This window comes from Prinia subflava, chromosome 5 (assembly GCF_021018805.1).
Source record: "Prinia subflava isolate CZ2003 ecotype Zambia chromosome 5, Cam_Psub_1.2, whole genome shotgun sequence".
NCBI classification, from domain to species: Eukaryota; Metazoa; Chordata; class Aves; order Passeriformes; family Cisticolidae; genus Prinia; species Prinia subflava.
In genome coordinates, this window is record NC_086251.1 from 58,989,952 (window position 1) to 59,242,282 (window position 252,331).

Sequence of the window (252,331 nt, forward strand, 5' to 3'; positions counted from 1 at the left end):
TTTAAAAGGTCTTCCAGGTGATGCTCTTTGACGTTAGAAACGCTAAGTGCAAAAGGAAGCAGGTTAATTGGATTTCTCTGGAAGACAAAACACAAGAGGGCCCAGGCTGGTAAGCAGCTGGACAATTTCCCCACAAGGTTGCCAGCTGAGCCTCTGGAAACCAGCTCACACTAGGGATGCCCCTGTGTGCTGCTGCCTGAGCAGTGAGCTCCCAGCTCACCTGCTGTTGGCAGGTACAGAGAGGAGGAAAATCCTGCAGAAGTGGCTGCTTTTGTCTCCCCATCTCCAAGAGAACTGCCTCACAGGGGGCTGGTTGACCCTCACACAAGGAGAACTGCACAGCAGACCTAGGGGGAACACGAGGATGGAATCACAGAATCCTGGAATGGTTTGGGTTGAAAAGGACCCTAAAGATCATCTCGTTCCAAATCTCCTGCCACAGGTAGGGACAGGTTCCCCTAGACCAGTTTGCTCTCCACCCCAGCCAACCTGGCCATGAACAATTCCAGGGCTGGGGCATCCACAGCTTCTCTGAGCAACCTGTTCCAGGTTCCAGCCTGAACCACTGCCCTCGCAGCGAGGTATTTGTTCCAAACATCTGAAACTCTCATCTTTTAGTTTGAAACGTCTCCCTCTTGTCTTGGGACACTTGGGACACAGCCCATCACTGTCTGCCCTGCCATGATCAGGCAGGGATGCCACATGTTGTGTGTGAAGGCTTGGCTGTAGGGAAAGATTTGGGATCAAATATGAAGTCTGCTCCCAAAAGGACAAGAGGCTGCTTTGTTTTGGGTGAGTCATTCTGCCCTTTTCATCAGCCTCCTGCTCTGTCAGACCCTGGCCTGCTCAGGGGGCACCTCTTCCCATGAAAGGGCTGGAAGAAAGCTTGGACTTTCCTTGGGAGTTTCCTCATCCTGCCCAGCCAGTGTGACCCATCAGTTTATGGTGTCAGGCAGGAATTCCTCCCTCTGGGACTGATGGTATCACACAGCCACGTGTCACCCAGGGTCACAGGGGTGTCACAGGGCTTGGGATTACGGGGCAGGTGCTTCCAGGACCTTAGACTGACCAGCTGGTCCAGGCAAGCATGAGTTCCTCTGCTCCCACCCTAAGCTGGCCATCCAGAGGGACCTTGACAGGCTGGGCCCATGAAAACCTCGTGAAGTTCAGTAAGGTCAAGGACAAGATCCTGCAGCTCTGTCAGGCAACCCCAAGGACAGGTCAGAGATGGGAAGGGAATGGACTCAGAGCAGCCATTAGGAGAAGGATTCAGGGATGTTGGTGGAATGGAGGCTGGACATGCTCTGGCAATGAGTGCTGGCAGCCCAGAAAGTCCTGGGCTGCACCCCCACAGCGTGGGCAGCAGGGCGAGGGAGGGGGATTGTCCCCCTGCACTCTGCTCTGCTCTGGGACCCCCAACACCAGAAAGACGTGGAGCTGCTGGAGCAGGTCCACAGGAGGCCATGGAGATGCCTGAGGGCTGCAGAACCTCTGCTGTGAAACAAGCTGAGAGAGCTGGGGGTGTTCAGCCTGGGGAAGAAAAGGCTCTGAGGGGACCTTCTGGAACCTTCCAGTACCTAAAGGGTCTACAAGAGAGATGGAGAGGGACTTTTACAAGAGGATGTAGCAATTGAGCAAGGGGGAGTAGTTTCAAATCTACAAAAGACTGGTTTGTATCAGATACAGGGAGGAAATGCTTCCCTGTGAGGGTGGTGAGGCACAGATTGCCACAGGAGCTGTGGCTGCCCCATCCCTGGAAGTGTTCCAGGCCAGGCTGGAGGGGGCTTTGAGCAACTTGGTCTAGTGGAAGCTGTCCCTGCCCATGGCAGGGGGTGGAATTAGATGGTCTTGAAGGTCCCTTCCAAACCATTCTGGGATTCTGTGCCTCGGGTGCACCTCTGCAGGTAGATGCACAACCTGCCATGGGCAGGGCCCCCTTCCTGCCCCATGTCTGAGCACCAGAGCCCGGCTGAGGGTGATGTGTGGGTCCAGATGCTTCCCAGCTGCTTTGCTGGTGCAGCACAAGCCAGAAATAAATGAACTGAGCTCTCACCTGAGAGCTGGGTCACCTTCTGCAGGTGCTTCGCTGCATCGACAACAGAGGGAGCCCGAGGATGTCCGTGCTCCAGAGCCGGGCACCTCGGGCAAATTCAGGGTGGGATGAATCCTGGGCTAAATAAATATTAATACGTTCAGAAACCGGCAGTGGCAGCATTCACAGATATTTGTGTATACACAGAAAGAAAGAAAGAGGGAGGGAAAGTACGTGCACACCCTTTGGCTTCTCCGTGACCCCCAAAATGCCAATAAATCACTTTAGCAGGAGAGCACAGTGCAGCAAATTCTGCCACATCTTCCACGCTGCCGATGATTTGGCAAACCCAGAATCGGTGGTAGAGTGAGAGGACTGCAGAAATTGGGGTACAGGAGCCGGGGGTTTCCAGGCTGCACCGTGCCAAGAATGCAGAGTTCCAGCTCCCGCTGCTAAAACCACCCAAGGCTGGGGGAGATGATATTTCCATCTTTTGGAAACTAAACACTGGGAACACGCCCACACAGACGTTGTCATGATCTCCCGAAGGCAGTCAGAAGTAAAGAACAGGCAGGGGTCAAACTTTTCCTGGCTTAATAGGAACGCTATCAAAATTTTAACCACTTCCCTGCTGGCAGCTCACAGGTCTCCCATTCCCAACAAAGATAAACACACACAGCCCTTTGCAGCAGGGACATTTTGGGCAGTTTTGGGTTGATTTTATCCAATTTTGGCACATTTTGGGCAGTTTGGGGTTGATTCTGTCTGATTTTGCGGGGTTTTGGGGACATTTTGGGCAGTTTGGGGTTGATTCTGTCTGATTTTGGGCTGATTTTGGCACATTTAGGGCAGTTTTGGGTTGATTTTATCTGACTTTGGGTGGATTTCGGGACATTCTGGGCAGATTTCGGGCATTTTTGGGCTGATTTTGCGACATTTTGGGCAGTTTTGGGTTGATTCTGTCCAATTTTGGGCTGATTTTGGCACATTTAGGGCAGTTTTGGGTTGATTCTGTCCAATTTTGGGCTGATTTTGGCACATTTTGGGCAGTTTTGGGTTGATTCTGTCCAATTTTGGGCTGATTTTGGCACATTTTGGGCAGTTTTGGGTTGATTCTGTCCAATTTGGGGTGGATTTTGGGCATTCTGGGCAGATTTGGGTTGATTCTGTCCAATTTTGGGCTGATTTTGGGACATTTTGGGCAGTTTTGGGTTGATTTTGTCCTATTTTGGGCTGATTTTGGTACATTTAGGGCAGTTTTGGGTTGATTTTATCAGATTTTGGGCAGATTTTGGGACATTCTGGGCGGATTTTGGGCATTTTTGGGACTTTTTGGGCAGTTTGGGGTTGATTCTGTCCAATTTTGGGCGGATTTTGGCACATTTTGGGCAGTTTTGGATTGATTCTGTCCCATTTTGGACAATTTTGGACAGAATCAACTGTGCTCCCTTCTCCCCGTTCCCCATGCGCTCAGGTGCCACAGACAGCGACGTTCCCGACGCGGGCAAGGACAAGCAGAGCCGGCTGTGTGAGGACCATCTGTGGGGAGGTGTGATCCTGCAATGCTGCAATCCACCCTGCAGTGCTGCAATCCATCCTGCAGTGCTGCAATCCATCCTGCAATGCTGCAATGCTGCAATCCTGCATCCCTCCCCAGCCGGCTGCAGGCGCTGCGCCGTGCCAGGAGCACACGCGCCAGCCTGGCGCTGCCGCCTCGCCCCACGGCACCCGCACGGGAGGAGAGCAGGCAGGGAAAGATGGGCTTCCAGGGGGAGCAGATGGGCACCTGTCAGCAGCCATATGTCAGGGGAGCAGTGCTTTGGATTGAGCATTAGCCCACCCAAAAAAATCAAAAAAAAAAAGGAAAATGGAAAATGGAAAAAAAAAGCAACCACTTTCTGTAGGGTTTTTAATCACGTGGTCCTCAGATGCTATGTAGAAAAAATATTGGCAGGTCTTCCCTTTTTTTCCCTGAGTGAACAGGCGTGGAGCAGCCTGGTATCCCACATTTATCCCAGCACCCCTCACCCTTTTGGAACAGCAGCAAAGAGGGGTCCACTTCCCTGAGTTATCTCCCTCTGGAAATAACCATTTCATGGGAGAGGAGCTGCATACAGATGGCCAGCCTGGAGAGCAGGAGCAAGGAAGTGGTGAAAGGTTTGAACCCTGCAGCTCAGCACCACCACTTCCCAAAAGGTCAGGAGCTAACTCAGATCTATGGGTTGACGCTCATAAGGATCCCAAGCCCTGAAAGTTGATAGCAGACACCGAGTGTGACACATTAGACAGTGGTGGGGTGAAGATGCTCAGGTAACTTTATCCTGCCTCCCAGACCTCTGTGTGGAGGCTGTTTGCTCCAGCCCAGCTGTCTCCAAGCTCAGGAGCCATACGGCTGGTGGGACCTCAGAGAGGGAGATCAAATTCGGAGGCAGCAAAGCAGGAGGTTGTTTGCTTTCCACGTCCCTGCTCAACTTTTGGCCTCCTGCTCTCATAATGAATTTCTGGGAGGTTCTCAGCACTGCCTGCTCTTTAGCAGACTGCACTTCCAGCTACAAAAATAGCACAGACACCAAAACGATCCTCGGGAATCAGATAAGAGCTCCTCCCAGGAGGAAGAAAAAAGGTTTCTTTCTTCTCTTTTCTTTTTTTTTTTCCTTTGTGTTTGAGGAGGCTGATGTGTAACAAATATAGATTGTGATTTCCATCCCAAAGTGCTTCACAAGAGCTCGGCTGGCACCTCTGCGCAGAGCTGGCAGCAGGCACTGCTGGGATGAGCTCTGCAGCTTCCCAGAGGAGCACAGCCCACCCCAGCTGCTCACAAAACCTGTCCAAATAACTGCACAGCAGAACTGCAGGAGACCTTCTGGTGTAGAAACTACCAAAGATGGCAGAAAACACTGTTTTCTGACGTTGCTTCCTCCTAAATGTAGCTCAGAGAGGAAAATGCGTAGGTAAAAGCTGTGTCACATCAAAGGTTTCTGTGGTCTTGGACAAGTCATCTTTCCCACTGAGTTTTGCCAAGGAAGGCCTTAGGGAGCCTCCCACATCTCCCCCAGTTTCCAGCTGGTCACTGCACTCCTCCCTTCGCCCAGGGCTGATGGTGACCAGACTCTCCCAAGCCACCCCAGCTCATTAACTGGGGACAAGTGTTGGGTCAGTGTTCTCCCACCCCTGTGGATAATGTCAGCTCTTGGAGGGGTCCCACCAGGGCAGAGATAAACCCTGGGAACGTGAGGGTGGGAGAGGGGAGGGAATGTGGGACTTCCGCCAGTCCTTCCCCCCACTTGCTGCTTTGCATGGAGACATATTACAAACCTTCCTCTGCTGTAAAATGAGAGCTTCACAACCACCTTATCTGCTGATAAGCACTCTGATCTATGTGTCCGGTCACGCTGTGAACTCCCTGCCCCTTGCTCAAATCAGTGTGCACAGGAACACAGGAACAGACACCCACAAACCCCCAAAAGAGAGCCTTTGAATGCTACATAAACACAGATAAATACAACACAATACATCAAATGGAGCCACGAGGGACCTCCAGTGCTGTCCTAGTTCATCCCCCAAAAGGCAGGGTGAAATTACACTTTATTGCCCAGCTCAGTGCTAAAAATAGCCATTGGCCAAAATTCCAGTCCTCCTGAGTAACTGCTTCCCTCGACTGTCTCCTTTTGACCCCTGAAAGCTTTTTCTGGAATTGGATGTTCCTCTCTGCAGTTTAAGCCCAGACACTTTCCTGTCCCTGGCAGAGCCAGCGGATGGTTCATTCCATCCTGCTCACAGCACACATCTGGAGTTGGTTACATCTCCCACTCAGGCTTTGCTACATTTGCATCTCTCCTCCAGACAAGCAGTGGCATTTTGTTCAGGAAAAAAAACAACGAGTCAGTGGTTGGTCACAATGCACAAAGCAGAGCTGGTGACAGTGCTGGAAGGAGAGGGGGATGTGGCTCATTTGTTGGTGAGCTGTGGTAGCACAAAAACAGTTCCCAGCATGGGCACCAGGGCCAGGCACTGAGGAGACCCCAGAAATGTTTTGCAGCACGACTTGTGCCAGCATTCCATTCCCACCTCTGGGCTGGCACACATGTGCAAGGCTGTGTTTCGCAGTATTTTTCCATTTTTAATGCTCTTCTAAAGATTTTCCTTGCAAGAGGTCGGAAAGTGACACATAGTTATAAAATATAAGTATATATATAAAAATATAAAATATATTATATAAAATATAAATATATATTATATATAATATAAAACCAGAATGAGTGCATTCTGGACCAAACTTACATGCTCCAGCATTGTCTGACAGAGGGGAGGGCTAGATGGGATATTAGGAGGAAAGTCTTGACTGTGAGGGGGGTGAGGCCCTGGCACAGGTTATGCACAGAAGCTGTGGCTGCCCCATCCCTGGAAGTGTTCCAAGTCAGGTTGGATGGAGCTTGGAGCACCCTGGAATAGTGGCAGCTGTCCCTATCATGAGAAGGGGGTTGGAATGGATGGTCTTGAACATCCCTTCCAACCCAAACCATTCCTGATCCCTTGATTCTATGGATATGGCCCTGCTTCATGATTTGCTGTGGTCCTCACACAGTGTTCCCCCTCCAGCGTGGAGCATGGCCTCTGCACACGACAGCACCTTGAGCATGACTCAGCTGCAGCCAGGAAAGCACATTTTCCACCCACACAGCTGCAGCTCCTCCTCTGAAGCTCCCTGTCCTGGCTGGGGACAGGACACACGTCCACTCCCCTTGCTGCACATGTGCTCTGCCAGCATTTGGCACCAACACCTTCCATGGGAGCCCTTGGTGAGAGCTCCTGCTCCTCTCACATCTCTCACAGAGCACAACAGAACCATCCTGCAAGAACTTGTGTAGCAGGGATAACAGGAGACAAAACTTGCTGCATAAATTCCTGGGCACCGCTGCTCTCTCTTCCCTTTAACACCAGCAAAGACCATTGAGCCTTAACTGTAAAGCTGCGATCATGGACAGGCAAGAATATTTTGTGTCCTAAGTGAGAGGGAAAACACCTCCTCCTGCACAGGTTAGCCAGTCTGGCCCTTACAGAATTCCTCCTGAGCTTCTCCCAGCTCAGTAAAAGCCATGATGAAATCCCATCTGAAAGTGTCAGGGCCTCAGGTCAATCTAAACCCTCTTCTGGGAGCATCCCGAATCCTCGTCCCTTCCCCAGCCTTGGAGATGCTGATCCACATTTTTCCTTTACTGTTTTTCTTGGCAGCTGTTTTCTTTCAAGCCAAGCTATGGCTGTGTCGCTTTTAGGTACTTAAATTCATATTCTTGATTCATTTCTTCCCTAATCACTTGGGATACCGAGTTTTACAAAGGAGAGTATAATTAATCTTCCAGGTTTGTGCATGTGTGATAAAAAAGATGTGATCCGTGACAATTTAATGCCCTAGCTTGCTGCTGTTAGACAATGGAAATTTCTGAGTTATACCCAAAAAAAGCCACACCCAGCTCACAAAGGCTCCAGCAGCTGACAAGCATCTTCTCCAAACTATTCAGCGGGAACATTTTTTGAGAACTCTTTTGGTTTTGTTGTTTTAAACTTGGCCCCAAATATCGGCTGCAAAAGAACAAAGCCTCAGACTCGTGCAGTTGGTTCCAGATGAGTTCCAGGAGCTGTCGAATTTCTCACGGCGTTATCAGCGATCTTGGGAGACCCGCGGAGGTGAATTTCGGAGGTGAATTTCGGAGGTGAATTTCGGAGGTGAATTTCGTTCTCCGCTCCCCTCTGACATGCATTCCTCCGACATGCATTCCTGGCGATCCCGGCGGTGGTTTGACAGTCGGCATCGCTCCAGACAGCTCCATCCCATCTCAATCACTCTCTTAGAAGTTAACAACCCTGCGATGGCCAGCGTCGATATTGGCTGCCCATAACAAAGCTGTTAGAGCGACGCTTCGGTAGGAAATGGTGGGAATGCTGCAGCCATCAGACAGAGTTATAAAAGGTTAATGGAGATGAAAGGAAAGAAAATACAGAGGAAAAAACCCAGGCAGCCAGAGAGATTTTGGCAAGATTTGCTGAGCTGCTGCCTAGCCACACACTACTTCCTGCATTTCCCAATGCAGCTGCACATTTCCAGTAGCCTCAGCAAGTCTGTATCGCTGGGAGAAACGCTGAGCTGACTGTGCAGCTGGTCACATTCATGTCCATTAAGGAGGAAAATATTCGAGTTCCCTAGAGGAATTTGGGAAGAAAGTTCATTTCATCTGAATACACTGTCCCTGAGGAGAGTAAAGTCAGAAGTGCTCCAGCTCAGCATGGAAACGCATCACTGAAGTATTATCCATGTGTTGCTCACCAAAATAAGAGGTCTTTCCAAGTCACCTCAGCATTTTTGGAAGGAAAATTTTTCACTTAGAATTATCAGAGACCTGTTAAGAACAAAAAAATCCTCTGATACTGCTGGGTAGGACATGATGTTGTCAGGCACTGCTTCAAAGCAGGGGAAAAGAAGTGTCTTAATTTCTTTCCACCCTCATCAAGGGACAATTCCGACAATACAGTTGTACTATAATATCCCGATTTCACACCGTGGAACTCCACTCCTTCGCCTTAGAAAGCTACTTAACGCCTTCATAGGGGCCCTCATCACACTTTTTTCTTTTCAGGCTCTCAAATGACTGCGGGCTGTTGCCCAATCTTTGCCCTATTCCTCATCCGCTGTCGAGACGGGTGCTTAGCTCAGCTATGCACATATCGTAGTCAGCATCCCCACGTCCATCCCTCCCAGCTCCAGCCCTGCTGCTCTCTGAATTCCTGGCACTCCTACCCTGCCCAGGAAGGGGACAGGGACCTGCTGGGTGGGCTCAGAGGGGCTCAGCAGAGGCGACCTGCAAGCCTTGATCTCCTCTGCTGCTCGTTTCTCCCGGTTCCTCCCGGTTCCACAGTGACTGCAGCTCTGACTGCACAGCATTTAGCACTAAAATAATTTATAAAAGTGTCACATTTGGTCAGATTTGCCATCCATAACCCGAGAGACACCTCCTGCAGCCCAGCCACACGTCCATCCCCCTGTAGTTATGGCTGTCATTACTGATGTTAACTGTGCAAATAGGCAAGCAGAGCTTGCTCCAAGCTAACTCAGTCTCCATACAGCCTGGAGACTTTTGGGTCTCCTACATCTCATCCCCTGGGGATTTTTTGGCTGTGACAAACTTTGAGCTGGCTTTCGGTTTATGGGAGCTGCTGTATTTGTGACACTTTGAACCTCCTTCATCAGTAAACCCCTCTGACAAGCCAGAGTTCATGGGGTCCAGATTTAAATGCAGATTAAAAATTCCGTAGCAGAAATATTACAGAAGACTCGAGATCCTAATTGTTTCCTGTGTAAGGCAGGAGATTAATTTTTATTTTTAAACTCTCAAGTGCTGACAGGCAATATTTTGGTGTGAGAAATCTGGAGATGCAGCTGCTGCCTCGCTGTGAGCAGGTAGCAACTCCTAGAGTTTATTCTTACACCTTAATTTGTCCTTAATATTCAGATGGTGGCAGCAGCCAGGAGGCATTATCAAGCTAAGTGCTCCTTTGTGTCAATACACAGCGGCAGAAAAATTCCCCGCCCAAATGAGCCGTGATTGTTGTATCCTCTGGAAGAAAGCCACCCTCTCTCTAGTGCCTCACTAATGCACTTCTAGCGACAGAACTGATTAGGATTCCTGCTTTGGATTTGCTCAGATCTAGCCTGGTGGGGTTTTTAATCTTTGGGATAAGTTGTGGATGGAGATTTAGCCATTTAGATATAAGTGCATGGCTGGGAAAAGGTTTGCCAGGACCCGACGCAAAATGACTTCAGAGTCAGATCTGGCAAGTGCTGCTCGATAATAAAGTGATAACCTGGGGTGTGGGGACAGAGGGGGATTTTTGGCTTTCAAGAAGCACCAGACATCATTGCCTGATTCTGTCTCCACCAGCACAGAATCTGGAAGAGTGCTGAGGAATGTGTGCTAAGAGTGAAAATAAGCACCTGCCACTCATGTCAGATTTGAAATGAAGCCTGATAGGGGAATTACAGAGTCATCACTGACAAGGGAGGAAAAAAGGGGCATTGCCTGGGCTGTTTGAGCCCCACGGCTCTCTGGAGCTGCATTTTGATACAGCTGCCCAGTGGAGTCTGGCAGGATGTGTGTCCTTCCCGTCTTGGTGAGGCTGAGAAGCAGCACTGGCTGTGCAAGAGACACCAGGGCCAGGTTTAATCCCATGGGGAGCTTTTGCCCCTCTGAATCTCCAGTGCCTGGCAGGGAGCAACACTCCCCATTACACTCTGTTCTTGCAAACAGCACGAAAGTCAGGTGTTCTTCCAGAAGGCTTCTTTCTCCAAAACCATTATTTTTCCCCCAAAAGTCTTTCCCCTAAAAGAGTCTAACTTAGTGACCTCTCTCTTGCTGTCCATTGCATAAAGGCAAGGCCTCCTGAAGGTGAGGAGGACTCAGGAGTGACACAACACCACAATGGACTCTGACACAGCACCCAAGCACCACGAACTCCTGGAACCCCTCTCCCACACATTTATCACCCCACTTTAGGGCTTGCCTCGAATTTGGCAGCAGTATAAACACAGACACGCAGACTGCAGCCTAAATATCTCAGATCCAGAACCACTGGCTAAACTCAGCTTGAAATCAATGTCCTTTCTGATTCTCATGGATGTCAGAAAGATTTATCCAGAGAGATCTTATTTTACAGCCTGTGTCTTCTGGTGTGTTTGCTCTTTCAGCACTCTGGGTTCAGGAGCTGCTGCCTCCTCCCCAAACCCTCTGTCACCCGTGCTGGAGGGATATAAATTATAGCAGCCTGCAATGCATTCAGCTACAGTCCTGTCCATCATCTCTGCGTGGCATTAACCCTCTGAAATTTGGTCACCCAGATCTGCATTTCCCAAGGTTTGAATCCTCATCTGCCGCTAAAGCCGCTCAGACAGCTGAAGAAGGAGGCAGTGGCATTTCCAAAGAAAACTTGATGGCTTCCTGACACCCGACACATGCAATTCCCAACAGAGTTAATTGAAGCTAATTCCTCAAAGGCTGAGATGAGAATATCCCCATAAATTATGTTCCTGCTTCATTCCAGACAAGGACAGCGTGAATGCATTACACGCAATCCCCCAATTTACAGTATTAAAACCAGCGAGTCAATCAAGGAGACTGAATAAAGTCACTTGAAAGCTGAAAATCATTTGCATCCTCTCTCCATCTGTACTGCAACCTGAAAGGTTGATTTCTGAGAGCATATTTCCACACACAGCAGGACCCATACAGTGAGAGAGGAGCCTTCTCTGAGATGCACCGTGTGGTGGGTACAGCAGAGCCTCTGCTTGGGACATTTTGCTGGGGTACAGGTTTTCAAGGCTGTTATTGAGGCAACTTTCAAAGGTGTCTATAGAGACCTTTGGGTTTCCAAGACAGAGAGAAAAACATCACAGGACTGAGGGCACCGTGTCCCTGCTGTTGTCTCAGAAAGCCAGGGCTGGTTATCGTGGAGGGCACACACAGAGACACACAGGCATAAATCTAACCTATAACACTGCTACTGCCAATCTGCTCTCATTAAAAGAGTTATTTTTAAATGCTGTGTTTTTTTGGACACAGTCCTAATGATGAGTTATTTTTAAATGGTACTTTAAAAATACAGGCGCATTTCGCGTGCCATTCATGTTACTTTCAGGGTCTGAAATATCACTGAATTGTACTACAGAGATTATGCAAATTAAAGCCAGACTCGGTGAAAAAGTGGCCAGTTTCTACGCTGCTCAAAATCAGAAGGACTGAAAATACATTTCTGGGAATTTTTACTGCCTTGCAGAAGCTCTGGAGATGTAAAAGTTGGAAATCACTTGAGCTGTGGTCTGTATGCAGTTGGTTATCTGTTGGAAGAGGCAAGAGTGCTTCATGTCAGATACTGGGAAAATAAATACCCAGGTGAAGCTGAGGTGAAAAGCTTAGCCCAGAACAAATAGAAACCCTGTGGCAAAACCAGGATCTTCAGTCCCACTGTGGCTTAACCCCAAAGTCATGCTACAAACTGGAACAGAGTAAAGAACAAGGCTTCAGCCTCGTGTGTCCTGTCATAAATGAGCCATAGGGCAACTCTACTATGTATTTTTTCATTTATAAGGTATTTTAGACGTGCAGTATTTGGCAATTAAAGTTTGCACCAAGTTCAAGCCCAGCTGTGGTGAACCCAGAGTAATTCTCACTGGAATCTATGCACTTCAAGGGCCCAGGAAGATCTTAACAACTGCTTTGTCCGACCTTCTGCACAAGATGTGTCACAGTTCCTGCCTCTAGTCCCTAACTCCTGACTGAGCTCTGACCCATCCCCAGGGAAATACGCACACTCAAAGGTTTAGAGGATGGAAATTCCAGCTTGTCCTTGAATTGCTGTTCCAAGGTGAGCTGCCTTCCTCACTCCAAGTCCTCCAGCTCTAATTGACTCTCATTTCCATTGTAACCTTTCCTGCTCACATGAAGCATCACCTCCCATTAGAAATTTCTTCCATACACAGGTACTCCAAGACCACAGTGAGTCATGTCCCAACCTCTTGGATCAGCTAAAGCAGGGAGGTTACTCCATAATAAGATATCCACTCCTTCAGCTAAACCAGGGGGGTCACTCCATAATAATATAACCATTCCTTCAGCTAAACCAGGGGGGTCACTCCATAATAACATTTCCACTCCTGGCTGCACATGCAAGGATGTTGCTGCCCTGTAATGAGTAGCAGTTACCACAGGTCAGCTGAGGTTCAGGAAACGTCCACACAAATGCCCTTAGCCCAGAGCTAACACAGGATTATCTCTAAAACACAGCTCAGGAACACGATAAACTCATTTGTATTCTTTTCCTTTAGTCTAATTGCTTTGGAGAGAATAATTCATGAATGAAACGCCCAACTCGAGAAGTGCTAAATGCATTGAGACAGCATCCCAAGTACATTTAAATGAAGTAATATTTACCCATAAGAAAACACAGTGCTGATTTAAACACAGTTTTTAATGATTAAATGGTAAAAAATGTGTTACCAGTCTGAAAACACAGAAAATAACTCACTTCAGGGAGATACATTTTCATTTCTAGAAACGAAAGGTTGGGGAAATATTCTTCGTCAATGATACATGAGCAATATAATGTTCTATTCCTCTATTCTACCCAAGAGATCATGTTAATCCTTTTGATTTATGCACAGCTCCTTAACTAATACTGTAACAAATGGTATTGACAATTAAACTCACTTCTGCAAGAAATTCATTGTATTTGCAGCACCCGCAGTAAGAAATGCCTTCACGGTTCTGACAGGAGATCTAAATAAAATTAAAGAGCTAAGAACAAAGGCTGTAGAAAAATCAGAAAGGCATAGCTGATAAGGGAATGTGACTTGCTTATAGGGGGGATTTTTGTATATATCTAAGCCAGTATATTGCACATAAAAACAGGGATTTTGGGGGGTTGGTATTCTTCAGTTTAAACACACAAATCTTCCGTTCTTTGCTTGCCAATGCAGAGCTGCCTGGAGTACTGACCATCATACAGCACTGGCTTTGAAAAGGCTGGCAAAGACTCGAATCAATTTAATCTTATTAAAATACAGAGCATTTTAAAGATATTATCCCCGGTGGCTTGCTGACGGCTCAATTGCTGCTACAATCTATGCAAAGGCTTCGAGTGATGAAACTCTATTAGTTCCTGCCTTGTCTCTCCTTTTCAGAATGGTTTCAGAGGCTACTGCTATCACTGGCTCATCAGTGCTTAAAGGAAATACTTTCAGGAGCAGAACTAGAAATGTCTCCTCTTGCATTCCCAGTCTGTAATTAGGGGAAAGCTGCATTCCTTTCAGCTGTACACACAGAGTCACACAAAGCGTTTTCTAGAAATGGACTGAACTGGGGTCAGACAGCAGCAATCAGCAATAACTCACTCCGGAGCATTCAAAGGAATTAATACTGATTACAGGTTATTTAGTCGTTCTGAACAAAAGGAAAACAAAACAGAACAAGAAAAAAACCCCACTCTGGTTAGAAACAGGCACCTGGCACAGCAGAGCGCTGCCAGCCTGCCACAAAGCTCCGGTGATTACACCCCACGGAGCCTGTGCAGCAAATCCACGGAATCAGCAACAGCTCAGGATGAGGCACCAGCCCAGAACCAAGCCCGTGCCACTTAAAAACCCACCTATGATTATTCTCAGGCAACAGTGCCCCAAGCAGCCCAAGGTTTGATTACTGAAAGAATATTCTGTCACACGACTGCGCGACGATGATTATAGCGGTCACGAGTTCCCAGGGCTATGGCAACTTCCCACTGAGCAAGGTGCTTTAGGAAGAGGGAAAATAAAGCTTACACCATAAAAAAATGAACTCCTCTCCTGTTTGAGGAGTGCAGGAAAGGGAGAGGAGCCTGTGCTGTGCTCTACAGCTGCCGTTCCCTTGGTCTGGTGGCGCTGAGCACACACAGGGCAGCAGCTCAGCGAGCACAATCAGCTGTGGAAATTGTCAGCTCGAAGGATTTTCAAGTGTCCCCCAGGCAAACTACCTCATAATGAAGCCACTCTTGCTCCCAGCTACACTCACAGCCCCACGCCATGGGGCCAGCAGCAGCTCCAAGTGAAACCCATGTCTTTTTAAAGGCATTTCTTCAGCTGCCCTTCAACAAGCACTCAGCAATTTGTGTTTATACCCTGTTATTTATTAAAGCTGGCTCAGAAAGGAGGATAATTCAATGCCTGCTTCAAATCAGTCCCCCTAGAAATGCTCATTTTTTACTCATAATGGAAATAGAGGATTCCCACTGCCAGGGCATAGGTCAAGTAGAGTAACCCCTCCTGAAATTAGCCTGTGGGGTGATGGAAGAGCAGGAGTTTTTCTGAGAAAAGGTGGGATTTTCCAGCACAGTTATCATCACTCTGCTCCATGGAAGACTTTTTAGTCTGCAAGGAGAGGAACAGTTCAGCACAAACAGCACAACAAGGAGCAGTGGGGTTGGAACTAGATAATCTTTAAGGTCCTTTCTGACCCGAAACATTCTGTGATTTTGTGATTCCATACTCGCTCCCAGCACATCATGACATTGCCTGAAAAACAGGCAAAGGAAGGTTCTCTTACAGAAAATGCTCATATTTTAGTGAAAGCAAACGTCAGTGATCACAGATGAAGAGTTGCCCAAATTTTTTCAGCCCTTCAGTTTCATTTTGGAAGGGCTGGGGTGTTGCAGAAGGCATGTTGCTGTTTCTAAGCATTGCTATCTCTACTGCTGAGATGAAAATCAAAATTAAAAAGGAGGGTGAAGAAATATTTTCAGCCACCCATGGGATTTCTCCCTTTGCCTTTCCTCAGAGTTCAATAGTCATGAGAGGAAATAAGCATGGACAGAAACTGAGGAGATATTTTATCAGGAAAAGTAAGCACAAGCAGCATATGGTTGGGAATTAGATGGTCTGAGGTGTGAAAAATGTGTCTGTGAAGCTAAGAACATCTGTGCTGGGGTCCAGTGATCAGCCTGGAGGATGTAACACTTCCAAGTGAGGGGGAATGGCAGGAAATTAAGTCCAGAGAGTTTCCTGGCCGTGCCACTGTCACCTCCACACTCAGAGAATGACCTGACCCAGATGTGAGCAGTCACCTGGGACTAAGTAATGAGTTACCAGTGATACACAGTGGCAGGTAAAGGCAAAAGCACACCTGTGACTTGTCAGGCTTAAAAAACCAAGAAGGTTGGAAGGAAATAGAGATTATGGTGCTTCAGGAGGAAATATACTTTGTGGCGTTTCAGAAAGAGGTGTATTTCTTTATGAGGGCTGCAGTCTGCTCATCTCCCCATATTCCAGAAACCTTAACCCATTTTCTTTGCTGATTTTCATTTGCATCTCAAGGTCAGAGTCAGCCTGTTCAAGTGCTCTGCTGTCACACTCACCCTCAGGGTGATTCTGCAGCCAGAGTTCTGCCTGCTTTGCAGTCCCTAGAAAGATTTAGATCATTCCCTGCTTTACCTCTGTGAGAATGTGGCAGGTTCTCTGAGAGGAAATCTTTGAAGGACTCTGCTTAGTGTCACAGAAAGTTGCAGCAACCAGCCAGACCTGAGCTGGGGATGGCCCTTGGTGAGCTCTGCTGTGTGAGCAGCCCCTGGTTATTCCCCTTCTCTGCTGCTCCAGGGCAAAACCCTGCACTCCTGACACTGCTTTTGCTACAGGAGAATGCTTGAGAAAACAGGCTGTAGAGTGTCCCGGACCTCCCAGCACCCAGCCCCATGCCTTCCACAAAAATCTGGATTTTCCAGATGCGTCGTGAAGCTGCTGCAACATCCTTTTGCAAGAGAAGCGCACAAACTCAGATCTGAGGCAGATCAAGGAATCGCCCTGCACAGATGCCTCTTTCCAAATACCTGCTGCTATCGTCCAAGCCTTTCAACTGAGGCCAGCGTCCTCCCGGTGATTACCCAAGGCTTTGTTAGACATGCAAATGAGACACTCATCTGGGATCTTCTGAGATGAGGACTTCGGGATGCGCCACTGCCTTGCAGTGACAATGAAAGACTTTTTTTTTTTTTTTTTTTTTTCTCATGCTAGAAGCTTGCTGAGTGTGCATGGGAGAGTAGGCGCTCAGAAACCAAGGTTCTGAGGAGCTGACAGCATTCCCAGCACACCAGCCCGCCTGGTCAGCGAAACCTCGGTGGAGAGAGGAGCGAGGAGCAGGCAGGCAGCCAGAGGGGATTTCCTCCTCCTGTGCTCAACTTCACCTTCCTTGAATCCTGCAGCCTCACTTGCCCTCCTGGACAAAGCCAAAGGCTTCAGTCTGAGGCTGCCTGCCTGTTTAATCCTTATTTCTCCGACCTCCTAAAAGGGCCTTTGGACACAGGTACAGTCCAGAGTAAGAGGTGCAGTCAACGTTTAGAATCAGCATCCCACACACCCAGCAGTATGTCAAACACTGAACTATCTAAGAACTAGTTTTCCAGGTAATTGCTGATAAATGTTGGCATTTTGAAACACGCTCCCTGTTGGATTATTGCAATCAATTATGGGCATGGCACTGTTTAGCAGCATTTATCAGGTGCTGCAATTTTAAATAGTTTAAACATCAATGAACGAAGCGAGTGGTTGTTAGGTAATAGCCTGGAACACTAAATAATCACATTCCCTCTATTGTTCATTCCCCTGCACCAATATTTTGTGATTCTAAAACATTGTTTTTAGGATAAAGGAATGGGAAAAGCAGGGATCAAGGGATGTAAGTGGGATAGTAAATGAGGAGTGAGAGCTCAGCATAACTCAAGTAACTGGCAGATCAAAGTCTGCCAGTCCCATTCTGAAGTGAACTTTTGCAAAATAGATTTTAGGATAGAGCCTTCTCTAAGGCAAACAGCACTGGAGGATCCAATGACCTCCAGCAGCCAAGGAGATGCAGCTCTGGCCCGAGGTGATGAGAGAGCCTGAAATCCCAGTTCTGCCTGGGCAGCAAGAGCCACACACCCAGCAGCTCATTTCAGCCCCCAAAGTGGCACAGCCTGGTCAGCACGGTGCTATAATTCATCATTAGTGGGGACTAATGAACCTTTCTTGATGGCAGCCCTATTCTGCTCATTCAAGGGCCATTGTCACCACCCCACAGCACAGCATCTCCTTGCTCCAAAAAACCAAAATTGAAAAGCCAACACTCAGTCCAGGATGGGCTCCCCCGTTTGAGCATTAATTCCACATGCTGCTGTGTTTTGCTAAGCCCTTCTGCTCATTTCCAGGAGGATCCCACGGGGTTTAGGAATTAGCCTGGGGCATGGGAAAGTTGAGCTTCATTCCTTGATCTGCCACAGAAACCCCAAGTGCCACTGGGCATATCACTCAGCACCTCCACTTGGGTCTCCTAACTGTAAAATAGGGATAGGAACCCTGTGAGGGTGTTGGCAAGAAGATAAAACATATTAACCATCTGGGAGGTGTTGCGATGTTGTGATAAGAGGGGCCATGCAAGAAACTTAGATAAACAGTTTCAAAACTCTCAGCTTCTCGGTGCTTTCTCTTCCACACTCGGCATGCTCCGTGATTTCACGCAGCCAGCTTCAGTCCTGTTTGCTCAACAACTTCCTGAGCACCAGAGCTTTCCAGCCTTCCCTCAAACTGCAAAAGGTCGTGATCTTCCCACTTTGCAGCCCGTGTTTTCAAGGGGCCAGCAGAAATCTCCGCAGTGCTTTGACACCCGCTGACACGAGGGTTTACACTTTGAGCACCAGGACATTTGTGTTGTTTTCCTGTTGGATCTCATCGATCACAGCATTCACCCTCAGAGCACATCCCCAAGTCAAGCCTTCTCCAGAAATGTCTCTAATAACTGCAGGCTCTGGTTTGCCCATCAGCACTCCAGTGCATGTTTTAGGAGCATGAGGGAGTATTAAAGATAAATCATCCCCCAAAAGCTCGAGAAAAAGGAACCCAGCCCTGTAAATACTTTCTAGGATCTGTGGTTGAAGCTTTCACAGACACTGAGGAACTACGAGGTGACATGAAGTCACTGCAGGGAGATGTAAACAACCCATGAAAAAAACATTGCATTTCAAAAGATAGGGCACTTCTAAGGCCACAGCACTCTAAACAGAATTATCTGATACCAGCACTGTTTATTTGCTGTCTGAGGTCTCACATGGAGGGCAGCCACAGCTAATCAGAGAAGAGTTGTCACCCATTTAGAGAAAAGCTTTAAGCTAACAAATTCTTGCGCTCTGGAGATACCAACCACATTTGAGGATGGGGCTGCCCATACTCATTTTCCACTCGGGAGAAGTTCCCAGCACTACTACCACCTTTCTCGGGGTTAATGCAAATTAAACCTCACAGGGAAGGAAGAGATGGGCCTGGCAGATCCTGGCATCCCTATTCCTGCTGTATCCAATGCGCTTTTATATACACAGCTAAACACTTAATAGATTGAGCAACTTCAAAGCAACACCTCACCTGCTGAATTAACCCCCACTTCCACCCTATTAGAGGATGCTTAACAGAGTAAGGAGCTTTCAGCAATTCGGTTGTCATGCACACAGGGATGCACTGCAGAAAAAGAATCCAGCAAGAAAATGGTGTGAACTATTTTTTCAGTGTCTGAAATGACTTCGCTAATGGGTCAGTATCGTTCTGCAGGTTCAGATGACATGAAATACCCTTCTGGCCCTTTGAGAACCTGTGAATTACAGTTAAACGAGTCCTAATAGCTTGTTGCTTGACATTAACTACGGAATTGTGTTGACACACAAAGAGTGGAAGAGTCAGCTCGTGTTGTGTTGCTCAGCATTTACCCTGTGCCAGCCGGGAGCATGCTCAGATAATTCTAAATAGTTACAGAAACAGCAGAAGTCGGGAGAAAAAGGCTCCTGTGAAATTTGGCACCGTTCCAGTTCACCAGCTAAATGATCCCATTTGATATTCAAAACAGGCAGGTGGAAAATTATCCAGAGACACACCATCATGTTCTGCCTGAACAAATGCAAGAGGGACTCAAATACCACTTTGGACAGCAAATCAATTTAAATCTAAGTGTTTTCCTATCGATCCTCCATTTTTTTTTCCTGGAAAATGCACATGTTGTTTTGCTGGGGAAGAGACCTTTGTGTCTGAGGGTTTGGAAGGGGATGTTAATTTAGGTTTTCCTCCTCACTCAGTGGGATTCAAAGGGTGTCCAGCTTGTTTCGCCATGCCAGCCTGTGGTTTTATTCCACCTGGCCTCCTGTGCAAATAAAATCACCCAGTGGGTTTGCAAGGCCTGCTCACAACGGTGTTATAGCTAATTACCCACAGGAGCCGTGGTGATGCTGAGCAGAGCTTGCTCAGAACCTGACATCCAAAACACAAGCACGCATTACAGACCCTGATCCTCGAGGTCACCTCCTCCTGAAGCAGGAGGGGTTTTCCCCAGCACACCCAAGGCAGTCCTTGCACAGTGTGACCTCCAGACTCAACCCACCATGGCCTCACAGGCTGCACAGAGCCGGGGGTCGTGTCAGTGCTTCTGACACTGCAGTGCCCATTAGAAAGATGCATTAGGCTTTATTGTAAACAAACAGGCTGCGGTACAAGGAGCCCTATTTCAATTACTTAAGCCCTAACGCCAAACTTGCTCTGTTTCAGAAGCAAGATAATGCAGCACTGACAAAGTATATTATCCTTGCTTTTCAGTAGCCACAGATAAGTATCACGGTGTCACTGTGAAAAAATGCGCTCAATTATCCTGTGTTGTTATTACTTAATCTGTGTTTCAAAAAAAGCTTTAGACTGAAAAGATGTTAGATAAAGGCTAAGTATTGCAGATAAAGGCATTGCTTCACTGAATATATGCTGTAAAAGCATGAGCTGTGGTTCCACACATTTAAATGAAGCAGGCTCCTCTCAGCACGTTCCAGAACCGGCAGAATCACAGCCACGACTGGCTGCTTGCACAAGAAGGTGGTTTTGGAGCCCCGAGAGCAAAATGCAGAGGTAGGCTGGGAAAGGAGCCTGGACCATGTCAGGGAGAGCCTTTTCAAAGACTTCCAGGAGCCTTGGCAAGACCCCCTCCCCATCTCATGGAGACTGGGTCCCTGCTGAGGTCTGTCCTGGCACCACATGTATGACCAAGCTGTAAATGGCACAACAGGAGGGAATGACCCAGCCTGGGGCTTCTCCAGTGAGCAAAGGAGCTTCATTCAGAAGACTCTGGCCACCAGATTCTCTTCTTTACACAGTCACCAGAGAGAGGTAGCAGGACTCTGGCTCTCCATGTTTGGATTCCAGCTGCAACCCGCTGTCAGTGCTGTGTACTTTAATGGCCCCAGAAAATGAGTCCAGCATGCTGAATTGACGACAAATTGATTGAAACCAGATGTGGTGAAAAAGGCCTTTTCCAAGTTCAATGGCACATGAATGGTCCCAGCCTGCCCCCAGATAATCTAACTTCTGTGCCCCAGTCTGCCACAATAAACTAATTGGAAGGTTAATATTTTGCCTCTGCGCTGTGAACTCCTTGGGGAAAGGAGCTTTTTAATTGCATACACAGCCCATGACCTGGTAGGCTCTAAATCTCACTGGGTGATGGGCAAAGTTATAGTGGGACCTCAGCTGAACACCCTGAGCTCATGTTACTGTCTGGATTAGCAAAACTCCAGACTATTACAACGTCTGTAGTCTTCAGGCATTGCTGGGAGTTTGGTTTCCCCACTGAGCTAAGCTCTTTTTTGGCACAGTCAAAAGAAGACAAACAAAGCACGGCAGGTACAAAGGCACAGGAGGAGAAGCAACATCAAGCTGTTGTTTGGCCAAGCCAGCAGATGCACGGTGGCAATATTGGCTTTGCAGGAGGGCAGAGGTGGCCGCAGCCTGCACGCCCAGGTCTCACCACTTTGCAGACCTCATCATAACAGATATATTTACACTGGATACGCCTAATTTAACACACCCTGCCAGACCCAAGCTTGCACTCTTCAGCCTGCACAGGAGAGCAAGACCGCAGTTTGGTCAGCTTGTGCTTCCCAAGGAGGATAAAAATGACCTCAAAAGCCAAGCTTGATTCATGGACTGCCATCAGAGGGTCCCTGGGAGGATGAGTGATTGATCCTGTTTACCTTTGGCACAGCAAGGCATTTAACATCAGGTTGGGAGAAGCTTTGTAGTTGTTATTCTAATGGGCTTCAAGACAGAACTATTTGTTTTGGAGCGTGATAAGACTTTTCAGACCACTGGCTCCCCGGGCAAGGCTCTCCAAGTCTATCACAGCACACGTGAAGCCACAGCACTCAACATGCTCTGCAGAGCATTACCAAGAAAACCTGTCCTTGTTATATTTCCCTGTCAAAATTACAAAGAGCCCAACAAATCCTACAGCGTTCAGCTCACATCTCTTCCAAAAACTGGGGGAAGAAGCCTACAGCTGAGGTATGGCAGAGAAAGGTTGAGAGCAGACTCTCCTGGTGACTAATGCAGCCGAGATAAGCATCTAGATGCTCGCTAAAACATACAGTATCACGGGCAGATTAAAGGCTCCTTCCGAGATTTTGCAAGCAGCCAGTAACTCCTACCCAGCCATCTGCCCAGAGAGGGCCTCCCGACTTGTCAACCAATCCATTTCCCCCAGTGCCACAGGCTGGGTGATACCGATCTCTGCTGTGTTTTCTTGTGAGAGCTTTGATGTACAATCTCCTCGCAGCGCAGCCCCCTTCAGGGAACAAAGCCCTGCTCTAGCCAGGCTCCTCACCAGTTGTCCAGGTATTAGGTTCTTTTTTCCAGCTTCGGGGCAGCCCTGTCACTAACCTTTTCCACTGACCTTTTGCAGGGAACCTTCTGCTCGTGGCCATCTGTGTCCTCCCCCTTTCCTTTTAAACATTCACCTGGGCATTTGCAGCAAGCAGTTGCACACACACTGGTTTGCATCAGCCACAAAAGCTGTGAGCCTCCAATTAACCACCTCATGCCTTTTAATGATACAACGCTGAACAAGGAAGAGAATTAGAGGGAACATCCTCAGAAGTGGTTTGCAGCAGGACAGAGCCGTCTTTATTATTGTTTGTATGAGGGTAGCACCTAGGAAACTCAGCTAGAGGCTGTGAAAACAAATGGGGAACTGATTTAATACGGAGAATTTGTAGTCTACAGGACAGGACAGAGTAGGTGGATGAGGTGTAGTGCAATGAGAGCACAATGATTTTCTAAGGATCAGAATAACCTGCCAGCATCCTTTACTCATCAGTGCCAAGTTCCTGTGTCCTCCCTCCTCGACACCACTTCCAGAATGGGGATTCTGGCAGAGGGCTCAGCAGCAAAGGCAAGTGTGCCTTTGACTCCCAAAGCCCCATGCTGGAAGCACAGGGCAATGCCTTGTCTCTGTTTTCAAAAGATATCTGGAGATACTGCACCTGCTTGGAAGGTTTCAGGCAAAACAGCATTTCAGAGGAATTCACCAATTCAGCAAAATCTCAGCAAGGTGAGTCAATTTTGCCCAGGTTCCCATGAAACTTGCACAGGGCTCCAAACATCAGAAACCTGCTGAGTTTCCTGCCTGGTCACCCATCTGGTTCCTCCACCGTTCAGGTTTCCAGGGCCCTGGGGCAGCCTGCTGCCAAACAGGCTGCGTAGCAAGAGGGGATTTCACTGCTCCCACACCTCCCAGCTTGGGGTGTCCCAGGCATTAGAGCATCTCAGGCAGGAAACACCAGAGCATCCACAGATGGAGAACCCATGAAACCCAGCAGAGAGGCTGAGATCAGCTCTTGAGACAACTCACTGTGCAAGCTGCTGCACTATCCACATCTGCAGAATTTCTACCTGATTGTGTCTTGCTCTATTTTGGCAGGAATTCAGCCTAATTTCATCAAAACTAAACTTTTCCCCAAACCTTAACCTCCTATTTAAGCTTATTCCTAGCAGACACCCTCTCAGGACAGCTCATTTTCCTCTCAACAGCAGCCTCTGCACATCAGTCCCGTTCCAGCTGCTCTCAGGTCAGGGGCAGATATTTGTACATCCTGTACAGCCCACCAGGAACATTGCAGGGATATACAAATCAGCCAAATCTAAATTATCTGCTCTGGAAGACAGATGATATGAACAATCTCACAGTCCCATGAGCTCACCATGGGAGGAGAATGAGGTAAAATCGCTGTATTTATCCATCTAGTGGAAATATTTGATCTGCCTGAGCATTGCACACCTGATATTGTGATTACAGTGTCGTGGGGCTCAGAACAGTTCAGCAAACTCAAACAAAGAAAATGGGGGGAAAAGAAGATATTAATTTGAAAAAATCACTGCCTATATGACAATCCTTCTGTGATTTGTTAGAAAATATAGGGGACATGATCTGGAAAGATTGAGATGAAGCAATACCAAAACAAAAGGGACTGAAAGATATTTAAAGTGTCCCGTTCTGCTTTGTGTAACACCCAACATTTCTCACTGCTCATGGACCAGGAGACAGCAGCAGCAGCCACTGTGCACAGGCACTTTTGCTTACCCTGTTCAGCCCCCAACAGACTCCAGGGAGCCTAAATTTATCTATACTACGAGAAAACATTTCTGGAAGCCTGTTGTTCCCAAGACATCCCTGCAAGGTGTCAAACAAGCACCAAGGCTCCTCCTTGGATGCAGCCGGACGCACTGGGAAAGCCAAGAGCCCCCGAGCACACTGTGGGGAAGTTGTCCTGGGAAACATCTGTGGGAGCCTCTGACACCAGCTGAAGGGTTATGTGGGGCTTGAGCAGCAAACCATCTGTCAGGGGCTGCTCATTAGGATGTTTACTCACAAAACTGGCCTTTTCATCGGCGCACCAGAAGCAGTTTCTGAAAGAAGCCCCAGCCACCAAAGAAACAGCCCCAGAATCAATCAACAGGAACAGGAGTGGATCCAGCAAACAGAGGAATCAGTTTCTAGCACAGGGACACTTTGTCCATTTTGCCATCTCTCCTAACTCTAGATCAGTCAATTATTTGGATTTTTAGATCAATGTCAGTGAGGATCTTCTTTTGTTTCCTTGCCCCACACAAATCCATTAACTCTGCCAGACAGTGGGGAGGGTGATTTATTATTTTCACTTTGCTGTGTTTCCTGTCCATATTATGATGTTTGTGCTGAGTAGCTAATAAAGGGTGGGAACACAACAGAAAGAAAACACTGTTCTCCACTTGCCTTTTTTTTTTTGTTGTTGTTGTTAAATATGAAATCAATTTTTTTGTTTCATATTTCTGTAACGAGTAACTGCCATGTTCATGAGCCCAAGCAACCTAACCAGGGTGACTGTGGGCATCTGCAATGGGCCCAGAGGAAGACACATGCTCTGAATCAAATGTCAGGGGCTCAGCAATAAAAGCCTCTCTCAGGACTGAGACCATCCTTCAAAGGCAGCAAGTCTCCCTGTGGATCAACACAGGAAAAAGAAAGCAGCAGGGACCACAGCAGAGATCCCTATCTCCATGGCAGGAAAGAGGAGGGGAAGGAAAGGGAACTTGTCATTTAACAGCAATAATAAACACTTCTTAGCGTGCTTCCTCCTCTCCCTGAGCATCTTCACCCTAAGCCCTGATGGGCTCCAGGTGGGATCAGTCAGATCCAAACCTCTCAATCTCTGTATTCCTGTCAGAGAAAAATACTTTGGGGTAGCTGTGGATTGTGCAGCTACAGGGCTGCTGCAGCGTGCTGAAGGCAGTGATGTGTTACCTCCATGTGTTTGTTGTCCCATACAAACCACTCAGAAAGACACCTGTAAAAAAACATGGAAGTGTTGCAGATGAGAAGAGGATCACATCTCTTCCTTCCAAGCAACTGAACATCAAGGAAAACACTCTCACGAGGTGTTTGACAGGAGAGACAAGCCAGAACTTCACTTTCATTCAGCACTCAGGCTTTAATGCCAAGCCACAATTTATTTCACAAGGAAGAAAAAAAAAGCAGTAAAGGAAACACTTTCCAGGATGAACATGCTGTCTGCTGTGGCCTGGAGGCAGGAAGGTGGCTGAAGCAAAGGCAGGGATCAGGATATCCAGGTTAGTGGCCAGCACTGCCCTTGACCTCCCTGCCCACCAGGTGGGATGGCTGCAGAGCTCCTGTGGCTCCTGCCATGGCCTCTGCAAGCTGCTCCAACACGATTTACAGACCTCTCACTTATCAAACCTGATGGATTTCCTCTCCCACTCCTTTCCCAGCCCTTGCCCTGCACTGGGAGACACAGAGAATGATGCAGCACTGAGGACCAACCTTCTGTCTAGAATGAGGGGACCATCACCATGATTCTGCTTTCCAAGACTCTGGATTTTTAGCAAACACCTACTCTTTCCTGAGTTCCCCTTCCCGAGAGAAGAGCAGCTCCAGGAAATCGTGTCAGTCAGGAGTCCAGGAAAGAAAACTGTAATGTGATACAGGTCTAACCCTCAAAAAGGCTGGGAACGTCTCCTTTTACAGAGGGCCCTTCCAAAAGGAAACCAAGCCACTGTAAATAATGTGTCTGGGAAGAGAAGGCAAACCCCTAACCATTCCCTTGCCTCCACTGCTTGCTCAGATAAGCTGCATCTTTCCTTTGAAGCCAGGCAAAGTTACCCTCTCTGCTTTCTAGTTCTGTTCTCTAGCCCAGAGATCCTGCTGGTTTGCTAATCTCACTGCCTGAAACTGGGATTAAAGTTGGATTAGCCAGGCAGATGAATGAGTGGTGCTCCAGACCCTCCACATTTGGTGTTTGTGCCTGCCTCATTTCCACCTGGGATCCAAGGGAAGGGAAGGGAGCAGATACAGGAGGGCTCATTCTGTCACTTCCCAAGTGTCATTCCCAGGGTTTACACAAAGTCCTGTTACTGATACAGACCCCAAAGCACATTTATTCATATAACTGAAGTGGTTTTAACTCAAATACAACAATATTAATTTCTTCCTTTAAAGCCCTCCTTGCTATTACTGCTTAAATCAAGGACTCAAGGTACTGCTTCTCCCAAATTCAGATTAACAGTTTGAATCCAGTTTCACCACACAGAGTCTGGCTTTCGAGGAAGAGCAGGGAGTTCCTTCCAACGTGAGCCAAAAGAAGTCATTGGGACAGTTTGTACAAACAGGCATGGGACTCTTGGAAAGCTTTGTGACCTTGATCCAGCATTCCTGAGCCCATGCTTAATTCACCCCAAAGCGTGTGCTGAAATGCTTCACTGAGTAAGAATGGCCTTAATCACATGCTTAAACACTTACTGCATGAGCACTTCAGAGATTAAGATTGATTAGGTCCTTCTCCTACCTGTACCTCATACCTCCCCTCTTCATAAAAATCTCATTTCTGAGGGCACGAAACTCATAAGGAGACACAGGGAACACATTTTTCAACAGATTGCAAATTTTCCAGCTTCCTTCCCCTTGACCACAGAAGACTTGACCTTTTTAAGGGGGGATAAAACAATTTACTTCCAAAGCCTGATGGCATGAACCCCATCACAAGGTCAGAGTCCAAATCATATGGGTTTTCCTTTAATATTGTCAAGGAAGTCTGAGTTCCCAGGACTTACAAAACCTTTAAAACAAACAAAATCCAGATTTTCAGAGCTTGGCTCAGTGAAATCAAGTTGTTAATGTTAATACACTTTATTGATCTTCAAGGAATACAGCATGGAAACAAAGGCCATTAATTGAGAGAGAGGCTCTGTTTACATCAGCAAGTCACACAGCATGAAAGGAATGAAAGGAGCAGATCCAGACTCAGGCCCCACAAACTGAGGTCCCCACAAGAACAATATGCAAGGTTCAAGTGTTTACTTCAGCCTAGACTTAGTCTGGTCCCCAGTGTCACTTGGACCAAGCTTGCCCATGTTTTTGACTGCAAGGTGTTCCAGGCAGCATCACTGGGTCAGATCCCCAGATCCCTGCTCAGGGGAAAGCACATTTGCCCTGCCCCTGGGTCAGTGCTTTACCAGCGTGTTCCAAAACTGCTCTGCTGCCCCAACCAACACTGACCAAGTGGAAATGACCATGGGACACACTTCTAGACTACCCTGTTGCTCCAAACCAAGGCACAAGTGGAGACACAGTCAGATGGAGAGAATAACTCCCCAAGGACAGCAAATTCCCAAGGCAAAGAGCAGTGGAGGCACTCTGGCTCAAGGGTGGTTCATTTGATTTTTAGGTCACCAGCTTTTCCTGCAGTTTATAAGCAACTGCAAGGTGTAAAACTGCTGCCCAACAGTGACTCCCAAGGTAGGTTCATTTATGGACTGAAGTCCTGAGGAACACACATGGATTGTGTCCACAACCATATTTGTGGTATAGGAGATGATGTTCACCATAACAGAGGAATTAGAGTGCCTGCCTGAAATGGTGGATGAATTTATTGTGCCAAGAGGGTAAGAGTGACCAAAACCATGTGTCCATAGTCTGGAAAAATGCATGTCACCATCAGCCAAGCGTGGAAGGTGAACTTCTTGGCAAAGCAATGCAAAACTCCTTCAGCAGAAGTTGGGAGGGCAAAAGACTAATAAATATTAAAGTGAGGAAAATTGAATTGCATAGACAACTCCCATCAGTTACTTCAAGATCAGAGGAACACAGGAAATGGTCTGCTGGGTCAGCAGGATGATGCATCTCCCCCAGCTAATGGTGCTTCAGCAGCTGCAGGAAAAAAATCTTGAGGAAGAGCACTCAAGCCTGGCCACTGTTTGCAGTCCAGTCACCTCACACTCTTCCTGGCATCCACAATTACTGGTGGAGCACATCCATCCCTACCTTCTCTTTCCCTCTGAACTTCCTGATGTTACATCCATCTCACTATTTCCAGCAGATATAAATTCCCTGCTGTGTAAAAAAACCACTTTCTGGTATCCCTTTTAAATAGATCCCCCTGGTTTTCATCTATCTCCCCTCATTCTGTGAGAATTTTCAAACTCCAAAGCAACTCATAGAATCATAAAACAGTTAACCATGGAAAAGACCTCTGAAATCAAGCCCAACTCTTAACTCAAGCACCATCTTGTTCACACTAAACCAAGTCCCCAAGTGCCAGATTTTTTTAACATTTCCAGGTATGGTGACTCCACTGCTTCACTGGGATGCTTGTTCCAATGGCTGAACATCCTTTCAGTGAAGAATTTTCTCCTAATATCCAATCTGAACCTCTCCTGGTGCAACTTGAGGCCATTTCCTCATGTCCTATGGCTTGTTAATTGGGAGAAGAGACCAACCCCCCTTGGCTCCACCCTGCTTTCAGGGAGTTGTGGAGGGTGATAAGGTCTCCCCTAAGCCTCCTTTTCTCCAGGGTGAGGCTTCCAGGTCCCTCAGCCACTTCTTTCAAGACTTCTGCTCCAGTCCAGTCTTTTCATCCATTCCTTTGCCCTTCTCTGTACATGCTCCAGCACCAATTGTTTCTCACCACAGCTCTCCATCTGTAATGTTGAGCTGAGAATGGTTCAGTTTTTTATATTAGCAGCTCAGTCATATTTATTTTTGTTGGCTACTCCAAAGGTACATACTCTGAAGTCAGCTATTAAAAAATGTATTTAGCTGTTTCTGCTTCCTCAAAAATGTCCTTGTTCCCCCTTATGAGAAAAATCCCGTGCCTGGGTGAAGCCATGCCCAGCGTGGTGAGTCACCTGCCAAGGGGCCACCACTGCTCACCAAAGCCTTTGTGACAGGAAGGGGTGCAGGTCCCTCAGGGATGGCTTTGCTGGCTCCACCTGAGGAGTGCCTGACCTTCCCCCGAGCCAACAAACAGATTTGGGGTTACTGAAGGCACAGCACTGTGGTGGAGAATCTGTTTGAATCTTATCAGCATGAACCCCAAGCCATGAGAAAAGCAGAAGAGTTGTAAGGGGTGGAAAGACTCCTGCTGAAGGCCCAGGACCAGGGGAGCTGCAGAGGGCTGGGACTTACAGGCTCTGCAAGCAGAAGCTGAGCTGTGGAAGGCCAAACCCAGACCTGGGCAGTGGAAACTCATCTCTTGTCCCCAGTTCCTACAGGACTTGGTCAGATGGTTTAAGCACCTCAGAAGCTGGCAGTGCCAAGAGTGGTGGCTTTGATCATTCAAAGAGTTCTGGAAGAAATGAGGCACAGTCCCTGGGAGGACTCAATTTAGTCCAGTCTAACTGACTGAGTGAGGTGTCAGGCTGAAACACCTCCTCTTCCCACCTTTTCTGAAATGCAGAGGACCCAGGATCAGAGCACTCTGTGGATGGGACTCTGCACTCCTCCTCTCCCTCAGACCCAGCTGTCTGAGCCCTTGCTCCACAGGCACCCTGGATTTCTCAGGGCAGGCAGGAGGTCCAGGGCAGGGCCCCCGTGCAGGGCACCGTGCCAGAGCCTCTCCCTGACCCCACACCAGACACAGCCTGACTCTTTATTTGCTGACCCACAGCTGGTGGCTGGGCTGAGGGAGCAGGGGTAGACCCTGCTGGAAGGCTGACAGTGACATCCCCTCAGAGTGCTTGGTGCAGATCCCTTCAGTGGTGGCATTCCAGAGCTTTGCAGAAACTCTGCATTACCTGAACCACAAGGAATCCAGCTCAGAGCTCATGTTCCCTAATGCTCCTGGGCTTTCCTGCACATAAGGAGCATAGGGATATCCAATCCCTAAACTCCCCTCTACCACCGACCCCACCTTGAAACAGCTCCCAGTGCACTGAAATATTCCTGCTTCAGCCTTCCAAAGACAACCACAAACGCTGGGGATAATTAAAAAAGTGAACACCATGAAAAATACGTTGGCAAGCTGTGAAGCTGGGAAGCCAGGTAGCTTAAGGAAGTGCCAGATATTCAACTGGTCTCCAAGATCAGCAGATGTTTTTCAACCTAACGTTGCAAAAACTTACAAACTCAGATGTGTTTCCTAAATCAGAACCAGAGATGAGAATGTGTGTTGTGTATTGGGACCATATCAAGTACTTTTCCAGCACTGTTAAGATCTGTTATTAATAAAATGAAATAATAAAAAATAAAAAGGAGGGGGTTGGGTGTCGATAGAAAAAATGAGGCCTGTTTAAAGGATTCTGGATGCTTACCTAAATCATGTAAGAAAAGGAAAATTCCTTCCCCCAACTGAAAAGACTCGGATGCAATTAAGAGGGAGATACCATCAGCCCATTTCCAAGTCGGGTATTGAGCTATTCAACAAGAGAACTGCACAATACAGTGGCTGCAGCTGATACAGTCTTAGCAATATTTAGGCGGTTATTTTATTTTCTTTTTTTTTTACCCAATTATCTGAAAAGACACCATTCAGCAGCTCACTTTTGAAAACCAGCCTCCCTCACCCGGTACAAGGCAATCTGCTACAGCACTGCAATTAAAAACTCATCATGCCAATGCCACTGGGCGTTGGTTTGTCTTTCCACCAGCAGCTCCTTTACAGCCACAGAGAGGCCACGGCTGAGGATCCTCTCTGCTGCTCTGCTACACCTTTGAGGAGATTTACAGGGATTTGCACATTTTTTTTCTCACTCAAAGAGAGATTATGTGGCATGATTAAGAGCTATTCTAGGAAAGAAACTACCAGCTTCCACAAGACATTGCCTTTGCTTGATATAACACTCACCAGTTATTAATGGGATGGCTTTAAGCTGTTGCTTAGCCTTAGTAATGCCATATTTAACAACAAGCATTACTTCTCTTTCCTCTCTGTAGTGGGAGCCTTTGTCCAGCAATATCTGGATGAATTATTCTCAACCAATATATGATTTTTTTTATACATACATATATAAATATATATAGATACAGGCTGCCTTTCCATGTATAAAGTAATAGGAGAGTTATGAGCAGATAAGAGGAGTTACAGCTTTTGCTGTTTCATGGGAGGTGGAAGTGCAAGGACTTTCTGGGTCACTGAATCCACAACCTAGTGCTGTACTGCTAAATCCCTTTTTGCAGTAACAGAAACTGATTTTCTTCTCCTTAAAAAAACCCAACAAAAAATACAAATAGGAAAAGAATAATATGAGATATTATAAATAGGGATTTACTACACTGCAGATTAAAAAATAAAGTGTGCCTCTTAGGAAAAGTGTTCCCACTGTCTCAGAAACTGCTCCCTGAGATGTTTAATTCTGAGTGGATCTTTCCTTCCTACATTTGTGAGGCAAGGAAACCTGGGGGAAAAACCTGCTCTGCCTTTCAGGTGAGTGACAGCAAGAAGGACACAGAGGAACCACAAAGGAAAGCTGTGCTCAGACCTTGCTGTGTAATGGGGAGGCTGAACACATATCCCTGAAATCCACATCAGCCACAGCACCCACTCCAGTTGTTTGTCCATTGCTTCTGCCAAGGCAGAAAATGAGCCTGCAGAAACCAGCTCAACCTGCCCAAAACCTCCAGCCTTCCCATCAGGCAGCTCCAAAGCTTTTGTTGTGAATGGAAGCAGTGCTGCCTGTGGAGGGCTCCTTTCTCCTCTGCTGCCAGAGTCCCCTTCAGCCCCATGGGGAGAATCTGAGACAGAGACCAGTGGGTGACCCAACTGCCACCTTCCATGACCCTGCTAGGGCTGTAACACAACAGCCACAGCTACAGAGGGCACCGTGGACAGGCAGCCTGTGCTCTCCTCTACCCAGCATAGCTCCCAGAGCACACAGCTCTAGGGGATTCACTCACTGGACATTCCATGGGCACGCCTGTTTTGTCCCACAGGTCAATTTGATTGCAGAAACCAACCATCTGCCCCTGTGTTGTACCAGCCAAGGTCTGCAAGCACCCAGGCAGAGGAGCAGGATTAATATTGTACTTCCATCTGCTCTGAAATGTGAGCTGTCCATCAGCAACAACCTGAAGATGCCTCTGAGCTCCTAAATCCCACCTCGCCCTTGGAAAAATGCAAACTATGAGAAGAACAAGAGGAGTTGTGACAAGCCAATTCCCTCAAAGTACAAGTCACATCCACAGCAGAATTTTAAATTTGCCCCATTTCCTGCATGGTTAAATGCAAGGAATGTTAACAGGTCACATCAGGAGACATCTAAGTGGTGAGAACACCAATATAAAAGCACTAACTGGGTCTGCACCAACGTAACAAACTTTAAAAAAGTATTAAAACAGACTGTTTATTACAGCATATGATGTGTTATATTAATTTACACAATGATATATATATAAAAACAGCCATTGATGATGTACAGTAAATTGGACATCAACAGGAATATTAAAACTACTGATACTCATGCACGTGACATGCATATGGGATTTTTTTTCTTTTTCAAAAGCAGTTTTACACAATATAATGAAGTTACTGAGCCTTGGTCAGCTGCTCCAGCTGCAGTTGACTCTGGACACCGCCGCCGTCCGCAGTGGGACTCCCAGGAGGTCGGAGCAGAGTGCACTCCAGGGAAGGCGACTTAACCTCGGAGACAGATTGAACAGGAGCCCTTTCCTGGTGGGGGAAGGCTGGGGGAGGACAGGGGTGAGTTTCAAGAAGAGAATCAACAAGAATAGAAAAAAACCAGACCAGAGTACCAGAAGAAAAAAGTTCAAGATGTGGCAACAGCAGCAGCAGAGGGGGGCAGGCAAAAATATGCAGAACCACCCTCACTCCCTCCCCTTTATCCCCTAAAAACTTATGACCTTAAGCTGTCGATATCCTGTATAAGACCCAGAACTGGAAAAACCAGGCAAGGAAGATCCATTCCCAGAAACCTTTTAGCCTTTTCTCAAAGCCTTCTGACACCACGCGCTGGAGGCTGTTCACCACTGAAATGGCAGTGTTGTGTTGTTGGGTTTTTTTGAACAAGTGTGACGGTCTTTTATTTCCACATAAAAGGCACTAGTATCCACCCAAGTTCTGAAGACAAGCGACATAATTTACCTTAAGTTTTAAATATTTGTATTAAAAAAAAAAAAAATCTGTGGAAATATGTACAAAAAAAAGCACCTTGCTTCCGAAAGCAGAAGCAGATACATTCCACCAAGTCACCTCACTAGACAGTGGTCATGAGCTTCAGGGAGCCCGACCGAAAGCGGAGGATCTTCTTCTTGAGGTTATGAGAGGCTTTGATTTTGACAAAGGCCTTGGCCGCATTTTCATGCAGCTCCGGCGCCGTGACTGTTTGGATTGGGAGCGTTTGGACAAACTGGGACCAAATCAGGCCCCCGCTCTCATCAGAGTCGCTGGTGGTCGTGCTCTCCCCGACAAACTCCACCTCGCTCAGGCTTGACTCGCTGTCCCCAAAGCAGTTCGTGGTGTAGTTGCTCTGCTCGTCCTCGCTCGTGTCCACCACGGTGGAGTGGAACAAGGACTCGCACTCGGCCGAGTACTCCGAGTCGCTGGCCACGTAGGCGTAGGGGCTGACGTAGGGCAGGGGCACCTGTGAGTAGACCCCCACGCCCTCCCGCCGGTTCCTCCTGGCCCTCCGCAGGGCCTCCTCGTAGGAGATCTCCGCCGAGGACTTCCAGCGGCGGTAGTCGGCGCGCTTGTGTTTGGGCTTGGCCACCACGACCTCCCGGCCGTGCCCGTGGGAGCGGAGGGCGGATCTGTGCAGGCCGGCCTGCCGGCCCGGGAGGCTTGGCTCCATGGGCAAGCCGCTGCCTCTCTTCCCCCGCGACGAGGGCTTCCTCAGTTTCTTATTTGTATCCAATTCCTCGGGAAAGCGGCACTTCTTGCCGACCAGTTTGGCTTTCTCCCGCAAGGCCTGTGAGCTGTTTTCCACCCCGTTGGCAAGGTGGGACCTGTGTTTCAACGCAGAGCTTTTCAAAATCTTGACATTCCGGGTGCCTTTGTGAAGCTTCATGCTCTGCTGCTGGGCCGGGATGTACTGGGCGTTCACCAGCAGCCCATCGTCCAGGCTCTGCGAGGAAGAGCCCTCGCTTTTGAAATCCAGCGCCGGCCTCTCCTCGACAGCCGGCGACGAGGAGCGAGCTGCCTGCAAGCTGCTCTTCAACAGGATCTTTTTGGGGGCCTGGCTGACCCTGTTCTCTGGCTGCAGCACCACCGGCTTCCCTGGGGTCTCTTTGGGAGCGAAGAGCTGGCCGTTCTCCTTGGGGACATCCCCGGCCGTGGCACTGCGGCCCAGCTCCGGCGGTGCCGGTTTGACGCCCCGTGGGAGGTGCTTGCTCTGGAGTTCCGCTGCCGTGCCGGGTGGGAAAGCTGCTGGCAAAGGGGCCTTCCTACTCTCCGGCTGCTCCCCAGCCAGCCTCTGCTTCGAGGGGGAGGGAGCGGTGTGGTCCAGAGCCGGGGCCCCACCGGGAGGCAAACACACCGGCTTGGAGCTCTTCAGGTTCACCACGTTGCCGTGGGCCACCATTGCTGCCGGCGGCCGGACGCACATGCTCCCGTGCCTCAAGATCCCCTTGGTGGCATCGGCGTTGAGACTGGTCCGGGGTTTGTTAGTCCTTACTGCGTGAGTCTTTTTCTGAACCAGGCTTAAGATGTAGCTGTCTATCCTCTTGCTGGTGGAAGGGCACGGGGCCGGCCAGGAGCTCTGCGGGGGGAAGGCGGTGGCGGATTGTCCCGAGTCCGTTTCGGATGGGGTGCAAACGTCGCTCATGTCGCACGCCAACCTCTCCTCTTCTCGCTGGGGGTTCTCAGTCACGGGGAGGAGGAACATGGGGCTCTGCACAGCCACAGCGTGGAGTGGGCTGGGGTAGCGGTAGATGTCGTTCCCGTTTTTAGACACCAGATCGCACTGGTACTTGGGATGAACATCTGCAACGACATCGAGGGAATTTGAGTGCGGTGTGGATAAAGAGCGACAGACAGAGCCTGCGGTCTGGTCCTCATGCTGGCCTTCCTTATTACAGTCCATCCAGCCTATGAGATCTGAAAGGCATTTTAGAAGAGTTTAGAGAGCCTGCCAGGGACAGCTGTGCTACGTTTTTAATGCGCTGCCAAGGACGCCGGTCCATCTAAGCACACAATGCAAAGCTTTAACTACAGCGGCAGCAATTTTGCAACCGGGGGTGCTGTTCAAGCAATAAAAAGCAGCACTATCCTTCTGTGGGTGTCCCTGTCACTGCATCTACGTGGGATTTACCCCACTATGACCATGTGGTTAAAATAATAAAAATGACAGCCCTAGTGAGAACATGTACGTTGGTTTCAAACCTGTGCCCAGGTTGTTAAGATCTTCCTATCTTCCTTTCAAGCCACCCAGAAGGCTGCAAGGGTCTCTTATATGTGACACAGTCACCTGTGAAACTCTCTGCAGGCCTCAGCACATATGAGTTTTAAATCCAAAGAGAAACATAAAAAGTAAAGACAAGAGAACAATTAATTCTTGTACCTTATTGACAAGTTTCACTTCTAGATTCTTTCAAGCATGTCTCGGGTCAGGAAAAAAATCCAGACCTAGTTTTATTGTTGTTTTTATTATTGTTACCACTATTATTATCATAATATTTATAGCAATGTTAATACTAATAACAGATGCTCCTTTTGAGTGATGAGGGGTTAAAGAAAGGGAAACAGGCTCATGTTTTCACATAAATACAGGGAGTGCAGGACAATCCAGCTGACATCCTAGCCTTGGCTCTGCAAAGAGAGTTCTGCCAGAGAAATCCAGTGCATTTCAAGATGCATGAGTCAGATTTAATGGCTAAGGAGCTTACTAGAGAGGTAAGCAACCTTAAGAGCAGGGCTTCCAGCCAAACACCTAAGATTATTATTATTATTATTTTAAGCTTAAGTTGCCCTTGTCTTCTTGGGTAGGGGTACAATCTAAATGATCCTCTGCCAGTCCTGTTTTCTGCCCTTGGGCTGGAAACTTCAGCCAGGGTACTCCAATTGGAATGCTCAGTGCTCATCACTTATCTAAGGCTTATTTCAAAGAGGTCTCATGGGCACTGATGAAATTTACTGATAGAGATGATGTTCCATGTGAGCAGGAGAAGAAGAACAGAGAGGTTAAGAGCATAAACTTCCTCCAGATCACGTCTCAGTTTTCCTGCATTTCCTAAATTTTATGTTGGTTTCAAGGAATGTTGACAAAAAGACATTTTTGAAATTTGTCAGTTTGTGAAATTTCATCCCTGAAAGTGAGACTGTATGAGTAATGAAAGGTTTAGGTTTCCATGGTGTGTACAGAAAAAACAGCAATGCAATCAGCTGGAATTCCTTGTGTGGTTTGTTGTTTTATTTAATGTATGGCCCATGAAGATCACATATACCTTACAACAGGGAGCATTAAATTACCTCAAGCTGCTCACAGGAAAACTTAGAGGACTTGTCAGCATCTCAGAATGAATGTATCCCAGGCTCTATGTTCCCAGTTCAGAAACAGAAGAGCATGAATTATTCTGTCCTTGATTCACAACAAATCACTATAAGCTAATCTTAGAGAACAGAATGTAAATTGGAAATAGTGTGGTTGGAATCATCCTCCCCAACCCAGAATGAGCTAAAGCTTTTGAAAATGTCTGCAGTCAACAGCACTTGAGCACAACAGGCCTGTTGAAGAGTCTTTTCTGGAGAACAGAGGGAGCCTTCCCATGGAACCATCCCACAAATCAAGGCTTGCATCTTCAGACTGGTGTCCAAGGAAAGTTCACAGCTCTCTGCCAAAGGGACAAAACGTACCTGGCCTGTTCATGATATCTATTTATCTGTACTACATAAATGCAGGACACACCTCACCATGCTCACCCAGGAGTCAAGGACCATCAGAAGTGACAAAAGGACTCCTAAACACAGGTGCCCTGATCCCCTAAAACCTGCAGCTACCTCCTTACTCTGTGGCTTTAACGCTGACATGGCTAAGAGCTGTTGTTAATTATCGCTATTCACTAAAAATGCTTTTCTAAAAGAAAGAGAAATCAGCTGACTGATGTGTTTCTGTGTACAGGTACCACTGCCCTCTGCTGGGTAGAGCAGCTGTCAGACCTTCACATGCCATTTTCATGTGTTTAGAGTGACGTATTCATGTGCAAAGCTGGACCAGTGGAGGGCAAACATTCCTGCCTCATGACCCGTGTATGTGAGAGGCACTGGGATCCTTTCAGAGCATAATATGGCACATGAAAGGAAGAAGGGTTAATCCAACCCAGGTACTCCTGAGGCAGCATTTCCAAAGCCAAAGCCACCTCCTGGAGTATGATGTATTCCACCTGCTTTTACTATACCTGCAGATTTAGGGCGTCCATCTGAGATATTCAGTGTTGCCTCCAAAGGGCTGCAAAAGCAAGTGCTAGAATGGCAACTGGATAAACACTCACTGAAGACAGAGTTAGATGAATTGGAAAGCGATCCAGAAGCTCCATCACTCAGCTCATAAAACCCTATAAAAATAAGAGTTTGGATTTATGTTAGTTATGTCTACACAAAGTTACTATTTGTGTCCCTAGAAAGGCAGTCAAGCTGGTGTTTGAGTTGGCTTACTCTGACACAAGTAGTTATGGGATTTCATTCAGTCACCCCCAAAACAGCCAACAGTTTAGTAATATCCTTATTGCCATGAATTTACTTTGTTTAAAAGTAATGCACTTAAAACAGCAGAATTTATCTTAGCATATGGAATTTTTTTAACTTTACATGGGCTGAGATTCTAACCCTTATAGGGACTTTCAGATTTTAGCAAAAAGGATCCAGGCTGTGTTTGGCAGCCCTCTCATTTAATAGAGTGTTATACTTCCAAGACAGACTCTCCAACTATTACTTAACTATAAAAGTGTTGGGCTCAATGCTATCCATTACTTTCCTCAAAGTTCTGGAGACAAACGTAATATTTGTGGATGACAGGAAAGAAGGAAAATGGTAAATAATGTGCAGACACATCAAATTTAATTTCCTGGTAAACTGGGGCCACTCAAGGAAAAATGACACACCACAACCAAAAATTAAATAGTTCATTTGGGAATAAGGAATGCAGAGCATGCCTACAGAATGGGGATGTACCCTGGAAAACAATAATCCTGGAAAGGGCTTAGTCAGCATGGAAAAGCAGCTCAATCAAGCTTAATGATATGGCAAAAAAAAAAAAAAGCTAATGAGATTGTTGGATGTACAAAGAGGCTAATGAAGAGCAGCAGGGAAATGACTTCAGCAGTGTACATGGCCCTGGTAAGAAACACTGGAATGGTGAGCCCAGTCCTTGAATCCAGTATGCTTAAAACAAAGCTAAAAAATTGGAAAGAGGCCACCAAGCTATTTAGGAGCTTGGAAAAATGCCTTGAAATGAATGACTTCAAGAACTTGACCTGTTTAGCTCATCAAATAAAAGCCAGGAATTATAATGTATAGCACTTCCAAGAGGAGGAAAAGCTGGGTATAAGACCTTTCTTTAGGGGAGAAAAGAATATAAAAATATCAGTGCTGGAACAAGTCAGATTCAGACTAGAAATTAGCAATGGCTTTAACAATTGCAAGCTGGAGGATTCTCCACTTTTTAGCGTGTTCAGAACAAGTCTAGAGGCCTCTAGGAAAGGCTCCCCATAGTTAAATACCACTTACTGGCTTTAACACGGTTAGAATGAGATGAAATTCAATATATGGGGGATGAAATTGTTTGATTCCATGCTTCTTTCAGGCTGTATGACCATTTTTTGATAACTTCCTCCTGGTGGTGGTGCTTCTTTTCACTATATTTCCTTCAGCCTCCTCCCTAATATACAGGGCAATTAGAACTTTTTGAACTAATGTGAGGGTGGCCTTGAAAAAACAAATGCCCCAAACACTAAAAATCTAATTAAGCTTGAAGTGCTCCTCTGAAAGAAGCAAACAGCAGCCTTTCCAGTGGTCAGTGAACTCCGTTAGGAGGCATTAATTATCAGAGTGTGAACGAGATGTAGATATTTACTGCTGTAGTACTGAAAACTCCAGCACTGAAATCTCCAGCCCCTTCAATTCCAGGTGCCAAGGGAGGCTGCATTTTACCTGAACTTGGACGACTGTCAGTCTCCAGGTGCTCATCTGTCGTTTTTTCCACGTCCAGGCGGAGATCACTTATTTGCTTATCCAGCTCTTGCAGCTGATTTAACAACCCAGCATCCCTCCTCCTCAAGCAGTTCTGCAAAAGAAGAGGACAAAAAACATCAGCTCCTGCAGTGGGGCAGATGTGAAGGGGTCCCAAGGACCAGCAGACTTCTCTGTCTAAGCCTTGTGAAATACCTTGTCAATATTCTTTTATATAAAAAAACCCAACAAAGCCCTGACATTTCAGATGGATGCTCTGGATAAATACTTAAGTGAAAAATGATGCAGCCACTTCATCCCAGCCTGTTCCAGCCAGCTCTGCATGAGGAGCATGTTCCAGAGCTCAGGAAGACCGAGAGGCTGTGCTGACCACAGCTGTAAGAACAAAGCTGGGCTGTGTGACACGGCCAAGCCTGACCTGTGCACGTGGGACGGGCAAGGACGGCCGTGCCAGCCTGGCAGGGCACGTCCCCCACCACACTGGGGTTACTCAGAGATCACATCTGCTCACACAATGGCACCAAACAGCTCTGCCAACAAGTGCCTGTGGTGTGGGAACCGCCTTGTTCTGCTGCACATTATGAGCTCGGAGCCCACCATCCAGAGAGAGAGATTCCCAGGGCTGGGATCACAGCCCTTTTATTAGTTTTGCAGTGCAGCAGGAAGGAAGAGTAATTCTTCCTCTTCTCCCATTGTAATTGTATGAAATTGCTGCGAGATGAATTTTAAGGCTATTTATGAAGGTAATTTGATGGCATAAAATAAGCAATAAGAAATTATTTTGCAAGGCACTCATTAACCCACGGTCAACACAATCAGCTTCCCCCTGTGTATTACAATGCTGCTTATCCATCATCTGTTCAGCTTCATAGCCTTTAATTGCTCTGGCTTTGGGGAAAGTGGAGCAGGCAGGAGGAAGGTTTCTCTACTTTTCTTTCTTCGAGTGCATCACCTGACTGGCACCTGGGGTGCTCTGATACATCCATTGCAATGAGTTTTGATGCTCATAGCTGGGCTAGTTATAAACCCATTAAATCCAGGATATTTTCCATGAAGCAGACCAATCATAGAATCACAGATTCATAGAACGGTTTGGGTTGGAAGGAACCCTAAAGATCATCTCGTTCCAACCTCCCTGCCATGGGCAGGGACACCTTCCACTAGACCAGGTTGCTCAGAGCCCTGTCCAGCCTGGCCTTGGGCAGAGGGGGAGCAAATGCTAAAAGCACTGGCAAGCACTGGCTGAGGATGTGCTGGCGTTTAAGGCCATCCTTTGGAGAACCAAAGGGGTGATCCCAAGCCTCCTCCCCGATTCCTGCGGGAGCCGGGGCTGGCTGGCAGCCAGGAGGTGATGGGTTCAAGGGATGACTTCGCTGCGCCACCTACTGCCACCAGCGCCCCCTCCCCCAGTCGGCACCGCATCTGGTTCCAATCTGCAATGTCAAGTGCACAAATTAAAGTGCTACCACAAATCCCCGACTCTCTTTTTTTTTTTTTTTTTTTTTTTTGAGTAATGCTTCCGTGGTCTTTCACTCCAGCTCTCGGCCGGCAGCCAGCCCCTTCTCACCAGAAAAAAAAATTTTTTTAATCTTTCTAAAAGGGAAATAACCCTAGCCTAATTAAATCAAAGCGGGTAATGAGAGGGAAAAAAAATTAAAAAAGGAAAAACGGGGGGCGGGGAAAAGAAAAAAATCAGGGAAATAAATCACGCAATCCAACTTCTCCCTGGGTGAAAGCAAATGCTGAGCCGCGCACAAAGAGCGCTAGGCACAGCTGTACGCTATTTTCATTGAAAAATGATCTGCCGCTTCATGCCGCCCTCCATCCCTTCCCACACCGGCTCCAAAGCGCGTCCTCCAACAAAAGCATCCCTTCTCCACGGGATGAGAAGGGATCCTGCTCGGGATCCTGCCGCTGCCCGAGCGCCCGCTGCCTCCTCCCGGGGCTGGCACCGGCAGCCGGCTCCCAACTTCCATTCATGGCAACGGCGGCGCCTCTCTTGCCATGAATGGAAGTGTGACCGCCGGCCCGGCTGCGGGACCCGGAGCGAACCGTGCCACCGGCACCGCGCCGCACATCCCGGAACTGTCACCGGCCCGCCGCCGCCTCAGCTCCGCTGACAGCGGGGCGGGGGTGCGGCCGCAGGGGTTCCCAGCTCCTTGCTCGCCTCTCCGCAGGGCAGGAGCCGCGGGTCACAGCGGCACGGGGGCACCGAGCGGGCGCGCATCCCCCGGTGCTCCCCGCCCGCATCCCCGCCGTGTTCTACACTCGCATCCTCCGGTGCTCCCCGCCCGCATCCCGCAGCGCTCGCCACTGGCATCCCCCGGCGTTCGCCACTCGCATCCTCCGGTGCTCCCCGCCCGCATCCCGCGGCGCTCGCCACTCGCACCCCCCGCCCCCGCTCACCAGCTGCCTCCGCAGGAGGAGGATGTTCTCCTCCAGGAACTTCTCCTCCAGGCTGCGCGGCGGCGGCCCCTCTCCCGGCTGCTCCCCGCGGCCGCCCTGCGCCCCGGGCCCCGCTGCCGCCGGCCGCCGCAGCAGGAGGCTCTTCACCAGCAGCTCCTGCCGCTGCCGCAGGTACTCCAGCTCGCCCAGCCCGGCCAGCGTGGCCTCCAGCCGCTCCCGGGTGCGCTGCCGCTCCGCCTCCGCTTCGCCCTTCTCCCTCCAGCGCGCATCGGGCTCCCGCGGCGCCCCCGCGGGTCCCCCCGCCGCCTGCCCCGGCCCCGCCGCCGCCGCGGCGCTCGCCACGGGGCTCGCCTTCATCGCCGGGGAGGGGGCGGCCGCCGCTGCCAGCGCTGCCCGCGGGGGCGCCGCGCCGAGCCCCGAGCCCCGCGCCGCTGCCGCCGCCGGTGGCGAATGGTCCGCGGGGCGCCCGGCTGCCTCCCCGGCTGCCACCGCCCCGCGCCCGCCCACCGCCCGCCTCCATCCCTCCTCCAGCCCTCCTCCATCCCTCCTCCATCCCTCCTCCATCCCTCCTCGATCCCTCCTCCATCCCTCCTCCATCCCTCCTCCATCCCTCCTCCATCCCCCCTCCATCCCTCCTCCATCCCTCCTCCATCCCTCCCTCATCCCTCCCTCATCCCTCCTTCCCGCCCGCCTTGCTCCCCACCCGGCCGCGGCTCCACGCCCGTGGCCGCCCTGCTCCTCATTTTCTTCCTCGTCCTCCTCCTCCTCTCGCCTCCGTCGTCCGCGGCGGGGTGAGGGAAGGTGGGGGATGCGGGAGTGCAAACCGCTGACCTTCCCAAAAACTCCATCCTCTGGAGTGACCTCTGGAGCCCTGCAAGGCGTAGTCTCGGGCCATCACAGAGTGATGACAGAATAATAATAATTATTGTTGTTATTATTATTATTGTTATTGAATGGCAGAACGGTTTGAGTTGGGATATTAAAGACAACCTCGTTCCAACACCCCCCCTGCCATGGGCAGAGACACCTCCACTATCCCAGGCTGCTCCAAGCCCCGTCCAGCCTGGCCTGAACAATTCCAGAGATGGAGCAGCCACAGCTTCTGTGGGCAACCTCTGTCTCACACCCTCACAGGGAAGAATTTCTTCCTAATTCCTAATCTAAACCTGCCCTCTGTCAGTTTAAAGCCAACACTGCTTATACAGACCAGCACATCCAAACCAGCAGCAAAAATGCTGCATCTGAGGGGAAAAAATTATCCAGGCATGCAGAGGTGAGGGTGTAAGGAGAGGGGAAAAGTGGAAAGCAGAGGAGAACATGGAAGGCTTTGCACTGGGGTGCTGACCATGGGCAGTGGGATCAAAGCACTGCTGAGCTGCTGCTTCAAAGCCTGTGTGAGTAAACCAGTCAAAAAAAGCCATAATGAAGTGAACTTTGCAGCAGCATGCAGACTAATTGCAGCAAAGGATCTGCAATTAGGTTTTCAATGGGCATGTGGTGGAAAGAGGCGGAGAGAGTGGAATGCAGATGCTGAAGAGAAGAAAAAGAAAATGTTAGTTTCAAAATAGAGCAAAAATTGAGTTGCAGATATGTACTAAGGGGAGAAAATGGAAGAGGAGAGAACAGGCATTGAGGGAGTCCTCCACAGTATGGGGTTTGTATGGGAAGATCTGAGCCCACTGTACAGCAGCTCTCATGGACACTATGAGCAAAATGAAATGCTTTTTCTCACTATCCCTCAAAAGACTGTGAGTGTTTGTGATACTGAAAGGTCTCAGATGGAATTTGTCTCTGTATTTGCAGCACACAACACACAGTGGTGTGCCATACACCTGCTTTACCTGGTGGGTCCTCATCCTGAGAACCCACAGCTGGCACAATCCTTCTTCACAGGCTTCTTAAACCACTGTAAAGTGCTTTCAAAAAAGGCCATCCACTTCCTCTTGCAGCTTAAAACCAGCCCTCCCAAATCCTAGGTGAGGTGAGGGCACGTGCTCAGGGGATGGCTGAAGCTAAAGCCAGCTCCATTTCTTTTTGCTGCTTCAGCACACAGCCATGGCAAGGCATCTATGGTCATGTTTTAGTTTAAATTGGGAGTGACTTTTCAAAGGGTCTCTCCAGATCATCCCAGCTCACCTGAGCTTGCAAAGAAAAACTGGAAATAAGAAGAAGCCACATGCTGGACCTCTGTCTGTCTACTCCTTTTGTGTATCTGGGCCCATAAAAGGCCCCAAAGTAGGTTCAACCCCTGCCCCACAGCATTTAGGCCACCCCTGCTGACTTAAAAATCCTCTCCATGGCTTTCCCTCTTGTGTGGACCTTGGCTCACAGCATCCCTGGGAACGGTGATGCTGAAACTTGTATTGCAATGCAGAGTTACTTTTCCAAGGGCACCAGAGGCTCTCCAGACACAGAAGCAAAGGCTTCCACATTTTCCTTCACCCTTTGTAGCCAGGTTTTGCATATAGCTCTGTGCCTTGTATGTGTTTGCACACAAAGCTTCATGCAATATTTATGCAAAGCTATTTCAGCTCTTTCTGAGCTGTTGTGCACTGTACAATGCAGACATTGCTTCCAAAATAAAATACAGCTGAATAAAATCTGTCTTAATGGTATTTTTTTTTTATTTTGCCACTTACCATCTGGGAGATTTCAGTCCAATTCCTCCTTCTCAGGTCACCTCTTCCACTCTGAGGAGGAACAAGGTGCTGTCCCCAGGACTCTCCACTGACATTTCTGTGTTCATCCTTCACAGGATGAGCACCAGAAAGGAAAAGAAACACAGGAACTGCCAGAACAGTCAATCCCTACATCACATGGAGAGGAGAACACAGCTTCGAGTGAACCAGGCTCACCATGTGGTTATAGGATCAGCAAAGAGGAGGGGAAGGAGGATCTGATGAAGAGAAATTCAGATTTTCCCCCACAGAGGAAGGAATGAGGTGTTTGGGAAGCAGTGGGACTGGGAGACTGGACAGCATGGGAGGAGGAGATGTGCAATTCAGCAGCCAGCAAGAAATGATGATTTATGTGAATAATAGAAGGAAAACAAGAAAAACATCCCCTAAGACAAAACACGGGAGGGGAGGGCCACAGAGACTATTTGAGAGCTGGGATGCAGCTCAGCAGAGTGTAGGTCATGGAGACAAGGCAGGAGAGAGCCTGGGAAGGCAGGGTATGAAGGAAGGAAAAAGAACAAAGAGAATGAGCACAAAATATACAGGCCTTTTAATTTACCCAGGAAGCCACTCAGAAAACAGCAAAATGAAGGGTCCACAAGTGGCAAGAGGGGACAATAAGGTGAGGAGATGGAGAAAGAGGTAGGCATCATCCTTTAATAAAATGAGGATTTTAAGCACATGAGGAACAAGAGACTGAGATTGGTTTCTGCCCTCTCAGTCAATCATCCCAATGAAAAACCAATCTGAGAGAAGAGAGAGGCCCCAGTCCCCATATTAGCTCTGACTGGACCTTTGGAGGCCTCTATCTCAACAAACCAAACATCTCAAAACTCTTAGGAAGGGCTGAATAACAGGACTCCCATATGAAAAAAAAATTTGAGTCCAAAATTTCCTTCCATTCATCTCCTGGCTAATGGCCACAGCTGAAGGACTTGCTCTTACACTCCTCTGGAAAGCTGCTATTCCTCCACTGGGGTATTTGGGTTAAATTCTCCACAAATAATCCCAGATTCCCCAGTGCAAGTGGAAACAGCAAGGAGTGAGGCAGGGAGATGTCTGCAGGCAAGGAGAGGAGCTGATGGCTGAGGAGTTCTGTTGCTAGGATGTTATGAGAGATGTGATCCTGTCTGCTACAGAGGCGGAATTATGAAATTCTCATCTCTTCTGCTGGTCCTGGCTCATCTCCTGGGGCTGTGGAAATGCTGTGTTCCTTCAGGACTCATGGGTGGGGAATGAAGAGCTGCTCTCTGCCCCACAGAGCTTACAAGGCAAGGAAGAGCTGCCTCTGGTGATATAAAAGGAGCCCTGGGAAAGCAGTGGTTGGCATAGGGAATTCCAAGCACACAGGCAAGGGGTGAAAGATTCTGACCCCATCTCCTGGTCATTTCCTTCCCACTGGCAGCAAACCTCTGCATCCCAACCCACAGGTTTGCCTTTCACCCTGCTGGTCATCAAATTCAATTTGGATTCAATGAGGCCAATTAACACTTGTTGCTTTTCCTAGGTTCATTCCTGACCTGTCACGCCAAAATGAGTGTAGGGGATTGGAAAAATTGAGGAACATGAAAATTCCCTGTTGGTGAAATGAAAGCAAATGCTTTCCTTGCTCATTGAAACACAGCAGGGTGACACAAACACTTGGGGACTATGCCTGAGACCCACAGCTGTCTGATCCTTTATTTTAATCTATTCTAATGTTAATTGTCCAAGTATTTCTTAATTGCATTGGATAATATAATAGGGCATAAATCTTATCAGCAAATCAGCCTGGCATCAGCCTCTGTTATCACATTACCATGGTTACATTATTATTACAAGTGAACCTTGTGCTCATTACTAACCACAAACAATTCTAGCAAACAAGCTAAAGTGGAGCAAAATATCCTGGCGGTGTTTCCATTTTTTTTTTTTTTTTGTCAAACAAAACTAATTTCTCTGGGTGCTAGGTAACGGCAGCGTACCTACGATGCATTTTCAACCTTCTGCATTTATTTACTCGCATTTGTACAGCACTGAAACATTTCCCTGCTGTCAACAAGGCGCAGAGGCCAGATTCTTGGGAAGGGGAATAGAATCTTTAACTCAAACTCATGGAATTCAGATGACAAGCACTGCCCCAGCCTGTCAAAACACCACCACGTTTGGACTGTTGTGACAAAAACTGCTGCATTGGGAACCCCTGGCAGCTTGATTGGGTGCCTCAAGGGCCCAGTTTCCCCTTGCTCTCATCTGCTGTGGCTGTGGTCTCCCATCAGAAGACATTTCCTATGGGGTCACCATAGCTGATGTAGGACAGGAGGACAAGTGATGGATCCAGCGAGGGCAGCACTGCCCCTCCCTGCTCCAGTCTGCTCATTTGGGCATTTTCTACTGTTCTTCTGTGTCCCAGCTGTGCTGGGACTGTGGCTGGAATACAGATCTCTATTTGGATCTGAGTTAAAAGAAAACAAGATAACAACTTCTTTCCTTTTTTGCTGATATTTCAGCGATCCACTTCTAAGGGTGAGCAGTTGCGCTGGCACGAGTGAGAAAGCAGAGCTGTGCAGGAACGGGGAGACAAGAGCAGGAAACCCTGCAGCAAAAACCTCCATCCAGACGGAATGTGGAAGGAAGGATGGACTGTTTTCAAAATAAGAAGTCACCCAGGAGGCTGTGGAAGAGGATGCAGACGACAGCTGCTTGTGGGGAAGCAACATGAGAGCTTCTGCAGACATTCCTGTCAGACAACAAGCCATGAAGTGACATTCATTTCCTCTTCACAGCAGCAGCCCATCTGTTGTGTCAGGGAAAGGGCTGATTTTGGATCACCCACTGCTGCCTCCAGCACTGTGGTGCTCCCCAAGGCCATGAAGGACCCAATTCATGCAGAACCTGTGGAGGAGGGGTGAGCCCTGAGCCCAGTGAGGTGTCAGTGCTGCTCAGCAATGCCCAGTGCCTGCCAGGTGTCACGCTGGCAAGGGTGACGCAAAACTCACTTCTAGTCCCTTAATTGGGGAAGATCTGCGAGAAAAATTGATGGAAAGGTGGAAAAGACTCAAAGGTGACCTTTTCACTCTCTACAACCACCTGGAAGGAGGCTGTAGCCAGGTGAGGGTTGGCCTCCTCTCTCAGGTAACAAATGGCAGGACCATAGGACATGGCCTCAGGTTGCACCAGGGGAGGTTTAGATTGGATTTTGGAAAAGATTTCCTGACTGACAGGGTGATCAGGCTTTGGAACAGGGTGCCCAGGGCAGCATGGATTGATCCACAGTGCCTTCAAAAGGCACCTGGGGACGTGGGTTAGTGGTGAACACAGTGGTGCTGTGTCTATGGTTGGACCCAAATATTTTACAGATCTTTTCCAACCTTAACCATTCCGTGATTCTGTGACAGCCAGGCAAGATCAGCTCCATTTTAACCTGTTTTCTAAGGATAAGAGAAGCTCTGATAAGGACAGCACGAGGAGGGAGAAAATGGAGTTAAACAAACCAGTGCCACTTATGATGTTCACAGCTGAGAAGAACCAGAGCTTGAAGCTGCCCTTCTTGTTCACCATAAAGAAACTTCACCAGCATTTCAGCAAATCACCTAATTCATCATGCCCTGATGCTAACTGATGGGACTGCATTCCCTCCCCAGGCTCATGGACACTTCAAATAACTCAGAGCTGGACTATTCCAAGTGACACTGCCTTTCTCACTTGTTTTTTCCCCTCATCACCAAGCAGACAATGTCAGTTGAGTTCTGCCCCCTTTACTTGCAATTCATCCTTACAATATCATGTCTGATGTTCTTGTGTTTTGACTCCTTTTCTTGTCCTGGGCTGGGTTTCATTTGTATGTTTTAAAATGCCTAAATTTGGAGACAATTTCTGCTTAGTTTAATGCCTTCTTACACCAATGCTGTCAGTGTTCATTGAGCACATTGGACTGGGTACAGCCCTCAGCAGCATGGACCTTGTGGAAGAATACCAATTAAACTGTGAAAAATCAGCCACTGGGACTTAAACTACAACTTGAATTTAGGCAGCCTGGGAGAAATTCCCAACAGAAGGAACTTTTCCAGGGACTAAAGGACATAACCTGCAGTACAATTTGCATTCAAACTGCCTGTGAGGAAGGCAGGGGTGGCTGCAGTTCTGCTCTTGGTATGGCCTTGGGACCCCTCAGCTGAAGCTGGCACGTGATGGGAGCCTGGAGCTGAGCAAAATACTCAGAGAAAATAACAGGAGTAAGTCTCTTTAGTGTGTAACAACAGCAGGTCAAGGAACCACTAAAAAACCCCAAAACCATAAATCATTTTGCCTGAAAAAGTTCCTTTCCCACTGCTCTCAGAACAAACACAGACCTCTTGCTGTTCTTAAGGCACGTGCCTGGAGAGAGGAAGGTGTCACTGGCCCCAGGCTTTGCATCAGTGAGTCCCATAAAGCTGGGAATTCACAGAGCCCAGGGCACATAAACAGCAGGGTCTGAGAGGGCTCTGGAGGTTCTTGCTGCCAGTCTCTGAGCCTTACCTTAAAATCTGAGCTGAGGAGCTGCAGGTTTTAGCAGAATGACCCACAAGTCAGCTCCATTCTCCTTTGAGAAACCTGTGCAACTCTTTTCCCACCTTGCAGGATGGGAGCAGCTCTGCTCCCTGCCATGGGAACATTTATTCCTGCAGTTCCTTCCCTGTGTGTTGTGTCACTCCGTTGTCATGCTTGCCTGACTCTTTAAAAGTTCTTTTCCAACCTAAATGATTCTATGGTTCTGTGGAAGGCTGGGTTTGAAGTCAGGCGCAAACTGACATGCAGAGGTACCTGAATCTCTGCTGGCTTTTTTTTTCTTTTTTTTTTTAATTTTTTTTTTTTTTTTTTTAGTATTGAGCCTCTTATCAATCTTGGCATAAGAGGGAATAACACTTTTTAATCTTCTCTAATGAAAGCTTTTGTGCTGGAAGAACGCATTTTCTATCAACCCAGGCACCTGCAAACCTGCAAGAGGAAAGAATGGCATTTCAATTCCCAGAAGTTATTGGCCCAAAAACTTTGATCTGATTCTCACAGCTGAGCTGTTCATTCATGGCACGCTGCATCTTTACATTGCTGTTTGCTGCAGTGCCACCAGATGTTCATAGAAAAAGAGCCTGGAACAGCAAGGCAGCACTGGGGATGTTATTCCATCCCAAAATTGCCAATCAAAGCCTCTCTCATATGGCACTGCTGTCATGGGACAGCACTGCCAGCCCTGTCCTGGACTGACCTAGGAGCCCTCCAGACCTGGGAGAGGACATGGGGCAGGAGGGTCTGGTTTCTCTACTCCACCCCTGCAATTTCAGCTCCTTCCAAAGGCACTTTCTGGAAACCTTTTGGGTGCCCCTGCAATTGCTGGTATTGCTGCCCAGAACTGTTCCCACTTTTCAGATGATTACCCCCAGTGCTTCTCAGATTCCAACTATTAGTCTCATGCATAATGGATTTCATTTCAAGCCTTTCATCTGTGCATGAGTTTTCCATCTATTTCCATCCTGGTCTCAGATACTCTTTTACCTGTAAAGCAGGAAAAGTTCTGTTTTTTCCACTTACTTTCTGGAGTCTCATTCCTCTCAAACACAGCTCCAGCTTTTTTGTCACCTCTTTTTACCACCCTTTTTTGCCATCCTCTTGCTGCAGATTTTTGGGGACACCTTCTTTCCAGCAGCATCTCTCAGTTCCCTGCTGTCGGTGAGGGATCAATTGCATTCCTGGGATCACTGGGGGGTGATCTTAGCTGATGCTCACCCCTGACTTCGGGGGCTCCCACAACAAGGGGAAGCTGGTTACAAGCACCAAAAGAGGCCATCAGGAGGCCTGCAGTGTCTCTTCAGCTGGGCCAGCACAAGAGAATCACATCTCAGAGAACCACAGAATGGTTTGGGTTGGACCTTAAAAATCATCTTGTTCCAAACCCTCAGCCGTGGGCAGGGACACCTTCCACAAGACCAGGTGATACTACAGAGTTTTTTTGGTTTTAGTTTTGTTGGGGGTTTTGTTGTTGTTGCTGTTGGGTTTTTTGTTTGTGGTTTTTTGTTTTTTGTTTAATTTAAACATTTCGGTTTATAAATTTAGTCCTTCATCTTCAGGCAGATGCCTTAAAAACAGGCACAGCTCACACAGCAAGCAGATGTTTGATGAAGGAATCCTATGTGAGTTTCTTGGTCTGAGCTACAGAGGAAATTCAGCTGAATCCTGACAATCCCTGCTGGGGCTGAGGAGGGTCCTGGAGACAGGCAAGGCAATCCTGGTGTGACCACCCTGCCCTGGGATCACTGATGGGAACTGCAGGACACACAAACTTCTCCAGGAGTTGTGCCAAGCCTGTGTTAAATGCCCCTAACCCTCTGTGCTCTTTTTTTAGTCACCTGAAGGGCAGGGACAAGCCTGGAGATGGTTTGGAATAGCAACGAGAGCAGATTGAGACGAACCAGCCTTCAAAGCAGGAATGCAGAGCTCAGCAGTCAAACACCCAGCAGTGTCTGGATGCCACTTCTTTCCCAAATCCTTTCAGATGCATCGTAGGGGTTTAGAATTGACTGTAAAAGCCGGGAGCCCTGATTCAACAAAAACAGTTAAGCACTTAATAACATTAAGCACATGCTCAAGTCTCTTACTATTCAACAAAGCACTTCAGTACACACTTCACCCCTCTGAGATGACCCAGAACCAAAACACCGAGTTCTCAGAATTTCTTCACTCTTTAATTTTGGAGGAGGGACAGGAATTGGAACCTTGGTCCCTGTTTTGCAAAGGGTCCCTACTTGCAAGTGAGTCAGACTCCAGCTCTAGAACTACACACCCAAGTGCTGGCACATTCATGTTTTGGACTGGGATCTGAATTTTTCAGCTTGTGCCTCACTCTGATCTGTGCTTGTGTTCATTGTAGAGGTGAACAGGGCAGGGAGCTGCTGAACCCTGTTTCTATGCAAGGTTTGAGTTGATGATGCTTTCCCCAGCTCCACCTCACTGCGAGGCAAAGCTGAGGCATCACCTCAGAGTTCAGTGCATGCTCAGCCCAGGAGTGTGCAGGATTTGCAGAGCTCCTCCAGTTTGGCTGCTTCTCCAAGAATTTGGAGCCTCTGCAGCCCAGCTCCCAGAACTGAGTGAAATCCTCAGGTTTGGTTATTATCCAAGTGCCATCCAGCGTGCCCTTAGTGGCTGCAGGGGGAAAGAGCAAAGGAGTGAGCCCAGTCCAGCAGAGGGAAGGGATGAGAGCCAGGAGGGAGATCCTCCATCTCCCTCCAAGCTGTTGTCTCCAGCTTTCAGCAGACTGAACCAAACATCACCACATTGCCTCATGGACATTTCCAAATGTCTCTGCTTCCTCCAACACTTTGTGTTCCTCTTTTTTCCCCCTGTCGGTTTTCTTTTTTTTTTTTTTTCCTTTCATTATTAATTTTAATTTGCTCCTAACAAAAGCTGAGATCCTCCAGAGCAGAGCAGCAGGCATCAGGAATAGTAGCAAACAAATAAATCAAACCCAAAACATCTGGGCCACATGGCCAAACCCAGGCCTGCTTCCCATCTCACCCCAGTGCCAGCCACATCTCAGTGTGGGGAGCATAACTCTTCTCCTCTCTTGCTGTGACAAGGGAGCTTCAGGGCTGCTGGCAGGGCAGAAGAGGGCTAAATAAAAGAGTGAAATAAAAGGCCAGGCTTGTTCCAGGGAGGCTGGGAACAAATGGACTGCCAGTTGTCTGGGCAAGCAGGGGAGAGGCAGCAGGAGGGGTTGGGAGTCCCTGCACTGGGCACCACCAACAGCCTGGAGGGGGAAGAAAATAAACCTGGTTAAAAACAAAAGGCAGAATTCAAATAGCTGCACCTTGGGCCTGCCAATAAGAGCATCACTGAAGGATTTGCTTATGAAGTGGTTGGCAGGAGAGAGGAGGAAGGAGCATCCAAGGGCTATAGGGCCCATGAGGAGCTGTCTCTTGGAGCAAAAAGAGGCCCAGGGAACCAGCAGGCCTTTCCTTGCTGGCCATGATACTGAAATTGTCTGGAAACCAAACCTTCTGATACAATTTGAGGCATTAGAAAGCAGGTTTTCTTTAGCCCCACCATGCTGGACATCCAGGGGATATTTCCTCTAATCAGGTGTGCCATGAACCTCACGGGAATTTCAGCAGGGTATTTATTCCATCATGGTCCCTCATACTCATCACAGACACACCTCCCAGCTAATCCATACACAACTTTTTCCTAGAACTCATTTGCATGCACCTGTCCCTTACTAAAAGCCCTTTTATGGTCTTGGAGGGTTATTTAAGGGGTCTCTGGTGGTGGCAGTCACTGAGTGTCCCCAGTGTGACGATGACTCTGCCTTGAATGTCTCTTGGGGCATGTGTTGGTACATGGCTTTGCCACAACAGCCACGATATTCCTCATACATCCACACTCTGGTCCTTCCCAGGCAGCCAGAGCAAAGGGAGTCTGGCACAGAGACTGAGAGAGGAGAGGCAGGAATGACAGCTGCCTTGGGCAAAACCTGCCTCAGACTTGCCCTGGGAATGTTCTTTCCACTGGATCTGTTCTGAACCGAAGCACGTGGGCTGCAGACACCAAGAATCCTTCATTCCAGAGGCAGATGAAGAGGGAATTCTCCCTCTGACCTAGTGGGAAGCAGGGATGGGGAGACCTGCCTGAGCTGAGGCACAGAGTGAGAGCAGAGCTGGCATCTGTACACCAGTGTGACCAGCCACCATCTGGCACTAGTGACACAAAATCAGGCTCCCTCACACCCCCGGCTGACACAGTGGAACAAGGATCACTCCTGGGAAGGAGCAGACTTGGAAAAGGGTAATAAATAATTAAAATGAGTCAAGCAGCAGCTCCTGGCAGCCCAGCAGTGCTGTGAGAGCTGTCAGGCTGGGCTGGGCACCGTGGGGCTGTCAGGCTCTGCCTCTCTGCCTTTGAAGAAAACAGATGTTTTCCCAGCTTCGCAAAAGAGTGACATCCTGGAGCAAGGAGCTCTCAAAACAACCTCCCTGCACTGCAGGAGACACCAGGCACTGCTGATGAGGCAAGAGCTTCACCTTGCAGGGACAGCAGCAGCCACGGAGGGCTGCAGTGCTGGCAAGGACTGGGTGCCAGGTGTTGGTGCAACAACAAGGGTTGGGCTCCTGCGTGTCACTCTGTCCCCCCAGGCCTTTCCCTGTCCTCTCTCAGCCTCCCTGGAGCTGGAGCAAGATAAAAGGAACAGGCTCCCCAGGAAAGTGGTCACAGCAGCAAGCCTGCCAGAGGTCAAGAGGTGTTTGCACAACACTGTCAGGCACAGGGTGGGACCCTTGGGGTGGGATCCTTGGGGTGAGATCATTGGGGTGGAATCCTTGGGGGGTAATCCTTGGGGTGGGATCCTTGGGGTGGGATCCTTGGGGTGGGATCCTTGGGGCTGGTTCTTTGGGGTGGGATCCTCAGGGTGGGATCCTTGGGGTGGGATCCTTGGGGTGGGATCCTTGGGGTGGGATCCTTGAGGTGGGATCCTTGGGGCTGGTTCTTTGGGGTGGGATCCTCAGGGTGGGATCCTTGGGGTGAGATCCTTGGAGTGGGATCCTTGGGGTGGGATCCTTGGAGTGGGATCCTTGGGGTGGGATCCTCAGGGTGGGATCCTTGGGGTGGGATCCTTGGAGTGGGATCCTTGGGGTGGGATCCTTGGGGTGGGATCCTTGGGGTGGGATCCTTGAGGTGGGATCCTTGGGGCTGGTTCTTTGGGGTGGGATCCTCAGGGTGGGATCCTTGGGGTGAGATCCTTGGGGTAGGATCCTTGGGGTGAGATCCTTGGGGTGGAATCCTTGGGGTGGGATCCTTGAGGTGGGATCCTTGGGGCAGGATCCTTGGGGCTGTCCTGTGCAGGCCTCGATGCTCCTTGTGGGTCCTGTCCAAATTAGGAAATTCTAGAAAAGGAGAGGAGGGGTTGGACCCATCCCAAGGGCCCCATCCAGACTGCAGGGTGCTGGCTGGGTTGTGCTGATCCCTCAGAGCCTCCCAGCTGTGCCCAGACCCCAGGGCATGTCCAAGAGAGTGCCCAAGCCCCAGGGTGGGTGTAACCCCGGGTTTAACACAGCAGGGCTTTGCCAGCACTTCCAGCTTCATACACAAAGCCCTGGTGGCCCAGGCTGGATTAACCAAGAAGCCAGGGAAAGCTCCAAAGGCTGTTACCCACTCCTGCCTTTCCCAGCAGCTTATCCAGGCAACCTTTAACTAAAGTGACCCAAACCAGCTTTCCTTCTTTCCCTTAGTGCATACACTGGCTTATTTTCCATCCCACAGCTGCACTGGGAACCTGCAGCTCTCGGAGAGCAGTGCAGCAGCCATCCTGGAGATTTATTGGGGCAGCCAGCCCTTGGTTTCCCTGGTCACCCTGGGAGGATTTACAGCCCCTGTGCACTGAGAATGAACAAAGACCTGCTGCTCCTCATCAGAGACCTCATGATGGTGCCCGTGGGGAGGAGGTTCCAGACCTAGATAACCTTTGGGAGGAGAGAGGGCCATTCCTGGATGTAACAGGAGAGACAGGCAGGAAGAAAAGAATCCGCAGTGCTCTGGGAAATCTCAGAAAGTGAAGCTGGGAGTTTGCAATATTTGCAACAGTGGAGAGGAAAGGTTACTCATGGGGCAGCAGGAACAGGTTGGTAGCAGAGTTTGTTCATGTAAATTTGGTTTCTGGGCCGATTTTCTCTTGGTTGTGACACAATTAAAAGTGGCTTCTGCACAGGATCCAAGTTCCAGCTCCTCCTTCTATCTGCAGAGCCTGGGGTGCCCTGAGACCTGCAGCAGCAGCTCCTGTTTGGAGTGGGCTGCACTCTGTGACACAGCCATGAGGCACCTACAGGCATCTTTTGGAGCAGAAGGGCTGCCAGACTTTGAAAGGACCCTCTGGAGCCCGTGCACTTTGCCCTTCCATCTGTGCCAGGGCTCTGATCTCGCTGTAACCAAGAGCAGAACCAGCAACACTTCTAACAGAGCTGTGATCTCTGTGGTTTTCCTCCCAGCCTGGCATGAGGCTTGCACCCAGCCAGGGCTTCGTCCTGCTGGTGGAGCTGAGAGAGGAGGAAAGAGCCATTGCTATGCAGATTTCAAAGAGAGCTGCATCTGTGCCTGGCTCTCTGCTTTGTTTGGTGACATCCTCACCGGACAAAGTGGAGGGGTTTTTTTATTAACTCTTACATTAGCAGGGGAAGTATGGATTTGTTGTGATTGTAGCTGTTGTATGCACAAAAAACAACCAAAAAAAAAAGCAACAAAAAGCTCCCAAACAAACATTAACACAATTCCCTGGGACTGAAGAGTCTGCATCTCAGCAAGTGCCTTCCTGAAGGAATATATCCACAAAGGATTAAAGTCCCATCCTAATTAGAAGGGAATCTCTGAGACAACCTTTTCCACAAAGGAAACAAAAAGGCAGCGCTGACACATCTAATGCATATATTAACACCAAAGACATGGAAATTAATTGGATTTATTACTCTCACAGCTGCAAAGATGGCTCATTTCTAAGTTTATTTTACAGAAAGTGGCGGGAGGAGTGGGGTTTAATAGTCGGCTCAGTTAAGCTAATGAGCCAAAACTAATGGTCTCTTCTTGTTTAGAGAGGCCCCAGCTCAGTGGAGCACCTGAGCCTGTGTGTGGCTCTCAGCGTGGAGAGAGTCCAAGGGATGTTTGGCATTTGCTGATGAGCAGGACATGCACAGATGCTTAAGGTCTGGGAGGGAGAGGAAGTATCTTTCCCAATGGCAGCCAAAATCAACGGGATGATCCGTGGGGATCAATCCATGGTATCATTTGTGTCCTGAAGAAATGCTGCAGAGAGAAGAAAAACAATGAGAAACTCTGTCAATTTACAACCAGGTTATTTTCTGCTGATTTACCAAGCCAAACCATCTTTCCAAGAGGTTGGATCCTTTCCAAAGGAAGGCCTCAGGTACCTTGTGGTGGCTCCAGCAGGTGGGACACAGACAGGAAGGCAGGAGCTCAGCTCAACATTGGCACCAGTGTCCCTAAATCCCAGCATCTCTCATGTTTTCTAGGCTGCATCACTTGAAAGGGTGTTTAAAAGGTTTCCAAAGGAGCTCTCAGAGATCTCTCCTCTCCTGCAGATAAAGAAAAACAGAAGGTTCTTGATGGGAAAACTGAGCATTGAAATGGCAAGATGAGTGTTGTTTACAGAACACTTATCTTAACCCTCCACGAGAGGATTTGGAGGATTTTGGTAGCTTCCTTCCCAAATTAGAAACCAATTTTCCGAGGCAAAGGCAGGCTGCCTTGGGCAAGGAGGTGTTAAACTAACAACAAAAGGGAAAGGTGCAAAGAGGGAACAAATGGAAACTCATTTAGCCCATAATGAAGGTGCTGAGAACAAAATTAATCAAAGCAAAGAAGGAAGTGGAGAAAAACGCTTTCATCACCTATTCACCAAAGGTAGGTCCTGGCTAACAAACAGGAATCTGTGTTGTACAGCAAAAATTTGGCCTAGCTGGAAAGATGGAAACCTGGTGGGAAGCTCATTGAGTGTTAAAACCACGGCTTTTAGGGAGGCTGAAGTGGGGATAAGATAGGGACCTGTTAGAAATGGAATCATGAGCATCCAGGTCATTGGACTCAGTAGTAAATGAATGTGAAAATTGATGGCTTAATCATCTAAAATAGAAAGCACAAAATGGACCAGCCAGTGTCTGCAGTGGAGCACAAAATCAAACCCGTGAACCATCTGAGCATCCCCCCGAGCAGCTGCCAAAGGCAAGGAGGGGAAAAGGACCAGATTGTCACAGGGAAACTTCAAATGCAGCAAATCTGCAGGAAGGCTGCCTCCAGCACAGAGCCAGGCACCGTGTGTGTGAGGGATGATGGGGATCATTTGCTATCTCAAAAGAACTCACACATCCAGCAGGGCAGAACTGTGGATCAGACCTTTCTTCTTGGCAGATACAGAGAATTTGATCACAGCACTGAAAACACACAGTAGCTTAGGTGGGAAGTGATTGCCACTCGAAAACATTTGTTATGTGCAGATGGAGTACAATCAAACCCAGTCAGACACTGCCTTGCTGCTCTCTCAGGCTGCTGTTAGCAACCTGAAAACAATCATGAGCTGAATGAGTTCAGAGCAAGAAATTGAACAGAAAAAAGAAAAAAAAAGAGAAGAAAAAAATAAAAAAGAAAAAAAACCACACACACACACACACACAAAAATCCCCAAGAATGATAATAGGTAATATTAAAGAACATTTCTCTATACTGACCAAAAGCCACAATCTGACAAGTGAGAGACTGCTCTAGTGGTTAAAACAATACCTCTTCATCAAGAGGACAGAGATATCCTTCATAAACCAATGGGGAACAGAGATGCTGAATGCATTGAGCACAAATCCAAAGGTAGGATCTACAGATCATCCATATGGGAAACAAAAGGGTAGGAGACAGCCAAGAGAATTAGGGCAATTGCAGCAATTTTTTTTTTTAAGTGCAGGGAAAATTCTTGTTTTCCATGTGAGGGGTAATAGCCCTGCAGAAAAGGCAGCAGCAGAAAAGCACCAATTTTTGTGTGTGTCCTTTAAAACAGCCAGAGGGTAAAGTGACATCACCTGGGGCTGATGACAGAGCTTTCCCCAGTGGGAAGGAGGGTGATCATTAGGCAGAGATTAGATATTTTTAAATAAAGGGGTTTGTCCAAGCTGCAGCAAGGCAGGGCTGTCTGTGCTGGGCTTTTGCCTTCCAATTTCCCATTGAAGCAGAAGCAACTCTGGGAATTCCCGTGCAGAGGAGAGGCCAGAAAGTGGGTGAGGTAACACTGGGTAACAACAACACGGGTGCAACACCTAAAACACTGGGAGTAGCCTTCCAGTAAATCTCTCCCCCATCTCCACTGGTAGTTATGAGCCAGCTGGCAAACAGATCTTTCCTGTCCTCCTGAGGAGCAGCGGGATTGGCCTCCTGGATCCCGGAGATGAAATCTCAGGAGGAGCCTGTGCTGTTGTAGCTGGATACTGCCCTTGGAGCAGCAAGAAGGACCAGGGCACTGGGTGGGACAGGATCTTGCAGCCACTCCCCTGCAGCTCCTGGGCTTGAGACTCACTGTGGGATGCAGAGTTTGCCTTTCCAGCTGGACACTCCCAAACCCACCTCGGCTGGGTTTGTTAACAGCTCCTTCATTGCCAATCCGGTTTAGAAGCTCCACACAAATAATGCTCAGCCTCTTCCCTGCTCTTTAGAGCTGCAGCCCTTCAGGGAGCTCCCAAAACATCCTCAGAGTTCCCAGAAAGGCAGAGTTAGTCATGAAATCTTCTAGTGATGGAGACAGATCCGGAGCAGGGGTGAGGCCAGGGCAGCTCAGTGAGCCCATGGCTCACCTCCAGGACAAGGCACCCCTCTGCTCCCCTGAGTGCAGCCACCTTCCCAGGAGGGCAGGGCAGAGCCTCTTCTCAAAGTGGGGACGGATGTCCCATGTCACTGCTGTGGAGGATGGTGGCCATCCTGCTGTTGGCCCACAAAGCTGCTCCCAGTGCCACTGCAGCTCTGTGGAAATCAGCTCTTCTAAACCCATCCCAGGGGACACTGTCGGCCCAGCTGTCACCAGCTGAGCTGCCCCATCCGTGGCACACGTGCAGAGGCATCATCAGTGGGTATCCTCACCTTCCAGTGCCTTAAAAAATAAGGATATCTACAGAGAGAGGCACAGATCTGCTGTACTTGTGGCATGACAAGGCTCTAAGCAACGTCCACACACGCCCACCTCCACTTTCCCAGAAAACGCCTGTAACACCACTACAAAACCCCTCAGTTATTGGCTATTAATGAAAGCATTCTTCCAAGAGGTGGGAAGGAAATAAAATAAAAGCTGAAGAGCCCAGCCCAGCTTACCAGAGCCAGAGACGTGGGGCGTGCAGTGCCCAGCTGAGACTGATGCAACGTGAGCAGCCCTGAGCCAGAAACAGAGGAGAGCTGGGATGGGGAAAGAGGAGTGTAAATCCCTACAGTGCATAGCCAGGCCCTGGAAAAAAAAATTAGGACAAAAAGTGAATAGAAAAACTTGAGTCCACCCTGAACCCACCATAAAGAGTCCACCATGAGCCTGCCCCACTCCTGATGCTGCTGGCCCTGGTGCACCAGCCCTTCTTACCCCAGACTGTTATCTAGCAAGGGAACAAGCCAATGGAACAACCTACTCCAGATTCATTACTGTCAGCTCGCTGGGAATTATGTGTATTAATGACCAGATTATATCTGTTTATATAATACAAATTACCATAGAGTGACTGCAGGCATTGAAACGCTCCTTGTCTGTTTGACACACATAAATAATGGAGGAGCTCACGCTGCATTTGGCACACATGACTAACCTTTTATCCCTGGCACCCCAGCCCAGGCTGCAGGGACGACTCGGGTTTCAAATTCCTCGCTCCAGCTGTCATTAGCGCCGGCGAATCGGCAGCTAATTGATGTCCTTGTTGGACATTATTTTATTAGTCAGGCCTGGTGAGCATCAAGTGGAATTTTAATGCCCTTCTATCCCTGCCTCCACGTGGCCCTAAGTGTTAAGGCTTGTAAATAATTAACTGCACTCCAAGAGTTTTAGGAAAGGGCAAATAAGTTGTCCTGGGGGGTTCGGGCTGCTCCAGCCCTCCCTGGTGTGGTGACCAAAGTGGGTTCCTGGCAGGATGAGCTGAGCTCTCCATGGGGCATAAGGAAACTCCCTCAGTCTCTCAGTGATGGTTCCTCCCACCCTTGGGTGTGGATGGACCCCTGGAATCTCCCCTGGAGAAGAGGGAGTTTGCAAACACCCTTGGGAGAAGGTTCAGGTGAGGGTTCAGCGCGTGGAGCTGCCCCACGCTGCCCGGTGCGTGTTGCTGCACCAAAAACCCATCCCTGCCTCGGGCTGCCCTGACATGTGGTGAGGAATAAAGGATTTCACAGCCTGCTGTGAGCTTCTGGCTCGTCTGAAACCCCCCGAGCCGGGTCACCGAGGGGCTGGGGCTCAGTGCTCACCTCTGGGCCAGGGCACCGAGCACCATCCCCAGCTGGGGACACAGCCAGGGCCCTCCTGGAGTGTGGGCAGGGGGGATTTGATGCTGCATGTTGACTCAAAAATACTGGCCTTTTCTTTTTTTCTTTTTTTTTTTTCTTTTTTTTTCTTCTTTTTTTTTTTTTTTTTCCTGCTGCTTTTTGCTTTAAAACTGGCTAAAAAACCTGAAATTCGACACTTGCAAACCAGGGACAAAAAAAAAAATTAAGTGAAACATTGGGAATTACTTTTTAAAATTTTATCAATCCTTTTTTTTTATTATTTTCTTTATGATTTTTAACAGCACTAGGAAGTCCACCCAAAGCCCAGACTTGCTGAGCTCACTGCTGGAAGACCATTCCCTGTTGGTCTCTTGGATTTCTCCCCTTCCTTCCCCTCCTCTCCCCATCACTCTGTGACCCCTCTGGGACAGGAATTGTCTGTTCCTCCAGGAGTGCTCTGCATTTGTTCTCAAACAGAACCCCTGGGGCAACAGCAGGATGCAAAAAATAAATAATTTAAAATCAAACCTTGATCAATCTCGTGAGATTCCCTTCTCCAGCCCTTCTTAGGCTTTGCCAGGAGCTGAGTAAAAATGAACAGGCAATGTGGGCACACCAGGCTATTCATACATTAGGCAATAATTATAATGTATATTAACTGCCTGGGTGTTGAAAGAGTCCCAGCATGAGATTGCTTCCCTAATAGGAGACAGGAGTGATAAAAGACAGTAATAGATTGCCTTTCAGATGTGGAATTAAAAGCAGCAGCTCATTAGATTATTTTTTTTTCACAGCCTCTAATCGCAAGTAGTTTCTTTTCAAGTCAGATTTCCATTTCCAAGGCTAAGCTCGGCAACACAAACAGAAATTAAAGAGGATGGGGGGTCCTATTCTGACCTCTTCAGGATCACAGGAAGGGAGAGTAACTGAGCTCTGCTCTGCAGTCCTGCCCAGCCCACCTAGGCAGCCTTCTGAAGAGACTAGCATCAAAAGATCTCAATTTGGCAGCTTTTGGGGGGTTTTTTTTGCCTTTTTCTCCTTTTAAAAGGTAGCTGCAGCTCCTAAATTTCCTTTTTTTTTCTTTTTTTTTTTTTTTAAGAGATAGCCTAGGAGATAAAGCTTTTGAATTCTAACAATCAAACAAAAAAATTAAATAACTTCAAAGCAGTGGCGGAGATTCTTAAAAAACTGACATTTTCACTTGCGGATCCAGTTTGTCTCTAGCAAGGAATGCTTTCCAGACAACTTTGGCTGCTGTTTTTAAAAGAAAAGTATAGAAAGCAGGAGAAGAAAGAGCTGGATTTTTGCTGAGCTGGGAAGCACAGTAAATAACATTCATTAGGTTCTCCCAGACAGTTTTAATGACTCAGAGTTTTAAATCGTTCATTCAACATCTTTACAGGCCAAAATGTAGTAAGGTTTCAAACTCAAATCCTTTGGCAGGAGCTGCATAATCCATAAAACATTTTAAGGGCAGGAATACAGGAGAGAGTCAAAAAGGTATAAAATTAGGCGGGGAATGGTGTTGCTGGTCAAATTTCCTCTAAATCAGCAGCAAAGTCTGATTTTATCTGTATTGATGGCACCTAAAAATAAAGAAGCCTGGAGCACCTCTGTCCTCCCAGCCCCAGAGCCAGGACAGGCACAGCCACATTCACATTTTGGCTCCAGGGGTGGTTTCACCATGCCTGGTTTTAGTAGCCAAGCTCTTAAGCACAGACAGACACTTGGATCCAGCAGCACAAAAGCTGCATTTGTTTTCCACTGCTGTGGAAAATCACAATGCTGTGGAAATCACCCTGGATGGGGAATGAGCTCTTCAGCAGGTGAGGGTTCACACAGGACCGATGCAGGAATTCAGGCCTGGGGTTTAGGGCTGGCTTAAGGCTCCAAGAGTGGCATGATCCATGTCCCTTAGGAGCAGCCCTGCTGTGTCCTGCCAAGCAGGGTGCCATGGTGCTGGTCCTGGCAAGCAGGGGAGCTTGGGCAGCTGGGAATTGTCTGTGGGAAGTGAAGGGAAAACCCTGCAGCTTGCTCACAGCTCCCCTGGAGGAGCAGGAGGATGCAGAGAGTGCCTGGGAGCTTTTCTGCAGCCAAGGGGCTGGGTTGGGTGCATCCCTGTCGGGTACTGGAAGTCCATCCCTTGCTCAGCTCACTAGCTTGAGGTTGGTTATGGTGTTTTTTCCTGCCCTCAGTGTGCTGTTAAAGGGAGTTTTCAGGGTGGTTAACACCTGAACAGGGAGGAAAGTGAAGCCCAGAGCCCAGCAGGGGCCATCACCCACAGGAGCCCTTCTGGCTGATGGGAGATGTGAGCTCGTGTGGTGCAGACCTTGCAGCAGCAGCAAGGGGTGACACGGACCAGGTGACAGCAGCTCTGCCACCAGCCAGAGCCCCCCAGACTGAGCTGGGTGTCACAGCCATCCCTGGGCTCCAGCTGTGCTGGGGGACAGACAGACAGAGCTGGACAACAGAGCTGGGCTGCTCCCAGAGAAGGATCTGCACCCTCAGACTGCAGCACCTGCAGGGAGGGAGCAGAGAGGGAGCAGATTTGGCCTGAGAGGGATGGAGCAGTTCTGGGGGGGCATTAAAGGCAGCATGGGCTGGCCCAGGAGCTGCTTACAGGGACACTCATACACCGAGCAGAGGGGAAAAGCAACCTGTGGGGGAGATCTTAAGGAATGCTTTCAGCATTTTGGGAACTGGAGAGGCCGGGGGTGCTGCAGAGGCACCAGCTCATCTCATCTGGAGATGGCTGAAGCTGAGCTGACTTTGTCATTTTGGTGTGGAAGCGCCTGGGGTGAGCATGGCCAGGCCCAGAGCTCATCCAGCGGTGTAAATCAGGAGTGGGCTCAGTGCCATCCCCCTGCAGGGGCAGGGTGTGCCCAGAGGGGATGGGGAGCTGGGAAGATGCTGTTCTGTCTGACAAACACCGTGTTGTGGTTAGGGAGACACCCAGGAGAGCAGGAAGGGAACCCACAGGATTTCCCGATTCTCAGCCATGACCACCCCTCCATCTCGCTGTCAGACAAGGGGGGGGTTGCAGGAAGGCCCTGTGGTCTGGGCAGGAAGGGGATTTCATCCCCATCACCCCACACCGTGGCACATGTGGATGGTTTCCCTGGATCAGGGTCTGCAGCTGCAAGCGTTTGGCCGTGCAGATTATCCTGTGCTCACCAGCAGGATACCAAACCTGGGCTCAGAACCAGACACCCACAGAGCCAGAGCCACTCCAGCCTGGCCCTGATCCCCACCTCCATTTATTCCTCCAGGGCAAAAGGCTCGAGCCCTTGATGCCTTGGGAAGGCTGGCCTGGAACAGAGACTGGACAGAGCTGGAGAATAAAGTAGGGATTTATTGAAAGGCCTTTAGGGCACTCCTTGGGCAGGACAGGGCCTGGCCAGGGCTGCACCCAAGGTGGACCCAAAATGGTCACAAAATGACTGACCTGTCATGAGGTCTCACATTTTGAAAATTTTAGGCCATTTGCATATTTGGGTTTAATGGTCCAATTACAGCTTCAGATTATGAAGTCCCATCCTTCTTGTTCCTCCCTTCAGTACACTTTGTGCTTTCAGACCTGAAACCTGTACCTGTTGTCCTTGGTCTCCAGCAGGAAAAGGATTTGTTTTGTCTGCCTACTCTGTGAAGAGCTGACTGACATTGAATGTGAGCTCAGAACTGCACCCCTGGGCAGCACAGAGTCTGAAAAACATGAACACTAAAACACCCTTTGACCACTTACTTCCCAGAAATAGGATCAGGACCTGAAAGTAGCCATTAACCCCCCTCCAAAAAGTCCCCATGGATTAGTTTTTGTTGCTAAATACTCTCTCCCTCTCCCCCTTCCTCCTGGTATCCTGTTGCATGGAGAGCCTGAGCACAAAAAAATGCACAGCTGAAAATGAAACATCCCCCAGAGAAAACCAAGCCAGGAGTGAGCCCTTCCCTTCACTGCTCCATGTGCTAAATCCATTGGAGATGAGCAGCTCAGCCCAAGAAGCCCCAGGATTTCCCACTCCCTTTCTTTTTTATGATTACCCAACCCCGCTACAAGCAGGCAATAAAATCCTGCAGCAGCATCAACAAAATTAGATCAGTTCCATGACTTCACTTCTTTAAACCTTATCAAATTACTCCTCATCCCAAGGATCTTGGGGAATAGCTCTTTACGGGGAGAGCACAAAATCAAATTAAAGATTCATTGAAATTAAATGTTCCATTTTAAAAGAGGCAGGGTCAGGCCAGAAGGAGCTGAGGAAAGTATTTTTAATGAGCTCAGTGGCAAGAGTGTCTTTAATAATAAATCTGATGGGGGGACCCTGGAACCTGGCAGCACCTGAGGCCTTTCCCTCCACACTGGGACAAATCAAAGGCACAGGTGTCCCCACACACTGGTGCTGGCAATGGTCTCTCTGAGCCCCCAGTTAAATTTTGGTGGCCAGAAGAAAAATGTGGCATGAGTCTTACAGATTGGTTGAGCCAACAGCACAAGGGAGAAAGCACCTAAGAGAAAAAGGCAAGGTAGTTGTTATGAAAGAAAATTCATTCTCTGGTAGGATGAGATCTCTGGTAAGTTGGGTGTGATCCTTCCTGGTTCTGATTTGAACACAAACTCAGCAGGAGAATCACAGAATCACAGAATGGGGTTGGAAGGGACCTTCAAGACCATCTTGTTTCAACCCCCTGTCATGGGCAGGGGCACCTTCCACTATCCCAGGTTGTTCCAAGCCTTGTCCAACCTGGCCTGGAACACTCCCAGGGGCAGCCACAGCTTCTGTGGGCACCCTGTGCCAGGGCCTGCCCTTCCTCACAGTCAAGAATTTCTTTCTAAACCTACACTCCTTGAGTTTAAAGGGATTTCTCCTTGTCTGGTCCCTCCATGCCCTTGTCCAAAATCCCTCTCCAGCTCTCCTGGAGCCCCTTTAAGCACAGGAAGAGGCTCTGAGGTCTCTCCAGAGCCTTCTCTTCTCCAGGCTGAACAACCCCAGCTCTCAGCCTGCCTCCAAAGCAGAGGTGCTCCAGCCCTCAGAGCATCTTTACTCCATCAGCTCCACATCCTTCTGATGTTTGGGACCCCAGAGCTGCACGCAGCACTTCAAAGCATTTTCTTATCTTAAACCACCCATCCACATCCATGGCAGAACTTCCCCATTGCCAGGACGGAGATGGGCTTTGATTTTCCTGCTATTCATAAGGTAATGATGAAACTCCACTGCTCCAGGTTGGGGCTCTCCCCAAATCCTGCCTGTTCACAGAAGGCTTGTCACATTTTTCACTGCCAAATTCCTGTACCAGGATCTGGGTCGGGGTGGGCAGAGCTTGGGAATGCCAGGACTGCAGTGCCTCGATGGAGATGCTGATTCCAAGTTTTCCAAGGCAGTGCAGAAACTGAAGACTTTCAACCCGACTTTGAAACGCCTTCCAGTCCGGGGTGAGGCAGGGAGAGGTTTGAGGGGGGCTGGTGATGTGTGCTGTGCCCTTGGATAGTCTGAGGGAGTCTCAGGGCAGCACCTGTGCATATAAATATATGTATATTTATATTAATATATATATTTATATATAGCTGTGCATATAAATACACCTATCCATATGCATGTGTGACACATTGCAATCAGCCTGTCTGCAGCTGCTGACAGGGGCACCCCAACCCCTCCTGGGAGGGAAAAACCAGCTGGACTCTGCTGGGGAAGGGGAGGAGGATTCTGAAGTCATCTCAGAAAATTAAGGGAAAAAAATTAAAAGGACTGGTCTGCAGCCTGAGGTTTTTGGGGCACAGTTCGCTTTTCTCTTTGTTTTTCTCCTCTTTGCCCACCTGCCTCTGTGCCTGGCTGAGCTCCTGCCTCTTCTTGCTGCCAGTTTGCTTTCCTGCAGCCCTTTGGGATTCTCCAGTGCCTGGGAGACTCCTGGAAAGGCTCTGCATGGCTGGGGCAGGAGGTGATGAGTTTGCTGCTGCTGCCCACAAAGCAGCATCTCCAGAGGGGGAGCCAGGGATGGAAGAAAAACCATTTGCAGATATTTTTCTTACACCCCAAAGCCCTCCCTCTCTTCCCTCCCACAAGTGTTCCTGGCTCACAGAGTGCCTGTCTCCCCTGGCTGCCCCCTCCTCACTCCCCCAGCAGCCCAGGAAGATGGGATGAAGCCCTCCCTCTGTCAGGATGGAATATTGGGTGGTAAATTTTGATGCAGCTGACTGAAAATAGCCTGGAGAAGAATCCTCTGGGCAGGTTTGAAAGCCTCCAGAGAAAGGCTCCAAGGTGCTTCAAACCCCCTGCTCCCTGCATGGGTTAGGAACAGGGGGTTTGGTCATTTTGCCATGGAAACATTTCTGCTTTAAAAAAAAAAAAAAAAAAAAAAAAAAAAAGAGTGCAGGGGGGAAATGTAGTGATAGGACAAGGGGTGATGGCTCTAAACTAATCCAGAATCCTTTGGGATAGCTGGCTCCCAGAAGTGCCAGAGGATCAAGGGAACAACTTTCCCTGCTGATGCCTCAGTTTCCCAGCATAGCCATCCCCTGAATCCTTGAGCTAAAGGGGATTTTTGTACTTGCTTAAGACATTTTTGTCCTCAGCAAAGCACTGTTCAGGGCCCCCAGATGGGGAATAGCCAAATCCCCTGAGCTGGAATAGCCTGTTCCCTTGTGCTGCAATTGCTGCACTCTAAAAACACATTTTTAAATGTTTCTGCTGGTGCATGGCAAATGCCCTCAATCCCCACTTGGAGCAGGTCCCTTGGAAAGCAATTTATGATGAGTTTTGTTTCTTAATTAGAGTGTGGCTGCATAAAAAGTTATAAAGAGGCCGCTGAGGGTTTTTTTTTTACTTTTTACAGCAGTTCCTTGGGGGAAAAGGCCTTTCTTTAAATCATGAGAAGGAATCCAGAGGGCTCTGGAGCTCTCCTGATGAACTCAGGGAAGCTGATCCTGGGGGACATGGCCAAACCATTTGGAAATGGCAGCTCAGCTCCATCACTCTTACCTTCACCCACCCCAAAATCCCCATCCCTTTCAAAGGACCTGCTGCAGGTTGACTTCCACTCAAGGGTGGTTTCAAAAGCCTCAATTTAGCAACAGAGGCAGGAACACCCTCAGTGGGGGCGTCACCTCCAGTCACACCCCCAACACCTCCCCTCTCTCTTTCCAGCTGCGTTGGCCAAGAGTAAATTGAACAATTGCAATGAAAAAGAAGAGAAATTGTTTGTTTCCGTTTCACTTGGCATCTGGAGGGGTTCAGGGATGAACCCCTTTGCCACTGACACCAGGCTGGCTGGAGACAGACTTTGCCAGGAGTCAACCACTGGCAAAAGCTCCAGGAGAGCAGCCCAGGTGCGTTTTTCCATCGCTGCTCACACAGGTGTCATTGAAGGGTCTGCAAAATTTCTCGCAGCATTTTTGATTTTCTCTTTTTATAGCCTTGTAGTCACTTAAAAACACTTCTTCTGGAGGAGCGGGGGGCCTCCAAAATAGGGAAGGTAATAGTTATGAAGGGAAATAATTTTACACTAGGATGAGACCCTCAGTACTTGGTTGGGCTCCTGCCTAGTCTGGATCTGAAAAAAAAAAATCTGGAGGAGATTCATGGAATCACAGAATGGCTTGGGTTGGAAGGGACCCTCAAGAACATCCAGTTCCACCCCCTGTCATGGGCAGGGACACCTTTCACTATCCCAGGTTGCTCCAAGCCCTGTCCAACCTGGTCTGGGACACTGCCAGGGATCCAGGGACAGCCAGAGCTTCTCTAAGCAATCTTTTCCAGTGCCTCACCACACTCACAATCGAGGTTTTCTTCCTTAAATCTAATTTGAATCTGCCCTGCTTCATCTTAAGGCCATTCTCCCTTGTGAACCAAGCAAAAAGCCTGGATCTACAGAAGATGGAGGCAGGAGTCTTTCCTTGCTGGCTCCCTTTGGAGAAACACACACAGCAAATACGATCCACGCAGCAGCTCCCATGCCAAACAAAAGGCAGGCTACAGCTCAGCAGTTCCCCTGCTCCTGAAGGTGGAAAATCTGTTTGGCTGCACTCACCCACTCCTCGAGTTGTTGGCATGTCCCAAAAGAGAGCATGATATTCCCGTGTTTCACAGGAGCAGCACAACAAAACAGGCAGACCGAGAAATCAAGGAGCAGCACAAAAGCCATAAACACCAACCACAGTGCTGAGCCAATTAGTGAAACAAGAGAAATCCAGCCCAGCCTTGGGTTTTCACTCAGGGGCAGGAATGTCTCTGCTGCAGCCTGGGAAGTTGGCTCGGAGGATTCACCTCGTGTAAACTCAGCAGAGAGATGAGAAACCTCCCTCTGCTGCTCCAGGCAGAGCTGCAAAGGGGCTGAGAGAGGAAAGATGAATTTGGGGATCAATGGGAAAGCCAGAGCAGCCACAGGAGCTCAGCTGGACACGTGAGCAGGGCCAGGCCTGGCCAGTGAGAGCCATGGGCTGCCTGGGCCAGAACCAGCACGGAGGAAATGAGGCTGCAGTCCAGGCTGCTCCTATCTCCTCGCTGAGTGACCCCACACAAAAATACCCACACAGCTCTGGTGCTTGGAAGGTCTTTGGATGACAGAGAGCACAGGGAGCACCAAAATATCCTGAGAGAGACACACACAAAAACAGAGAGAGTGATTTGTGGCATTACCTCTCACCCCTGATGGAGAGGTGTCTTCCAAGCTGGGATTTAAATTCAGTTCCTGAGCTTCTACTGGTTTAAAGTCAATGTTTGATGCCCCAAGCAGCAGCGCTTTATTAACCTGTAACCAAATAAAAGGTTTAAATCAGCTCTTACACAAAGTTCCTGTATCACTGTCACTGCTTTTTGGCTGCAGGAACCATGGCTTTCTGAAATTCTCTTTACAAACAGAAGGCAGCAGGAACAGGCTCTGCTATTTTAGTTCATACTGACATTTTGGCATTGCAGCCAGTCCTCATCAGTAAGAGCAAATGTAACACTGGTGACTGAAGAGCAGGCTTTGAAACCCCTCATAATGCTGCTGTTTGAAAGCTCATCACCCTCAAAAATGGGGATATTTGGGATTCAAAGGAGGTGGTGCTGCACCAGCGAACTGCAGTGCTATGGATGCTGAAAACCTGATCAGAGAGAGAAATCAGGCAGTAGCAGAGTTTGTGAGAAATCGAGGCACATAACTTGCTCACACTGGCCTGAGAAGTTGTGAGGAGGAATCAAAAACAATCCTTGGAAGGCAAAAAACCACTAAGGTGGAAACCCGCTAAGGTGGAAACCTATTAGCAGGTTGTGCTTTTCTAAATTGTTTTTTACTTGGAAAAATGATCAAGGGTTGTTGTTCTGAGTGTCTAATTATTTCTCTTGCTCTCAATGGTCTATATAAAGAGCAATGTGAAATAAAGTCTGGCTTTTCTTTGTCTGAGAATGGCGAGCCCGTGTCGTTCGGCTCTGTGCGGGTCCACAGAGGACAGAGCAGCCCAGCCCCACCCGAGGGGAGGCAGGAGCACAAACCCCGAGGCACTGTGAGGTCTGAGCATCCCAAGGCTGCCTCAATCACCCAGGGAGCACCAGCACAGGGGGGCAGAGGCAATGGAAAGCAGCAGTGAGATGGGCTGAGCTGGGCACCTCCCCAGTGGTGCTAAACCACGTCCCCAAGTGCCACGTCTGGAGGCCTTTTACATCTCCTCCAGGGATGGTGATTCCCCCACATTCCTGGCCAGCCTGTTCCAGTACTTCACAGGCCATTCCATGAAGGAATTTCCCCTAATATCCAATCTAAACTTCCCCAGGTGCAACCTGAGGTTGTTTGCTCTGGTCCTGTCACTTGTTACCTGGGAGAAGAGACTGACCCCCGGGTGACTCCAACCTCCTTTCAGGGAGTTGTGCATGGATGGTTTGCTCCATCCTCTGACCAAGCACAAACCCAAGGATTTCCAGTCATTCCCTGCTGCCTATGGTGATGCCTGAAGGATACAGGGAAGGTCCAGATGAGGTTTGCAGGGACACAGGAGCGGGAGGTCCTTCTGCATCCCTTTCTCAGCTCAGCTGGAACAGAGGGTTTGGCACATTCATCCATTGGACATTACCTGTGAGGGGTGCCCAGGGGACAGAGCACACCTCCCTCCTCACCCACCACCAGCTGGAACAAATCCCTCAGCAGGGACAGGAACAGTGGACAGGGAGCAGCAAGAGAAATAATTTTATTTCATCTTCACTGCAAGCATCAGAAACCCGTGTGTGAGCTGGCTTTGCATCACCAGCACCTCTAAAGCAGCATTTCCTGGGTGAGTGAGAAAGCTCTCTGTTAAAGAATAAACTCAACAAAAGACAGATTTAAAACTGTCTGTGTCTTACTGAAAAGCCCAGATTCCTAATTTCTGCCTGTGCTGGCTGCCCTGAGGCACAACATGTAATGCATCCACACACACCAGCACGGTCTGAGGGCTGAAATCCTACACCCACCAGTTTGCCTGAGGGAGGAAAAGTTATCAGATTAAAGATCAGCAAGATTTAAGGACTGGTAGAGCATTTATCATAGTGGGTTTTGCACTCATCTGCTTTATGTACTCAACCAAGATTTACTTGGAGTTGTCACTATTTGGGCTCTGAGGAGGAAACATGCTGACTCCTTTCTCATCCACTGAGACATCTGAGCCTAAATTTACCCAAGCTCATTGAAGCTGGTACAAGTATTCTTATATTTAAATGTAGAATGTGTTTTAAATATCTTGTGAAATTGAAGCTTGGGCACAGTAACCCAAAATACTTCCACGTTTCTAAGCTTGTCCCCAGCCCTGCTCCTTTCAGAGCTTCTTTCATGTTACTCAAAATGTTTGCACACTGAAGCTTTCCATTTGGTGTGGATAAATTTTCCATTTGGTGTCGGTTTTACCAGCAGCAGCAGCCACCCAAACAATTCAAATACTCCCAGGGACATGGAAAACCAGTATTTGAGCAGGTGCTTGGGTTGCACCAGAAATTTATGTATTACTTTTACCTAACCTTAAACTAGCCAATATCCAAGCACTGTTTTCTTCAGACCACAGCATCATGGAATATTTGGAGCTGTAAGAGACCCACAAGGATCACTGAGTTCAACTCCAGCCCTGCACAGGACACCCCAAGAATCCCACCCTGTGCCTGAGAGCGTTGTCCAAATGTTCCTTGAGCTCTGTCAGGCTTGGTGCTGTGCCCACTGCCCTGGGGAGCCTGTTCAGTGCCAACCACTCTCTGGGTGAGAAACTTTTTCCTCATATTCAAGTCCAAACCTTTTCCTAATATCCAAAAATCTTTATCCTAATATCCAGACGTTTCATTTGCCATGTTAAAATTGATTATCACAGTTCAATTCCCATTACGTCAGAGACCTTTTGGAAAAAAACCTAATCCAAGATGGTTTTTTTCCCTAATAAAGGCACCTAGCAGGATGCAGAAACAGCTGTAAAAATAACAGATGAAGCACCACAACTGTCCTGCATCCATTCAAGTTTGTGCCATGATGCTGGTGGTGGCCACAGCACAGGGAAAATCCAACCTGTGGCAACTGCCTTGCATTTCCTGAAAACCCCACGAATTCCCAGCTAATTTCTTCACGTGAACACTGCCTTTCCAAGCCATCCCAGAGCTTACAAAATGCTCTTGCAGAGAGGAAAGGGCAAGGAACTTTTTTAAAGGCTTTGCAAGAGGACCATGCCTGGAAACCCAGATCAGTTCTTCTCTGCTTCCGTTTAGGAGCTGCATTCCCAGGCTGCATTTCCAAGAGGTTTTTGGTTTTACAGCTGTCATGACAGCAATTTTCTCAGCTTTGCAAGGTTCCCTCATATCCTGTTCGAACTGGCTTATCTCTGTTTAGAAGTCATGTTCCTACATGGTGTTTTTCAGGAACAGATGTTCCAGCTGATCCCACATTGCAGCACTCGACGTATTTCACAGCCCCATTTTGAAACAATTAGCCTGTCACTGCTGAAAGAAACCTAATGCTTGGCTACTTGTTCACTTTGGAAATAAAAAATTTAAAAAAACCAAAAAAATCAGGAGTAACCTATGATTTATACTTTCCCCAAATATGCCAAGATGCTCTAAATTTACAGCTCGTTAAAATGGCAGCGTGTCGAGGTTCAGCTGCTGGTCCCAAGATTTGTTATCTGGAGAAAAAATATCTGTGGGCAGAGCAGCTGGCAAAGAGCTCTCCCAGCCCCAAAACTGACAAAAAAAAGAAGAAAAAAAAGAAAAAAAATAAGTAAGGAGAATCTTTATTTACACAAATTAAAAGCTAATGGGTTAGTGAAGAGTGTTCAGAGCAGTGGCATCTGTAGTTTTTGGACCACAGGCTGCTGTCAACACACCCAATTTACTGTGCAATACAAGGCAGCCTAATTAATAAGTCCTTAATGGAATCATAGAATCCTGGAATGGTTGGGTTGGAAGGGACCTTAAAGCCCATCCAGTTCCAACCCTCTGCCATGGGTGGGGACACCTCCCACTGTCCCAGGTTGCTCCAAGCCTGGCCTTGGACACTTCCAGGGATCCAGGGAGAGCCACAGCTTCTCTGGGAGGATGCTCTGGGTTGCAAACACCCCATGGTTGTGGTTCCAGTCATCTGCAGGCAATGGAACCACCCAGGCACAGAGGCAGTGAGTAACAAGATGCAGTAAATGGCTTTGCTGCCATAAAAGCCAAAGGGGCCACAGGCAGATTTCTATCAGGGGAGAATTTGATCCCCAACATTAAGCAGCAGTAACACCCACAAAAAAAGGAACTTGCAGGTCGCTGTAATAAGATTATCTCCTTCTCATCTCATTGAGATTCCTCCAGCCTATTTCTGCTTGGAGAAGGAGATCTCATGCTCATACAGATCCTGACCCAAAGGGGTGAGCACCCAGCACAGAGCCCATCTGCCACCAACACACACCCCCTGCTTGTCCCTACCTGCTTGGCACCTCCCAGTGCCATTTGTAACCTTGTGTACCTTGGTAACCTGCTCCTGCTCAACTCCTTTTTTATCCTTGGAGCAACCTGGTCTAGTGGAAGGTGTCCCTGCCCATGGCAGGGGGTTGGAATGAGATGATCTTTAAGGTCCCTTCCAACCCAAAGCATTCCATGATTCCCTGTGTCTGCCTTTCCCTTCAGAGGGATGAGGGTGGATGAGCCAAGCCCCGCTGGCAGCCCCGTGGCTGACATTTCCTGGCCAGCACAGGGTGCAGCAACAAGGAAGATGACAACAACTGAGCTCCCAGCGTGGAGCAGCTTGCCAAGCCACGTGTCCCTGCTGACACACAGCCTGGCAAGGCCAGGTCCAGTCTGCCAGGACCAGGCTGAGCAGGAACAGCACCTCCAGGAGCAGGCTGAGAGCCCAGGCAGGAAGAGCATCTCACTGTCGGCAGATAGGAGACGAGACGAGGGTCAGGAGAGGCACTGCAACAACCACGAGCTTCAATTAGCTGAAAACAGTTAATAAAGCTGAAATAAAGCTCTCTCTCATATCAGCTGACACTCAAGGCAACTGCATTTTTGATCATCAAAGCAAAACCGAAAAGCTTTTGCTCTCTGCGACTGCTCACAGAGCTTGGCTGGGGAGTCATCCTGCCACTCACAAGTTTAGGGAGAGAAACGCTTCCTCAGGCTCCTCACAGACATGCCAGAGCCATTCCCTGGTATTGTATATGTGTATCAGATGCAAAATTCATTTCATAAGTGCATTTTATTCTCAAGCAAGGAGTGGCTGAACTCCTTGTCTCCTCTAAGGACAAGAGCAAAGCAGTCAAATGCTTGCATGGAGCCCTCTGGGCCACTGCTAATTCCAAATACAGAGTTAGCAGCCAACTCTCCTCAAAGAAAGGCTGGAAAATGAGGTTTCCTCACTTTGAGGCTCTCAGGACAACAGTCCTAGTGGAAAATGACCACTGGGGTGGGCTCATCTCTACCAGCCCTAATCCCAACCACCCAGGGATGTGGGAATGACCAGAAAAACCCACCTTACCCCAAAGGAGGAGTCTCCAAGAGCAGAGGTGGCTCACATCCTTGAGAGCCTGTTCCAAAAAGGTTCCACAAGCAGAGGTGTGGACATCTTCACTGCCCACCAAATGGAATCCCACTCTGAGCAGAGTCACAGAAACAGGACCCCTGCCTGGCCTTACCTGTTACATACAGAAAAATAGATGTACTGCACCGAAAGGCAAAGCATGGATCCGGCACTTACGCCCCAAGGAATATTTCTACAACATTCACCACTGATTAAAGGGAATTTGGGTGCCCCCACCTCCCCCAGACTGGCCTTTCTGCCTCTGGGTTCTTGCACATAGCTGGGGGTGCAGCAGGCAGGGACTGAATTACCAGCGTTATAATTCTTGGCTGGGTACTTCTAACTCTGGTGAGGCACTGGCAGAGCTCAGCTCACTAATTCACCTCCATGTAAACATGATTATTTTAAATGAACTCCAGACGGGGTTTAACTGTAAAAACAACTCCACTTTTTGTAGCATTTTTAAGTGTTCAGCTCCGAGTTGTTTTCGTTAGGGCAAGAACTTACCCTTTCTTCAGCTTACAAAGAATATTTTCAGAATTAATGGTGCCCAGCACCCCCCAACTGTAACACGAAAAGTCACAAGTCTGAAAATTAAGCTGCAGCAGGATTTCACGGTCGGGATTTTCCCTTTCTTAGCCAACCATTCCTTTCCTCACAAACAGGAATGCTTTCAGCTTTCCGAGCCAAGCTGAAGAGGAGTGAAAACAGTGAGAGGTATTCACTTGGCTGCATTTCTCTGAGTGTTTCTGGTGCAGGGTTCCCATTACAGCTTGTGAGGAGAAGTGGCAGAAAAACACTGCATGTACACGGGAAGGGTTGTACTTTCTCTGAGCAGACACGTTTCCAGGAGGCGGCAGATGAAAGAACTGCTGGCACTTCAGACAGGGGAAAATAACATCTCGCCAGTTGTGTTTATTTGTAGGGCCCCGTGATTTATGCCTTCCCATTTGTAGAGGGGTTGAGAGAGATGGGTCACGTGGGCTCTGTTTGGATAATCCCCAAGGAAATTCGGAGTACATCAAGCGGGGAGAGATGGGGTTTGTTCTGGTAGATGAGAGAGGCTGGGAAATGGCAGGGAGATGTGAGATTTCCTCAAGATCCTGGAATGAAGTTCAAGGCTCTGATTTTCTGAGAAGATTGAGTGTGGGTTGTGAGAGCGAAGCAATTAAGATAAGAACACAAGTAGCTCAGGGTAGGCAGGGATGAACATCTCTGCTGTTATTTACTGGCCCCGTGCAGAGGAAAACACTGAGTTACTCCCTCAAAGACCTTTACCTGTCAAACACTGCAAGGAGAAGATGCAAAACTGTTGCTTCAAGCAGGAAAGCGGAATCTGTCACCCTCTGACTCACACTCCTGCTCTTTTTCTTTCCATAAGAATGCCTCTTGGTGGTATGGTCCCCATCTCAACCCTTTGGACCCTCTGGGATTTAGCAGGACTTGCACAAATACAGCTATTGTCTGTCTAAAGAACCCAAAGAAAACCACAGGCATTTCACACCCTGAAAAAAACATCCTCACCACAGTTAGAGGAGGCAAGAACTCCACTGCTTTTAAAAAGAAAGCATTTATGGCAAAGATGAGTTTAGTTAATTGATCTGGGGAAACAAAGCAAAGCAAAAGGCCGGGCTGGATGTGGACTGCAGCAACCTGGGCTAGAGGAAGGTGTCCTTAGACTGGAACTGGACTCTCTTTAAGTGAATTCTGTGACTCAAAATCAGCTGTTGAAAGAGGCACCAGCTCAGGCACAGGAAATCCCCCTCAGCCTTGATCTGCAGAGCTTAGGGGCCGGAGGAACCCCTGAGTGCCGGCACCTGGCACGGCGCTCCTGCAAAGCCTGCAAAGCTGCTTTACCCTCGGCTTTAGCAGCCCCGGGGCTGGGGCAGTGCCACGCCTGATCCCTGCCCCGCTGCACGGGTGTGGATTGAGGCAACACAGCAGGGAAGGAGGGAGGGAAGATGGTGTTTAAAGTGGGATGTGACAGATGCAGGATGCTGAATGCCCTTCGCCAAGGGCACGGCACACGGGAGCAGCGCCTTTTCCCTGACTGTCAGGATAAAAAGGGGGTAAAAAAAAAATAAAAGTGACAGGATGCCATTCACCCAGCCAAATCCTCTGTCGCTGCAAGAAGCAGCTCCCAGAACCCATTAAAAATAAGCTCTAAGTCCTCATTTCAGTGGCAAGATTTTTCCATGGTGATCAGACCTCAGCTCTCTAGGTGATAACAGGCTGCAGGGAAGTACAGCTGTACCTGCATTAAGGAGCAGGCACCGAGCAGGGGAGACCTTTTCATCTGACAGGAACAAATTGGAGTGCTGAGACCTCTACAAGAGCAGGGAGCGACCCCAGTGCATCCCTGCCTGCAGCCAGGTCAAGGCAATAGGAAGTGTTAGCAACCCTAATTTGCAGGGCTGGGCACCCCTGCCAGGAGAGAACAGAGCTGACAGAGTCCAGGCTGCTGCTTTGTCTGCCCAGGGAGGCAGGATGAAGGCTGGCACTGCTGGGATTCACTGCCTTCCTCCCAAACCTCCCTGCTGGAAGCTGATCAGGCTTCCAGCTCATCAGCACAGCAGGCAGCAGCAGCAGGATTGCTGCTTCCCAGCTGGTTTTAGTTTTTTGGGTCTTAGTATAAGTTCTTTGCTCAGCACCTGCTCAGTTCTTCATGTGAGTGGGTTTTGTATCTCTTCTTCCCAACTGGTTTTTTTTTTAGGAGCTGCCCTAGACCTGCACCAGCCATTCCAGGGGCAAGAGCCTCACTGGTTTTTAGTTCAAGAAATCCCAGGGGCTTCACATCCTCCTTCAAAGTCCTCTAAAACTTTGGGGCAGGATCTGCCAGCCTGGGGCAGCCTGGGGCCTTTGGGACGAAGTCTGACCAGAAGGACAACGATTCTCTGCCCCAAATAAACTCTACAGAGGGGGAGAAAAAGCCCCTCTTCTCAAAATGGCCCCTTCTTGCCCTGGAAATATTGCAGAATGGGCCTCTCCCATGATCAAGGCACCTCACAGCCTTCTGATTCCACTTCTTACTCGACTTTTCTCTCCTTTCTGTATTTTAAGCTAAATATGAAGTAATGTATAAAGAAAAAAAAAAACAAACCAAAAAAAAAAAAAAAAGAAGGCAAAAAAACCCCAAAACAAAAACAAACAAACAAACAAACAAACAACCACACCAACCCTGAACTATAGGAATCCGCTTTCTGCACTCACCTCTTAAGGCAGAGAAGGAGAGCAAAAGACAAAACCAGGCTTCCCCTTCTACCCAAAACACAACAAAAGCTGCAGACATGGATACAGGACTGTGGGTTTGTGTTATTGCCATCACAGGAACAAAGCCCAGGCCTTATTCTGGCCCCTGCTCAGCTGGCCACACCACCACACCGAGATTTCCATAATTTTATTTGGGATTTCTGGAAAAACCTTTTGTTGAAGTTCCCCTGACCTGGCTCAAGGATGCCACACCATTGAGATTTGGATAAGGGATTTGGCCACATTCACAAGAGCAAAGAAGAAAAATCCCATCCAAGCCCTGAAAGGTTAGGGGAGGCATCAACACACAATCAAAATGACAAATATGTTGAGGTAACTTATGAAAGACATGCATCTAAATCAGGAGTGCAGCAGAAAAAGGAGAGTAAAAAAGAGATCTCCATAGGAACAATCCTGCCAACCAGACAAAGATCTCAGTGCTTGCACAGAAGCTTTCAGTTCCTCACAGAAAACACCACTGGCACACCTATGGGAAGGATGGATTTCCCATGCTGTAACAATCCCACAGGATGCAATCCTGCCCCCAGTGCTTGTGCCAAGTGTTAACAGTGAGCTGTTAAACAGTTGCAGGGTTCCAGCTCCTCTGTGGCTGCGTTTCAGCCTGGAATCCAACAGAATTTTTGCACATGTGTCATTTTACACATCTGAGTGCTGAATCCACTGGGAGGAGGTTGGCACACACATCTTTCCTCCAGCAGGGCAGAAATGTTATCCTGTTGCAATTCATAAAGCACCTGGGAAGGTCAGCTCATGTTTTTAGCAGCTAATTTTGACAACTTCCATCTCTTAGCTCTGGACAGGACTAACAAAACCCTCACTTTTATCCAATTTCCCACAATTCAGATAAGATGAAGTGTGCACATGAAATTTTTCGCTTCTGATACTGAAAACCCAGATAAGCTGAGCAGGGCAGGGTGACAGCAGCTGGAGTCCTCTCAGTGCTGGCCTGGGAGCTGGGATCTCCTCCTGTGCCAGCAATCTCGTGTCCTACCACTCTCACCACACACAGCTCTCTTTAATCTTCAGGAAGGGGAGAAAAGGGGAAAAAAAAAAGCCATGGGTTCTTGAGCACCTCACTTCCAAAATGCCAGATTTTCCTCATCAAAGTCAGAAAAAGATTCTCTGCAAATATAAAAGCTTCTGACATTTCAGTTTCGTGCTTTCCTAGCACTGCCAGTCCAATCCATGAGCAAACACCCTCGCTCCAGTGCTTCCCCAATGTAAGACACGAGCAAACTTCACCAGGAATTCATTCAAAACAAAAAATAAAACCAGGGGTTTGGGTTCCACTCCACAATCCTGAAATCCAGTAACACCCTCCCTACCCCCTCACCTCTCTGCTGCTGAGATTGAACTGAAAAACAGAGCTGCATAGAGGTGGTTTTTTTAATACTTCTCCTGGATGGAATTCTATTTGATGCTGTTAAGCTTTGATGACATACCCCAATGACTGGCTTGGAAGAAATCCATTTAGCAAGCTTGCAAATCACGCTGCTTCAGTTCCGTGAGTGCCCATGAGAAATGTGCATTTTCAATCATAAAAGCTGTAGAAACAAAATGGAACTTGGAGACGCAGACAGAAAAATTCCTTATCAAGGCTTGGCTGTGCTCACAGAACATGTGCTTACCATTTCCAACTCCGGAAAACTACTTACAGGAACCTTAAATACAAGACTGAATCCAAAAGTAAGAAATAGATAAATTTTTAGAAGATACATTTAGGGTGGGGTGGTTTTTTTCTATTTCAAAGTCAAAATGGAGACTCAGATAAAAACTAAAGCAACTCTCCCTTCTCCCCCGGCTTTTCCTAGGAATATAAATAATTGTAATATGATCCATGCATGGAGTGCCAGATTTGCAGAGGTTCCCTTATGTTTATGTGGCAGGACACATTGTTTTGGGGAAGCCTGGAGGAAGGAAAAGCCAAGAGTTTGCACTTTTTTCACATCTCCAAAATGCACTTTGAATAAGAATGGCAGAGGCTGCAGTGGGGATGAAGGATTAGCAGATCCCTCTGCCATCCATGGTGTAATCTCCACCAGCAGCACATTTTTGGAGCCCAGTGCCAGGAACTCAGAAGCTTCCAAAAAGATCAGTCAGTCACGACAAGCTGGGAGAGAACACAGCCCTATGGGGAATTTTTAAAACTGACTGAAAATGGTACTCACTGGGCATTTCCTGACATATTTTCCTCAAAATTTCTCCACAAATCAGTCAATGAAAATGACAACACCTTTGATTAATTGCAAGGGAAGATAATTGGAACAAAATGTGAGATGCTCAGCACTGCAGACAATAAAACTCCACGCAGTAATTTTCCTGGGATTATGATGGCCTCTCCCACTGGCTGGGCTGCCTCATCCTTTCCTAAACAGTCTCCTTGCCTGTGTATCCATCTGCTGCATCCCATCCCATCCCCATCCCTCATCTGTCAGCTCTATGCATGTTCTCAATTCAGTTATTGCACTTTGTTTAGCAAAGCACAGCCCTAACCCAGCCCTGCAGCCCTGGGCACAGGAACAGCTCAACTGCTCTTCACACTGCAACAAAGGAGACCTAAATTATACAGCAGCAGCTAAATTATACCCTGAACCAGCCAGGAGACTGCCAGAACACAGCTTCAGGAAGGTTTGCTCTTGCAGGAAAGCTTTAGAGTTTAAGAAGCTCTTGCCCTCTCCACTGCATTTCCTTATCCTCTCACTTGTTTTAGTGCAAACACTTGTCATAGCAACCTGCTGCAGAGTAAAGGAACATCTCCATCCTCCCAGAGAAGCTGTTGTTTACACAAGGCATTGCTGGGGTCAATAGTGTGATTTGGAGGCAGTTCCAGAGAGAGCAGCAATGGACAGAGCTGTGCAGATCCTGTCACAGCACCAGAAGAGGCACCACCACGTTGGGAAGCAGCTCCCTGCTGGTGCCAGGGGCTGTGGCAGCAGTGCTGGAACCCAGCTCCCAGAGATGCCATCTCACAGCCTGGATCTTAGGAAGGAATTCCTGCATGTGAGGGTGGGCAGGCCCTGGCACAGGGTGCCCAGAGGAGCTGTGGCTGCCCCTGGATCCCTGGAATTGTCCAAGGCCAGGCTGGATGGGGCTTGCACAACCTGGGATAGTGGAAGGTGCCCCTGCCCATGGCAGCAGGGTTAGAACAAGATGATTTTTAAGGTCCCTTCCAACCTAAACTATTCCATTCTGTGATTCTCATTTGTGCTTTTCCTTTTTTATTAAGTGCTGTTGCATTTTGCACAAAGCCTGACACTCTTTTATCCCCACCCAAATCTGCTATTTATGTGTCTGTCACAACAGACAAGAGCACAACTCTGCAAGGTGCTCGAGAGACACCCTTGAAAGCTGAATCCTGGGGACATTACTGACCTTGAAGGCTGAAGCTCTCTCTTTTTCCATTTACCCTTGCACATGCTGCAGCAAATTAACTGAACCTTGTGGTCAATGAGATCAACAGAAAGCCAAAAGGAACTTCTAATATTTCTCTGTTAAGGCGAGATTAAATCAGTGTAGGCTCCAGAAAATAAGAGTAATGGGAACTGTTCACGGTTATGAGTATCTGCAACAACCAAGTGCCTTTCATAAGTGATGAGGAACAGAGCAAAAGCTGTGTTTGCCCTGCTTAGAAAAGAGCTCTTTTCCCAGTTTTTCTACTGGAACATATCTAATTCCTGTTTCTCATTTTGCTTGGATGCTGTTTGGGGCAGGTGATCCTACTTTCCTTCTGACAGAGGTAACACAAAGGTGCAGCAGTCCCTGGGAGAGTGGCACTGTGTCCATGCACTCTTGCTGTTAACCATTCCTGTGGCATTCCCAGCTGAGACTGTCGTGATTCTGAAGGGCTGAGACTGCAGGAATTAATTCTGTCTCATGAGAAGGAAAAAAAAATTACATTACAAGTGTAAAGAAATAGCCTGACTCACGCAATCTCTCATTGGCATGGTTCAAGATGGGAAAAAATCTTTAGGGAAACAAACATGAAATGCAGAGAAATTCTTGTAAATCTAAAAAAACAAATTCTTCATAATAACAATACAAACTCTACAGGTCTTTTTCACACACAGTTTTGAATTACTGGCTTGTCATAGTGGTCTTCTAAGGATGAACAGCCTCTGATGATACCTAGAAATACATTTCTCTTGCAGACTTTGGTTCTAAATGCATTTCCCTTTGGACAGTACTGATGTGATATTGAGCCAAGAGGTTTTCCATAAGTGAGACACACTTTTGCAGTGGATTTTAATACCAACCACCTTCACATTCACCTGTAAAACCATAAATATTTAAAAGGCCTTTATTGACTTCTACTCATGATGATTCTGAAAAATTGTATTTTATTTGCTTAAAAATAATTGATATATCCTCAGACAGAATCATCTAAAATAATAACAAAATTATAAGAAAAATAGTAGAAAATAAACAGTACTGAAAGGACTGTTATTTTGATGGAACAGCCAGACTATCACATTAGACAGACAAATGTACCAGTGACAACATCTTCAGACAGACACTGCCATAAACAGCCCTGAGCTTTAAAATGTGTCTGTCCCTGAAGAATCTCCATGTGCACTGCTCAGACTCTGTGTTTCATTATCTGTGTTCGTGCCAGGCAGCTGCACTGACCCCCCTGCTGCAGAAAGATGTGGATTCAGATGAGGGGCAGCATCCTCTCCTAAAAAAAAAAAAAGAAAAAAAAAGAAAAAAAGGAAAACTAAAGTCATTATTTGCTGTCTGCGAGAAATGACTGAACTCTGCTGAAGTCATCTCCATTTTCCATGGAAATACAGGCACACAGACACCCTTGCTGTCCTCTGAGGGTGCTGCTTCAGCCATCAGAACTCTCCTTACCAGGTAACAAAGGGATGAATTTCTGTGCATGCACAGAATTACTGAATGGTTTGGCTTGGAAGGGACCTCCAAGCCCAAACTCTGCCAGGGGCAGGGACACCTTCCACTATCCCAGGCTGCTCCAAGCCCCATCCAGCCTGCCCTGGAACACTGCCAGGGATGGGGCAGCCACAGCACCTTCACTGGGAAGAATTTCTTCCTAATCTCTAATTTAACTTTCCTCTCTGTTAGCTTCCAGCCATTCCCCTTTGTCTTGTCAGTCCATGCCCTTGTATAAAGTCCCTTTCCAGATTTTTTGGATGCCCTTTAGGTACTGGAAGGACTGAGTTTTATATATACATTGGGTTGTATTTACAGACACATATACCACACACACACACGTATAGATCTATAATCTTCAGCAGGCCCAGAATAATTTCAAATATATTTACTGGTGTTTTTCACAGCATTGGAATGGAAAAACATGGGCAAAAGTTAATGTATTTAGCCAAAGGAAGGAGACCAGATGAATCCATTCATGGAGCAGAAGAGCAAGTCTTGGATCAGGGTAGAGACAAAGAATGAAGGAACTCAGGAGAAATGGCACTGGGAGAATGGCACAGCATTCTCTCAACTGCAGAAAGAGCATTTTGGGATTTCAGTTGTCCTGGGGGCATTGAAGTGCAGCAGCTACAAGCAAAACAAACATATCTGAGTCCATGTACAGCAGCAAAGGCTGTCTTGGAGCTTGTTCTTATTCCGATAAGCTGTAACAATTCTCCCTTCCTCTGTGATAGACTAGGTAATTAAAACACTATTTTCCCAATAAAACCAAAATGTTAGGCTTTCTCTCACCCCAGTTAATTATCTACTATGTCACTGAAGCAGTCATCTGCATTCATCTGACTGGCAGCAAAGCACGCTTCGAATGGCTAATTAAAACAAAACCCCACTGCTAAAATAAAATTCCATCAGTGTTTTTCCTGCTAGAACAGCAGCCTGGGAAGTCAAACACGAGTGAGGCCAAAGACAGTAAAGGCAGGACATGGAGTGACCTGTGCCAGCACAGATCTTGCTGTTCAGGAAGGCAGCAGGAGCACAGGAGCATTTTTTGTGTCCTCGGGGAATCAGCACAACCCCCGGGGAGGAAAAGGCTTGGGGAGACCTTGGAGCAGCCTTCCAGGACCTGAGTGGGCTCTAAGAGAGCTGGAGAGGGATTTTCCACAAGGTTATGGAGTGATGGAATAAGGGGAGTGGCTTTAAACTAAAAAAGAGCAGAGTTAGAGGGAATATTGGGAAGAAAGTATTGGTTATGAGGGTGGTGAGGACCTGGCAAAGGTTGCCCAGAGCAGCTGTGGCTGCCCCTGGATCCCTGGAAGTGTTCCAGGCATGCTGGACAGGGCTTGGAGCAACCTGGGATAGTGGAAAGTGTCCCTGTCATGGCAGGGTTTGGAATGGGATGGGCTCTAAAGTTCCTCCAAACCCAGACCATTCTGGGATTCTGGGATTGCAGTCTGCAGCTGTGTTTGTGTGATAAAAAAAGGCTGCTAAGAAGAAAAGCAAAGGGTTTGTTTGGTCAGACCTGAAAATGGCACAGTGAAGATGTGACTGTGCAGTGCCCAGGGAAACCTGGTAAATCATCCTCTACCAAAGCCCCTCTCCAACACTAGATGTAGTTTGATGCTTTCAAAGCTTGACTTTCTTAATAATTTCCACAGTCATGTCACATTCCATGATGTCATTGTTTCAACAGCTGTTTTCAGGTTTGTTAAAAAAAATGAAAAAAAGAAAAAAATGGAAGGAAAAAAAGAAAGTAATATTCCCTTATCCCAAGGCTCTGTCAGAACTTCTCAAGTCTTTGATTCTGGGAGTGCTAAAAGAAAGTATCACATTAGTCTGCATTCCTCCTAACACATACTTTAATATATTTTACAGCTATACTACAGACCAATTTTACAATAGTTATAAAATTCTAAAAGACAGAAAAATTAAAAAGAATAATTCCATCTACTTGCTCAACAGAAAAGTCACCAGATCCTGAGCTATCAAAATATCTTTAAATTAAAAATACCCCAAAGTCAACATTGCCATTTTTTAAAGGCAGAAATCTGAAGTCTCTGACTTTGTTAAATTCACACAGAAAATACAGAACGTGGATTTTCAGCATTTTAACTGTGAAAAAACTGTGGATATCATATTTCAGCTAGATGGGAGATTCTGCTCCAAGACTGTAACTTCCCAGGATAGAAAGCTGCTAGTCCTGAACCTCTACATTGGCCCCAAAAATGTAACTACCAAGTTACCCTCGCATGTGTTTTATCATTATTACCTTTTGCTGAGTGTAACCTCGTGCACATACAGTGCATAAAACACTTTATATATACACATACAGGGAGGGGTATGGGAATAAAGACACAAATAGAGGCAGACTGGTTTAAATCCTTGTATAGCCCCTGGTCTGCTCCTTCTTTAATAATGTGATATTCCATTTTATGTCTTCCCCTCATCAGAGAGCAGCTCATAGCCAATATTAAGATGGTTTCCTCTTTAACACTGAGTTTCTCACCAGCACAGATATGCGACCTGCAATGGTTAAAATCTTTTGATACACCATAAAAATGGAAATGAAATTTTTTTGCTTTACAAAGCACGAAAGGGCAAGCAGGCAGGTAATCTTCATGGCTTCCCCCCCCCCCCTTTTTTGAGGCTCTGGGAGTACTCAGTACAATTTTGTAATCATGTAGTTAGGTGCATTTATAAAAATTTTCCTTGTTAAAATCCAATAAATGGAGCGTGTGACCTTAGGTGACCTCCAGTTTTCCAAATTCATTGACACCATCTAATAGAATAAATTCATATGAACTGTGAAAACTGACACTCATGGTAAGAGAGTCCTTGGCTGCTAGAAACTCATCAGTGACTGAAAACATCTTGGTGACCCACTGATGGAAAAGGTCACATTTCAGATCAGAGATTTTTCCTGTTCTTGGCACCCTGTAACAAATTCATGTACAGTACTAAATTTCCAGACCTTTGTTTAACAGAAGCATAAAAATTAATGGTGTGTCAACCATCCAGTGACCTGTGAAGGGAGTTTTTCTCTAAGAGGCACTGTCACACTCAGAATATGCCATATACAAAGGGTGTCAGGAATGTGTGCCAAAGGAAAAAGGAATCAACCACACTGGAGGGAGGTTTGGTTACTCACACCACATGGCAACAGTAAGAACAAAGAAAAATGTCTAAAATCTTTCTTTTTGAATTTTTCTATTTGGCAAAATAAAAAGACTAAACAAGTCTGACTTTTAAGCCAAATGAAAACCATGTGCTTTAACTCCTCTGACTGGGTGTCTATATATTAAATAAAATTATTTTAAATCTATCTGGGGATGAAAGAGAGCTGTATCTTGTAAGTGAAATTGTAATCATGGAAACACAGAATGGTTTGGGCTGGAAGGGACCTTAAAGCCCACCCAGTCCCACACTCTGCTAAGGGCAGGGACACCTCCCACTATCCCAGGCTGCTCCAAACTCCATCCAACCTGTCCTGGAACACTTCCAGGGATCCAGGGGCAGCCACAGCTTCTCTGGGCAGCCTGTGCCAGTGTCCCATCACCTTCACAATCCAGATTTTTTTTCCAGTATCTAATCTAAACCTACTCTCTTTCATTTTGAAGCCATTCCCCCTTGTCCTGTCATTCCATACTCTTGTGAATCATCTCTGCCCATCGAGACAATAAATAGGGAGAGGTTTGAAGGATCAGGACCTAGGTTATTTTTCAGCATAAAAGCAGAACCATAATTACTATAATTACCTACATATTGCTTCCTAAAAAATTTCCAAACAATTCTCCCTCTATCCCCCAAATGAAGCAGCTCTCTTCAAGAGCAAGAATAAACTTCCAAGACTGTAAAAAGAACTCCACTGCAGTGCTCTCATTCCTTTAATAGCAAGGGCTGATAGGAATGGCTTGTTTCTTCTTCTGCCAGATTCCAGCTGCTTTGCTTTGTTTATTCCTGACTTCAAAGTTTCAAACACTGTCCTGTCCCAACAAATAACTTCCTCCAGATGGCATTAGCTCTGAGCACTGGGGTAGCACAGCACCTGCAGATCTAACTCAGAATCTTAAAATCTTCACTGAAAGTGTCTTTTTTTTCTGTCATTCCCTCATTTTGCTTTTTCCCCACATAAAAAGATTTACATCTGGCATATAGTTACAAAGACCATTAGAAGGGAAACAGAGTTGTCAGAAATTCTTTATGTGAATGGCTGAAGAAAATTAGAAGAATTAATATCTGCAGGCTCAAAGGTAACACAACCAGTGTCAGTAGAAACATTTTATAGAGTCACAGAATGGTTTAGGTTGGAAGGAACCTTAAAGACCATTCAGTTCCACCCCCTGCCATGAGCAGGGACACCTTCCACCAGACCAGGTTGCTCCAAGCTCTGTTCAATCTGGCCTGGAACACTGCCAAGGATGGAGCAGCCACAGCTTCTCTGGGCACCCTATGCCAAGGTCTCAGCACCCTCACAAGAATTCTTCTCTAGGATCTCACCTAGCCCTGCCCTCTGTCAGTCTGAAGTCATTGTCCCTTGTCCTGTCACTCCAAACCCTTGTCCCAAGTCCCTCTCCAGCTCTCTTGGAGCCCCTTTAGGCACTGGCAGGGCCTTTAAGGTCTCACTGGAGTCTTCTCCAGGCTGAACATCCCCAGCTCTCAGCCTGTCAGTCTCTCCTATCTCACCTCAGTGCTCCTCTCTTATCTGTTCCTCTCCTTTCTCCTCTCTCAGCCTCTCTGCTCCTTTTACCTGTAAGCAAACCTGCCAGGTACAGATTTGTACCCATGTGTCCTGTCTGTGTCTCCATGGGTTTGTGTGGAACCACCCTGAAATTCCCTCCCTTTCATGTGGCTGTACAGGTGAGTTACCAAGCACAGCAACCCTAGAAGTGGCTTTTTTGGCAAAATCAAAATTATTCCAGGCTTGCTGGGCTAACACATACTGATTAGAAACATCCATAGTTTGATGTAAGTAATTCTGAAGGCTGAAGCGAAAGGAGAAATTACACTGCAATGTCAGTCATGCTACTAACTATAATGATATTTAGCATTTCCAGTTCAGTCACATTTAGCTGTATTGTGCATACTGGCTATTTAATGTTTCTGGAAATCAATGGCTTATAAAGTTGAAAGTGGGTAGGTTATGGAAATAAATTTATACAATCTTTTCAGGAATAAGCAGGGCCATCAACAGGTTCTCAAATAATCCTAATTTTTGGGCAAATTATTCTCCATTTGTTAGAAATGAGAGTTCCACCTCCAGAGCTTTTCCTGCTCTTGCCACCTTGAATCCACGGGCTGGTTTAGGTTATTGTGGTGAAGCTGGCATTCCTCAGCTCTGCCAGAAATGTGCTTTTTAGGGCAGGGGCTCTCTTGTTGTCGTGTGAATGCTTTGCCAAACATTTACCTGCAGAGAGCCCTGCCTTCCACTGGGACAGAAACACAGAAAACAAGAACAAGATGTCCTGCAAATGCCTGCAGTTCTCTTTTTTAACTCCAACCCAGACTGCCCCAACTTCGCTGTTTCATGACAAACAGAAAAGACTCGAGGCAAAACAAGGCCAAATTTCTAAGGCTGAGTTACATGAAAGGGGTACATTTACAATTAGAACACTTGAGCTGTTTTGCAGAAATGGACAGACATCTGGAGGACTTGAGCCAAAAATGTCTGGATTTAAAAGCACGACTCTACTGCTGGAGCTGAAAAAACACAGTTTCATTCTCAAAGGCTGCAGCCAACTCATAAACTCCCCTAAGTGGGCCACAGACACCAGTGGAGACAGAGAACTATATAGCATGAGTTCAGTTCAAGTTCTGACCTAAACTTGGCAAATTCCACCTTCCTCTCAGTGTCATGTACTTACAAAAACCCTGCGCACAGAAAATAAACACGTGGATACACACACTGTGCTTTTGCTGTTTGTTTGTGTAACCCCCAATGTATAGCCCAGCTATAAATATTTCCAAAAAGAAAATAAATGCAGATCCCCAGCCAGTAAAAGAGGGTGGGGCCAGCCTCAGCAGTTAACAAATATTTCAAAGCAGAATATTTGAAAATGGTTTTTTCCTCCTCTCAAGTCGGAGTTCAAGGTTCAGTGGTTTTCCAAAACATTCTGTATTCCCACCAATAGCAACACTAAACAGAACAAAAACTAGAAATACATTAAATAAACTAGAACCAGATTTTTCAAAATCCTAACACAGAGAGCGGTGGGGAAGGGCAGACAGAAAGCAGCTCCAAAAACATCCAGAAATGAGATAGTGGAGTTTACTAAATCAATATTTCCTTTTGGTGTCTCAAATCTACTCTGCTCCTTTAGATCTGGCATCTTTTGCTCTGTGGAACCTCTCACTGCTTAACAAATTTATTCCCTGGCCACGTCTCTTGCTGCTGCTTCCCACCAAATCCCTTCCAAAACACGTGTAATGATCTTTCCAAATAAGTGCAATAATTATTAATACTAAGAAGAAGTATTAGAAGTGAATTTGATTTTTCCATACAGATGGCTGTGATTTTTGGGTGTGCAATTGGCTCAGAACAAATAGTTCAATATTTAAGCACTGCTCTCTCTAGGCTGCAAGCATTTTCTTGAGGAAAATTCAGATGAGACTCTGTGGCAAATACTTTTATTTCAAAATAAAACAGGAAGGAGTTGGCTCCTTACTGGTCCAGAGGCTTTGAAAAACCACCAGGAGCAAAAAGTATCTTGTGCAAGGGCCAGGGGGAGGAGTAATCCCTAAATCCACAAGAGATAACCTAGGTAAACAGCTGGTGGAATCAGGAGAATCTGACAAGTGATAATTAAAATTCTGCAGATCTAATGGTGTAATTAATATTTGACTTATTCAGTAAAATTAAATATTACCTACATAACAATTTTTTTCCCTAATTTTATGCAAAGTCTAACCAGCAAGTGGACAGGAAGGTAATTTTAAAAGCATATTTCTATAATACATTTTGGCTCTGTTATTCATACTTTCATGTTTGGGGCTCCAAAAGACATTTTAATGCCTGTATCTGAAACAAAATAAAGAAGCTAAAAAGAAAAGGAACTCAATGATCAATCGTGGGAATTCACACTTAATTCTAAGATAAAGTTCTGCTGAATTCCCTCAGGATGCAGAGTCAGTCAGTGCAAAGCCAGCAGTAGGACTGGCTCCACTGAGACCTCCTATCTTAATGATATTAATTGCAGCAATACTGCCTCCAGCTTATCTGCATCGTGCCACAGTGGCAGACATAACAGCATTCACAGCCTTCTTGGGGAGTGGCAAGAAATAAAAATCAAAGCATCTTTTTAATTCTTAGAAGTTACATGGCCTCCTTTTATTGAAAAGTAATGTAAAAAAAAATTTACACAAATAATTAAAGTTGAACGACCAAAGTCAAGTGATGTTTCACCATCAATTAGGATTTGAAAATTAAGATTAAAATCTTCCCAGTTCACAGCTAAGATGCAGGTGGGGTTTCTCTGTGAGGCTGTGGATGCTCCATCCTGGGCAGTGTCCAAGGCCAGGCTGGACCTTGGAGCTCCGTGGAAGACAGTGGAAGGTGGCAGGGGGATGGAACTGGAGAATTTCAGGCTGTCCAGCCCTGCCAAAAATCAAAAAAAATCCCTAGGAATCTCAGAGGACAAGTTTCAGTGAAACCCTGTGAGAAGACACAAGCTACTGTACCACTAAAAAGTTCAGTGAGAGACCTGGATGAGCTCTCCCTCAAATAGGCAGGAGGATTTCCTGGGCAAGGAGGTTTGGTCCCCTCCATCCAAGGCTGCAATCTGCACCCAGACCTCAGTGAAAGTTAGGAGTGGGTACCAGAAGGAGAAGAGAAAATTTTCTGTCTGAAGGGCAGTGCTGCAGGGAAGAATTTTCTCACTGCAAGTCACTCCTCACGTATAATGGAGTCACTAAATGCATTCCTATCATAAAAAATTAAATAAGAAAACTTCAAATAACAAGTGTTTTTCTAGATGACCACAAAAAATAGCTTTATTTCTCTAGTCTGAATACTTAAATATTCACATGATCCTGTGCATTTGTTTTGATGATTTTCACTAACAAAGTCATGGGATTCCCCATATGGAAACATTTTGCCAAGACTCCCTTTACTGTGCTACCATTACCATGAGATTAAAATGCTTGTACCTACAGCACAATTACCCCAAATTTTTGTAATTACACCTTTTCAAAAGAAGATGATGAACATTTTCGCCAGGAACAAAACAAAACAAGACAGAACAAAAGCCAGCCCTATACAGTTAGCATTTTCTAATGGTCAGTCTAATAAATTCCAGAACATTTCTAGTACATAAACAAACAAACTTATAAAAAATCCACCTTTTCCAGCCTTTTGTTTAGCAGCAGAGAGTGGCCACTACAGGTCTTACCATTTGTGGGTATCAATGACCTTTGGAAAATGTATAGGAATCAGCATTTCTAGGAAGCTTAGAGAGGCAAACAACTTTTCTGTTAGCTCAGAAAGAGGATTGACTCAGTAAGCACATGTTCAAACAAGGAAAAAAATTAAATGTCTATGCTGGAAGATTTGGGAGCTCACTGTTACAGAAGCATAAAATCATTTAGGTTAGAAAACACTTCTAATACCATCAGGTCCAACCATTAGCCCACCACCACCATGTTCACCCTAAACCACGTTCCCAAGTACCACATCCAACACATTTTTTTCAACATTTCCAGGGATGGTGATTCTGACACTCCCTGGGCAGCCTGTTCCAATATCTGACCACCCTTTCAGTGCAGAAATTTTTCAGAATATCCAAACTAAACCTCCCTTGGTGCAACTTGAGACCATTTCCTCTGGTCCTGTCTGTGTGCAGACCCTGTTCTGACCTGCTCTTGAAATGAGCACTCACTGTGATGACAAGTAACTCTGCCTTCACAATCTAATGCCTGGGACCAGAAACTTGGAAAGGTCTGAGAGTAAATATATGATTTTATCTTGTGCTATTTTAAAGTTTGTTAAAATCTAAAATGATTAAACTTTGTGCAATAGAGATAAGCATTCTTCCTTGTTAAAAAAAAAAAAAAAGGATACAAAAACCTTGGCCTGTTACATGGGAAAGAGTAAAACCAAAATTCCTTTGCAATACTTGGGTGAATCTGAGCTCTAAACCAGTAGAATAAATGAAATGTATTGCTTTCCATTTATGTTGCACATTAAGCACAGTGCTCCACCTTCTCAGGTCTCTCTCAGACACACCAGGGATTTTAATATCACACCCCCCATCTCTGCTAAGTGATATAAAACACAGGGAGAACTGCAGGCAGCTCCCACCAGCCCTGTGCCTCCTGAAGGATTCTCTGCAATGAACAGCTCCCCAGCAGCACCAGAGAAACCAACAACTCTTGTCAGGAGCTGCTCAGCACAGCCCCTAGAGCTGGTGTCAAGCCTTGAACAGTCCCTTTCCATCAGGTTCTCTTTTGGGCAGATGTTCTTTCCCTCTGGAGCTGCAGCACATGCACACAAACTGGAATTTGGGATGCTGGCTGCATCAATTTCCTTCAGGAAGCTCTGCAGCTCTTTTGACTCTTCCCAGCTCAGCCTGTTGGAGCTAAACCTGGTGAGCACCTGGATCATCCACAGCTCCTCTCAGTGCCTGGCCAGGAGCAGGATTAACAGAGCTTGTAGGCACCTAGGGAAAATCATTTATTAAATGTCCCTGGTTAAAATACAGGAAGATCTGCACTGCAAAGGAGCATATATGGAAATCCAGTCTGCATGTGTGGGAGCAGAGTGTGGGCTCTGCCTGATGATGGACACGACTTGGAATTATCCAACCATTCAGGCTGGGAGAGTCTCTGAGGTGAGGGGCACAGACCTGGCTCTGCATCATTGCAGAGCACACACCTGAACTCAGGAGCTGCTCACAGGGACAGAGTCACACAAAGCTCCTCAGCAAAGCAGCTCCTGCAAACCCTCCACACCCCTGACAATGACACAAGACTCAATTATTTAGCACAATCCTGATCTGACATGATGACACCCAGTGTGTGCCAGCAGGAAAAGCACAAAGGCAAAGGAAGTCTTATCTCGTGTGCCTCATGGAATTTAATGGCTCCCCAGAATGTTACCTGGAGCAAATTCATTCCCATTACACACACAACACACTCCCAAGTTCAGGAACACTTTCTCTGCAAGTAGCAGATAAAGCAATCTGTTTTCTGGTAGTTTCTTGCACATGCTACAATAAGATCAGAATTTTAAGACACGTTATCCATTATTTTCTTTCTTTCTGCCTCTTAAATATCAGGGAAGAACTGAGTCTGGAATAGAATTAAAATTCAACACATCTCCAAGTTGGGGAATATGTCTTCCCTCGTCATTACTCTGTCACTGAGCATTATGCTGCCTACACAAGAGCAGCAGAGAATAAATGCTTAAAGATCATCTTTCTTTACACAAACATTTAAGTGTCACTGTTATTTGATGCAATATTGGGTTTTTTTTTTAAATCTTGGAGGCAGAGAAGAGATGTGTTGCAAAATCTGTGCAACAGGACTGTCTCCTTCAATGCTGGAAGTTTGGAAAGGGTCTGGATCATGCCTGGGGCCTCTCTCAATAATTTTGCAATGCGAACTGCAATCTAGTTTTAACTCTGCTATTACAGAGTTCCTTCAGATGAGAAGTAAACAGGTTAATGCAGACTCATTGTGCATTACTCTGTATTTTTAAAGAGCTGCTTGGAAAGGGAGTAGTGGAGTATCCAAGGTGTAGCTTTATGAGCACAACCTCCATTTATCAGGCACAGAAAGTTTCCTGGAAACCTATTGGAAATCTGATAAGAAAAATCCTCATTAAGAATCATTTGCTTGTTTAATTTTCACTTATTGAGCTTTAATGTACCATAAAAGCAGTAACAACAGTGCCTTAACTAAATACTGCTTGTCTTGCATTCATTAATTTTAGAAGAACACAAAAGTGCCTGTAGATACAGGAAGCTGCTGGAAAACAAAAAGGAACCGATCGCATAAAGTCAAATGAGAGAATTTTTTCTTTTTTTTGTGGAACAGGGAGTTCAACAAAAATGTATTCTGTTCACTGTACACACGACACCAATGGGAATAAGAGCCAGTTCAAGTTCTAAGTTACCATTACTTGGGTAATGGCTTCAAGCTGCAAGGCACAGCTGTATGGGCCCAGCCAGACAGGCTATCACAGCAATGCTTTGATAGCATGGGGCCCTTAAGTGTCAGGATATAGAAAAGGCAGCAGTTGTTGGCTGTGAAAACAGTCTGATACAAACCAGATGGGGACTCACTTCATGGGCAACACAAAGGAAAACAATTGGCTCATTCAACAAAGTCAGGCCACTGCCCCAGAGAATTAACAGAAGACAATAACAGTCAACCAGAGTTGATGCAAACAAGAAACAGCCATGTGGTTACGGTTTAAGGAATTGTTTCTCCTCAGACTAAACATAAAGTTTTGATTTCTAATTCTCATATTCATTAATTTCAGTCTCGTTTACAAGCCCCTTCTTCCTCCAAAGTCTTCCGTGTAATTCATTTATGTAGCACCAGCCTTCACACACCTACTTAAACAAGAAAAAAAATCTATGACAAAGGCAGCTATATTAATTTAATGTTTCCTGAGGAATGCCAAGACCACAGACAACTTTCTGAACCGTGGCAGAACAACATTACAGATACATAGAGTGTTATTAGACATATTTACATGCATATGGCAATATATTTACTGATCTTTTTGATTTGAAATGCATAAAGCCCAACAGGTCACATGCTGGGTTACCAGAGTACAGATGTCCTCCAGTTTTGTGAAGAGTTCTTCTGGTTTCTTACTTAGGTTTTTTTTAAGCAAACTTCAGATCAATTATGTTGCCATAGAAGAGTTTTTCAGGCTACAGTTAAAAAATCTATTAAAAATAGCTATTACCAAACCTTTTTTGAAGCAATCAGAAATTTAAAAACTGCCTATTTCAGCCATAACCCAAAAAAAAATCCCCAGCCCACTCATATTTAGAAGCTTGTAGAAGATTATGGTCCAAAATCTTAATTGCTCTTGCTGTTTTATTACAGGAAATATGAAAGTGACATGTGCAAAGGTATTTTGATTACAAATTACTTACAGAGATTGCACAATAACTCAGACCTCTAAGGGCCTTCTGCAATTTCACTCTCAGACTGAAAACATCTGAACTTTCTTTTCATAAACTTCAGACCATTCCCCCTGGCAGGCCCTGCACCGTGGAGCTCCCCACGGGTGTGAGAGAGCACGGAAATCTGAGCAAGGATTGCACATGGAGATGTCCTGGGTGCCTTGGGAAATCCTGGCTCCTTCAGCTTTAGCACACCTCCACACATCATGGAATCACAGGAGGGTTTGGGGTGGAAGAGACCTAAAAAACATCTTATTTCAACCTCCTGCCATGGCAGGGACACCTTCCACTGGGCCAGGGTGCTCCAAGCCTTGTTCAGTTTCACCTTGGACACTTCCAGGGATCCAGGGGCATCCACCAAGCCCCATCCAGCCTGGCCTTGGACACTTCCAGGGATGGAGCATCCACCAAGACCCATTCAGCCTGGCCTTGGACACTTCCAGGGATCCAGGGGCATCCACCAAGCCCCATCCAGCCCAGCCTTGGACACTTCCAGGGATCCAGGGGCATCCACCAAGCCCCATCCAGCCCGGCCTTGGACACTTCCAGGGATTCAGGGGCATCCACCAAGCCCCATCAAGCCCGGTCTTGGACACTTCCAGAGATGGAGCATCCACCAAGACCCATCCAGCCTGGCCTTGGACACTTCCAGGGATGAGGCATCCACCAAGCCCCATCCAGCCTGGCCTTGGACACCTCCAGGGATGAGGCATCCACAGTTTCTCTGAGCAACCTGCACCTCACCACTCTCACAGGGAAGAATTTTTTTTGTAATATCCAATCTAAACCCACTCTGAATCTCTGGTTCTCGTTTAACAGGCTGACTCTGGAATGATAGTTTGTCCTTTAAGAAAGTGAAAAAACTCTCTCTCTTGAATTAATGAATCAGAGAGTCAGGCCCTAATCATCCTCTTGAGTGGTTGTAGCCTTCAGCTGCTGTGGTTCTCCAGCCTTTGAGCGTGGCTTCACTTCAAAAAAACAGGCCAAAACGCAGCCTTGGCTGCATTCAAACCAAACCACCACATACTGTAGGTAGAAAAAGCAGGTTTACTTCAGTGTCATGCCCTGAGCACAGAGCCAACAGAGCCATTGAGTGCTGTGCTCTGTCTGAGCTCAAACACCTCCCCGGCAGAACCACAGGGCCGGTTTCCAAAAGCGCAGCCAAACTCCTCAAACCCGGCTGCAGGGCTGGGCTGTCACATCGTAGCAAGAGGAGACTTTGCCTGCAGTGCTGCTATTATTCATTTTTCACATCATATATCTCGAGGTCAGACCACATTTTCTACGTGCAGCTGAAATTTTGGGTCGAGTCTCTCTGTTAGGTCGTTACTGGAAAATGATGAACCTTAGGAACAGAACAGCCTTTATTTATCAAGCCTTAAAACCTCAGAGATACTGGCAGTCACAGCCCTGCATTAAAAGCAGATGAGAGAGGAGCAGAAACCTCTTTAAACCCCAGGTCTGCCTGCAGAGGCAAACCCCAATTGCTGTTATAAAAAGGGTTTTGGATATGGTGTGTCAGAGAATGCCTGCACATAAAGGCCAGCTGGAGCAGGGGGAGGCACGGCTGCCCAGGCTCCCTCAAAGTGAGGATTCCAACAGGAAACTGCTCCCCTCTTTCTCTTTTTTTTTTTAAATTTTAATCAGGAAGGAAGCTTCATCTTCAGAAACAAGCCTTCCCTGTGTAATCTCCCTGCCTGGCTGTCTCTAGGAGCGAGTCCACTTACTGAAATAAGCAACAGGCGCTTCTGAGAAGTCAACAGTGGATTTACACTGGAACTCAAACCAGTAAATATTTCCCATTTATAACTCTGATTTACATAACGTGGCAGTTGTTAAGTAAATTAAACAACTGTCTCAAGATCTGTAATTATGGTTTCAGGATAATAAAAACACGGCAAAAAAAGAAAGTCCGAAATTAAGCAATTTCCAACGAATTCCATGCTTTTTACTTCTGAAGATACAATGGCCTGACAAGGACAGACACTGCAGCTGTTTCACTGTCTTTAAACAAACACAGCTCGGCCTAACTCTTGCAATATGCACAGTGCCTAAAACAAAGTGATGATATGCAGATTATGAAATTATGACTTTACTGTAACAACCTGAGTTAGGATGGAAAGCAGCAGATCACCTGATTAAGACTAAACCACCTTGACTGGCTAATTTTGAGCCAAAATATAAACAAAATTCTACCAGACCTGGAAAAGGTGAGATACATTTTCATTGTCCACATCTGGTTGATGATTTATTAATTTGTATTAAAAATACATGCCTATTTGACATTAAAAAAAGGAAGAGTTAACTGGAAGGCAAAGTCACACTGTACAGAAAGGGAAACAGTTTATTCCCTGCAGCCAAAGCACTGGGGAAAAAAATGCATTTCACAGACCTGCTCCATATTTTGTGTCACACTCAACAACTTTCACTCAGGTTGTTTTAGAACTGTGCTTAAAACTAGCTCTTCCTTCTTTAGAAGCAAACCAGAAGTTTTAGATTAGAGCAGAACAACAGGACATACAAAGGTTCTAAATTTAAATTAAGTTTTTCTAGGTGTATGGGGGTTTTTTTCTCTCCTGAATGACAGCACTCATGATAAAAACCAGAGCACAGTAGTCCACAGACAAAGTTTAACCCATCTCCATCATTTACTACTGTTCCTTGCAAAGGCAGTCACCAAAAGCACATTTGCAAGTGGTATTTCAGAGATGAGCACATGTTGTACTTCACTTACAGAATCAGTTGCATGAAGATGAAGAGGGTTTTATTCCAGCTTTATGTTAGGAAATGTTATTCCACAGAGTTACAAAACACAGCCCCATGTGCAGCCTCAGCACTGAGCAACAGGTCATGCATGACAACTTTAATCTTCACTCAATCTTACCCTATTTTTTAACAAGAATGCTACTTTGGCAGCCTGCATTTCTCAAAATCAGCATGTTATCAAAGAGGAGCATTAGCAGTATTTACATAGTGTTCTTCATTTGGAAGACATCCTAGATAACATTTACTCCATGCTGTTGCCTTATTTGAAAATTTAATGGGCCCCTTTTCTTAAGAAATTAATCCTGTGGTTTTGGGAACCCTATATTTATATTTAATTATAAGCAGCCTTTGTATCACTGTATTGAGAAGGTGGAGCTGGGCAAACCTGGCTTTTCTTTGGTGCATGAAGTCAAAGGTTTGTTTACTCCTAAAGCATTTAAAAAAACAAGAAATAAAGAACCAGGTAACAACACTGGTCACCAGCATGACAATGCCTGTAAGTCAAGTCCTTTCACAGTCTAATAAGCAGTAGAATTTTAAAAATACCATTTGATTGTGGACACAAATTGTCTAAATATCCATCTTTATAGGTCACTTTGGTTCTCTTCATAACTTTACAGCTGTGCCTTGCCTTTCCCAGCATTGCCAAAAATTTACAAAGCATTAAAAAAGAAAACAAAAAAAAAAGTTTATCATCTGAGAATGACAGCTGTGAATCCCCAGCCTGCTCTGTAAAAGAGGTCTGGGGCAGACAGTCAGAATTTGTGAGTTATTCATCACTCACCTCATCCTCACTCGTGTCTCAGGGATTCCTCCCCTACCCAGCCATCCCCCACACTAACAGCTGGCTCCTTCCAGCCTTTCTGGAGTGCTTAAAAAAGCTGAATGGAGAGCAATTTAAGAACAGGTAAAGCTGAAGGGAGTCCAGCTGCCTCTGCCCAGGCTCAGCAAACCCAGCACAGTGGGGAGAGCAGAAGCTGCTCCTTCTGTTGAGCTGCTCTCAGCCTTGCATGAGCCACTGAAATATAAAAGGCAACATCTGCCTTCCCTACCAACCAGAAAAATGTAACAAACTCAGCACATGCTGAAGACATAAAGCCTGCATTTCTCCTATCACAGTGCTATATATGTTTCTCCAAGTTGAAATATGTGTTTGTAATACTCCTTGTCTTCACCTGTCACCAAACAGTATCCAGGCAATGTGCTGCCAGCACCCAAAAGCATCGACTTCCTGCTCTGATACTGATGCTTTTTATAAAAAAAAAAACTGAAAAGAAGAAAAGGGAGATAAGAGAGCTGCTTAAATGACTTAATCCAAGTAAGGATGGTCATCCTAGGAGATCCTGTGGTGCATGTGCCAACTGAACTAACCCAGCCAGCACAGGGCTACCTGAGACCTGGCATGGCTCCTGACTCAGCCCAGCTGGTGTGGCTGTACACAGAGAGTGACTGAGAAGTGTAAATGTATCTTATTCAGAAAAGTGCCTTTGTAGGCTGCAATCTGTGTGAGAAGCTGCAGCAGGATTCTGGATGCAGTAACTCCAACCCAATGCCCTGCTGGAAAGGGAATGGTGTTTCTCTGAATCATGGAATCACAAAACGGTTTGGGTTGGAAGGGATCTTTAAAGATCATCCAGTTCCAAACCCCTGCCATGGGCAGGGACTCCTTCCACCATCCCAGGTTGCTCCAAGCCCCATCCAGCCTGGCCTGGAACACTGCCAAGGATGGGGCAGCTTCTGTGGGCACCCTGTGCCAGGGCCTCCCCACCCTTGCAGCAAAAACAATTTCTTCTTCATATCTAATCTAAACCTGACTCTTCAGTTTTAAAGCAATGCCCCTCATCCTGTCACTCTCCACCTTTACAGAAAGTCCACCTCCCTCCTTTTTATGACCCTTTAAGGTACTGGAAGGCCACAGTGAGGTGTCCCTGGAGTTTTCTTTTCTCCAGGCTGAATAACCCCAGCTCTCCCAGCCTGTCTCCACAGCAGAGGTGCTCTGATCACATCTTCTTGCAGTGACACACTGAGGCACATCCTTTAGAACAACCAGGAATCCCAATTTACATTCTTTTACCATCACTGCTAACAACTAGGAACTTGAATTAAACAAGACCACAAAAATCGAATGCCTCCTCACAACATTATGATGTGCAAAGGGACTTCAGACTCAATTATGTGTCTACAAAAGTGCAGCAGGTTCAGGAGAGACTGTTCTGATCCTTTTCCACGACCCACCACAACACACAGGCCACAGAACAGCTAAGCTTGCTTACTTTCTAGCTGCACATCACTTCTTTCTTGTTAAACCATGGGCTCAGAGCTGTGGAACCACTAATTTGTGAGAAACTTCTCCCTCCAGAGAAGAACTAACTGGAAACAGCCCTGGGGCTGATGTAAGCATTAAGTACATGGGGAGTCTCTGTCCTTAGGTGGCTTGCCCAAGCCCATTAATTTTTTGTGTGTGTCCCCCATTTATATAAGCAATGTTTGCATGAAAGGGGAAAGCAGGTCAGCCACCATCTGCTTTTATTCAGAGTTGCTCAAGATCAGTGCCAGTGGGATCAGTGCCCATTAAAGGGGTTTATTGTGTGTGTTTATTTTTTGCTCTTTACAATGAAGGCAACAGCAATTACTGTAAGTTTGTAAAAGTGCATACAAATCATAATCCTCAATACAAAGCTGCTTCAGTCAGATCCCAGCATGTTTACAAATCCTAGACAGGCTGTGAGAAAGGCTGTCCTGGCACAACAATTTCCACAGACTGGGGAGGAGCGTGGTAGTGTCCAGGAGATCAGAGACTTGTGTTTAATAGTTGTTATCAAGACCATCCCCTGTTTGCAATCCACAGCAACTCCAGCTGATTCCCCACCACATGAGAGTCTTGGACAAAAGGAAAAGCCTTACATTGGAGCTTGACCCCCAGGCAGGCTGACAATAGATGGATTTATACAACTAAAACTGGAACTGCTGAGAGATCAAAGGTAGGCTGCCAAAGTGGAAATAGCAATTTAGAGCTCTCAGCTAGTACATTCCAACCCCTAAGAGTGGATATGCAGCAGCAAGAGGTATCCTTTCTTTAAGGAAAATTCTGCCTAGGAGATGCCTGCCCACTGGAGACACAAGAAAACCCCTGAAATGAAACAAAATATCAAAAACTCCCAAATAATTAAACAATTGTAAAAAACCCCACCCTAACTGGCAAAAAGGTGGGGATGAAAAAGAGGAAATACAGAGAATTGCACTGCTTTGGTTCCAGCTAGTCACAAGGGCTTGAAAAGTAAATGCAATTATGAATCATTTTTTAAAAAATAAATTCCAGTTAATTTGGGTATAAAATCCTTTACATTTTTATGCTATACTTCAGAACAGAAGATCCTCTGAACCTTCTAGTGTCTGGGTGATGTGATGCAGCCAGCTCAGCAGGCACCTGGACTAGGCACCACATGACATTTTGAGGTAAAAAAGGGCATAAAGTGATAGGAAAAGGGGGCCTTAAGCTGAAGGAGAGAAGATTTAAGTTACATATTAGGATGAAACTATTTATTATATAGGTGGGAGGCCCTGGCACAGAGAAGCTGTGGCTGCTCCATCCCTGGAAGTGTCCCAGGCCAGGCTGGATGGGGACTGGAGCAGCCTGGGATAGTGGAAGGTGTCCCTGCCATGGCAGGGGGTGGAACTGGATCACCTTTAATGTCCCTTCCAGACCTGTCTGTGATTCCATTACTCAATGAAAAAGGACAAATTCCAAATGTCCATTGGGTGCTCTGTGCAGCAGTGCCACAAGTTTTCAGCCTACCTCCATGAAAAAGGCACTGGTCCTTCAATATTTTCACATTACAGTCCCCACGTGTGACTGAAATACCAGGCTTAATTCTGGCATTGCTCTGAAGTTTAACTTGTGATCTATAGAACACTTAGAGGGATGCCACAGGTCACTGGATTAGATCATCTGCAATCCTTTAAAATCCAGGCTTGAAGAGGGAATCAGATGAGATTTTGGAATATTTACTTTTGAGCCCCAGAAAATCTGAATAAAGTCAAGCAAAAAATCTAAATATTTGACAGTCTCCATAGGAAGTAATGCTTTCAGTAGTGATCACGTCACTTTGAAGAAGTTTTTCTTTCCCTTTCTGCACAAAAAACCCATCTGGTGCTGGAATTTCACTGAAAATCCCTGCTGCTGTGTTCAGACCAAAGGAGGGGCTTGGTACAGGAACACACCCTGAAATTCAGCAAAATAAATATATTTAAACACCAAGATCTTCTCAAAAGGGAGAAGGCTTTATTCTTTTTACTGTATGAAAAGTGCAAAGTGGTTCCCTCCAGAGACCAGCCAAGCACACACCCAGCAGTGGATTCTCCTGAGGGCTGGAGGATGAGGATGCAGAAGGTTGTGCAGATTTTGTGATGGGTGTGAGGCACCAAGGGCAGGCTAAAAAGGGAAATTTTCTGCCTTTGCACATGGCAAAAGCCTCAGCACAAGGTCACAGCAATGTCACTGCAGCAGAGAGAGGTGTGACACTTAAGGAGGGCTGCAGGAAGAGAAGAATGAACCCTCAGCTTCTCAGAAGCTGAAGGAAATTGCCAAGTGATGTGCAGGGAAAGGACTGGGCAATACCTGGTGTGGAACTGGCTCCAGAGGAGAATCCCTTCTCCCTGAGCACAGACTCAGCAGGAAACCCTCACACTGCAGGGCAATATGACATCGCTTGCTACAGCTTCTTCAATTATAAACTCTGCTGTCTTGGTTTTTTAATTTCTCCATCTGACCACTTGTATTTCAATTCATTTTGGCGCCTCAAAAAATCAAATTACATTCTAGGAGTCTAAAAAACAAACCAGAGTCGTGCTTCACCTACTTGTAGTTACTATTTAGGACAAGAAAGTGAGGGGAAAAAAGGTGATTTAGGACAAGAAAGTGAGGGGAAAAAAGGTGTATGAGACCAGAGGGCCATTTCCCAGGAGGGGATCTTTTGGGAATGGCTACAAAGACATGCACAGTCCCATGAAACCCACAGCAATTCCTGCTCTTTGGTTCCTCATGACTCAAACCTGAAGCAGCAGAACACACCCAAAGCAGCACATCATCCTCCACAGTGACAAATTCACACAAGACTTTGCCTCAAGCTATGGAAAGTCCAACTGCTGGTTTAACATTTTGTCTGAAAAATAACTGAAGTAACTCAGTGGGAAAAGAAGCAGCCACAGATATAAATGACACTCGTTAATAGATAAATAATATTGACAAAAGCCAAGAAATTAAAAGCTCCTGTTCCAAATGTACTACAACACAGCACAATATTTACTTACAGGAATTCACAGTAGAAACTCTCAAGTGTGGCTGTTGAGGATTTTATGTGGGATATTGTTCAAAATGCACACTTATTACTAATTGCATATTTTCTACTGCATGGGCTGTAGTGTAACTCCTATGGAAAGGTGAAGAATAAACAAAACCTCCTGGAGAACTGGCATTCTAAACCACTTGGAGCATCTAAAACTAAAGATTACTTATAGAAAAGCCAGAACTTCTGTGGGAAATGCAGCCCTGCATTTCTTGACTTGCCCAAATGTAAAATACATTAACTGAGTGATCTCAGTGAGCCACCTGATAGCACTGGGAGGAAAACCAGAGGAAAAACAGATCAGAAACATCTCTGGAAGAGTTCAAGGCCAGGCTGGATGGGGCTTGGAGCAACCTGGTCTAATGGAAGTGACCCTGCCCATGGCAGGGGGTAGAACTAAGTGATCTTTGAGATCCTTTACAACCCACACCATTCTGTGAGCCTGTGGTAAGAATTCTGAAGAAGCACTGAAAAAAGCTTATAAGAAACACTTGCCTGAAAAATGCCTTAATTAAAGCCAAGTGATTACATCCCTCCAATTCCTAAGATCTTCTCTCAGAAATTAGGCAAATTCAAGGAGGAATACAAACTGTTTCAGCCTCTAAGGTTGTGGTGGTTCTCCCTACAGTGAGGAAGAAGAGCTCTGGTTTGCTTCACTGGCTGCTATATCCAGGGTGGTGAAGAAAGTCTTTAGCAAAAGCCTTCAGTGAAATTCAGGCCAAAAAAAGAAACAGCAGGATATGAAGGGAAAAGTAAGCTTTCAGTAGAACAGTCATTGAGTTTGACCAAAACAGCTCCAGTTCTAAGAAAAAAAAGAAAGACCTTTAGCCTTATCCTAATCTTCTTCCTTCCTGGAAGCATCTGTTACAGATTTGCCTCACGCCACAATAGTTTTAAGAAAAAATAACCCAAAACCTAACTCAGAGCAATTCCTGGCCGAAGAAGAAAGACAAAGAAGTATTTTGTTATAGCCATATTTTCAGTATTACAGCTTTCAATACAGCCTAATGTCAATGTTAACACAGCAGCAGCCCATTTTCAATACTGAACAGAGACTATGGAATTTTTGTTTTTACACAGATTGTTTTAAGGGCTTCTTGTCATCTTATTGCACAGATCATCTCCTCCCACAAGCAGTTGTGCAATCTCTCTGTGGCAACAAAGCCAATTGCTTAGTGTCCCAATATTCTTTTCCCATGTATTTACACTGCCTGAATATAATTCACTAGCTGGAGATAAAAAGGAATTACTATCATCAAATTGTGCTCTCTAGGTCACATTTTGAGAGTCTGTGCTGTAGGAAAATAATTAAGTGAAGATATATCTACCTCTGAGCTGCTCATATTAAAGTTTAAAAATGCTCTGCATTCAAGCATTGCCACCTGTTCTTTCATTTTAATTTTAAAAATTCTGAATCCCTTTAATGTAAGCCTGAAAATGCTTAAATTCTGGAAATATAAGCATTCACCAGCCACAACAATTACTATCCCATTAAATTCATGAAGATCTATGAAAGAATGGTACAAAGATTAAAGGGTATTATAAAGCCAAAAATATATATGCATGTATATTATGTACTACAACTCCATGTTTTCAAACCACTGTCTCCACTGTGTCTAGAGAAAGCACAAATTTCAATTAATAATACATCCAGGCTTGATTTTCAGTTGTAACTTTTCAGGAGACTTTACCCTTTCAGGCATGATATTTTAGCAGTCCTGAACTTCAACTTTCATTAGAAGCCATCAATCAACTTTCCTTCAGTAAAAACACATGTTCACTGCAGACCACAGAAATTTTTGAACAACAAAAGAAAACTCTAATGTGTGTATATGTTTATGGCCACCAAAAGATGAATCAAATCTTGTCATGTACTTATCAATTAAATAAAAATGGGGGTTTTTTACATCCAACTTGAAGTCCAAAACAATTTTCCTTTTCTCCCAACACTGTGAATTCACACTTCATCTCAGGGCTTTGGATTTCCTAAACTCTAATACCAATCCAACCATTTACCCTTTAAACTCTGAGAACGTAGCTAAATTCTGCCTCCAGAAGGTTTCTCCATTTCCAGGCATTCCTTGTCCCTTGCTGTCCCAGGGAAGGCAACCATCTGACGTGAAGCTTTTATAAACAAGGTGCTTTGAACTTACAGTAACAGATGTGCTTAATTTTAAAATGTTGTATTTACTTAAACCCACATACTCTTATCATGTTGCAGGCTTTCCTTTTTCTTTCAAATGCTTCTTATTAATTTTTACCCTCAACTTTTGGCCTGATTAGGGTCTCTGTGGTGAAGCTTAGAGAGAGAAGACATTCTGGTTAAAAGTGACAGACAGTTGTTTCCATTTGCTAATCCTCCAGATTTTTATTGCCTTATTAAATATGTATACTTCGAATGAGATTTCAATTATCCTGCTATATAAATCATCTTTTTTTTTTTTTGGTTCCTCTCAAAGAAAATTGACTACTGCCACCTCCTGGTCACACATTTTCAGCTGCCAGACACAGCTGAATTCCAAATTCCTTGTGTTACACTACAGATAAATGCAGAGGTAAAAATAGGTGAACACAGACCTGCACTAAGTTATGCCACTTCAGCTCTGGATGCTTCTTCACTAATTATCCACAGATAATTTTTACATTATTCATAACTTTCTTCATGTGCAAACCACGGTTTTGAAATTAGGTTCCAAGTCCCACGACCAATAACATTGGCCTGGGGCTTTTCTTACCACTTATAAATATTTGAAGCAAAATAATTCCCTCAGAATTCGATGTGATGTTTCTAAAAAATTAAATGGAAGAAGTTCAAAGAATTATTTTTAAAAGGGCTTGAAGGAAGAATTTCTCAGTGCTAGGGTGGAGCAATTGTAATTGCATATATTGTAGACAGGCAGGTTTTTAGATTCTTGTTCTCAGAATATAAGATTAAAACTGCTACACATCCCACTGTAGCACCTCCACAAACTTCTTATCTGCTAAAACAATTACCCATGGCAGTCATGTGCACAGTTTATGCTATTCCAACACAGACTTGAACTACAATAAACAAAAGATGTTCTCTCCCTCTCTTTCATCATCCTGAACACCTTTACAAACACTGTTAAGCAACCTCCAAAAACAGCAGAGATAACCCCTAGAGTCCTTCAGAACAGAAAATCATTATGTTACACACCAGCTTGCTGCCCATCTCAAACCAGGTCATTTTAACATTGAAAATATCTTCTTTTTTTCCACATTTGCATGATCTTAACTTCACACTATCTTTCAGTTCTCCTGTAGCTCTCCTGTGTTCTCTCAAGCACATGAGCCACTCCCTTTATCACAACTTAGGAACATCTCGTTTGCTGAACAGCACTCCAGAAAGAAATTGAGATTCAGTTGACTACAGAAAATGCACATTGTAATGCTCATGGCAAATCCAAATTTAAATAAATAATTGCCAAGACTCTCATGACTGCCATACAGATACATTTCATAGAATCATAGAATGCATTGGGATGGAAGGGAACTTAAAGCTCATCCACTTCCACTCCCTGCCAAAGGACACCTTCCACCATCCCAGGCTGCTCCAAGCTCCATCCAAATCTGGCCTTGGACACTTCCAGGGATCCAGGAGCAGCCACAGCTTCTCTGGGCACCCTGTGCCAGGGCCTCACCACCCTCACAGGGAATAATTCCTTCCCCATATCCCATCTAATCCTGCTCTCTGCCAGTGTGAAGCCACTGCCCACTGTCCTGCCACTCCATCCCTTTTCCAAAGTCCCTCTCCAGGGAATGGAAGGGGCTCCAGGGTTTTTCTGAAGTCTCCTCTTCTCCAGGCTGAATTTCCAATCCTTCCAGTACACCCCAACAATACCATACTATGCACACACACAACCATAATTTTGTGCACATGTATAAATTATGTATACAGAAATATCTGGAAATGTTGCAGTAATAAAAACCAAAATCTAAAAAATCAGCACTATTATGTCAGTACACAACAATATTTAGAAGTGATGTGCTTAACTGAGAGAACTCTGCATATTGACATTGATTTACCTTCTTGTTGCATCTCTTCAGATTTCCTTCTCACAAAAATAACTCGGGGTCTCACAGTCTCAACATGTGCAGCTCCTTGGCTTTCCTCCTAGGTATCATACATTAAAATCACATTACAAATCTCACTTTTGATGTAAAAGCACAGCAAGATTATATTCAGCTTCAAGAAACATCCAAACAAGTTTTTAAAGATTCATTAAACATGTGCACTTGTTCTTCCTACATCTGACTTCAAGAGAATTCAGCTCTGATTTAGCCTATTACAGCTGTTCCCTCTAGACAAACATCCTGGGAGCAGCAGGAATGCATGGAAAAATGCCATTTAGACCTGAAGACACAGGAGACTTTCAAATTTTTACTCAGAGCATGTAGTGGAAAGAACATAAAATTTCCCTGGCTTTCTTCAATACCCAAGATATCTCCCTAGGTATTACCCTCCTGACTAATAATAGAAAGATGAAAGAGAAAAGAAACATAAAAGTTTTAGCACACAGGTTGGAAAACGCAGGCCAAATCTAAAATTTATTTCCTTGGCCATGTTTTAAGAACTGGTTGCTCCAAGCCCCATCCAACCTGACCTTGGACATTTCCAGGGATGGGGCAGCCACAGCTTCTCTGAGTAACCTGTGCCAGGGCCTCCCCACCCTCACAGGGAAGAATTTCTTCCTAATCTCCAACCTAACTCTGCCCTCTGGTAGTTTAAAATCACTGTACCTTGTCCTGTCACTGTGTGCCTATCTGCAAGACTTAAGCTTTCTCTTAAAAGAGAAAAGTGAAAAACTTGAAAAACGTGAAAAAAAGTGAAAGCAGGCAAGATGAAAAACAGCTGAGATTATTTTCTGAGAGCATGAAGGTCTCATGGAAATACGACTGAAGGACAACAAAATATTAAATGAATATTAAATGAATATTAAATTAATATTAAATTAATATTAGATTAATATTAAATGTCAGCCGGACAACAGTTCTCATGGGTCCATCTGAATTGTTGTGGTTTTTTTCTGTTGGATTTATAATATAGCAAAACTCAGTTTAAACTGAACCGAGCTGCAAACAGAAGCTGAGAGATAACACAGCACCATAACCTACAATTATGCATTCCTGAAGATTAAAAACCCATGTCTTTTGACATACTAAAAAATGAAAGCTAATGAGAATACCAAAGTGACAATCCCACTTGAAAAATGTGAATTGTATAAAAAACATCCATACTTAGAAAAGAATATTATGAAAATATTTTGCAACCAAGGGAATTCTTTAAGATTTTAACAATGCATTTGGGACTTCAAATTATTTAGATTTACCATCTCTGGAATGTGTAGCCACGTAAATATGACTTCAGTGTTCCTGTCCCTCCCATGATCAAAATGATTTGTTTAGAATAGGAAGAGCCCAGCTTCCTCTAAGTCATTCTCTTGCTTCTTAGAGCTAAGACCATGGGGGCAAAATGGCCACAAATAACAGTTAATTCCTGTATTGTTGCACAAGAATGGACAGGAGGGGTCAAAGTAAAGATGCATTTAGTCTGGCTTTCTGTCTAACAGTGGCTAAAAGCAGATATAAATCTCAAAAAAAAAAAATCTAATGCCAGAAATAGAGGAGCAGCCAAAGAATTTGGGTAGATAAGAAAATTCCTGTATGACTCAAGCCATTTGTTTTGGACTGAGTGACCACACAGAGTTCACCCTTCATGACTAAAAGCCATTTGCTCATGCCCTGTGCTCTTTCTGCTGGTGAAAACCTGACCTAGACACCAGTGCCAGGGAGCAAACAAGCCCGGCAGCTCCACACCCCTGCCACAGCCTCCCTGGCACGAGGATCCTGCTCCCACAGGCTCAGAAACCAGCCAGGCTGTGCCACCACCTCCCAGGGCCCAGCAGGAACCCATCTGCAATCCTGCATTTCCCCAGGGCTCTCAGCAAACTTTGCTCCTAAATAGATTTGCCTTCTGCCTTTATATGTAGAGTTTCATTTCAATGAAGGCAAACACTGGGGGTGAAGAGCAAGATGTGAGAGTCAGTGACTAACTCGTGAGGAAATCCTTCAAGAAGTCTGAATACTGCCTTCAACATTGCACAGGATGAATGAATCACCCTGAAAGCCTCAGCACCTCTGCTCTCTCAGCTCGTGTAATGTTACCAGCAAATCTGTCCCCTGCAGGCAGGTGACAAAGCAGATCCAATGGCATCCTTAATTAAACCAGGGGAAAGGTTCATCCCTGTCACAAGGTGGATAAGTGCTGTCACAACAAGCTTTCCAATCACCTGGAACAGGGATTATTTTTTAATTTCAGAGAAGGATGTACAGATCTAGCACAAAATCTTGCAGAACATGGCTTAACCACAGTAAACATCTCTGCTGGGTGGGGAAATCACCTATAAGTATGATCACCTCATAGAAAAGATAGAAAGCTATTGTGTGAGAAAGTGATTTAGAGTGTTAAATCAGGAATAACCACACTCAGGAAAAAAAAACCAACAAAACCACACAAGTTTCTGGGGTTTGGTTGTGTGGTGTGAAGGGAGGGAGAGTTTGACATGCCAGCAGGCAAAAAAAAGGAACAAAAAAAAGCCACACTAAGGGTTGGGATGCAAGAAACAGTTTCCAAAGATAAGATAATGTATAGCTACCCACAGATAAAGGATAAGATATTATGTAACTATCTATATTTTCTGTGAAAGGCACAAGTGTTACCCTCTCTGTCCCTATTACTTTTGGCTAGAATCCACTTTTGCCTGTGAACAGTAATTCCAAGGAAGTCTGTTCTGGTGAGCTCAAAGTAAAAGAGGTGTAAAAATCTTCTCTGAAGTTGCAACACATCACTTCAGGTGACAAATTTAAGAATTTTAAGAAATTTTAATCTTAAATAAAGAAGCTTAAGAAATTTAAGAAGGCTGCTCAGACACCAATGGCACAATACACATGGAGGCTCAAAAACATAAACCCAAAGGCAGTTTAATGCAAGATACTTTAGATTATTTTTAATACAAATAAAACATCAAATACAAAAAGAAAAAATTCAGGGAAAGCCAGAATTTATCCATGAACACAGCAACCATGGTAAGTATATAATGCTTTTAAACACACTCATGTATTAGAGAGCATTCTGCCACCTCAATTTTAGCTTTTGCCATTTGTTATTTGAACTTAGCAAGTAAACCATCATCTCTAGGTAACAGCACACACTAATAAAGTAGCAAAGAATTAAACTGTCTAGGTTTGAAGCAGAGATCAATAGGATGTTCCTCTGCCTTTAAGTGCTCTGAGGTTCATCATCCTCACTGCCTTTCCAACCTTGCTCCTCCTAGGACAAATGAAGCTCCTGGAATGCTGAGTCAGTGGGTTATAACTCCTGAGGCCAAATCTCTACTGTCACTTCCTCTGCCATAAATCAGCATGTTATCCTGCATTTTGTGCCCCTAAAACATGGGAATGCCCCAATGAATGTTGTATAGGACTGTGAGACCAGGTAGGCTGTGAGGAGTGCAGGAAAGATGAAAAAGAAAAGTCTGAGCTTTAAAGAAGGGATATTGTAAGGATTTGTCACAGGAAACACAATCACCTTTACTGCACACATGCACTTTGGCTCTTCTCAGCTGAATGTGTCACTTTAAATGCACCAGGTTTGTGATGTCAGGCACCACAGTGAAACAGGAGAATTTATCTTCCCACGTTTCAGTTTGCTCCTTCTCACTAGGCACAGGAAAAATCATTTCAGCTCACCTGGGACAAATCCTCTGGGAGTGGTGTCATTCTGCAGCTTGGCTGGGCTGGATTTGAACGTGGCTGTGACTCCAGTTCACCCAAAAGCACTGGACTGGGACTTGTATCTGCATCTCCAAGGATTTCTGCTGAGAGAAAAGAATTCCTTCGTGAGCTGGAGCCATAATCTCCCGATCAACTCATGTGGCAGAATGTGCAGCCCTTCAAACTTCCAACAATGGGACATGCCATGTTAAAGAGAATGATTTCCTCCTTACATGGCTCATTGTGTACCCCTGAAACTGCTCTTGTGGGGATAAAAATGAAATAAGAAATACATGTCTGTGGAAATTGAAAAAATAAATCAGCTTTATCATCTGTAGATTTCTAATGTGGCAACATCTGAGAAAGCTTCAGAGCTGTACAGTTCATCATGCCATTATATGCTTAATGAGCTTTATCACACCTACTGGAAGGAAATTGGAAAAGCTTCTTCATTAAAATGTTTCACTCCTGTATGAACTAAAAGAAACCTGTATACAGTTTATAGTCTCTTTTAAAGGGATAATTTGCTCTCTAATCCAACATTTATCATGGTTTTGCAGCCTACAAGTGTGTAAAACATCTTTATGAAAAATGTACTGACAGCTCATGAACTAACTTTAGCCTTCTGCTATCATACAGAGCCAAAGAATTAATTTTAAGCCTAATTAACTATAATCATTGCTTAATTAACTGTAATTATTGTTCACTTTAGGACCGCATGTGCCACATTTCATTTGCATGTTGGTTTTCATACCCCTGACTTTAAGCATTGAAAACAAGGATTTGTAAGTGACTGATCATCAAGATGCTGTTATGGCCCTCCATGAGCAGCACCCGCTCCATCCTACAAATGGACATTGTGTTTCCATAATGCAAATCCAGAAACAACCCACAGACACACAATCCCCAAAATTCCTGCAGATACCTCTGTGAGTGACTCATTCTGCCAGAGGAACTGAGTATCCACTGCAAGGTTTCATGTGCAGAGATGCACACCCTGAAATATCTGAGCTCTGACACCCACGGGTGTAACTATTATTTAGTGTTAGCCCTAAAAATAATTAGCAGATAAAATGATGGACCTGCATTGTAGCTTTTGTGGGTGTCAGGAAATAGGCTGAAGGACAGGCAACCACATCCCAGTGGAGAGAGAAAAAAGGTTTGGAAGGAAAGTGGAAACAATCACAGATCATTCCTTCCACCCTTCACCCGACCCTCCCTCCAAACCAGATTGTTTGCTATTCACTGTTGACTTCAACAAAAGGACTTAGAAACAAGGATTTCTGTTCCTCCTTGATTTGAAAACAACTGTTGTCTTGAAAGCAGATCCAAGCTTTTATACAATGCTGTTTCCTTAGCAATGCAGTGAATTACTGTGCTGTGTTCAGAGGTGGGGAGGGAGGGAAGCTAAATTAAAAATCATCAGAATGCAACAGAACTCAGTCTGGGATTGTACAGCTTATGTAAAAGCACAGGGCATTGCCCTATGGTAGCTAGTCCAGGGCACCTGCCTCCTCCCAAATTTATGCTGCAATAAAAACTAAAAACAACACTACAAGATTTAGAGATAAGCATAAAAATCAGTAGAGAAACACACTGCTGGTAGATTATCATCACATGCAGGAGCTGGTTTGAAAAGTGTAAAGATGTTTTCATGACAGTCAAAGGGCATCCTAAATTAAATTAAATTAATTTAATTTTAAAAAATATTTGTGAAGATACAAGAAGATACAACCCTGTAATGCCAGATAGAGCCATGGCCAGTCTGGGTAAGGAGGGCATAAGGGACAGACAGACACAGGGACAGATTCTGACATTCACAGGCATCTTCCACCTCCATGGTCCTGAGCACCATTACAGAACCAGAGAAATCCCAGAATGGGTTGAGCTAAAGGGACCTTAAGCCTCATCCCCCTGCCATGGGCAGGGACACCTTCCTCCAGCCCAGGCTGTTCCCAGCCCTGTCCAGCCTGGCCTGGAACACTGCCAGGGCTCCAGGGCACAGCTGTGCCAGGGTCTCCCCACCCTCACAGGGAAGAATTTCTTCACCACATTTAATGTGAATCTCTCCTCTTTTAGTCCAAACCATTCCCCCTTGTCCTGCACTATCTGCAGATGATCTGATCACTGATTTATTGCTACAGCACAGTGTCCTTAGTGCTGACTGACCTCTACCAACAAGGGACTTGGAGAAATCTCTTATCTCAGGAATCCTCATGCAACCAATTTTCAAACAACCTTCAACAATCTACTTTAAAGAGAAGTTTGACAATATATAAAGTACCAGAAATGTATTTTCAAGGCTGACACTGGTGTAGTTGTCCAAAATGTTAGGTCACAGCTGGTTTAAAAGGTTACTGTGTGACCAGTTCAAATGTTAATCACTTCAAAACCAAGCCAATATTCTACTTTCTCCAAGATTGTTTTTGCCACAAATGTGTTAAATACATTTAATTTCAATCCACTTCCTACTGGTCAAGGGTTAATAATGTGAGATAAGCTTCTCTTGTCAAATTCATAAATGTGAAAATTAAAAGGACAGAAAACCAGCTGTTTGATCACTTTAATTTACACAACTTTTGATGAATCAATGCAATCACATTTGTGTGGCAACATCATAGTAATTATTTCAGTTTAGTTTAAACATATTTAAAACCACAGTCAACAAAAAAAAGAGTTTCTACATGCTTGCAGCAGTTACATTAAATGAGTATAAAAGGACATTTTCAGACAACAACAGAGAACCTGGGATAAAAAATAAAGAAGAGGAAGGATGGAGCACTGCTTTCAGCACTACCTTCAGCTGAAATAAAATAAATTTCCCTGCTTTACCACAGCTACATATCCCTGCTTTGTACAAGATGTGTGTGCCTGAGTTATCCATCTGGGAAAAAAAGAATTTCCATATCATTAGAGGAATAGATGAAGCTAAAATATATTGCCATTTATGAGCACTGCAGTACCACCACAATGGAGTGATAAAAGCAAAGAGGAGCAGTGCTGAGCAAGGGACAGACAACAGCAGCTTGAAGTGCTGGTGTTAACACCTGCCCAATGGAGACTGCCTCCATCTGGTTCTTAGAACTGAATTTGACTTAAATGAATCAAATACACACTTCACAAGTTAACTTTTCTACAGGCAAGTGGGTATTTGCCATGATTTTATTCCAGCTGTAGGAAATTGTTAACAAGAGTGAAGACAAGGCTGGAATTAAATCCCGTTCTTGAAATAGGAACGTGAATAATTTCATTGTAGCAATGGCCTGTAAATATTGGATTTTGAATGTATGATCTGAAATTATTTCAGATGCTGTTATGGAAAATCCTCAGAATCCACATGAATATCATCACAAAGAAATAAGAATGTAACTGTACCTCCAATTGGGGCAAGCTGCCCTGGAGATGCAGAACGGAGACCCTGGCGTGGTCTGTTCCCAGAGCTGTGAGCAGCTGGATGCGCCATAAAAATGAGATTTCCCATCAGGATTCTCTGCTGTGCTCTGGTCAGCCTCGGTCTCTGACCTTCACTGAGCTCCCCAATGCTGCCATCAGAATCCTGCAGACAACACCAAAACCACAGCACATATAAAAAAACAGTGTAAGTCTTCCAAACCCAGGCATTGTTTTCTAAATGCATTAACCCTGAAAGCATTTATGAATTGAAGTTTATTCTATTTGCTTGGATAAAGAAAACAAGCCCTGGAGATATCATCAAGATTTGAAGTTAAGATCTACACTTATCAGTACTGGACAGAAAAGAAACACTTGCAGCCAAACATCATTTATTTTGTTAGTGGTATCTCAACATGATCAGAACCTAAGTTACATTTTCAGCACATGAAGCCTTTGATGTTATAGATTTGGCCACTGTTGACTGCCTGACCTTGAAACATTGGCAGCATCTAAAAGCTATTGACTCTCTGCACTGCATGTCAGATAAAAGCTTCAATTTTCAAGTAGGTTTGGAGGGCACTAAAAATAGGGATGGTTCCCTGGATCCTGACTTTGAAAGCTGCAGGTTGAACCCAGCTGGCTTCCATGGAGGAAAACAGGTGGAATACACAAACATGTGCACAGGATCACTCTAAAGCAATAGAGGGAACATCCAGGAAAATGCTGATTCTCCTCTAAAGAGAAACAACCTGCACACACCTTGCCAGAATCTGGGGGGAGTTTATGAGTGCCTGAGTGGTCTGTGACTATGGGAAAGGGAAAAAGCAAATCAGAGCTGCATTTGTAATTGGTAGTGCTGGTGAGAAAATGGCACTGCAATTACAGGCAGACTTGGGAGTTAACACTGCAGAAAGCTTTTCACCAAGTCCAGCCACCAGAGCTCATCAGCAAAATAAAGACAAAGGAACGGCCAAGGAGGTGAATCAAGTTAGTAATTATTTAGACTAAACTGACCAAGACAGAAAGAAGACACTGCATTATGCATCAGTAGCATCACAAAAAAAGCAGTATCTGCTGTAAATAAAGGTACTCATGAACCATTGCTGCAGCATTCAAAGTTCATTTCCTTCAAACATTCCTCCAGCTCTGTCAGCTAGAATGAACATCCCATCCAAACTGCTATTTTCCAACACAGAAATAACTCAGATCTGTGACCAAAAAAAAAAAAAGTGATGCAGATAATTACATTTCTCTGTGTCTCTTTTTATTCTGCCAGCTGAATAGGAATTTTTGAGGTTTTGTTCCAAGATCAGTATCAACACCATGTGCAAATACAAGTAAACACTTGCTGGGTTGCTCTTCACAGCTCCCTAAGAGACTCCTGTGGGTGTTCAATGCAGTGTATTTGTACTGTTAAACATTCCACCTGTACTGCTGGAGTGACAGAAAATTCCCTGGCACTCCAAGTGGCAGGACAAACCTGGGACATGGGGACAGTCACACACATACCTGGAAAACAGGGTACATGTGATGTACAGTTTGTTTATAACACTGAGACTTCAGTGTTTTTAAAGGATTTTTACACAAGAACGAAGCCAACACAAGTGGGATCACTTGGAGCAGGGAATGAAGTGTATGAAGCTGTTCCACAGCCAACAGGAAAGATAAGCTTGGGATATTTTATGCACTTTTGAGTAAGAAAGAATCACTTCAAAACTACTCTACTGGAAAGCCAAGGACTGCAAGTTACCTCCAAGTGGTCTCTTCCTTGTGCAAAAACAGGAGCTTGATTTATTTTGGTTAAAAGAGTCAGGACAGGATCCCTGTGACAGCCTTTATGTGTTCTCCTCAGCACCTCCCCTTCACTTGGAGGATCATAATCCTAGAACAAAGAAGCAAACAAACAAAAAAATCCACATCACACATATTCCAAATCTGGTTTTTGGTAGGAATTTTGAGTCATAGTCACTTTAGTTCACAACTAAGCTTTTTTATCATTAAGTTTCCACACTGAAAAGTTATATTGTGAAAATTCAAACATTTAAAAATAAGCAAACAGATGACACACAGTTTTCTTTTACCCACAGACGGGCACATTCTTTATTTGGTACTAAAGACTGCAACGCTGAAAGAGGAACAAGGTCCTTCAGGCCACCAAAGATGAGGGAAGCAGTTAAATCCTCACAAATCCTTTGCTAGCAACAATCTGGCTGCAGAGCTGCTCTCAGCAGCAAGGAATTCCTTCCTCAACCAAACAGCCTGGGCTGAGGATGGAGAAATACAGAAGGAGGTACAATCCAACTGACAAAGAGAGGGGAGAACATCTCAGCAGGCAAATGTTCCTCTGATGAAGAGAACTTTAATTTAGGTTCTTCTGTTATCAGAGTTTTAAGGCCAGAGTTTAAGAGAGGCAGATGGAGAGGCACTTAAAGATTTGCCAGTTCAGGGCCCAGTCTCACAACTGTGGGGGCTGTTTTTGGGGGGGTTCTGTGCAGAGCCAGGAGTTGGATTTGATCATTCTTTTGTGTCCCTTCCAGCTGAGGATGTTCTCTGATGCTGTGACTTGAATGAAATCAGGGATATGAGATGGGAAGCTCTGTACAGGTGAGGTGTGCCCATGAATGTGCAGAAATGTGTCAGAAGGACAGGCCAGAAGAGGATTCCTGCTCTGGAACATTAAACTTGCCTTGTGGAGCTTGGAAGGGACCTCTGGAGGTTTTCTAGCCCAGGCCAGCTGCCCAAGGCAGCCTTTCTTCCACTGTTTGGCCACTCCACAGTAAAATCATCTATTTTTTTTTTTAAACCAAATTTCCTGAGTTTCAACCTGTGTCGAGTCCCTCTTGTCTTTCACTGGCTCTTTCCTCCTTACTTCTTTCCACCACATATTTATACACTGGTAAGGTCCCTCCACAGCTTTCCCTTCTCCATATTCTCTCCTATAATTTATGGCACAGCCACATCTTACCAAGAGGCTTTACACAGAGAGGGAAAGTCCAGGAATACCAAAAGAGAAAGGGAATGGGGAATACCTTGACTTGGGAGGCTTCCACAACCATGGACTACAGCAGACATTGGATAAGCAACTATTCTGATGTTTTAAGCAGCTTTAACTGACTCCAGCCTCAGCTAACCCACTTTAATAATTTAATCACACAAGCAATTAAAAGATGGCTCAAAGCTGCAACAGCTCAGAGCACAGCAATGTTCTATTCTGTTTAAGATGCCTTAAAACTAGAAACAATAAAGAAATGAAAGTGCATAATAGCTATCTCTCACCTACAGAAGTATATAAATCACCCAACTTTTTAAAAACATAAATTAGTTTGTATAATGTGGGTTTTTCCTTTGGTGTTCTGAAATTCTAACACTCTGTGAGTATGCAGTTTCAAAGAGTGAATTAAAAAAGTTGGTGAGTGAAAATGTTTAAAGCCCATCCAATTCAGCAGGATGCCCAAGGTGGAACCCACATTATCTCTGATCCTTTAGGAAAGAGTTCCTTACCATTTCATTGGCATCTCGGAGAGTACTGGATAAGCTCTCAGTGAGGTTTGGAAGAGACAATCCTCCTCCTGCTAAGGCTGAAAAATATTTTGTGTTACAACTATTAAAAACATTCAGAAAACCCAAGCTACATTCTTTAAGAAGTGCTTTAGTAAATTTGGAAATCTCTGCTGCAGAATGTCTGTTATAAGGACATATTTTTGTATTTCTTTTCATATTTCTTACACTTTGCTTTCAATAACAACTTAGTACCACATGCTACTTGAGCAAGACAAGTCCCAATTATTTTCCAAATTGATCTCATGACAAAAGAGCAGATTGAATCTTTTGCCTTTAATAAACAGCAGCGTTTTGTTCAGCGACAGGAAAAAGAACAACGAGGCCTTGTCAATCTTCAACTGAAAGTTGAAGCTTTGAAAGTCTTGCAGCTTTATAAGAATAAAAACCAATCCAAATTCTGATTTCTGGTTACCTGGCTGCCCACAGGTGAAGAGCACCTCTCCCTCTGAGAGGGCTCTGTCCGTGGTCTCGCTCTCGGTGGTGCTGGGGCTGCTCTCCTGCGAGGACCCCGCGGAGCTGAGCGTGGCCACGGGGGATGGCACCCGGGCACTGCAGGGCACCCGGGCACTCCCTGGCAGCTGCTGGGAGGGTGAAACCAAGGCCTCTGCCTCCTCCTCGTGGGCCACTGACATCGCCCTGCAAGGTCACAACATGAGCTGTGAATACACACTGGACATCTTAACTCAGTATTGGAAAGAAAATCATTTTGAAGTATTTTTCCCAATGCGAGAGCACAGCGTTTTACAGAGCAGTTCAAGAGTTAACATGGTTAAATGATGTTCTCTGTGAGTTTCTGGTTATAACTAAAGTTACCACATGTATTCCCAAGGAGGTAACATGAAAATTAAAATGCTAATAACACAATATTTCATTGTTGTTCTATGTGTCACTGGCAGGTGTAGCAATACAATTTTCTAAGTACAGTGTTCAGCAGGGCTGATAAATCCTGAGAAAGGCCTTGATTTCATATTTTTCTCTAAAATACCCTTCAAGTAATTAAAACAAAATGAAACCCCAATTCTGGCTTCTCTCAAATACCTCCTGATATACACCTTAAGCATTTCTTTCTGCTGACATTTTGAGCATATATGTAGAGAGAATATACATATTTCAGTTTTTAAGAAATGAGAAAATTGTGCAGCCTGTTGAACTCACACAGCCCCGGGACAGAAGGGTTCTTCAGGGACAGGACTGGGCTTCTCTTCCTCCAGAGGAAGTTCTGCCCCATCCCACGGGTTTGGAAGCTTTGGGCTTTCCCTTTTTTCAGCTTGGGAGGGCCAGTCTGAGGCAGGAGGGCTCGGCGTGGCTGCTGGGGTAGGTGTGGTGACAGGGGTGACCACAGGGGTGACAACACAGCTGGTGGCAGCTGCAATCTCAGCTCCTGCGTGTGGGAAGCCACATTTCAGACCTGAAAGGAAAGCAGGAATTGTATCTCAGACAGAGAGAGTCAGTCCTACCAAACATTTGCAGTTTTTGTGATACTTTTTGATAGTTATAAAGACTAGATTAAGAATTGCTTCTTTTATGTGCAGTGTTGGCACCTGAAGAAGTTTGAATAAAACCTCAATTTCTTCCTCAAGGGAGACTGCTCTTCATTTTAAAAAAACCAAGCTGCTTTACTGGAAGAGTGTACATTTGATTTAATTAACATTACAAGCACAGGAAGGAGCAAAAGACAGCTATTTTTCTGATGTGAGAAATTGTAGAGGGGTTGGGAGGGGTGGAAATCACACAGACCATAGAAATGTGCATTAATTTTGAAAATAGAACTGTTACCAAATAAAAGATGTTTGCTTTCTATATAAATTAGCCCATATATTTTTGCAGAACGTGAGTTTCCACTTGAATTATAGCCTCAAGAATATTTATCTGGAGAGATAACATTTCTTTGAAGAAGAAAATTAAAGGCAGCAGATTAAAGCATTTTTTGCTACTTCTAAACTTCCATTATTATTTTCAATACCTGTTTCTTTCATTTTTTCATGTTCACGAACATCTCCACTCATCTCTGGAGGAGAGGGAGATGAATCTGGAGTTTTGACCCGAGGCAATTCTTTTTCTGAAGGAGGTGATGGTGGTGGTGTGGCCTGGGGTGTTGGCACTGGAGTAGGCACAGGAGCCTCCTGAGGGGAAGAAAAATCATAACCACAGTTATGATCTCAGTGTAAAATTCCTGCTTTCCCAGGAGCCCCAGAGAGAGCTGAGGAAGAGAGGGAAAGGCAAGCACAGAACAGGAACAGTTGCTGCTTCCACAGATCCAACTCCTCCAGGAAGCTGCACCAGGATAAAATAAATGAAAACCAGTGAATTAGGCATTAAAATGATTAAATTGGGAAATCATTATGTATAGAACAGAACAGACTATTTCAGCTGGAAGGGAACTACAATCATCACCCAGTCCAAGTGCCTGACCAATTCAGGGCTGACCAAAAGCTGGAATTTGTTGTTAAAGGCATTGTCCAAATGCCTCTGAAATAGTGACAGGTTTGGGACACCAACCACCTCTCCAGGAATCCCGTATTTAACAACCCTCTTGGTAAAGAAATGCTTCCTAATGTCCAGTCTAAATAGGAATTCTATTATTATATGGATTTTAACATTGCATTTGAGACAACATTAAGCAATAAAATATTTCATGACATGGATAAAACTGAGTCCGTATGATGATTTTACAGTAAGAGGAATCAGCTAAAAGAAGATTACAAACAAAGCAATAACCAAGACAGCAAAGCACTAAAAGAATCACAAACAGAACTGTGATGTTCCTTAAAAAGATGACAGCAACGGACATAAATCTGACAAGCAAATATGATGGCTTTTTTTGGCCTGCTGTGGAGAACATGCTGGACCTTTCCAGGTTTTTTCCAGCCTTGTTCTCTGACCTTTCATAAAATAAACAAGGCAATGAGGCTACAGGAAGACTTCCAGTCTAGTTTCTGAAGTGTATGTCCTCAGGCTGATGATTTTTATTAAAATTTCTCATATGAAATGGAACCTCCTAACACATTTGGCAGCTCCAACCTAACTGTGTGACATTGTGAACACCAAAGAATTCAGTAACAGCTGAAGTTCAGCTCTAGATAGGAAAATTCACAGTGGGAAGGGAGAAATCAAGAATGCATAAATGACATATTCAAGGACTTCTGCTATAGACTGAGCACAAATGGAAAAAGAAGAATTAAAAAAACTTTGCTAGGTATCATTTAACTTGTGCTATCATGCTACAAAGACTTAAAAAACCCTTAATTAGCTATCTGGGATTCCAATAAAGGCAGGAGAGAATCACAACTACAGCTGAAGGCATTGAGGAAACCCCATTTTGGAGACCACATTGTTATTAAAAATGTCTATGAGCATTTTAGTGTTATCTGTGCTAGAAACCAATCTGAACTGGAAAACAACAGCAAGAGTCAAAAAATGGTCCACATATGGAGGTTTGCTTTCTTTAGGCTGATCAAAAAAATGCCAGAGGACAAAACTCATCTCTTGAAGTGCACAAATATATACAGTAAGAAAAACCCAACCACTTCAGCTAAAGGATATTTCAGTTTAAGCTGATAAAGAAACAAAAGGGAGATCAGTAAATGAGGGATGGACAACAGGAGAGGTTTCTGAGCATCAGAAGAACAAGCTGAGAGGAACATCAGGCCCTCCTCAATCTGTAATGGAGTGGAAGAGATGCTGGGGGGCTGAGGTTGAGCTCTCAGCAGTGAAACCTTTATTTTTGCCTACAGAATCCCCTCTTTGTCCCCTGCAGCAGGAGGTGTTTCAGGCTAACTGCACTGCAGCAGAACAGAATGACTGATCCCACTTTCAACAAAGCCTTCCATAGCTGGATTTGTAAGCACAGCAATTTCCACAAGCATCCCAAAGACATTACACAACACCAGATTGCAGCACAGTCATGTTGTTATCAAAAGTAAGAGCCAGCTGTCATTTGATTATCAAAGGGAACACAGGAAATTATCCTGTATTACAGGAAGCTCTACTCATCAATTAAGCATTTATTCAAAACTACTGAAGTCAAAACGCAGAAAGGATTAATAGTCATTTTAACAGATATTAAAGAATGGCTGCAAGCCCATAAGACCAAAAATAATATTGCTCTCAGCTTCCATTTCTTCTTAGATGAGGAAATTAATTTCTTCAGCTCTCATTTGGTTGCAAGAAAGCAGAATAACTATTTTTGGTTGAAAATAACACAAGCTATCTTTCAACAACATGAAATGAATACCAAGTCCCTCGGAACTTCAGCAGAAAAGCTTGAATAAAACAGATTCTTACCATCACTGGGGCTGTGCTGGGAGGAACACTTGGACCAGGAGCTGCTCTCTGAGCCTGCCTGTCACCCAGCATGGTTGCAATGGTTTCACTGAGAGCTTCCTTTACAAAATGATTTATCATTTCTGAGTCCACAGGGACACCAGCATTGACAAAGGGCTGAAATCCTTCACCACCTGCAGCTTCATCTGAAAATGAAGGAATGTCAAGCACACAGCCAGGTCTCACCTCCTAAAATCCATGTACTGTACTGCAGACACTCACTCTCTGTGAAATTTTAAATATTCCTTTGCAGAAAGTGATTTTTTTTTAACCTTCCAGTTAAACAACAGTAGAGAAACAAATCAGGAGCATAAAAGAAAGCAACAGCAAAGTGCAGTGACATCACAGGAGAAATGCTTTTCTCTCCATTCCCACATTCAGAACAGAGGTAACTTTTGACATATCTATTAAAAAAGAAAGACAAATAAACACTACAGGCTCAGCAAAATGCCAAATGTGATTTAGGTGGCCAATAACAGGAGTTGATTTGTACAGTGCTGTTATTCTAAGTCTTTGTTTTCTTTTTATTTTAGATAATTTATTTCAATGGCCTTGTAACACTTGCTCTGTCTCAACATAAATTCAGGTGTGCACTGCTGTTTTTCAGTTTCACTGGTTCAGGATCAGCCACCCTTAGGCTGAGGCAACAGCCACCTACACAGCTTGTTAAAATTAACCAAAAATTGGGATAATCCATCTGCTGAGAACAATAATTCCTGCTTACCAATGTCAGGGGATCCATCCTCACTGTCGTCACTCTCTGAGCTAATGCTGGCCACCGTTTCTTTCCGAGGTGGGCACATCTCACTGATAATTTTTGCCATTATTTCTTGTTCCACCCTGGCAGAATAAAACCCATTTAAGTATCAGCAAACACCAAGACACCTAAGAGCACTCAAAAGAGCATTCTTGACATAAAATGCAAGGCAGCTCAAAGGAAAATGGGTAAGGGAATGGAGGTGAGAAAAAAGGGAAAGATCATCAGGGAATCATTCCTTCTTCCATATATACTCTTTGTCACTTTGTTAACTTGTAACTCACCAATTTATCAACTTGTTTTCTATAGTTTCTCTCCTTTGAATCCGTTCATCCAAAATATCAGCAGGCTGCTGAGGAGCAGAAACCACTGGAGGAAACAAAGGACCATTGCACTGTGGCGAGGCAACTTTAAACTGGCCACTAAGCTCCAGAAGAGGCTCAAGGAATTCTGGAATTTCATCCCTCTCCTCTTCCTGATCCTAATAAATAAGCAGTAAATTAAGTTATGGTACATTTCTGGAAGGCAATGTAGCTGTCAGGTTTTCTCCTTTAGGAAACATTTGTGGATGTATGACAGCACACAACCCACACTCTCCCTCCTCAGTGTGTTGTAGTTAATTGATACAACTCTAAGCTTAGCAAATCATAAATCTGTGGAGGTATAAAGCCATAGGAACTGCTCAGTAAAACATGATTTGGCTCATATTTCCTGCCTGTGCTGCACAGGGCAGGGAGCCAGTGGCAAAGCTAATACTTGAAAAATTTACTTGTGACCTACGTCAGGTTTCTTTAATGTCACACCAGAAATGTTCCTCTTCTAAACAAAAAACTTCAGGAAACATTCTACAGTTACTTGTTGGGTTAGGGGTTTTTTTGTTTGTTTGGGTTGGTTTTGGTGTTTTGGTTGTTTTTCTTAAAATAAATCAAATTTGTTCTTTAAGAGTCTCCAGTCTGAAAAGACAAATTCACAAAAGTTAAAGAGCATGTAGCCAATCAAAACTCTAATAAACTTGCCAGCACTGAAAACTAGACATTAATAGTTTACACACATGTCACACGTGTGTTTACACTTCCATTAACTTCAGCTGCTGAAAGCTAGAGGGTATTTCTAGGCAATAATTCAGACAACCCTCAAGACATCTTGATTTTAATGTTTAAGTGCTATTTCTAAAAAGTCAGAGGAGCGACTATTTCTAAAAAGTTAGAGGTGTGTGAAAATATTTGGGTTTTCCCAAAGATGCCTCCCTCCTTTTCCCCTGGAGCACAAACACAGCACCAAGTCCCAAAAAGCAGCCACTAACCCCTCATATTGTAATGTCTCCTGAGGAATGAGAACCTGCAACCTCCACTTCTAATATTAAAAACAAATGTCTCTGATAGTAATATGATTCTCTGAGAAGAAAATTTGGCATGCCAGAAAGAGATGAGGAGCTGAGCCCTGTATTACCAGTGAGAAATACGTGAGGGTGCATAAAAGCTCACTGTAAATCCATATTTACTAAGATTAATCTCCAACACAGTGAAAGGAAAGAAAAAGTCTCCTTTTCCCTTATATAAATTAAACTTACTTTCAACCCATAAAATAAGAAGAACCCATGCTATATATTATCTATGGAAAAAAAGGAAAAAAATCAATGAAAAGAGAAAGAACAGAGAAAGGTAGAAAAAAAGTAACATTTCCCTGTCTCCTTCCCCAGCCCAACATTAACACTTCTCCTACCTTAACACATTTTAAAACTGCAAAATCAGAAAGGTCCCTGATGGATATTACACAAAGAACTACTGGCTCTTGCTGGATTTTTAAACAGTGATAATCTTCAAAGAAGGCAGAAAACCAGAATATGTGTATTTGGGTGACAAACAAAGATCTTTAAACCATTCGAGGCATAGAAATGAGCAGTGAAGTTAAACTCAGAAGGCCCTGGGTGCTTTGCAAGCTGCTCAGCAGTTCCTGCTGTTGGGATATGTGTACTGAGAACAATAATTCATTCTGACAGCAAATGTAAAGATGTCTTTGTCCAGCCTTTCATTATGCATTTTCCTCTGCCTGCATTACTCCATAAATTTTCTTTGATGTTGCCTATTTAATACCTCTGAAAGTATGCAAAATATAAACATCTGGATTAAATAAAGCAAGTACATACAATATATCTTACATCTATTTAGTAACTTTGACAAACTTCTGCAGCTTTACTGCGTTTCTAAAATATTTTATATTTTACAGAGCACAAATCCATAATAATGCACAAAATTATATTCATTTGGGGGTGATATATTATCTCTGCTGAAATAAGAAAAAAAACCTGTAATAGTCAGTATTTAATTATACAGATTGAACTTGAACATGTATCAACTTCTAGACCAATCTTGAATAATCTGCACTAAATTCTGCATTTTGCTTCCCTGGAGACTGTTGAAAACATCTATCACAACCCCCAATCAAAACATGGCATAAATTAGAAAATCTTTCAGATATGATTAGAATATTAATCACTGTACTTTATTATAAAGTATATCAAGCCAAAATTCTACTTCCCAAATTACATTCAGATAATTAAAAAAAAAAGTTTGAAATTATTAGATGTTGTTGTTGTTCCATTACCACACATGTACATGCAGAGTCTTTAATAAAAGACTCCAGAAACTTAAGCCATGGATTTCTTCTTGATGGATTTATAAAGCAATTCTCAGGAGCAAGGTCAGGCTGCACTGCAGGTGTCACCTGGGAGTTTTTAAGAGTGAAGTGTGAAAATATCAATGTCCTGCCCAAGAGCTTCAATGTGAAATGAGGGTTGAGGAAAATACTTTTACTCTGAGCTCTTCAGGTTCCATATTTTGTTGTGGCATTCAAACTGGAAGCAAAAATTTTGAGAAAAAAGCCCCTACCTTGCAATTAGGGCATATTCAGAGAGAGCAAAAAGGGCATTTAATCTAAAATCCCAGGAAGTTTGCTAAAGGAACTGCAGGATGTGGCTGCTTGTAAGAATTTGAGAGCAGACTCAATAAATCTGAGAGCCACTTGTGGGCTTATGTGAGCTGAGCAAGTTCCTCACTCTGAAAACCCCCAGAATCACAGAAGGGTTGGGTGGGACTGGACCTCAAAAATCATTTTGTTCCAAATCCCAGCCATGGGCAGGGACACTTCCACCAGCCCAGGCTGCCCCAAGCCTGTCCAACCTGGCCTGGAACTCTTCCAGGGAAAACAACAGAAAAAGGGAACAAAAACAAACCAAAAGGGAAGATGTTTCACATAAATACTTATCCTACTCAGTTCTAACAGAATTAAGTTTTCATAATAAAAGGGGAGTGGGAGGAAGACAACAAAAGCTATTTTTTTTGTATAGCATTTTATGCACATACTTTCATGAATCTGAATTCTCTTTTATAAGTTATTTTAAAATAACTTTGCTTTCTTTTGATGTCTTAAATACCCCTGCCACTCCAGAGATTGATTTTATGCTTCCCCATTGTGTTTGCCTTGCACATTTTTAAGAACATTGTCTGTGTGGTCATAGGCCAAACATATGTTTCACTTGGAACATTTTTGGTATTGTGGTTAAAATATATCCCATTGCCAAAAGTAAAAGATAAAAGCAATCCAGGGAAAAAAAAAAGATAAAAAAAAGAGAAAGATGAGTAACTATTATTCACATAATAAAAATTTAACATTGCAGCATTTTTGATAGTTCCTAAAATGATTTCTTTACAGCTTTTTTCTTGTGCTAACAGAAGAACAACGTCCACAGAGATTTAACTCCTCCCCTCCAGTGACACAAGGTAATTTTGAAACTATAAATGAATAAAGCATTTGCACACTTTTGATAGACAAACCATCAAATTAGGGCTGTTTTAATGAACTGATAATGCTGAATGATTAACTCATTTTAAAAATAAATCTACCTGTAAGCTCTAGGGTTACTATTTGATGTACACTCTAATCCTAGGATCAGGAACACATAGGAGAAGTAAAAGGAATAAATTTTGGGGCAAATTTTGATTACACACAGAAAGTTTTGTTCAGTAAAGTGAAATACAGGCTGGTTCACCAACTCTGAGTGTTTCTCAGGGCCCCCAGACAAGAGTTCAGCTAACAAAAGACAGGATTTGCTATCTAAAAAATTAAACTATGAAAGAGGATCTCAAATAAACCTGTGCTACCAGAAACAACAGCACTGTGAAGAATTTCTTCTTAAGATCTAATTCCAATCCCTCTGTCACTTCAAAGCCATTCCTTGTGTCCTGTCACTCCAGGCTCTTGTCCCAAGTCCCTCCCCAGCTCTCTTGGAGCCCCTTCAGGCACTGGAAGTGCTCCAGGGTCTCCCTAGAACCTTCTCTTCTCCAGGATGAAGAACCCCAGCTCTCTCAGCCTGTCACTATATTCATTACATGCAGAGTTTTAAATTGTAAGTGCTACAATCACTGCTGATTTTAGAGAACTACTTGTACTCCTAGTGGATTCTAACATATCCTAATAAAAGCTAATTTTAGATTTTTACTCCAGTTTTTCAAAAGCTTCTCTACTCACCAACACACAGTAATTTCTAAGATCCTCTATAACACTGAACAGTTCAGTACTGCTCACAAAGTCAACTTTTAAAGCAAAATTGTTTCTCTACATTGTGTGTCCAGTTTTGACAGAGTAATATGAAAGAAATATAAAAATTATTAAAAGGAAAAGACACCTCTGCAACGGGATTACCTGAATGACATCAGCAACATCAAGGAAGTTGTTTCCTGGATACTTTGTGTCTTCCTCTTCACTGTGTTCATCTTCTGCAGTCTTACAAAGACAGATTGCAGCTGTTAGGTATTTCATCTTGGGAGGGTGGAAATGCATTAGCAGAAAACCTTAATGATGAGAATTAATTAAATCACACCTCCCACTATCCAACCTGCCCTGGAACACTGCCAGGGATGGGGAAGCCACAGCTGCTCTGGGCACCCTCTGCCAGGGCCTCAGCACCCTCACAATCAAAGATTTCTTCCTAATATCCCATCTAAACCTACTCTCTGTCAGTTTGAAACCATCCCCCCTTGTCCTTACTCCTAAATAGTCTGTATCTTTCTTGTAGGCTCTCTTCAGGTTCTGGAAGGCTGCAATGAGGTCACCCCAGAGCCTTCCCTTCTCCAGGCTGAACAATCCCAATTCTCTCAGCCTTTCCTCATTGGAGAGGTGCTCCACCTCTCTAATCAGCTTGCTGGGATGGAGTAAAAGAATTTTAAATACAAATCACTATTTTAGTCCACCAGCTCTGTCTGATTCAGTGAATACCTGGATCACAGGACTCTGGAGAACCTAACTCCTGAAGTCAGGAAAAGAGAATGTACAATAACCACACAAAACAATCCCCAAGCCTTCCCACACTCTGTCCTTATCACTCAGCACACAGCAGTTACCCGAGAGCTGCACAAAAACCTTCCTTGCTGCTCAGATCAAGATTAAAAACACTTCTGAAATGTTGTAAGGAAAGAGAATAGAGTGGCCACTGCAACACCATGGGCTCCTGGGGCTCAGAGCCCACACCACTGACCACTGCAGAAGGGCCAAGCAGCAGAGGGAGGGATGAAGAACATCCTCAGCACACTGAAGCCAGTGAAAACAAGACAGGCATGGGCCAACAGGGATTATAATTCTTTACAGGAACACTGTTTTTCTTAGAGTTTCACCATGGTGATCATTTAATCTTGGCAGAAAAGCGTCTTCCTACAATTTTTCACTTTCTTAAACAAATACCTTGTACTATAAATTCTTTAGAATAATGATTCCATTTTTCCTAGAACTGTCTCATTTCTCTAACCAAAGAAAGACAATGAGAACTTTGCAGCAATTTAACATATTTTCCTTTTGAACAAGTCTGAATTCCCAGACAATCAGTACCTGTATTACAGCATTGACAGGAGGGAGCAGAGGAGCAGAGCCTGCAGGAATGTGACTTACACTCCCACTGGCACTTGAAGCACTGTCAATATCAACATTTGGCAACACCTAGGATAGAAAAAAAAGCATAAATATAAAATCTATATATTAGCTTGGCTATTGGCATTGAACTTTTTAGGGTTTTTTTCTTCCACCTGCTTCTGAGCCACTAAAATTCAGTGCTCTCCTTTTCTTATGTCTGTATTTGATATCAGCTTGGTTCTGAGAATAAAATTACTATAATGTTAAAAACTAACAGCAGAAATAGTCACCTCTTCTCTTGCAGTACCTGATTTCTCCTGGTCTCTAATTCCCTGACAGTTTGTTTTGCATGGAACAGAAGATGAATGTTTCTGTAATAATTTACCTATAACATTAGAGCAGAGGTGTGTTTGACCTGCAATTAGTTTAGAAGATTACAATACAGTTTGTAATCAAGGCATGTCCATTGCAGCATTAAAATGTGTTGTATTTCTGCTAAGAACAAAGACTTCAATGCTTCGTTCCTTTGGGAAAAGAAAAATCACCTTAAATATTTAAGAGCTGGGTGAATTAACAGCAAAATGCAGGTGGGTGGAAGAAAGTGACACAGCAAGGGAACAAAGCACAGAACACTCTACCTGTGTTTAACTCTGAGCTCCATGAATCATTTGTGTCTGAAAGGAGTGTGGGGGAGTGTGTGCAGTCTCAACAATTGGAATCCAAAACAATGAACACGTAAGAAACATTCCCTGCCTCGACAACAGGCTTGTGTAAAAAGTTAACACAACAAACCCCAACCCACAAAGTAAGGACTGCAAGGGCTGATTAATCAGGAGTGAAACCCTTGGGCTGACAATCATGCTTGAAACAGAAATCTCAAAGGCCAAAGCAATCATCCAAGAAAACTGACATTCGTATTTATATTTCTTTTATTCCAAGTTTGTTCTGGCTCAAAAATCTCATTAAAAAAATAGAAAACGTGACATAGATTTTACAAATGCCCTGCATAGGTGACTTAGGGAAGAAATAGTTTTCTATTTTGGTAAAATAATAAAGGTAATTGTTAAAATATGAATAAATACATTACTATAGCATGAGAACTGCACTCATATTTTTCTAATTTTTCCCTCCACTCCATATTTTTCTAATTCTTACTGAAAACCATCTACTGATGTCCAAGTGTGTTACTGATGGATCAGGCTGCCTGTAGTTAGCACTCATTATAATAAACAAACAAATCATCATCACTCTTGACATGTACCTGCACAGAGAGCTGAGGTGGGTCCTTCTTCTCTGATCTCATCTCCACTACAGCTATATTTGGTTTTTTGACCTCGACTGGAGGCTTTGGTGGCACTTGAGGAAGGGAGGTTGTCACTGTGACAGGATGTGGTTTATCTATCACTACCACAGCTGGCTGCAGTAAGGAGCTGCTGCTTTGGGTTTGACCTAAAGACAGGTAAAAAATATATATTAAAACTTCACATCTCCATCTCCAAAGCCAAATAAATAAATTAATGAAATAAAAAAAAAAAAATTATATTCTGTGTGTTTTGAGAGTCTGTGTGCAACTACAGACCAAATAAAAAGCTCCCTATTAACATTAGCTGAACTACACTAATTCACCAGCTAATTTTAAGCTTTTCCAACAGAAATTGTCAACTCAACACTACCTGTTTTTAAAACCATTCACTTTTCTTGACTCTGATGACATCTACTGCTGAAAACAAGAATTGTGTTTGGCATTCAAAAACTACAGACCATCACACCCAAAGCACTACTACACTTAGTATAACAACCCACAATTTTTTGTCTGAGACAGCCTTTAAAAAAATAATTACCTTATTTCAATGCCTATAGAATACTAAGCCTTCTCAAAACAAGCACTGTATAAAGATTCCATTGAAAGTCCAAAAATTTAGGGGTCATGAGAAGGAATTTACTGTGCTTGGCACAGCTCTACTGAAATTGTTGGGCTGAAGTCATTGCAAGTGTTGAATCCAGGAGTGAGTGACTCAGTTCCTGCTTACATGGATACCAAATTGAAAGAACGTGGAGCCTAAAACCAAAATGAACCAAAAAAGGTACAGCAAAGCAAATGACTGCTCTGTCTGGGTGTCACCAGACATCCAGCATGAAGGATGAGGAAAACCAGAACATTTTCCACTGATCTCTCAGATTTCCTATGAGAAGAGCAGGTGTAAATCTCATGGAATGGTTTGACTTGGAAGGGACCTTAGAGAACATCTAATTCCAGCCCCCAAACCACTGATTTAAGAAGATAAAACCTGTATTTCCATGGGATAGCAGCAATTAACCTGCACACAGTCTTCTCCAGGTTATTTGCTCCTACCTAGTGGGACAGCCATGGGAATGAGGTGGCCTTCCACAGGACCAGAGGCAGCAGGGACAGCTTGGCTGGGGCTGAAGAAGAACTGCTTCTGCTGCTGGGCAAGGGCATACACAGGCTGCTTCTTCTGGGGGCTCCTGATGACCTTCTGTGTGAGAGAGGAGGTCTGGGTCTTTGCTGACTTCACCTTTGTCCCTGAAACAGGAGCAGATAAACTCTAGGTCACAAGGAATGCTCAAACCCAGTGACAACACTCTACTGATCCCAGCCCTCCTACTGGATCCACTGCAGATTTTTTGCTGTGGGATGGAGGGAATGAGGAAGGGAGTCCCAAAGGGCAGCACCTGAAAGTGCTATAGGTACATGATACATAAATGTCTCAGTATTGGCAGCAATGAAGGAGTTAAAATTGCAATTTTTACATTGAATCCAGCAGATAAGGGCACAGAAACATGAAAAGGACCAAAGGACAGCAGTAAGTTGGGATGAAATGTGTGATGTAGCAGCTAAGAAGAAATCCATGATTAAAGTTTGAAATTTGGAACTGAATGTGTGATTTAGCAGCTAAGAAATCCAGAACTTAGGTTTGAAATGCAGTCACAAAACTGACAGGTACTCAGAGGAACAGGTATAATCTGTAAATTGCTGGTATAACAACTCAGTGCTGCTGAAAAATCAAGCCATAGCTGATACCCAATACTCTTGACTTCGATCATCAAGAAACACTGATTTTTTGGCCCAATTTTTCAAGAGTATTGTAAATAGCCAGCTAGAAGTAATTTATATGTAAAAATGTCTTAAGCAAAGAGCAGAGGAGAGCATTTGTTGCAATGTGCATTTCTCACCATGCAGTCATGCAAGGTCTTACTCAACTTACAGCAAACAATGGATATTATTAAGGGAATTAGTAATATAAATGGATAAATACTGCTTAAAAACTCCCCCCCAAAAAGTCAACAACTGTCAATCAGGCAGAAGTGCTTCTACAGTTATTTTGTAGGTGTTAGGATAATGGATCTGGAAAGAAACATGCTGATAACCAACTTCATACCTTTATTACAGCCAAAAAAATGTCATCTTACTCCTCTGTTGTTTCTAATAATCACCTCCTGTACCTGCAGCCAGTTAACACGTGGCAACAGGCACATTTTAGCCCACATTTAACATTAACATTTAGCTCACATTTAAAAGCCTCCAAATTAATTGAAGGGTGAAAGTCAGTGATTATAAAATGCAAGGATAATAAAGATTGATAATGTGACTTTTGTTAGATGCAGACAAGCAGGTAAGGCAGTTCGCTTATAAAGTGGTATTTTTGTACAAATTATGGGTTGTAAACCTGGAAACAAGAACAAGCCATAACTCCTCAGTGAGAAAATACAGGTCAGAGAGAAGCATCTCTAGGAAAGGGTTTATGGTCATGTTGGGTAAGCAATGGAATGAGAAATGCCTTGGTCAACAGGATAAATGTAACCCCCAGAAGACTTCCACAAGTGATAACTCTGCACTCAGCATTAATTCTGTATCTCTGCAAATATTAAAACAGATTGGATATTAATAGGCACTCTTGATTTTTGAATTAAAAATCACCTGGGAACTGAAGTAGCTCTAAACTGAAGCCAAAACCTCGCTACAAATCAGATAATAAATCTGAAGTGTCCTATTTGCTTTTGAAGCACAAGGTATTTTGCCATGGGAAGAAGCAGAATTTCTGCTGTCTTTACATGATGAGTTTGTGCCTTTCTGCAAAGCACAGGTTAGCCAAAAAAACTGTTCTGCAGTCAGACAAATTACTGGACTCTGTAACATAAATAGATACAGTTCAGAGGCTTGTGATTTAGAAGAGGTCATACCACATGATCTAACAGTCCCCCTTGGCCTTGAACTTTTGAGTAAAAGCAGAAATTGGCAGTGTATCTGTAATGCTGCCAACTTGTAAAAACAAGGTTTTCACAGTGAGAATGATTAAGTACTGTATACACACAGCACCTCATTTTAATTGCTTTCAACTTTTCATTTTTCTCTGCAAAGTTTATTTGCACTGGGCAGAAACTAGACATTTAATTAAACTTAGCTTTAAAAAAACAGTGTTTTACATGTATTTATCAGTTCACATTATGCAAGAAAACAACTCCAGCTTTTTTTTTTCTTCAGAAATGATCTCTTACTCATAAAAGTGTTGAATTTTTTTCCTAACTTCCCATAAGAAACCAAGCATTAGTCACCATAGTTTATTTGCAAAGAAAATGGTTGAGAGTTATAAAATGACTGAAAAGAGACTCTCCAGATGGCCATTTCAGTCTTGAACAAACATCCTTATTCTAACACTAATTTAAAACAAGCTCAGTGGACTGCTCGAACAAAATAAAGTCATTTAACAAGTCTGGATTTTTCAGCCAATCAAACCCAAGGCCAAAGACTTCCAATAATTTTGAATTTTTATCACCAAGGCCAGGGAGGGAATCTGTGGGTGCAGATCTGTGAAGAGAAGAACTCACCATGCCTGATGTGAAAGAGATTTGTTTATTTCCTTCTTTGTTTTATAAGAACCTGGTGCTTTGAAGTGTTCATTCAACCTTGGTGCATTTTATTTCCACTCCTACTATAGAGGAGCACAGATTTGTTCCTCATTTTATTATTTACATTTTGTTTTGCCATACCAGCTTCTTCTAGAACAGCAGCCCCCAAAATGACTGGACTGTTTTGTCTTCATGAGACCCACGTGAAACACCAGGGATTGTTTTTCCATTTTCTTGGCAAGGTAAAGAAAGGATAAAAATGAAGCAGTTTGAGCAACAGTCTTACCAAGAGGCAAAGATAAATAATGCCAGTATCAAACAAACCTCAGTTAAAATCAGAAAGCTTGGGAGCAGGACACTCACTGGAGGCTGCTCCTTCACACAATGTGCAAAAAATTCCATTCTTCCCTTTGATAAGAACACAAGGGAATGTCTTATTTTATTTACTGTCAGGATAGAGACAAACCCATAACTCCAGCCTGATGTTAAATAGAGAAACAAATCTGATGGTGGCTCTAGGGTTGCACAGACACATTTTGCTCTGCAGCATGACTTCATGGCTTGGAAGGGAAGCACCCTGGGAAAAGGCTATCCAGAGTTCACTCTGTTTGCCAGCAAAGAGCTTTGAAGCTGTTTGTCTCACACAGTTTTGGAAGGCTGAAGGCAGCATTGATCCTTTCATTTCTATTTGCCTCCATCAGAAAAAAGCTGAAGCACAGGAGCAGCTCATTCCAGCTGCACCTCTCCATTTCACTGACACCACTGAATTCAGCTGGTGGCTTCAAATCATCAAATTTAACAAACCTATTTGTTATAATTAAATTGGGCAGGGGGGCACTCTTTCTGCCACTTTACAAAATATTGTTTCTGGAATGATGAAATTGGCCTCCCTGGAAAGGTTATGACTTTCTGTAAAGGACAAGAGCCCAATAAATAGAGAAGAAAATTCATTTAGGAGTCAGCAAAAGCAGAACTGCTGATTAAATATTTTTAAAGAAGTGCCTGTTCTCCATCCAAATCTTAGTGGTCACTGTATCACTGTTATTACTACCATAAGTGCTTACTAGCACACATTTAATCCAAAAAGATCTATACAGAATAAATTAAATTATAGGTGTACAGCACAGCCAATAGTCAGTGATATATCATGCTTCAAATGAGTATACCAGAGCATACATCATTTTTCACCAAAGAAAAGACATTCAAGAGAAGGCAAACAAAATACCAAAGTCACAAGGCTGGCAGTTCTCATGGAACAAGGTCTTAAGCTTTTAAAAAATGGTGAGTTTTGAAAAGTTTTCTAGGTTTTTTGCCAGGACTATGACCCACATTTTCCAGAAAGGTGGTGAGAATTGTGAATACTTTCTACAAATAACACTTTCTCCTCACAGATCACAACTGGGCTCCAGAACACAGGTCAGGAAAGTGCCACAAGGACCACGTCAGGCCAAACAAGAGATTCTTGCACTATTTTGAGCACTTGCTCAAAACTGTGGATGTACATCAGAACCACAGAAGGGTTTGGGTTAGAAGGAACCCTCAGGATCAACCAGTTCCAACCCCCTGCCACGGGCAAGGACATCTTCCACTAGACCAGGTTATGCAGTAATATTAAATAATTATAAAAAATCAGTAAAATAATAACAATAACAATAATAATGTCAAAAAATCCCCAGCAGTGCCTGTCTTCAGAGACATGGATATGTTTTACACCATCCATTGCAATGGCCTAAAAACGTGATTTCATCAAGTGACTGGCTGCCTTCTGATGTTAACCTCTCACGTTTCACACAGAAGAGAATGTTTTGACAGCTGTTAATAAAAACCCAGGCAGCATTTTTAAACATGGCATTTAAGACTGCATCAAGTCTATTTTCCCTGCATGGGTAACAACAGCCTAAGTGCAAGAGCCATGGAGGGAGCCAGTTAATATTTTTCCATGGATGCACAGCCTGTTAACTCCATTGTGCTCACCATCCCTTTAACCACCTCCTCCTCTTAAGCCTCTCTCCCATCTCCACACTCTCCCTTCATCATTCTCTTTTCTCATGTCATTTGCTCACTTTCTCCCCAGTAAAATGATCCACACTGGTTTTTTTTTAATACCAGTTAAAGATTATTCTTAGTTTTTGTATTAAGAATCAGATAAGTTTTGAAAAGGTAATAAAAGAGATCCAGTTAAAACATTCCTGTTTACTAACTCTAGATGAAGCTTATCTACACTGACCTATGTTAGATATCACATAGGGTCCCTTTGTAATTATTTTTACACATTTTTATTGGGTTAGAAAATCAGGACCTTCTTATCCTAACACTCTGCCTACAAAACTAACAAATAAAATTCATTATTAATCAACTAATAACCTTTATCAATTAAATAATCTTAACAAGCTATCACAGAAAGGAATTTTACTCTGCTTATAACTCTAACTGGATGAAGGAGTTACTTGCACTTAGTGAACTTAACCAATGATTCTGATTACATCTTTCAATTATTTTCAAGCTAACAGATGTCATCTTCATACCCAGATATTTAGTCTTTCATATTTCAATTCATGCATTAGAAACAGGAAATGAAATATCAGACTTCCTTCAGTTTTCAAGTCTCAGTACATTTCTGAACTCTGAATGAATTAAATTTTTAAACAAAAAATCACTGGATAAACATGGCAAAAAATACAAGTCCCAGTGACCTTTACACACTCAGTTATGATTAATTTTAGCATACAGCTCATTAAATCTTGGACAACAATAAATACTAACACATTTATCATATTTAGAAATAAGTGCTTATTTGACAATCTAAAATAAGTGAGAGACACATTATATCAAGTCAAAAAACTTCTGTTACTTTCTAGCTCTGAAAAGAGGATCTTAAATAGAAATAAACTATTTCAAATGGACAGGACCTACAACAACCATCTAGTCCAATTGCCTGACCACTTCAGAGCTGACCAAAAGTTAAATTAAGGGCATTTTCCAAATGTCTCTTAAGCCCTGACAAGGCAGTGAGCACCTCTCTGAAAAGCCACTGCAGTTCCTTAAGCTTGATATTGAAGAGCAGTTGAACTACAATTAACAGATTGATTTTCACAAGGAATTCCTGGTAGAAGAACTGGGAAGGAACACCTTGCTCCCAATCAAAGAATCACTTACCTCTAACAGTCTCTATCAGCTTGGGTCTGGGAAGTTTGGCCTTGGGAGAGGGAGAGTTGAATCTCAGGTAAGGTCCTTTCTTAAGGGTGCTACGGCGGCCCTGGTAAATGGGTTTCCCATAAACTTGAGACAGGTTATCTTCATTTTGGACCAGTGCAGTTCCACCTACAGCTCCCTGATGGACACCAAAAAGGGAAAAAAAAGTAGTTTACAATCCTTCAGTTATGTAAATTGGAGCAGGACAGAGCTATCACTCTCATTTTGAATTAGTACACCTGCACACACAATTTTTTATGTCAATACTGAACAGTTTTTTCCAGAAAAGAAACCAACTATTTGCAACTCACATCTGCTCTTCTTTCTTTGCTCTGCACATTTTCAGAAAGGTAAGTCCTAAACTTCTGTTTCCTTGTGTTATCTTCCATCTGCTTCTGCAATGGCTTAGCTACAGATAAAGGTTTTTTTGTCAAGCATCCTTGGATGTTTTGAGTTCTCTCTTTAATTTCTTTCTTGGTCTTCACAGCCTTGAGGCTTTGGCCTTTCTTGTTCCATGGGGCTTTTTGATCACTTTTCCCTTGTTCTGAATCATTTCTTGCCATTTCAGTCTAAATAGAAAAGATAAAGGTAATAAAAGGAGATTTTTATCTTTAAGGCTATCAGCAGAGTGTGTGGATAACTTTGAAACTCAGAGAAAGGATCTGTTTCTCATGTTAGCCAGCAACTGAGACCAGGGATTTTCATTACATAACACAGAGGTAAATATTTTATTATAGTTTACTGCACGTGAGCAACAATAGGCAGCTTTCTCATGTTTTCAAGGGGTGAGTAAATCACTTTACTGTGGGGAGAACAGGGCCAAGTGGAAAAATTTAACACAAAAATCTGAATTCATTTTTCCAGCCCTACCTGGATTTCCTCACTGATTGCCTTGATCCACTCATCCACAGTCCTTCGGATACGAATCTCTTCCAAGACATCTCTGAAACAGAAGGAAGAATCATTTTAGCTCAGTGCTTCTCAAATTGCACAGATTTGTTCCTGGGAAAGTAGTGACCTTTAAATGCTCTAGAAAGAGAAGCCCAGAACAGACAGTGAGATTTTGCACCTCTGCACTCCCCAAAAGGCACCAAGCAAAGCCCATCAAGAATCCCAACCCCAAATCTGGTGCCACCTGCAAACCCCACTCCCTGCTGGTAAATACTGACATTATTATAAATATTTTAGGAATGAGAGGCAGCAAGGTGTCACTTCCTACTTTGATCACAACTGAAAAGAACAACAAAACAAAAATATTGCAACTTAACAAAAAAGCAGGTGACAAATTACTGTAGCCTCTAAAAGTTAATGAGAGCAGGTAACATGCCTGAAAAAAACCCTTATACATACAGAATAGTTACCTTCCTCAGGAAAATGCAACTTTAGGTTGTATTTGAATAGAAAAACTCCATTCTGATTCAAGCAGAATATTTAACTCAACTAACAAAGTGAAAGTTCAAAAGCCAAAGATCTGTTGTGAGGTGATTAAATTCTGTAAATTTACAGGCTCAAAGCCTCTTCTGGCTCTGAATAATTAAATTAAGGCTTCCATTTTCTTATTAATGCAAGTTGGTATGGAAACAGCTAAATGCCCTGGCAGCAGAGCAGTCTGTCCAACTGATAAAGCCTCAGAAATCCCATTTAGGCACCTGACAAAAACCAGTTCACACCACAAGGTTCAAAAAACATCTGAATTTCAAGAATCAGACAATGATTGCTAGAAGGAGTCAATAAATCCTTTTTGCAGGGAAGAGCAGGAGCTCTCCAATGCCCAGATTTGGAACCATCAATCTCACAAAACACTGAACTGTAGGGTCTGACCTGTTTGTAGTCAAGGAGTCACTGATGGAATACATGGCATCTCCATCTTTAGCACGAGTAACAGCTTCCAGATTCTCCTCAAGGACTTTTTTAGTGTTTTGCACTCCTCTCAAAGTCCTCTCAGCATCTGTCAGGATAGACCTTGGCACTTCAACCTTTTGAAGGATGGATGGTTTGTTGAGCAGATGATGTTGGGGAGGATCAGGTGCGTTTTTTTCAGGAGGATTTCTTGACTAAAATCGAAGCAGAACCTCTAGCTTTTAATCAGAGATTGTTAATTTCCTGTTAATCTGTTATCACATCAATGCCATCACATGAAATACTGCCCATGTGCACTATCAGTTACTCAAGAATGTTCATCATGTTGCAAATGTATTTAGAGAAGTGAAAGACATCCAAAAGATCTCAAATGGAAGATGATGTGGAGTATGAGAGGCAATGCTAATGAGGCTAATAAGCATGTGAAAAGATTGCAATTAGATACATGAAGTATCACAAGTAAATCTCTCCATGTAGCAGTAATTAAATATAATTAAGAGCCTAATAAAAGCCCAAATCCTCTAAATAGATGCACTTGTTTGGCATCAATCTACTCCGAGAAACACCAAGCAATACTTTTAAGTTTTAACAAGATAAATCCCTCAGCAGCCTCTGGAGCCTCTTTTACTCGTTTTCACTTTTCAAAAGGAACAATGAAAGCTCTCACTTTGCAGAACCCTTTTACAAAGATAAAAATCGAGCATAAATTAGCTGCTAAGTACACAAACACAGGAAACAAGTTCTCACATTCATTCTCACACTCCTGAGGAAAAACCCAGAGGCCCATGAAAACTTCATTAAACACTAAAAAAGTTTAAAAAGTGATAAATGTACATCAAAAAAAACCCAACCCCTCAAACCAAAACACCCAGACTCGAGTAGCCTGTGAAAACATCAATTGAATGATCAGAAAAACGCCCAAAACCTCACAGTTCACAACTCAGTTTTGGATTTAAGGCTATTCTTTTGTTAAATCAGAATTAAACAAAAGTTTATGTTTGAACAGATGTACTGCCACAATGCCATAACAAAACAGGAATCAACACACTGATCCCAGGACCTTGGTTTTGGCCTGGTGAGAAAAAGACAATATACCAAATTACTTATCAATTTTACATAGGGTTTCATTTTCAAATGAAACTTTTTGACAAATATTAACTCAACAAGACAGGTAAAATCCCTAAGAAAGGGTAAGAAATACAGATACATGACCAATTGTAAAATGATGTAGACCTGCTAGTGAGACCCAGAGCATGAAATGGTAACTGGATCTGTTAAATATGTCCAAAATGCTGCTAGCAGAGCCCACATTTGCCAATCTGACACAGCAGCTTCCTGCCTGACATTATCCCCTCAAGGGATTTACTGGGATTGAACCAGACAGGAGAAATGTGATCTGTACAAGAGCAATCCTTCACCAAACATCCAGGTGTGCAACAGGCAGGCAGTGACATTTCATTGCAAACACATCCAAAACTGCTTCAGCATTAGACTGTTTTATAGAAAGCCCCAAAACCCACAAAAGAAACACATAAAAATTTCAAGGTATACCTTAATAACCTCATTCACTTCAGATTTCCGTGGACTTGCTCCCTAAAAAGACAGAAGAGTTGTTGGAACTAACTGTAAGGTAAAATCCATAGGAGATAAACCCACAAAAGAAAAAAAAAAATTCAAGGTATACCTTAGTAACATCATTCACATCAGATTTCCATGGACTTGCTCCCTGAAAAGACAAAAGAAGAGCTGTTGGAATTTTAAGGTAAAATCCATAGGAGATAAATCCACAGAAGAAAAAAAATCAAGGTATACCTTAGTAAGATCATTCACATCAGATTTCCGTGGACTTCCTCCCTGAAAAGACAGAAGAGGAGCTGTTGGAACTGTAAGGTAAAATCCATAGGAGATAAATCCACAAAAGAAAAAATAATTCAAGGTATACCTTCATAAGATCTTTCACATCAGATTTCCATGGACTTGCTCCCTGAAAAGACAGAAGAGCTGTTGGAACTTTAAAGTAAAATCCATAGGAGACACTGAGTTTCACTGGCCACAGTGAATTCCTTGGGTTAGAGCACCACCTTCTGTCCCCATCTAATTCACACCTTTGCTTTATGACAGAGCTGGTTTATCATTTACCCCAAAATTTATCATTATCTCACTCTATCAACCTCTCAGTGATGAGGAGTCAGTAGCTAAATGTTTAATTGACCCAACTCTCCATTGGCTAAGTCACCATATCTCTGTCTATTGACCTTTTTCATAAAAGAGAGACTTCAAATAATTTCTGTAACTGTGTCTTTCTCCCATTCCTTATTCTATCTCATCTTGTTCTGTTGCCTGTACTAAGGTTTGTTACTTGTTTAAGTTTTTAGCAACAGCTGTAAGAAAATATTTGCAGCCTCGGTGGGGCACAAGGCACCTGTTCCATTTGCAGTAAGAACAGTTAAATGTAAAATCCATGAAGTGTTATAAAATCTATAAAAAATGCATCAGCTATGCTGTAAGATATGACAGATGAAGCTGCATTTTTCAAAGATACAGCAACAAAAACCAGACAGGAAATACAAAATATTTTTTAAGGAAATATACAAGTTGAAACTTTCAACTAGAGAAATGAACCAGAATCAAAGATATTACATTTCAAGGCAATTCACAGAGGTGAATTTTCAAGGTTTTCTTCTTTCTCACTGTGTACATTGACAAGGACAGAGAGGCCCACAGCAGACAGGTGGAACCAGGAATGGCACCAGGTTAAGAGATAAAAACTTCACTTGTCAAAAGCTCCATGTTGCCAGCACAGAGGCTGATCTTGTACCCCCAAAAGGTACAAAATCATTAGCACAAGAAACAGCACAAGGATTCCATGCCAGGCAATTCCTTGGAAACAGCACTCAATACAAAAAGAAGTGGCAAAATGAGAAAGGAAATGCTTAAATCATCCCTAAAGCGGAGATAACTGACTGGAGATAAATGGAACATTGCTCTTTTCCAAATGGGAAAATTACATCAACTCTGTAGCTCTGCAGAAAAAGGCACTGAAAATATCCAAAAGCTTAAAACAAACAAATAAACAAACTTCTTTTTGTTTCTCTTTCTGTCCTTCCCTCTCTCTCACCTATTTTATGTCTGTGACAGTGGCAGTCAGAGCCCATTGCACACCCAGAGCATTATTCAGGCTCAAAGCTCTTCCACACACAGAGACTCCAATATTTCAATTAATTGTAAACAAATGTGGATCTTTTTACAGGTGTGGAAGCAAGAGCAACACTTTTACTGATATCAGACCTCTATGTTTTTCTGCACAATTTTTACTCCCTTTCTTCAAACCCCTGCTCATTGTGATTAAATTGACTTTACCTGCAGAATGTTGTGCATTTCTCTTCTCAACTTGCCAAGATCTTGAAGTAAATCATCTGCTTTTTGCACTGTTTTATCAATTTCATTGTAGCTTTCAAAAGGATTCGACTTTGCACGCAAAGCTTTGTGTCTGAGGGGAGAAACACTCCTGGTTACAGCTCTTGTGGCTCCTGAGGTGGCCCAAGAAAGGATTCAGCTGTGAAACCAAGCAGGAATTTACAGTGCAAGTACCAAACCTTTAGATAAACTGGAACTTGCTTTGGCATCCAAAGTTATAGAGAGGTTATTGGGTTTTCCCTGTTTTCCACTTAACACCTTCAGCCACATCCTTTTATTTTCAATCATGAAATTACATCTAATACAGCAACTTTTAAATTTTGGATATCTTTCCATCTGAAGCAATTAATATTGTTGTGCACACTATTCTAAAATAGCACATATGAGCAGTTTCACACTGCATCAGTGAAATTATAACTTTACACTGTTGCCTGGGGAAAAGATGCTTCAAGATTGCATGGCTAAGAACATTTTTTCATCCATTTTAAATCTCAGGAATTGCTCCTGAAAAACACTCCAAGTGCAGCCCCATTGACCTCTGAGAAAGGTGTTGTGAGCTGTCTTTAGCAACAAGCCTCTGCCTGCAGCTCAACAGAACCACAGAATGGTGGAATATCAGAGCTGCAAGGGACCCACAAGGATCAGAGCCCAACTCCTGATCCTGCAGACACCCCAACAATCCCACCCTGGCCCTGAGAGCGTTGCCCAAACTCTCTGAATTCTGTCAAGCCTGGGGCTGTGCCCATTCCCTGGGGAGCCTGTTCAGTGCCCAGCACCCTCTGGGTGAGGAACCTTTTCCTGATATCCAACCCAAACCTGCCCTGACACAGCTCCAGCCAAAAGGAATGCAAAACCAGCAACGCTCCAGCACAGCAGTGCCAGACTCAAGGACCACACCAGTCACTCTGTTACACCATCAGGGCCTGATGCACCTCTCCCTGTTCCTGAAACAGCAGAAACTCTTCCTAATTTGGATTATTGTGTTTATCCACCTGCTTCTCTCAGAATGCCAGCTCCTTTCACTGCTGCTTGCTGCTGTCTTCTTGGAAGATTCCACCTGCTTCAGTGACACTGCTTGAGAACCCCGAATGTGTTCCAGGTATTTCTTCTCACCTAAAATGAAGCAGAAAAAATGAAAGTTAATTCAATATATTTAATATTTTCTTTTCCTTTCCAGGTATCTCACCATTAAATAATACCAAGAAGAGTAAAATATTTTTTAAATTTATAGATCTATTTCAGATAAGGCAAGTCACTTAAAACCACTCAGACTAATCTATCTTTCTGAGGTTGCTTTATATTAGCAAAGCCAGACGGAACTGGGATGGCAATGAACTGAGTCACTGAGAACAAATCTGTGACATTATGGACAGAATGCTTCTTCTTTTGTCTTATTTCATTTTTTCCTGGACCCACTGAACAACAGGAGTACCTGACAGCTTTGTAACAGAGACTTGATCAAAAGGTGTAAAAGAAAATTACTTTACATTTGCTTTACACCTGCTGCTTTCAATACAATAACCCAGAGACCTTGTGCACCCATGAAAAAATAAAATAAAAATTCAATTTAACCAATGATAATGGCAAAGTTATTGAGTAGCTCCCAAGTTTTACATTATTCTGTCTAATCTTCACAAAACTTGACTTTGAAAATGTATTTCAGTGAGCAGTCCTGCTGAAACTCTATAGATTAAATCAGTTCTGTCTTTAAGTCTTTAGTTACTTATGAGTAAGTGAATTCTACACAAAACTAACCCTTCCCAACTGCAGATTCCAAATATTCTGAATATATGCATTTAAGTGCCAGCAGCCCCACAGAAAAGGTCAGAAAAGGTGAGGAATACACAAAGTAACCACCAGGCCATACTAGTTAGACCAGTGGAGGACAATACCTTCTCCTGTAGGTTTGAGAAGATTTTCTTTTTTTACTACAGAGTTCTCTTTCTCTGAGATTTTTGCACTTTTGGGTACAGGTTCTGGAGCATATCTTCGAGGAACTGGCGTGTTTAGAGGAGATTTTTGTGTATGAACCTCGTGACTTGGCAAATGGCTTGAGTATGCTTCAGGGAAAGATAAAAAAATAAAGTTATTTAAATGTTAACAATTTTCTTCAAAGGAAATGGTATCATAGAACCACATAATGCTTTGGATTGGAAGGGACTTTAAAAATCATCCAGCTCCAACCTCCTGCCATGGGCAGGGACACCTCCCACTATCCCAGGTTGCTCCAAGCCCCATCCACCCTGGCCTGGAACACTGCCAGGGATCCAGGGGCAGCCACAGCTTCTCTGGCCAACCTGTGCCAGGGCCTCACCATCCTCACAAGAATTTCTTCCTTGCATCTAATCTAAACCTACATTCCTCCAGTTTGGAGCCATTCTCCCTTGTCCTATCATGACCTGCCCTTGTAGACTCCAGGAAAAAAATCTAGGAATAAAACCCCACACCAGGTCTATAAATTCTTCACAAAAATGCAAAACATTACTGCACTAGTTGAGTAAACAGGGAGAAAATGTCATACCTCTGACTGCTATCATAAAGGGATAAAAAAAACCCTCAAAACCCAACTGTAGTTCATCACAGGCTTCCACACAGATTATGTCTCAATTAGATTATTTTAAGTCCAGGCCTCTCCTGGTGCAGACTTAGTAAATCAAAAGTCTCACCTTAATTTAAACTGGAACATCTTCAGAATGTCACAAAAATTTTAAAGAGCATTGGGCAATAAAACAAACTGCACAGAAGAAATGTTCGCTACTCATTACTGACATGATGCACAATCCAATATGAATGGACACAAAATTAATGCAGAACTAACAGTGAAAATAAGACAATAAGAATTTGTCTCCACCTTTGACAGGTGCAGCAGTGGTAGGGAATAAACTCCTGTGAGATGAAGGTGCTTCATTAGTGAGTGATCTGTGCTCTGGCTTCTCCCAGCGTCCTGTCAGGGGCCCAGAGGCAGGCACAGGACTCTGCAGGCCACGGCTGCTCACTGCAGAGCTGATGAGATGGGACTGGGAGACAAAATCACAGAGCATTTCTGGTCACTGAAGCACAGAATTCACGAGGTTGGAAAAGACCTTTAAGATCACTGAGTCCAACTCTTCTCCCAGCGCCACCACAGTCCCCACCACACCAAGTCCTCCAGTGCCACATCCAGGTCTCCTGAACACCTCCAGGGATGGGGACTCCAGCACTGCCCTGTGCATCTTCCAGTGTCTGACCACCCGTCAGTGAAGAACTTTCCCCTAATACCCAACCAAAACCTTCCCTGGTGCAACTTGAGGCCATTTCCCCTCGTCCTGTCCCTGTTCCCTGGGAGCAGAGCCCGACCTGCACGAGTCCCATCCTCCTGTCAGGAGCTGTGCAGAGCCACAAGGTGCCCCCTGAGCCTCCTTTTCTCCAGGCTGAGCCTCCCCAGCTCCCTCAGCCACTCCTGGGGCTCCAGACCCTTCCCAAGTTCCACTGCCCTTCTCTGGGCATGTCCCAACCCCTCAGCATCTTTCTCATTGCTGAGTTTTTCACTTTCTTTGATCTACTTCCACTGAACTTTCTTTCTAATACAAACAATCCAAATTATTATAACATTAACGCTGAGATACAAAAGAAATTATCACCCTGAAGTTTCTGCATTGTGACTTAGATACCTGAATATTCATTTGCTGCTCCTGAAGCTTTTCCAAGTGCTGAATCCGTTGCAGCATGAAAGCATTCATTTGTTTCTCAAGCTCTCTGACTCTCTGCTGGTAGTGGGGCTCCTCGTGTTGAGCTTTCATGCTGGTTTGCTGTTCAGACACTCGCTGCAGCTGCCTGTCTGTCTCCTGCAGTTTCTGAAGCAGTTCTGAAAATGAGTTCACTTTTGCTTCCAAATCATTTTGAACCTGCAAGAAAGGATAAAAAAATAAAAGGGAAGGGGGAAAAAACCCACATTATTGCAGATGTGTGAGAAAAGAACAAAACATCCTTCACAGAATCCTGGATTTGCATCCCAAAAGAAACAAAATTCTATTTACCATTTAATTTTGGTGGTTTAGCAATATTGTGAATTTCCAATAGATAAATCAAATGTTCTCTGTCTTCTGCCCATTTAGTTAAACCCAAATTAGTTCCCTCTGGTACACTGGTCAGTGAGTGTGAGATGACACACAAAGCAGGGAGCAGACACATTCAGGCTCTCTGCAGCTACTACCAACAACTTCAGGCTTGTTTGGAACATTTATTATTTTAGGAGGACAAAGAACTGCTGCTCCCAAGAGCCACCCACTCACCTTGAGCAGGGGAGCTGCCGTGGCAAACACAGCAGCAGCAGCTGCTGCAATGGTGGTTGCAGAGTCAACTTCCCTGGGTGCTGACCTGGGGTTAGCCCAAACACTTTCCCTTTTGTCTGTGAAGGCACTTCCCAAGAGCTGCACCTTCACCTCCTTGGGAACAGGAACATTCTGAATTCTATAAAAGTAAAGAAGTGCCTGTAAACAGCATTTTCTCCACATCTCCTGCAAGGAAATGTTTTCCCACACACAGCAATGATATCGCTGGATAAGCATTTCTCCTGAAGTTTTGACCTAAGATACTCCAGGGAATAAAATCAACTGGAAACACTTTCACACACAGAAAAAGAACACTGACAAAGAACAGTAATAAAACATTTCTTCCTTACCAGCTATGCATTTTGGCAAAAAGCTCAAGTGGTGTAGTTATACAGAAGCAGAACAGCTCAGACACCAACAATTCACACTTACTTTTGCATTAATACTGCTCTCAGAGCCTCCTTCTGGCCAGCAGCATACTGAGAAATCAAAACATAATCTGCAGGGAAGGACAAACATGCTTTGTTGAGATAATTGCCACAAAATGTCTATTTCACAGGTAGAGACAAAGTATTATTTCAATGCATTTAATTTTGCTGAGAAGAATCTGTTGCCTGCAGGAACCACATCATCTATTGCAACAACAAATTTCTTCCTTTCAGGAAGCAGAAAATTTAAATAATGGTAAGAGTAAGAGCAGGCTTCATTTAACACCATTTTTATAGCATTGAATGCTGGTGTCAATAAAGTCCAATAATGGTGAGTAAAGTCTCAATGGTAACTCGAGCTCAGACAACCCAGTCAATAAAATGCTGCAAATTCTGACTTGAAAAAGACTGAACTAAGAAAACCCCAGAAACAGCATTTCCCTACCATCATCATAAACTACAACAAATTATCTTAATAGGTGCAAATCATGCTAAAAGGATTGCAGGCTCTCCCTCACCCACTGGGCAGAGGAAGCAAAGGCTGGTAAGTCAGCTAGCTGCTGCCTGTGAGTGTAAAAATATTGATTTTTGGTCTTAATTGGGGTATTGATTTATGTTTTTTCTCCTCTACACAGCTCCAGATATCCAAGAAACCTGTATAAGTGTATTTTCTTTAAAAAGCCTTCATTTCCCAAAATCTGATTGAAACTGGCAGATTCAGAAATTAAAGGAAAAGACACTGACATTGTGATTTCCTAGGATTCTTAAGGATTAGAAATACACTTTTTTGGGATAGGCTGCTTGAAGAAAAATATGCCTTTGTAGTACAATTATTTACAAGAGGAAAATGGATCAAAACAAGCCCCTTCCCCAAACTGTCTATTCAGAGACATGAATAGTTTTGTAAACAAAAGGAATCTCAACACTCTGGCACACTGGCAGAAGTCCCACTCAGTTAATTAAAAGAATGTAATGCCAGCAAGAATGGGATAAAATTTGCAAAATTTAAGAATGTTTGTTACAATTATCATCTTTTTATCAAAGCAACCTTTGAATATTTTCACTCAGAAGTTTCTATAATGAAAAAAAAAAACAACCTAAAAGCTCCCCTTTTTTTAAATTATTCAGTCTCCTTACAAAAAAAAAAAAGGGTGATTGATGTGTTTTACCTTCAGGTCTTTTGCTATATTCCAGCAGCAGTGAAGGATCATCTTGTGCTGCAGCTTCTCCAGGATAATGCTTCAGAACAAGAGCAGAAAAAGCAGTGATCAAAGCCTCTGCCAACAGTGGCCAAAGTTTTAGAGGCAGATGGAATTACTGAGCATAGAAATGGAACCCCTGGCACACAGCAACACAAAGGTCTTGGCACAAAACATTGATGAGCTCTGCCACAGAAGAGTCTGGATATTTGTCTTGGGTTGAAAAATGTAACCAAAAAAACAACATTGCTGTTGAGAACTCACACGGCATTTTAGGGACTAGAACTCCACAAACACAATTCAAATTAAACCCACATATTCTAAGTGCTAAGTAAGTTTATTCTCCTCGTTTGTGGCCAAAGAAGTAACAGTGAAACTATGCCTGCCTAAGTTTAGAGAGGTTGCTAATCTTGGACAATTCAGGATTGCTCACACACAGAGAATTAAGCACTGATGAGACTCAGTGTAAATAAAGCCCCTCCAAAAACATCAGCAATAAAACCACCTCAGCAGCAACTCAGAGAGGAAAAGCAGCTGCACAGCTGTGGTGCAGAGGCTGAGCCAGAATCTTGTGCTGCTTTAAGAGGAGCTACAGCTTTTTGAGGAAAAGTGTTCTCTTAGCTCAGGATTGCAGGAAGGAACTTTTCTTACCATTTGGGATAAAAACACAGGCTCTGAATTTTCGACTGGAACCAGACAATCTGGAGATACTTTGGTGCTTACGACTCCTAAAATAAAAGCAGTTTTGCTGTGGTCAGAATCATTTGTGGTGCATTTTCTGTATAGCTCCACATTTCCCTCATCTCTGAATGCCTAAACATCACGACCCTCAGAACACAAATGACCACAGAGATTGAGCTGAAGCTTAAAAACATCAACGAATTCTGTGGCTCTGAATGAGAAATTTGATTTACAGTACAGGGAAACCTCTGAAAAACAGAACATTATTAAACATCCTTTAAACAGGGATGTTGAACAGGGATGTTGAACAGTGATGTTGAACAGGGATTAAGCATTCCTGTCCCCATAAAGAGGGACAACTCCCACTATCCCAGGCTGTTCCAAGCCTTATCCAACCTGGTTTTGAACGCCTCTAGAGATGGGACAGCCACAGCTTCTGTGGGCAACCTGTGCCAGGGCCTCACAGCCCGCACACCTCACTCCCCATGTGCACAAGAGTTTGGGAACACAGACAACTGCAGTACGAGAATGCCAGGATTCCTTAATTCCAGAGCTGCTCCGAGGCTGCAATCGCCCCCCAGCCCGAGCTGCGGCCGGCGGTCCCGACGCACCTGGAGCGACACCGGGGGAGCCCCGGGGAGCCCCGGCCCCGCCCGGGCCCCAGGCGGGCCCCGCGGCCGGGACAGCGCGGGCGGCTCCGGCCGCAGCCGCGTCCTCCGGCCGGGGCTGCTGCACGGCCCCCGGGGCCGGCTCCCTGCGCCCGGCCGCGGGGCGGATCAGCACGCTGCCCGGGGTCATGCCGCCCAGAGAGTCCTGGCTGTCGCTGGAGTCGCTCTCCGTCTCCATGGGCCAACCTGAGGGCTCCGGCGCCTTCTCAAAGCGGCGGCCGTGCGACCTGAGGGCAGCGGGGCGAGGTTCCCTCCCCGCCGCGGGCACGGCTGCCGCCCTTGGGAGAGCCCCGATCCCGCTGTCCCAGCCCCGATCCCGCTGTCCCAGCCCCGTTCCTGCTGTGAGCCCCGATCTCACTTTCCCAGCCCCGTTCCCGCTGTCTCAGCCCCGATCTCAGCCCAGATCTCAGCCCCAATCCCGCTATCGCAGCCCAGTTCCCGCTTTCCCAGCCCTGATCTCGCTATCCCAGCCCTGATATCAGCCCCGTTCCCACTCCCGATCCCGCTATTCCAGCTCCGATCTCAGACCGGTTCCCGCTGTCCTGGTCCCGTTCCCAGCCCCGATCCTGCTGCCCCAGCCCTGATTCCAGCCCGGTTCCCGCTGTCCCAGTCCGGCTCCCGCTGTCCCAGCCCCGTTCCCGGTGTCCCAGCCCCGTTCCCGCTGTCCCAGCCCCAATTCCAGCCCCGATCCCGCTGTCCCAGCCCGGTTCCCGCTATCCCAGCCCCGATTCCAGACCCGTTCCCGCTGTCCCAGCCCGGTTCCCGCTGTCCCAGCCCGGTTCCCGCTGTCCCAGCCCGGTTCCCGCTGTCTCAGCCCGGTTCCCGCTGTCTCAGCCCGGTTCCCGCTGTCCCAGTCCCGTTCCCGCTGTCCCAGCCCGGTTCCCGCTGTCCCAGCCCGGCCGGCGGCACCGGAAGCGCGCGGTGCCATGGCCACGGCGTCCCCTCAAGCGGCGTCCGGCGGGAAACGCGGGTCCTCCCCTCAACAGCGTCCGGCGGGGAACGCGAGGCCCCGAGAGGGTAAATCGGGCGGCGGGTACGCGCGCGGCCGATTCGCCGGCCCGTGGCGAATCTGCGGGGAAGGGGGCGGGGCCTCCCTGTGCGCGCGCGTGTGGCGAATCTGCGGGGCCGGCGCGCGGGGCGGTGAGTGCGCGCGGGCCCGGAGCGCGTGAGGGCACGGGCGCGGGAACGGGCGCGCGCCCGTGAGGGACCGGGAGCGCTCCTGAGGGGACCGAGAGAAACCGGGAGCGTTCCCGGGGCCGGGGAGGGGCCATGGGGAACCGGGAGTGTTCCCGGAAACTGCGAGGGGCCATGGGGAACCGGGAGCGTTCCCGGGGCCGGGGAGGGGCCATGGGGAACCGGGAGCGTTCCCGGGGCCGGGGAGGAACCAGGAGCGATCCCATGGCCCGTGAAGGTCCGGGAGCGCTCCCTGCGGCCCTCAGGGGGAACTCCCCGCTCTGCCCCGGGGTTTTCCCGGTGCCGGGCGGCTCGGAGGGGATCAGAGCGCTCCGTGCGCGGTGTTGGGCCGGGGCGTGGCCGAACGAGTGATTCCTGAGGGAGAGGAACTCAACGTGCCCTTGGAAGGGAGAACCGGAGGATGGAGTAGAAGGAAAAGACGCAAAAAATAAAGCTCGACGCGAAGTTGTTTTAGGCTCAGGGTTTGGTTTTATCGGGTGAGAAGCGGCAGCCAGGTGTGATCTCACTTAAAAAGGAGAGTGCTGGTGGGAAATGTGACTTTTCCTGCAGGCCTGACGCCCGTACACGTGCTCCGTGTGCCCAGAGAGGCTCTCCGGGTGCCCGCGGTCAGGCCGACTCCTCTAACTTCACCTTCGGTGTTCGGTTTGTAGCTCTGATCCCTTCACCTTCAGGGCAGGGTCCAGGCCAAGTCCAGGAGACCCTGAATGAACAACCTGCACCAGCTCCACCTGGAGATCCAGCTGCTGGCTGGCCCCTCTCATCTCACCCTGTCCTTCTCACTTCATTAAACGCCTCTGGCCTCTTAAAATCAATTTGTTTGGGCTTCTTTTAAATCTAATGTCAGTCCAGTTGTAGCCTAGCAATCCTCTATGATAAAAGGATTTTCTTTACAAACTAGGGAGTTCACCTTGACACAGTTCTTTGACTAGAGATTTTTATTCTTTGAGACGTTTCTTTGACTTGATGTTTTTACTCTTCTTCTTTCCTTTTCAGAAACACTTGCGTGGTGTTCTCTGTGTGCAGCTGGAAGCAAAGGTTTAAAGAGACATTTCAGCTTTCTTTTTCTGGAGTAGGTGGTAATTACAGCTGATTCAGATGGTTAGTGGCGATTACAAGTGCGAGGGTTTTGTAGTGTCTCTCTATCACTCTTCTTCTCAGAAAAATGCAGCTCTTCTCAGAAAGATTGGGAAAAAATGCCAAGCACAGGCCTTGTTTATTTTGCTCAGAGGGACTTTAATGTCTCTTTAAAACACCAGAATATATTTGGAAGAGCTCCAGGGCCTTTTGAGTAGGGAGATTTCCCAGCTCTTGCTCCTTTCTGGTGAACCATCTCACCCAGACTGTGTGTCCCCTGCAGCAGAGGTTTATTCAGAGATGTCTTCCTGCAATGAGTATCCTTGCTTAGAAGGGCAGTGCTGAATTTTTAAATCATGCTTCTGAATTTTAAAATCCTGTTTAGTCCACAGGAAAGTCCTCCAGGCTCTGTAGGACTGAACCTGAGCCCTGCAGCAGGGGTGAAAAGCTCTGTAGGCAGCTCTGGGCTAGGCTGGCTGAGGTGCTGAGCATTCTTTGCTCACCCTTTGAAAAGCTTTTTTCAGAGTTGAAGGAAAAGGGGAGAAGCAGCAGGAAACCTTGAACTAAGACATGTACCAGACTTGAGAACAAACCAGATCTGCACATTCCTGGGAGTGTTCAGTAGCTCCTTTTAGCTGTAAGGCTGATTTATGGCTGATCCATGGCTGGAGGTGCAGCAGAGCCGTGTCATTTCACGATGGAATGTGTGAAATACCTGTACAAGAGCTTCAGGCACTTGGGATCAGATGGTGCTGCTGTGAATCAGAGCCTCTCCCAGGTGTCAGAGCTCTGTGAAGCTGCAGTTTCAATCTGCCATTCCCAGAAAGAGGGGATCAGGTTTGCTGTAAACACAGATCATGAAGCAACGCTGAGTGTGAGAAAATGGCACCCACGGTTGAAGCTTTGAGCTTCCCGCCTTTGGCAGAGGACAAAAGTCTTCCCTGCTGCCTGCAGTTTCTGTTTAATTATCTACAAACCCTGCCCCGAGAGAATTGACACTGCTTTTGTTTTCTCACAGGCTGAGAAAGTGGAGAGTGGAGTTGCCATCACTTCTCACTGGTTACTGTGGGTAACCTGAAACAAATCAGGGGTTTAGGACAGAGCAGAGAGGCTGGAGAGGGACTTGGCACAAGGGCAGGGGGTGACAGGACAAGGGGTGATGGCTTTGCACTGCCACAGGGCAGGGGTGGATATTGGGAAGAAGTTCCTGAGTGTCAGCGTGGTGAGGCCCTGGCACAGGGTGTCCAAATGCTGTGGGTGCCCCATCCTGGAGGTGTTCCAGGCCAGCCTGGACAGGGCTTGGAGCAAGCTGGGCTGTCCCTGCACACGGCAGGAGGGTGGAATGGGATGATCTTTGAGGTCCCTTCCATCCCAAACCAGTTTGTGATCCAGTGACAACCTGAATAAAACCTGGTTCATTGTTAGCCACCATATCCTGTCGGCTGTCCTTCGGAATAACCTGTGTGCCCATGAGGAATTCTTGCATCTTACATCCCAGAATCATCTGTGCCCTTGGCCTGCAGTCCCTGAACTGGCTCCCTGTGCAGCATAGTGTGATGTTAAGGGGTGTGAGGACAATTCACTCTTGTGAGAGCTCCCTGCTGCTGTTTTTAGTTGCTTCATTTTCTTTCTGTTGGAGAAATAATTGTTGCTGTCTCTTTGTTCATGTTCAGGCAGCTTGGGTACCCCTTCCCTTTGCCCTGCTAGACACTGCAATAGCTAAAGCTCTCTAAAACATGAATGTCTTGCCCAAAAATTGCTAAGCATAAGAGAAGATTAATTTTAAGTAGCCTTTGCTAAAGGACTAAAAGAATTTTTTTTCCCCCAAGTGATTGCACTTCAGTGCTCATTTTTCTTCCACAAGCTGAATTAAACTGAAGCAGCCTGTTCCTGCCAACACGTGACATTCGTTTGCATTATCATCTGTGATAACAGGTCTTAGATAACATGGAAATTAAGGGAAAAGGAAGAGCAGGCTTCAGTCTTCTAGGAAACCTGCAGGGAGGCTTTCAAGCCTTCACTTGTTCCGTGTGTTGGATTAGGAATCCTTGAGGATTCTTGTTTAAATTCTTGGATCCATGGCCGTTTACTTCTTCCCTTCTTCTTTGTCTGTTTCATTCCTTTAAGGCCATTTGCATTGTTCTGTGTTTTTCTTGCATTTAATTCACTGCAATGACCACAACATTTGCTGCAGTTCAGGTGTTTGGTGCAGCTACACAGAAACCAGGCCCTGCACCTCGTGCTGCATCTGTTCAGAGGCTGCCAGTTTATATTTGCCTTTTTTCCTTACTTTCTACAGATCACATTTAAAGTCACTGAAACTCAAAGGCTGGAAAGTGTTATGACTTTGCTTCTTCCCCAGCTCCTGCCCTAGGTTATTTAGTGAGTTTGACAGCACTGAAAAAAATAAATACGGTATTCTGTAAGTCACTTCAGCTGTATGAAATGCCCTAAAAGTCTTCAAAGGACAGCAGTTAGCAGGTGGATCTGGTCAGGTTTCATACCTGGAATTACCTGGGATGGTTTTTTACCTGAATACCTTCCCAATAGGGAACTTCCCTTGGAGTGAATGGCTTGGAGGTTTGCTAGCAAAGCTGCATTTAAACACACTTCAGGGATGCACAAAATCCCATTCTGATGTAAAATGCAGCAGTTCATATTTATGTTTTTTAGTTAAAACTTGACTTTTATCCTCCCCTTTAGGTGACTGAGTCGCAGGTGGTGGAACATGGCTGGACAAATATCAGAGGCTGATCAGATCAAGCAGGTGAGATGTGCATTTGGGAGGGGGCGCTTTGAAAGTCTTGTGCTGCTCTGTCACACAGAGAGGAAGCTGTAGGGCATAGAGAAGGACAAAAACTGTTATCATTGAGTTAACAACCCAAATTTCAACAGGTGACCACTGACAAACAGCATGTTTTGTGTATGAGCAGCTTTTGATGCTGAAATCTGACTGACAGTAAATATTTCTAGTTACTTGTCTTTCAGATTCTTACATGCAGCTGTAGGAAAAATTAACACTGATTTTAATTTTTTTTTAATATTCATTGTCCAATTTTAATTTACAGTTCAAGGAGTTTCTAGGCACATACAACAAACTTACAGAAAATTGCTTTGTGGATTGCATAAAGGATTTTACTAGCAGAGATGTGAAACCAGAAGAGGTAAGTGATGGCTTCCCGTGACCCTTTGGTAGAATTGCTGTGCAGCATTCCAATTTCAGAAGCAACTTGAGAGTTTTGATCTTTAAACTAAGACACAAAGCCAGGCAGCAGCCTTCAGTGGAGTGTGGGTGTCTGGCCTGGTGCTTCCAAGTGTGTGTCCCATCCCAGAGCAGCTTGGACAGGGCTTGGAGCAGCCTGGGGTAGTGGAAGGTGTCCCTTCCCATGGCTGGGGGTGGAACTGGAGGCTCTTTAGGGTTCCTTCCCACCCAAACCATTCTAGAAGTGGTTGTCACCCACAGAATCTGCCCAGTCTCCACTGAATATTGGCTGCTCATTGCAATTCCACATGTTTCATTCCCTGAGCTCTCAGTGAATGGTGACTCCATGGACATGGGAGCTGCCCACCTACAGCCTGCCTCATTCTCGGAGGGCTCCTGCTGAAATATTTGTTTCCCTGCCCACGTTGCTGCTTTGCAGTGAGTCCTGGGAACACAGCTCTGGCTGTTCAGTCCCCTTCCCTGCACTGCAGGGAGCTCCCTCACATCATCATCTGCAGCAAGGTTAAGCTCTCCATGAGATTAGTTGCATGTTTTTGCTTCTCCTTGCCTGTTGAGGGGCTGTTTCAGAGCCCAATCGTTTTGTTGGTTAAAAATCTAATAACTTTTCCTTGAGTCTTCTGGCAGGTAAAAAAAGTCTAAATTTTTAAACTATTATTTTTGAGCTTTTTCTGCCTCCTTGCAGTTCAACTCCTCACTGTAGGCAAAACTCATGTCTCCTTTCAGCTTTGGTTCTGCTGCCCTGAACAGAGCTATCTTAGCTTCCCAAGACAGATTTCTTCTTTCCCTAATCTTCTCTGCATCTGCTTTAGTGGAATTCTATTACAGGTCACAATTATTCTGGATTAAAGATGACTTAGGTCCAAAAAATATTTTTACATTCTTGGAACAACCTGAACTAGTGGGAGGTGTCCCTGCCCTGGCAGGTTGGAATGAGATGATCTTTAAAGTCTCTCCCAGCCCAACCCATTTTCTGATTGTGCCCTGCCTTTTTTTGCTTCTGTGGGTTGCAGATGGTTCCTGCCTGGTAGCACAGGAGCCTTCTGTGAACAGGGGAACTCGTAGGGAATTCCTTGTGGGAAGTCCTGCCCATGTTGTCCATCAGGGGATTTCTTGCAGAGCATCTCTCTCTGGAAACAGGACACTTGTCTAGATGGACACTGGTGTGCCTGCTGCGGAAATTCCCATGTTTCTCTTGAAAGTAATTCCTTATTAAACAATGGAGATTAACACCTCCATGCATCCCCTTTGGGATCCCTGGAAAAACGCAGCTCCTGAGCTCTTTCCTTGCTCTAGTCCCAGTGCAAGTCTGGGCTCCAGCAGTCTCACACGGCTCCCTGCGGCAGCAGAGGCTTGGGGCGGTTCCAGATTTGTTCCCTAGGGAGATTCCACTCCTGCTCAGCAGGTTTGGCTGCAGCTGGTGCCAGCCTAGGACAGAGAGGGGCAGGTGCTGGGTGGTGTGTGGAGCTTGCTGGGGTTTGTCTGGTTCATTTCCATCCCTTGTGCTGTTCCCATCCCTCTGTACCGAGCAGAACCAAAGCAGTGTCTGCTTTCCCAGGCAGAGGGGTTGGCTTTCCTCTCCACCCAATTTTGGTACCTTTGCAGTGATAGCAAAGCTTTGAGCCATGGCACAGAATATCCAATTGGTAGGACTCTAGCTCAGAAATAACCTCACAACTCTTTCTCTACACTTAAACCACTTTAAATTCGAAAAATACTGGGGATGGAATAGGCTCTGGTATTTATTTCCCAGTGCAGCGGACTGATGGACTCTGGTGCTTTTGCTGAAGGGTAACAAGGCAGGTACCAGAAGGCTGATAGAGCCAATGGAAACACAGCTAAAAAAGGGTTCAACTGAGTTAGCAGAGAGCAGATCATATTTGGCTGTCAAAGCCAGTATGTCTGCAAGCAGAATTAAAACAAAATTTACTAATTAAATGGATTTATTATTCATGTCAAAATACATAGTTCAGTTCCACAAGAGGAGCCCAAGGACAAAAGGCTGGTATCTCCTAGGTCCAGGGTGTTTTCCATGGAGAATTAATATGGGAATGAATATCAGTAGATGTTTCAGGCATGCCTGAGAAACTCAACTTTACATTTTCTACTGCTTTCACCTTGAGACTTGACAATATGAGATGTACTCACCTCGTAGTTTATCCGTCTGTGGTGACATTTTGGGTGCTGGCTGGGGATGTGCTGGATTTGCTGTCCGAAGCCCTCTGTTTCCCTCCTGCTGTAGATAACCTGCTCAGAGAACTGCCTGCAGAAGTATCTAAAGATGACGCAGAGGATCTCCATGAGGTTCCAGGAGTACCACATCCAGCAGAACGAGGCTCTGGCAGCCAAGGCAGGACTGCTCAGCCAACCTCGCTAGAGCAGAGCACCGCGCTCCGATCGAAGCCGTGCCGCTGTTCCCTGGGCAGGAACTCCCTGGGGCATTCCCACTGCCAGGAGGTGTCCAGCGGCTCAGGGCAGAGCTGGGGGTGCTGCCCAGGCAGGGGGAGCCACGGAGGGTTAAACAGCAGCTCAGGCGTGGTGCTCAGCCTGGCAGTGCAGTTTGTTTCCACAAGAAAATGACGCAGATACTTTTCCGGGGGCCCAGACTGGTGTGTGAATTTCAGGGGTGGTGGGAGGGCTCACCTGCCTTTTGCTGAGACTGTTTGAGATGAATCAATGTAACGTGGGGAATACACTTTTTTATTTAATTCAAATAAAATCAACAGGAGCCATATACCCGTGTGTGTTCTTTCCAAAGAGCCCTTTTTGGGACACTTGAGCAGCGTTTTTGTTTGCTGGGGGCTCTGCTCAGCTGCTCCAGAGCTCTGTTCATTCACTGCTGCTTTCAGAGCTGACAGATGCCAGAGGGAGCTCAGGCAGGGCTGCTCTGCCAGCGTTGCCCCAGGTTATCTTTCTGTCATTTACAGGGAATTATCTTTTTGGCATTTACAGGGGAGACAGGGGCAGAGCAGCACTGTGCCTGAGGCAGCTCCTGTGCCCTTTGTTTCCCTCGGGGAGCCCATGGCTGCCTGGCCTGACACTCCAAGCACTGAGCTGGCTGCAGCTTTCTCCTGCAGCAGGAGTCACAGGCTCTGAGAGGTTTGGAAGGCAGCTGGATTGGGTTAGGAAACAGCAGTGCTTAGGAAGGACCCTGACAGCTGAAATCCTGCAGTGAGGCATTAGTGCAGTGCAATGACAGTCAGCAGGCGCCCTGTGCTTCAGTTCTAACTCATAAAATACAGAACAACACGAACTGAACATCAGGAACAGCAATTTTGAGATTTCAGGTGATGAGGAGTGAACCAAAGCTATTTCATGTCAGCTGCTGGGTTTTGTTACTTACAGAGAAGGAACAGCAATGAACAGAAAGGGCACGAAGGCTTTGTGTTGTTACCTTCACCTTTCATTTCGAGCAGCAGTGTGAATAACTCAGCTGTGCAGGCTGTGGATTCCTGGCCCCTGAGGGCAGCAGTGCCCTGCCTGCAGCAGCCCCTGCTCTCTGTGCTGCTCTCCCTGAACGCTGCTCTGTGCTTGCCAAGGTGGAGGAGCCCCTGTGACCCTCCAGTCTCCCCTGGATCACAGCTCCCTCCTCCTGTGCCTGTGCCTGGTTACCCTGGAGAGGAGTGAGCGCTTACTCGGAAATAGTGAAGGCTAGAACCAGCCCAAAGAAGGCAGCCAGTCTCCAATGTTTTTTCAAGGGAATATCAGGCTAAAACTTGTCCAGAGTGTTTGCTACAATCAGGCAACAAATGTTGCAGCCAATTATAATCAATACATACATAATAAAGACTGAAGGCTTTTCTTGAAGCAGCTCTCTTTTTGTTACACATTTGAAAGTAAGCCATGATTGAGATTTTCCACTGGATCTTCATGTGCAAAGAGGTTGCTCAGGAAAGTGCCTGAGGAGTTCAGCTGATGGAAGTGGAGGATTTTTATGTCTTCTGAACAAAGCACCTTGGGGCTGACATGAGGGGGGTTAAAAAAATAATGGTTTTCTCTCATTTCAGTGTTCGGAGGTAGGAATATACTTAATTATTTATTAGTATAGACTTCCTGAAAAAAGGTTAAGCAAGTTTTAGAGGGACTTAGTTAATAAATTACCCACTTTCAGGTCTGGATAACCAGTTTTGTCAAAGCTCTGTTTCTCTACAAAAATGCTGTGGTCTTTCAACTCCCAGTGACAATTGCGTACAGATGATACAAATACATTTGAGCTTGGAAATAAAATGCATCTGTGTAACTAAAGCATCCAGGTGGATAAAGATAAATAATAAAAGTAGGATAAAAATGGTTTTACTCTGGATACTAACAGAAAGATAATAGCATTTTCTTAAATGCTGTTAAGGGGTGTCAAGAGGAGGTGAATCATCTTCCTGAGGCACGATAGGTGCAGGAATGGATCCCGCTCTGCTGGAAGAAGGAGCAAAGGGTTAAAATGGGAAGTTGCTGAGGAAGGAGCACTGAGAAAACTGGAAAAAGTGAGCCAGAGTGGAGGTGGGAGGGGAAGGAGCAGGAGGGCAGCCTGCCAAAAAGCAGCTCAATGAAACTGAGCTGGTAAACAGACACTCACTGGGAGGAGACGCTCACTGCAGCAGCGGCGGAACACAGATCCTTCCTGCTGGAAGCACACACAATTATTCCTCAGCTCACAGAAACCAAAACCATTTCAGCAGCAAGGGTCAAATGAGAACCTTGCTCCAGAGTGCCCTGGACAGCAGCAGTGCTGGCACAGCCATCAGATCAATCAGCTGGAAGATTATAATAGAGGCTCCTTGAATTCTGTCCAGGATAAAAGCAAAGCCCCAATTTATGTAATCCCCTGCTGAGAGCTTCAACTGCTGAGCTCTGTTGGAAGGCAAGAAAAGGAGTGACTGCAGTGCTGTGTCAGGGAGTGTGGGTGAAACACTGAGTGTGCTGTGGCTTCAGAGCAAGGAGGCAAATCCTCTGTGCTCTGACATTCCCCACTCTGGGAACTGCAGCTTAGCAACAGCTCTCGTTTCAGCATTTGCTCTGAGCTGGTTGGGAAGTCAGCACATGGCATTTGAGGAATCCAGTTCAAATCTTAGGGAGTCCATTAAGCTCAGCTCCAAAATTCTTTGAATGAGTCTGACCCAAACTCTAAAAGCTGTAAAAGTAATTAAAGCCTCTGACACCTGAACCTGCATCATGCCTGCACCTTGAATTTGCAGAGGACAGCATAAAAAGAACTCAGAAAGTTACAATTATGCTTCATAGTGGAAGGTATTTAAAATTATGTTTTACCTTAACTTCACACTCCCTTGTGCTTTGGTGTCAGGGAGCAGCAGGTTCTTCACAATGAACATCAGGTAAAATTAACATGTTACACAACATTTTTACATCAACAACTGGAATTAGATCAGGGGAGATACATCAGTGGCTGTTTCTTCAGGTTAAATGTTGTATTACTGGCCATATTGCACCAAAAGGCACAGGGAGGTGGCTGGGGCACACCAGAGGGCATGGGGAGGATGGATCCTGGGGCACCAGGAAAGGGCCAGGGTCACCCTTGGAGTACTCAGGGATTACAGAGACTGCTGGGGGGGTGGAACTCGGTGACTTGTAAGAGTCCCTTCCAATCCAAACTCCTTTTGATTCTCCAGAGACAGAAGAAAATGTCTCATGGAAGATCTGGAAGAAAAGACAATAAATTTCACTGCTTGCCTGCACATCCCCAGCTCCAGCAAGGCTCTGGGGCAGGCAGGACCTTGCAGGGAGGAGCAGGGACAGTGCAGCAGTGAAGGTTTCATATGAAAGCAGCTCTGGGCTGAATGGAACAGCAGCTGGTTGTTCACAAGCACAGGGAGGTGTTACCCTGCACGGGGATGCTGCCCAGTGCCTCTGAGGCAGAGAAATCCCATTCTCATCAATTGTTCAGGGTTCTCCAAAGGAAAGGCAGGAAACAACAGCAGCAGCCAAACCACAGCCACAAAGATCAGCTCCTCCTGCACTGCCTGTGGATAACATTATTCCATAATTGTTCCCACAGCATTAAGTGGGGCTGCTCTCACATTCTGAGTTAATCATATTCAAATACCTGCACAGACCAACATAAAATTTTACCTCTCACTGGTTCCACTGCCAAAACATTTCCTTATCAGACATGGATTGTCCTGCCCACCTGAGGGCTGCACCTGCCCCTCCATCCCTGCCCCTGGGGTGGCACACAGGGCTCACCTGCAGGGTGAAAAGCAGAGCACGTGCAGAAGGAATCAAGGGTTGGGGGTTTTATTTTTCTTTTCTTTTAAAATAGCTTTATTTATTCATAAGGGAAATAAAGGAACACCAAGAGACGGTTTTAAGTTACACATCCACATAAACAAGTGCCTTGTTAAAACAGAAAAAGCTCTTGTGCAATAGAGCAGAGTATTTCACACAAATTCCACATCTTACCCCTCCTTATGAAACTGGCATAGCTGGCAGGAGCACGGTAAATTAGGTCAAGCTGTACCCAGATGAGGGATTAGAGGAGGAGTTTAGGAACAGCTGAAGACACCACAGTGCTGGAATGGAAATGTTGGGTTACTCTGAACAGCAGCAAATTCAAGAGACATCGCCAGACCCACAGCAGCAGCTCAAGGTGAGGGTTAAACACACGAGTGACAACCCCCTGCAGGTTGTCACAGCTGCAGCAGAGCTCCAGGGCAGCTTTTCTTTGCTGGCAAACACTGAGAAAAGGAAAGTGAGGCAAAGCTTCCGTGGTTAATGCAGTGAGTGAGCTCTGCTGGTGCACTGAGGCCGAGTGGCATCAAACAAAGACACTTCTCATGTTGGAGAACTCCTGGTGTGGGATAAGCAGCAGCACAGGGGTGTTAACCCATGGAACAGCAGCAGAGCTGAAGCAGAACCAACCTGCCCTGAGCCAGAATTCAGAGTTCCTCTGAAATGGGAAGGAACAGGAGTACCAGCATAAATAGCAGAGATAATTCAAAACAAAGAAGACACCAGACAAGTCCTGTTCTTAGAATAATTGCTTTCACAACTGGCACTTCTATCCTTCCAGTTTTCTTAAAATGACAGCACAGTGAGTATTTGTCATTGGGTTGTGGCTAATCATAAAATCCACCACTCACTGGTATTAAAACAACCATCAGACCAGAAACACTGGAACAACAAAGAAAAAAAATTTACCTATCAACCCAAAGCAATGGATGGGACTAAGAACTAAATATGGAATTTGGGGAACTCACAGATCTCCAGAGCAAACAAGACCCCAAATAATTCCCAGCAACTCAGTGGTAACTGATAAAGCAGAATAATTTAAACTCTGAGACCTCTTAAATCCCATCCTATTTGGTGTGAGGTAATATGGGAGAATGACAGATTTTCTTAAAATTTGAGAGCAAGCTTAACAGTGTGAGCTAATTATAAAATGTCATTTTCCTTAGCCCTGGAATTACAGTGAGTCAGCCTCTGGTAACATCCCCTTTGGTTTCACTGTTTTATTATGCCCCCCACACCTCTAGAGCCTTTATCCTGCACACTGTAGCAAATAATAAAATCCCAAGCCCAGAGAAGGAAAAAATAACCAAGATTTCAGTGCGCAATTTTTGCAAAGGCAGAGGCACAGTGAAGTAAACAGCTCAACAGACTCTTCTGAACACATGAATCTTTTATTTCAGCTGGTAAATCTGGCTGTTGGCTCATGTCAGATTTCTTTCAAGCCATCAAACCAAACCTGTTCTTTTCTTAAAAAGAAGACAACAGCATTTCTTAGACTTACTGCTCTAAGAATTCCAGTAAATGCTGCCCACAAAATCCATTTGGCTGCCTCAGCTATCCAAGAATATTTTTAATGGAGGAAAAAATGAACATGTTATAAAAGTATTAATTTTTTACTGTAATATTCCATCTGGTTGACAAACCTGTCTGCAGAGAAGACTCTCTCAGCAGTGGATATTCTGACTGAGGCACAGGAGCTGACAATCCTTAGATTCAGAGTCTCTTCCCAGCTCCACATTCAAGCCACCTTGAGTCATTTTAGTAGCCATTTCTGCATGGTTCCCCCTACAAAAAATGAGAACATGTAACCATTTAAAAAATTCCTGTCTATTCTAATATCTCACCTTTTAAAAAATTAGACTGAAGCATGCACAAAAGCACAAACAGTGATTTAATCACCTTTTTTGCTGCTCCCTGTGAAGGTCAGATACATCATCCTTCATGAAGACACATTTCTTTGCCCTTGTTATGCTTTTCATTCACTGGTAATTACTACTGAAAATCTGTTTGACCTCTGTCAAAACAATGACTACTTATTATTGTTCTGACAACTCTGCTTCTCTTGCCTGATCTGTTCAGGCTGATTAAGCAGGAGAAACTTTCTCAGCCACCAGCAACTTGATGGAGGAGCCAAAACCAGGCAGGGATTTTACTGGGTGTTGCTAAACTTTCACATCAGAAAATAAAAACTCATTAGTACAAAATGTAGCTGATCCACTCGATAAAAGCAAGGGCAAATGAAAACAAGGAAGGAAATGAATCTTACCTTATGTCCTTGCATGGAAACATTGAGTGTTTTTCAATATTTCAGATTTCTGCTAATACAAAAATAAGGTATCTGCTAGCAGTTCTTTGTATCATTTGCAGGAAATGAAGGAAGAATCTGATTCTCCTACAACCTTATTTTTTTAACAGTGTTGGATCCTGGATCTTGTTGTGTTGGGTTTTTTTTACCTCCTAATGAAGCTTGAAATAAACAAGTATGATTTTGAGGAAAACCTGTGGGAGATCAGAAGGCAGAACAGCACAAAACGCTTTAGTTCTGTTTGGCCTCAGAAACACAATACCTAATCTCTTATTTAAAAAATATCCCAATTCTGTATAATCATAATTACTGTGTCTTCAACAGGATAAACTTTCAGCCCGTGAAAGACACTTTGGAATTTATATCAACAAGGCTTCAATAAGGGGATTATTGCAGAGTTAGAAATCATAGATTTTATTAGGGTTTCTTCTTGGTTTCACCTTTAACCCAGGACAGCCCAGTGATGCCAGCTGATTTTCTTTTCCCTATGATGTTTAAAAATATCATTTTATGAAACTTTTACTGAGAAATCTGATATGCTCCTTCCCAGAAAGGTAAAACCAGGAAATCAGTGACATCTTTTCCTGCAGGTTTGGTGCTGTGCCAGGGTAAGAGCAGATGTTTTTGGGGTGAGCAGTGCAAGGGGAGCAGCTGGGAGAGGGAGCTCTCCCTGTCAGTGCTGGATGGGTTTCCCTGTTCCATGGGACCATACCTGGAGCCTTCCAAGCAGGGTTTTAATCATCCCTAAGAGACAGGAGCAGGAATCAGCCGAGAACACACGTGGGCAACATCCAGGCCAGGGCAGCAGCTCCTCCATCCTCTGTGCCTGTTTAAGATCTCAACACAGGTTAGAGAGCAGAGATCTGCACAAGATGTCATGAATCCTGTGATTTCCCCAGGTTTTGGATTGCTTCTGCAAATATTAAACATGTGACCCGTGTTGCTTCCTTTTCAATGAGTATTGCTTTTTATTTGTAGCTATTAGAAGGTTAACAAGTAAAAGTTAGCTCTGAAAAAAGTTTTTACAGTAATTTATGGAGATTTAACTTTCCTATTTAGGGCAAAGTCCAGACATGTACAAGAACAATCACTTAAATAAAAATAGAATATAAAGCCTATGTTTAAAACATGGCCTTTATTAGCGCTGTCTAGTGAGCTCCATATTTATCTTACATTGAAATAATTCTGCTTTGCTTAAGAAAAGACAGAAAAAGTGCATTTACAAGAGTACTTTTTCTTTAATTCTCTGCGAAAATGGAAGGGATTGGAATCACAAGTTGACAAATGCTGTAAAATGAAATTTCAAGAAACATCACTTTTAGTAATGCTATGACTAGTGTTTCCTCCTGACCTTCTGCCGTGTGGAACCAGAATATCCTGATATACAGTCTAGAGCATCTATGTTATTACTCTACAGCATATTAAACACAGAAAAAGAGGCTCACACCCCCTTTCAATGTACAAACATGAATAAAAAAATCGTTTAAAAAAATCACTTTTTATACATAATGTATATGCAAACTGCTTTAAATACATGGGTTTGGAAGAGTTATTTACAAACTGCATCTGCCCGTGGCACAACCCACAGGCAGAGCACACACAGTCGCTTTTACTTTATTGGTGCATCTCAACTTTGGGAGATATAAATTTATTCGGCAGTACAGCAAACACAAGAACTTGTGACAAAGCATCTCTTAAGGGCAACCCAAGAAATTTTGTTCCTCCAAACAAGGTTAAGTACTAGGACTGCCAAAGTTTCCAAATAAAGTTTGATTTTTAACCCAGATGCCTGCTGGCAGATCTGTGTGGTGGAGGGTTTGTAGACAGACCCATTGCAAGTACAGGTTTGGCTACTGGATAACTCCTCCTGAAGAGCCAGAACTGATAAGGATGTTTTGTCCAAAGAGTGAACTAACCTAGAATTTTTTTTTTCCAATTTTATTAATATTTTAAAAAATACATAAAAATACAACATCCAATGTCTGAATAAATATATTTAACAAGTTGCAAGATACCTTATTTTACACAAAAATTTCAGCTTTAGAAATCTTGTTAAATAACTTCATTGTTGTTATATATTTCATTTTTCGTCTTTTTGTAACAAAATAAAAACTCTGAAATTACATAGAAAAAAGACAAAATATTTTTGTCAAGGGATAAGATAGTCCACTGAAAACCTATTCACAATTCCACTGTAAACATTAATAAACATTAAAACATTTGCATAATTGTGTGCTCAAAAATTCTATAAAAAGTGGAAGACTTATTACAACTGTAGTTTTCAGTCAACTACACTTCCTTTCACAATTTATTTTGTCCCATTTACAGCTTTAAAACTGGGCACATTGCTGAACACATACTTTGGCAGTTCTGTATAGCAAGTGCTTCCACAAAGAGGAACTACTCACCAAGAGTTACCCACAGCTGGGTGAAAGTGCAGCAGTTACTCAGTTCTTTTGGATAATACTCTGATGTCTGCTTGGTGCACTTGCTTTTTTCTTTTTTTTTTTTTTTAGGATCACCCTAGAACACCTGAATGCTTCATTGGACATAACTTTGCAAATTTGATAAGTGCCCTTTCTCTGTGTTAGGAAAACAAAACAAAACAAAACAAACAAGAAACAAAAACACAATGACAAGGATGTCACGTTGTGCCTACAAACCTTCAGTTACCAATGAGCTTAAGTTCTCTGAACAGTAAATTAACCAAAAGAAGAGGGTAGGAGGGGGGGAACGGGTACAGTCCAGCAGTGGAAGTGTGTACAGGATATACTTGGCAATGTCCAACCAGTTGAGTGCTTTCTGTGGCTGAATTTCAGGGTTTATGTCCATGGCAGCGAGCTGCTGGCAAGGCAGAGCAATGTTCATCACCTGCACTCCACAGCCAGCACGTTCTGGGGAGGAGAGGATGACGAGGGGCTCATTCCAGTGTCTGAGGAAGCAGATGACATGGAGGCTCCTGCATGGGACACTGAACACACACAGCAACACGTCAGCGTTAGCACAGCTCCCAAGGAAGGTTTCCTTGGTTGTTAGGTTGTGTAAAAGACACCAAAGCAGCAGCACAGGCACAAAAAACTCACTTAGAGGTTTTGCCAACTGCTTTCACTGCTGTATTCACAGACACAGGATTAGCCTTACCCAATATTGAAAAGGTAACTCGGGTAAGTCTAACGGAAACACTTGCACTAGGAAATCCAAGTTTCTACTACACAGTTACAAAAGACTCAGCAAACGTTTCTGTCAGGTTCAAGTTCCAAAAAGCCACAAATATTCCTTCTAAATATGTATGCAAATAGATGGTAACACTTTCCTTTCCTCTAAAATATCATCAATTAAACTCAAATTGCTGTGAGTTATTCATTTCCAAACAAATTAACTCCTTGTGGGAATAATAAAGCAAACCTCAACCTTACCTTCTCTGTCTTTCTTTTTTAATCGTTTCCTTCTCCTGTCTATGGTTGCTACTTCTGACTTCAAGGACATGTAGTATTTTCGTATCTCCTGCAGTTTTTCTTGTAGGAAGGAGATCCTTTCAGTGCTGCTCATATTGTCCAGTTCGTCTGCAAGGGGAAAGAAAATAAAAAATAGCTTTGTCAAGGTGATTTTAAACAAATGAATCCAGTTCTTAAGGGGATGTAAGACACACCATGGAAGATAATACATTTCCATAACCATGCCAGGAAAGGCCAACACCTCATTTAGAATCCCAAAATTTCCATGCTTTTCTTTCAGAACAAACTTCCTCACAAATTCCCTGTAATCAAGTAATTTCAGGAATCCTTACTGAGCTGGAAGCTCCACTTGTACACCCTGGGTGAAGCATTCTGGTGGTGGTGCTTGTCCCTGTGTTTGTCCTTCTCTCCATCTTTGATGTGAGGAGAAATCACTCTGGCAGGGGAGCGGGAAATCTTCTGTGGTTTGGATGCATTGATGTGTTTGACAGGAGTACATTTACTGGAACTGTCCAGGACAGGGAGATCCTCACTGTCACTGCTTTGTCCTGCAGGAAAAAGAAATAATTAGGACTTAAAAACTTCACCTTGACATTCTAAAAATTGTGGTTATAGTAAAGAAACAATGACTAAGAAAAAACTGCTGCTTCTTGCTCAGAAGATCTCAAAACACACCCAAGGAATAATGATCTCAGATTCCATGGATAACCTGCTCAGACACAGCATGCACTGAGCTCTCAAGAGTAATAATCATGGCTGATGCAGGAACATTCAAGGGTTCACTAGGCCTAATTAAAAAGTAATAGCCAAATTTCTTTGCAGAAATAATAAATAAACTTACCAAAATTAGACTATTAGAGCACTGATAAACTGTTTTACATCACCTATTTTAGCTTTCAAATATACAGCAGACACTAAAACCCTTTTCTTAAAGATTAAACCTGTACTACTTGTAGATAGCACAGGTAATTATATTTAGTTATCAAACTGCTTTATACATCTAAAGGAACAGTTCTGAAACAACACAAGTTCCACATGTAACAGAAAATTTTTAGCTCATATATTCAAAAATTTTAGATTCCCACAACATCTTCCAAGTTTTCCACAGGCATGTTAAATATATCTGAATAGTATATATCAGATAATTACTACTTTAGTTTGATATTTAGAAATATAACAGTGTTGCCACAAAGCCAAAATCACTGATTCACTGATTCAAAGTCTGTGAAAAATTTGGTGACAGGAGAAGAGGGAATGTTCTTAAGCTGAAGGAGGGCAGGGATTGATGGGATATAAGACAGAAATTCTTTATTATGAAGATGGTGAGGCCCTGGCACAGGCTGCCCAGAGAAGCTGTGGCTGCCCCATCCCTGGAAGTGTTCTAGGCCAGGTTAAATGGGGCTTGGAGAAACCTGGGATAGTGGAAGGTGTCCCTGCCCATGGCAGGGGGTTGTACAGGATGATTTTTAAGGTCCTTTCCAACCCAAACCATTCCGTGATTCTCTGAAAAATGAGCTCCAGAAATACAAAAATCCAGATTTCTATAGCAAGTGATAAAATAGTCAGATGTTTGAGACACAAATTAGACAAGACTCCTTTGGGTGAAAAGCTTTTCCTTAGCATCCAACATTTTTCTGTATTTCAAAAATGTTGACTTTTTCCCAGGAGAAACACCTGTTTTAAGACTTTAAATGTGCCCTCTCCCAAATTCATAACCAATCCAATATTTAAAAATCAGCATAATGGTAAATATGTAGTAATTGCTAATATAAATAATAATTCAGAGGGTTTTTTCCTAAGTAAGTAACATAAAATAGCCAAGAGATTTCCCAGTTACACTGCTACTGCAGAGCTCAGAACTCCTCTCCAGTTTATCACCAACAATCACGATGAATAAAAATGAAAAACCTTGAGAGGGAAGCCCCATCCACAGGAAATGATTTGTAACATGAGAACAGTAGGTTCTTACAGGTATTTACAGGACAGGATAAACCTCCCCCTCCTCTCCCTGCAGGAATATACCTGTTCCATTCTTCTCATTTTTGGCTGCAGCACTGGTTCGCTTTGGAGTTCGTTTTTGCTTTTTTGCCAGTGTTCCACTATTGCTGTCACTGGGTCTTTTTTGACCTAGGAGAGGAGGAAAAAAAATAAAAAATAAAACATAAGACACCTCAAATACTTCTGCTACTATGAAGTTCTTTTTATAAGCAACAAAGACATCTAAAACCAGACATGGGGACTTTCAGAGAAGGCTCTGGAGAGACCTCAGAGCCCCTTTCAGGGGCTAAAAGGGCTCCAAGAGAGCTGAAGAGGGACTCTGGATGAAGGCCTGGGGTGACAGGACAAGGGGGAACAGCTTCTCACTGCCAGAGGGCAGGGTCAGGAGGGATACTGGGAAGAAATTCTTTACTCTGAGGCCCTGGCACAGGTTGCCCAGAGAAGCTGTGGCTGCCACATCCTTGGAAGTGTTCCAGGACAGAGCTTGGAGCAACCTGGGATAGTGGAAGGTGTCTTTGCTGGAACAAGATGGGCATTGAGGTCCCTTCTAACCCAAACCATTCTGTGAATCTCTAACCAGCAGCAATTTTTAGCCAGGTGACACCAGTCTCAAGACACCTTCAGCAAGGATGAGAGCAGGGAACGACTCCTCCAGGCAGTGCTCACCTTTCTCTCCCACCTCCCTCTCCTGCCCAGCCATGCTGCAGTTGCTGGACGTGGTGCTGGCCTCAAAGCCATTGGCAGACTCGCTCTCACAGAGCCCCTCCTGGGACTCCTCTGCCACGCTGTCCACCTCAATGGTCATGTCACTCTCGCTCTTGATGCTGCGCGACTCGTCCTGGCTCAGGGCCAGAGGGGACGCCACCGGCAGGCTCGAGGGGACGGCTAAGGCAGAGGGGGCAGAGCTGGAAGCATTGGGGTCTGGCTTTTCTGCTATTGTGTCTTCACTGCCACTCTTCTCCTTCTCATCCAGGTCATCCAGGTCTACTTCATGGCACAGCAAGGTTTCAGGACCGATCTGAGGCATTGTGTCATCCTCATCTTTCAAGGGAACGCTCTCGGTGGCTTCGGCCGGATGCTGGAAGTTGTCACTCCTCAGCTCAGGACCGTGTGGAACCGATTCCGCCACCAGGGATGGCATCTCCTCATTCTCAGTTCTGAGGGACTCCTCAGCTCTCAGCCCTCTACATTCCTCTGCTCCAGTACATTCATTGGTCCTCTCTTCAGAGACAATATTTGGCACTTCCATCTCGCTCTCTCGCCGATTTCTCTTCTCGGGTGATGCGTGTTCCAATGTTTTCCTTTTCAAAAGTTTCTTATCTTTTGTGGAGGGCTCTGTTTCACTTTCAGTAGTGCTGGAAATGTCTTTAGAGTCCAAGGAAGATGCATCTAACCTTTCAGGTTCTGTAAGAGACTCATTTGCCACCTCTTCCTGGCTTCCTGGTGCAATCTTCGCATTCTCCAATGAGGGATCTTTTGTCTTGCTCCTTCTCCCTTTTCCCTTAGGTGATTTTTCAACCTCTCTTTTGATTTCTTCCATCTGATCCGTTTTGTTTCCAAAAATCTGAACAATCTGTTCACTTTCCTCAACTTCCAGTTTCAGTGTTTCTAGTGGCTGTACTTGAGTCCTGTCATTTTCCTTCAGCGCGTGAGAAATCTTTGGGTTTTCCTCATCCAGCTTCTCATCACGGAGTTTTTCATTTTTTTCCAGTTCTGAAGTTTCTGGAGAAAATTCTTCATTCAAATTCTTTTCAGATGACTCATCTGCTTCACTGTCAGATGTGCCAGAGTCTAAAAAAAATTTAAAAAGAAGCAAACAGCACCCTAAATAATTAAATGCAGCATGACTTTTTATTTGAACCTCACAAAACACCCTCTTTTCAGTAATCTGTTGTGTCACATCAGTTTACAGTAATAATTTTAAACTCTAAAAATCCTGCACTTATTCAGAACACTTGCTACAGTTCTTATTTTTACCTAAAATTTTTATGAAACTGCAGTAGTGGTGGTGCAGTCAGAGTTCAGGAAGCATCTGGATGATGCTCTTAACTCGGGTGATTTAGTTAAGTCTATGATTATTCTACTACTATTTCTCAAATAAGCCAATACAAATTAATTACATTTTACTGCGGTAAAAATAATTAATAATAATAATCATTAATAATAATTTTACAGGTTCCCCTGATCCCATGGATACTGCATCTCCCATGTGGCACTACAAAACCAAAAATCAACACTTTCCCCTCCATGCAGAGAAAAAAACCCAATCCAAACCCAAAAATAAAAACTTGTTAAACCCCAATATGGACATTTCATTGCTAAACTATTGTAGAAATGATGCATCACACAGAGAGCAAGCATTAGTACATTACCAGAAGATTATTCAGGGACCTGTACTAAAAGGAGACAGTGATTTCACTTCAGTTCTTGTTCAGAGAGGCTTAGAAACACCAAAGATGTGCTGCCATTTGTGTATAATTAACAGCTCTGCTGGATGATGGAGTATTGAGGTTGAGGACTTAATTAGCACAATAAAGACTATCATTATAGCACTGGATTTGATCTGTTCAGGACTGAAAGGCTCTGGCTGAAGAACATGGAATGACTTGTACAGTCACTGCTCTTCTGTGAGCAAGCTGTGCTCTTCAGCAGTGTCAGCTCAACTGCTTACTCAATAAAATTTACAAGGAGAAAGGGAAAAAAAACCCAACAAAAAAAGGTTAAAAAACACCTAAAAAATAAAAACCAAACCTCTTTTCAAAAAGGTACTGAAAAAGCCTCCAAAGCATACACAGGGCTGAGAGCACTCACCGTTTGATCCTCTATCAGAATCAAACATTCCTGAGCTACGTCTGGTCTGCCTGCGAGGTGTTGCTAAAATTAAAATCGAAAGAATTAATTTGTATCGAGCGGAAGGAGCCTGTGGCAGAGCAGGGACCCCGGAGCTCACATGCAGCTCCAGGCCACCACACCCCCCTGGGCTCCAGCTGGGAACGGTGGGGAGCACACGCTGCTCCCTGCACCTCTGGAGCAGGAGTTACCTTCGCTGCTGGGCGTTTTGGGGAGGCTGCAGGACGTGTTGGATGGGAGAGTGGATTTCAGAGGGGGCCGCCCACGCTTGGATTTCTGTTTCTCCTCATCCTTCTTCTCGTCCTTTTCACCGTCTTCTTTATTCTGCAGGGGTAACAGTGGATTTTTATTGATGTTTCACTGCTGACTATCAAATCTTTTGCTCTATTAAAAACTAGACTGTGGACTGAATAACTTTTTTTTTTTTTTTTAACAGGGACGGTGCTAATCATTAAATACAGTACTACAACAAACTTATTGAAATCATTACTTTTGTCTTTTTCTTCTGTTTTCTCTTTGGTCCTCCTTTTTCCACTGGCCAGATAATCCGATCAGCTTTCACCCACTCATCATACCTGAAAGGGAGTGACAAACATGCTGTTATCACTACACATAAAAATGTTTTTGAGTATGAGGAGTAAAAGACTTGAATTACACAAAATATTTATTAATGAGGTATGAAAAGGCCAACACCAGGCTGGATGGGGCTCAGAGCACCCTGGGACAGTGCAAGGTTGGAATGAGATGGGCTTTCCTTTCCAGTCCAAACCATTCTGTGAGAACAGAGCACGTATTTACACCTCATGCAGTATCTGGTCTTAGAAAGGTGAATGACATTTCCAGTCCATAAAAAATGGATTTATGGGATGAGGGAATGAAGGTACCAACTTCCCTGTCTCTCACCAGCAAAGCACTGGAACACTCAGGGGACTGAGCCACCTCTGAAGTGTCAGTTATTCCACATCATACACATCAGACAGCTTTCACACCATGCCTCAGCAGGAAAATGCACCTTTTTTTTAAAGGTAAAGTTTTTAAATGATGGCAACAAACTGGATGAGATTCTGAAAAGCACCAACACACTAATGCTCCTCAAAATCTCCTAAAGGTATTAATACAGTAAAGGAAACCTGTAAATATTTGGGGAATATTGCCACACTCACATTTGCTACATAAAGAAATTTGCTTATGGATTTGGAATACCACAAGTTATATACCAGAAGGATATAAAGTACTATAAAGACTGGCTGCCAGGAGAAGCATTTTTATAATCACACTTAATATTCAATACAAGAATGTATTTTGTTTCCAAAATTCCAGTGCTTAATACACTTAACTGTAAATATCTTCACCATTATTAATGACTCCCTTAAAGGAAAGTTTGCTAGTGCTAACACTGATAGACACAATAAATATTAGAGATAATCCTGGAAGGGGTGAGGATTACTAAACACATGGACACTTGGAAAAATACAAGCACATTCTGATATTTCAATTCAACACCACCAACAAAATCAGCAACACTAAAAAGTGAAGAAGTCAGAGCCTGTTATGTTGATAAATCAGTACCATTTCTCACTTTAGTTCCTTAAAAACAAAGATTTCTTCTGCAAATAAGCCGCTGAACAAAGAAATGAAAGGCAATTTGTTATCCTCACCTTACATTCCAACCGTAGTAATGAACTAAATATAAAACCTCTCCATCATCCATTTCTGTGCTTTTAATACTGGCTTCATAAATTTTTTGAGTCTTTCCACGTCCGTATTTTACTTTCACTTTGGTTCCAGTCAGGCAGGGTTCTGTGTCCTCCTCATCCTCTTCACCTTCTGATTCTCCTTTGTTCTCAATTTCTTCCCTGCAGTAAAATGGATTTAAAATGCCCACTAATTACTGACAACTATATTTTAAAATTTAAAGAGAGTAGTCAAGGCAGAAAAAGGCTGCAAGAGAAAAAGAAATTAATTTGCTGCACCCTGTCCTGTCTCTGAAGCTTGCTCAGAAAAAGATTTTTTGAATCAAGAACAGAACTTAGGGAGAATAGGGCTAAGTGCCAAAAATACCCAGAAAGTTTTATTAAAATTTAAACACAATTTATAAAGTGTACAACTACCTCAAAGCTTGAAGACTATTTTTTAAATTAATATTTTGCTAATACAAAGAGGAATAAAAGTTAACTCAGTGTGTGTCTCCTAAACAGCATAGAGAAAACTAACTTCAGTTTTTGAAATATTTGATTTTGACACATTATTTATAAAAAAGGGTACTTTTGCAATTGGTTTAACATGCTATAGTTTATTAACTGCACAGAAGTTTGAATTGCCACAACAGGAATCCTCCCATGGACACAAATACCATCCCTCTGGAAAAAACCTTGATCACAAAACTGTTCAGCCAAGCTTAAAAGCATCTGCACAGCTCTTATTAGATACATCCACCTCTTATTATACTTTTAGCTACTGTTTAAATATTATACTCAAACATATTTTGAAGAACTACAATCTAACCTATTTTTAGCTAGAATTCCTTCCCTATTTAAGGGAGAATATAGCATAATTTAGAAGTTACTCTACAAAAAAGTCAGCAAGAAATAAACTACTAAAAAGGACTTTGGGTTTCCTTTTAATGAAATAGATTTGCTGGCCTTCAGTGAAAGATCAATTAATTTGTGGCAAGCAACTCAGAGGACAAGCAACACCCACACAGCTTAAAGAAAACTCTTCCATGCCTTGATCATCTGACACACAATAAAAACAAGGCACCTGCAGCTTCCCCAGCCATCAGCAAACCCTCAGAAGCACAGGAGAAGAGGGATTTGCCATTTCTGTTTCAACTGCTCAGGGAAGTATCTCCAAGAGAAGTGTCTCCAAGCTGTTCCCATCCTCACCTGGCAGACTTACAGCCTGGTCAGCTTGGTGTCTGGAGGTATTGGTGAGATAAAACATCAACACAGCCTTGGCAAGTAAAATGACAGTGAATAATTTTGCCTGGCATTGAGCACAAAAAGATGCTTCCAGAATATACAGCAGGCCCTACAAGCTTGAATAAAATGTTCCATTCCCTGCCTGTCTGAGTGAACAAGGTTTCTGATTTTCACACTTTAGTAAGATCAAGTTTGTGTCCTTCTGCCTGGAGAACAGCTCAATCATGGCACAGAGAAACTCAAAGAAAGTGAGACAAGTTTACCTCTCCCTCTGCCTCTCTTCCTCTTCATCTGACTCCTTATCAGAATCCTCCTGTTTTTTGATTTTCTTCTCTTTTTGCTTTGGTGTGCTTTTCTTCCCTAGTGGAGTTTCATTTTCTTTCTTTTCTGCATTCTCAGGTGTTTCCTCTACATCTTTGTTTTCTTTGTTACTGTCTTTTAATTTCTCTTGAGTTTTATCCTCTTCACCATCTTTTTTAGCAGGGGCTGCATCACGGGCAAGTCTTCTTCGTCCCTGGAACAGAAATTATTCAGTTTAATGACTGCTGTCACCTGCTTTCTCCATAACCTCTCCAAACCTCAGCACAAAAGTGAGACATGCAACTCCTGTAGAGAAGGAAGGCTGGAGATGACAAAAAAAGCACAGAATATTCTAAAATAGTAAAATTACAGCTTCAAGTTTTTATGTGCTTCATTTGGAATAATAAGTTTCTGATTACTGAGGAAGGATTTCAGGACATTTGTTTAGAACTGTAATCTTTGTTGCTCTGATAGAGAGGGCCAAAATGTCTTGTTCACCTACAGCAATAGCATTATTTGAAGTGTACAGGGCTATTGAAGGGAGGCATCTTCCCCTCAGCATCTTCAATCCTGACAGTCACCTGTGGACATCACAGGCAGAAATTACTCAGCTTTCAAAAACCTCTAAGTGTCTCATTTTTAAAAGGCACTTTGAGTACTCAGGCAGTTGCTGCCTAGGACTATCTGCAACTGATTCTTAGAGATCTAGCACAGGATTATCATTTGATTTATTTAAAGTCTCTTGATAGGATCACTGCTTTTTAATCAGAACAAAGAGCCAATTATTAAAATGACAAAAATTTCTTACATTTCGTTATCCTTTTTTGAGTATTCTCAAAACCAAAAACCAACTCAAAAATAAATGAACAAAGTAAGAACAAAGCTAATGTCATGCCAGGAGGTTCACTGAGGCTAATGCAGCTTGGAACAAGCACTTTCATTTAAATAGAAATATAATACATAACACAAGTCTCAACTTGTGTTTACACTACATCCTTTCATCTATTAATTTTTAAGGCCACATATTTGCTTGAAAAGCTGCTTTGCAAGAAGGACTTCAACAGAATGACATCTTAGTCAAACAGAATCTTCAGAACTTGAACAATTTAAAAGCAGCAATTTTTGTCCTTCAGTAGTCATACTCTATTAAAGAACACAAAATGTTCTTCTAACGTAATTAAGGGAGTGCTACAGTCATATTCCACTACCTTTAAAGTACTTTCTGTATTCCTCATGGTGTTCAGTATCCTCCAGCTGATGGGCCACTGATCTATGTAGCTACTAATACAACCCTGACCTCTACAGCTTTTAAAGACAAATGAGGGCTAAACTTAATTGTTCCTCCCTCTACTTTTGTCTATATACTTTAATATTTGGGTGTTTCTCCTATTAGAAGAGAGACTGTGATAAAAACCAACTCAGAGAAACGAGTCTTCCTTTGATTCTTAGCTCCATGGCAGGTTTCTGATATTCCTGTTTCTTGCCAGAAGGCTGCAGGTTCCCTGTGCCTGTGGAGATGCTCACCCACGCTCAAGACTGTCCTGCTGTGTTTCACTGTTCTGATGGGAACAGCTCCAAGCAGCTCCCAAGCCCTCCCTGAACCACAGCACATCCAGCTGAGCCTGACAAAATCCCATGCACGTTCTGGAATCTGAAGGAATAATCAAACCTGACTCTGTCTACAGAGAACATCAATAACATTTAATACTCACAGAACTCCACACTTGTACAAATGCACCAATTCTAACGTGCAGTTGCTCCACAGGGAAAACTCATTATGGAAACTGTTCACTATACAAAGGGGCTTTGTTAAGGACTAAACACAAATCAGTTCAAACCACTCACCCTTGGGGATCTTAGTTCAATTTCTTCTTTCTCACTCTCACTGCTGGAATAATTTTCTTCTGCTTCTTTTTTAACTTCTGTTGGGGGCATTTTTTGTTCCTCTTTCACGCTTTCCTCCATTGGTTCCACGTGTTTCTGAGTGTCTTCTACCACTTTTGGTTCATTGTGATGGATGGTCCTAAACTGAATGTTTGCAGAACGGCAGTACTCTTCGAAACCATAAAGATACCTACAGACACAGGAAGGTCCCATTTATATTTCAAGGTTTATTTTCTATTTATTGAAGTGCATAAAACCTATTTTCCTGCTCAGTAATTTCAGGAAAATAATAATAATAAAAAAAGAACAACAACCAAGCAAACCCAAATAAACAAAAATATAAAAGCTAGAGAAGATTTTGAAGTGGAACAATTTCAAGTCAAATGCTGAAAAAGAATACACAGAGGTGCTTCCTACATATTTCACTTTATCCCCACCCAGTTAAGAATTCATGACAGTAATGCCATGCATGAGCTTGTTTTCTGGAAACTGCCTGTGCACACTCTAATCCAGTTCCAGGTGAGAGAGGTATGAATTAGCTTAAATTCTTATTATTAAGAATTAGAATTGCTAATTCTTAGCACAAATTAATATGCAAGTTACAACACACCATTACTGTCACAACACATTTTCGTGTGTCCAAACAACATCATCATGATTTCCACTGTAACAGGAACCCAGTACACATTTACCAATTACCCTTTCCAGGATAAACACTCTTCTCTGTAAAATACAGACCTTAAACATGTGCCCAGTTCAAATCCCACTGAGGACAGTCTCAATATTGTCATCTTCATCGACATTAACATGAGTTGAGGCATTAGTCATCCCTATTTCCATATTTCCTTAGGTTTGAGTCAAGAGAATCTCAATCTTCCCTTTTACTCAAAAAGCTCAATTGTTTCTTGTCAGACTTCCAGGAGGACAAATAATAGAAACAACTTTTATTTAGAAAATGAGCTTGGAAAATGTCATTCCTGAAAGGTTTCTAATGCAAAAGTTACAACACAGCTGAAAAGCGAGGGTCAGAAGAAAAAGATTTATGCATTTGGTCATTGTAAGTAATGATTTTACTATTTAATAACTGTCACATCCACCATAGCAATGCACACAGTTAAGCCCTTAAGGCATTATCCTAGAAATTCTGCCAAGATTTCATGTAAATATACAATGTGAAACATGTCTTTTTTCAGTCAACACCTTTCATGAAGTTAAAGCAACTGGTATAAAATTCTCTTCAATGCATATGAGATCTAAAGATTAAGGAGTCTGTTACTGTTAATTGCCTTAACTTGCAAAACTGAATCTGGCAAAGCTTATTTTATAAATTTCATTGGTGTACTCTGAAATGCCATCAGCATAAGGGAACTGGAAGTTTCTTGGTAAAAAAATGAGCAGAATTCTGATGTATTGGAGCAACAGGAACTCAAGAGCCCTGAGCACTCCCTCCTTTGCTCCACATCAAGCACTGGAAAATGCTCAAAACTGTTCATTAACTGAAGAATATCAGCTGCTGTCTGTAACTACCAAAAATCCAACGAATATGGTACATGCTACAACTAGGAAAAAGGAGAAGTGTTGTCACCATTATTCAATATAAGAACTTACTTTCTATAAGCAGTTTTTACATTGTAGGAAGCAGCTGAGTTCAAAATAGGAATGCCAAGGTCCATATAAATTTGCTTCCATACAGCACCACTCTCGATCTTTGGGGGGAAAAGAAGAAAAAAGGAAGTTTACAGGTTTTGTTAAATAAGAATATTAAAGAATAATATCTAACAGAGCTAAAAGCCAAAGCCTTTTATAAGCATTGAACAGTTTGGGTTAGAAGGGACCTTAAAGGACACCCAGTTCCAACCCCTTGCTGTGGGCAGGGGCACCTTCCACTATCCCAGGTTGTTCCAAGAACATGGCCTGAACACTTCCAGGGTTGGGATATGCACAGCTTCCCTGGACAACCATTTATAATTATGAATGAACAGACATAGTTAGTTCAGGGAACATCCAGCACTTACATTGTCACACCCACCCTGCTGATAAACCAGCCTAAAAAGTTTGAAGAGATTGAGGTCCTTGTAGCCCAGAACCGGTGGTTTATTGATAGGAGTACCTGAATGAAATAAAACAGAAACAAGTTACCCCAAAGAACAGCAAGCTGCCTCTTCCATTCCTTTAGCACACATTTGATTACAAGTACTCTTCTGCATTTTAAACTCTGTATTTAATGATTTAAGGGATGTTCCCGAGTCAGTAAATTCCAATCACCAGTTAAGGCTTCACCCTCTTTTGAATGCATCATCATCTCTGGGTGGTTTATCACCCTCCCAGGTTTATTAACCCCCATTCCACCTGGCTGCATCCCACTGCTCCTCTCACGAGCAGGGAGGACAGCCAGAACTGCAGGAAGCTCCAGAGAACACCCGAGGAATGCTGGAACAGAGCAATGTGTGAAGAGATTAACTAGAAACACTGTGGGCTGAAAGGAACGAGGAAGAAGCAGAGATGCTGGATTGGGAAGAGACACTCAGGCAAATTGTCAGAATGTGGAAAAGCACAAGGCCCTGACCAGACATGAATATTTGGGACAGTTCCAGGGAAAAGAAAGAACTCAAATCAGCTGAGTGGCAGTGACATAAAGAACAGTAATTATCTGCAAAAGGAGAAACCAAAAGTGACTCAAGGCAAGTGGCTGCATACGTAGACAATAACCCTCCCAGCAAGGAAGAATATCAAACCTCCTCCCTGCTGCTTTGTATCTTCCCTCATCTTCATGCAATTATATTTGGAATCATTAAAATAATTTTACAGGACTTTGGGAATACTGTCATGATTCCATGAATCAAAACATTTGTACTGAGAGAACAGAATGTAGAACAAATCTGGTGGGTATAGGAATCTTGCTATGAGGATGGAGAAGGAAAATAAAAAGCAAACAGGCAGGAGGAAAGTCCCAGTCCTGGAAAAAGTCCTGCACATTGCTCAATCCACATACTGGCTTAAAGAATATTTCATGGACTGAGTCTTCAAATTCAGCACACAAATGCTTTCTTCTTTTGCCTCCACAAGGTCCTGACATCCCTACTTTTTTTGTAGTCTGTGAGTGTTTAAGAAAGAGAATTAGAAAGGAAGAAAACAGGAAAGTGGGAAGAATCGGGCAACATGAAAGGAAAACTCTGGATTAACCCAGCAGCAGAGTGATTTCTTTTTTTTTTCCCCCCCTCAGGTTAGCCTTTTATTGCCCTAGGGCAGCTTATTCTCCAAAAACACTGGTTATATACACAGGAGCCCTTCAAAATTATATTGGATGAGCTCCAGAACACTTTGCTGTACTACACGCTCAATTTCTAAACCTATGATAAGAACTGGCAATATTTAACAGCGTTTGAATCGTTCTTTTATGATTCTGTGCTCCAGAACACACCTCATTAGAAGGCATACAGACCCTCTTTTACAAAGGCAGCTTGATTTTCTGATTAATTTTAACAACCCCATCTCTTAAAAAAAAAAAAAAAGAAAGGGGCAAATATTCACACTCTGCAAGTACTTCATGTTTTACCTTTAGTTCTGGTTATTTCAAATTCAAATACATCAACATTTGCTGCACTTTGTGCTGCTTTGGAAATATCATTCAGGTAACTGCTGATTAGAGACCAGAAAGATTAAAAATAAAAGGAGAAGGGCAGAAGTTACAGCTGTAATCTACCTCCGCACCAAGGCTACTGCAGGATGGAAATGGTATTTGAAATACACGTTTGAAATGGCAACTTCCTGAGTAAAATTAATCAAACCACTGTACTCTGAAAGACAAAACTCTCTGCAGGCTTGAATATATATTTTTTAAAAGGAGCATAAAAGCTTCCATTTTAGTGTCAGCCTCATCACAACTGCAAATGCAAATGCCTTATGCAACAGCAGCTCTCCAAGTCAGCAGGTACATCCCGCTCCCTATGCAGAGCACGTGCCCTTCTGATACAGCTCTGAAGCCAAGATTTCAGCTATTCTCATTTATTAAGTCTCACTTCATTCTCTAAAGGCAGATGTTTAAAATACACTAATTTATCGTTCTAGCCACTAGATAAAACAGAATTTTTGAAGTTGTCTCTTCAGGTACCACTGCTTTGTTTGTGCACTTGAGGATGGCACATCTCCATTCTCTGCTGGTTGGATTTCACCATCCAGGGACAGACTCCACAGCTCTCAGCCTGTCCCAGCTAGAAATCAACCAAGGCCTTATTTAATTGTGAATGTAAAAAAGGCTTTGTGAAAGCAAAATAAAACCAAAACACCTCAGGGAGGATTTGAGCTCCCTTTGAGTGCTGTGTTATTAAAACAGTGGACTGGAGATTAAAAAAAAGGAGGAAAATTCGGTGTTACCTCTGTCTTCCATAAACTTGTAAAGCTGTTGGAGGAAGTTGTCCCTCTCTTCAGGATCAAGCTCTTCCTCAGGCTGTGAAAAGAAATGCAGTCATAAATGAAAACAGCAAATATGCAAAATAACCATTTATTTGTACAAAAGCCTAAGAGCAAGAACTAAACCCAAACCACTTCCCACTTGGCCCTGAACCCATGTAATGGTGAAATATGCAGAAAACAAAATTTACTCAGGAAGACTGAAGTGGTACCTCAGGAGGAAAGAAAGAAAATGCAGGTCAGGGAAAGCATCAGTCCGTGACAGAATGAATGAGTGACCCTCAAAATGAAAACACTAATACATGTAGCATACCTGCCCAACACAGAAGAGGTCTGGTATTTACCAGACTGAAAGAATTCACAGGAATTCCAGGGGGTTTTTGGTTAGGTTCTTTCTGTTTGTTTGGGGCTTTTTTGTTTAACTCATTTTCCTTATCCCAGCTTTAGCTCAGGTTGCAGAACAGCACCTGTTGGAGATGCTCCAGACAGTATTTGTTTTGTAATTAAGCTCCAATGCTTGATTTCAGCCTTGTATTTAGAAAACATGTTTAAAGTCACTTCTACAATTTATTATTATTATAAATTCCTTAGTTTTACCTTTGCAACTTAAAGCCTCAAAGAGAAGAACACTTACTAACTTTATGGTAAGGAATCCATAGTGTGAAATAAAGATATTCCTTTTATTCCAGTGAAAATTATTTCAAATAAAGTAAATTTATTGGGAGGTGGAAGGGGCAGGCAGAGGAAATAATGTCTACGTATCTTCATGGAATTGTGAGATTCTAGCAGAGACAAAAAAAAGAAAAAGAAAACCTTTTCCCTGCAATGCTTTCTGCATGCCACTCTCTTCCTGCCAGCCTGGCAGTTTGCACAAGGCAGGCTGCAGCTGTCTTGAAGGAAAGACGTACAGTACGTGTCAAAAAATCTCATCATTACATTATTAAAAATAACAGGAAAGTGACAAGCAGTTCCAGAAGGAAACCAGAACAACAATTTAGGTTTCAGTCATCTCTGCATTCTGTAAATTTTAAGCTTCAAGGGGATGAGATAGGCAGGGAAATGGGATGTACATGCTAGTGGCTTGCTAACCAGCAAACAATCTGCCCAGCATCAGAATGAATCCCAGCCCTGCCTGCCTCACTGAATTCTGAGCTTCTAAACCCAACAGGGCTCAGCTATAATCAGGCAGAGACAATATGTGTGCCTTACTTCACTAATTTTTCTTCAGGAATAACTGGAGGAAATTAAATGTGTAATCACAACACTGTACAGCATCAGTTACCATTTGCTCAGCATATTCCTGTGATTATATAAGGAGAAACAGTTATCTATAGAATTAGCATGCTCTTCCAGGTTATCAAGTGAAGTATTGCTATAGAAACCACAGCTTTTTTTTTTTCTCTCCATCCAGACTGCAAAATAACTTCAAGATCGAGAAATTTCTACCATCCACTGTAATGTTTACTGACTGAAGGCAATGTGGCTCAAACTGTGCAAACTAAATACATCTAATAACAGTAAATGTTCCAAAATACTTCTGAATAGTTGAATTAAAGCCATTTCTTCTGTGTGGGCACAACGCCAGACCAGAACTGTGGGTCAAAACAGCAGAAATGTATGTTAGAAATAGCAATATTGCAGCCAGAATTTAACCCTTCCACTGAGACCAAGTACTTTCAGCTGAAGAAAAGCAAAAAGGATTCATGAAAGGCTTTTACATCTTTATAGGGTGGGGGCATAAAACCTGGCTGTAATACTCATCCACCTGCATGAGATATTCCAAATTCTGCATCTGCTTCTCTTTGTTGATGGTGTAAGAGCCCCTGACAGAGGGATCTGTGCTGTGCCTGGTACTGATGCCAGAAGAGGCACCAGATCCTTGTGAGAAGTCACTTGAGTGACTGTCACCATGGAGTAAATCATGGATCAGCTGCTTTTTTACATCTGGCCAAAGTGAGAAAGACCAACTCTTTCTGGATATGCTTACTGCAACGTGAGAATGAGATGCCATTTTTTTCTCTAGGGTTATCTGTTTGGAACTGGACATGAAAGAATTCCCAGGAGTGTCTGCTGTTCTGAGTCAGAGCTGAGTTTTACTTTAAATACATCACAAAAATCATAGAATGAGTTGGCTGGAATGGACCCTAAAGACCTTCTAGTCCCAACCTCCCTGTCATGGGGGTTCATCTAAGCTGCTGTAGATCTACACCCAAACCAAGGAAACACCTGAGAAATGTAGATACCACAACCTGCGATCACCATCACAGAGCAAATGGAGAGCTGAAATTTCCAGCATTGATCTCCAGCAGGAACCAGGACGACAGTGCTACTCTCCAAAACTCCCTGCAACTATCCAGACATTTATGCCCATTTTAGACTGGGCATAAATAAGTTCACAGTGATAATTGTTTAAAACCCATTACTGAAGAGCGCTCTGTCTCTCCATTCAATTTTTTCTTATATAGATGTTGTAAAAAGGGGGAGATTTTAGCCAAAGGCAAGTCCAAGTGAGAGGCAAAACAACAAAAATTTTAAGTTGCCAGAGTTCAAAATTGAGACCTTTCTGGTGTTCATCCAATACCCACAGCTAAATGCAACATGAGAAACTTTTTAGTTTCAGGATGAGAGGCTGAATTTCAGTTAAATGAAAATACATAAAAATCTCCAAGATGTCGCTTTTCTAATTCAAAGATTGAAATTTTATGGGTTTGAGATTTTTTCCTTCTTTCTCAGAAGCAGGTCATATCTGTTAGGGAACACTGGAAACAGTAAAACAATCAAATCAATCACGATTATCATTTTATCTTAGTATAATGGACATGTTCCTTTCCCAACTCCATTTCATATGGTCTTCCAAACAACATTATCAACATTCATGTATTTTTTAAAACTATATGGTAAGCCCAGCAACATGAAGCACACAGAAATGTGTGGAACACTTGTAACTAGTTTTGCTTCACTTGGTTTCGAGCCACCTAATTCACCATGAGCTTGGCCTCCATCCTTAGCATGATTTTAAACAAGAATGTGGCTCTGTTATCCTGACTCATCATTTACTCTACAGAAAGATGTTAAAGCTTCTGTGGGTGCCAACCTTAGAGCTGAGTGGGAGCACAAAGGATGAAATAGTTTCTTCTACAAAAGAAAGAATGAATCTCTACCTACAAGCACGTACACCCTGAACTCAGGCTGAGGTGGAGTTACCAGGGACAGATCTTTCTTTTATGTTATAAATAGACTGACAAGACCATAAACCTTCTGTGAAAGAAATGCAGGTGAAGAGGAAGAGCAGCATACACAGGGTTTGGAGTTCAGAGGAGGAGTTGTTCATGACAAGCTGCCAGAATTACAGTTAATGTAATTTTGTTGCTTCACAGTACTTCAATGCTATTTCATCACTTGCACATTTGCTTTCTAAAGCCAAGCTTCCAAACTAATTAAGGAAATGACAAGAATTAAACTAATTGCAACAAGTTAACAGCTTTAAACCACGTGGAGATGAGCATGGTCTTAAAATGTTAATTTGTACCAACAAGAACCAGAAATTCCACAAACCAACAATGACTCACTCCAGAGCTGAGCCTCGGTTTGCAGCTCTTGGAGTGACATTCTGAGAATGCCTCTTTGCATAAAACTGTGAGCAAGAAAGCCTCTAAAGAACATTTGTGCATGGCATGATGCAGGCTGTGCTTCACAGTAGCCAGAACTCCTACAAACGCACACATGCATGAGAAGGAGGATTAGCTAATCAATGGTTAGCTATTTTTAAAGGCTATTCTGTGCATTACACATCACAGCTGCTTAGGGGGGGTTTATATATATAAATCACAGGATCTTACAATGGTTTGGGTTGGAAGGCACCAAAACCATCTTGTTCCATCTCCTGCCATGGGCAGGGACATCTTCCACTACCCCAGGTTACTCCAAGCCTCATCCAACCTGGCCTTGGACAGCCCCAGGGATGGGGCAGCCACAGCTGCAACCTGTGCCAGGGCCTCCCCACCCTCACAGGGAAGAATTTCTGCTTAGTATCTAATAAACCACTTTTTTCTGGATATCACCCTTCATTAACTTTGAAATGACTGTTTTCCTGTATTTAACTTCCAGAGTCAGCTATTTCAATGTTGTTTTGGAACACAGATAGGTTGCAAGACATGGCAATTTGAGTATGATTTTATGTGATCTCCCACAGTTACTCAGAGCAAAGCCTACACAGGGAACAAGAATTATTTTGAAGCAAAACCTAAATATTTTAATAGTTGACTACTGATTATTTGTAGGAATTTCAAGCCATGGTAACAACTTACCATGAGTTTGCTTATTTGCACAAGAGGAACACTGGAAAATGCCTGTGGCATCTTCCCTTTTCAGCACTGTAAAGCAAGTGTAACTGATTTTTTTTATGCCATTGTGATGCAAGAACCTTACAACGCTAAATGAATGCACTCCATTAAATACACTACACATGCATCCTCCGGGTGACTGTCAGAAAGAAGCCTTGAAGAAAATCCTTCTTGAACACCTGGAGGTGCTACAACTCTTCCCTCAATGAGCCATGGAAACCAGCTAGCTGGAATTTTTTTCTGAAGAAACTCCTTGCCTTTACTCTGGTCTTAAGTGAATGTATCTGTTAAGAACTTGTACTGAAAAGATATTTGAAATAACTGCATGTTAAGGTCTTCATTCTAATGGAATCAGAATGGCTCAAAGGGAGACAAAGTCAAAAACAAATGTTACTTACACATCCCCTTGTAAAAGAGGGAGGAGTATTTGACTATTTAAGCTTAAGAAACAAACGTGATGGATTGCAGTGGATTCCACAGTTCTCCTACCAGCACATTTACCTTCTGGAATTCTTCACTTCACTACTTTACGTTTAGATTAGATTCTTCTTTCTTCTTCCCTGACAGAACAACTTAAACACAAGCAAATACAGTAGTAGATACAACCTGCTTTGAGTCAAAATCAGGTAATGTTCAATGTTCCAAAAGCTTTTGTTTCTATGTCAAAATACTGGAGTTAAGATTTTCTCTTTCCTTTTACCTGCAGTGTATGGACTGCCAAATGTAGCCTCCCAACACAGTTGACTATCTTATTCTCACATGTTGAAAACTGGGCAAAAAGCAAATTCAATATCCAGATTTTTATCTGGGTTAAAATAATTGAATGATTCTTTTAACTTTCATTCAGTATTTCTTTCAATAATACCCCTGGGTTTTTTCACTTTTTATCAAATGTGTTATTAAAACCTTAATTGCTAATGGAAAATAATCCAGAGCTGCACCACATATCACCAAAATTCCAGCAATGTGAACATGCTGAGTAGCTCTGTGTAATGCAATCCCTGTTAGAGCCCATGACAAGCAATTTCCACATTGTCCTCCTTCCCAGTCAACTCTGGACCACACAAGTCACTCACCAGGGGTGAGGAGGAGGAGCACCAAACCAACATCATGTTTGTTCCCCTCCTTAGCTTACAAAAACCATGTAAAGCCTGCAAACCTGGTGGTACCAATTCTACCACCTCCTAAAGATGTCATAAAAGGCAACACACTTAAAAAGTCAGTTTCTGTCAAAACAAAGTTGCAGATTTTTAAGCCAGCTGCTGGAAAAATGGCAGGATCTAATGTCGCCAGCTACAGGAGATCTCTCTGCTCCATTATCATTATAAAAGATCTTCAGAAAAATAGGATCCTTTCCATTCCAGAATTAGACTTTTTGAACTGATTTTATCCTGTGATTATATATTAGGTAGGCCTGTGTCCATTTGATTATTTAATGATGGCCTATCATGGCTGGGCAGCAGCTGGACAGGCCCTGACAGCAAAGCTGCTGTGCACACCAAAAGATAGGAATGGGGGGAAATAAAAAGGTATTTTTAATAATGTCACTCCCATCTCTTATAATATAACCGATTACAGTTCTAAAACAAAAAGTCCACTGAGAATATTCTGGGAGAGGATGGACAGGAGCTATTTTCGACCTTGATAAATAAAAGGAAGCACTCGATAAAATGTAAAATTTCAGTAATTCAACATCTGTATTCAAAATCAGACAAAAAACCCCCAATCATTTACTTGTCGATTCTCTCTGCAGCCAGTTTTACTGCCTTTCTATGGGAAAAGAAAATAGAAATTCCTTAAATTCCCTAAACGTTGTCTGTTGCAATATCTAGCACGGCCCACAATTAAAAATATGTATTCTAACACCTGAACCAGGAATTTGATTTAATGGGCTGTCATGACAGTTCTGTTCTGACATTATCTAAAAAGATTCATATCTACCCTCTGCTACACAGCTTCAGCATGAAGCTTCCTACCTTACATTCCTACTTGTCACCTGAAATAATGGATTCCACAGCTTCTCCTATCAGCACATCCACCTGTCTGGAATCCTTCACTTCACTGTTTTAAATTAACATCATTCTTTAAAAATAATCTTTCTTCTACAGGAATGCCTTTTTAATTTTTTTTTTTAAACCACCAAGCTTCCCCCTCCCCCTTCTTTGTTTGAAACACACAGCATTTTATGCAATAGACATGAAAAATGGTAATAAAAATGGATAGCAGAAAACTAGTACAGCAATCCTTGATTTTCAGTGACTGATAGTCTGAAAATTTAAGCAATGTTAATACAACCAGAGCAATACAGACTGCAACAGTTCACACCCTGCAAAATGTGGCCTATTCAGTCTTTTTCACTGCAAACAGAGGGAAAAAACCTAGAGGATTTTACCTTTCTGCACACATTTATCTCAGATTTATCTTATCATACCATTATTCTCATACAGACATCTACTCCATTTTCCAAACCACTGATATCCGAGCATAAAATTCACACCTAAAAATAGATTCTTATTGTCTTTTTTTTTTTTTTTTTTAACCTGGAAAGATCTCCCCTGGCTGCAAGCTCCACCAGACAGTTCCCAGCTCAGAAACCCAAGTCAAACCCCCATCCCCAACCACCACGCTCACATCTCCGATCCAAGCACACGATCCTTACCTAGCAGCTGCATTCTTTCAAACGCAAAATGGTTTTACTTCCTTTCTATCTAATCTGCCCACAGCCTGGACATATTTGCAGCCTGACTTCCAAATACTCGCTCGCTCTCTCTCCCCGCGCGGCGGCCGCGGTTAACCGGCATTACTTACATTCTCTTCCGCACGGGGGGGGAAAAAAATTTTAAAAAAAATTAATAAAACGAACTAGTGGGTAGTAGGGAGAACGCGAGGCATTAGATGAAAGGCAGAGGGAAGGGCCAGCCCATCTCCGAGCCCCCGGCCAGCCGCGGCTCCCGCGGCCGCTCCCCGCGCCTGCGCCGCGCCCGCTCCCGGTTGCCCTGGGAACGCCGAGGCCGCCGCCAGGCGCCATCGGCCATTCCGTGAGGGAAGGGAAGGCACGGGGAACGGGAAACGGCGTTTGACCTTCCTCCCGACACACGGGCCGCGCTGCGGCTTCGCGGATCGTGTTTGCGGGGGGTATTGTGAGAATGGCGCGGTGGGGAAACAAATAAAGCCCGCAGTGCCTGCCCTCCCCGCCCCCCACCTCCGCCCATGCTTCTAAATCCAACATCCAGGTTACACGCAGGGAGGAGAAAGAGAAGGGAATTCTGTAAGGACAGTTTTGATGACATGAGGAAACTGGCTAACTTCATGGAAAAGGAGCCACTTAAAATATTCGAATGCAGAAAAACCTGTTAATATGAGAACCATGGAATCACATTCCATGATCTGTGATGGAAGGGACCTTAAAGATCACCCAGTTCCAACTCCCTGCAGGGACACCTTCCACCACATCAGGTTCCTCCAAGCCAACCAGACCTGGAACAATTCCAGGGACCCAGGGGCAGCCACAGCTTCTCTGGGCATGCTGTGCCAGGGCCTCCCCACCCTCACAGCCAAGAATCTCCTCCTCATGTCTAACCTAAATCTCTCATTCAGCTTAAAGCCATTCCCCCTTGTCCTATCCGTCCATGCCCTGGTCCCCAGTCTCTCTCCAGCTCTCCTGCAGCTCCTTAATGTCCTGGAAGGGGCTCTCAGGTGTCTCCCAGAGCCTCCTCCAGGTGAGCACCCCCAGCTCTCCCAGCCCGGCTCCAGCCCTCGCAGCAACTTCTCTGGAGCAACCTCCACAGGTCTGTCCTGTGCTGAGGACACTGGGGCTGCACAAAGCGCTCCAGGGGGGTCTCATGAGAGCAGAGGAAAGGGGACAATCCCCTTTGGCTTTCTGAGCCATGAGCGCCCATTGCTGGCACATGTCCAGCCTTCTATCCATGAGAACCCCCAAGCTCTTCCCCACAGGGCTGCTCTCCAGGAATTCCTCTTCCAGTCTGTACATGCCACAACACGTTAGACAAAGTCCATCCACCACCTCACTCCATGATTCCCAACAAACATGCATCAAGGTCAGTCCTGTACTGCTCTAAATAGCATTTATTGCCCTGTGAATTAGCTCATAGTTTCAGTCAACCTCCTGTTTTTGCTTGAAAATTTTGGTCTTTTTTTTTTTTAAATCACACTACTGTTTTCAGAAACAAGTTTTTATATAACCTACATACAAATACAAAAGGAAATCCCAAAAGAAAAATACAAAGATACTCGGTTTAGGGTGGAATTAGTGCTACTAGGCTCAACCCAAGTTTTTTGGTTTTGCCTTTTCTTTTGACCCAGAACCTTTCACTCTTCTCTGCCTCAAATTCCCAGTTTCTGAGATTTGTCTCCAGTTTCTTCATTGGGTAACTGGAGACAACTTACCACTGCTCAGAAACCCCAATAAATACAACTGTAGCAGAGAGAAGAGGAACAGGACTGAAAAGACACTGAAGCTAAGTCTGAGAATAATACATTGGAAAGTGCAAGACTTTCAGGCAAGCAAGTTATTAAATTATCCCTGAAAAATGACTGAAATTGTCCAGACTCACCGCTACTTCTTCTGTTTTCTCTTCTCTCTTTTGTTCCTCTTCATCAGTTTCTGCAGCAGCTCCCTCCTCCTCATCACTGCTGGAGGACTCCAGAATTTCACTGATGTCCATTTTCCAGTTCCGAGGAACACCCTTGGTGCTGAGAAACGTGGTTGCCTCCTGTAGCCCTACAAAGGAAAGGGCCCTGGCTTTACCTCATCTGCAGCATTCACAGTCACAAAGCGTTTATTTCCTTTTCACCTCCTTGTAAATCACAAACCAACTTAAATGCAATGAATCCATCACAGATCAATCACCATGGCTTACTTTGCTCTTTCCAAAATAACACGTTTTAGATTGAAAAAAAAAGAACAAGAAAGAAAAAAGAGCACTGCCCAAAGAGAAGTGACAATGTTTGGAACAGAGGGAAAACACGTTAGTGAGCAAAGGAGCGAAGGGACAGGCACAAGTTACACTTGTACAATGGAAATACCTCAAATTCTTTTCCTTGAAGAGGTGCTCCAAGGGTGGAAAACAACAAAGCAAAACAAACCCAGATAACCCCAAAATCTGCCCCTGAGTCACAATAAAAGACTTTAATAAAGGAGACAGAAAAACACCCAACAGAAGAACACACTGCAGTGAACTGCTCAGTGTTACTGGAGAAGAAAAGGCACCAGTTCTTAACACTGCTGACAGAAAAACCTTCAGACATTGATGTAATCTCTATTTTTTTTTTTTTTTTGAAACCATTAGTACCTTTGGTTCCAAGATATTCCCTTGTACCAAAGAATGTCACAACCCAATTATGTTCTGCACAGGAAAAAACTCCCTTTCTTCAATTTATCTCAAACCTGGCATCTGCTATTTATTTTTGGCTGTTCAAAAGTTCCTGCACCGTGAAACAGCTATTAAGAACAAAGTAGAACAGAAATCATGTAATATTAGACAAATCAATCAAAACCACCCCAAGCTTTCATTTGAAGCATTTCAAATCTTGACTTGTAAGGAGCTGCTCCACACCTTTACTCAAACCAGATCCTGTTGCTGTTGAGTGGGGACTTTTTATTGTAATTTTTAATAAATACAATCTAAACTTTTCTCCTTAACACATTTCATGTTTTGATGGATTGTGGTATCCATGTCATCCTTCCATTTATCCATCCAATTCCCTAATTATATTTTTAAATTAAATACTAATCAGAGTCTGTTGTTATGAAGTTTGCACCTTGCTGTCTGGGTATCTTTAATGTAAACAGAGTGTTTTGTGCAATAGCACAAAATTTTAGCATTAGGAGAGGTAACTATATATTCCATTGCTCACTGACAGTTCAAATAGACTACCTTGAAAATATTCTATTGATTTTGCACGAATTTGGAGTGGATCAAAATAATGAAATACAAATTAAGTGAAGAAGATTTGTACTAGACACAGCTATATCCAAAGTTTCTCTAATTTCTCCCATTTTGAATTGTTTACAAAATATACAAGAGTAATTATCAGAAATCAACAGGTCATCATTTATCAGCACATGTTAAAAGAACCTTTGTATTAATTTACTTCTTTTAAACACCTAGAATTTATTTCAAATTACCTTTTTTAGGAGAAGACTCTGATTTTGGTACGTTTTGAAGATCTAGTTCCTTAATGTCTTTTCTTGCTATTGAGTAACTGTAAAAGAACAAGGCTTTGTGATTACATCACAGAAAAGCAAGTATTTGACTTAGAAAAACAGCAATTTCTAAAATTTTCCAGAGTTATCATTCACTTGCAAGGTCCTTGCTAACAACTAATTACCTAAGGCACTTGTTATTATATGGTCCAAATACAAAAGTTACCCAGGCTAAGTTTCCTGTCTTTGAAATCCAGGTATTAAAGTATCCTTAAGTAATTAAGAAAATTTTGTAAATGTCCTTTATTTTAATTGCTTAATATGCACAAATTTGCAAAAGTTAAACATGCAGGCAAAACCAATTTTCTGAACTGAAAATACTCAAAAGAATCAACAGCTGCTCTCCAAAACAAGGATCTAGCTAAGAAGACAGAAGCAAGTCCTCTATTTTCAAAATGCCTTTTTACTAGCACAAACCACAGTGAAGCCAATTTGCAGATTTGCATTGATAGATAGTTGATTTTAATTTTTAAATTACAGAAGTGCTCTCACAGCAAAGCATATGGAGGTTGCTCTGTTTCAAAGTCATACTGGATATCCAGTCACAAGAAAAATCCTAACCAAATTGCACGGAAAGCCTTCAAAGTGAGTTAGTCTAACACTTTTTTCCACCCTTCTTTCATTATTTCAGAAAATCTGGAGTAAAACCTCAGGAATTAGAGGCTGCCATTTTCTGAAGTTAAAGCCATAATGCTCTGGGAAAAAAAAAACACAATCAAAACAAAACAAGCCAAAGAGAGGAAGTCTGGATTTTACCAGGAACATCCAACTCTCAGTACAGAAGGAGCCAGGCTGATGACACAAATCCACACTAAGAGTCCAAAATGAACCAAGTCTGCAGGTACTTGAAATATGTTTCAGTAATCAAGTACCTGTAACCTACTCAAAATCATGGCTAGCAAAAATCAAAAACTGCTCACTTTGAAGGAAAGAGGGTGACAGGTGGCCTTTGGTGAGGGAGTTTTTAGTTACAATGTGTTAACACAGATGCAATGCAATAACAATGAAAAGAAATAAAGGGTAGCAGCCTTTAAAAAAACCCCCAAAACAGTCTTCATGCTCTTCTGTATACACCATTCATTATGAGACACACATCTCTCCTCCTTCTCCTTTTTGGAGTCGAGGATGGACTAACAGGACCTTTCTTTTTGTAGGAATATGGTTCAGATCCTGTGAAGATTTTAATTAGCAATTCTATTTAAATTCTCTTTTCTATTAAAAAAACAAAAAGTAGATTAAACCCTTATAAACTACCTAAACAACTATGGACACTGGAGCAATGGAGGTAATGAGGCAGAGACCCAAACTACTACAACTGACACCCCTAAAGAAGGTAATTAAGGCAGCAACGGAAGTAATTAAAACCAAAACTCAAATTAAAGGAGAGAAATTATTAAAAAAAAAAAAAAAAAGGGAAGAACACCCAGGTGTTTACACTTTAAGTCGATGATATTTTAAAATGAAAAAGCACCAGAAACTTTCCTGATTCAATGAATTCTTTTTGGTACACACAATGGAAAGAAGGGTGAGGAAGCCCAGAAGGAGTCAGGTGGAAATAGATTGTGAATGCCAAACGTGTCCATCCAGCATTACAGAAAACTGTCCCCTTTCCTTTGGGAAGAAATAACATCTCCAGGAGCAATGTGTGATGAGTTTCCCAGTTTCCTCCCACAGATATCTAATCAAAGTGAGCTGGCACTTACAATTTGGAATCTGCAAAGGATCGAACTAAACACTGGTCCTTTTTCACCGTCACGTCGTCATTGCAGCTCGGTGACACAACCTGGAGATTCAAATAAAACATTACTTTATCAAAAATAAAGAAAAAAAAAAAGCTGATCCTGAAAGGAAAGAAAGATAGACTGCAGGAAAACTGAAGTTTTCTGTTTCTTCTGTTATAATTCCAGTATCAGGTAAACAAACCTGCTTCAGTTTATACCACTAAGGCCAAGAATAACAAATTTCGAGAAGCAATTTACCCCAAATTATTGACTTGTTACATGCAAGCCAAAAAAATCTAAAATTTCCTTTGAAAATTAATCTACTGAGGTCACTTGTTCACACAAAATTTTTTAAAAGCATTTATTTAAAAAGTCACGAACTCACTTATTTTATAACAGCTTCAATTTTTGGCATTTAAACTGAGACTTAATTTGGTTTTTTGGTTTGTTTTGTTTATTGAGGTGTGGATAATATAAACCACTGTGAAATCCAGCACATCCTTCCACAGCAGTATCATCTCTAGGTCTAAAGAAAGTGATAAAAATGCATTTGCAGTATTTAATAAAAGTGCATCTGTATTGCTACAAACAGAACAAGTTTGCTTTGCTCTAGATCATATACAAGCTGAAAATGTTAAGCAAATATATGACTTCCAAGAACTTAACCCACCAGTTAAGAACCATGTTAAATAAAAATGTGTCATCAATAAAGGGAGGTACAACCAGAATATGTATAATACCACATTTTAAATTGAGGTACATACAGGTGGATAAGGCAGTGTCAGCTGTTCACCCTACATTACACCATGTCTGAAAATAACAAAAAGTTTTGTACAGAAAGCAACTTTTAATATGCACATATAAACTTTTCTGTGTGTATCAATAAGATGCAAAGTGTCTGCCTTTACAATGCAATTCTACTTGAACTTGGATTTATTTAATGTATATTTATTATCAGCAGTGGCAATGAACAGCTGTATCATTTGTTGACAGCCAAATAAAAATAAGCACTAACATCTGCCCCTAGCTGACCACTGGTACAAATGTAAGCATCAAAGGAAATACTATTTCATAAAACTGAAAACCTAGGGAAAAAGACCATTACATCTAAAAAAATTAAAATCCCACTGCAATTAAAATTCATCAATCTAGATCCTCTTAAATTGCCTGGGAGTGCACGTCCTAACATATTTTATTTTTAGAAGAAAAGTATCATTACACACTGATCATTTTGTATGCAGTTCTAAAACACTTTAACGCCACGAAACTGTAACTTACACACAAATGTTAATCTCTGCTTCCCTACTCCTCACAGATACTGAGAAACACTTGTATTTTTAGCAAACATGAGAGTAGAGCTTAGCCTGACTACATTCACAGCTTTGCTGCAAAAGGAACTCACCAAAGCTGGGTACCAGTCTGCCTTCTCTGAATTACAAGTCACACTCACAACCTTGCCAAGCAATTCATCGTTGAGGCGCCTCTTATCTTCATCCTCTTCTTCACTGCTTTCTTCTTCCTTTTCATCTTCAGTACTGAATTATCAAAATGTATAATATTTTAAAGTTGGTCTGAAGTTACTACTTGAAAACCAAAAAGAGCTTACAACAAGATTTTTCTTCATATTTTGCAGAACTTCAAAAACCGTTATGATTTTAAGAGCTGAAATTGCTTGAAATACAGTTAAGTATTAAGTGCACTTACTGAGTAAGAGGAATTTTGTAGGAATTCTTTCCAAGTAACAGTATTTTACAACAGCATCATGTTCAAATGGGAGACATGACCCAGGTTTTGATTGTGCACAGATATGAAACAAAGAAAAATGCTCTCCACCCCAAAAATTAAAAAGTATCTTCTTTTTTACTGTGTTCAGTATAAAGAAGGTTAAAAATCCTACATTTCCTATTTGATGAAAGAAGCATAAATGTTCTTAAGGGTACTACAGGAAAAAAACCCTTCAGTTTCATAATATTCCCAGCATACGACCATGTCTATCAGCTGTGCACAAAATTCAGGTGACAGAGCATTCAGACCATTGCAGCTTCAATGGGACTGCTTCAATTTCAGCAAAGGACACTAAAGGAAAAGGAGAACACTCTCAAAACTCACACAGGAAGAGAAGATCTTCTCCCTCGATTAGATTTCTTCCCAATAACTGGAGTTCCAAAGTGCTCTGGATTGGTTAGTGGCAGTTGATCAAGTGTCTACATGGAGAAGGGGGAAACAACAATGGTTTGCAATATCTTGTTACAAAAAAGATTAATTAACTATTCATTTTGAATTCCATGTCCACCATTGTCTTACCTCACTTTCTGCAAAGTGCCTTTCTCCCTTCAAGCATAATGAAGTTCGTCTCAAGGTCCTTTCATCACCGTCATCAAAAACTAGGGTGAAGCCAAGAAAACACAGCACAAACTGATCAGATCTCAATCCCACGTCTCCTGTTTATCTCACAATCAAGAACATGCTCTAAAACATCACTTTCAAGCCTAATTTACTCACTCTTAAGTTCACAAGCAAAAGGAAAGTCAGTATTCAGGATTCAGTCTTGGAATAGATTTTTACACAGAGATTCGAGCCAGTACAAAGTCAGGTTTTGGATGCAAAAGTCTCAATGTAATTCAGACATTCTTCTTATCAATACAAGTGCACATTTCAAACCACAGCCCCAGCTGCACACCAGTTACTATTATCTAGTAGCCTCTGGGTTTGTTTGGTTTTTTGTGGGGTTTTTTGTCCCACCTTATACATTTAATCCTTACTTATCATCATTCAATGAATACGGTACTTTTTACTTCTGGTCTTGCTATGAGCAATCCCACAAAAAGATCAATGGAAAGAAAAACAAGTTTCTGGTAAGTTTTTGCTACACTGTTAATGCCATCTTACAAACAGATCAAGACACTGGAAACCTGCAATTCCAAGTGTGACCACTCTGTAAGGAATATTTAGTGCACATCCTGTTGTGTTGTATCTCACAAACAGGAAGCTCCATCGATTTCCATCTATACACAGCAGAAGAAGGCTGGAATGCTCTGAGACTGCTGCAAGCTTTCCCTGAGAAAGATCTGCTCTTCAGTTTAGATAAAACCTCTGCATGAAAATTTCCCTGAAGAGAAGGAAAGCAAAGTTACCAATTCACTCTGACTCCAAAGAGCAGAGCCCAGGTGGCTGCAGGCTGCAATCCCAGCAAGGTACAAGTTTATTTGTATGGGGTCAAAGTGCAGAACAGAACACTTCTCTGTATTTAAACTACTTGAAACAGGCTTTGTGCACTAGTAAAAGGAAGTTTCAAGTGTTGTGCATAGCAGTATGGTAATTTTGGCATACTTATAAAATTAATTAAGATGGATAAGATAAACTTTAAGGTTCCTCCATTTTTAGATTAAATACTGCTGTTGTATGCTCCATATGCTCCACAACTGAATTATCTTAATGGCTCACAACACTTGTACACACAAAACAATTAACTTTTCCCCCTCCAAAAATCTCAAGCTACTGAATTTTCAAAAATAATCATTTTAGAGGACAAATGGTTGGTGAGTGGCAACAGGTAACTTGATTGAAAAAAGGCAAACAGAACCTAATACTTGACAGTAGAACTGAACTGCTTCTTTTTATTTATTAGCTCCAAAATTGGAAGCTCTACCTATTTAAAGCTAGTCCAGTAGAGGGATAAATCAAGTAAATTGTTTATAACCCATATGACATATACCAGTGTTTCACCCTTAAAAGATAAATGTTATAAATACTGACGGTTAAGTAAAATACCCTCAGTAAAATACACTAAACTCAAGACACATGAGGAAATTATGACAATCAAGAGTAATTATTTATATTGTGGACATGTACAAAACACCTGCAACTGCCAGCGTAGCTGCAGAACTCAAAGCAAAACATCCTTGCAGAACAACAAAGTGTAAAAGAACAGCATAAACAGAAAGATATCCTTACCTACATAAGTGATCACTTTAATAAGTTTCAATGGAGAAAGGATAGCACCATTTGTCATCCAAAAATATCAATTATTTGAGTTACTAAGGTGGAGCCAAGTAAGGAGTCTCTCCAATTAATCATGATGCTTGAAGTATTTCGTAATTGCAGCTACTTCAAACTTGCTTCTCCTCGAGGGAAAACACTTGACTGTGCCTTACTGAAAGGGCAATCAGAAACTCACACTGATAAACTCAGCACCTTTGAAAATACAAGCCTTTCTTAAACTAAATAGGCCTTGTGTTTCCATCTCACTCTTCAGAAAAATCTGCTGCACCAAAGTCCTGTTCATATTCGTGTCACCCCATGTGTGACTCCTTAATGCCAGTCCTAGAGGATTTAAGGGAATGTCTTTGCAAGGCACAGTATCAAATATTAAGGATTCTGTAAATACAAGCAGTAAGGCAGATGGCACAGTTTTTGGCTATGAGATATTTTGAAGCTGTGATAGCAGTCGTGTCAAAAGAACTTAATACACTCTAAGCTGCAAATTCATTCCACTTTTTAATCTCATCCAGAAGCAAGGCTGTTTAGCTAAAATGCCTAGAACTAACAATCAAACTAAAAACTTTTAGATGCATGTTGAATAACTTGTATCAATTACTTCATTCCTTCAGCAGGTTATTACTACAACTCCGAATCCTTCAACAGCAAAAATCCTGAATGTTGTGTTTTAAAAGGAAGAATTCACTGGGCAGGGAGAGGGCAGGAAACAGGAACAGAAGACAAGGAGACATCTCCCCATCCACACACACAGTGAAGTCATCAAAGGATGTGTTTACAGCGTCACAATTCTCATCTCTAAAGAGGAAATTACAGTCCTGCCTCTCCAAAGAAACAAGGGTGAAAAAGCAGAAGCCCTTCAGGCCCTCCCATTGCCTCACCTTGTGGTGGGCGGGGACTTGCTGGGGCAGCAGGGTGCAGCAGCTGATTTCTGGGCAAGGAGGGATACAAACTAGCCAGGGAACGCTCACTGCTGCACAGCAGTCAACAGAACATCAGGGAAAGGGAGGGAAGAAAAGAGACGCTGCTGCCCGGCAGAGCCCTTTCCTCCAAACATGTTCCTTAATGAGGAACACTGACAGAAGGGGAAAAGAGATGAGTAAGCAGCACAACCTGGAGGAACAGCCTCTGCCATAATGCTTGGTCTAGTCCCAAGAACCGAGTCCAATATACTCCATACAGAGCATATTGAAACAGTGACAATAAAATGGAAATGTTCAGAATTTTGCTGCATCTTGATCTTGGCTATGAGGATAGGAAAGAAACAGAATTATGATTTTCATGTTTCTGAAAATCTACACAAGCCTAATCTATGACAGAAAAATAAAAACAAATTTCCCAGCAGTGATCAATACAACACTTCAGAAGAATTAAAAAAAAAATGACTGAAAGTTCAGTACCTCAAAAATGTACTAAAAAGTGCAACTTTAAACTCACTATTGATGAGCTGGTGTCTTTCATTTCCTGTCTGTAGCAGACTTGTATAAACCATCAGTAAAAATCCACTAATCCTGTCTTTACAACAAGGCCGTCTCAAGTTTGGTTTTCATGTATTAAAATATATAATATTAACAAGTCAACTAATCAAAGTCATAATTGATTAGGAACTGTGAAGAAGCCTGTCACAAAATACTACAAGATCAGTTTGACTATATCTTGTTTAGAAATGTATATATAGCTATGTTACAAATAGATTTAAGAAAAAAAAAAAAAAGACAGAAAAAGGAGAAGAGAGCAGAACTTTACAGAGAACATCCTCATAGCAGTTACGAGATGACTTCCACAGAGCCATCAGTGTTACCAGGGCAAGGCAGTTCTGTGACACACAAGAAAAAAACCCTCAAGCTGCATCTTGCAAACTTCAAACCCAACGAGTTGTGTTACTGCTGCTGCCCAAACCAAGACAGATTTGATTCTGCACTGCACTGCAAGGATACAATTCTGTCTCATTTCCCAACCTACTGAGAAACTTTTAAGTCACCAAGACAATGAAATGAAAGTACATCCTACAAATTAAAGCTCTTCCAACCTCACTGTGCACACTGAATTATTCTCATTGGCTGCCTGGCAAAGCAGCAATTTATGAACTACAAGAGATTCCGTCTGAATATCTCAACTAATGTGTGCAGATTTTGCAGATATTTGGGGTTCAGCTGTGGAAAAAATACAGAAAGTACCAAGAGCTGTGCAGTGCTTCTTGAATGGCCTTGTAGACAAGGGCTGTACCACTGATTCATCACTGTGAAATGACTTAAGAGCAAGTTCTGCACTGTATTGTGCTACTGAGAGACCACACAACCCAAATTTACTATTTTTAAATGATTTTAAGTGAGCCCAAGTTCCTCTTACAAAAATATATTTGAAATATCCCAGAAAACAAGGAAGTTGGAATGGCCTTTGAGTCCACTCACAGAAAACTATCACCTCACAGACAAAAGCCTGCTGCCTGAAACTTTTTTTTCTGAAATGTTAATCTTACTATTACACATAAAGAAATCAGAGGAAAAAATCTACCTCCTTGCTTTCCCTAGAGTATTGTTTGTACACAATTTTAACATATTTTTAACTCTCAGCTCACATAGTAACAAAGGTGGTTTTAGAAGCAAGAGTTCGATCCAAGATTTGTAACAAGGTCCTACTGTTAAAATACTATTTTTCACTACAGAATCTTGTTCCTCTACATACCTGTTGCCTAAACACAACACATAGTGCTGTTCTTTTTTTCTAGATTCTCCAGAGAGCAACCAACAGAGCTACTGCACCATTTTTACATGTCACAGGTGCACTTAACACATCCCATAGGCTTTGGACAAATACAGAGTTTCCTCAAAATCCACACCAGAGAATTTTAAAGAGATAAAGAAGCAATTTATGGTGGGCCATGGTGGAAGAGCACACCAGCCAAGCGGAGACAAACCCCTGTGGTTTTGGACTCCTGGCTGACACATGCACAGCCCAGAGATGATGTTTCTGCCACGTGAACTCCACAGGATGCTGGGAACTGGTCAAACCAGCCCTGCAGACACGACCAGTGCCTGACCACTGCACAGGAGAGGTGCTGGGCAAGCTCTGAAGGGACAAACCAACACCTCTCTGGCAGGGATGGGCTCAGCTGGAGGCACTGAGAGTGGAATAAGAGCTCACAGCTGTAGTGGACCCAGGGCCAAGCCTGGTTTTCCTCTTAGCATAACTATATCCACAAAGTATCAGAAAAAACTTCTGTTAAAAATAGGAAAATGTGATTATAAATAGCACCTGTTAGCAACCCCGCTCCTGAAGTCCTGGGACATCAATGTTGGTTCATTTGCTGATAAATATCCTCAACATTCTGAACTGGAGTTTTCAAAATCCATGGAACATGCAAGATGACTAAAACCAAATCCTGAGCATCTTTAATTTCCGTGACCTCACCCCAGTAACGTGAAGTGATGCAGTTGGTGGCTGAAAGTGCACTTCATTCCCAGAACAAGCAGCCAGGTCTGTAACTCCTCTCAGCACACACTCAGCTCAGCATTTCCTGGAAACTGCCACCATGATTACAGGAGAGGAAGAAGCCACCAGCAGAGCTGTGGGGCTCACTGAGGTGCTTCAGAAGTGTCTGAAAGGTGTAAGTCTCATAAAGTAAGGAATCACATTCCCTTTCACTCTAAACAGTACATAAAATCCTAATAACTGGCAGCAAGGTCTGCTAGAAACTGCAAAGACCTCTCGCTGTTTCCCTCTCCTATTTCATATTCATTTCAGAGGAAACATTACTGAAAGTTAATACATGGGGGTTTTTCCTTCTTTAGGAACACTTTTCCACTATTCTACCTAGCAAAAGACAAGGCTCAATGTATTTGATCTGTTTTTATTCAATCTTGTTTAAAGTTGTAGAAGTTATTATATTACATTATAAAAAGAGACATAAGCATACACGGATTACTGACCTGAGTTTTGTCAAAGAAGAGATGATGTGGGGCAATATAAACCAGGCCATTCTAACAATTCCTGGATGCTTGCTCAAATTAAATCCTATTTCTCACTTTTATATATATATATATATATATATACACATATACATATGTATATTTATATATATAAAACATCACTTCTAATTGTGTCCAGAAGTAACAGAATTTTTTTCCTTCAAAGAACATCTACATATGGATTTCTGTTTTCTGAAATTCTGGTAGTGCTGGTAAGACTCAAGGCAGAGTGTGAGAGAAGGAAAATACAACTATGCACTTTGTAAGGTGTGGTCTGGGTTGAGGTTTCTTTGTTTGTTAGTCATTTCAGACATTATTTCAGTATTTACCTGAAGCATTTTACAAGTTAACAGAGAATCAGGTGGATGGTACACTCAGTAAACTGTAATTCAAACCTTGTTCAGCTAAAGCAGATCTGACAGACCATTTTAATTCTATGCAATTATCACCTAACAATATATTCAGCACTTCAAAAGCATCAATGCAGCACTTTGTAATTTCTAAATTAAAGAAGTTCAGTATAGATAACTGCATTCTAAAGACAAACATCATCAAATCATTGAAACACTTAGTAAAATCATCAGGTCCAACTTAGCCATTTGTTAATCAAAGAACTTAAACCCCTATTAGTGTCACATCACTTTGACACTGCCTTGTGCAGTGACATTTCCCAGACACTTTTAAACTTCCACTCCAAACAGCTTTTGCTTCTTCACCTGCTTATACTGAAAAGCTGAATTTCAAAGGTGATTTCAGAAGTATTTCCAAATCACAGCTGAAAAGTTCAACAGGACTACATGGCTAGATTAACATCATTATCATATAAAAAGAGGTCAAAAAGTGATTCTGTTCAAGCTACAATAAAAATAAAGCCTTGTTTATTCTGGGTACAAGAATATCATTAATAGACAGGAGATACTGTTCAAATACACAAACTGATCATCACTGTGACTCCTGCATTACAGTGGTGGCAAAGCAGCCTATTACAGCAAACTCAGCACTTCCACTGCTTCAATTTATTGATCAAAGCAAAGTTGTTCCAGGTGACTTTTCCCCTGAACATCCCTACATGAAACAGAGAACCTGACATGCAAAAGTGAACATCATCACCTCTCACAAGATACACAGGCAGTTTGTTTTGGTGCATTTTTTTACACATCTGTACTTAATATTCTGAAAATGTTTGCCTGTATATATTACTGGTTTCACCAGCCAGAGATCAGTTTGCTTTTAGATCACTAGGAAAGAAATGTTAGGTAACATAGAGAATAAACAGTAAGGGAAATGCACAAAGTACTGAAATACAAGCTTTCCCTTGTGCTTTCTATCTCAAAATGTTCAGAAGGCATCCTGTAAACCTGCAGTCTGGTTAAGCCACTTTCCTCTCAGCTCTTCAGCTGTGATGCACCAGTCAGGAAGGCTGTGGAGCAGCAAACTCACCAGCTATTAAAAATCAACCAATTCAACTGTTTGCTTCACCAGCAACATAAATCTACACCTCCCATCTATCCAAAACTTTCTGCAAAGACGAAACGGAAGCAGCAGGCAAAAGGTGAGGCTTATTTTTCACATGCCAGTATTCCTGTACTCAACCTAGAACACTTTCTCAATTTTAACTGCAGAAGAATCACGATGCAAACTCGATGATCTGCTTGCTCTGGTGTCACCTGCACTTTCCACTCCAACAAGCAACCCACCACATTGAGCCAACAAAAATGTTCCTGAGATTTCAATCCAACAATTGCAATTGTGTTTTCATAGTTAAGGTGCCAAATAACAGCTCTGCATGTTAATTTACCATAAGACTACTTAAATCTCCCCTGAGCTCCGAATTTTTACAAAATTCTAGCAGTCTTAACAAATTTGCATATGGAAAACATATTTTATTTTCTCCATTCTGCCTGTCAAAAATATTATTTGGAGAAAAAAAATTACAGTAGTTAATTAATACATTGGTTCAAGTTTCTGAGGAACTGCACTTTAATAAATGTACAAAGTAAAAATCATGGCATGCATGATTTCTCTCTTACATAATTGGGGAGAGTTCAACAAGTTGTTAAATATAAACAACAATCCATTAATACAGGGCAGAGCATTTATTCACTGTTCAGATTTGCTGCTCATCAAGTAAAGATTTTTTGGCAGAAATGCACTGCTCAAAAAAAAGGGGAAAAGAAAAAAAAAATAAAGAGAAAAAAAACACAGACAAAATTCATTCCCTGAACATGGGATTTCAAGTTCACATGTCAAATGTAAGAAGACAAATGTCTTCTGGCCCAAATTCAAACAGAATTAGCTGAAAGTGCTACTTGAAAACTGAAATAAGTTAGGAGTTCTACAATTAAGATGCTAACTCATAAACCATGAAACTGTTAATGCAAGACTGTGTTTCTTACCACTTCTGTTACAGAATGGTGAACCTCTGAAAATCTATAAAGAGAAGTTAAAGGTCCAGTGCTCTACCTCAAGTATGTCACATTACAGTACTAAACTAAGTAGATTTTAAATCTTCTGCACTTCAAAATAATCCTGCCTTTCCTCCCTGACCTGACATCCACTACAATTTTACAGCAATGTTATAATCCTGAAGAAAAAGGCAAAGAACTGTGAGCTTTGTCAACCAGCTTAGAGTTAAAGCACTCACTAACAATAATAATCATAAAGCGATAAATCCTTCTAAATTATCTGCAGAGCTTTATCCTGATCCCACCAAAGACAACATAACCTCACCTACTGCAAAGGAAATGCTGAATTACTGAAAATACCTTCTTTAAATCTTAAAAAGGGGTTAATGAACCAAAATAATTAAGAGTTCATGGGACAGAGGACTCTTCAAGAGAGGATGGAAGACTATGAAGTAAAGCTGAATACATTTGGTACCCAAGGCAGCTAATGAGAAACACAGAGGTTAAATTTACAAGTATTAATCTCCAAAGCAATGCCCAAGAGTAGCATGTACAGGACAATTAACAGGAGCATGTTCCTTCTAGGCAACTATTAGGGAATAGAAGGCTCCACTGCTGTAAGCAACTCGTGCAGAAAAAAGGATGGGTGCTTACAAAGCTCTGATTCAAATACTGTCCTTTTATATTTGCTTATCTACAATTGAATATTGCTGAGTTTTGTCATTCTGTTCTTAAAGTTGTTGCAGAAAACCTGGAGATCAGAATTATTGAAAATAAGGAAATTTGTCTGACAATGAAATCTTGTTCAACACTGACATTTCACTGACCCTGCATTCTGACTTTCTATTTCAATAACTGAACACACCATGAGCCTCCAACACGAGGAGAAAAGTAGTTTTCTATTTCCCTTTAGATCATTATTTGAAAATTTTATTAAAGGAAAGAGCTATGCACACTATAAATGAATATCTCTTCTTTTTATTGTGTGGTATGTTGATTCTTTTCTTAAAAAGAAACAGATTCTGTCTTCTGTTGATACTATCCATGTTTTGTGTACAAGCTTGCATACAGTGCAAGGAGGTTCATCTATTTCAGTCATTCATTTCATACCTCAGGTTTTCAGCTGGAAGAATGATTTTACAAGGTTTATGTCTTAAAATCTGCAAAAATTATTCTGAATTTCAGTGAGTGCAACCGCTACCATTACAGGTACATTATGTCAAATAAAACTTGATTATTCAGCCTTGCAATTACCTGTGCAAAAGCCTCCCTGAACATCAATTAATTATTATCCTACTTGAAATGGAGAAGGAATCAAGATATGGAAGACTTTAGAAAAAGTCTCCTCCAAAAACTATCTCAGATCATGCAACAAGATATAATTACTGACTCTGTGACCTATAATTTGAAATATATTGTTCAAAGATTACAGCCCATAAATGAAACACAGCCACTCACCTACAGTGTACCAACTGGCATCTGTCAGCTTGCTGATAACTGCTTCCTGAAAAGATCCATCGGGCATTTTGGTTTCAACCATTGCTCCAACCTGCAACAAGGAGCAGCTCAAGGTTACCTGGAAGCCCACGCTCAGGAAATTGAGAGAAACACACTGATCCTCCCAGCAAGGCAGATTTGCTTTTTAAGACTTAGTTTAGCTAATTGCTGCTTTGCAAGTTTAGTTACTGTGCAGGTAAGTGGACACTAAAGCACTGAGAAACTCAGAACATCTAAATTCAGCATGACTTCATCTCCTCAAGAAACAGAAGGCCAACAGAAAACAAATATCCAAAGTCATTAATTCATTAGTGAAAATCGGTCAATTACTGCCATTTCTTATATTTTAAGCACAGTTCCACTGTCAGCTAAATCAGAATTTCAGAGGCAGCTTTGGTGTTCCTGCAGGAGCAACACAGAAAAGACAAGTACAAGCAAGATGACCTTCTCTGGAAAACTCTATTTGCATTCAGTGTTTGTAACACAGCTCTGCATTTTAGCACACAACTGTTATACAGAATGAAAATACAAACAAACACCTTTCTAAATAAAATACATAAACTATACTAAAACACTGAGTAATTGTATTTACTCTTGTCTAATAGGCTTGAACATGGCTCGGCATTCCAGTTGTTAATTACTTCCGAGAAGTTTCAACATTTCATTATTTATAAGAAGTTTTGCATCTTACAAGAAGACACAAAATCCCTGTGCAGGCTACAAAAATGAAGACTAATTCCTCAGAACCCATCTCATCTAAAGTGATGAGCCTCCTTCTGTTGATTTCAATCCTGAAGAACAGGTGCCCACCTAAATAACATGAAAATTTAAGAGTTTTAGAAATTTATGTGATTACCAAAGGAAGGCATGCAATATACATACTCTTAGAGGTCCTTTGACTTGGTCATCTTGCACTAACTGAGTTGAGTTATCCCCCTTCAAGACCACCTGAAAGATATTCATGAACTTTTTAATGCACATCTGATTTCTTAATAGCACAAAAAAACCACAAGAAAATGTATACATATCTACACAGATAAAGATGTTACTATCCACATTAAAATTATCAATTAGACTCAAATGTTACTCAACAGAAAACATTTGGCATGGCCAGTTTTACTGACAGGAAGTCCCAAGCATCACATCTAATTTTTAATCTGAAACATCACAATTAAAGAACATAGCAAATCAAACATCAGTCATTCCAAAGCAAATACATTTTTAGGTGAGTTTAGAATTTGACACAATCCAGGGCAAATCTGGAACTGGGCTTCCAAAGGAGAAGATAAAGCAGTGTTTTTTCTTCTCTCTGATTCAACTGCAGCATTTCACTAACAACTTTAAATACTAAAAAACAACCAAAATAAAAGCCTCTTTCTATTAAAAACTTCTCAGAAAATCACCAGACTGGCTGTGATAACAGCATTTCTGCTGCATTGAGCACGTTTTTATGCCAAAGATGTGGAACACTAGCAATGTGATGAAAATAAGGATCAGTTACAGTGTAAGTAAAGTCTGCTTCTCCCTTTAAAATCCTACAGTCTAGAAGGGAACAGTGAGGAAACAGAGTGAACCTCAGTCTATGCAGCTTAATTTAAAAAAACCCAAAATTTCTATTTGTTTTCAGGAACCAAAACTTCCAGGAGCTTGCCTTGAGAGTGATGAGCAATTTTCTGGCTTCCTCAATCATCCTCCAAGCACAGACTACACTGGAGCTGTATTTATAAACACACCACCAGTGGCATGCCAAAACAGCACGGGTATTAACACACGTGCAGGTTAAAAAAGCACCTTTTGCTGATACAAAATTTAAAATATAAATTGCAGAGGGATGAGTTCAGGTTGTCCTGCTGCTCAGGAAAAGGCTACCGGACATTTTGGACTTTTTGCACTCTTGGCAAGCGTGCCAGGGTGTGCCTACACACTCTTAATTACAGTATCAGGCTTAGCTTGTTAAAACTTCTATTGTTGTAACAGAATTGAGAGCCAGCGACAGGAATTTCCACCAAGTCACAGCAGCCTCGTGTAATTCCAAATGTCATTGTGGAGTAATAAAGCATCTGATTCTAATGAGAAAAAGAAACTCCTACCTATTAACAGGCTAAATACTCTAGCAGACCAAAGATGGAGACAAAATCAAGCTTGTCAGACCTGCACGCTGCTTCCTACAGAGCTTCTCATTAACACAGATTTCAAAGAACACCACAAATTTCCCTAAGTACTCATTAAGAACAGGCAAAAGACTCCAGTATCTGAATTACATTTTCTTCTATTGATGAAAAGCACTCTGATAAAGTGATATGATCTATATATGTAACTGAAGAGGCTGATGGCTTGTTCTACTTGATCTAAGCATTAAAGCACAGAAAAGCTTGGATGTAGAGTTACAAAAAGCAGCTTTCACCTCAGTTTGTTGGGGATTTTGGGTCACTAATGCCTTATTTACTATCTTGGAGAGCAGACACTAAAGTAGGAAGTGGGGAGACTTTGGCAAGACTAAGAAGAACAACAACTTCTACATTTACTTTCAATTTTAACTTGCATTTAACAATGTTTTATTCCTATTCTCACACAGCGGCATTTACAACAGTACTACAACACCAAAATGACAACTTTGTCTTTTGTTTTGGCAAAAGCCCTGTAAATGTAAATGAATGCTATGTGCCAGTACTATCCATGCACAGAAATTCAGCTGCAGCCAGGGCATGCTGCTTCAGAAGCTGCATCAAGATGCTCAAAAGTTAAGTATTACCCTGGGTATTGCTAAAACCTGGCCTAAGAAACAAATTGCTGCCATCTCTCTTACTGCTGACTTATTTTTGCATTGCCTTTTCAGTTCCAAACTGTAAAAGTGAGAGTGTCAGTTGGTATGAAATGGAACTTTTGCTTCTGAAGAAGTTGCTCTTATTCCTAATTATTCATGTAAAGCCATAATCCTGTATTTGTGCCATCAAAACTTATTGCTGGGAAACTGATGCATTCGGAAACAGAAGACAAATGCAGTCAGGAAAGAAGGAGCAAGAAAGCTCATTTTTGTTCCAGCATCCCACTAAGAAATAAAATAAAAAAAACAACATTTCCCCCAAAAATGAAGAGGAAAAAAACACACAAAAAAGTCCCAAAACAAACAACAAAATATTTTAAAAATCCCATTTAAGTGTCGTTTAAAATTCATACAGTGAAGTGATGAACGTTTTCTAATCTTCAGGAGTAAGACCTCCTGTGACAGCCCTTTCAGCACAATGCTTTACCAAAATGAGCAGCAGCCTCAGCACACTTACCTTGACTTTCACAAGCCTTTTCACCGTCTTAATCTTTGCCTCGCAGAAGGCACCACGGTACTTGGCACTGACATCAGTCCCCACTGTCAGGTAGGCAGGCTCATCTGCTGCCTGGAGGGAAACAAAAACACAAAAACAAACTTTACCTCTTCTTTACAGTCACAGCTGCATTATTATGTATTTTATTTTACACCTAGACTTTTCAACCTGTTGACTTTTAATTGATAAACAGTGTCTGTCCTTGAGATTGTCGTCACGGAGTTCTTCAAAAGGGGAAATAAATCCCCAACAAGTTACAGGAAGTTTTGGGTCGTCACTGATGTTGACACACCCCTCCTGTCAATTCACTGTCAGCCTCTCCCAGAAATGCTTTTAAAGGTATTCATTAATACTTGGGACACCTGCTTATAAAAAAGGCAACAAAGTAAAGGAGTGACTATTAATTCCTCTAGTTTCTGTACAAAAGGAAAACATTTCAACTGCAAAAAGGCAATATAACAGACAGCTGTATTTCTTCAGCTATAAGCAATCCAATGGCACAGATCATTTAAAACGTTTGAGATCAGTGTCATCCCAACACTTACAATTAAGTCTACAACATTCTATATATAGGATTTCTTTCCTGGTGACTAAAAGGAGACCTCTAGAGAAATCTGTTGCAATCTTTCAAACAGCTATTAACAAGTATTTTTCTTTCCTGGAATGCCTTTATCAAAACTTAATTGCCTGGGCATTTTTAAAGAGAAATATTCATCACGTTTTCCTTAACATGGACTTTAATACTCAACATTTCACTTTACTGTGCTCATTACAACTGATAAACAAGGACAAAATCACCACATTGAAAAGACAGGAAATGGATGCAGAATCTAAAATAAAATAGGATACGTATAGGTTGTTTTTTTAACTTGATATTTCATTCAACTCTGAAGGGAAAAGGAAAAGTTTTGTAAATTATACGGCAATTGTTGAGCCTTTGTACTGAGCAAACCGGCAACAGCAAAGGCGGGACAAAAGCAGTGGTTTTGCAAACTTGCCATAGCAGCTGCCGATACAGGAAGCGTTTAAAGACGGGAGCCCGAAGGACAACAACAACAACTCCGAGGCGATGAGGATGTTCCGAGCGCTCCTACACGGCGGTGAGAGCTTTAAATCACCTGCACCTCGCCGGGGAGCAGGAACAGCGCTCACAGCACGCAGCGAACCCCGCGTTCTCGCACCGCCGCCGTGCCCAGCCGGAACGCGATTAAAAATGAAATCTCCAGAGCGGCGGGCGAGCGGGGCGGCGATCCCCGCTCCCGCCGGAGCCGCCTACCTTCATCCTTAAGGGTTATGCGAGCGATTCCAGCTCCAGGACTTCTCCACGCACGGGAAACACTGCAAAACAAGAGCGGGGGAGGCTGAGGGCTGAGCGCGGGGCTCCCCGCGAGGGGCGGCGGGGGGAGCCCGGGCAAGGCGGAGGGAGGGACGGAGGGAAGGAGCCGCCGCCCGTCCCGGCCGCGCCGAGGGAGCGCGGCCGCCGCTTCCCGCCGGGCGGCCCCGCGCTCGGTGTGTGTCACGTCGCCATTTGCTCCGCGGGGCTCAGGGGCCGCCGCCCCCCACCCGCCCCGGCCCCCTCTCAACTTTCCGCGGCCCCGGCGGGCCCCCTTCCTCCTGCCGGACTTGTGCATCCCGCCCCCCGGGGCAGCGCCGCAGCCCCCCGGCCCAGGGAGCGCGGGGGCCGCTCCCGGGGATACCGGGACAGAGTTGGGGGGTCCCGGTCCCGGGGGTCCCGGTCCGTGAGGGGGGCGGCGCGCGCGCCCGTGCGCTCCCCCCGGGCGGGGGAGGGGTGGCGGGGGGGGGGTTTAAAGCGCAGCTCCCGGAGCCGCTTCGCGTCCCCTCCCCCGGGACGGCGGCGCGGCAGCCGCAACTCCGCCACCGCCGCCTCCTCTTCCTCTTTCTCTCCCCCCTCCTTCTCTCCCTCCTCCTCCTCGCGCGTCCCTTCCTACCTGCGAACTCCTCGTTCCGCAGCCCCCGCGCCGCCCGGGCCCCTCCGCAGACGGCGGCGGCCCCGGCTGAGCGCGGCCCCCGCTCCGCCCCCCCTCTCTCTCCCGCCCCCCTCCCCCCCCCCGCGCGAGCGGACCCGCCCCGCGCCGCAGCGCGAGCCCCAATAAACAAGCGGCGGGAGAGGGGCCGCTCCCATTGGCCGCCGCCCCGACGCCCCGCGCGCATTGGGCCGCCGCGGACAGCACCCCCATTGGGCCGCGGAGAGGCCCCGGGAGCACGGGATTGGCGGGCGGAAGGGACCGGAAGGGCAACGGCGCGATGTGATTGGCTCGATGCGGGACGAGCGGGAGGGAGGGGGAAGGACGGCGAGGGGCGGGACGGTGGCGGTGGGGGCGGAGCCGGCGCGCGCGGCGCGCAGGCGCGGCGGCCGCGGCGTCGCAGGCGCCATTTTGTGCGCGGCTCTTTCCCATTTTAGGCCGCGGGGAGAGGGAGGAGTGGGAGCGCCCGTGGGATCGGCGGAGGGAGCGGCCGGGAGGCTCATCCAGAGGCCCTCTGAGGCGGCATCGCGTCTCTTCCCGGCGGTATGGCCCCGTCGCTGGGTGTTGGTGGCGGCCCCGTTCGCGGCGGCGATGGCGCAGGAGCGGGCCCGGCCGGACCCGGAAGTGGAGCGGCCGCCATGGAGGCGCCGGGACCGCCCGCCGCGAGGGCGCGGAGCCGCCGGGGCGGCCCGAGCGCCCCGCAGAGACACACCCGGGGTGCAGGTAGGGGCTGCCGGCCCGCGCCGCCTTCCCGCGGGGGAGGGCGCAGCTCCGCCGCCCTTCATCATCCCCGTGACGCGTGTGGGGAGGGAACGCGACCGGCTCTGGCTGCTCGAGCGCTTCCCCACGGTTCCCTCTGCAGGAAGACGCAGCAAGGACAGGGATGAGCGGTGTGGAGGAGGCTGAGGGCTCTGTCTGGGAGGTGTGTGGGGTATTGTGTCTGGTCCTGGAGGTGCGGCCCTACGAGGTGGGATACCTGCACCTGTCGGAGTCCTTTGAGAGAATTTGGTCTTAAAGACGAGCTTTGACCTGGAGAAGTAGGAGTTACAGGTCGAAGCCTAGGATAAAACCATATGTTTTAATGTTAGTTTCACATGTTTGAACAAATTGTTGGGAGTTTGTTCTGTGGCTTATGGTAATACAATTGCATAGTTTCTATTCTTAAGTAATAGATCTATAATTTTTGTTCAAGTGACGAGCATCTGTTTCACAGTGCTCACTGTGAGCTAAAAGACTTTTCTCAGGCTTACCTAAAGCAACAGAGGGGAGACCATTGTGTTAATTTGATAGAAATATATAGTTAATTTAGGTATGGTTCCCATGTAAGTTCTGCTTTGAAGGTGGCTTTTGTATTTTTTTTTCTTAATTAAATCTGATGCTTTGGAAAGTGGCAAGTCATGGGAGAGTTCTCCAGTGAGTTCAGGTAAGCTCTGAAGGTTTAATAACGCACAAAGTACACAAATTTGTTTGGAATTGACTCAGGCGAGGCCTGATGTGGAGGAAAGGTCTGGAATTCTGGTGCTTGGATCTGGGTTGTAAATACAATGATGGTTGAGGAGCTCTACAAAGTGTCTAAAGGTTGAGGTATTCAGTGTTGAGGGAGCTTTGATTCTGTGCTGTAGTTTTATACAGTGGATAAACCAGAGAGTGTCTGAGGGGAACCTGCAGGAGACTTGGACAGGGACTTTGGGCAAGGGCACGGAGTGACAGGACAAGGGGGAAAAGCTTTGCACTGCCTGAGAGCAGGTGGAGCTTTCATATCAGGAAAAAATTCCTGCCTATGAGGGTGGGGAGGCCCTAGCACAGGGTGCCCACAGAAGCTGAGGCTGCCCCATCCCTGGAAGTGTCCAAGGGAAGGTTGGATGGGGCTTGGAGCAGCCTGGGATAGTGGAAGGTGTCCCTGCCCATGGCAGGGTGGTTGGAATTGGATGATGTTTTTAAGGTTCCTTCCAACCCAAACCATCCCCTGATTCTGTGAGTTAGAATCTATTATGTCTAATCCAAATGTTAACAAAACTTCCAAAATTCCATTTGCATGTGAACTTCTGCTGAATGTGTTGGGCAAATCCTGGCTTGGATTTGAGCTTTCCTGAGGCACGGTTTGTATCTCTGTACTGAGTGTAGAAGCATTCAATAAATAACAGTTTGTGTTTAAACTAATCAGTCTTGTTTCTGATTTCTAGCATAAAAATCCTGCCCCCGTGGGTGCATCTGTTACAGCCAGCACAATTAGGAGGTTCATGGCACATCACCCAGCGAGCTGCTGTGAGCAAAAGGACTTTATTTCTCTGGAGTCAGTGAGCAGGAGAGGTGATTTGTTCTTTTATGGTATTTTGAGCACCTAAGAGTGCCCAGTGGGCAGCTCAGCACAGCACAGATGTTCTCACACAGCTTAGGGATGATGTCTGGTGTCATGGAATGAGAACACTGTGCTTTTGGCAAGGCAGGAAAATTGTCTCATTTTGGTTTAAATGTTTTTTCATTGGAATAGGAACTTCAGGTCTTAAGAGGTGCTCCATGATGCTGAAATTCTTCATCCTAAATGTTAAGCATCTCTGAAACTTGAAGCCATCCTGGCTGTGCTGGATCTTTGCACTGTTCCCCATCCCCCTGTGCAAACCCTCACAGGGAAACTGTGGAAAGGAGGGGAGGAAATGAGCAGTGAAGGTCCCTTGGGTGAGCCTTTTTCTCATGGCTTGTTTTGTTAACTGCACAGAGTTAACAGCTGAGAAGCTCTAGAGTGGGACAATCACAGTAAGTCACTTTAGTATCTAATCTCTCTCTAAACAGGCTGTGAGGGAGAAACGTTTCATTTTTAGATCATTGTTCAAAGCAGCAGTACTTGTGTTATCTGTGCTTTATTAGTACCAAAGGTTTTGTAGATGCAGCACAGGAGATTTGCCTGGGAATGCATTTGAGTCTTAGCTTGAGCTAGTTAAGGGCTTCTTAATTTAAAGACAATTAAAAGCATTAAGGCACTCTAAGCACTGGTCGTTGGTCACATGGAATTCTAAGTGGTGGCTGTAAGTGAATTAGTAAAAATAATACACTTAAACACTTGAAAATGTGTTTGGTGTATTGGTTGCAGAATATACAGAAATCTTGCCCAGTCTTCCATATATGTGCCATTTGATAAGAAAAAGCAAATTTAGGAATGTCTGTATCTTACAATTCTCTTTATAAGAACAGCAAAGTAACTGTTGAATGTATCAGGCGGCTTCCTTCAGATCACAGATAAAGTAAGAAGATTTCTGGGATAAGTAAGATGGTTTCATTCTGTTCAGTAATCACATACTGCTCTTGACATTCTGCATTTTTTTGTAGATAAAAGAACTCAGAATATGTGTACAATTGCAGCCAAAATACTCTAGAAATATTAAAAATACTGGATCTTATTCTAACACTGAGCTTCTTTCTGTGTAGTGAAGTGCAGTGCCACTCTGTCAGACTTTGCAGTTGTTCAGGAGACTTTTAGCTTTTATTTATTTCCATTGTTTAGTTCTTTTTCTGTTAATGCTCTTCCCCTTGGAGTTTCTGTTTGTAGTTAAATAGGAACACTTTTGCAGATCCTCTGTCTATAGGGACCTGCAGTATTTCTGTACAAATTAAGGTCACGTGCTTCCCACAAAGCTTTATTATCTAAAAGATTGCAAACTGCTCAGAAGAGCATGGTAAGAAGTTGTGAAGTGCAGGTATAAAGAGGAAAAAATACCCAATAAATGTGAAGTTGACAGCAAAAAACTTCAGCCAGTAATAGCTGGATGATAAAAATGGAAGATCAAACCTCTCCTGGTCACGGAGAAAATTCTGCTTCACTGTTAAACTATCAGCGTTGAGTTCCTTCATTTTTATAATTGTGAGAGTGGGAAAAGAAAAACTGTTAAATGCTTACTTACATTTTCCCAGCTCTGGGGCATTCCTGTCCTCAAGTTCCTAAAATGGACATTTAATTATTCAAACATAACTTCGTGGTGATTTTAATCATGGCCTTGTGAGGGTTCCCACTGGAGAAGACACAAAGCCTGGTAACCCTCAGGAAGCCCAAACTGATGCTTTCTCTCCACTGAAGTTCAGTGCTGATTTCTTGGATGTTTTGCAGCAGTGCAGTGTCTTCTGGACATGAGTACCAATGAAAATATTTATGGTGTAGAGCACTGTCAGAAATACTTGTGTGAGAAAAATCTCAGAATTGGAATTTCTATCAGCTCTGCAAAAATAAGACTCACTCTGTAATTGCTTTTCCCAGTAACACCAGTAAAGCGATCCGTGCTCAGCTGGCCTCAGTGATCTCCAGGGAGGAGCAGCCCCATTTTTCCTGAATAAACCACGTCCAGACTTTGCTGTGCTTTGTGGCTGCAGGGCTGAGCTGCAGCCCCACGTGTTGCAGGGCATGCAGCAGTCAGTGATGCATTCAGTGAGGGTGCTGCTGCTTCCCCCTGCCCGTGAGCTCTGACACCTACCAATCTTCTACTGCCAGACACAAAATGTTCCTTGTTTTAGGACTGATTTGGTGATCTTGTGTTTGGACAGAACGAGAGCTGTGTTGTAAGAGGCTATTTTTATTCTTTCTGGTATGTAATTTTATGATAGCTGGCATATTTGTATCAAATGTTAATGTTGGCTAATTTAGGAGCTACGTGCTTATTGCCAGGGTTTACTTCAGCATGGATTCTAAAGCCAGTTTTTGCATGTTTTGGCATGTGGTATTAAATTATGTGAATATAGATGTTTAATTTCTATTTTGTTGTCTAATAAAGGGATGCAGCATAGGCGATTTGATGACAAATACACTGAATTTCTTGTATTATTTCTCAGGACTGCAAGTTGACATTGGTGACGATAGTCACAGCTATCCTGGGGAAGTCATGCAGTGTTGCAGAACAACTACACAGCACTGCAGGGAAGCTGAAGATTTGTGCAGCAGCTTTAATTTAGATGTGGCAGAGGATTCTGTCATCACCTGCAATCAAGTGATCAGCCTGTCTTTCAAAACTTGAAGTAGGTGCTTGAAGTCAGATTGAGAATTTAGTTACTGTTCTGGGTAGCACTGCTCACACAGCTGCTGAAGGAGAGTGTTCTTACATATTTTTAAAATAACACTTTGAATGCCAGCAGTAAAGGTGAAGGATCAGATCTTTACATTTACCTGGCATTAGTTCTCTTTCAGGCTTTCTGAATAACATTTTTCATGGCAGGCACAAGACAGTGGTCAGTACCAGAAATGTGTCCTGTGCATGTGTCAGTGCATTAACCATTCCAGGGTTGTAAATGTTAATTTTTTAACTGGCTTCCAAATTATCTCTGCAGCATGCAGCCTTTTTCATGGCTTCTGAGGTGTAAACCTTATTCCTGATGTAAATTCTTGATCTGTGAAAGTTTTGATCTTTCAAGAGGAGAAACAATGTTTTTTCTAAGGGACTGAAGGAATGTTTTGTCAGTAAATGCAGTCAGTTACTCATCTAAGACTGAATAAATTTTATGTTCCTGAAATAAACGGAAAACATTTAAACTTACACCTGAAATTATACCTTAAACTTATAAACTTATACCTTATTCTCTAAATAGTCTGTATTCTTCCTAACAAAGTCAAATCTCTAGTTTAAAATGACTGCTGCTTCAGTGAACTCCCATCTAAATCAAATGTATGGGGTAAAACTTGAAAGCAAAACCCATGTGGGTTTGGGAGTGGCAATTACTTATTTCATTGGGATGAAAACCAACCAGAGAAAAAGTCTTTGAAGTTCTGCAGTTGTATTTGAAGAACCTTACTGCAGTCTTCTGAGTAAATTAGGATGCTGAAATAAAAGACACTCCTCCGTAAATATTTAACTTCTAAGATTTACTTTGTAGTAACAGTGTGGTCACTTTTTCAGCCTTTTGTGTTACCACACTGGGAGTAAATGTTTACTGAAGAGGTGTCTAATGCTGCCCATAGCTGAGATAGGAGTTGCTGCTGACGCTGGAGAGCTGAAATGTGTGTTTCACTTTGGTATAGAGAACTAACTCTGGCTGGATTAATTTCTTACCTGTGTTGGATTCAGGGTTTGCCTCTTCTGCAGTAGTTTGAGTGATCAGTCATGGGCAATGTGAAGTAAGAATCTTCCCTGTTTATCCTTTTATCCTACCTGTTGCTAGTTTATCTCTTAGACTGACTTTTTTTCCCCACTGCCTCATGGTAAGATTTTTTGCTGCAGCAGTAGCCATGTAAAAATGTGCAAGAAGGAAATAAAGCTCTTATGAGCCATGTTCTCATGTACCAGTGGCTGAAAAAACTTGTGCAAGTGGCTTGCAAAACTCAGATTTTTACTAAGATGCATCTTTCCATACTTGTGGAGATAAAGAACAGGGTTCTAATATTGATGGTGAGTCCTTGGACATGGTCCACCTGCCAGAGTAAGGGTGTCTCAGGCTTGCCAGCACTGATAAGCTGGTGATTAAAAACACTTTATTGTTACAGATGCAGAGTGTAGAGCAACGTGATCCAGCAGGATCGGGACTGTGGATTCACAGTCCTTCCTGTAGCCCTGCAGAAGCAGTGTGTGTGTCCCTGAGGTGTGTCACTGCAGCCTGGCACAGACAGGGAAGCAGCAGCACTGCTGTGCAGCGTGGCTGCTCAGCAAAAGAAAGCTGCTGAGGGCAGTGATTACATAGCCTTTCTTCCAGGGCTTTTGCTTGTCCAAATTATTTCAATCACTGCAGGTTAATTTACTTTTCAGCCTCAGCTAACAAGACTGCAGTTGGTCAGTATTGATTCTTACTCAAAAGTATTAATGCCCTCGGTCTTTTGAATTAAATGTTTTGAGCTGTAAGTAGCTGCCGTTTGTGAAAATCTACAGTTCGGTCAGTGATTAAATTCTGATTTTTTTTCCTGCTCAGCCATCTTTTTCAAAGCTATTTTTCATTTCTCTGTGTCTTTTGGAGGCTGTTATTCCAGGTAGTTCATTTCCAGGTGGCCAGGGCATTGGCTGCATCAACACCTGACCTGTGAATTAATTGCCAGACTGTGCCGTTTGCAGGATTTTATCCCTTCAGGGATGAGCTTTCCCCTGGGTAGTGTCACCTCATTAGCTACAGCTGTAAACAGAGCTGTGTTGTGTGGCGTTCAGAACACTGACAGAGCCAAATACATGGCTTTTTAGAGGGTTTTGTTACTCTGGATCAATGGAAGATGCGTTTCTGGGAGTGATCTGTTGTCTCCTTGCAAGCAGCACAACAGGATACGCTGGTGTGAGGGTAGGCACAAGCACTTGGCTCTTGTTTAACCAACTGATGGAAAACACATTTAGCTACATTTTGGTTCTGCCTCAAGCAGCATTTCAGATTGTTTCTATTCCTGATGTACATAGGAAAGTGTTTGGGGGAAATAGGCTCTCACTTGATGGGATTTGTTGACTTTGAACATTCTGCTGGAGTAGCTGGTGCTTCCTGTGCTGCTCCTGTCACCTGTTAATGTAGTCCCATGTAATAGGTCTCTGTTCCTTCTGAATGTAATGGAAGGAGCAGATTTCCTGCTTTTCTAAAAACCCAGCAAACAAGATAAAATTTATCTTCCAAATATTTAGGCATCACTTGGGTGGGTTTTCGGGGGTGTGTTTGGAATGTATCAGGTTTTGGATGAATTAACTATAATTGAACCTACTCCTAATCTGGTGAAATTGGAATCCTAATGACTGATTTGGGATATGCAGACAATATGTGTACCAAATTATATCTAATTTTATATAATAGCACTAAAGCACACCACATTCTTTCTAAACCCTTGATTGGCTTGTTTTATCACATTGCCTAAAATGGTATTTTCAGTGGGCAGCTCCTACACTGTTTTTAGGAGAGACTTGAGGGGATTTCAGTTTTTCCCTGTGTCTGAAGATATGCATGTGTTTGGACTACAAACTGTGTGATGCTGCTGCCTGCCTCATTCTAGCTGTCCATTTTTGGTTGGCACAGCAACTCGTAAGAACCATTTTTAAACAACTGCTTCAGAGTCCTTTAATAGCAATGTACTGAAGATGAAAGAGCACTGTGGGGGTGGCTGCATCCATCTGGAAATAGGAGACTTGGTTTGAGCTCAGTTGTAGATCCTGTGTTCTAAAATACTAGAATGTATTTACAGTAAGGCAAGACTTAACTCTGGCACCACTTGTTTTCTGCAACTTTGGGTAATTGGACATAATAGGCAGCAAGATGCTCTATAGTGGAAAGTTACAGCAGTTGGTATCTCAAAATAGTTCTCAATTCTTAAGTAGAAAAAACTTCCTTGCTGCATGCAACTTGAAAAACTGGTGGGTGGAGGAAAAGCTGGTCCTTGTCTTACAGACATGCAACTGAAAGAAGAAAATGAGGGGGAGAGAACAGACTCTGTTGTATTTTTAGTGCAATTACAGCGTCAGAATTGTCATGACAATCAAAACTGTTTTTCTCTTCGTAATCTTTAGAGTGTGTACTTCATTTTAAGGTCATGCTAAGATGCATTATTAAATTCACTGGTTTGCGTTGCCTTCTATGGCTGCGGTTTTATCTTCAGGAAGAGACTTGCAAAACAGCCCTGGAGTTATTCCAGATCTCCTTCCTTAAGGATCCTGGGAGTGCACGGGCAGAGAGCATCCCAGGCAGTGCTGCATGCACATGGACAGTCACACTCTCAGCATGTGGGGCTCTAACCTCAGGCACTGAGCTATTTTTGGTGATGAGAAGTTACAAATGAATGACCCAATGCTTGGCATACTTCAGATCTGCATGAGACACATTCTGCTTGGAATGTTTCCTTTCTGAGAGTCAGCACCAAATACAGATGAGTAGCATTTCTTTGGAGATGGCCTCGAGGATGTCTGCCACACAGGAAATTTCACATATGGGTTATTCTAACAATCTTGCCGTCATTTCATCAGCAGTACTAGCAGTTATAAAGAGGATATTATCCAAGCCAGGAACTTTTATGGCCATATTAAAGTAGCATAAAACTAATTGTCTTGATGCAAATCTAAACTTGCTTTTTGAACTCTGCAAGTGCACTTTCATACTCCAAAATCTGTCCTGGTGCAGTCATGGAGATGGAAGTGAGTAAACGAGATACTGGAGCCTGTTGCTTTGTAATTTGTCACCTGCAGTTCACCTAGTCCCCTTCCTCATTCTCGTGAGCATAGCTGCTGTATGTGGACTTGCTGAGTAAATAATTGTAACGTGGAACGTGATATATCCAGCCTTAACAAACAGCAGAGTAGTGATTCATCAGGCTGAATAACAGCCCGTGGATGTGTGAGACTTGGGGAGGAAGCATCTTACTGAACAGGCTACTCTTGTGTCGTTGTTGGAGCTGTACTTGTCAAACACTCCTTGGGTGGAGGGATGACTTTGAGCTAAGACATGACCTGGTCTGTCCACTCTTCCTTCCTGCTGTTCTGTTTAAGCCCTGTGCTTTGGGTCTTAAGCAAGAATACACCACTGAAACCCTGAGCATGAAGTGTTTCAGCATGGCAAGAACTGGAATTATGCATTCCAAGTGGGCATTTAACTTTCTGCTGTATTATGTGTTCCCATAAATGGCCAGAGCAGGACAAAGCAGGTTAGCTGTGGAGCCTGAAGCAGCACTGCTGCTTTTCTGTATTTAGATGTGAAACTTCGCAGTGCTTTGGGCAGAAATAACCCAAGCAAGACTTGGAATCACCTCTTGCCCAAATCTCTAATTCAGAAGATTTCACCCTGCCATTTGCTTGCCTTGCAAAACATTTCCACAATTTAGGTACACTGAAGCTATAATTGACTATTTTCAAGCCAGCTATAAAAGCTGATTTTAATTTTAGGGAAGGGGATCCAAGCCTTACTTCTGCAGGAATGCATGCTGCCTGATCAGGTGTTGTTCTCTGGGCTTAAATCAAACTCCTGTCCTTAGATGTTGTTTAAGCCTGCCAGATATGGGAGTATCTATAACAGAACCAGATTTTCTTCCCCCAGTCCTGTAATTAAACCAGAGCCTCTGCTAAATGTAAGCTTTTTGATTGTCTGCAATTTAATATTATTTTTGCTTCTTCACCAAGTGATTTGCCTCAGACAGCTGTATATATTTAGAAAAAAAAAAAAGGTCTTCAACATTAATTAAAGTTTAATCATGCTTTGCTGGCCCACTGCATTTTTAATTCTTTATTTGATCAGTGTAGCCATAAGCCACTTCTTTCTTCCTGAAAGATTTCTTCCCCTGTTCAACTTCACTGTTTGACACAGCAACAAGTAAAGACTTCTCAGCAGCAAAATTCATTGAAGTTTCTGTTTAGCCTATCAGCTGTGGCCTAAATTAGTGAAACATTGTGATGGCTAATGCACTGCTGTATAATTAATTAATCATTGTTAGGTAACTAACTTCAAATTTGTAAGTTACTTGTTAAATACAGTGTGGCTGTCTCATGGAACTGCAAGGTTACAAAAATAGCTTGTCACAGGGGAGTTGCAGTAGTTTTGCTGCTGGAATGAGTCTCTCTGGGCTAGAAATCTGTTCTAATGTTCCTGGGCCTTGTTGACAAGAGGTAGCAATGCTGAACCCAAGACCAAAAGGAATTCTGCTGGTTTTCTCTTCCTAAAATAAAGGGAAATGTCAGTATTAAAGTGGCTTGTTTAGTATTCTGCCTTTTTCTTCTTTGATCCCCCCTTCACTCCCCCCCACCAAAAAAAAAGCAAATTTCTGTTCTCACCTTCTAATGCTCAATTTTTTTTCTTTCCCCATCTGCAGTCAGTAGAAATGAAAATAGGTTTTTTTCTTACCATACAATTTTCATCAACAGGCTGAGTCTATAATGATTAAATGATTATGACTCTGATACAACTAAATTTGGAAAATAACCTGACAGTGCTAATCATCTTGGTATTATTTAAATAAATTTTGGCAAGACAGTGGGCAGCACTTTGCATGTGCTGCTGTCCACAACCTCTTAAAATTGCTTTTCATGGGACTTTTTCTTTGTTGTGAAAAGGTATAGAAAAATTAAGTGTGCATCCTCAAAGGAGCTTTTTAGATTGCCATGTCCTCCAAGAAGTTATTAGGAAATTTCAGATAAGCAAGCAGGTGGTTGTGCACATACCTCTTATGTCTTCATATTCCTTCAATTTTAAATGTGCACAGCAGGTGCTGCTCTTCCCACTGTACCCCGAAATGTGGCTGTGAGTGTTACAGTTCCTGTCCCTAGCTGTGAATGGCTGTCACTGCAGGGATCAGAGGGGTGCACGGGTGGTGCAGCCACACGATGACAGCTTTCAGTTTCCCTTCAGCAGGTTACAGCAGGGTGCTAAAACCACCAAGCTCATGGGGTTTCATCCTGGATGTGAGGATCCTTGTGGGTCCCTTCCCACTCAGAATATTCGGTGATTTTAGGAACAGAATCAAGACAAAATGAAGAGAATCAGGTCCTTCCCTGCTGCCATACGCAGGGAGTGCAGATGAGCCCCAGCCGATGCTTTAAGGTGCTGCTGAGGAGTTTCCTGACTGGCCTGTGACTCCAAGAGCTGAATCAGCAGGAAGCTGCAGTAGTAAATTCAGTCTGGAGCCCTGGAACACCAATTCCAGGCTGAGTCAGCACAGCAGCTGCTCCTGTTGCTGCAGGAACAGGCACTGAAGGAGGCCTGGCCTGGCCATGACTAATGCTGGCCCCATCTGGAGCTCAGGTAGCCTGAACTGACACAGAGCAGAGGCCACCTCTCTCTGCTGCCTTTCCCACGTCACAGAGAGGAACCTGTGCTCTGTAATCCTGCTACAAAGGAGACTGGGGAAGGCCAGGTATTTTCCAAACTACCTCTATAAAAATAAACCTGTAAGGGCTGGTGAACATGAGTGGGTATTCCTAAACTGAGGAATTTGATTCATTACACAAGTATGCATTTTAGATTAGCAGGGCCTTTAGAATTTTAACTGCATGTACATACAAGACTTCAATTTTAACTGAGGTTTAAGGTGGTGAACAGAGCAGTTTATTACCTTATAGAATCATAGGGGTTAGAATGGACCCTCAGAGATCTCACTGCCCTCTCCTGTCAGGGACAGGGTCCCTCCCAGCAGACCCGGTTGTTCCCAGCCCCATCCAACCTGCTGCTTCAAAACCTGGAAGGGACTAGAAGGGGCAGTCTCTTTTCCTAGGAAGTGGGCAATGACAGCAGCAAAGCTTGTTTTTAACTTCTGGAAAGGTCAACAACTGATGAAGCTGATTCAGAAGTGTGTTAAGAAACTACAGCTGAATAAAAACTAAAAATAGTTAAATAAAAGTTAAATAATTAAAACTACTAAAAATAGTTTGGCTCTTCAAGCATTAATTCCAGTTACATTGCTTAATAGATCTCACAGCTTTAGAACTTAACACGAGCACTGTTTTAAATTAAATTAGTTTTTAATTCCTCCTACTCCTCCACTAAACGTAGGCTTAGTACTTCACATTAACATTCCCTTTTCTGAACTCCTGGTTGTTACACAGGCTGTTAGGAGTTGTCAGCTGTGCACATCACCTTAAACTGTAACCTGCTGTCAGAGCTGCCTGTGTTCTCATCTCTTCTGCCAAAAGCAGTCACAGACTGGGTGTGAACAAACTGCAAATTGTGCCATTGGTTAATCAAGGAAGAACAGAGTACTAGTTTTTAATATTAAACTATGCAGCATAAACAAGAGACTTGTCCAATGTCTGAATAGATTGTTTTTCTGTACATAGCCTGGTGCAAATGGAGTGCTTTAGGAAGCTACAGCAGTCTGATAATGTCTTTCCTTCTTAATGTCTGTTTAGTTGCTGGCCTATACATATTGAAATAAAGGCTGAGAGACAGTAAAATGGAAAATTTATTAGTGCAAGTTGGTCAGTTGGTTTCTTCCAACAAGTACACAACAGCATCCCATGCATAATGCATTATAAACAAACCTGGTCTAAGATAAGAAAAGTTGGACTTGTTTTGGAGTAACAATGTGTTACATATTGTCATCGTCTGACTCATCTTCCTCTTTCAAAGATTCCTGTTTAAAAAAAGAAAGTGTGATTAAGGAATAGTCTAACAGTTGTTTTATAACTCAGTAAACAAAATGAGGTTTGCTGCAGCTTCACAGCCCTCTCACAGTCCAAACCCCTGCAGTCAGCAGGACATTTACTTCTGAAGGAGAAAGATCCCACTTGTGGCAGGCTCTGAATTCGTTTCTGAGAGCAAGAGCTATCCCTGGGTTACACTGTAGCCTTCCCCACTGTCCCTTCCAGTCACAGCAGCTCCCACTGAGGGGATGGGAGCTGGAGTGATACATTTTCCAACAGTTTGTCAAGGGAAGCACTGAAACAACACTGAAGTCAGAACTCACCTTGGCATATTTTTCTGCTTCTTCTCTGATGTCTTTGGGAACAATTTCGTGTTTTCCATTGGTTACTGCCAATAAAAAGAGTATGTCTTAATTGCAATTCACTCAAGGACCCTGACATACAGAGTGAATTTAAGAAGCAATGTTTTACTTTAAGTACAAAAGTTATAAATTTTCTGGAATGTTTATAGAAATTACAGAAATGCATTACTTTCTCCAACCCAGCTGAGTTCCAGCTCAAAAGCTTTATCCTTTACTTCATCATGAACTATGTAGATTCTGAAAGGAACAGAAAAGAACAGATTAGAACAGGCTGACCAACAGGCTAAATATACTTTGTTCCTGTCACAGATCTCTTCTGTTGAAGTATTCTTATGATTAATAGAAGCTCTCCCTGTGCCTTCTCCCCCCTCAAACACCATCAGGGAATTTTCCAGGCTTATGCTAGCCTAACAATACCTTAAATCATTACAGCCAAGATGCAGGTTGACGTGTTTAAATTGTCCTAACTGGAAAAAACATTTAGATATTGCAGAACCAAGGCTGCATCATCACTGCCTTCTTCTGCTCTATCAGTTACAATACAGCCTGGGGTGTCCTGCATTTCCCCTCTAGACCTTGCTTCAGTTTACACTTAACACTAAATCCCAACACCACAGTACCTTGTGTGTCTCATCACAAGTCTGTACATCAGATTTCCAATGTGGTGCTTATTGCACACGTGGAAATGGGAATTTAAACTCCAAATGGTATCACAGCATACCCAGACCCCTAAAATCACTGCTTAGGCTGTGGGATAGAAATGTTAACACTGCAATAGCAAAACTGATTTGATTCATCCTGTGGCAGAACATGCAAACAGACTGGAACAATCCTGGGCTGAGATACTCAAAATAGCAGAACTCACAATAAATGCCTTTTGCAACAAAGTGGATCTTTACAAGCTCCTGAAGAAATCACTGCTCTGGACTGTGCCTGATATTCTAGGTTTAAAAATCATTAAAATCTTTGCTATCTTGCTAAATCCTGCTGAGGAGCTGAATTTCAGCTGATAAACAGAACCCTGTCTAGAGCTGCTGCTGAGTTTGAGCTGAAGCAGAACTAGAAAAGAAGTTTGTTCATTATTAGAAATTATTTTAAAATGTCTAATAATACAGCTATACTGTTTATATTCCTTTAAAGAAGTTCTACTTTGCTTGTTTCCCAAGCACTTGAGTCTTTTTCTTAGGCTGGGTCCAAGACTCAGCATCATTTGTAGGCAGCTTCTCTCTGAAGCATCAGGTCATTGTTCAAACTACTCTTACTTCAGAAGCAGCACACCAAGAAGTTTCCCTTCACCTATTATATGATTTAAATATTTTAAAACCAGGGATTAAAACGAGACAGTTTAACACACAATACCCAATTTAAAAGGAACAGCCTCAGTTTGAAACCAAAGCAAGCTCACCAGTCTGGATTTTTGTCAAGTTGGAAAAACGGGTCAGACACTTACATTTTTGCAACTTCTTTAACAACATCACGGCAGGTCATTTCCTTCATCTGCAGGCAAAAGACAAACAGATCTGAGATTTCTGTTAAGAGAATATAAATCTTGCACAGGGCCAGAACAGGAGAGGCTGTGCATGTGCCTAATGAGCTTCATGTTCAGTACTCAAAGTAACAGAAAAGGCCAGAACCACATTTCTTTACAACGCATCTTCCAGCTTGCCCTATGCAAGTCATTCTTCCAGGGAAGAATATTACAACTGAAGGATTCTAGGAAAAAAATACTATTTGGAAATTCCCTAGTTTAAAGCACTCATCAGCTGAAATCTTAGAAGCTCCACTGGTGATGCTGGCATCCTAAAAGCTTGACTTGTTCCTAGATGGTTTAAATAACCACATGCGAGAGACATCGTATATTCACATGTAATATTAGTATTCCTTCTAGGCTGCATAGTAATACTTCTGGTCTTACCAACATTTTATGCAAGTAATTTTGGGTTTTAAGTAATGCCCCAAGAGGAGAATATTGTTTAACAGCCAACTGCCTGCCTGAGCAAGACATCAGCATCTCATTTCATATTTTCTCAGTTATATCACGGTCTTTTGGCAGCTTCACAGTTAAGCAGAACAAAGGCTGGTGCAAATCTCCATGACATAATAAACTTGTGTTTTATAGGCCAACTTTTCTGGCCCATAAAGCAGTAATATATTCTCCTATATTTCATTAATGCAATTTACCATCTCTTCCAACCCCCAGAATGATTTCAAACTCTTAGTATGGAAGGTAGTTGTGAGGCACTGGTGACAGGATTAAGATGACAGGAGTTCATGTGGAGTGTCACAGCCCTTTCTGGGGTGAAGCAAGAGGCCAGAGAAGAAATGCCCATGCCTGGTTAGATAAATGTGCCATCACAATCCCATCTGGAGGAGTTCCCTACACAGAGACCCATTGCCTTTGAGACACTCAGTGAACAGCACAAATGTAACTTGTGTCACACAAACTTTAAAATGATAAACAGGAAACCCTAAAGCTCTACTACGGTCATGCATATTTACAAAAAGGAAAACTAAAGCCAGTTCAGTTTCTGCCATTATCCTTTTCCCATCCCAGGTATGTCAATTCTGCAGACAATGGAAGTAAACAATGTGAACAGTTTTATCCCAGGAGTTAATCATGATCACATCCATGTATGAAAAAGCTGTAATAGTGTCCGAGCTGCAGGAGATCAAGAGAATAAAGCAGTCTCCACACAACAAGTTTTGCCACAGCTGAGTTTACAGACAGTAAAATGCAGGAGATGTGATCAATGCAAGGTTTTCTCCTTGCCCCAAGGCAGGTTTAAATCCCGACTCCCTGCTTGCCTCTCCCCTTACACCTGCAGTCATCTCTTCCAACAAACAAATCTTAGCCGACCCTGAGCTGGATCACCCAACAAACCTTTTGTATTTTGGTTTTTCCCATCTTAGCTTTGACAAATTCATCTTGTCAAAATCAGCTGTGACCTGGAAACCTGCCCAGTCCACAGTGAGCAAAAGTTATTGGCACGTCGGGCTGGACTCACCCCACAGAGCTGGGACAGGATCCCACACCTGCAGTTACTGGGGACACTGCACACACAGCCCTAAATAAACACCTGCAGCTGGGCCCTGGGCCACACCTCTATTCCATCTGCTGCATGCTAGAAATTCCAGTAATCCACATTAATAACTGCAGAAGTTTGGGAAAATCCCAGCACTGCACAATAAATTAATTATTTGGGGTAAACTGTGTTACCCAACACAGCGCTGTCTTTCGCCAGTGTGCACACATGGGAATTGAAATTATGATTTCCTCAATGCCACAATTCCAGTGTAAAGATCAAATGATCATGCAGGCTTCCTACCTTTAATTTGGTATTGAAACATCTCATCTGAACCAGATTCAAAACTGAGTGAATCAAGTCTAGAACATTCTGATTTTTCCTGTAATTTTTCAGTGGTGGTGCTACAGCACCATAAATAGGCTATTCTTGAAAACTTAACAATCATATCAACTCTGAACCTTTCCATGAACAGCTGTGACATCCCTCTGCAGACCCAAAAAAGATAAATTTAACAGAGTATCACAAAAAAAGTACATGAGACAGACCAGGAGAAGGATTTGGTTCCATGTTGTCTCCAAGGGTATCAGATACTAAACACATGAAGAACATGGAAATCTTTCAGGATTCTAACATAACTTCAATCAGCTAAAGGGACACTTCAGTACTTTTTGGTTGTCTTCTCTCCAGTTTATCCTTAGCAAGGGCAGCCTTTCTGAACTTGTTCAACCAAAGAATCATCTGAAACCTTTGGGCAAAAATAGATACAGCACCCTGCACAATGCTGCCCTATGGTTTGCATTCAGAATGAAAAACACATTTATACTTTTCTATTCACTCACTTACTTGGCTCACTGGCAAATGCACAAGGAAATATTTCACTTGCTTCTCCTGCATTTTATGTATTTCAGGCACCCAAAAGGTAACATGATAAGCCAGGAATATTTGTCTTGAGATAGTACAACACTGTTACACCATACCTGAAGTTTTTCTATCTCTGTTTTTGCAGCCTGCCTGGCTTTACCAATGGCACAACCCCAATAACCCTAAAAAAAAAAGAAACAAATAATATGCAAATGTAATTAAATATTAGACCCTCTACACCTCTTACTGTCCATTAGCACATGACAACCCCACCTTACTCACAGTGAGAGGCCAAAGAACTTTGGTATTGTTCTCTCTTGGGGCCCTCAAGTGTTGAATGGAGCCCAATTTCTACATCAAGTACCACCACTATTGATAGGAAAGTGCTCAGTAATGCCTGGGCAGAAATTTATCACCTCAAAATGTTGTAATAGTTTTAACTGCTATTACAATAAATGGAAGAATAAACTAGAATCAGTTTGAAGAGAGATGTTCTACAGGAACTACAGAAGTTCTGCAGGATCCAAGCAAACCCCAAGCTAAACCCACAGTTTGCCCAAACTACAGTGCAAATATATTTGAAGTGTTAAGCACATAAAAATTCAGCATTTCTGTTTCTCCCAGCAGCCATGGTACTGGATATACTACACAGAAAATGTTAAGAAATCCAGCAGTATGGGTGTGCATCGACCTGTGTGTAACACACAGCTGAAAATGCAGCACTAACAACAATTAACAACAATTCTGTTTTGATTTGGTTTGCTGCTGGCAGGCAGTGCCAGAGGAACAGCTCTCTCCTACCTGAAGGATTTAGAGAAGGGGGTATCACTACAATTCTTTTCTTTTTGGGACAGTGCCTGGGAGTTTTCACTGGACACAGCCACGTGGATGGACTCCCTGTTTCTGAGGGACAAGCTTTAAACTCATTTCTCAGACTGCACTTTGAAGAAATACACAATGTTTGTTTAACAAGGACCTTAAATGAGCAGCAGAGATTCACCAGAGATCTTCCCAGGCAAAAGGAGAAAACAACAACAGCTCTTTTGGAGCAACACTTACTATTCTAACACTTCCCAACCAGAAGCTTTTAAAAGAGGAACTTATGCTAAGGTGGGAATATTTTTGACACTCACGTATGAAACTCCTGATGGATCAATCATGTACAGTTGTGCACCATCATCGCTGTCATAGGACCCCAACATGAAACTGGAGGAGAAAAGAGAAATTGAAACCTTTTACCAACACACCCAGAACTAGAGGGAGTTTCCCACATCCTTCCTGGAGCAAAACCCCTGTCCTGCTCCTCTGTTGAGCAATTTGCCTCCACAACAGCACTTGCACATTGCCAAAAACATTTTACTGCTCAGTAACCTGGCAGCAGATCTGTGTTTATCAGAATCACACAGGAGCTGTAACCTGGAGCTCTCTAGGTGTCAGGGCAAGCAGGATGATTGCAGAGGGGAGTTCTGCTTTCACCACCATCACAGAGTGAATGGCACAAACCCTCAAACTTTAAAAACCAGGGACAAATTACCCAGCTCTGCAGGAGCTTGGCAGAGCCTTATGGGAATATGAACTCCTCACCTGTTAGACATACACAAAAAGAAAGGGGAAGGATTCTTTAGGAGATGAACGGTGGGTTACTAATTTCACTTTTCTGAGTTTCAGAAAAGAACTCAGACAACCAAAGCAGTTCCAGCAACTGTGAACCAAAAGATATTTACAAACAGAGTGTGTCTGCACGACTCACCTGCACCCAAAGGGCCTGACAGCACTGTACAGGGTGTAGGCATGCACATACATGGCCACTCTGTCTGCAAGATGCTGCGTGGAAAAAGCAAAAATAAAACACTGGAAACCTTTATTTACAGAAATAAGGAATAAAACTGAATCTCATGTCAAGAATAAAAGCCAAAAGCCCTGCGAGCTGGGCTGGTCTCTTACCTTGAGGGGGATGTCATAGCCATAGTTAGACCTAAAGTTGGAAGCCTCTTCGCGGGCGATGTCTGCCAGGGAGCGGGCATCAGCCAGGAGCCCCGCGACTGCCTGCAAGGAGAGCAGCAGCTGAGGCACTCCCTGCCAGGGAGAGGTCACACTGCCCCTCTGCCACCACCCCCAGAACAGCCAGGATCAGCACACATCACAGAGCTTTTCTCTAGGGACGTCGATAACCGAAGATGTCTGCGTGTTAATTATCACCTCCTGATTCACCACCACTGCACCAACCCAGACAATACTTCACAGCACGTCTATTCACCAGTTTCTGTCACACAGCAACCACTCCTTGACACCCTTCTGACACCACTGTTACAGACAGGCCAGGCCTCCATACACCAATCCTTAAGGAATTCAGGTGATTTCCACATTGCTGAGAAGAAATCTCATATGCAGTGTGTTTTCCCTGAACACTTTGGTAACTGTGTAAAAAAGTACCATTTTAACACTTGTGTTTATATTTACATACAAGTCTGAATAACTAGAAAAGCATTTCTAAAAATTTAAAACAGCCTCAATCTTCTATTTTAAATTTGGATATCACTTATGTATGTTTTAGTGCACAGAATAAATTACAGAAAACAGTAAAAAACCACTGGCAGTTCTGCACACAGACACATGAACATTACTTCTTTATCTACTTATTTTTGATTCTCTGATTCATAAATTTGTCCTTTTGAGGGGAGTCACCCTACAATTTATGTAGCCCTAAAATGAAATGGTGCCTTACCATCCCAACGTGTCGGTCGACATTGAAGAGGCGTTTATTGGAGCCCTCTTCGTAAAGCTTGGACAGGACTAATTTTTCTACTCCAAAGACAACACCATCTTTGCATCTTATCCCAATTGCTGTACTGAAAGACAAGAAAGATGTCAGTGTCTCACAAAAACACTTCACAGAGAATTACCAAGACAGATGAAACAGCGACGTGATTTCCCCAAGGTAGGTCTGTCACAACTTCAGCAGTGAAGACAACAAGGGGGTGGAACTAAATGGTCTTTAAGGTCCCTTTCAACCCAAAAATCATCCTGGGATTCTGTGATTCCTTATCTGGAGCAGACCCCTGGGTGACCCAGTCCGTGCCCTGCCAATCCATCTCACTGCCCCTAAAGCACAGCTGGGATTTCCACCTCCCAACATTCCTTCACACACACTCCAGGGAAGAGAGACACTCCCAGAGCAGCTGGTGCAGCTTCAACAGCACTTGGATGTCCTGAGGAATCCTTAGGAAGCTGATAAACATTCACCAGGAAGGTCCTGAGCATGCCTCAATCCACATCCCTAAAATGGGCTTTTAGATCAGAACTCATTTTACCACCACAATTTTACCCTCGTGTTTCTCTAGTACAACAGCACTGCTTTAAAAGAGGCCAGAGGAGCAGATATTTGTATCTTACCTGCTATTCTCCACAGCTTTCATAGCATATTCCACTTGAAACACTCTGCCATCTGGAGAAAACGTGGAAGCTGACAGGTCATACTGAAGAAAAAGACACAAATCTTAGGGAAAAACCCCCACATAATATCCCAGCATTTTCAGATCAAGCCTATTTATTTAAAAAATTCAAGCCTGTCACTGCTAGAGATGGTGTGAAGTCCCCAAAGCAGGCTGACCCCTTACATAAGATGTAGAAACAGAAGAAAACAAGAGACTAAAAGCCAGGAGGGGCCATTTCATCAGTGCTGGGTGCACCCACACTGCAAATCCTGAGCCGTGAAATCGCTGAGCATTACACAACACTCACAGCCCGTGGGAGCCTTTGGGTCTCTTTACATTGCACAGACCCGCAGCGGGGCTGGGCTGGACGGGACCCTCAGGATCACCCAGCGCCACCCCTGCCAGGACAGGGACACCCTCCCCTGTCCCCAGCCTGGCCTGGGACACCTCCAGGGCTCCACAGCTCCTGTGGGCGCGCTGTGCCAGGGCCTCCCCGCCCTCACGGGGGGAATTTCCTCCCAATATCAAACCGAGCTTTCCCCTTCGCTGTGTACCCCTATTACTTTGTCATATCACTGCAGCTCCGATCGAAAGACCCTCCCCTGCTCCTTGTGACCCCCACTTAATTTAAACGTTAGGATCGCAGGAGTATATTTGAAGTACATAGAAGTATATTATGTAGAAGGGCATAATAACTGTATTATGCCGGCGCCCGCCCCGCCCCACCGCCGGTTCCCCGGGCCTGCCGGGCCGCAGTGACTCAGCCGCCCGCAGTGCCCCGGGGCAGCCGCGCTCGCCGCCGGCACGGGACGGCCCCGGGCGCGGCGGGGCCCGGTGGGGGCGGCCGGGCGGCCGCGCTGTGCCCGTCCCGGCGCCGGCGGTGCCGCCGCTCACGCCGCACTCACCCCGGTGCCGATGGAGCTCATGGCGGCGCCGCTCCCAGCCCGTCCCGCGCCCACCGCTCAGCAACGCGAGCTCCCATTGGCCGCCGCGCCGCGCTGCCGGGGTGACGTCACCACGCGCTACGTTGAATTATATGTAATGTCTCTTACCCACCAGAGCCCGGCTAGCTCAGTCGGTAGAGCATGGGACTCTTAATCCCAGGGTCGTGGGTTCGAGCCCCACGTTGGGCGCATTCCTTTTGAGCCCCCGGAGGGTTCCGGGCGGGAACGGCGGCCCTCAGGGAAAGGCCCCGTGCGGGCTCACGGGGATGAGCTCAGCAGTGCTCGGGGAACGCCGCGTCCGGGGGAAATCCCTTTTGTGAGCGACCCGGATGCAGGAGGGACGTGAGCGTAACAAAATGGGAGCGTGGGGAGCGCGGCAGTGACCACCGAACGCTGCATTGTAGGAAATATTAATGTTTTAATAAACACGGCAGGAAACAGAGAGTGAGGAATTACAGAGACACCCGGACAAAGTGGAGAGCTGGGCAAGCACCTGCGACGGGAAATGTAACGAGAGCCAGTGCGGGATTCTCCATCTGGCATGGGGCAGCCCTGGTTAAACACACAAACGACAGGAGAGCGCCCAGAGCAGCCCCACGGGGAGGATCTGGGGGGGATGGAGCAGGAGGAAATTCTTCCTTGTGAGGGCAGTGAGGCTCTGTGGCTGCCCCTGGATCCCTGGAAATGTTCCAGGACAGGTTGGACAGGGCTTGGAGCAGCCTGGGACAGTGGGAGGTGTCCCTGCCATGGCAGGGGTGGGACTGGATGGGCTTTAAGGTCCTTTCCAACCCGAACCCTTCTGGGATTCTGTGGTTTGCCTTGGTCCGTCACTGAACCGGCTCTCCAGGGAAGTGCTCACAGCCTGTCAGAGCTCAAGCAGCATCTGGACAATGCCCTCGGCCACAGGATTTACTCCATGGAGTCCTGCAAGGAGCAGGGAATCGCACTCCACGAGCCTCAGGTGATGCAGCAGGGACACAGGCAGAGCACAATGGGCTCGCGCACATTCCAAAATCCTCCTCCACTCACCAGGACTCACCTGGAGCTGTTTGCAATCGGCCAACACCAACCTGCTGGAATGCACCTAGTCCAGGATCTGAGGGAAACCCTCCAGTTACTGCAGGGGTTTGTGTCTGTCACTGTCCTTACTGCTAAAGCAGGCAGGCTCACTGAATTTGTCTGCTGGGAGGATCAGGATCCCTCAGCTGTGCCAGGGAGGGAAGACCTGCAACACTTAGCCTGGAAAACCCAACCATTTCTACCCCATTACACATTTAGGGTGTGATCTCTCAGGGCTTTCCAGGGCACGCCATTAAGAGTCTTTCTCATCCCTTCGATGAAATAAAAATCTGCCTTAGCAGGTCCTGGGACCCTGCACTTAACCCAGCAGTAACACAGGAGTTAGGAATTGTGTCCCTGCCACGTGTAACAGAAGCAGCTGAGGCTGTTCAATGATGCAGAAACCCCACAGGAGGAGATGTGAGTGGGCAGAAGGAAGATGAGGTGGCAGAACACGCCGGGAGAGCTCCCAGGGTACAGCAGCACGGAAATACCCCCCGAAAGGGAAGGGCTAAGAATATCCTGAATTTCCTCAGCTGCAGTCTGCTGCAGCTCAGGAAAATGACATCATTGCACCAACACTACCACAGGCTCTGTAGGGCTTTCATCTCCTGGCTCCTTCCCACCGAGAAGGGAAGGAGCTCCCAGCTCCCTTTGCCAACAGCAAATTCCCCCCTCAGGAAGCTCTGGCTCAGCTCTTACTGAGGTAAAACATAACCTGCACCCCAAATTACCCAGACTGTGACTGCCAATGAGCAGCACAGCTCAGGCTGCAGGTTCTGTGCACCTAAGGCTGGCTCTCTGTGCCTGGCAATGAGACTGTGTCCGTTTATCCAGCCTGGAAAGCACCAGGAGCTGATCCCTGAAACACCAACCTCACCTCAGGACTATAAAAACCAACAGCACCTGTTAAGGTAAAGCACGTAGGAAACACTGACAAAACCATGCAGGAGTTACTGAAGGGCTGCAGCACATCCCCTGTGCCAGGGTTCACCAGAAGAGGAATTCTTTAAATACCAGTTTGACTCGCAGAGTCGTGCTCCAGGCACACAGCAGGTGGGCAGCACAGGGAGATCTGTCACAAAAAGCACGTTTGTGCCAATAACAGACTTCCCCACCCCCAAAAATGTTATTTTATCTTCCCAAATTTGAGACAAAAACTGCTCTTCAGGGTAGGATTTCAACCTCAGTAACCAGCAGATATCAGCAGTCACCACGTAGCCACTGAGTCAAGTTTGACATCACAACTGTTTATAATTCATTTATAATAATTTATAATCTTGCATGGCTGAACTCTTTCTTGGAGCAGACATAGGGAGAGGTTTTAGTTCAGCACTATGAGAGAATCACAGGAAGAAGAGTTCTCTGCTAAACCTCTTAAAACAGGGGAAATAATGTTCCACTACCTCTGCTAAACAGCCCCAAATCATTTCTTCACATGTGATTCAAGGGTGGAATATATTAATACAGAATTTGGCACAAATAATTCCCACAGATATTTCCCTAGTGCTGTTCATTCTTCCCAGCACGCTTAAAATGAAAATATCTTAAACCAAATTCTCTCAGCAATGCCATTTACTATACAGATAAATAATAAACAACCCAGTAGGGAACAGCTCGTGAGGGGACAGAATTTCTGCAAAACAAGACAGAAGAGCAGAGGAGTTGCCAGAGTTGTTTGTAAACTATAACTGGACAGGGTTTTAAATAGTGTTAGTGCCTACACCCTGACAACACCCACACTGTTCATATTTAATAGTGTTACACGCAAATTAACGAACAACAAAAAAAAAACAACCCAATGCACATGAATGTGGTTGGAATGGGGCAGAACTCTTGTGTGGATTTAGGTGCTTATTTCTCTGTGGAAAAAGCCCTTTTCATCAGTGGTGGGGGTGCTTTTCCAACATCAAACATCATTTCCAGAGGGGGGTTGTTGAGGCAGCACCAGTCGGGGATGCGGCCGGTCTGGCTGTAATACTCCTTGGACACAGAGCGGCTCCCAAGGATGTCCTGGAGTGCTCCAAAAATGGCTCCTACGTTATTGGCAAAGAAAAAAAACTTGTGTTAATTCCATGTAGAGTTTCTCTTCTTTCTACTTCTTCCCATCAAGAATCTCAACTGGGATATTTTAGCTCTGCCCCAGAATTTGAAGGGATGAATGGATATTGCTGCTTTCCTTTTCAGTAGCCCAGCTAGTCCCAAACTGCTTCCATTTATATCCCTGGAAAGTAACTGAAAATAAGGAATCATCTGCTCTCTGCTATCAGCAAACCTGGCTTGGTTGACCTACTTTTTACAACAAAGTTTTTATTTTAAGCACTTCAACCAAACCCTGTTGCGTTCAGGGCAATTTTTACCCCCAAAAAGTTGCCCCACAAATTCACACCAGCTGTCAGAAGATTCAGCCCACAGCAGCCGGCCAGGAAAGGAAAGCATCACAGGATTCGGTGCACAGAAATTGTTCTGGTTTGCTAACCCTAAAAATAGAAGGGTTTATCCACTACAAATCCCACTTGGAAGGGTTGGTTTTTTCTCAGCCCTGCCTCCCAGTTGCCATTCTCACCTCCCAGCCAGGCCACGCAGTTGGATTTGGCAGGGGGGGTGTGGATCCTGAAGGTTTTAGTGGCCAGAGCCTCCTTGTACTTGGGTTTCTCCACCAGGTGCCTGATCTCGGCCATGAGGCGGTGCAGGAAGCCCGGCAGCATCGCCGTGCCCCCGATCACCACCAGGTTCTCTGCCAGCTGCTTCCTGGTGTCTATGGGGCACTAAAGCAAACAGGGACACAAAAAAAACCCAGAGAAGTCAAGCTGCATGAGCTTGAAACCCTTCAGAAGTCTCTTAAAAATTCACTCCATTTCTATGCCCTCCAATTGCTGCTATTTAGCTGGAAAATAACCAACAAAACGAGAGAAATGCCTGGAGGTGCAGAGGTGAAGGCTCCAGGCACAGAACTCCTTAAACAATTTGTTTTCATAAAGAATTCTAATTGAAACGTTTGTCATATCAGCCAAGTCCATGGCTCTCCAATAAATTGCATCTCAGCAAACTTATTTAAATGGCATCAATAGCTACAGGGAGCCAACTTTAATTAACATGCATACATACCACATAATGAAAATTTCCATTTATAGTGGTTTTCTAATGCATTCTTTTCCCTAAATATAATAAGAAGTGAAGTGTTTGTATACGCCAAGAAAAAGTTCTGCAATAAATTTAATATACTGCCTGTAATAAAGATGTCCAAATTAATTTTATCCTAGCACAGGTAAACCAGCAGCCTGCAGGACTCAAAGCCTTGAGTCATTTTTAGCTGCAGGTTCTCTAAGGCTGGAGGCATTCCCTAAACTGTGGGGCTTTTTAATATAAAAATACCTGAACGAGTGAATCCAAGATCAAAGTGGCAACAGATGTCTCTTCATTATCCTGCTCAAACAGGATTTCCACCACGGAGTCTCTGTGGCACAGAGAGGGAGTGAGTGTTAACGAGCAGCAAAACCACACTGAGCTCACCTCAGGCACCCCCAGCCTCCCTGTGCCAACCCTCTGTCACTCCTGTCACACAGCCCATGCACCCTGCAGTGACAGCAGGGAAGGAACAGTCATGGAATCCTTGGGACAATCATGGAATCCTTGCAGAAGACCTTTAAGATCATCACATGCAGCATCAGCACCTTGTTCACTAAACCACATCCACACGTGGTTTGAACTCCTCCAGCAATGGTGACTCCACCACTTCTCTGGGCAGCCTGTTCCAATGCCTTACAACCCTTTCAGCAAAGACATTTTCCCTAATATCCAATCTGAACCTCTGGGCCAGGTCAACTTGAGGCCCTTTACTCTTGTCCTGTCCTCGTTCTCTGGGAGCAGAGCCCAGCCCTCACCTGGCTGCACCCTCCTGTCAGAAGTTGCAGAGTGAGAAAGTTCCCTCTGAGCCTCCTTAAGTCCAGCTTCAAATGCCCTGTTCACACTACTAAACCTGTCCTATTATCAGGCTTTCACACTCATTTCTCTGCCCCCTTCCCTCCAATCTCTCTGCTCTCATCTTCCTCTTGGAGCTCTGGAGAAGACACCCCCCTCCCATGATGGGCTTGCACTGTGCCCAGCACACAGCTCTCACTTTAGAGGCATTAAAAGCATGTGTAAGTGTCTCATTAACATCCAATTTTATGCAAATCTATGTGTTTTCAGAGTTGAAATATATCCTTGTAATGACAAATAGCCTGCCATGGCATTTCTCACCTGATGGGGCCAACTACGTGGAGAATCTTTTCTCCATCCAAAGGATAATCCACGTCTGGAGGCGGTGAGGGACGCTGGAAATAAAACCAGACTCGTGTGATTATTTCAGAGCACAAAAAGGCTGCAGACACCCCAAAAGAGCAGCAAGAGCCTCATCCTCTGCTCACCTCAGCGCTGCCATCGATGTTGAACTTGGCTGCCTGGATTTTCAGCCCCCGCTGGAGATCGCTCACGAAGCACGTGCGGACTGCGCGGAGGGGAGGAGAGGCACAAAGTGAGGCTGGAGCCTTTCATCACCAGTAAAAACAGCCAGTTTTCTTAATCCAGAGAAGAACACACCCCAGGCCCTTGCTGGTCCAAGATATTACCAAGTAAATGCAAAGAGAAGCAGTCTCTGCACTCCAGCAGGGTTCAGGTGCTCTCTAGACCACAGGTTAAATGAAGCTGTCACTAAAATGATGTTGGAAATCTTGCCTGTCCCTTCTCACACAAGTCACACAAGATTTAAAGCCAGAAGGATGCTCCTAATGGTGACTCAAGGTGCCAGGGGTTTATCCTGCCTTCACTGCAGGCCTTGCACCACAGTTTCCAATGAGGCATTGCTCATTTTCTAATCAAGCTCCTACCATGCAACATCTTCCTTACTGCAGCTCTTCAACACCCTAAGAATTCCAGAGGGTTTTTCTGCTTCCAGACAATACTGACAGAGCACAGTCTCATTTGTATCCCAGCTGCTACTGTTATTATACACTTATTTAATTTTATTTGGCACAGGTGAGCATCTTCCCCATAAACTGCTGTCACAAAAATCAACCCTTCAACACACAGACAACAATTTCATCCCTGGCCTGCTGTCTCTGGTTCCAAAAGACTGCCCAGAAAAAGCAACTCATCATAAAATGTGTGCAAGCCCAGGAATCAGAAAAGCAACTTCCACTTCACCAAGCACCAGCTGCATTTATTTTGCATTTCACTGAGGGATTTCTTCCTAATTAGACCCAAGGGATACATAGTGGTTACTGTTTTCTAGGAAAACACATCTTCTATCTGTTGCACATGTAACAATTACATGGGAATTCATGCAAATTCTGCCCAAAGAAAGACTCTGTTTTTCCTGGTGTAATAAATGTAGTTCGTGTCTCCTCTTGCCTACCTTGATTAACACACCAAAATATCTTTTATAAATACTTTTTATTTGACTTTAAAGTAGACTGAGCCTTTCTAGTTAATCTATAAACAAGACTACACAACAGTGCAATCCTCTTTCTGTGCCCACCTACCAAATCTATCTAAAAAGTTGCAACTCAACAACACAGAGGTTAAAGTGAAAGAGGAATTCAACACCTGGTTTTGTTTTCAAAGAGGAAGAACAACACTAGTTCATCCAAGAGATAATAAATATGGCAGAGAAGAGAAATAAATTCCTAAATGGAAAATATTGCACACTAGTTATTATCACACTTTAGTGCACAATTTCATACACTAGAGTTTCACAAAGCAAATTTACCTTTTATATCCTCTACTATGTCTTCTGGCACTGAGCCTGAAATAAAAAAAAAAAACAACACTTAGTTTCATTCTTAAATTCTTTTCCTATTTAAAAAAACACCTTTTTGTTCTAAGTTTGAATTACATTTAATTTATTAAACTTTCACTGACAGCAGCTTTCAAAGACTTCCAAAGCAGAAAAGATATTAAGAACAGAAATAAGTCTGTCTTTGCTCAAAACAGCCTGAAAAATTACAACAGAACTTTTATCTCAGCCTTTATTCAAAACTGCTGTGAGAAGAGGCTTATCATAAAAATAATATACCTGTTAAATCACAGAATGACTAGGTTGGAAGAGACCTCCAAGATCAAGTCCAGCCCATGCCCTAACACCTCAACTAAACCATGGTACCCAGTGCCACATCCAGTCTTTGTTTAAACACATCCAGGGATGGTGACTCCACCACCTCCCCAGGCAGGCCATTCCAGCACTTTATCACCCTTTCTGTGAAATACATTTTCCTGATATCCAACCTGTATTTCCCTTGGTGCAGCTGAAGACTGAGTCCTCTCATTCCAGAGAACAACCCCACCTGACACAGCCCCTTTCAGGGAGTTGTAGAGAGTGATAAGTTCACCCCTGAGTCTCCTTTTCTCCAGGCTGAACACCCCCAGCTCCCTCAGTTCCTCCCAGGGTTTGTGTTCCAGGCCTCTGACCAGCCTCGCTGCCTCCTCTAGAATCCTAACCCCCTTTTATTCCCTGTTAGGATGAACAGCCTTTCCCAGGGCAGCTCCCAGCACAGATGCCCCATCCCAGTCCTTACCCATCACGGAGGGCAGGCTTTGTCCTTTGGCCAGTCCCGTGTCCACCGTGCACTGCTCCAACAGCTGATACTCCAGCTCCCTAAAACAGGGCACAGGAGGTGGGACAGACAGCCAGGAACTCAGCCTGGCTCTCTGCACTACACTCCAGGGACAGGATTAGTTCCTTTCAGTTACATCCCTCTAAATAGAAACTTAAGAAGATCCCATTCCCACAGTTTTTACCACAACAGCAACAGCTGTACAGTTTTAACTCTAAAAATTGGATGTTACAGCAAGCTAAGATTTAAAAGAGGAATTTTTGCTCATGGTCAAAGAGAAATGTTCACAAATCAATAATTTGTAACCTGGAATGGATAACTATCAACTTACTTGTGGATGGCCTTTCCTCCCAGGGGAAGGGAACCCCAGCAACTCAGGATTGGAATTCCCTCGTAGATCTGCAGGAAGATCAGGAAATTCTCCTCTTTTTCATGATGAGTTTTCAGTCTGCTGGAACTAAATGCCTTTTCCCCTCTCCAATCCCTTGCATCAATCACCTTCTAACTGCTTTTGTCTGAAGTTAATTTCTAGTCAATAAAAATCTCATGTTTCACAACAGCAGGGCTGCTGAAAATGAAAGGATACAGGCAGCACCAAGCTCTCTGCATATCCACAGTCCAGCACCATGGCAGAATTGATCCCCAGCGTCAGCAGAGACATCAGGTGACTCGGAGCAAACAAAACAGAAGGGACCTACAAGGAAACCAAAAGCAAAGTTCATAGGATGAGTAAAAAAGAATTGAATTATTCCAGTACTAATCTAATGAACAAAATGCAACAGGATTGCAAATTCTGTGTTCATCTTTTTTGTGCTGCACACCAGGTACTTCAGTAATGATGGATGTTGGAACGGGCTTGTAAGAAAAGCAAGTGTTGGCTATAAAACTCAGATCAAGTTTCTTATTGTTATTGAAAAGAAATGAAAGAAGCTGAAGTACAGCCACTTGAAAAGCTGTAAAAACTTGAAGATGTGAATAGAAGTGTTGTAAAACCCATAAAAGTGTGCCTTATGACAAATACTGCACCCAAACAGAAGAGGCTGTTTAAAACACTCTCACAAAAACAATGTGGAAACTCAAGTTAAAATTACATGAGAATCACATCCTTCTTCCAGAATTCCATAAATCTAGTTTCCAAGAAAGCAACAGTTCCTTTAAAGGAACATTTTGAAGAGTGTATTAAATGAGGAATTTCAATTTCTGCACTTACAGGAAATCTACTGACCCTTAACCCAGAGACAGAAGGTAAAATATTGACCCTGTATTAATAAACCACTCCTTGCATCAAATAGAGAAAGAAAAACCAGAGAGAATTAACCTTCCATCAGTATTAACTGGCTTCTTAACAAGTTACAAAGTCTATCCATCAAGGTATGACTGACAAACCATTTTGCATGGGATGTGCTTTAGCTGAGGCATTTTATTGCTGTAAAGGGATTAGAAAAAAACCTCAAAAAACTGACTCCAATCTTTCAGCAAGTTGAAGTCATCAGAAAATTTTAGCAATAGTAAGAAAGAATTATGCAGGAGTTTGAGATTAACTGGTAAACTGTGTTGTGGAAAGACTGAAGAAGTACTGCAGACAAACTGATTTCATTACTTTTTACAGAAAAACCTTAACCTTTGCTGTGTCTGAATTGAAGAAGCACGGAGTCACCTTCTAAAACATTTTCTGTTACAACTGAGCAAGATTTAGGTTCAGACTTTTCACAGAATCCTTGACTTGGTTGGGTTGGAGGGAACCTTAAGATCATCCAGTTCCACCTTCCTCTATTCCAACCTGGAGGTTGCTCCAAGCCCATCCAGCCTGGCCTTGAACGCTTCCAGGGACAGAGCAGCCACAGGTTTGTGTTTTTACCCCACAACTTTTCTTCATGAAGACTGATTAAACAGAGAAGGTGTTTGATTTGAGGTAAGCTCTGCTCTAAATGAGCACAGCTTGTGCTGGGCAGGCCTTGACTGTGGCAGGAATCCTGACAGGAATTGCTGACAGGGCACTAAGGAGTGTCTAAATATAAATCCTGGCTGCAGGCAGGGCTCAGTGGGGATTATTGGATCTGTCTGGGACAGCACACTGTGAGCTGTATTATCTGCAAGCCAGGGAAACCCTGCAGAATCTTGTTAATTGCTGCTGCTTTGTGGCCTTATGAAGAGTCAGAACGGAACAAAAATGGTCTTTAAACCAACTTCCATGCCCTACTTCCTCACACCATCATCTGATTTTTCTTCTTTATGCCTCTCACTCTTTTGCCACAATTTTCATCTTTTTTTTTGTCCACATCTGGTACTGACTGTAAGCAAAATTCCTCCTGGCAAGCAGAGCAAATGTACACATTTCTGTCAAACACTTACCTCAAAATGCTTGAAAAGGACCCTGGTGAGGGTGTCCCTGAAGTGTGAAGGGCACAGGACCGACTCTATGATCACAACACGCCTGTCCCTGGGATTCACCAGCAGGTGCCTAAAAAAGAGAAGATGTGTAAAGCAAAACTGGGAGGTTTAAGCATTTTAAGCACATATTATGAGATCTGTCCCACAGTCATTTTCCATTTTCCTCAAAAATCCTAAAGATTTGCATTTAGATAGCATTTGCTACAGCAGAATTTAAAGTCTTTTTCACAAATCTAAAAACCCCGATGCTTTCCTAAAAGAAAGTCAGGAAACTGATTCAGGGAAAACAAGTTACAGAGCTCTCAGCCAGAGCCTGTATTTCTGTATATTCATTATACATTGGTAAATCAAGATACAGTAATACAAAAATAAGTCATCAGTGGCTTGTCCAGTGTCATAAAGCACACAAGGATGATGATTCTCTGATACGCAGATGCTCTGATTTCAGTGGAAGAGGATGAAATTGTGCTGATTTCAATTGCAAAGTGATGGTCCAGGACAGGAGAAGAAAAGAACCAAACCCACAGCAGATGTGAGGCACAGAAATTAAATCCTGTTTTCCCTGATGGCTTTCACTGTGTAAAAATATGGATTGGAAGCAAAGAGAAAAGGCCAAGTCCGATTTCATTATTCACTAAGGGTACTAAAAACAGAATAAAGAGATGTATTGCTGAGGTAAAAACATTCCACAGCTAAAGATTGCTCCTTCCAAACCACTGTGGAGAGAGTTCTGCACTGATAAGAGCTTCAGCCCCACCAAAATCAATGCAGCTCCTGAGGTAATGCCTTCCCCTTCTCAGGCCCTTTATAAACACCTCAGCTGAAAGATCATTTATCAAACGCTTTCTGCTTCTACAGAGCAACTGCTGCTGCAGGGCAGGAACTCAGTAAGATAACCTGGATCTCCTGCACCACCACAGCCCCTTGCAAAGTCTTATCTCTGTTTTCTTATCTCACCAGGCAGTGTCCATCCCCTGCTCTCACCCCTGAAGTGCTCACAGAGGTGTTTCTCACCTGAAATACAGCATGTGGATAAATTCCTTCAGGTAGGAATACAGCTCCTCTGTGTTGATGTTGTACTGAACCACCTTGACAGGCTGGGAAGGGAAAACATCCACACTCAGCTCAAATGCTGGGCACTGAGTGATTATTTATATACAAATATATGTTTATTTTAATATTTAAATAATTATTACTCACATAATTACATATATTTATAAATATATTCTTATATATTCACACATTATATACAAAGAAATACATACGATACATACATAATGGATATTTAATCTGACATTATATATAAACACTCACTCTTGCCTGATTTGCTCTTTGTCCTTAAAACATCTCATAAACTCACCCTAGAACTAAATTCCAGAGTTAATTAATTTTAATTAATTAATTTAAAACTCATTTTTCATACAGGCAACTTGGAATAAGTTTTCTAAATCTACCATCCTCTACTAAAAGAAATTTAAAAAGCATAACTAGGCAAAGTAATTTCTCAATAAATACCCCAAAACACAAATTCCATGGGGGCTGAGCAGCAATTTACAGCAGCACTGGCACCACATTTACCTGCACTTACTCACAGTTTTTAATAGCAGCAGTTAAAATAATGAGAAATATGATAATATTTCAGAATATTTTATTCAAGCAGTGAAAAATGGCTTGTGATGGACAGAAAAAAGCATCTTCAGATTCTTTTTATGCCACAAAACTCTGAACACCATAAAAACAGCTCACCTTTGAGACATCAGGTTTCTTGATTTCACTGGGGATGATGCATCTTGGTCCTGTTTCTCCTGCAAACCCACACCTGGAAGGAAATGTTGAAAATCTGATTATTTGAAGTCACCATTTGACCCCCTGGGCTTGGGGACCATCAGGGAGTAATGAATTAGGGAATTTTGTTAGTGCAGAGAGGGGTTTTGCACACAGCTTTCCTATCCAGTCACTTGGAGATAAATTTAAAGACAGACCAAAAGATAAAGATTTTTGTGTCTTTTTTTAAATTGACTCCCTCAACAAAAGGATAAAATCAGCAGCAACCCCAAACTTTTCAGAAAGCCACCTGGTCTTCCTCAAACACACAAAAGCTGGACTGAAGAAAGGAAATTAAAAGCAAAATGAAGTTTTATTTTAGTCTCGGTGCCTGATGTTTGTTTCACCCCTGCCACTCCCAACAACTACAAATCTCAGGAGAAAACTACATTATTCTGTAAAGCTGCTGGATTTGGAGCATTTTTATGCACAAAGTCAATTAATATTTGATTTCTGTATTTAGCTGCTGTCAACGTGTTGGATCATCTCAGAAAAAAAAAATCTTGAAACAACCACAATTCAGAATTTAATTTTCTTCTTTTGCCTCAGATTCTTGTGCAGTCCCAGTGCGTACAGATAGTTTTCCTCCAACTTTGAGCTAATTTCAGCCTCGTTTAGAAAAGAACAGACATTTCTCATACAATTCAGCTGCTATTACTTCTATGAGAATGAAGGCTGGAAACAGACCCTAAAAACAGAATATTCAGGGAAAAAGCTTTTCTAAAAGAGCTTGTTACTGGATAAACAATGCCCAGGGAATAAAAGCTCCCAAGCACCACAAACTTGGGATAAGATTTCAATTGGCCACAGGACGTGAGTCCACAAAAAGCCCCTCATGGCAATCACTTGTCCCCGTCCACAAAGGCTCTGTTAAATCCTCCCAATCCCAGGTAACACAGCTTTTGGCCCACAAGATTAAATACTAAATAAATAGGGAGCATTCCTGCTTCAGCACTCAGCTAAATCTTGTTTTAATTGAAAACACAAGACTAAAAACCAAGGCTGTTCATTACCAGCTCCACACCACACAGATCAACTCAGAAAGGGAAAAAACCCATAATTATTATTGGAATAATGGTTGGGACTGGAAGGGGACTTAAAAACCATCTAATTCCACCCCCTGCCATAGGTAAGGACACCTTCCACTAGCCCAGGTTGCTCCAAGCACCGTCCAGCCTGGTCCTGGACACTTCCAGGGATGGGGCAGCTACAGCTTCTCTGGATAATTTGTGCCAGGGCCTCAGCACCCTCACAGCCAAGATTTTTTCCCCACTATCCCACCTAACCCTGTCCCCTGGCAGAGCGAAGCCATTCCCCCATGTCCTGTCACTCCAGCCTCTCGTCCTAAATCCTTCCCCAGCTCTCCTGGAGCCCCTTTAGCCACTGGAAGGGGCTCTGAGTTCTCCCTGGAGCCTTCCCTTCTCCAGACCCTCAAATCCTGAGCGCAGTGCGGGGCACTCACTTGGTGAAGGCCTGTCCCAGGTCGATCACCACGGCGGTCTTCTCCCCGCCGCTGCCGAGCCCCTCGTACAGCGGCATCGCGGCCCGGCCTCCCTTTCTCCCCTTCTCCTTCCTCCCGTTCCCTTCTCCCTTTCCCTCCCGCTCCACCTCCCTCAGCCGCCGCTACACGGGGCCTTCCTCCTCCCCGGCGCGCAGGGCTGCCCGCGGCGCCTGTCCGCCTCGCCGCCGCCCCGCCGCTTCCCTCGGGCCCGCGCCGCAGCTCCAGCCTCATCCCACAGGGCTCCAGAGCGGCCGGGAATGCGGCGGTGCCGGGGGCGGGCGCGGTGCGGCGCGGTTTCCCCTCAGCCCCGCTCGGGCGGCACGGAGGGCAGCCATGGGGAGGAGGGCAGAGGAGTCATGGAGGGGCCTGAGGGGAGGGAGGGGCCCGAGGGGCGGGGCCTGAGGGGAGGAGCCTGAGGGGCGAGGGCGGGGCTAGGGTGTGGTGTGGGCGGGGCTAGAGTGGGATGAGGGCGGGGCAAGGGTGAGGTGGGGCGGGGCTAGGATGAGGTGAGGGCGGGGAGAGGGCGGGGCGAGGGATGAGGGCGGGGCTAGGGTGGGATGAGGGCGGGGCTAGGGTGAGGTGGGGCGGGGCTAGGATGAGGTGAAGGCGGGGCTAGGGTGAGGTGAGGGCGGGGCTAGGGTGGGGTGAGGGCGGGGCGAGGGCGGGGTCTGCGTGAGGGGGCGCGCGGGCGGCGCTGCTCGCGCTCCAGAAAAATGGCAAAAGTCACAGAATTATTTAGACCCGCCAATTTCATCGAGTGCAGCCATTCCAGCACTAAAACCATGTCTCCAAATGCCGCATCTACACGGCTTTTAAATTCGTCCAGGGATAAGAACTCTGTCAATTCCCTGCGCAGCCTGTGCTGGGACTGGACAGCTCTTTCTGGGAAGGAATTTTTCCCAGTAGCCAACCTAAACTGCCCATGGGACAATTGGAGGCCGTTCCCTCTCCTCCTGTCCCTGTTCACTGGGAGCAGAGCCCGATCCCCCAAGGCTGTCCCCTCTTATCAGGAGTTGTGCAGAGCCACCAGGTCCCCCTGAGTCTCCTTTACTCCAGGCTGAGCCCCTTCCCAGCTCCCTCAGCCTCTCCTGGGGCTCCAGACCCTTCCCCAGCTCCGTTCCCTTCTCTGGACACGCTCCAGCCCCTCAGTGCCTTTCTTGTTCTGAGGGGCCCAAAACTGCCCCCAGGACTGGAGGTGCCTCAGCACTGCCCTGGTCCTGCTGCCACACCACGGCTGATACAGAAAAAGCCACATTTAATGCAAAAAGCCATTTCTGTGCATTTAAGCACAGTACCCTCAGGGTACAGCATCCTCCCTTTTAAGCAGAAATAAAACAACTTAGAGACTAAAAAAGCCACATCACTTTGCTGCTCCAGGAATGTGCTGGTTGGGAGTGAAGATGGAAGCTCAAAATACAGTGAGGCTAGAAATGATAAACTCTATGGTGGTAACAACATGTGCAGGGCCAGGGGTTGGGCACAGTGATCCTTGTGGATCCCTTTCAGCTCAGGACCTTCCAGGAATCCATCCTTTCAAGACTGGATCGCCTGAGACAGCTGATAAGAGAGGCAGAAGATCACCTGTGCTTAGTAGTAAGAACCTGATCAATAAAAGGTGTTTTGATGAATATTGTTTGCGGTATGTGTCTCCCCTGGCTGGGAAAAGGGAATTTCTCACAGAATTTGGTCGGGGTAATGTAAATTTGGGATCACTCGTGGAAGAGATTCCGAAGGTAGCGCTTGTCCCACTCCCAACACCATCTTCTTTCCTTGCCAATCCTCCCCTTCCCCACAATAACCACACCTGTAAAAGCAGCAGCTCTTCAGCAGTTGTGATGTCCTGGAGTGTGACTGTGGCCCTCTGCTCACACCTCCAAAAGACGAGTCCTGGGTGTTTATTTCAGCAAAGTGCACAACACCCATTTCTTCTTCAGGGAAGCAAAATAAGCATTGAAAAAACAATTAACTGAGGAGCTGAGTCTAGACATTTGCTCATTGCCAGACAGGCCAGGCTGAGAGCCTGAGGGTTTATGCAGGGGAGGATAGGGGTGCTAATGAAGGCAGACGATTTCAGGGAAGGCTGTGGTGACACTGCCGTGCTCTGTTGTCACTGAACCCAGCCCTGCTGACCTGTGAGCTTGTGCATGCTGTGCTTTTCACCATGCTTTCTGCTCTGCAGCAGTGCTGTTTGACCCACGTCCACGCTTTCTGTCTGCAGCCCCTGAACGTGGAGGGGTGTGGGAGTCGGATGATGAGTGGGAGTGATGTGAGACGCTGAAAGCTGTCGCTGCCACCATCTGCTGTGTCGCCTGGGCCAGCCCTGCACTAGCCCGTGGGCTAGCAGCTCTGCACAAACGCTTTCTCTGCAGCTCCTGTCACAGCCTGGTGGTGTTCCCCCCTTCTGGTCACCCTAAAGTCATCAAGGTGACAAAGCTGGTCGAGAGGCAGCACTGAGAAGGTCCTGGTGTGTGTGGAGCAGAAGTGCAGACTGGGAGAGCTGAAGCAGATGGAAGCATTTGAGCCATTTGAGGCCATTTCTTCTTGTCCTGTCCCTGTTCCCTAGGAGCAGAGCCTGATCCCCCCTGGCTGTCCCCTCCTGTCAGGGAGTTGTGCAGAGCCAGAAAATTCCCCCTGAGCCTCCTTTTCTCCAGGCTGAGACCCTTTCCCAGCTCCCTCAGCCTCTCCTGGTGCTCCAGACCCTTCCCCAGCTCCGTTCCTGGATGCGTTGCAGCCCCTCCATGCCTTTCTTGTCCCTAAACTGCCCCCAGGAAATGTCTCCTTGCAGCATCCTGGAAGGGCTCTTGGAGGACACAAGAGGAATCCAGGCAGAGCAAAGGGAATGCAGGAAGGGTGTGAAGAAGGGGAACTTTGCAGTGACAAACTCAGGGGAGACTCCTCCCAAAGCCCTTTACATCCCTCATAAACCCCTGCTCTCTCCTTCAGGCACCATCCCGCAGCTCCATACGAGCCCAGGCACTCTTCAAACAACCCATCAGCAGCTTCCCATCGCCTCCTAGGAGAGGAAAACTGAGGAGCAAGGTGGTGATGTGAGGTACAGAAACAGTGATGGGACCAGCACACACCTAGTGAATTCTGCAGGAGGAGGGATCATTGCCAAGGCAGCAGTGGAGGATGCCAACACGTGAAAAAATAAACAAACAAAACTCTGCAGTGATTAAACATTGTGACACCGAGTTCAACTTGCCTTATGATTCTGTGTGGTTTTATGTTTTCAGTGGCTGTTTAAATTATTTTTTTTATGGTTAGTATTTTATGGCCTTCCAGAACATGGAAATGTAGCTGAACTTTAAAGGATGTGCAAACAAAAAGGCATGGAAATATGTTCAAATGTCATTTCCACAACAGAACCTTAACTCTGCCATGTTTGAGCAATTTCCCAGTGCACCAAGACTATGCACTCAGTGGTAACTATGCCTGACTGAGATGGAAATTATGTTCAAATAACTTTTCTGTATTTGGTTTTCCTGTCAGGGAAACAATCCCAGAATTTTCCAAGTGCTCCTGGAGAGATTCTGTTCAGACACAAGGTAAAATTTTCACAATGAGAACAATCAGCCACTGGAATAATCTTCCCAGGGAAGTGGTGGATCCCTCAACGTTGGACACTTTAAGATTCAGCTGCACAGAGTGCTGGGCCATCTTGTTTCAACTGTGATTTTGCCAAGAAAAGTTGTGTCAGATAATCCTTGAGACCCTTTCCAACCTGGTATTCCATAATTCTGAGATAAGTTACAGCCTGGAGTGCTGTGCAGTCACTGTGCCTGGTGAGAATGTGCTCTCAATGGAGTGTGAACATTCTTCCTCTCAAATTCTGTAAAATCCTCCTGAGTATCTCTGTCATAGGCGTCTTTTAAAGACATAATATGCTAAATGTTGTTGCTCTTGAAATACTTTAGGTCCAAAAATTGGAATAATTTAGATAATATATGGTTAAAGTCTAAGCCTGATGTTTGCATGATCTGTTTTCATCCCCAAATCTCACCCATTTATGACATCTTACCGTTCTATAATTACATATTTACAGCACTATGCTTATGTTTTTAATATAATGTTTTATGTAAAATGACTGCTTAGATATTTTTTGCAAAAATCAGGGACCCTACTTGAAATCCACAGCCCCTGGCTTCCTCCTGAATGTATTATCCCTGGGTTAGGAATGATCAGAGTTTCCTGCTAATCACATCACTGTCTTTATAGTCCATTGGAAATCTCCTCTGAAATTACGTTAATCAATCACAGTTAACACGAGTTCTGAAATGCAAGCTGCAGCTTAAAAGTGGCTTAATTTAATGGATGGGCTTTTCAGAGTTATTGATAATAGGTGCCAGAGAGTTAGAGATGTGCCAGGGTTTTGTAACCAAATTCATCCACGCCGAGCTGGTTTAATCAAGGAAGCTGCTTGCATAACGTGAAGAGCACTCGCTCTCCCCCGAATATGTGACTGTTGAGGAAACAGATGGTGATGCTAACCCGAAAGAATCAGGCTATAAATACATTCAGGATAACAATATAAATGCAGATAATTATTCACAGTCTAAGGAGACGGTGGGACAATTAAGCCAGCTCGTAAGAAGAATGTCCAGCAGAGTGAAGAGCAGGATTTCCATAACATAATAAGAAATTGTTCCCTGAGTGCAGCCAGTTCATGCAACTCTTGGGAGCGGTGCTACCTCTGACAGGCAAGGAAGAGGTCACATAAGGACATAAAAATACAAGAAATTAATGGTAGCTCATTGAAATAAGTGAAAACTCTTATATCATAAAATCATAGACCAGTCTGTGTTGGAAGGGAGCTTAAAACGAATTTAGTTCCACTCCCTGCCCTGGGCAGGGACACCTTCCACTATCTCAGGCTGCTCTAAGCTCCATCCAACCTGGAACACTGCCAGGGATCCAGGGGCAGCCACAGCTTCTCTGGGCAACCTGTGCCAGGGCCTCATCATCCTCAGGGCCAGGAATTTCTTCCTAATAACCAATCTAAACCTATTCTCTTTCAGTCTGAAGCCATTCCCCCTCCTCTCATCAGTGCAGGCTCTTGTACAAAGTCCCTCCCCAGCTTTCTCTCAGCTGCCTTGGAGCAGTGGAAGGCCACAATCAGGTCACCCCAAAGCCTTCTCCTTTCTTTGCTGGCTGAGCAATCCCAGCCCTTCCTCATAGCAGAGCTGCTCCATCCCTCTGCTCATCTCTGTGCCCTCCTCTGGAATCGCTCCAACAAAACAAAATTTGTACCACGGTTCTTTTTGCCTAACTCAGTCCTTTTCCTCTCCCCCTTTTTCGGGATCCTGTTGGCATTCACGCCACTGGCTTGAAGCAGAGAGCTCCTCTCGGGTGTCCTGCGGACTTGTCATTGTCACCGCGCTCTGCTCTGCCCCGCGCTGCTCCTCCAGGTGGCGGCTGCAGAACCCGCCCGGAGGGCTCGAAGGAAACGCTTCTCATAAAGAAAATCACTTTTCCCTGCTCGCCCCGAAACAGGCAGCTCTCGGCTGAATTAATCCCCGCGGAGCACTTGCGAACATTGCAAACACAAAGGAATGTGTCCTGCAGCACAAACACTGCGTGGCTACTACGGCACGGAACCAGCACGCCCAGCTAATACTCTGCTGCCTTGAAAGGCAAAATACCTGCCTGCACCCCTGCAGAGACTCGGATTTCAGCTGGACCCAGGCAGATTTCAACAGCAGAGCATTATTAGTTTTAATTTGTCATAAAATAAACACTCTTTTGTGTGCCTACATTGGCTGGCTTAGTCTGTGTACTCACTTCTAGGTCTCCCTAATCTCTACAGGCTGAGGCAGGGACCCATCCCTTCCTCACAAAATCAGGGAATTAAATCCTTAGGGCCAGCTTTAGACGTTCTGGAGATCACAGAGTGTTTCCTCACCTTTTTCTAGCACACAGATTCAAGGGGATCCACATATCAACTCTTTGAAGGGAGAAAAAGGAGGAAAGCCCCCTGTTAGGGGTTCTGCTGACAGCTGAATCTGGTTCCTGCTGAAAAAAAAAAAGGCTATATTGATTTGAATGTTTCCAAAACAAAAATGTGTATTTCTCTGCTCTTAACTGTACTCAAGGGGAAAAATGAAAACACTGCTGGTGTCTGGAGCATTGCTCTTTCACTGTCAAACACAGTGCTCCTCCCACCCAGGCATCCCAACTCCGTATGTCACCCTTGGGAAAGACCCCCAAAGTCTCTGTGGTGGGGGCTTTCAACCCCTCCTTGCTATTTTAGAAAGAGAGGAATGGACTGGCAGTACTGACACTGCACTTCTTTAAAACCTGTGGATTTGGTGGTTTAGTTTAACCTCGGGTTTTGAAAAACAAAAAGAAAGCTGCAGTTTCTAAGGTCCCTCTGGGTTTTATGTGTGTAAACAACATTTCAGATTATGTAGGCTGGACTCCATGATCTTGGAGATCTGTGTCTGATTCTGTGTTTCTGTGAATCTGTGAAGCTGAGGGTTTAATGTCAGAGCAGGGCTTAGGGTCAGCCTGCTGTGGGGTGATGGATCCAGTGCCTTTTTTTTTTTGTCAGCCTAATTTTGTAGTGGAGTTTGTAGGATGGAGGTGGGGAATATCCAAGGGAACTGACAGATGGTTCATGTTTTAGCTGAGACTCCAATATGCACGTGGAGGGCTTCCTCAGCACTTTATCTCTGGGAAAACTGTAGTATGTGGTGTACCTTGGCATTAACTGCATTGATTTTGTTGAAGGATATGAAGAAGAATGAGGGCTGTGCAGTGATTCCATTATGGATGTGAGCTCTGGTCCTCCCGGGCTGCATTCCCAGAGCAACTGCAACAGATTCCAGTGACCTTGGGCCAGTCAGCAGAAGCTGGTTCCACTCTGAAGAGTGAGTGTGTAAAAATGGCATTTCCTACT

At 44.2% G+C, this 252,331-nt stretch overlaps 6 protein-coding genes and 1 non-coding gene across 32 annotated transcripts; 2 read left to right on the forward strand and 5 right to left on the reverse strand.

The window, feature by feature from the left end:
- Positions 1–32,515: 32,515 nt before the first annotated feature.
- DACT1 (dishevelled binding antagonist of beta catenin 1) lies at positions 32,516–42,220 on the reverse strand. 2 transcript variants are annotated; one of them, XM_063399587.1, is made up of 4 exons: positions 41,735–42,220; positions 39,290–39,422; positions 37,540–37,695; positions 32,516–35,128 (listed from the first exon to the last, which is right to left on the reverse strand). In XM_063399587.1, the coding sequence occupies exons 1-4, from the start codon at positions 42,089–42,091 to the stop codon at positions 33,405–33,407; spliced, it is 2,370 nt and encodes a 789-aa protein (XP_063255657.1). In that variant the 5' UTR covers positions 42,092–42,220; the 3' UTR covers positions 32,516–33,404. The 2 variants fall into 2 exon arrangements, with proteins under 2 accessions (XP_063255657.1, XP_063255656.1); XM_063399586.1 differs by having other exon boundaries at positions 32,516–35,242; positions 41,735–42,201.
- A 13,630-nt stretch (positions 42,221–55,850) lies between these two features.
- On the reverse strand, positions 55,851–149,770 carry KIAA0586 (KIAA0586 ortholog). 21 transcript variants are annotated; one of them, XR_010080647.1, is made up of 37 exons: positions 149,084–149,770; positions 148,443–148,519; positions 147,762–147,831; positions 146,597–146,663; positions 146,126–146,303; positions 145,505–145,738; positions 144,706–144,871; positions 143,747–143,914; positions 142,847–142,967; positions 141,798–141,927; positions 140,380–140,421; positions 140,250–140,291; positions 140,122–140,163; positions 139,989–140,030; positions 138,399–138,631; positions 137,448–137,520; positions 136,889–137,146; positions 136,542–136,716; positions 130,870–131,061; positions 129,778–129,965; positions 128,496–128,603; positions 127,317–127,397; positions 122,900–123,096; positions 122,583–122,698; positions 121,820–122,004; positions 119,499–119,658; positions 118,691–118,943; positions 117,948–118,171; positions 117,476–117,552; positions 115,725–115,856; positions 113,957–114,137; positions 110,558–110,685; positions 106,835–106,922; positions 70,193–70,406; positions 69,036–69,147; positions 60,934–60,988; positions 59,307–59,392 (listed from the first exon to the last, which is right to left on the reverse strand). XR_010080647.1 is itself a non-coding variant. In XM_063399593.1 (35 exons), the coding sequence occupies exons 1-34, from the start codon at positions 149,316–149,318 to the stop codon at positions 60,972–60,974; spliced, it is 4,680 nt and encodes a 1,559-aa protein (XP_063255663.1). In that variant the 5' UTR covers positions 149,319–149,770; the 3' UTR covers positions 59,262–59,392; positions 60,934–60,971. The 21 variants fall into 21 exon arrangements, 5 of the variants coding, with proteins under 5 accessions (XP_063255663.1, XP_063255661.1, XP_063255660.1 ...); XR_010080651.1 differs by lacking the exon at positions 70,193–70,406 and adding an exon at positions 74,341–74,497; XR_010080648.1 differs by lacking the exons at positions 59,307–59,392; positions 60,934–60,988 and adding an exon at positions 56,369–56,495.
- A 427-nt stretch (positions 149,771–150,197) lies between these two features.
- TIMM9 (translocase of inner mitochondrial membrane 9) lies at positions 150,198–157,362 on the forward strand. Of its 4 annotated transcripts, none has more exons than XM_063399594.1 (4): positions 150,198–150,280; positions 154,112–154,175; positions 154,477–154,572; positions 156,871–157,362. In XM_063399594.1, exons 2-4 carry the CDS (start codon positions 154,137–154,139, stop codon positions 157,003–157,005), a joined length of 270 nt encoding a protein of 89 aa, XP_063255664.1. In that variant the 5' UTR covers positions 150,198–150,280; positions 154,112–154,136; the 3' UTR covers positions 157,006–157,362. The 4 variants fall into 4 exon arrangements, with proteins under 4 accessions (XP_063255664.1, XP_063255667.1, XP_063255665.1 ...); XM_063399597.1 differs by lacking the exon at positions 150,198–150,280 and adding an exon at positions 150,393–150,976; XM_063399595.1 differs by lacking the exon at positions 150,198–150,280 and adding an exon at positions 151,328–151,432.
- A 6,755-nt stretch (positions 157,363–164,117) lies between these two features.
- ARID4A (AT-rich interaction domain 4A) lies at positions 164,118–210,518 on the reverse strand. 2 transcript variants are annotated; one of them, XM_063399598.1, is made up of 25 exons: positions 210,417–210,518; positions 209,744–209,805; positions 208,429–208,539; positions 206,030–206,095; positions 205,109–205,199; positions 195,586–195,665; positions 195,391–195,485; positions 194,684–194,816; positions 193,264–193,343; positions 191,483–191,559; positions 189,909–190,075; positions 180,956–181,028; positions 178,597–178,691; positions 178,190–178,287; positions 176,543–176,771; positions 174,661–174,911; positions 173,135–173,332; positions 171,967–172,051; positions 171,668–171,800; positions 171,438–171,500; positions 169,293–170,417; positions 168,651–168,755; positions 166,961–167,176; positions 166,590–166,736; positions 164,118–166,144 (listed from the first exon to the last, which is right to left on the reverse strand). In XM_063399598.1, exons 2-25 carry the CDS (start codon positions 209,747–209,749, stop codon positions 166,041–166,043), a joined length of 3,828 nt encoding a protein of 1,275 aa, XP_063255668.1. In that variant the 5' UTR covers positions 209,750–209,805; positions 210,417–210,518; the 3' UTR covers positions 164,118–166,040. The 2 variants fall into 2 exon arrangements, with proteins under 2 accessions (XP_063255668.1, XP_063255669.1); XM_063399599.1 differs by lacking the exon at positions 171,438–171,500.
- A 12,721-nt stretch (positions 210,519–223,239) lies between these two features.
- On the reverse strand, positions 223,240–232,163 carry PSMA3 (proteasome 20S subunit alpha 3). The gene is made up of 11 exons (XM_063399601.1): positions 232,027–232,163; positions 231,081–231,163; positions 230,413–230,536; positions 229,632–229,733; positions 229,438–229,511; positions 228,821–228,893; positions 227,804–227,869; positions 225,251–225,297; positions 223,970–224,037; positions 223,762–223,826; positions 223,240–223,428 (listed from the first exon to the last, which is right to left on the reverse strand). The coding sequence occupies exons 1-11, from the start codon at positions 232,045–232,047 to the stop codon at positions 223,384–223,386; spliced, it is 768 nt and encodes a 255-aa protein (XP_063255671.1). The 5' UTR covers positions 232,048–232,163; the 3' UTR covers positions 223,240–223,383.
- Positions 232,164–232,181: 18 nt separating this feature from the next.
- Positions 232,182–232,254, forward strand: TRNAK-CUU (transfer RNA lysine (anticodon CUU)). Its single transcript has one exon. It is a non-coding gene; the product is annotated as a tRNA-Lys (tRNA).
- A 2,314-nt stretch (positions 232,255–234,568) lies between these two features.
- On the reverse strand, positions 234,569–245,555 carry ACTR10 (actin related protein 10). The gene is made up of 13 exons (XM_063399600.1): positions 245,395–245,555; positions 243,855–243,927; positions 243,123–243,205; positions 242,070–242,178; positions 240,304–240,411; positions 240,049–240,116; positions 239,679–239,758; positions 238,874–238,909; positions 237,534–237,613; positions 237,367–237,440; positions 236,500–236,581; positions 235,691–235,892; positions 234,569–235,160 (listed from the first exon to the last, which is right to left on the reverse strand). Exons 1-13 carry the CDS (start codon positions 245,469–245,471, stop codon positions 234,979–234,981), a joined length of 1,254 nt encoding a protein of 417 aa, XP_063255670.1. The 5' UTR covers positions 245,472–245,555; the 3' UTR covers positions 234,569–234,978.
- Positions 245,556–252,331: the final 6,776 nt, after the last annotated feature.

Bases quoted from the DNA above. Each gene is read 5' to 3' on its own strand.
- TIMM9 (XM_063399594.1), top strand. From the start codon at position 154,137: ATGGCTGGACAAATATCAGAGGCTGATCAGATCAAGCAG. The intron at 154,176-154,476 runs GTGAGATGTGCA...TTTAATTTACAG, and splicing joins AGGCTGATCAGATCAAGCAG to TTCAAGGAGTTTCTAGGCAC. The intron at 154,573-156,870 runs GTAAGTGATGGC...CTCCTGCTGTAG, and splicing joins GAGATGTGAAACCAGAAGAG to ATAACCTGCTCAGAGAACTG.
- ACTR10 (XM_063399600.1), bottom strand. From the start codon at position 245,471: ATGCCGCTGTACGAGGGGCTCGGCAGCGGCGGGGAGAAGACCGCCGTG. The intron at 243,928-245,394 runs GTGAGTGCCCCG...ATTTCCTTCCAG, and splicing joins CTGGGACAGGCCTTCACCAA to GTGTGGGTTTGCAGGAGAAA. The intron at 240,117-240,303 runs GTATCCTTTCAT...ATCTTCCTGCAG, and splicing joins CAGAGAGCTTGGTGCTGCCT to ATCTACGAGGGAATTCCAAT.
- ARID4A (XM_063399598.1), bottom strand. The intron at 206,096-208,428 runs GTAAGTGTGCTG...AATATCTTTCAG, and splicing joins AAAGGCTTGTGAAAGTCAAG to GTGGTCTTGAAGGGGGATAA. The intron at 173,333-174,660 runs GTAAACTTGTCT...ATTTTACTGCAG, and splicing joins GAAGAGAGGCAGAGGGAGAG to GGAAGAAATTGAGAACAAAG.
- KIAA0586 (XM_063399588.1), bottom strand. From the start codon at position 149,318: ATGGAGACGGAGAGCGACTCCAGCGACAGCCAGGACTCTCTGGGCGGC. The intron at 140,292-140,379 runs GTATACCTTGAA...CTGTCTTTTCAG, and splicing joins ATGTGAAAGATCTTATGAAG to GGAGGAAGTCCACGGAAATC. The intron at 129,966-130,869 runs GTAGGAGCAAAT...ACCTGTCTTTAG, and splicing joins TCCCATGGCTGTCCCACTAG to GTCAAACCCAAAGCAGCAGC.
- DACT1 (XM_063399586.1), bottom strand. From the start codon at position 42,091: ATGAAGGCGAGCCCCGTGGCGAGCGCCGCGGCGGCGGCGGGGCCGGGG. The intron at 39,423-41,734 runs GTGAGCGGGGGC...CTTCTTTTGCAG, and splicing joins TCCTCCTGCGGAGGCAGCTG to AACTGCTTGAGGAGGAGGGA. The intron at 37,696-39,289 runs GTAAAATGCAGC...TTATTTTTATAG, and splicing joins TGACAGTCGTCCAAGTTCAG to GGTTTTATGAGCTGAGTGAT.
- PSMA3 (XM_063399601.1), bottom strand. From the start codon at position 232,047: ATGAGCTCCATCGGCACCGGG. The intron at 227,870-228,820 runs GTGAGTGTCAAA...TTTTTTTTTTAG, and splicing joins ATCCATCAGGAGTTTCATAC to GGTTATTGGGGTTGTGCCAT. The intron at 223,429-223,761 runs GTGAGTTCTGAC...TTTTTTAAACAG, and splicing joins AAGCAGAAAAATATGCCAAG to GAATCTTTGAAAGAGGAAGA.